The sequence below is a fragment of the Geotrypetes seraphini genome, chromosome 13 (genome assembly GCF_902459505.1).
Source record: "Geotrypetes seraphini chromosome 13, aGeoSer1.1, whole genome shotgun sequence".
NCBI classification, from domain to species: Eukaryota; Metazoa; Chordata; class Amphibia; order Gymnophiona; family Dermophiidae; genus Geotrypetes; species Geotrypetes seraphini.
The window spans coordinates 16,550,321-16,838,678 of NC_047096.1; the positions used below are offsets into that span (position 1 = coordinate 16,550,321).

The 288,358-nt window shown below is 44.8% G+C and overlaps 1 protein-coding gene across 5 annotated transcripts; it reads right to left on the reverse strand.

Annotated features, from left to right (window-relative positions):
• Positions 1 to 854: 854 nt before the first annotated feature.
• On the reverse strand, positions 855 to 227,072 carry LOC117347756 (copine-5-like). 5 transcript variants are annotated; one of them, XM_033919106.1, is made up of 21 exons: positions 226,885 to 227,072; positions 159,303 to 159,343; positions 153,876 to 153,922; positions 132,652 to 132,755; positions 132,516 to 132,555; positions 129,495 to 129,571; positions 108,355 to 108,414; positions 103,405 to 103,468; positions 87,627 to 87,730; positions 85,100 to 85,204; positions 78,447 to 78,488; positions 70,630 to 70,705; positions 62,829 to 62,882; positions 58,605 to 58,666; positions 29,442 to 29,488; positions 27,095 to 27,276; positions 26,073 to 26,200; positions 21,965 to 22,067; positions 11,482 to 11,539; positions 9,488 to 9,561; positions 855 to 2,098 (listed from the first exon to the last, which is right to left on the reverse strand). In XM_033919106.1, the coding sequence occupies exons 1-21, from the start codon at positions 226,992 to 226,994 to the stop codon at positions 1,910 to 1,912; spliced, it is 1,767 nt and encodes a 588-aa protein (XP_033774997.1). In that variant the 5' UTR covers positions 226,995 to 227,072; the 3' UTR covers positions 855 to 1,909. The 5 variants fall into 5 exon arrangements, with proteins under 5 accessions (XP_033774997.1, XP_033774996.1, XP_033774998.1 ...); XM_033919105.1 differs by having other exon boundaries at positions 129,495 to 129,580; XM_033919107.1 differs by lacking the exon at positions 11,482 to 11,539 and having other exon boundaries at positions 1,964 to 2,098; positions 129,495 to 129,580.
• Positions 227,073 to 288,358: the final 61,286 nt, after the last annotated feature.

Genomic DNA, 288,358 nt, shown 5'->3' on the forward strand with positions numbered 1-288,358 from the left:
ATTACTGCTAAAGGAACAGGCTCTAATGCTTTGGCATGGCCAGTGATAACCTTGAGGCAGAACAATGATCCCTCCCTCTTTCACTAAGGTGCACTATGATTTTTAGCGTGCGGCGCTAAACGTTAACGCATGCATGTTATCCTATGGACGTATTAGCGGTTAGCGCACATGTTGATTTAGCGTTAAAAGGAGCCCTTCATGCTTTCTGAAACTGCTGGTGTGATGAGGGGGTGGCAGGAAAGAGATGCTATGAAGAAAGATCTCTGTGTAAAAAAGTCACTGTAATACCACATCACTGGGAGTCATTCCCCCCCCCCCCCAAAAAAAAAAAAAAATCTGGTATTTTGTGACCACAGGAATGCCATTCCTAAAGAACGGCCCAATACTGGCATTCTGAAGGTAGAGGGAAGAGTGACCCTTGATCTGATTTTAATGATCTGGCTAATGATCTCTGTTTCTAGAGGTAGTTTCTGTAATGGGGGGGGGGGGCGGCTTTAGTGAGGTGTTACATGTGAAGTTTGAGCTACATTTATTATGTGTGAAGTTTGAACTATATTTTCCCACAGGATGGAGTGACGTGACTGAAGTCCCACAGCTCTCTTTTTTTGAGGAGGAAAGAGTGTAGGGAGGATGGGGGGAGGGCAGGACCTCTGCAATTGGCATCTGAAGATTTGTGATCCTCCAATAAACAACTGCATCAGTTTTTCGGTTCAGTGAGAAATGGGAGATGGTGCTCGCCACTGGATCACAATCCACTACCCAACTGCGATATGGCCTTGTCATCAGATCCATGTCTAATTAATAAAAATAAATTAAGTAGGAATTATTAGGGATGTGCATTCATTTTTAGTCCAAAACAATGGTTGGGGGGTGGGGGGGGAATGGATTTTCATTTTTTTTCCTGAGTCAGAATTAGTGCATATTGTTCAGAAAATGTAAATGCACACTATTTCTGAAAATAAAACAAAAATTCTTGTGTAAATGGTAGGGGAAACTATCCAGGCTGCATACCCCTAGAAATTATACATTAGCTGATTATAAAATAAAGCTGGCAAGAGACGGAAAAGTGACAGATGTATCAGGCAAGAAAGTTCTGATTTTTCATGACACCTCTCTGCTGGGGTATGAGAAAAATATTGTAAGTTGTTGCATATGTTATTTTGTTTCTTGATTTTTGTTACTTGTTGCGCTATGGGTTGTTGTTTTATGCCATGTGGGCTTATTGAATGACATACTTTATTTCCTATCATATATTGGATTGCTTTTCTATGATTTTAATTGATTCTATAAACTGCTCAGAAAGTATTTTGATAGGACAATGTATCAAGTTTTTAATGAACATAAAATGTAGAATATATTAGGAAAAATCTTATGAGTTAATTGATGGGCAGGAGCTGCTACGTATGAAATGACTGGCAATGAAGCAGTTAGTGTATAGAAATCACCGGAAGAAAGAATTGCTTTGGATACACTGAGGAAGAGGAGAACAGTGAAGAGAGCATTCAATTTTGCAAACCAAATTAATGCAAGTCAAAAAATATATATTACATCTGTAAAAGAGCTGACCCGTGGTTAGAAAGATGGAACTCTGCATTTGGAGCCTCCAGAACTAAGGAAGTGACATCACAATCATGCCCCTCTCCACCAATCAGAGCACTGGAAGTTTCGAGCAGCTGTCCTGCCATGGTCCTTTAATATTGCTCAGAGCCATTCAGGGGGCACCCTGCGTTCACCTTTTTCAAACCGAATGCCATCCTGATGCTTAGCCCAGCATCGGTCTCTTAAGACAAGAACCTCTGTGTTCTGGAAGCACACACTTTCATAAAATCGGTTAAAGACCAGAACCAGCTACAGTGACAAGGTGTCCCAGACCGGTACTCTGTTCTTCTGTGACCATGCATCCCTGCTGTCATATTTGTGTCTGGAGGGTGAGTCCCGGCGGTGTGTACGGTGGCGGAGCTGGGTTGGGTTTGACACTGCGTGCCTTCATGTAGGAAATGAACTGATCTGGAATTTCTGCCAGGACATCCTTGGCAAGGCGAGCCATGCTGAGGACGTGGTTTCCCGTGCGATCAATGTAATCTCGGAACGGGACAAACTGCAAAACAAAAGATCAAAGCGCTCAGAGCTAGTACTCAGCAAGAATAATGTTAGCGCAGCGTTTAGCAGGTACTGTGCCCCCTTCAATCCTACCCTGCAGCACCCACTGCTGTTCTAGTTTTGAGAACCCCCCCCCCCCCAATACACATCAGTGCTATCCCTGTAATTCTAGTTTAAAGCTATCTGTTTACATCATCTTATGGAAGATCACATTCTGAGTTTATTTATTTAGTTGATTTTTTTTTTTTAGTCCATCCTCCCAAAAGTACTCAAGCATTTTCTTTATCTGTCCCAGTAGGCTTACACTCTTATCTAATGTAGCTGGGGCAATGGGGACCAGTCTTGTAGATATATTTATTATTGTGTTATATGTGTTGTACATGTTTTTAAATATTTTTGCATTTCAAATAAATTCCTGCACCCTCTACATTGTCCTGCAGTTTTGTTTTAGTTTTGCTTTTGAGGCTATGGAGCTCATAATCGAAAGAGAAAAACGTCCAAAAAGCGGCCTAAGTCGGTACTTGGACGATCATAAACGAAAGACGTCCAAGTGCAGATAATCAAACCGGGAATCGGACGTATTCCTAAACAACAGTGGCGTACCAAGGGGGCGCGGGGGGGGGAGGTCTGCCCAGGGTGCATGCCCCAAGGGGGTGCACACCTGGCAACCCACCGGGGAATAGGCTGCTGCCGGGGAAAGACTGCCATTGCCGCCACCAGGAACAAGCCAGCGCTGAGTTTTCCCTGCTTTTCTTCCCCGCGGGGCCGACCAACTCTTGCCTGGCTGCCTGGCTGGTTGCCTGGTTGGTTGCCTGGCTGGTTGCCTGGCTGGCCTGGAACGTCCTCTCCGACTTTAGAATTCACGTCAGGCGGCGAGAGTTGGTCGGCCCCACCGGGAAAAGAAAAGCAGGGAGGGAGAACTCGGCGCCGGCCTGTTCCCGATGGCGGCAGTGGCAGCCTTTCCACAGCAGCGGTGGCAGCAGCATTTTTCCCAATGGTGGTGGCATGGGGGAGGGCAGGGAGAAAGAAAGAAAGGGGGCAGGGTGAAACAAAGGAAGGAAGAAAAAATGGGGCATGGAGAGAGAGAAAGACAGGGAGAGAGAAAAAAAGAAATGTGGCACGGAGAGAGAGAGAGAGAGAGTCAGACATAGAGAAAGAAAGGGGGCATGGAGAGAGAAAGAAAGAAGGGGGTAGGGTGAAAGAAAGAAATGGGGCACGGAGAGAGAGAGAAAGACAAACATAGAGAAAGAAAGGGGGCATGGAGAGAGAAAGAAAGAAGGGGGCCAGATGAAAGAAAGAAAGAAATGGGGCACGGAGAGAGAGAGAGAGAGAGAAAGACAGACATAGAGAAAGAAAGGGGCCATGGAGAGAAAGAAAGAAGGGGGCAGGGTGAAAGAAAGAAAGAAATGGGGCACAGAGAGAGAGCGAGAAAAAGACAGACATACAGGAAGAAAGGGGGCATGGAGAGAGAAAGAAAGAAGGGGCAGGGTGAAATAAAGAAAAAGTTTGGGGAGGGAATGAGGTCTGGAGGAGAGGAAGCATATAGGAGGCTGAAAAAAGGTAAGAAATATTGGATGCACAGTCAGAAGAATAAAGTGCAACCAGAGACTGATGAAATTACCAAACAAAGGTAGGAAAAATGATTTTATTTTCAATTTAGTGATCAAAATGTGTCCATTTTGAGAATTTATATATGCTGTCTATATTTTGCACTATGGCCCTCTTTACTAAATTCCGGAACTTGGAGGCGAGGAGGATGGCAGTTTGAGTGCAGAGCTCCTCTCCCTGGACAATCTGCCTGCTTTTAAATATCAGCAGCAGTAGAAAAACAACTGCTTTTACATACAAGCAGCAGCGAGACCTACCGCAACCACCAAGAGCCCACAGACCCGATCCTGCCAGGAGTGTGAACTCCTCCCCCTGCAGTCCATTGGAGAGATCAATCTGCCTGCTTTTAAATATCAACAGCAGTGGAGATCAACTGCTTTTACACCTAAGCAGCAACGAGACCAGCCACAACCACCGAGAGCACACAGACCCGATCCTACCAAGAGTGTGAACTCTTCCCCCCATGCAATCCGCTAAGAAGATCGACTGTCGGCTCCGGGCGGCTTTCCCGCAGAGTAGAGAATCCTGCATTCACCGTGGGCCTCATCTGGGGCAGCCTCCTTGGAGCGGCTGGGGCACGGGCAGTGTGTCTGGGAGGGAATGCATGGATGGGAGAACATCGCAGGGGAGGAGACATAGGCATCCTGGGACTGTCGGCCAAGTCTCTTCCCTGAAGAAGCCCTTTCTGGAAACGTCAATTGCTCCTCCTAAACTTACTTGCTCCACTTCATCACTGACGCTGAAACCGTGGATTGAAGACAAAGTTTTATTTTATTTTTCTTTCCAGCTTATGATTTATCTTTAATCTTATCTATTGTTTTGCCTTTTGTCTTTGTTTTGTTCTATTTCTATCATTTAAATTTCTCCAGAATTCTACTGTTCAACGGCTCCCCCTTCTGCTTCTATTCCTTTCTCTCCTCTCTTCTACCTTCCAAAGTATTTAGATCAATGCTGTCTTGTTAAAATGTTTATTTTATTTTTATTTTTCCTCTAACTCTACTTTTCACTTCTCTATTACCCTCCAGGTACTTTAGTTAGATTGTGAGCCTTCGGGACAGTAAGGGAATTTTTCAAGTACCTTTCTTATTTCTAATCTTAATGTATATTTTCTGTAAACCGCTTAGAACCTAACGGATGTAGCGGTATATAAGAAATAAATTACATTACATTACAAGAAATAAATTACATTACATTACATTACATTACATTAACCACTAACTTTCACAGGTACTTAACCGGTTAGTGCTGCTAAAAATAACCAGTTAGCATGGAACTGAAATCCGACTATTTTGGAGGTGTTCTAGGGTGAGGTCAGCACATGGCCAGTTAACTACAGATATTTAGCATTTAACCGGACAGGTTAACTGCATAAATAGGACCGCAGTCAGTCCTATTTTTATGCAGTAACCCATAGCCGGTTAAGTGCGACATTTAGCACTTAACCGGCTTCTACATTAGCTGGCTCCAGAAACCTGGAAATTCAATGCTGGGGCCTGGATATAGCCCGGTGTTGAATTTTTGGGGTTTAACATCAGCAGCAAAACACTAATCGCCCCCCCCCCCCCCCCCCCGATGAATGTCAGGCCCATAGTGCTGTTGTCGGCGGCTGCCAATCGCGTGTCAATCACTGACACTGATGGCGCCATTGAGAGAATCACGGCTCTGACAAAGGTAGGCACTGAAAACACAGGCCAGGAATTTCCAGGCCTACATTTCCGGCGTCTTCCTCCGAGGCGAATCGCGCCTAATGCCACTGCCATGTCTAATGCTATACCTACAGTGGCGTAAGGCACCACAAAGCGCCTATGGAGGTGTGATTTTGGCGCCATTGTTTTAGGCGCTGGTAGGCGCCTTGTCAGTTTCAAATGTCACTTAAATGGCATTTTTCACTTAGCTTGGGTGTCTACCGGGGCCTAAAAAAAATGGTGCCATTTAGAAAATTCAGGCCACGGTAATTTTTTTTTTTTAACTATTTTTAAACAGTAAACTGAGCTAATGTGATCGAAATGTCATCAAGCAATGAAATAGCTTTTAAACACCACTGAGCGCAGGGTTGCTGTAGATGTAATTCTGGATCTGGTTTTAATCTGTCATTCTGACAAAAGAGTGCTATTTCACCTCAAATTTCAGGGCTGACAAGCTGTCCCTGAACAGACACGGCTTTAGATTCATTCATGAGTCAGCTTTAGGCCTTTTACAGATTAAAATGTGGAACGTGTCTGGCGAGACGAGTGTGAATGTGTGTGCGTGCGTGCGCATTCTGCAGAAATGTCAGCATGCCCAGGGATGGTGACCCATGCACTTGTCAAATGTAGCCGATTTTAATTTGGCACAGTCGAGTATTGCAGGAAGAAAGCCGGGCTGGGCTTCAACGCTAAGAAATGTAAGGTCATGCAGAAATCCTTGCAGAACTTACACCTTAAATGGAGAAACATTAGCTAGGACTTCAGTGGAACGAGATTTGGGAGTAATTATCAGTGCAGACATGAAGGTTGCCAAACAGGTAGAGAAGGCCTCTTCCAAGGCTAGGCAAATGATGGGATGTATCAATAGAAGTTTCGTCAGCCAGAAACCAGAAGTCATAATGCCACTGTACAGAACCATGGTGAGACCTGGGTGCAATTCTGGAGGCCACATTATCGTAAAGACGTGCTTAGAGTCGAGTTGGTTCAGCGGATGGCCACTAGGATGATCTTGGGGCTCAAGGGTCTCTCATACGAAGAGAGACTGAACAAATTGCAGCTCTACACCCTAGAGGAGTGCAGGGAGAGGGGGGCATGATTGAGACATTTAAATACATCACGGGACGTATCGAGGTGGAGGATGACATCTTCTTTCTCAAAGGACCCTCTGCCACAAGAGGGCATCCGCTCAAACTCAGAGGAGGGAAATTTGGTGGGGACACCAGGAAGTATTTCTTCTCGGAAAGAGTGGTGGATCACTGGAACGGGCTTCCAGTGCAGGTGGTCGAGGCCACCAGCGTGCTCGACTTTAAGAATAAATGGGACATCTACATGGGATCCCTACGAAGGTCGGGTTAAAGGAACTGGGCCATTTGCAATCAGACTTAATGGGGTGGGTCAGTAGAGTGGGCAGACTTGATGGGCTATAGCCCTTTTCTGCCGTCATCTTTCTATGTTTCTATCTGAACATTCATGAGGTGTTTCAAGTTTCAAGTTTATTAGGATTTTATATACCGCCAATCAAGGTTATCTAAGCGGTTTTTACAATCAGGTACTCAAGCATTTTTCCCTCTCTGTACCGGTGGGCTCACAATCTATCTAACGTACCTGGGGCTATGGAGGATTAAGTGACTTGCTCAGGATCACAAGGAGCAGCGCAGTTTTCCGTTGCTGCGATTGAATGAAGCCAGCCGATTATCTGCCAGACCATTGAGGGGAAAGGAAGTTGAAGAAATAATTCAGCCAGTGGCTTAAATTGCCCAATGGGAAAACTGGAGTAGAGAATGACAGGGGGACAAATTTGTCCCCATCCCGGCAGGAACTAAATTTCCCTGTCCCATGCCTGCAAGTTGTCGCTGTGCCTGCCCCAGTCTTGTAAGCTCTGGCTTAACCGCACAAGACTTGAACACTTGTGATTTTAAAGTGTTTGAGGCTTGTGCAGATGAGGACGGAGTTTGCAGGAATGGAGCAGGGACAGGAAAAGAACTCGCGGGGATGGAACGGGAAAATTAGTTCCCGTGCCATGCTCTAAACTGGAGTTCATTTTCCAATTTAGATACCTGCAGCTCTTTGGGAAAGGGAGAAATGCACACCTGTTGCGTCAGCAGCACTTACAGCAGTGGTCAACCATAGAAGATCGGATGTAACTCAGTTTAGAGCACGCAGAATCTGTCCTCCGAGCCCATGTGAGACTCTTTTATTTTAGACTGTCGGTATGTGCCATGTTGACCCTTTAAGCATGACTGGATGTTCACAGAAAGACACCCAAGTTCTTAATTAAAAGCAACAATGATGCGGGGCGGGGGAGGGTCGGGGATGCACATATGTTAATTTTAAGAGCATCAAAGTACGATCATGTTACCCCTCTGCTAAAAGATGCTCACTGGTTGCCAATTTCACATAGGATAACTTATAAAATAGCCCTTCTGACATTCAAAACCATGCAAACTAATTCTCCAGCTTTTATCGACAGATTATTGATCCCTTATGACCCACCAAGATCTTTGAGATCCATATCCCAATTTAATCTTAATATCCCTTCATTAAAAATAATTGGCACACGCCGTACTACCATCTTTTCTGTAACAGCCCCAACGATTTGGAACTCTCTTCCGCTTTATTTAAAAATGGAAAATAATTTAAAAACATTCAAAAGCAACTTAAAATGCTTCCTTTTTAAAGATGCTTTTAACTGAAGTTTTATTTTATTTCAAAGTTGATTTTAACTGATGTCTTATTTTAGATTTTTTTTTTTTTTTTTTTAACTCCCTGCCCTTTTGTACTTGCCATAAATGTTTCTTCCATTTACTATAGCTATTGTATTTCCTCCCTCTTTACCTTGTGTGTCTTTTGTTCGTTCGTCCACAATAACTTTGCATGTATTATTGTTCGCTTTGTAGTTTTTAGAAAGTATGTATTAACTGTAATATTGTTTGTCTAAAGGAAAAATTTTTTACTCTTTACAACGCTTTGTAGAATCGATAAAGCGTTTAATCAAATAACTAAATAAACAATAAACAATGTACTATAAAGAGACACGGACACACACCAGTCTCTAAGAAGGAAGAGTGAGGAGCAAGAATTGATGCTCCCTTCTCACCAACTTGATAAATCATCTGTTGCACCGAAAGTGGTCCCTTAATCTATAAAGCTCTGCTTTCTTCATACCATCCACTGGATGAGATACACTTCTTCCTCCGTATTCGCTGTGATAGGGGATTAGCAGAACCGCAAATACTGAAAAACCACGAATAACTTTTTTATATGTTATTTGCTGTTTTCTATTAAAAACCATCGTGAATATGGTGAAACTGCGAATAACATGGTGGGAGGCAAAACACAGTGAACAAAGTGCTGGGAATCAGTGATTTTATCTGTAAACGCTTGGAATCAGCGATTTCTCTATGCAAGCTGATGCAATTTGGGGGGGGGGGGAGGAGCCAGCAAGCTAAAAACCGTGAATAATCGAAACCGCGATTGCTGAAACCGCGAATACGGAGGGAGAAGTGTATATTTCTTTTTGCTGATCCAGAGGAAAAAACAAAACAAAACCCAACCCCAAAAGATCCCAAGGAATTGTAACTCTTGGCAGAGACTCTACTTCTAACACCGCTCTGGACTCTTTAGTCTAATCACCTCTGCAATGCTTAGACTGGTGCGATCACACAACCACCACAGCTTGGGACAACACTGAACTTTCCCTTAATGAAGGCTCACCTGGGGAATCTGTCTACTAGATCACTGATTTGGAGATAATATATTCTACTTCGACTTTTATTAAAATTCAATATACTATTCATCAGGTTACTGAGCGGTGTACACATTATTGAGGGTAGGAAATACAAATGCAGATAGGATAGGGAGCCATTTAGGGATTGAACGGGAGGGAGGGATCAAAGACAAAGTTTAGAGGTTAAAGGCGTCTTTAAATAGAAATGTTTTTAATTTGCCTACTTTTGTGTTCTTAGGGGTCCTTTTATTTAGGTGTGCTGCCCCTTAGTAATTCAACACTCCAGTATGCCCTGTTCCTGTGCCCCCCCCTCCCCCAACATGGACAGACAGCATGGGGCAGTACACTACAAGACCAGTTAATTTACCTGGACAATGTCACGCTCGGCTAGCTTCCCCCGGGATGAGATTCTGATTTCATCCCCATCCAGTTCCACCATGGCTGCAGGGAGACAAAGCAGACGGGCTTCAGTAAAGGGATTGCTAGAAGGGTAGCCAGGACACAAGGGCTTGAAAGTTTCCATTCAGATGCCAACACATGAGTATGGTGAATGGACCACAGCATTTTACCAACTTACAATGAAGTCACATGACCCAACCTAAAGGAAAATGGACCCAATGAACATGTTACCTCCTTTTCTGCGAGTACATTTTCCTGCCCAAACTCTCCACCCTAACCCCACTCCTGGGAAGACTTGCAGAGGGATGGCAGGCGATTTTCAGACAGCCAATTCCGAGAGCTATTTTAGCCACCATTAATGGCTTCTGACAGCTGCTCATCTTTGTAGACTGGAAAGACTGGTGACTTTCATGTCAATGAAATAGAAAAGGCCCAAGACCAACACAGCCCCCTTACTCATAAGTCTCAAGGCTACAGAAAACCTTACTGCCTACAGAGAGCACTCATTTTACATAGAGAATGACATGGGGACAAATTTTTCCCTGTTCCTGCGGGAACTCATTTTTCGTCCTCTCCCGGTGAGTTCTTTTCCTGTCCCTGCCCCATTCCTGCAAGCTCTGACCTCATTTGCACAAGCCTCAAATACTTTAAAATTCTAAGTGTTCGAGACTTGTGCAGTTAAGGCAGAGCTTACAGGAATGGGACAGGGACAGCGACAAAATTTGCGGGGATGGGACGGGAAAATTGAGTTCCTGCAGGGACGGGGAAAAATTTGTCCCCGTGTCATTCTCTACACTGCACCACTCTAGAAATCAAAATGTAGTAAAAATGACCCAAGTACAGGACAACCAAGCCATTGTGACATCACTGATGAGGTTGGCTCTTAGCCATTGGTGGAATGAGGCATTATGATGTCACAATACCAACTCTGGCCTGGTTATCAGAGGCTGAAACTTTTCACACCATTTATTTATTCAGTTTTCTATACTGTTCTCCCAAGTAGAGAATGACATGGGGACAAACTTTTCCCCGTCCCTGCCCCATTCCTGCAAGCTCTGTCCTCATCTGCACAAGCCTCAAACACTTTAAAATCCTAAATGTTCGAGGCTTGTGTGGTTAAGGCAGAGCTTACAGAAACGGGGCAAGGAGAGGGACAGCGACAAAACTCGTGGGGATGTACGGGGAAAATTGAGTTCCTGCGAGGACAAATTTGTCCCCCTTGTCATTCTCTGTATACAGTACAGAAGAACAAAACAGAGCTACTTTTCTGCTTTAAAGAAAGCACAATATTACCACCAATATTAGCCCTACTGCTAATCAAATCCAAGCTAAAAGCCCAGTTTTTTGATGCTGCTTTCAACCCATAACTCCCACTCGCTATAAAATTACCTCTGTCCATCCTATCATTCTCTGCAAGAAACTCCCCAACCTCCCTATATGTCCTGTCTGTACAAATTAGATAGTAAGCTCTTCTGAGCAGGGACCGTCTGTTGAATGTACAGTGCTGGGTATGCTTTTCAGCACTACAGAAATAATAGATACTAGCTGTAGTAGCACTGCAAGGACTGACGTCTAGCACCATTTCATCAATATATCTGACCATGTGCATCTCACAGTATTCAAACATTTATGAAACTAAATAGTTATGTTTTGTTTTTTTTTAACTTGGAAGTCATGCAAAAGTTTTCTTCTCCACAAACGTTCAAGGTCCCAGCCAGCATTTGATTCTTTTCCTGCAGCTGTCACACATAAATCCCAGGGGACAAGTCACTCAGCTTGACCCATGTGCCACACTGTGAATGTTCCCCACAGTAACTTACGGTTACATCCCTGGACATTGGAAAAAAAAGAAATTGACCACTGCTGTCAGATGACAGAAGAAGAAAAATGTACGCAACATGACAGTTTAAAGGGAATACATCGATTCCAAGTGGAAGCTGGGAGAGAACTGTTTGATCTTACCGTCAAATTCTGCCTGTCCTACGCCAACAATGATTATGGACATTGGAAGCTTAGCAGCCTGTTGCAGAGGAAGAGGAGAAAGGGACAGGGGTTGTGAAGAATGAGAGATGGAGATGATGGAGGAAAAGAAGGAATGGAAAGTGAAGAGAAAGCAAGAGGAGAGAGAATAAGTGAGTGAGAGGATTCGAGGAGAACAAGTGAAAAAAGACATGGGAATGAGAGAAAGGGGTGAAAGTCAGTAGACGATGTAAGGTGGTGGGAATGACAAACAGAAGAGGGAAAGGAAAGAGAATGACAAGTGGACATGGGTTGAAGGAGAAAGAAAAGAGGAAAAGATTTAGAATATAAAATATGAGAAAAAACCCCAAAAAACCCAATCTGCCTGCGCTGCTCAATAAGCAAAGAAGTCCCAGAAATCCCTCAGTACTTTTTTCATTAGATTTCCTTACACAACCAGGGAGGGAAATGTATTTAGAGGAGTTAAAATTCTTATTAATAATATTGTAATCACATCATATGTATTATTGTATTAATGATTGAGATGAGGATGGGAGAAAATGATTGTTTTATGTATTATTTATGTAGTTAATAGTGCGTTTTATGTAGTGTTTATGTTTAATCAATTGTATTGCACAATTTTTTTTTTAATGCAGGTCCAGGCTTGCATAACTGTCTAAAAATCGGCTGGGACCTGCATAAGCTCTGGTGGTTACAACAATCTCAATTAGGCCCAGATATTCAGTACCAATGCCCGGACATGGCTTGATGCTAACTATCTGGGCCTAATTCTACCTGCATCTGTCAACATTTACAAAAACGCTGACCGCTGTGGGCTGAATAATGGCTGGACAGTGTTTTAACAACAAACTAGATGTGGCCCGGTAGAGCAAATCCAGAACTGTCTGTACCTCACACTATGCAATTTTGGCAGATACAGTATAGTGTTTTTCCTTTGGAGGGCAGTATTGAGTAACAGAGCACAGTACTAGAGGTCTGCACGGGAATGGGGATCGCGGGAATCCCGCGGGTACCGTGGGAGTCCCGCAGGAATCCCCCCCTAGCCCACGGGACTCCCACGGGGACCCCCCCCAGCCCATGGGACTCTCATGGGGATCCCCCCTCTGGCCCAAAGGACTCCCACGGGGACCCCCCTCTAGCCAACAGAACTCCCACGGGGATGGAAGGCTTTGGAAGCAGGGTTCATCCATATAATATAATGGGCACGTCAGCCTTAGTAAAAGAGGGGGTTTATAAGTTAATTACCTGAACAGAAAACAAAAAAAGGGTTCCACCAAAGAGATTCCACAAGGAAAACAGCAGCGCAAACACAAAAGAAACTGTGGAATTGATGATCCTGTTAGAAGAAATTGCTGCTTTTTATGGGGACGGGCGGGGATGGAGGTAATTCCTTGCGGGGACGGGTGGGGACGGAGAGGATCTTGGCGGGGACAAGTGGGGAAGGAGAGGATCCTGGCAGGGACGGGCGGGGATGGGTGGGATTTCTGTCCCCGCGCAACTCTCTACACAGTACTGAAAAATAATACACTCTACTGCAGGTAAGGCGGATAAAACCAGGACTGGAGCAGTTTTATGGGTTGACCTGGATTTTCTGCGTAGGCCTCTTCCATCAAGACTCCAAAAAATCAGCTGGTCCTTCCGTATTAAAATAACAATTGCATTTGATTAAAAATATTAACTGCCAGCAATCAAAAGCAGAGAGATTAGGAAGAAGCGTGTAATTAGATGCTGGTGAACTGAGCGTGGGAGAGGAAGGTATAGAAACCATCTCAGACGGATCCATGGGCCAGCATCAAAGAGCTGCATATCCACTTCAGTCTGACCTGTCATAGCATATTATAACGGTGCAGAGATTCATTAGCGGAGAGGTAGCGCACTTAGCCTGTGTGCTGAAAAGCTCATTAATATGCTAATAAGAGGTACATGACCAAGCCAGGGCAGGGAGAAGAGAGGCAATGTTTATACAGAGCAGATCCAAGTGAGAGTCACTGTGGAAGGCAAGGAGTGCCAATGAGCAAGATCAATCACCAATTAATCACTCATTTCAGGATAAAATAAATCCAGCCTCTGAGCGGCAGAGGCTAGGGAAGCCTTGAAAGATGCAATGGTAAAATGTTTAAAAATAAAACAACAGAGCAAACCACATATGGGGGACAATTCAGAGAATTTGTGCAATTAGATTTTTGTTCCGGGTCTTTATCTGCCGTCATCTACTATGTTATGTCCTCTTCTCATTTTTCTTAGGGCTAGATTCTCAAAACTGCGCTATTAAAAACCAATGGGCCGCTGTCACAGTCGTTATTGTAGCAATTTTTAAAAAGTGAGTCATTCTCCCCAAAAAATGTTCACGCAAACGACAACAACAAATCTTTCTAATGTGGCTTCATGTGATATATCTATTCCAAGTGTTTTGTCATTTCTATCTGTTCCTGCCTAATCCTGAGGGGGCTCCGAGAATTGATTCTAGTGAATCTAAAACAAGTTCTTTGTTTGATATATGGCATGTTATAATGAGACTACAGTCTTTGTTTTCCGGCCTGCTTCTCAGCGTGCAATTTTACTTATGAAACCTCTTCAAAGTTTAATGAAGTGGATTCCAATTCGATTATTATGGATAAACAATTCATAGCATTCGATTCATATGGGACACCTACTCAAGCAATTTCTGCCTCCGTCATCTCAGATTTTTTTATCTATATACCTAAAGATGGAATTGTTAAAAAAAAATAGGTTGAGAGCCAGGAATTTTTGAACTTTCTTAGTACAAAACTTTTGTCTGCTAATTTTTTTTAAGGGAATATCTTAAAAAAGTTCTGCCTTTTGATAATGTTAAAAAAAACCCATTTTTATAGTAAATTGTTATTATATTCCTTTTAGGAAATGAGGTCTTGATAGGAGTGGGCAGAAGTCAATGTAGAGGGACATTTTCGATATTACGTCCAAATCTGAGTTTGGATGTTTTTGCAGAAGACACACAAAAAAACAGTATCAAACATGCCCATTTTCAAAACTGCAAAATATCTATCTTGGGGTTTTTTTTATTACCATCTTTAAGATGTGTGTGTATCTTTTTGAACCATTTTTGAAAAAAAAAATAAAACAAAAAACATGCCCAAAAGAAAAAATCACAAAACAAGCCATTGGGAGAGAGACAGGAGGCAAAAGGCAGGGAATAAAAGTGATCCACAGCAGGGGCAGCGGCGAGAGTTAGCTCCGCCCACCCCCAAGCATCAGCGAGGTCAGAGCCCGAACTCCCCCTTGAAAGGGGGCGGAGCCAACGGCGCCCAGCCGTTCGGCGCGCGGCGAAGGCGAGCGGTAAAGGCGCTCGCCTTAGCGAGAGCGCCTTTGCGAAGGGCCTTGCAAGGGACGAGTATCTACTATCAAGTATCTACTATCAAGAACACCGAGGAGGACTGAACGGTAAAGAAGCGACAAACACAGAAGGTAAGGAAGAGACAGACGCCAAGGGAACAATCCCACACATACAATCAAGGTGAGGTAGAGCGGAGACAGCACACACAAAAGACACAGCAAGGCAAGTAACATAAGGAAGCAGCAGGCAAGGAACACAAGCACACACGAGGGAAGCAAGAAATGGAAGCCCAAGGAAGTCAGAAGGTGAGCTTTCCGGTCTTCTGTATCGGCTGCAATATGTATGACTACCTCCCTTCGGGGATCCAGGCATACATTTGCAATCGATGCATGGAGATGGATAGCTTGAAATGTCAGGTAAGACTATTGGAAGGAACAGTGATGGAACTCGAAGACAGAATCCGAGCACAGGAGAAGATTCTAGTGGAGTACAGCCCAAACGACGAGGTCAAGGAACTAGAAATGTTCATAGAGGAAGCTCATCAGCACCACGTAGAGATCCCAGGGCTGGAAAACTGTACTCAAGAAACCCATGTGAGGAGAGAAGACACCCATGCAAACACAGAAGAAACCGAAGACGAGGTAGGAGACAACCGCACACCAGGAGAAATAGTGAGAGCACAGGAAGACATCCCCCCACCCAAAGAACAGGAAACAATTTCAAGAGTATCATTGGAGGAAGAAGACTGGCCCTACTCCAAGGACGTGGACCTACGCCCCCCAAGGAACTCCCGAATAAAGAAGATGGGGATCATCGTAGGCGACTCCATTATACGACATGTGGACAGCCACACCGCAGGAGGAAGAGAGGACAGAGTCGTCACCTGTCTGCCTGGAGCAAGAGTGAAGGATGTGACCAACAGGATCTCCAGGATCATAGATGGCGCAGGGGGAGAGGACACCGCTGTGCTTATCCACGTGGGAACAAATGATGTGAGCGGGCGGAAGTATGACAGGGAAGAGCTGAAGGGCCAGCTCCGCTCACTCGGAAGACAACTGAAGATCAGGGAGGTGAGGGTGGCCTTCTCTGAGATCCTCCCAGTACCAAGAGCGGATGGAAAGAGACAAGGGGAATTGCAAGTAATCAACGCCTGGATGAGACGATGGTGCGAAGAAGAAGGCTTCGACTTCGTGCGCAACTGGACGGCGTTCTGGGGAAAAAGCAAGTACTACAGAAGGGACGGACTACACCTCAACAAGGAAGGAGCACGAGTTTTGGCAGGCAACATGAAGAAGGCAATCGAGAAGGCTTTAAACTGAAAGATAGGGGAAAGCCGACAGTCGACCACCGGTCGATGGCACGGATAGCAGGATGCCCCGACGAAGAAGCCAAGGACTACTACTCCTACACAAGAGAAGACGACCCCACAGCCAATAAGGGAGAAAAAGCAGGAAGGGACAACTCAGACACAGGAGAGGACGACCACACAGCAAACAAGGGTGATAACACAGGAGCAGTAAAGGATACCGTATTTGAAACTATAGGGACGGCCAAGAGTAGAAGGTCCAAAAAGGTAACACAAAGGGAATTTAGATGTATGTATACGAATGCTAGAAGTCTAGGTAACAAAATGGGGGAACTAGAGACAATAGCGAGACATGACATATTGGATATCATTGGCATAACAGAAACATGGTGGAATGAAGAAAACAAATGGGACACAGTACTACAGGGATACAAACTGTATAGAAGAGATCGAGTAGGGCAGAAAGGTGGAGGTATTGCTCTATATGTTAAGGAGGGAATAGATTCTGTTGAAATGGTTACAACAGATATGAAAGAGAAGCTTGAGTCACTCTGGATCAAAATTCCTGGTCAATATGGTGCAGATACGAAAATTGGCCTTTACTATCGTCCCCCAGGACAGGCGGAGGAAACTGACTCAGAAATGATGGAAGAAATCAAACAAGAATGCAAGACGGGCAATGTAATTGTATTGGGAGACTTCAATTTCCCAGGGATAGACTGGAAACTAGCAACCTCCGACTGCGGCAAGGAGGCCAAGTTCCTGGATGTGCTAGGGGATTGCTTCCTGGAACAAATGGTAAAAGAGCCGACAAGAGGCAACGCCACCTTGGACTTGGTCCTAAATGGCCTCACGGGACCGATAACAGAAGTGGAAGTCGTGGTTCCACTGGGAACGAGTGATCACAATGTAATCAACTTTAAACTTGACATCGGGAAAGGGAAACATGCCAAAACCTTAACCACCACCTTAAACTTTAAAAAGGGTAAATACGATCGCATGAGGGCCATGGTAGAAAAACGACTAGAGAAGATGGTGGACAAACTTGAAACGGTAGATCAGGCATGGTCCCTACTGAAAAATACTATCACAGAAGCACAAGATCTCTACATTCCGAGGATTTCCAAAGATCGGAGAACAAAGAGCAAAAGAGAACCGGCATGGCTTACCATACAGGTGAAGGAAGCCATAAAAGAAAAGAAGGACTCTTTCAAAAAATGGAAATGCATAAAGACAACCGAAGCCTGGAACAAACATAAAGATGATCAGAAGAAATGTCACAAGGCGGTGAGGGATGCCAAACAGGATTATGAGGAAAAAATAGCCCAGGAGGCCAAAAACTTCAAGCCCTTCTTTAGATACGTGAAAGGGAAAAAACCTGCAAAAGAGGCAGTGGGACCCCTGGACGACCAGGGAAGAAAAGGGTACATCAAGGAAGATAAACAAATCGCAGACAAACTAAATTCCTTCTTTGCGTCTGTCTTTACGAAGGAAGACACCTCAACAATACCTGAAGCAGAGAAAGTGTTTCCAGGAGAAATAGAGGACAGCCTCACCACAGTTGAAGTGGACTTAGACCAGATATACTATCAGATCGACAAACTTAAAAGTGACAAATCCCCTGGACCGGATGGAATTCACCCGAGAGTCTTAAAGGAATTGAAGGTTGAAATCGGAGAGTTATTGCACAAACTTGCAAACCTGACAATCAGAACTGGACAGATACCGGACGACTGGAGGATAGCGAACGTCACGCCAATTTTCAAAAAAGGATCGAGAGGGGAACCGGGCAACTATAGGCCTGTGAGTCTTACGTCGGTCCCCGGCAAGATGGTTGAAGCACTGATCAAGGATAGCATAGTCCGGCACTTGGACGCACACGACTTGATGAAACCCAGTCAACATGGATTCAGGAAAGGGAAATCATGTTTGACGAATTTACTCCAATTTTTTGAGACCGTAAACGAGCAAATTGATAGTGGGAAGCCTGTGGACATAATATACTTGGACTTCCAGAAAGCGTTCGACAAAGTTCCACACGAAAGACTTCTCAGGAAACTACAAAGCCATGGCATAGAGGGAGATATACAAAGATGGATAGGCAAATGGCTGGAAAACCGAAAGCAGAGAGTGGGCATAAATGGGAAGTTCTCCGACTGGGAGAAAGTGACTAGTGGTGTACCCCAGGGCTCGGTACTTGGGCCGATCCTTTTTAATATTTATATCAATGACCTGGAGGAAGGAACATCCAGTGAGATCATCAAGTTTGCAGATGATACAAAACTATGCCGGGCAATCAGATCGCAGGAGGATAGAGAGAAACTCCAGAGCGACTTGTGTCGGTTAGAAACATGGGCGGAGAAATGGCAGATGAAGTTCAATGTGGAGAAATGCAAGGTAATGCATTTAGGCAATAAGAATAAGGAATACGAGTATACAATGTCAGGTGCAACTCTGGGGAAGAGTGAACAAGAAAGGGACCTGGGTGTACTGATAGATAAGACCCTGAAGCCGTCGGCACAATGCGCGGCAGCGGCAAAGAAGGCAAATAGAATGTTGGGCATGATAAAGAAAGGAATCTCGAGTAGATCGGAGAAAGTTATAATGCCGCTTTATAGGGCAATGGTCAGACCACACTTGGAATACTGCGTCCAACATTGGTCTCCCTACCTAAAGAAGGATATAAAACTGCTGGAGAGGGTGCAGAGACGAGCAACAAAACTGGTGAAGGGTATGGAGAGACTGGAATATGAGGATAGACTTATAACACTGGGATTGTTCTCCCTTGAGAAAAGGAGAATGCGTGGGGATATGATCGAGACCTTCAAAATACTGAAAGGAATCGACAAAATAGAGCAGAGAAGATTATTTACACTGTCCAATTTGACACGGACTAGAGGACATGGAATGAAGCTGAGGGGGGACAGGTTCAGGACTAATATCAGGAAGTTCTGCTTCACTCAGAGAGTGGTTGACACCTGGAATGCCCTCCCAGAGGAGATTATTGCGGAATCGACCGTCCTAGGCTTCAAGAGCAAACTAGATGCATATCTCCTTAAGAGAGGCATATAAAGATATGGTGGACTATAAATTACGCCAGGTGTACACCTGGCGGGGCCTCCGCGTGTGCGGATCGCCGGACTTGATGGACCGAAGGTCTGATCCGGTGATGGCAGTTCTTATGTTCTTATGTTCTTATGTTCTTATGGATGTAACAGGGGCCAACGATTTTAGCAGATTGGCCATAAAGACATCCCAGTCAAGCAGTGTGGCACCTCAGGGGGGCACTGCAGTGAATTTCACATTACGGAATGACAAGGGGACAAATTTTTCCCCATCCCCGCGGGAACTCATTTTCCCATCCCGTCGAGTTCTTTTCCTGTTCCTGCCCCATTCCTGCAAGCTCCGTCCACATCTGCAGAAGCCTCAAACACTTTAAAAGTGAGGAGGTTGGATGACGGCAGGATGATCTAGGGATAAAGCAAGAGTGCGAAACATGTCGGGTCTAATCTTACCAGATCATATGGCTAAATAGATCTAAAGATAAATAAAAGAAAATATTTAAGTACTTAAGCTAGATATAAGAAAATTTAAGACTGAAGCAGATTTATAAGCATATCAAGAAATAAAATTTAATGCCTATAATAGTTGGACCAGTGATGATATAACACGTGAAGCTAACCGCTATGAGAGTATTCGAGTGGTGAATGGTGTTGCTGAGGTCCGGGAGAGAAAAGAAAGAAAGTAGTGAAATATGGAAGTAAGAAATTTACATACTTGAGAATAGTGGTGAATGGACTATTGTCTGCTTAGGTGTTAGCATTGGCAAAGTAATAATAATAATAATTTTATTTCTTCTATACCGCCAAAGCCATAGTAGTTCGAGGCGGTTTACAACGAAGAAGGGCTGAACAATCAGCGAAAATGGTACAATCAGAGAAAATAGGAACAATCAGCGAAAATGGTACAATCAGCGAAAATGGTACGAACAGAGATGACGTCACATCATGACATCACATCATGGCATGTATAAAATACCGCCTAGGTGAAATGTAAGAGATAACGTAAGCATGTAAAGCCTTCCTGCTGTCTAAAACTAGGCAGCTCTTTATAGAATTATCCTCTTAAAAGGTAAAACCAGAAGATTTCTAGCTATTGCTGTATTAAAAGTGGTTCACCCCTTTCTATGATTGTTCCCTGACAGGCTGATCCAGAGCTAGTTTGGGCATTGCATGTATGCATGTGTAGTCTCTGTCTTTCCTATGAGTCCATAGATGTACTGGGGCAAAACCAGTAAATCCCCCATACCCCTCATCGTACATTGGGTTCATCTAATCAAAACTTGCTATCCATCCCCTCTTTAAGATACATTAACACTATGCGCACTAGCATTTTTTCTGTCACGGCCCCTACCATCTGGAATTCAACGCCAAATTATATAAGAGAAATTACATCCCTTGATAAATTTAAAAGTAACTGAAGGCTTTTCTTTTTAAAGATGCATATGGTGTATAATAGTCCTTTTAAGGACAGTAATGGAAATCTGTTCCTTGCCATCTTTTAATCATTTTAGCTTATTTTATATAATTCTAGACTTTTTATACTTTGTTCCCCTTCCTTTTGTCTTGATCCCTCTTCCCCTGTCTTTCTCTTTATACAAATTGTATTTCTGCCCTTCTCCACCTTGTATCGGTAAGTTTATTTTCGTCAGTGCATTTAATTGTTTGTAGCATTATTTGTAATTTGTTTGTAATGTACATTTTTATTATACTCTGTTTTTATATTATGTAAAACCGCTTTGAATTTTTAATAAGGCAGTATATCAAATTTTTAAATAAACCTGAAACCTATCAGCATTCACCTAGGTCAGGGGTGTCAAACTCAAGCCCCTGGACCAAATCTGGCCCGCAGTATAATTATATTTGGCCCGTGAGAAAATAGCAAATGCCTACTAGAGCTGGCCCGCCGTTTTTTGACTCAATCGGCTCACGTCCCCATTAGGCAAGTCATCACGTTTTGACGTTTTTACAAGTTCTCGTGGCGTTCTCCAGTTTTCTTCACAGTCTCACACTGCGTCGCAGTATCACCGGACTCTTCTGCAACTGCTTTATGGATAAGTATAGATTTTTTTTCTTCTTTTTAATCCCTTGTTGAGTCTTTTGATCATGTTTTCATTTTGACGTTTTGCTTTCTGGTACTCATTCTTTTCCAGTGCTAGGGTTTTCCGTATTCCTATTTATTTTCTCTACTTCACCTAATGGTTTTTATTATGATTATATTTTTTACACTTTTTCAAACATATGTTGCTAATTCACGTATTTTATTTTGTCCCTTTTTGGTTTTAATCCCTTTGTAGTTTTTCCACTTTAAGTTTGGCTCAGCTATTTTACATCAGTCATTGTTTTTTAAACATATCGTGTTTTTAAAAAAATATATTGTTTTTTAAACATATTGTCTACAGTTTCCTTTAGGAGTTGTACAATTATTATTTGGTTGGCCCACGACTTTGTCCAAGTTTTAAATTTTGGTCCACTGTGTATTTGAGTTTGACACCCCTGACCTAGGTCAAGCGATAATCCCACCTTATCCAAAAGCTTTAACAGTGGCATTCATATAACCCTCCTCCCTTTTACTATGCCCGACAGCATGGGCCAGCGTGGTAAATGCTCCTACGTCCGTAGGAATTGAATGAGCATCAGTGCATTTGCAGCACGGCACTCGGCCCTAATTAGAGAAATGGCTCTATAGCTGTGGTACAGTGAATCACAAGAAGGAATGGACAAGTACCAGTCCGTCTTTTACTTTATACTTCCTCGCTGTCCACCCTGTAACTCAGCTGAACTTACATTAACGATTGCCTCTTTTGTCTGCGCCATATCCGAGATCACTCCATCAGTGATAATCAGCAGCACAAAATACTGGGAGCCATCCTGGACGGCGGCGGCGTACCTAATGCGGGAAAGAAAAATCGGTTGGGAGAAGGGCCTTAAACCATGTTGAAGGCATTCCAAGGAGAGGTTCTGATCCCGTTGATCTCAGAAAGCTAAAAATGGGTCAGACTGGCTTGGGTCGGAACCTGCAAATCACGCTGCAGGATATGCAGGATAATATTATACCAGGGTGCCTAGGTTAAGAGTCTAAGCACGCCCCTAATTAGGTGCTACGCACTTCACTTTAGGCAGAGAAACAACTGAGCAGTGGCTCCTGAGTCTCCTACTCTATGTTCTTTGGAAGTTTCCTGATTTGAGGTGGAAGATGGCCTTCCAAAGTGGGAGATTTGGCAGGTCCGAAACTGAAGCCAGCAGACAGTGGCATAGCGAGGGTGAGAGGCGCCCGGGGGCAGTGGTGCCCCTCCCCCACCCTTGTCTCCACCCCCCGCTCCTTCCCTGATCCCCCCCGCCATGCGCACACACACCCTTCCCTTCCCCCGTACCTCTAGTCACTCACTGCCGCGAGCAACAACTTCAACATGCTCCTTGCGACCCTGTCGGCCCTCCCTCTAATGTCACTTCCTATGAGCGGCATCCGGAAGTGACGTCAGCGGGAGAGCCGACGCGGTCGCGAGGTACACGTCGAAGTTTTTGCTCACGGCATTGAACAACTAGAGGTACGGGGGAAGGGAAGAGGGGGGCGCGCGTGTGGCAAGGGGAGGAATGGGAAGAGGTGGGGGTAGAGAGGAGGAGGAGGGGTGCTGGCGTCCTCACCAACATGGCACCCGGGGTGGATCCCCTCCCCTCCCCCTTACTACTCCACTGCCAGCAGAAGGGGTAAGCAGGGCCATTTTTTGTCTGCCAATGAAGAGGGAGAAAAAGAAGGGGACTAAGTGGATCAAAGAATGGGGATCCACCAAAGCCCACAGTTCAGGCTGGTCTCCCTGGTTTAACCTGCCACGTATGTCACTCTCTGATGCTTTTTCAACAGCCCAAAACGTAATTGGCAATAACTTTTTTCCACCTGGTGAGAAAATGGCAAAATATTTAGGCTCAACTAAGTTCTAGAAATAAGATAAAGATAATAAAGGGACATCAGTCCAGGCACAGCTCACTATTTAGGAGCAAAGTTTAGCCCTGGGCAGGATCTCATAGAGCAGTGGTATTCAACCCAGTCCTCAGAGTCCACCTGGCCAGTCGGGTTTTCAGGATATCCACAATGAATATGGATGACAGAGATTTTGAAAACCCGACTGGCCAGGTGGTCCCTGAGGACTGGGTTGAATACCACTGTCATAGAGGACAAGCACCAGACTAGAAGTCTAAATAAGACCTGCCCCATACATCATTATGTCCGATTTTTAAATTAATTAATCAGAAAGATCCTCAAGCCTTAGGCCAAAATTCAAACCAAGTGAAAAAACGAGGACGCTATAAACTCCCAATTTCAAAAAGTCATTCAAAATCTGCATTGGAAGGTGCAATGTGCTCATTTAAAAAGAGTCATTGAAAAGCTAAAAGCATTGATGAAATGCACTTAAGTGAATCCCATCAAAAGTTTGTTATCATCACCCGTGGGTTCTAGTTTTGTAGCTTTTTCAACAGCCCATGCACCGTCTGAATCGGACCGATGCCGTTTCAAATGGCAATATTGGAGACGGCAAAGAAGTTGGGTTCAAACCCCAAGAGCACCGGCAGATTAAAGAGCAGCTCTGACTGCAACGCAACAAATCCTTGGGGTACCATCCTTCTGAGATGCCTGGCAGTGCACCCTCCCCCTTTTTACATAAGATTAATGGCCTCTTTTACAAAGCTGCACTAATGGCCCCGAAGCCCATAGAGATTTAAAGGGCTTTGGGGCTGTTTGCCGCACGGCAGCTGCTAGCGTGGCTTTATATTAGAGGCCGTAAAAGTACTAGAAACCAAGAAACTTCAAGAAAAGAGAAAACCTAAAACACAGCAGAATACAGTACAATGATAGTGCCTTGGGGAGACAGATGTCATTCCTTATATATTTTTATTAAAAAAAATTTTTGAACTGCATCTTTATTTGGTTTTTAATATTTAATATAAATCTCCCTTACATCACTGAGGATAATTTTACAGCAAAATACAGAAAACAAAATTTAATAACAAAGGGATTTATAAGTACGACTCACTTCTTCCTTCCAAAGGAGCCTTGGGTGAATGATTGGATTATTATTTCACTGATTATATTTTATTTTCTAAGTGACCTACGGTGGCTGAGAAGAATGAAAGTGTCAAAAAATTGTTATCTGAGCTGATGCAGCCCCTACTTTTGGTGTCACACAGTAGAAGAAATTACATTTTAGAAATAGATCAAATTTTGCCTAAAATTTCAGGATGTTGTAAGAGCGGATAGCGTAGCTGGTGTTAAGAAATGTTTGGACAAGTTCCTGGAGGAAAAGTCCATAGTTTGTTATTGAGAAAGACATGGGGGAAACCACTGCTTGCCCTGGATCAGTAGCATGGAATGTTGCTACTCTTTGGGGTTCTGGAATCTTTTCTTACTCTTTGAGATTCTGGAATCTTGCTATTCTTTAGGATTCTGAATGGAATGTTGCTACTCCTTGGGCTTTGGCCAGGTATTAGTGACCTGGATTGGCCACCGTGAGAACTGGATACTGGGCTTGATGGACCATTGGTCTGACCCAGTAAGGCTATTCTTATGTTCTTATGTAGAATGCTTAGCTTAAAAGGAAAATCTGCCCTCTATCTGCAGGGCAATATCAGTATGTTTCCTTCACTTCCCCTGCCTCCCACTCTGCTATAACCACACAATCTACTCGCAGGAGATTATTTATGTCTTCTCCCTTCGGTGCCTCCAGTTTGGAATTCTTTAAGTTGCCATCTGCAGAACCCTATAGTCATCGCGTTTGTCTGTTTAGATCGTAAGCTCTTTCGGGTAGGGACTGTCTTCTTTGTGACTCTGTACAGCGCTGCGTACGTCTGGTAATGCTGTAGAAATAATTAATAGTAGTAGTCACAAGAAGCAAGCAGTTGAAGCAGAGCTGGGGAAAAGTGTCAGGTCGCCTAGAGCAGGTACCAAAATCCCTTGATTAGAACTTTCCAGCTAATAAGAAGCAGAATAAGGAGAGATCTCTTGGAGGAAGTCAAGCTTGTGCAGCAGACAGATGGGAGATCTCCTTTAGCTCACCTCTCAATGGAATAGTTTAGACTGGATGAAGAAAACCAAGAGTGAAGATGACTAAAGCTCATGAAAGATGTATTGAAATCTTCGATGACGTGATATGGGCCATGCTTTGGCTACAAAGCCTTTATCAGGAGTGTGGCAAAAGCTTGTCCGGATGAAAAAAGTATCGAGCAGTCAGAGTTCACACTCTATACACTCAAATCTCCAGAGCATATCCCCCTCCAAACAAACTAAATCTTTTACAAGACCGCTGATATAGACTCTGTAGCCAAAACATGGCCCATGTCGGGTCAGCGAAGATTTCAATAAATCTTTAAATTTTTCATCAACTTTAGACATCTCCACTTTTTATTCATCATGATTTGTGAAGGTTTGTTCTTCTGGTTTTGGTTCTTCTTATAGTTTAGACCAGTGGCTCCCAAACCCTATCCTGGGGGACCCCCAGCCAGTTGGGTTTTCAAGATATCCCTAATGAATATGCATGAGAGAGATTTGCATATAATGGAAGCGACAGGTATGCAAATCTCTCTCATGCATATTCATTAGGGATATCTTGAAAACCTGACTGGCTGGGCGGTCCCCCAGGACAGGGTTTGGGAACCACTGGTTTAGACTGAGACAGACTGGAACGACAAATGGCCTTTATTTGCTGACCCTTACTATGTTATGTACTGTAGAGTTAGTAGGGTCATTCTACACAATGCGTCATTGGTATTAGGTATATCCTATTGGACTTCTTAAGGCACTAGGGGCCTTCGTGCTTCAATATTAAAACTTTAGCAATTGGCCTTGAGTCTTAACTGCTGGTTACCGTTTCTAAGGTACCATGGAATAAAGATTATTACTAACCTGGCGACATGATTAACAACTGGTGCAAAGTTGGTTGGCCCATAAAGTTGTACTGTCTTGAGGCTATTGTGATATGCTTCCAGGATCCCTTCTATCCCATTGCAGTATGGATCGTCTGAGTTACCATTCTGAGAAAAAAGGAAAGACGGGGGCGTGTCAGGTCAAATCCTTTCACAGGTCACCATAACAACCCACAGAGATCAGTAAACCAGAGGACATAATTTGAGGTTGAGGGGTGGTAGATTCAGGGGCAATGTTAGGAAATTCTACTTTACGGAGAGGGTGGTGGATGCCTGGAATGCGCTCCCGAGAGAGGTGGTGGAGAGTAAAACTGTGACTGAGTTCAAAGAAGCGTGGGATGAACACAGAAGATTTAGAATCAGAAAATAATATTAAAGATTGAACTAGGCCAGTTACTGGGCAGACTTGTACGGTCTGTGTCTGTGCATGGCCGTTTGGAGGAGGATGGGCAGGGGAGGGCTTCAATGGCTGGGAGGGTGTAGATGGGCTGGAGTAAGTCTTAACAGAGATTTCGGCAGTTGGAACCCAAGCACAGTACCGGGAAAAGCTTTGGATTCTCGCCCAGAAATAGCTAAGAAGAAGAAAAAAAAAAAAAAAAATTTAAATTGAATCAGGTTGGGCAGACTGGATGGACCATTCGGGTCTTTATCTGCCGTCATCTACTATGTTACTATGTTAGTAATACAATACAATATAAAAAGAGCTCAAAAAGAATAGCAAAAAAAGAAAAGAGGGATATAAAGACGTCTAATTGATGAAAATGAAAAGAAAGAGCAAAAGAGAGAAAAATGAAGATAGGTAGCTCCAAATGATCAGGGCAGGCTGATCCAGTCGTCATTTTACCCCACTGCATATAGGAACTTGTAGTTTTAAATTTCTTATGGAATGCAATCGAGAAATGATGACTACAAGTCCCTGCAAGCAATGGGGAAAACCAGAACTGGATCAACCTCTCTCGATACTATGAGATCAGTTGGCAACCCTAAAGATAGGGTAAATACCAGTGGGAACTCATGGGACACCCGTCCATCTGGAGGTATTTTGGCTCCAAATCCAAGTGCTGGGAACATCTTGTCGCTGTCATAGTCCTGAATGATCTCACCGACTGCCTTCAGCGCCATGGCATAAGCATTCATCTGATAGGGGTTCATGTAGTGCAATGAAGTTGACTGTGAAGGGTTTCCTGCCAGAAGGAACGCCAGATTAAAGGGAAGAAGTGCTGCTTGGATTCACCAAGAAAAGTAACATGAACGCAAGTTAAGCAAAGCATCTTAGGGAGCAGAGACATAAGAGTAGTTCCACTGTACAGAAATTTTTATTCTATTTTTATTTTATTCTAATTTTTATTCCTGCTAACGTTAGGAAATTTTTTTTTTTAAGTTCAGAAATGTTTTATTAAATTTTAGAAAACCACTAGCAAAACAAAACATATGAGAACGTCAAAGTTTCACAAACCAACACTCCGGGGGAACAAAGCCCCCTATAAGGAGTTCAGTATAATCATCGGCCCGAACCCAGAAAACCCCCCGAGAAGAAAAAGTCCCAAATTAAAGGAGAAAAGTTCTCCCTTATAGGGGGCTTTGTTCCCCTGGAGTGTTGGTTTGTCAAATTTTTAGGTTCTTTGTTAAGATTGAATAATACTCAGCTGTTCGCCTAACGTTAGCAGGACTAGGGCACATAGAATAAAAATTTCTGTACAGTTGAGTAACATGCCTTTCCCCCAAATTGGTGATTTCTACTTAGAGTAGTTCCATTGCCATGTAAGATGTAGAGGTACGGGGAATGCAACTGACCCCTGGGTGCAACCCTAAGTATCCCTTTATTTCAATGGCACTCTAGAATGGCAAGAGTACTCCATCAAAGTTTTAACTAATATGCAAAGTTTCATTTTGGATCATCCATGGATTCTGCCACATGTAGTGAGATATCTAGCAGTTAAGAAGAATCCCGGATGCAAGGGGTCACTCAAATTTCCAGGGCTCTCAGAACAGTTACTTACTCTTATAACTAAGTGAGGACATTGGAAGACTCACAGAGAACAAGAAGGGAGACACAGGAGCCAAAACAGTGAGTCACTAAGACAGGGGTGTCCAATGTCGGTCCTCGAGGGCCGCAATCCAGTCGGGTTTTCAGAATTTCCCCAATGAATATGCATGAGATCTATTAGCATACAATGAAAGCAGTGCATGCAAATAGACCTCATGTATATTCATTGGGGAAATCCTGAAAATCCGACTGGATTGCGGCCCTCGAGGACCGACATTGGACACCCCTGCACTAAGACATGCCAGGATCATTCCAATCACACAAGAGGTGAGGAGTGGTCTTGTGGTAGAGCTGCTGCCTCGGCATTCTGAGGTTGCGGGATCAAATCCCAGTGCTGCTCCATATGACCCAGAGCAAGGCACCTAATCCTCGATTGCCCCAGGTACAAAATAAGTATCTGTATATGTGTAAACCACTTTGAAAGTGTAACCATAAAAAGGCGGTATACAAGTCCCATTCCCTTTTGACTCAGGAACCAGCCGTGGGCAGAAACATGTGGAGATAGCTTCTGCCTTCACTAGCCACCAATCGTGGGTGAATTCATGAAGAAGTGGGTCCAGGAGGGGATTCTTTTTGGTCATGGGGATTGGGGGGGGGGGCCCTGCATGTATGTATATAATTACGGGGCAGACTGGATGAATCGTTCAAGTCTTTATCTGGAGTCATTTACTATGTTACATGGATTTGGGGCCAGTTGGCTTTGAAACTGAAATAGAAATTCAGCCAAACTCTAATGCAAGTGTCAGTTTTTAAGTATCAATATAATTATGGAAGAATTATTTCTGTTTCCATAAGCTTCTAGGAATATAAGCTTGGAGGGAACAGTGAAGGCAGGCTGACAAGAATCAGGGTTCATAGACAACAACGCGGAAGACAAAGGCGCGCGCCGACAACTGAGCGCAAGACGGAGGCGCACGCCAAAGAAAATTACTGTTTTTAGGGGCTCCAACAGGGGGTTTTGTTGGGGAGTACCCCCAGTTTACTTACTACAAATCGCGCCGGCATTGTAGGGGGTTTGGGGGGAAAAAGTGAAGTATTCAGTAAAATTTGGGGGGTTACAATCCCCCAAGTCCCCCACAACGCCCCCACAACGCGGCGTGATTCACCCCCCCGCCCCCCCCCCCCCCCGTCGGAGCCCTAAAAACAGTAATTTTCTATGGTGCGCACGCCTCCACGCTGCGCTCAATTGTCTGCTCGCGCCTTTGTACCGGCGCGCTTTTGACCTGACACCAGAATCAGGGGTCACACCTAGACAGATCACATGAAACTCACCTTGAGGATCATGTAAGGGCCACTACTCACCGTTGGAAGCTGTAAAGTCGATGGCAACTGTGAAGTTAATTTGGGTGCTGAAAAAAATAACAGCAGATATGTTAGAAAGGCACTGCCATAGTGATCCCTCTTGATATGAGGAGGTGCTGTAAAGTTCTCAGCCCAACCAACCAGCTTCCTAAATTCCGAGGATTATTTTGCCACTGTAGCTGAAAGGAGTGTTATCTTTTTTTCATTAAGTGCCAGTTTGCAGAAATGAAATTCTATATTTTGACATTGTTTCCGATCATAGATTGAACCATATCGACACCATTCTCTTCTTGGTTGGGCTGAGAACTCTTCAGCACCTCCCCTTAGCAACGCTCCAGAGATGAGATTGTGATGTCACCATGCCTCAATCCACCAATAAGAGCCAACCTCATCAGTGATGTCACAATGGCTTGATTGTCCTATACTTGGCTCACTTCTATGACATACAAGGGGGTGTTGAAAAGTTCTCAGCCCAACCAACACTTCTTAAACTCTGAGCGTTATTTTGCCACTGTAGCTGAAAAGAATGTTATCTTATTTTATTAAGTGCCAATTTGCAGAAACAAAATTCTCTGTTTTGACATTGCTTCAGATCATTGATTGAACCATATCCACATCATTCTCTTCTTGGTTGGCCTGAGAACTTTTCAGCATCCCCTCGTAAGGTTAACATACAATTAGATAGCTCCAGATTTGTAGGGCAAAACTCAGTCAATCTTGGTTGCCTCCTGAATAACATAAGATGAAGCTCAAAATTAGACTGAGTTTTGTCGCTGTCCCTGCCCTATTCCTGTAAGCTCTACCTTAACTGCACAAGCCTCAAACACTTATGATTTTAAAGTGTTTGAGGCTTGTGCAGATGAGGACAGAGCTTAGGCATTAGTGGAATGAGGCATTATGACATCACAATCTGAGCTCTAGAATGTTGCTACGTATGATTTTAAAGTGTTTGAGGCTTGTGCAGATGAGGACGGAGCTTAGGCATTGGTGGAATGAGGCATTATGATGTCACAATGTGAGCTCTAGAATGTGGCTACTTATGATTTGAAAGTGTTTGAGGCTTGTGCAGATGAGGACGGAGCTTAGGCATTGGTGGAATGAGGCATTATGACATCACAATGTGAGCTCTAGAATGTGGCTACTTATGATTTTAAAGTGTTTGAGGCTTGTGCAGATGAGGACGGAGCTGAGGCATTGGTGGAATGAGGCATTATGACATCACAATCTGAGCTCTAGAATGTTGCTACTTATGATTTTAAAGTGTTTGAGGCTTGAGCAGATGAGGACAGAACTTAGGCATTGGTGGAATGAGGAATTATGACATCACAATATGAGCTCTAGAATGTTGCTACTTATGATTTTAAAGTGTTTGAGGCTTATGCAGATGAGGACGGAGCTTAGGCATTGGTGGAATGAGGCATTATGACATCACAATCTGAGCTCTAGAATGTTGCTACTTATGATTTCAAAGTGTTTGAGGCTTGTGCAGATGAGGACGGAGCTTGCAGGAATAGAGCAGGGCAGGAAAAGAACTTGCGGGAATGGGACGGGGAAATATTTTTCCCCATGTCATTCTCTAGTCATTCTCTAGTCATTCTCTGCATGGCACACTTGGGGCACTCAATTAAGCCAGCATTGACCTGTTGGGTAGGTACACCTAATTTTTGGTGCATCAAAGCAACTTTGCACTAATATTCTATAATGATCTAGGCACATCCTTAACCCATTGATGCTCAAGGCACCCCTTGATGTCATCCAAGATGAAACACCGGTTTATAGAATTGGCTCCGTGAATGTTTAAGTAGCTGGTCAGAACCAGCGCCAACCACATAAGAGCTCGTAAACATCAACCTCTTAGTATTTTCCTCCTGTTTGATTGTCACTTTCAGATTGCAATTGTTTACTGGTGCCGTTTTCTTTCCATCAAACGAGTGACGGGATAAAAGGCTCAGAAAGGCTTGTAAAATCCGCTGGTGACCAGTTTGTCATCAGGGAAGAAGGGTGTTATCTGAATTTAAGGGCAATTTCGGAGCACAGAGGGGTTTCCTACACCAGAGAGGGAGACTTGAGTGATCCATGCGGCCTCTTATATAAAATTGCATAGAAGTGGACATTCCCGGCTAAGAAAAGGTTTGAATTAGATTCTTAAGCAAAAGTAAGAAGGCACCCGCGTATACAAACACACTAAAAATTGATGCCTGATCTTGTCATGAGCTCAGCTGCTACCACAGAGCCTGATGGATCTCTCAAGGCTGCAGCTTAAAATGAGATCCAATTAACAATTTATAGGCTATTAAAAATATATTAGAAACTATTAACATTATTTATTTATTTTATAATTCAGATTAATTAGAATCAATATTTAATGCTGTTTTTCTGGTTTGAAATTTCAGAGAACTGATTTCTTTTTCAATAAATCAACTGCCCTGATGTCACAGTCCTGCTTTAGCATGGCAGTGGATTTCATGCCAACAGCAACCATTTATTATATTTTCCCATGGAGTAGCCCAGACCAATGAGCAACTGTTCTATCTCTAGTGCCAGGGCAAAGCAGCTTCCCCATTAATCTATATCAGAAAGAAGAGTAAAGTACAGCAAAAGGGATCTAGTCTAGATTACCTTACGCATTACGCAATTCCTTACACCCCCTTTAGAGTACACTCCTCCCTCCTTATTCGTGTTTTTTGGTGCCGGGACCCCCCCCCCCCCCTAGTGAATCGACCTTACCTGGTGGTCTAGCTGTGTCGTGGGGCAGGAGCGATGTTCCTACACTCCTGCCCCATGCAGAGCTGTCATCGAAAATGGCTGCCGTGAGTTCCCGTGGTCTCACGAGACTGCAATTGGAACTCACGGCAGCCATTTTCGATGATGGCTCTGCATGGGGCAGGAGTGTAGGAAGATCGCTCCTGCCCAGTGTCACCGCTAGACCACCAGGTAATATCTGGGATGGAGGGAGGCAGGAGGGAGGCGGGGGTGGGTCGGAGTCGGCCCAAAAGTTATTTGCAAATTTTCCATATTTGCAGGCCGGCTCTGCCCTTAACCCCTGCGAATAAGGAGGGAGGAATGTACTTTGATCATTAACCCCCCCCCCCCCTTTTTTTTACAAAACCTTGAAAGCAGTTTGCAGCACAGGCCGGCGCTCTGAATGCTCTGCGCTGTTTCCCAACATGGGGGAAGCCACTGCTTGCCCTGGATACTAGATGCTTGGCCAGATACTAGATGCTTAGATTGGCCACTGTGAGAATGGGCTACTGGGCTTGATGGACCATTGGTCTGACCCAGTATGGCTGTTCTTATGCTCTTACGTGTGCCAAGTATAGGACAATCAAGCCATTGTAACATCACTGATGAAGTTGACTCTGAGAAACTGTGGAATGAGACATTATGACATCACAATCTCAGCTCTGGAATGTTGCTCTCATTGGGGTTCCGGAATCTTTTGTTACTCTTTTGGATGCCAGAATCTTGCTATTCTTTAGGATTCTGAATGGAATGTTGCTACTCCTTGGGTTTTGGCCAGGTACTAGGGACCTGGATGGCCACTGTGAGAATGGGCTACTGGGCTTGATGACGCAGTAAGGCTCTTCTTATGTTCTTAGTGCGCTGTTTCTCTCCTTTATTCCTTGGCCTCTGATATAAGAGCAGCATTGAAGGGTTTGATTTTAGAGGAAAGATCTCCTCCAGTTTCTGGACAAGGTAAGAACATTTTTATACTTCTCTTTTGTAGACTTTCGTCAGATTGTGAGCAATATTTTGAGATTGCCAGGTTAATCTATTAATGTTGGCGATGCTGTCTGATCGGACCAATTTAGGGTTTCAAATTTTAGGTCTCCTTTTACAAAGGTGCGCTAACGTTTTTAGCGCACGCACAAGATTAGAACACGCCATAGCGCCCGCTAACTGAAAAATTACCGCCTGCTTAAAAGGAGGCGGTAGCAACTAGAAACATAGAAATAGACGGCAGATAAGGGCCACGGCCCATCCAGTCTGCCCACCCTAATGACCCTCCCATACCTTTACCTTGTGAATAGATCCCACGTGTCGATCCCATTTGGCCTTAAAATCAGGCACGCAGCTGGCCTCAATCACCTGAAGTGGAAGACTATTCCAGCGATCAACTACCCTTTCAGTAAAAAAGAACTTCCTGGTGTCACCTCGCAGTTTCCCGCCTCTGATTTTCCACGGATGACCTCTTGTTGCCGTGGGACCCCTGAGAAAGAAGATATCTTCCTCTGTCTTGACTCGGCCCGTGAGATATTTGAACGTCTCGATCATGTCTCCCCTCTCTGTGCGCTCCTCGAGTGAGTATAGCTGCAATTTTTCCAGCCGTTCCTCGTACGGGAGATCCTTGAGTCCCGAGACCATCCGAGTGGCCATTCTCTGGACCGACTCCATCCTCAGCACGTCCTTGCGATAATGCGGCCTCCAAAATTGAACACAGTACTCCAGGTGGGGCCTCACCATGGCATAATGACCTCCGGCTTACGAAACCCCTGCGTATGCAACCCATGATTTGTCTTGCCTTGGATGAAGCTTTCTCCACTTGATTGGCAGCCTTCATGTCCTCACTGACGATCACCCCTAAGTCTCGCTCTGCTACTGTTCTTGTTAGCGCGCCTTTGTAAAAGGGAGAGGGGAGAGTTTCAATTCCAAGCGCCAACCCACCTTCTAAGCACCAATAGCTGCCTTATCATTCCCTCTGTAATTTCCCCACCTGAGCACTGTATATTGATGCACCTTCTTGCCCATTTTGTCTTGACTAGATTGTAAGCTCTTCTAAGCAGCGACTGTACAGTGCTGTGTAAGTCTAATAGCGCCATAGAAATAATAATAGTTTTCCTTTCAAAATCCAGGGTAACTGACCCAACATCCACTGCAGTGGAACAATTTTCAACCAACGGTTTAATCCGGGTAACTAACCAGTGACCCCTGGTAAAAACAATATTTTCAAAAACGCCCTCAAGATTGTGAAACTGTAATTAAACCTTGTACTACACTTAAAACAACCTGATCTTCCCTAAATTGATAAAAGACATTTCACAAGACTAGGGATTTTTCTCACTAGAATGAATCAGGCCTGGAAGCATAGGTTGGCTATATGGAAATGTGTTCTATAGCAGTGTTTTTCAACCTTTTTACACCTATGGACCGGCAGAAATAAAAGAATTATTCTGTGGACTGGCATCGGTGTGTGGACTGGTGGTTGAAGAACACTGGGCTAAGGCGTGGGCCAGACCCCACCCATCTCTACCCAATCTTCACTCCAGACCCCACCCCCATAAAAGTACTAGTTGCGCCTTGCACGTCCCGTGCCTCATCTGGAAGCCTTCCCTCTGATGTTACAACGTCAGAGAGAAGGCTTCCGGTTCAGGCGCAGGACGCACGTAGGAGCCACTGCCCGTGGCTTTGTGCACTGAATCAGTTAGGAAGAGGGAGCTGGCTCGAAGATAACGCTGTATTGATTGCACCGTGGACCGGCGGTTGCAGAACACTATTTTGGGCCTGATGCATGTGCTGGCCCGGCCCTGTGGAACGGCAGGAAATTTCTGTGGACCGGCACTGGTCCATGGACCGGTGGTTAAAGAACACTGTTCTATAGGAAGCTCCTGCGCATTAGAAACTGAGACTATGAGGGCAGAGGACCCAAAAAAGCTCACCTTGTCACCAAAAAAGGCTGACAAGCTGATCTAGGCCTGATTTTAATCCACTGCATCTATGGGGCTTATGATTCCTAACTCTCCTAGAAAGTCTGGAACTTTTTTTTTTTTTAAATTTGGATTTTCAAGTTTAAGTTTCAAGTTTATTAGGCATTTATACACTGCCTGTCAAGATTATCTAAGCGGTTTTTTACAATCAGGTACTCAAGCGTTTTCCCTATCTGTCCCGGTGGGCTCACAATCTATCTAACGTACGTGGGACTATGGAAGATTAAGTGACTTGCCCAGGGTCACAGGGAGCAACGTGGGGTTTGAACCCAGAACCCCAGGGTGCTGAGGCTGTAGCTCCAAGCACTGCCTTATTCACTGCCTTTTTCAGTTGTACCTCAAGGTGAGTTATTTTCAAGTACAGTATGGGGCTCAAAATCAAAATAAAACGTCCAGAAACCAGCCAAAGTCAGCGCTTGTTGGGCGTCGTAATAGCAGGGACATTCAAGTGCTGGTGATCAAATCCAACTTTCTGGGCGTCACTCACCTTACTTGTCCATGGAGAACCACAGGTACCTGAAACATCTGCCCAGGGTAACATAGTTCAGAGTCTCTGCAGGTTGCAGTTGAGCTAAATAAGCCATCCCCAATGTAAGCAAACACAAATATCCTATTTAAGCTGAAGTTATTTGCCCCAGGAGCTGTCTGCTGGTCTAGCACATTCTTTTCAAGTCTATAAATCTTCCTGCTGACCTCAGCAGAAGTAACATTGGTTCCAAGATGGATGTGACAGCCCCACTAATAACGGGTCTTATTCCCAGTTGCTACCGGAATGGATGGCTTGCTCCTTGCACTGCCCTGAGGAAAGAGATTCTTGCAATGTTGCAAATATGACATGAACAAGACTGGGTAGGAGGGGCCTCATTCTCATTAGAGAATCTCTATGATTTATTGAAAGCCATGGTTTCATTAGAGGGAACCATGGTTGGTTGTGGAGCAAATCGGTGAGCACTGTATTCATATTAGCAAGAGCTCCCCAGGGCATGAGAGAGGCCTTCCTGGTACATGCAATCGGGACACAGTCAATTATGAACCCCTGCCCAGGACAAGCTCTACATCTCGCTGTAAGCAACAGGCTCTGACGTCTGACACATTCAGTGGCGTACCTAGGGTATGTGGCACCCGGGGCCCATCATTTTTTGACACCCCCCCCCCCCCCCCATGTAAAATTTTTTTTTTTTTTTTTTTTGCAATAACCATGAAATGGAATAAATGGTCAGAATAGAAACAGGCAGTGAAAATTTTCTTTTTTTTTTTTTTTTTTTTTTCCAAAGTATTTTTATTGAGAATGGCAAAAGGTCCAGACAAGCAACCATGGTCTGTACAGAAACTTATACATTATCAAAAAGAACACAGAATGAGAGTAACAGCAACAACAAGCATGAACAAGCCTCTCCCAAGAGAAAATTGCCAATGAGAGGCATAGCAATACACAACAAAAGGCCAAAACTTGGGGCAAGCAAACAAATCCCACCCCAGAAACCCACAAGAATAATAAGCCGGACTAGACCCTCAGCCATATTTTATAATGAAAAAAACCCCCACAAGCAACAACACCCAGACCGCTCACCAGACACACCAATCCGCACAACAAGCACCCAAGAAACACCCAGCCACCACCCAGACAAAACTACCAGACACACCTACCCCACCAAGCCCAGACCCAATCCCCCCTCCCCAGAGAGTGCAAGCGCAAAGTGGACCGTGAAAAGGGCAGCTGCAGAAGTGGAAAGCCCCAGATAAGTAGGTTAGCTAAAGAAAGCCCACAGATAGAAGAAATCAGGATAACAGAAGTTCCAACAAATGCTCCCACAGAAAATTTTCTTTTATTGAACCTCATTTATGTAACCATTATTCCAAACATAACATAACATAAATTATGTCTGAATTGTCATGACATCAGAAGTACATATGGAATAGTTGCAGGTGATGCTTGGGACAGTTCTGATTATGTTAGTTTGGTTTTATGTGTTTTTTTAATAGAAGGGTTTTTATTTCTTTTTTTAAGGTTTTGTAGTTTGTGGTCGAGGTCAATAGGTTGTAGAGTTGGGGGTCAAGTGTTGCAGCTCGAATGGCTAGGAGGTTGTCGAACAGTTTTTTTCTTTTGACGTTTTTGGTTGGAGGGTGTGTGAATGGTGCGTGAGTTCTCCTATGTCTGTTTGAAGTGGATTGAATTATTTAGCTGAAGAAATTAGTTACCCCCCCCCCCCCATTCCACACACATTAATTCTCTTCCATTTTTGTTCCCATTATAAAAAAACACTGATAAGTTCCCAGGAAAAAAATACATTAAAATAAGAAGTGAAAACAAAGGCCCCTACAGATGAGAACATAACATAAGAATAGCCTAACTGGGTCACACCAATGGTCCATCATGCCCAGTAGCCCATTCTCATGGTAGCCAATAGTGCTGCCCGATTCAGAGAAAAATATTTCATTCGATCCGATTCACCCTGTTGAATCGATTTTTCGATTAGATTCACTGTTAATGACACCGCTTTTTAAGTTTAAACAAAGTATAACAATAAATTTCACAACAACAATAAATTTCACAAAGTACTTAAAAAAAAAAAAAATCACATTTTTCCATTAAAGCAGTTCTGGAGACATTTGCTTGAACAGTCTTTTTTCCCAGTCCATAAGCAAGCAATATGAAAAAGATTTCCTTAATTATCTACTCAAACATTTTTGCTATTTACTTTCATTGTACCTATACTATTATTCAGTAGAAAAAATGGACTTAACTGTGCAGGAAATGAATCTCCTCATACACCCACCATATAGTGCAAAAATGTGCAAAGGTCTGTTTTTTTTCTTTCGATCACTACATAGCCTAATGCCACACAAGCAGCGCTGTTACAAACATATTCTGAAGGTCAATGCTAAGGTTGACAAAGTTTCCTTCCTTGGACCAGAAGGAGATACTGACAAACCACTGGAAGAGATTCTAAAACAACTACCCAGAAATAACACCCAAAGACCCACTCAGTGTGTGAACCAGTTGAGTGGAGTGGACTAACTGGGGGTGGAAATGGGCCCAGAGTTTGCTCAGCAGAATTTCCCAGACTACCTCTTCCTCTCAACACACTGACATGCTACCACCACCACCAACACTAGGAACACCTCACCGAGTATGCCAGCAATGCTTATAAACTTTATAAAACACATTATTATATTTTCTTATAAAGCATATATTTTAACTGAACTCAGCCTTGCCATTCACAAAAATAGAAAAGTTCCCATTTCAAGCTGTCTCATGTACACTTTTCAAATCTAACATATTGTAATCACAAAACAGAAAATAAAATTATTTTTTCTACCTTTTGTTCTCTGATCAATATTCAAATCTTGTTGGTCCCAGGCTCTTGTTGTCTTGCTTGCCAGGGTCTCCTTTCTCCGTGCTAACCATCCGTCTGCCATCTCTGTTCTCCCCTTCCGTTTCCCTTCCCTCTCCCGGAGATCTGGCATCTTTCCTTTTTTTTGTCTCCATCCACAGATTCACCTTTTCTCAACTCCCCACCACCCTAGGATCCACCATCTCTCCCTTTCTGTTCCCAACTATCCTCCTATCCAGTATCTCTATCCCCCCTCCATACCATCCCCTGTTTCCAAGTTCTCTCCCTTTCTGTTCCTTCCCTCCCTAAATCCCATTATGCACCATCTCTCTCCCACTCCTCTGTTTTTAGACCCATTATTTCTAACCCCCAAAGTCTGGCATATGCATGTATCTTTGAACCCCCCCTTCCCTCTCTCCCTCTGTGTACTTTTACACCAGGACCCCCCTCCCCCGAAGGTCTGTCCCCCCTCCGAAGGGCTACACCCCACCCCTGAAGACCTGCACCCCCCGAAGGCCTGTCCCCCCCTTGAAGGCCTGTCCCACCCCCTTGTAGGCCTGTCCCCCCTTTAAGGCCTGCCTGCCTGCCTTTCCCCCCCTTGAAGGCCTGTCTCCCCCTTGAAGGCCTGCACCCCCCTTGAAGGCCTGCACCCCCCCTTGAAGGCCTGCACCCCCCCTTGTAGGCCTGTCCCCCCCCCTTGTAGGCCTGTCCCCCCCTTGAAGGCCTGCCTGCCTTTCCCCCCTTGAAGGCCTGCACCCCCTTGAAGGTCTGCACCCCCCCAAAGGCCTACACCCCCCCCCCGAAGGTCTGCACCCCCCTGAAGGCCTGCCTGCCCCCCTTGAAGGCCTGCACCCCTTGAATGTCTGCACCCCCCCCCCGAAGGCCTGCCCCCCCTTGAAGGCCTGCCTGCCTGCCTGTCACCCCCTCCCCCTTGAAAGCCTGCTTGCCTGCCCGCCCGCCCCACCCTGAAGGCCTGATGCCCCGACCTACCCCGAAGGACCGCTCGCCCCCCTGGCCTCCCCGCACCACCTATGAACAGCCGCAGCAGGATCGCGAAGTCAGCGTCGGGTACCAGCCCTAAGGGGGTGTTCCCGGCCTTGCCGTTCAGTCCCCCGCCACCCCCGAAGGACCGCTCGCCCCCTGGCCTCCCCGCACCACCTATGAACAGCCGCAGCAGGATTGCGAAGTCAGCGTCAGCGATCCCTGCTGCTTCCTGCGCCACGGTCCCGCCCCTCCTCTGACGTCAGAGGAGGGGCGGGATCGCGTCGTAGGAAGCAGCGCAGGGATGCTGACGCTGACTTCGCGATCCTGCTGCGGCTGTTCATAGGTGGTGCGGGGAGGCCAGGGGGGCGAGCGGTCCTTCGGGGGTGGCGGGGGACTGAACGGCAAGGCCGGGAACACCCCCTTAGGGCTGGTACCCGGGGCGGCCCGCCCCCCCCGCCCCCCCCCTAGGTACGCCACTGGACACATTCATTCTTAAATGATAACATGTAAAATTAAAACGAAAAGCCGAGCTAATAATAATAGTTTATATACCGCAGGACCGTGAAGTTCTATGCGGTTTACAATGATTAGAAATGCTACAAATTGAGTAGAACTGACAAGTAAAACTAGTGAATAGCGGCTCTAGAGATCAATTAAAGTGGGAAAGATATATTATTGGAGGAGTGTGTGGCGCAGTGGTTGGATCTACAGCCTCAGCACCCTGGGGGTTGTGGGTTCAAACCCCGCGCTGCTCCTTGTGACCCTGGGCAAGTCACTCAGTCCTCCTTAGCCCCAGATACGTTAGATAGATTGTGAGCCCACCGGGACAGAGAGGGAAAATGCTTGAGTACCTGATTGTAAAACCGCTTAGATAACCTTGATAGGCGGTATATAAAATCCTAATAAACTTGAAACTTGAACTTGATTATAATATAAGTTTGCTGCTTGGCTTTTTAGGCGTGTTTTGCTCAAGCAGCAGTGCCTATTGGGGACACACACCAGGCATATAGCCAGATTTTTTTTTGGGGGGGAGGGGGGTACGTATTTCCTCTCAGCTCTTCCCCATCACCGCTTCATATCTTTGTTGGCAGGGATGCCCAAGCCCCGCCAGCCAAAGAGATTCACCAACTGAGCCCCTGCCCATGTTGCCTGAGCAAAGGGGATGTTTGCAGGGCACTCCGGCCACCAACACCGGCTCTTCCGCCCATTCTCCGTTCAATGCAATTTTGGAGGGGGCTTGAGCCCAAGGGGGGAGAGGCCAAAGCCCCCAAGCCTCCCCCCCATAGATGCACCCCGTCATCCTAATGAGACTCACTTCACCATGCCTTTATCACACTCAGTTCCCAAAAAGACATGCATGAGCTTGCACGCAAAGGAAGAGGAAATGTGCCATTTTGTCACACTCTACGTGTGCACTTTTCAGCTGGCTATTTTAGTGTTTGTGTACAGCGGAGGTTTACTCCTTTTTGTATTGAAGCTACCAGATATATAACCAACCTATTTTCTGTGTTGGCTAGATGAAATTCAGTGCTTAGCAGCAGCTTACTACTATTGCATGGGGGTGATGCAGCTGTCCAAAAAGTATGCTGGACCCGCTACTAAAGCCTCTTGGTACAACCTGTGGAATGTTCTACATGCTGACGTTTCATGAATACTGCTCACAACACAAAGGCCTCAGGTGTGTATTGCCATTAACCTATTATATATAAAGGAAATGTTCTCTAGAAGACAAGGGCAACATGGATGATTAGGGGTGTGGAACAACTTCCATCTGAGAGACTCAGAACCCTGCCTTGTGCCCTGGGTCAAACTTCTCCATACAACATCTCTCTCTTCCTCCCCTCCATTATATGCAACATTTCTTTCTCTCCCCATGCACCATCTCTCCTTGCCCTCCACCCTATGCTACATTTCTCCCTCTCTCTTCTCCATGCATGTCTCCCTCCCCTCCACCATATACAGGATTTCTTCCTCTCACTCCTTTCTACCTCTTTGTTGCATCTCTCCCTCTCCTCTACCCTATGTCCAACAATTCTTCCTCTCTCCTCTCTCCCCCCATGCGCAGCAGCTTTCTATCCCTCCTATCCCCCTGTGCAGTATTTTTCCATTCCTCCCTCCTATCCCCATGTGCAGCACCTCCCGACTGACCCCCTCCTCTTTGAGATCTGACATACGGGCCTCCCAAAGCAGCAGCAGTAGTGGGGGTGGCCGGTGGGAAGAGGCAGGCTCTGAACAGGCTACTTCTGGCCTGCCCTGCCAGGGCTTCCCTCTACCATGTCATCAGTGATGTCATCAGAGACACAGCAGAGGGAAGGCCCCAGCGGGACAGACTAGGAGCAGCCTGGTCCGAGCACCACCTCTTCCTGCCAGCCACAGCCGCTGCTGCTTTGGGAGACCCAGAGGTGTTAGGATTCACTGGATCAGTAAGTCTGATTTTTTGTTTAGAAAGTGAATCGATTCACTGATGTGAATCTGTGAATCACCGAATCGGGCAGCACTACCGTTAATTATACAGGCTTGGTCTCATCAAGCAGGAGAGTCTGAGGGTCCGAAAACAACAAGGAACCAAGTTCCTATTCTGAGAAGAATTAAGGAGACAGCCTAGGTTTAGGTCCCCAGCAGCTAGGTTCCTGTCGATGGGATTAGAAAATCTCTGTCTACATCAGAAGACAGCCAAGGTGGCAATTCAATCCCTGCTGCTTTCTGTTTTCAGAGAGACAGGATGCTGGGCTCAATGGACCTTGGCCTGATGCGGCAAGGTTTTTCCTACGTTCCTATGTGTTTGGATATTTTTCTCTATATTAGGGAAGGAATTGGTAAACAATGAACAACCAGCAGTGAATAATAAGCTGCAACCAACAGCTTTCAAATAAATCTGAGTACTTTGAACTCCAGCAGGCCTCACATAGACCCAAGTGAAGTGCAAATAGGCTGCTGTTTGCAGGTGAAGATGGGTAGGGATAATCCTGCTTGTCAAGACCAAAAAAAAAGAAAAATCTCATCAGCCTCAGAGACTTATTATCAGCAGTCCAGACAAATGAGGAAAGGTTTCTGAGAGTGGCATTTCTGCAGTATGACGCCCTGCCAAGATAGGCATGTCACTTTTCTTCAGGAGATGAGATGTCTCAGTCCTTTAAAACAAATTCAAAACAAGCCACTGGGAAACCCAAAGAAAATTAATTAAATTTGACATTACTAAATTACATTACATTACATTAGGGACTTCTATTCCGCCTATACCTTGCAGTTCAAGGCGGATTACAAAAGAGCTAACTGGACATTTCCAGTGAAGTTACAACAGTTTTGGGTTTTTTGGGTTTTTTTTGGTTACAAGGGAGGAGAGGTACCTGGATTAATTCTGGAAGAACTTGCAAATTGGATATTAAATTGACTGTACGTTACTGTGTGATATAACAAATAGATTACAGTTAGAGTACAAATAAGATTACGTTACATTTCAGGGATCTGAATACTTGGTTGGTGGTTTGGGGAGGAAGAGATTATTTAAGTGGAGGTTTTGGGGGAGAATTTATCTAGGAGGAGGGGGAAGGGTTGGGTTAAGATATCTGGATTAAGTTTTTGAAAAGTAGGGTTTTGATTTCTTTTCGAAAAGTTTTGAAGTCGCCCGTTGCCGTCAACAGGTTGGAGATGGAGTGGTTAAGTTTTGCTGCTTGCGTCGCCAGAAGGTTATCAAACATCTTTTTGCGCTGAGTTCCCTTGAGTGGAGGGAAGGCAAAAGGGTTCGGAGTTCTTCTTTGTCTTGAGGTGAGGATCTGGTTTAGGCGGTTGTTTAGATAGGGGGGGTGGGGCGGAGCCGTTTAATGCTTTGAATAATAGACAGTAGAATTTGAATTGAATTCGTGCTTGCATAGGTAGCCAGTGAGAGTCTAGGAAGACAGTTGTAATATGATCATATTTTCTCAGGGAATAGATCAGTCTGAGGGCAGTGTTTTGTATAGTCTGAAGTTGTTTTATCATGTTGGCAGGACAATGTAGATAGAGGGAATTGCAATAGTCCAGTAGACCTAAGACTAGGAATTGGACAATTAGCCTGAATTGTGCTGGGTCGAAGAATTTTCTTATTTTACGTAGATTTCTCATAATTAAAAAAAGCTTTCTGGGATGTTTTATTGATTTGGGACTGCATTGTGCAGCATCTGTCTATCGTTAAATGAAAAGTGGAATCAAAATCTATTCAGATTGAGTTGTAATCTGCATGGTAAATGCTGAAATTACATCTCAATCACAGCACACCATGCTTTGGAAAATGAACTTGGTTGATTTAACCAAAGTACATCAGACCTGTAGGTGAGGGGCTCAGTATAGGAGCAGCAGCAGGTGCTAAAGATCCAGACCGAGGTATCTTTGTACAGCTGTGCATAGGGTTAACAGGGCAGACGTCAGGTGCATTGGTAGAGTTCTGTTGGAAGTGTAATGTAGCGTTTCAGACCGGAAAGCCTCTCGCCTGTTCAATTTGATTTTGTACAATTACTTTTCATCCATTTGGTTCCTGAGACTATAGTACCAAACATCTTGGACCCCTAAGGAAGAAGTGTTTTTCGAAACACGGACCATGTTGGGTCCTGTGCGCTTCATAACAAGAACCAGTCTGATATTTGGGCTGAAGAAAAGTGATCATGTTAGCCCCTACTATAGACTGTTGCACTGGTTGCCGGTGGAGGCACATGTTTAAATTCTCTTGCCCCTACCTATACAGCCCTACGAGGATAACCAGAAATTGTAATTTATTTGCCTATCCAAAATTACTGGCTGTAGATACAGGTCTTTTCTGGATAGGACTTTTATGTTTCGAGCAAGTAAGCAGCTAGTCCTGGTTGGGTAATTACATCAGTGGAGCCAGGCTGTCTTACGGCGCATTTCGGAAAAAAATTAAGACTGTATTGTTTGATAAATTCATTTCCTAAATAGAAGTTATATTAATAACAATAATTCTACTCTGACTATTCTTAAGAAATATGTTGTACTTTTGCTATTTGTATTTTGTACTTCGCTGATTGTCCAGCTCTCTTCGGTGTAAACCGCCTAGAAATCATCTGATTGTGGCGGTATAGAAGAATAAAGTTATGTTATATGTTATGTTATGTTAGTATTTTATTGTTTTTATGACTTTTATTGAATAAATTCCTGCACCTTGTACATTTTCTGCAGTTTTGTTTGGATTTTTTGCTTCGTCAATTTTACTGCAGTTCCTGTTGGTTTGTTTTTTGTTTTGCTTTGCTTTGTAGTATAGGAACTCCTCCCATTTCTGCTGGGGGGGGGGTGTCTGATTCCCATAACTTCCGCACGTGTTCCCCTGTGGAATAAGTGTGGTGCAATGTGTAGAAGGAAGTGTTTTGGTGTTCTTTGCTTTACTAGTAAATTCAACACAACAATAAGGCAGAAATAGTCAAAAAAGGTTCACAAAGGGGGCGCTCAGGAACCAAAACTGTGCACACCACGCAAACCGCTTGAGAGCTATCAAGATATTAAGTATTAAGGGTACTCTCAGTGTGAGCAAGCAGTAACAGGAGACAAGCTCCAATACTTCATAACTCAGGTAGAGGTAATATACCCCCACCCGCACACCATCACTGAGCACCCTGGGCGTGCAATAAATCAAGTGAAAACGTTCACGAATCAAAAACAAGTAAATTAACTGAGTGAATAACAGGTGAGACCTGAGCGACCCCTGAATGAACCCTACCAGCCAAAACCCCAGCGCAAAATCAAAAAATCACTGAAAAGTGAAGCAGGAACTCATCTCTGAGGCTCAAAATGAAACGCGTCCGGAAAACAGGTTCAACCGAGCTGGTTTCGGGGAAGAACCCTTCTTCAGGAACCCATGAACCCGACGAAAAAAGGGTGAGGGCAGCTGGAGGGCGGGGCAGCCGAGGAGCAACACACCCGCGCTAAAGAGCAGACAACAAGCCACGTCATACACACATACACCAATCACACAACATTCATCCGGCTCCACGCGGTTTCGTAGAAGAGGGGGTTAGTTTCACGAAAAGCAAAGTGGATTGAATTATAGAAGAATAAAGTTGGGATAAAAATGTTAACAATAGTTGCATTCATTGCAGTTACTTTTTACTCAGAAAGTATCATGGGCCCCTTTTACAAAGCCACAGTAGCAATTCTTCCACAGTAAATGCACTGAAGCCCATACTAGGCAATAATTTTTTGCTTTCCCTTAAGTAGATTTTTTTTACGTGTTCTTCACTGTACTTTTACTTAAGTGTTAAAAAAATACATGTATTTTTACTTTTACTTAAGTACATTGACCAAGCACTTTGAACAACACTGGGCAAAATTCAAAGCAACTTTGAATTAAGACAGCAAGACATAACTGAAAAGATTTTAACATAGTAACATAGTAGATGATGGCAGATAAAGACCCCAAATGGTCCATCCAGTCTGCCCAACCTGATTCAGTTTCAATGGTTTTTTTTTTTTTTTTTCTTCTTCTTAGCTATTTCTGGCCAAGATTCCAAAGCTCTGCCCAGGACTGTGCTTAGGTTCCAACTACTGAAGTCTCCATCAAAGTTTACTCCAGCCCATCTACACTATCCCAGCCCTTGAAGCCCTCCCCAGCCCATCTTCATCTAAACGGCCGTATACATATACAGACCATGCAAGTCTGCCCAGTACTGGCCTTAGTTCTTCAATATTTACTATTATTTTCTGATTAGAGATCCTCTGTGTTCATCCCACGCTTTTGTGAACTCTGTCACCGTTTGCCTCTCCACCACCTCTCTCGGGAGCGCATTCCAGGCATCCACCACCCTCTCCGTAAAGAAGAATTTCCTTATATTACTCTTGAGTCTCCCACCCCTCAGCCTGAAATTATGCCCTCTGGTTTTACCATTTTCCTTTCTCTTGAAAAGATTTTATTCTACGATAATGCCTTTCAGGTAGCTGAACATCGGAATCATATCTCCCCTGTCCCTCCTTTCCTCTAGGGTATACATATTCAGGGCTTCCAGTCTCTCCTCATATGTCTTTTGTAGATGGGATAAAAACTAGGGGACGGGGAACTTCAGATGAGTGATCCAAAATATGACGTTAGATCTGAAAGTGTATCACTCAGTAAGGAGTGATATCCTCCAGGTGGTCATACTTTATGGCTGCCACGAGGAACATATCATACACTGAGTAGACAGGAATAACTGAATGCACTGCATAGATCAATTGATTTTTTTTCTGCCATTATCTATTCAATTACTTTGCACTTTGCGCAGATATATGGCATTGAGTAGCTTGCTGTTGTATAATTAGTGAGACTTCTTAGTGATAAACTACCAGTATCCCTCACAAATGCCAGCACTGTTTAATAATCCATTAGAATTTAGCTACACGTTAATAAATTTTCTGTTGTGGCCCATTTTCTCAAAGGTTTTTTGCATCGTGTAATCATAAAAATGACAAAGGAGCCGTGTTCTCTAAAGCACCATTCACTGGAGAAATGCATAGATACTTGATACAAAGTAAGACGAGCTGGAAAAGGTTGAATTAGCACAAGCTTTAAACTTATGAGCAGTAGTATTACTTGCCAAGGATCTAAGCTCGTTGGGAAGGTGCCAGGTTATATAACGTACATGGAAATTTTGATCCAACGCTGCAATTACCAATCATTCCTGCTCCTGGATGCTGCTTTATTAACATTCATAAGAACATAAGACTTGCCGCTGCTGGGTCAAACCAGTGGTCCATCGTGCCCAGCAGTCCGCTCACGCGGCGGCCACTAGGTCAAAGACCAGCGCCCTAACTGAGACTAGCCCTATCAGCGTACGTCCTTGTTCAGCAGGAACTTGTCTAACTTTGTCTTGAATCCCTGGAGGGTGTTTTCCCCTATGACAGACTCCGGAAGAGCGTTCCAGTTTTCTACCACTTTCTGAAAATGGCAGGACCTCACTTCAGTGCACGAGGTCATGTTGCTTCTTACTTGGCACTGGCACTTTCTACTGGTGCCCTGAAATGCCCTCACCGTCATGCACAGTTACCTTGTTTTCTGCCCCAGTTTCTATTCAATTCAATACCATCCGGGTCACTATAGGGAAAGGGAAGGGAATTGGGACTTGCATATTGCCTTTTTATACCTATACATCCACACTCAAAGCGGTTTACATATAAGTACATTGAACAATTTTCCTATCTGTCCTGATGGACTCACACTCTATCTAATCTAGCTGGGGCAGTGGAGGATTAAGAAACTTACCCAGGGTCATAGGGAGCAGCATGGGGTTTGAACCCACAACCTCAGGGTGCTCAGGCTGTCGCTCTAACCACTACACCACCTTCTCCTCCGTTACTATATCTGCTACTTCTCAGGTCATTAGCTACCCATGGTCAGTGTTCCCTCTAAGTTACATGCATGTGTATAAGAACATAAGGGTTGCCGTACTGGGACAGACTGAAGGTCCATCAAGTCCAGTATCCTGTTTCCAGCAGTGGCCAACCCAGGTCCCAAGTACATGGCAGAAACCCAAAGAGTAGCAGCATTCCAGAGCTGAGATTGTGATGTCATAAAGCCACATTCCACCAGTGCCTAAGAGACAAACTCATTAGTGATGTCACAATGGCTTGATTGTCCTATACTTGGCTCACATAAGAGCTGCCACACTGGGACAGACCAAAGGTCCATCAAGCCCAGTATCCTGTTTCCAACAGTGGCCAACCCAGGTTCCAAGTAACTAGCTAGATCCTAAGGAGTAAAACAAATTTATGCTGCTTATCCTAGGAATAAGCCACCTTCTGTTTTTTCAGCATACAACGTTTCTCCCTTGGCCAATAGGCTACCACTGCTCCTACCTGGCTGATCTTGATCTTACCCTGTCCTTTCACTCTATGCCCTGGCCTGTCGTGTTCTTACCCACTCCGATGATGACTTCCTGTTAAGAGGTGGGTGGAGACATGCAGGCACAGAATGAAAGTATTCATGCTGGTTTTAGAATTAGCCTCCTCTGCCACAGATGAGGTAAAGGCCTAGCTGCAACCGTCCATCCACAGTAGAAGTATAAAGAACATATGAATAGCTTTACTGGTCAGACCAAAGGTCCATCAAGCCCAGTAGCCCGTTCTCACGGTGGCCAATCCAGGTCACTAGTACCTGGCCAAAACCCAAAGAGTAGCAACATTCCAAGCTACCGATCCAGGGCAAGCAGTGGCTTCCCCCATGTCTTTCTCAATAAGAAACTATGGACTTTTCCTCCAGGAACTTGTCCAAACCTTTCTTAAAGCAGTTACGCTATCCGCTCTTACCACAACCTCTGGCAATGCGTTCCAGAGCTTAACTATTCTCCGAGTGTAAAAACATTTCTTCCTATTGGTTGTAAAAGTATTTCCCTGTAACTTCGTTGAGGGTTCCCTAGTCTTTGTAATTTTTGATGGAGTGAAAAATCGATCCACTTGTATCCGTTCGACTCCACTCAGGATTTTGCAGACTTCAATCATATCTCCCCTCAGCCATCTCTTTTCCAAGCTGAAGAGCCCTAAACTTTTTAATCTCTCCTCATATGAGAGGAGGAAACCAGGAAAGGATGCTGTTGATCACCACTATAAAGGGAATTGTGGAAAGAAAAAAAATGATATGCTGGATGGAAGAAGTTGCTGAGACAGAGGATGTTAGATAGAGGGAGGACATAGAGATGCTACAGAAGGTCAAAGAGATATTGGATTTTATGGGGAAAGCAGAAGAAAGGAAATGCTGGACTATGGGGTAGAGGCTGAAGAAAGAGATGGGTAGAGGCTGAAGAAAAAGATGGGAAGGAAAGCTGGATTCCATGAGGAAAGGAGTTGCTGGTTGGGGGAGGAGTAGGAGGGGGGACACAGGAAGTTGCTGGACTGCAAGGGGGACTACTGGGGGTGCAAGGAGGGTTACCAGACATCCGGATTTCCCTCCTTTTGAGAACATATCCGGGGATCCGGATGGCTTTTCAAAACCCGGCACTTTGTCCGGATTTTGAAAAGCCTCCCTCATAATCGCCGTCGGGCAGGAGGGCAACGCGATGACATTACGTGCACATCACATCATTGTGGTGCATACGCGCATGCCTGGCCAGAGCAGGCAGCAGTGGGCTGGGCTAGGGCTTGACTGAGGTGGGACTGGGGTGTGATGGTGGAACTGGTTGGGCCTGGAGACGGATCTAAGGGGGTCTGGATTTTCCGAACGGAAAATCTGGTAATCCTAGGTACAAGAGGAAAGGAGAGGGGTTAGTTGACGTTGGAATGCATGAGGGATGGGGGAAACAGGAAATGCCAGAAGGAGTTGTGCTTCACAGGAAATTATTGGGTTCATAGTCATTCGCGCGAGAGACTTCAGCGCGCCGACATTGCAGCGTTGACAATTTGGCGCAAGACACCAGCGCGCCACCTAAAAAGTTACTTTTAAAGAGCTCCGATGCGGGGTGTGAGTGGGGAATCCCCCCCCCCAGTTTACTTCATACTCATCGGGGGGGGGGGGGTTTGGAACCCTCCATTGTAGAGTAAGCTTAACTTTTTCCTACTTTTTTATGAAAAAGTTAAGTTTTCTCTATAATGTGGGGGGGTTGCACCCCCCCAACGGCAGCGCGAACATTCTGAAGTGGGGGGGGGGGGGTTTCCTCCCCACACACACCTCATCGGAGCTCTTTAAAAGTCACTTTTTAGGCGGCGCGCTGGTGTCTTGCACCAAATTGTCGGCGCGCTGAAGTCTCGCGCGCTTTTATCCCGTCATCAATTATTCAAAATGCCCACTGGTTGCCTGTCGCACACAGGGTAACTTACAAAATCGCCCTCCTGACATTCAAAACAATGCAGACTAACACACCAGCATTCATAGATAGATTTTTGATCCCTTATGACCCCCCAAGATCTTTAAGATCTATCTCTCAACATAACCTTAACATTCCTTCTTTAAAAATTATAGGCACACGTCGCACCTCCATTTTTTCTGTAACAGCCCCTACGATCTGGAATGCTCTTCCTTTATATCTAAAAATGGAAAAAAACTTAAAAAATTTTAAAAGCAACCTAAAGTGCTTTTTATTTAAAGATGCTTTTAATTGAACTATTGTATTTTAGCTATCAATTTTTACGTGTTCTTTTTTATACTGTTCCCCGGTTCCTAAATGTTTTCCTTATATGTTCCTCACATTTTCTATTACAATTGTATTTCTCCCCCCTTCCCACTTGTGTCTTTGGCCTTTGGGTCAATAGTTACCCAGTTTGAACAGTTGGTAGTCTAGTAGTTTTTATAGGAAAGTATGTTTAATTGTTATTTTTGTTTAATTGTTATTTTTTATCTTGTACAACGCTTTGTAGAAACGAAAAAGCGTTTAATCAAAAACTCAATAAACAATATTGGACCATGGTCGGAGGGAGAAGAAACAGGAGGAGATGCTGGAGGACTGAGGAGATTGGGAAGAATACAGGGAGACAACAAAGATAAGAAAAAAAAACCCCAACTTTGAATTTACTAATTGAAATATATCAGGTTTGGGAAATGTACAAGCAGAAATGGGTTAATACTGCCTATCTCTTTATTTTAAATTTTTCTGCAGTGAGAAAAGCGTTTGCTTGCAAAAGAAAAAAAATATCTGCTCACGTCAGTAGGGAACTACGCCCGTGGTTAATCTCGTATCTGCAAAAGAGAAGACACTGCTCCGATTAGTTGCGTGCGTCTTGATCTCTTGCCTCTAACCTTCATGTTAAAAAAATGTTCTGACATTAAAGAACATAAGTGGAGCGGCTGACGAAGTGCGAAGAGACCTAAGGCAGCACGACGTGTTCATGTCACAACTGTGCAGGAGAGTTTGTCGGAGATTAATTAGGGAGGAGCTGCTACTTTTAAATGAAAGGGGAAAGAGAGACATCTGTTTCATTTTGCGTTATGGTAGCGCGGTAAATCGCAGCAGATAAAGACCCAAGTGACCCAGCCAGTCTGTCCAGTAAGGTGGTTCAGGTTCTAATTGCCACACTGGGTAGGTTCCTCCCCCGCACCCCCACCCACAAATGTCTTCATTTCAGGTTGTCACAACCTACTAATTGGTCCAGGCTACCATCTCCCTGCCCCTTACTATTTTCAAAAGCAATTTCGTCGTCATTGTGCGCTGAGCACTCTGTTCTTAGTTGACATCTTTCAGTGATACTCTATCGCAGGGGTGTCAAAGTCCCTCCTCGAGGGCCGCAATCCAGTCGGGTTTTCAGGATTTCCCCACATGAATATGCATGAGATCTATTAGCATACTATGAAAGCAGGGCACGCAAATAGAGCTCATGCATATTCATTGGGGAAATCCTGAAAACCCGACTGGATTGCAGCCCTCGAGGAGGGACTTTGACACCCCTGCTCTGTCGTATCCCATTCCTTTTTTTTAAATTTCATCACCACTTTTTTCTCCGCCACCTTGCCCTGGAGGGAATTTCAAGCATCTATTCCCCGATTTTCCGTTGTCTCAGTATGCCCCCTTGCAACTCCGTATCGTGTACCCTAGCTTTACATTTTCCTTTCCTTTTGGAAGGTTTGCTTTTTGTATACAGTACTCCTCTGAAATTCGGGGGGGGGGGGGGGGGTTACGTTCTGGGATTGACCGCAAATTTTGAAAAACCGCAAATATTGGATGCGGTAGAAAATAATATTTACAGCAACGTTATTCCTTAAGTATGGCCTTGCAGGGAGAGCTGGGGGCTGTTGCTCTTCTCCTCGGCACACTGAGAACAGCAGATATCCATCTCAAGCACGAGAAGGCTTTCCTACAGCCCCAGAGCCAAGGAAGGCCCTTCTAAGGAGGGCCTTCTCCCACTTGTGTGTAATGTAATGATAAAAGTCGTTAAAAAATTGCGGAGGGAAAAACAGCAAATGACTGGGGGCACGAACTCTGACCTGCGAATTCGTGGGAGAGTACTGTGTACCTAAACATCTGTATCACATCTCCCCTGTCCCTCCTGTCCTCTTGTGGCTAACTGACTTGAGATCTTGGCTGTTTTTTTAATATAGTCCTGTTTTTAGGATTACGTATGTTTCATCATGCTCTGCCTAGGTGTGGGCGGATTCTGAATACAATCAAAAAGAACAAAAGATTTCAGTATTGCCATGTATGGAGAAGGCCAGATAGGTGCTGGGAAGTGGCTATCACCTAACTGGTTGTATCACAAACTGTGTGCCATGGCACTCCCGTGTGCCTCCTGAGATTTTAGGCGTGTCATGACACACTGGTGAGGGGGAGAGTCATCCACGCCTGCTGACTGCCTACAGGACGTGCCTCTCGCGGCGAGAGGCACGTCCTGTAGGAAGTCAGCTGGCGCGGATGACTCTCCTCCTGGCCGGCATCTCTCCTCCTCTCCCCGCAGCTCCCGGATCCCTCCGCCGAAGCGGGTTGCTGCCAGATGGGCCTCCGCGCACTTCCGGGTGCCTTCTGGCCGGGGCACTGGATTTAGTGTGCTGCCGGCCGGAAAGTTTGCGAAACACTGACCTAACTAGAGCCTTCTGGAAAGCAGCAGACCAATTCTTGCGTCAGAACCTAGGTCTGCTGAGAAGCGGTTAGAGCAGGCATCCCAACCAGGAGCCCATGGTCAAAGTAAATTGTAAATGCCACAAGCAAAAGGTGAATCCAAGTCGATTTTCACCTGCAATGCCTGAAAAGAATTCTATTGTAAGTTAACTTTGCAAGTTCTAGCCAAATCCATGTGCACAGATAGGAAGAAAGTCAACTGAGGGTCCACCGTGAACCTGGGCTGCCGCTTTTCTCAACAGCAGGTACGATCCTGCAGATACATTCATTTCCTTATAAAAAAAAAAAAAAGTGACAGATGTTTGTGCGATTCAGAAGCATGCATTGTGTAGTTTGATGCACAGATGTCTTCACTGTCCTCCTCCTCCTTTCTCCTCTCCCTCCCCCCCCCCAGGCTTTGGTTTGACAGATCCATTTTCATTTCCGTGAGTTTCTTTGCATTTATTAAAAAAATATATTATTTCATTTATTAAAATGTATATTCCAAAGAATGAAGGAAGGAAGACAGCTAGCTGAATGTTAAAATCTGATTTTCTTCTCCCATCTCCAAGATGCAATTCCTTCAGATATCAACCTTCCCCCCCCCCCCATACACCTCTGCCAACTCCATTCTCTCCCCTCCCCCCATCTCGTCTGCTCAGTTATAATAATTCTATTTATACACTGATTGCTTCCTTCCAAGGGGCGTCCCTCCATCTCTTTCCATCATGGAATCAACTTTCAGCAGCTCGCACTCCTTGTCTGATTGCTCTACTATTTCAACAACCTGTCATTTATTCTGCAAAAAAAGGCAGCAAGGACGGCACGCCAACAGGCAGGAAGAGCTGCGTAGCGCAACACAAAAAGTGCCTTTTCAACCACAGATGCTAGATGTTCTTGGCACTAGACAGAGGCAGCCTTCGCCATTCCGTATAACATGTCCATCGCTAAAGGGTGGACCTTTCTCTGTAAAACCCGTATAGGCGACTCCACGAACCACCATAGGCAGCTGCCACTGGGAGGTGTGGAATTAGGCTGCAAGAGTGCTGGAATGCCCTCTCCAAAGGTTTTTCCAACTTCTCAACTGTATTTGAGGCTTAGTGAGGGGATGGGGGTGGTTTGCACCGGGCGTGGTCTTCCTAAGAGTGCAGTATCCCTCCTTTTCTCTGCCCCCCCCCCCCCCGCTCCTCTCCTTATCTGCATGCCCCTTGCCTTTCCCCATATCTTTTTTACTTCCCCGGCGCATGGTCGATATCGGCGCTCTCTCTGACGTCACTTCCAGGACCTGCGCCAAAGGATGAACCAACACCAACGTGGTCATGTTGCTCGCGCTGGAGAAGTTAGAAAGTTACGGGGAAAGAGAAGGGGCACGCGTGTTGGGGGGGGGGGGAGGTGGCACCACCGCCCTTGACGTTGCTCACCCTTACTACACCATTGTTTGGTCAGAAGGTTTCTTGTCTTATCACACAGAGTTCCTCCTGTTTTTCCTCACAAAGGGTTAAAACCTCAGTCCTCTGCAAATTATTTTATTGGTCAAGGATTTCTAGTAGTGTGCTAAGAACCGGGGAATAGGGTTTCATTCAAAACTCCAAAACCTTTGAAACAAATTCTCTTGTTCCCAAAAAATAAAGGAATGAAATACATTTGCTTTCGTTTTTAACTTACATTTGGCTGAACTACTTATTACTGGAGGAGGGTTTTTTTTTTATGCCAATGAGGTAGCTCTAAGTTAAGCCTGAAGGTTGATGAGCAATGGCAGGCATGAGTCTGAGGCTCTTTGTTTCAAGGGCTTTGGAGTCTTGAATCATTTTGTCCCTTGAGTTTGTGAATGTGGCGTGTTTCACGTGGTTAATTGAATTGGGTTCAATGTCCATTGTGGCTCCTTGTGACCCTGAGCAAGTCACTTAAACCTCCATTGCTCCAGGTAGGGTCGCTAGGGTCGGAGAAAGCACCTGCATATAACAAATGGAAACTGTTTTGGTTGTATTACTGAGAGGCAGTACATCATATCCATGACTCTTTACCATCTAACCCAGTGTTTTTCAACCTTTTCACACCTATGGACCGGCAGAAATAAAAGAATTATTCTCTGGACCAGCGGATGAAGAACACTGGGCTAGGTCGTGGGCCAGACCCCGCCCATCTTTACCCAATCTCCACCCCAGAGCCCGCCCCCATAATAGTACTAATTGTAACACTATTTTTTCCATTTATGTTTCACAGATACATAATATAATCTTATTAACAACACATAATGGTTAACCACAAAATAAAACTACACAAAGCACACTGACAGCAGATGTAAAGTCTCAGAACTGATATAATTCAATCACTAAATTCAAAAATAAAATCATTCCCCCCCTACCTTTGTTGTCTCCCTCCTTCCATGCTGTGCCTTACTTTCTGGCCTGCTCCCGCCTGACCGTTTTATCCCGCCCCCGGTGTTATCTTCAGGCCAGCTCCCTCTTCCTCACTGATGCAGTGCCCAAAGCTGCGGGCATTCCACGCCTCATCTGGAAGCCAAGGCACAGGACGCGCGTAGGAGCCACTGCCTACAGCTTTGTGCACTGAATCAGTGAAGAAGAGGGAGCTGGCTCGAAGATAACACTGCATCGATCGCACCGTGGACTGGCGGTTAAAGAACACTGTTTTGGGCCTGATGCGTGTGCTGGCCCTGTGGACCGGCAGAAAATTTCTGTGGACCGACACCGGTCCACGGACCGGTGGTTGAAGAACACTGATCTAACCTTCCATTGCCCTGCAAGAAACTATGTATAAAATACCGTGATTTGCACCACAGGAAGGCAGCATATCAAATGCTCTGCATGGGAAGTCAGTGAAGGATTCTACGGCCACAACCTTTGGAGAACCTCATCGGAGGGAGAAATGCCTTTTTTTTTAGACTAGGTGCTGTCTAGGTATCTAAAAGGCACACTGTTATAGAATTAGCCTCCACGGCCTGAACCATGAGCCATTCATCAGCATCCTTCTTTAGCAGAATTTCTCTGTTCTGAAAAGGACACTGAGGCCCTGGTGTTCTAAACGTACCGCGCCTTTAATCGACGCTAAACCAGTTCTAACCAGTCTAGTGTCCAAGTATTTTAGCGTCCGATGCACATAATGGCTCTATGCAGTTGATTCTGTGCTTCGTAGCATCCTCCAATAATACTATGTAAAGTAGTACAACGAGATCATTCATATTAAAATAAGCGCTCCAGGCGATGCCCAAACATTACCTGGTAATGCATGAAAGGAAGAGCTGACCTTTAATGCTCCAAAATTACCGGCAGGTTTGGAGGGGCTGATAGTATGTTAAAAGCACATCTCAGGCGTGTCTGTTACAGGTGCGTCTCATGCGCGTGCATCAAAATCATACACTGGCAGATCTGGGCTGCCGATTGCATGAGAGATGATGATATATTTATCATACTTGATTGGGGGAATTCCATATATGTGTGTATTAAAAGCATCCCTCCACCTCTTACTACATCACTGTATCAGCACTTAACTGGCCAAGTGATAGCTCAGGCTCTGGCCCTGGACCCCCCCCCCCCTTCTCCCCCCCTGGTTTTCATTTCAGAACTATCAGTTAAGTGCTGCTTAATATTAGCAGTTAGCCTTGAACAGTGGATTTAACTGGTCAGAAGCCTCATTAAGTGGAGAGGGGGGGGGAACCAGGAATAAAAAGGGGTACAGGGCAAAACATTAAAATAACAATATAGAAACATTGTAACATGATGGCAGATAAAGGCCAAATGGCCCATCCAGTCTGCCCATCCACAGTAGCCATTCTCTTCCTCTCTTTAAGAGATCCCATCTATCCCAGGCTTTCTTAAATACAGACACAATCTTTGTCTCCACCACCTATTCTGGGAGACTATGTGCCATGCATCTATCACCCTTTCTGTAAAAAAGTATTTCCTTAGGTTACTCCTATCACCTCTTAACTTAATCCTATGCCTTCACATTTCAGATCTTCCTTTCAAATGAAAGAGACTCAATTCATGCGCATTTACTCCACAAAGGTATTTAAACATCTCTTTCTTATCGCCCACCTTTCCTCCAAAGTATACATATTGAGATCTTTAAGCCTGTCCCCATACACTTTATGACAAAGACCATGCACCATTTTAGTAGCCTTCCTCTGGACCAACTCCATCCTTTTAATATCTTTTAGAAGGTGCAGCCTCCAGAATTGCACACAATATTCTAAATGAGTCTTATACAGGGGCATCAATACCTCCTTTTTCCTACAGGCCATACCTCTTTCTATGCACCCTAGCATCCTTCTAGCTTTCGCCGTCATATTTTCAACCTGTTTGGCCACCTTAAGATCATCACATACAATCACACCCAAGTCCCGCTCTTCTGTCGTGCACATAAATTCTTCACCCCCTAAACTGTACCGTTCCCTTGGGTTTTTGCAGCCCAAATGCATGACCTTGCAGTTCTTAGCATTAATTTTTAGCTGCCAAATTTTAGACCATTCACTAGGTCTTTGTTCATGTTATTCAAATCATCAGGGGTGTCTACTCTATTGAAGATTTTGGTATTAACCGCAAAGAGGCAAATCTTACTTGACAACCCTTCAGCAATATTGCTTATAAAAATGTTAAAAAGAACAGGCCCAAGAACAGAACCTTGAGGCACATCACTGGTAACATCCCTTTCCAAAGAGCGATCTCCATTGCTCCCTTCCACTCAACCAGTTGTTGACCCAGCCAGTCACTTTGGGGCCCATCCCGTGGGCACTCAGTTTATTTATTAGACATCTGAGTGGAACACTGTCAGAGGCTTTGCTAAAATCTAAATACACCACCTCTAGCGCACTCCCTCTATCCAATTCTCTGGTCATCCAGTCAAATAAATTGATCAGATTTGTCTGACAAGACCTATCTCTAGTGAATCCATGTTGCCTCCAAAACTTTACCATTCTCTGTTTTCAAAGCGTTTCCATTAATTTGCTTACCACAGAAGTCTGACTTACCAGCCTGTAATTCCCTACTTTTTCCTTACTTCCACTTTAGTGGAGAGGGACCACATTCACCCTTCTCCAGTCCTCCAGTACCACTCTCAACTCTAGAGAAGCATCGAAAAGGTCAGCCAGCAGAGCCACCAGATTTCTTCAGCACCCTTGGAGTGCTGTTGTCTCATTAAACTTTCTTTTCTGTGTTAATCCACTTTATTAGACAGAAATAAGGATTAAACAAATTCTAGATAAGACCTACAGCGATGGTGACTTATAGATGGTTTGGACACTTATAAAGAATGATGTATAGTGCATACCAAGGCAAGTCATGAACTGGAAACCATTAGGGAAAAGAGGTCCAGGAAGGCCATATCAGATGCACCATCAAACAATTGAAAGAGCCTCATTGAACTGGATATGAACTGGTCAGAAGCAGTTGAAGACGTACAAGACCAATAAGAGTGGAAGGTACGTCTATCTGCCTTATGTGCCAACTGGCTCGGGAAGTCATAATAATAATAATAATAATAACTATTATAAAGTAGCATTCATGAGCTGAGGAAGGAAGTATACATCTCAAGAGTCAGTCACAGTTGTATTGGGTTAGTACAATATAAAGTTCCCATCATTTGTTTGTTTGTTTTTTAGCGTTTTTTCTACTTTTCAAACAATCAATGATGAGAGTAAGAGTCGTTACCTACCCTCCTTTGATATAATCCAGGAATGTGTACTCTGACTCGACGGTGAAAGAGAGCAGCGTCACCTGGAAAGGAGGAAGATAGTACGTTACTACCTCAACATGGCTACATATGATGATAAAGTGGCCCAAACAGGAGAAGACCCAGTCACATCTACCTTCCTTTGTTCTAACTCTGCAAAATATGTATTTCTGCTTCACTAGGAACAGAAAGGGCATAGCAACTCTTGACTGTGCTGGGGAGGGGGGCATGGCCTATTCCAGTGGTTCCCAACCCTGTCCTGGAAGACCACCAGCCAGTGGGGTTTTCAGGATAGCTCTAATGAATATGCATGAAAGAGATTTGCATATAATGGAGTGATAGACATACAAATCTGCTCCATGAATTAGGGCTATTTTCAAAACCTCACTGGCTTGTGGTCCTCCAGGACAGGGTTGGGAACCACTGCCCTATTCCATTACACATCATTTGTTAAATGGCATGATTAACTGGCTTGGACCCATTGGAGTCAATATTCAAAAGAGTTTAACAGGCAGGAAAAGTTCTTGCATGGTTAAACCCTGCTGAGCTAGCCATGCCCAGATATTCAGAGGCACGTAACTGGTTAATACTACTAAATATCGCCACTAACCAGCCATTTTTTAACTGGCAAGGTTAGGAGAAGTCTGAGGCAGAACTTGGATGGAACCAGCACTTAGCCTGTTAAAGACGGATTCTATAACCGGTGCCCTAGTCGGTGGCCGCCTTAAAAGCGGCTGCCGATTGCCTGTCAATCATTTTAGGGCACCGGCTACAGAATTGCGGTTTTAGGGAATCCCTGCCGCTCAGCTGATGGGGGAGGGGGAATTCCCCTTCCATGATCGGCTCAGCGGCCACAGCAGGGAACCCCCGAACCTTCCCACACTGTCTGCGGCAGGAGGGATGCCCATGCAACATCCCCGGCAGGAGGGATGTCCACTCACTCCCACCGGCACCTCGCGCAACATCCCCGGTAGGATGTACCGGGAATGGGAAGGCATGAAGCAACTACCTAGCCGCGATTCCAGCGGTCATTTCAGCCACTTTTCATTTAGGCGTCGGCAGGCACTTCAACCCTGCTGCTTTCTGACTGCATTTTTTCAATTACGTAGGCATCGGCAGGGTGCCTACCAATGCCTAATTATAGGCGCTGGTTATAGAATTTCCCCCTTGGTGACTAACTTAGCCAGTTAGCAGCAATGACCAGTCCATTAACTGGCTAAGCGAATACATTAAGTAACTGGGTACCAGTCTAAATATCAGCACACATACCTGGATATTTAAGCCACCAACTATGCGTGCCCCAGCATTAAATCCAGGGTTATTCAGCCTGCTGCCAGAAGCAGCTTTCAAACCACCTACCGCTGAATATTATCCTGAAAATATTTTTGAGCTGTGAAATAAGTTTTCATTGCCAGTTGCATAGCTTGAGTCTAAGGCAGTCTGCTATCAGACATTTATGCAAATTGCTTAATAAAATGTAAAAATAGATAGAAAGCTCTATGGCTCAGTGGATTGACACAGGAAAAATCTGTTTTTATCATCAAACCACCATCCCACCTGGCACGCTCATTAAGATTAGTAAAATCATATGGAGTTGTCATGACAAGGCATCAACATGATCCTACTGTGCCAACATTTCATTTAAAATATATTTTAAACAAGCATATAAGATATAAAGGTCAGTAATTGCATCTGACTTAAAATTAAAGAATTAACGCCCCCTTTATGAAGCCACATTAGGCTTTTTTTTTTTTAATCGTTAGCCGCGGTGGTATTTGCTCTGACGCTCATAGAATTCTTATGAGCATCGGCGTTAATTCCGCCAAGGCCAGTGATACAAAAAAGTCTAACGCAGCTTTGTAAAAGGGTGGAGACAAATTAATTTTAACAGTTAGAAGTTGAAATCAAACTTTAGCCAGGAAAAACTCCAGAGTGATAAGATGACTGCTTAGCTGCATTTTACTCCTGGCTATAATGTCCATAGAGAGGCCACAGATCTATAGCGGGAGCTATAAGGCTTTATTTGCAACCCACCGCCTCAAGTGCTGCAGTCGTTCAGAGCATGGCACAGCATCACAAATAATTGCATTCCATAAGCAAAGTTAAAATAAAACTAGCATAAAACAATGCAGAAATAGAAGACATTAAAAAAAAAAGGATGAGAACAATACAAAACAATAATTACGAGGGTCATTTCATAAATAATGCACACTATTTATTTTTTTTTCAAATTTACATGTTTTTTTCCCCTCAAATATTTCTTTACAATCCTTCAATATAGTCTCCCTGCTTTGCAATGACCAAGTCCCAACATCTGGGAAGCTTCATTATTCCATCCAAGATACCATTTTTGTTCAGTTGCCGTATGGCTTGGGTACTGGCAGAAGAAAGCTCTTCCAGAGATACAAAACGATGTCCATGCAAAGGTTGATTCAAAGGTGGAAAAAAGTCGAAGTCTGGTGGACTCATGTCTGGACTGGAGGGAGCATGAGGTAACACCTCTCAGCTGTATTTGTGTAGTTTTTCAATGACGATCGGAGAGTTCCTCCTTCCCACGGCCAAAAAAATTCCAACGAGCTCAATCAAAAGTCAAACAAATGATGATTTTTGCTTATGATCATGAAGACATCATCATTCCATGTGGAAGAAGTGTCACAGCAGTGTATTATCATGATTTTTTGCAAAAAATGCACAAAACCCGACCTCAGTTGCTCTTGGCTGGGCCACTCATTCTTCACGACAACACTCACCCGCACATAGGGAATGTCGTCATTGAAATACTACACAAATACGGCTGGGAGGTGTCACCTCATGCTCCCTACAGTCCAGACACGAGTCCACCAGACTTCGACCTTTTTCCAAAGTTGAAACAACCTATGCATGAACTTCGTTTTGCATCTCTGGAAGAGCTTTTTTCCACCGGTACCTGAGCCATTTGGCAAGTGAACAAAAACGGTGTCTTGAATGGAATAATGAAGCTTCCCAGACGTTGGGACTTGGTCATTGCAAAGCAGGGAGACTATATTGAAGGATTGTAAAGAAATACTTGAAAAAAACCCCAAACAAACATGTAAATTAAAAAAAAAAAAAGTGTGCATTATTTATGAAATGACCTTAATATTATACAGACAATTTAAAAAAAAAAAAAAGGATGTGATATAATGCAGTAGCTCCCAACCCAGTCCTGAAGGACCACCAGCCAGTCAGGTTTTCAGGATAGTCCTAATGAATATGATGGGGCAGATTACATGCCTGAAACCTCCATTAGATGCAAATCTCTCTCATGCATATTCATTAGGGCTATCCCAAAAACCTGGCTGGTGGTCCTCCAGGATAGGGTTGGGAACCACTGGTATAATGGATGACAGAAACAAACGGAGGACAAATCCTCACATGCAAATCCAGAAACCAACCAAGAGTCAAGGCGCCAATACAGAAGACACAGTCCTCTCTTCCTTTACTAACACGAAGCACGGATTTTAGCGCCGGCAGCAACTGCTCCGACGCTCATAGAATTTTTTTAGCATATACAGTAGTAATAAGAGAAAAAGAAAAGACCTAAACGTGGTCATTGTCAGGTCTTATTTTGATTTGCACCGATGCTTTGTCTCCTTTATTGAATCATATTCTTTCGTGCTATTAAACGGCATTCCTTTCAGGTTTGAGTTCAATTTGTAACCTCAATTTATACTGTGACGTGCTCTGTTATTTGTTTTAAAGGAAGAGTGGTACATCAAGCGACATAAACCATATTGAAACCCTCACTCGTGGTTTGATCTACAATGGATGACCCATCCAATATGATGTTGGAAAAATATCCAGGGTCAGGAACTAAAATCTCATTTGTAAAATAAGGATTGAACAGCCCTGGAGACGGAATTGCCTAGTCCGAAGCAGAGGCATTAGCAGGGTGGCGCAGGGGAACTGAGCGAGGACGGACGTTTGGCATCTTCTGTAAGTGCTGAATTCCACTACATCAGGGTTAGACAATTCTGGTCCGCAAGAGCCGGAGCCAGGTCAGGTTTTCAGGATATCCACAATAAATATGCATGAGATAGATTTGCATCTCAAGGAGGCAGTGCATGCAAATCCATCTCATACATATTCATTGTGGATATCCTGAAAACCTGACCTGGCTCCGGCTCTAGAGGACCGGAATTGCCTACCCCTGCACTACACCAAATGAGAAGCCAGAGGGTCACTTACCGTCCCTGAATTAGCATACTTCTTTTTCTTCATCTTCTTTCTAGGATTTATTACCTATAAGGAACAGAGGAGTGCAGTCATGGTAACATAGTAAATGACAGCCAATAAAGACCCAAATGGTCCATCCAGTCTGCCCAATAGGAACATGCATTACAAATCCATGATTACGTTCAATTGTTTTTATTCATTGATATTTCTGGGTTATAGACCGTAGTTGTCTGCCCAGTAATGTGCTTAGGTTCCAACTATTGGCGTTGCCGTCGATGCTCACTCCAGCCTGTCTAGACCATCCCAGATTACCACAGTTCCCATCAAAGCCCTCCCCAGCCCATCCTAAGCCAAATAGCCATATATAGGACACAAACTGTTCCAAGTCTGCCCAGTACCGGCCTTAGTTCTTCCACTGCTGTCATGCAATCTGGTGAGGATGGATAATCCAAAAGGCCTATTCCTGATGATCAAGGAGTCAGCCTAGTGCCTTTCATACAAACTCTTTCCACATGCACTTTATATACAACGAGGAGTGATAATAATTTACACAATACAAGTTGATTATACTGAAATAAATAAAAATAGTCTGTAGAATCGTTTAAACGAATGATCATAAGATGGTAGAAACTGACTACGATAACAAATTTCCTGCTGGTCCACAGGGCCAGCACGTGCATCAGGCCCAAAACAGTGTTCTTCAACCGCCGGTCCACGCGGCGTTATCTTCGAGCCAGCTCCCTCTTCCTAACTGATTCAGTGCACAAAGCCACGGACAGCGGCTCCTACGGGCATCCTGCGCCTGAACCGGAAGCTTTCTCTCTGACGTTGCAATATCAGAGAGAAGGCTTCCATATGAGGCACGGGACGTGCAAGGTGCAATTAGTACTATTATGAGGGTGGGGTCTGGGGTGGAGATTGGGTAGAGATGAGCGGGGTCTGGCCCACGACTTAGCCCCGTGTTCCTCAACCGCCGGTCCACGGACCGATGCCGGTCCACAGAATAATTCTTTTATTTCTGCCGGTCCATAAGTGTAAAAAGGTTGAAAAACACTGGTTTAAATAGATAAGTTTTAAGATCTTTCCGAAATTGCTTATAGGTAAGGGATGGGGAAATGAGAGCATTCAAACATGAATCCATTAATCCTGCTTGGAATGCCAAAGTCCTATCCAAAAATTTAAGGCTATGGAATGTACAGAGAAAAGGAAGACTAAGGGCTCCTTTTTATCAAGGCGCGCTACGGGGGTTAGCGCGTCGGACATTTCATCACACGCTAACCCCCGCGGCAAGCCGAAAAACTAACGCCTCATCAATGGAGGCGTTAGCGACTAGCGCGGCAGGCGGTGGACCGCGTGGTATTCCGCGCATTAACCGCCTACCGCACCTTGATAAAAGGAGCCCTAAAAGATGGTGAGAAGGACAATTGTATAATTAGGTGCCTGCGCTTACACGCCACTTGCAGATGTAAACATACATTTGCAGGTATGCATGGACTGACCCAGGTGTAAGTGGCAGCAGCGTGACTAAGGGCTCCTTTTACAAAGGTGTGCGGTTTTAGTGCACGTGCTAGCCACTACCGCCTCCTTTTAAGCAGGCGGTAATTTTTCATCTAGCATGCGTTAATCTTGTGCGTGCGCAAAAAATGCTAGCGCCCCTTTGTAAAAGGAGCCCTAAGGGCTGTTCTGTAAGGGCACATATGAGTGGCATATCACATAAACGCAAGGGGCATTCAGGTAAGAGCTGATGAAGGGGGTATGGCCAAGATTGCCTCTTGTGCACCTAACTTCACAAAATACCACCAGTTATGTCCATCCCTGCTGCACTGCGGGGAATAAAAGGACCATCCCCGGGAATTTCTATCCTTCCTATGTACTTCACGCTGCAGGGAATAAAAACCATCACCAGGCATTTCTACCCTCTCGTACTGTTTTAGAGCTAAGCAAGTCCACACACAGAAAATAAAGAGCAAAAAACATTTTCTAAATCCTGCATCCAAAGAGGTTAATCTGAGTTGCAAATAAGGAAAGGAGTGGAGCTTTGATTTGTAAACGTGTTTCTAAATGTCTGAAGACTCTGTACTAGCGATTCTTAAAACAAGCTGAAATGAGCAAACACAAGCAAATGTAATCCAGGAGAATGTCAAGTGGCAGATAATTACGAGATTCATCTGCTGGGAGCAAGGCCTGCTAAGGATCATCAGTATGTCATTAGGCAACCGTGTGAGCTCCCAGAGCTGCTCCGCTCTCAACCCATCTCTGCTTTTGATTTATCTATCAAATTCTTTCTGGCACACTTGTATTCAGGTGTATTTATAATCACACACACCATCCTCACTCTCCCCCCTCCTAAACACACACCATCCTCACTTCCCCCTCCTAAACACATACATACACACCATCCTCACTCCCCCCTCCTACACACACCATCCTCACTCCCCCCCTCCTAAACACATACATACACACCATCCTCACTCCCCCCCTCCTACACACACACCATCCTCACTCCCCCCCTCCTAAACACATACATACACACCATCCTCACTCGCCCCCTCCTACACACACACCATCCTCACTCTCCCCCCTCCTACACACACACCATCCTCACTCCCCCCCCTCCTAAACACATACATACACACCATCCTCACTCCCCCCTCCTACACACACACCATCCTCACTCCCCCCCTCCTAAACACATACATACACACCATCCTCACTCCCCCCTCCTACACACACACCATCCTCACTCTCCCCCCTCCTACACACACACCATCCTCACTCCTCCCTCCTAAACACATACACACCCACCATCCTCACTATCCCCCCTCCTACACACACACCATCCTCACTCCCCCCTTCTACACACACACCATCCTCACTCCCCCCTCCCCAGACACATACACATTTTTTTAGACACGGGAAAAAAGATCAGAACTGAGTCAAATATGTATAAGGAGAGGCAAGACACATTGAGCAAACCAATCTGCTACATTGTTCTGATGTGCAGTGCTCAATCTAAAGATAGCCACAATGAACTGGCAAGAGAGTCGCTAAAAAGGAACAATTTTGACATAGATTTTCAGAACATATCCCCCCCGCCCTGTGCCCTCTCCCAACTTCTGATCTCAGAGCACCTTGCTCCTTCCATATTTCTGATCTATTTATAGGAGTCCCCATGATTTATCTTCTTCCCCATAGCAGCTAAGCCCATCCCATGGTAGGCCACCTTTGGTTGCATTGTCAGCACCAAAGCAAACCTCATAGGCCAGTGATCTCAAACTCAAACCCTTTGCAGGGCCACATTTTGGATTTGTAGGTACTTGGAGGGCCTCAGAAAAAATAGTTAACGTCTTACTAAAGAAATAACAATTTTGCATGAGGTAAAACTCTTTTTCCTTTTGGCTAGGTCTTAATAATAATATTGTCATTTATAGCTAAAGAGACATATGATCAAGAAACTTTTATTTCACTTTTGTGATTATGATACCGAGGGCCTCAAAATAGTACCTGGCGGGCCACATGTGGCCCCCGGGCCGCGAGTTTGAGACCACTGTCATGGGCTGACACTTCCTATTGATCTCTGCACACCGACCCCCTATGTCTCTTGCATTGGGTGGAGTTTTCCATTTTTGTGTGGGAAGGCAGGTCTGGAGATGGATGAACATAAAACAGAGGAAATCTCTCTCATTCCCATCGAGAATATCCTGAAAACCCAGCAGTGTGTCCCAAAGATTGGGTTAAGAACTACTGCTCTAAAGATTTTGGTACTGCAAATAGCTCTACAGCTTCAGACATTCAGGAGCTGCAGGTACCTATGTCTCTATGGAAAGGGTCAGGTAATGCCCTGGAATTGCCTTTGAGTGGCCACACTGAAAACTAAATCTCTCAAAATCCACCGTCTCTAAGCTAACCAGGGAATAACATCTCTTGTTCTCCCCACTCCCTTAAACATAACAAGTTGCTTATAAATTTGTGGAATCTAAATTAGGTGCCTAAATTTGTCTCCTAGTTTCAGCCAAACTTAGAAGTCTAAGGGACTCATTTTCAAAACAGAAAGACATCCAAAAAACAGCAAAAAGTGGCACTTGGATATTTTAATTGCCAAAATGTCCAAGTGCTGATTTTTGAAACAGACTTTTTAGACGTCCTGTGGGTCATTTTCCCTCCAGTACATCTAAATCTTAATGGGGTGCATTTGGGGCAGAATTAGGGCAGCCTTAGGACTTGGACATTTTGCAGGGATAATCAAACCTCTATGAAGACGTTCAGGGCGTCATTTGATGTTTGGAGTTAGACCTGTTTTAAAAGCGCAAAAGGGCCACAAACATGCCAGAAATAACCAGATGACCACTGGGTGACTGAAGGCATGACTTCCCCAGTGGTTACTGACCCCGCTCCCACCCCTCAAATATGTGAGAGAAACAATACATACCAGCCTCTATGACAACTGCAGATATTATTGGAAATCCTAGTAGAGCAGTAAGCAGTTTTCTGGAGTAGCCTGGTGGGTGGTGTAATGAACCATGGGGGGGTGAGATCCAGGCCCATATTCCACCTTATCCACTACATTTATGGTGGAAAGTGTGAGATCACTAAAACCCACCCAAAAACTACTACAGTTCTCCCTCCGTATTCGCGGTGGATGTGAGCGGAACATAGCCATGAATATGGAAAAACCATGAATAACTTTTTATATGTTATTCGCGGTTTTTTGTAACAGCCAGCGTTTTTACTAATGAAACTGCAAATAACTACATCTGAAGAGCTGGCAGAGAAGCCAAACCATCCCTATCAGGAATCACTCACTGTTCAAACTGCCCCAGCTTGTCCAGGAAAGCAAGCACCGAAACTCCGAGCTCCCCGAACCTCTGGTCCCCATAGAAAAGGAGGCAGCACAGGATCAGGAGTTCAGTGCAGCTCATCCTGGCTCCGGCTTCTGTACTGGCACTCATCGGCCTACAGCTAGGGCCAAGGGGAGTCCACCCCGGAGACCGCCTCACGCTTCTAAGCCCTGCCCACAAACACTGACGAGCACCTTTTCTGTTCCGAGAGCTCTCCTAGCCCGCCCATAGTCTCCGCCCTGCATTTCCAGTCCCGCCCACAAGCATAGCCCTGCGCCGCCAGGCCATTTCCCCAAGACCCATGAGCTACAAATCCCACCCTGCACGTCAATCCTACGTCGCTTTTAGAGCTGCGGAGCAGGCGAAACCAGAAGAGTGGCTTCGGCGTGCTTCTTTTGTCATTTCCAGTTTTCTTAATTTCCTTGTGCTAATCTGTCTTGTCAAACAAAAGGGGAGGTGGAAGGAAAATTAAATGTGCATGTACAAGATGAAAAATAGCGAATAAGCGAAAGCGCGAGTGATGAAACTGCGAATACGGAGGGAGAAGTGTATACTGCCATATAGGTGACACCTGTAGCCATAAGAGTTATTGGGGGGTAGACATGTGAGTATAGTAGGTTTGGGAGAGTTTTGGAGGACTCACCATACACTATAATGGGGTTATAGTGAAATGTGTACCTGCCACCCTTTATATGAAGTTGCCAGAGGATGTGGAAAGAACGGATAGCGTAGCTGGTTTTTAGAAAGGTTTGGACAAGTTCCTGGAGGAAAAGTCCATAGTCTGTTATTGAGAAAGACATGGGGGAAGCCAGTGTTTGCTCTGGATCGGTAGCATGGAATGTTGCTACTCTTTGGGATTCTGGAATCTTGCTATTCTTTGAGATTCTGTATGGAATGTTGCTACTCCTTGGGTTTTGGTCAGGTACTAGTGACCTGGATTGACCTCCGTGAGAATGGCCTACTGGGGTTGATGAACCATTGCTCTGACCCAATAAGGCTATTCTTATGTTCAGTGTCCCTAAGGTGCCCCATTAGTCTGTTGGCAAGTCTATGTGGTCAGACCATTAAAATGCTGGCCTCCTCCCACATTCAAATGGGCTTGTTTTGGCCATTTTGATTTTTGAAAATGGCCAAAAAAGATAAATGTCCTAAGGGCCAGAACGTCTAGTTATTTTTAAAAAAGAGAAAAGACAAAAGTTTCAAAAATGATCATTTTTCTGCCCCAACTTTTAGATGTCCTTGTGGAAACGTCCAAAGTAAGAGTTAGACAACCTATCAAAAATGCCCCTCTAAGTTTTGAGCTGAAATTTCACTTAAATGTAGGTTCCTAAAAAGGTTATGCTCTTCAATGTAGGCCTGCCATTCATTTGCTTAGGAGCTATGAGCTTAATTTAGATGCTTAGTGTTGAAAAATCAGTGGTAACCTTCTAAATTTTTTAACTTTTCCTAAATCTGTCTTTGTTGCCATCTATTTTCAGACTCCTAAATTTAGAAGAGTGGTGAAACTAGGAACCTATATTTATGAATTCAGCTGTAGAAGTAAATTATCAAGAGACCAATTTAAAAGCCTGACTCTTAAGTTGTGTCTAAACCATTTAAATACAAGTCTCAGAAGCTTTAACAATGCACCATATTGGACTGGTGTCAAGGCTCAGGTTATGGAGCCACAGAATGGTGTGGTTGGGTAGAAAGTGGTAGGAAAATTTTTTTTGGGAAGAGATGAACCCCTTAAATCACAAGTCAGGAACCTTGGGGTACAGCTAGAGTAAACTCATAGACCGATTTCCCCAAATCCCAAACAAGAGCTGATTCTATCATTTGCAACAACTGGGCTGCGAAGTCACGTCTTGATACAGTGGTAAATGCCATGATAAAGACCTCAAATATACTAAAAAGAAGATCTTTATAGTCTATGTCCAACCCGTGTTTGAGTTATTGCAAAGATAAAGGTCCATGGGCAATCAAAAAACAAAATTAACTTTGAATTTTTGACGCAATTTAATGCAATAAATTTTCACAATTACAATCCCAATTCGAAACCACAACTTTTTAATTAACTTAACAGACACATGTGTTACTTAACCTTTTCTCAAGTGATACATCAACTAGGAGGATGATATATCATATAATTGAAAAAATCTCAGTACATAGGACCTCACATAATTTATATGTTATCCCAAGTCCACATCCTGAATGATTTATGCCATATAATCATTTAAAAATCACATAAGGGGCCTGTTTTACAAAGCCTCGCTAGCGGCTGCAGCGCAGTAATGGCCCTGAAGCCCATAGAGATTTAAAGGGCTTCGGGGCTGTTGCCGCGTGGCTTTGTAAAACAAGCCCAAGATGTTAGATTCACATAAGGGATGGGAAGGAGGTATTGATATAAATGATTATTCGGGTGGTAGATAGGTGGGTATAGTATGTTTGGAGGGTTTACCATATACTATAAGGGGGTTATGGTGAAATATATACCTGACACCTTTATGCAAAGTTCACAGCAGTGCCCCCTACAGTGTGCCACTGCTCTGTTGGCATGTCTGTGTGGCCAGTTTATTAAAATGCCGGCCCCTTCCAAATCCAAAAGGGCTTGTTTTGGATGTTTTGCATTTGGACATTTTGATTTTTGAAAATGGCTAAAAAAGATAGACATCCTAAGGGCCAGGACTTCTAAATGGCTCATTAAAAAAAAAATTGGACATCTTGCAGTTTCAAAAATGGTTGGTTTCCCACCCTGACTTTTGAACGTCTTTCGGGAGACATCCTAAAGTTGGACTTAGTCATCCTATCGAAAATGGCCCTCCACCTGCTTAATAGTTAGACGTACACACTTACATGAGCCTTAGATGCGGCAGAAGTGATAGTATCGAATTACCACGGTACGTATGGATATAACTTACAGCGAATCCGAGCTGCTTATCACTTATTTGTCAGCCCAGGTTGCTTGTTGGAAGAGCTTTCCGAAAACAACTTACCTCATACACATTAAACTGACTCTGTCCTCTGGCGAGCTCACGATAACTGGTGGTAAATTCCCCAATGAAATCATGGCTGCGAGCAAAAAAAAGAGCGTAGGTCAGAACTACATTAACACAGCTGAATGTAGCTTGATTTGTCCCTTAGAGTCAGACCCAAGTTTCAGTTTTGGATTTGGCACCTAAATCGGACTGCTATCTGGGTTCGGATTTCAGCCAAAAATGAGGTTAATTCCTGCCCCCATAGAGACTAGTAGACTACCAGGGCTTCCTTGGGAAGGGCCTACGGGTGGTCAGTTGGGATTCGGAGGGGGGGGGGGTAGATAGTGATCGTGAGAGGAGGCTGAGAAAGAGGGGGCCCCTGCCAAGGAGGGGGGGGGCTTGGTAAGATGGCTATTTTGGTTGGGTGTGGGGGGAGCAGTTTCATTTATGGTTTCGGTTTCTGCCAAAACTGAGCTATCAATTTTAGTCGTCAATTCCATTTCAACAGAAAAGTTAAACATGTAAGCCCAAAATCTTTTGGTGGCTCCAGAGCTTTCTCATGACCACATTGTGGCCCTTTACATGAAAAAGGTTGGAGACCCCTGCTCTAGGCTACTCAAGCATATACCGTTTGCTTTCTGAGCCTGTCTGTAATGCATAGGATGCGGCCAGTCACCTCCATGAAGGACAGAGAGCGCTCAAATCCATTTCAGACTCTCTCCTCCATATATTTAAAAGGATTAGATCAACTGGTAAGCTCTGTCAATCTTATATATACAGATTTACTGAAATATGGAACAAAATTCCATTTCCTTTTAGGATTCTTACCTCCCTTCAAATCTTTTGAAAGGCTTTGAAAACTTTCTTATTTCAACAATATGTAGATCAGGGGTGTCCAACCTTTTGGTTTCCCTGGGCCGCATTGGCCGAAAATTTTTTTTCTGGGGCCGCACAAACACGCAAACACTGCAGCAAGACAGAGGAGGGAGCCGGCAAGACGGTAAACACCCGGGGGCAGCAGAGGAAAACACTGCATCGCCCTCGACCGGGGCCACACAAAATATTTCACGGGGCCACATGCGGCCCTCGGGCCACAGGTTGGACAAACCTGATGCAGATAATCTGCCTTGAACCGCAAGGTAATGGCGGAATAAAAATCACTAATGTAATGTAATGTAATAATTGCCATAAAATAGACAAATAATCTTCATATATTGCCGATAGTTTAATGTTTATATCTTATCATATTACATTACATTATTCTATCCAAAGATTATGAATCTGTCTGCTCACATATGCTAACCGAATCCAGCTCCTATCTGGAGATGATGCGGTATACAAACCTAAATTTTAGATTAGATTAGATAGTCTGGGATTACTTTTCTTTGCTGTTGATTATTCACAAACTGCAGGAGAAATTCCCCAAAGTTTAGAAGTAGGAAATTTAATAAAGAAAAATAAATCGCAACAGACTGTGTCTGATGGTTTGGAGTTCATTTGTAATTCAATATTTAAATCAGATTGAATTAATTTTACTTTTCAGCTATGTCAAAAAGCAGAAGAAAATGCAAAGCCATTAAAAGCCATTAATATTTATAAAAATGCTTTGAGAGTTTTGTGCTCTCTCTTTATCACTCAAAGCAGATATAACTAGTATGTTGCCTCGTTCACATTTTTAACGTGGAAAGTACCAAAACTGAATCAACGGAAACATAAGAGAAACAAACTGACCCACGCATGGAAGACAGTGCAGACACAAATCATAATAGCACTGGGGGTTCCTTTTATTAAGGTGCGGTAACTGAATTAGTGCGCCCTAAATGCTAAGATGCCTATAGGAATACAACGGATGTCTTAGCACTTAGCATGCGCTAATCTTTAGCGCTCGCTAAATCAGTTAGCGCACCTTAACAAAAGGGCCCCATTATTAACTACAGAACCATTAAAAATAAAATTAAACCTATTAGCCAATTGATGTTTAGACTCAGCCGGAAAAAGCTGGCACTAGAAAGACGTGTAGTGAGTAAAGTTGCCAGATTTTTGGTTTGTAAATTTGGGACACCTTTGGGAATCCAGGACTGAAATCCTCGGCTGGCTGATATGTCTTACGTAGAAAAATTTTTTTTAATTATTATTATTATTTATTTATTGAAATTTTACATAATTCACAAGAATATTCCTCTTGTACAAGTAAAACAGAAAAGAAACAAATAAGGTCACAATTTCTACTATCAGGAAAATTTCATTCTTTCTTAGACCACTAACTCTGGAGGGAGAGGAGATGAATATATTGAAGAGATAACAAACATAAGTAATAATTGTATTCTTGAAAGGCTTAACAGTCTTTAACCCCCTCTTTTCTTCCTACTCTTAAACATTCCGGGCAGCAAGATTCTTTAAATCTAAAAAGGTGCGTAGCTGTTCTGGTGCATAGTAGACATATTTAACACCTTGGTATTTAATTAAACATTTGCATGGATATGCTAATAAGAATGTCGCTCCAAGGGTCAAAGTCACTACTCTCATTGCTAAGAATAATTTTCTTTGCTCCTGCGTTGTTCTCGTGACGTCTGGAAAAATCCATACTTTCTTTCCTAGAAACATTTATTGAGGATTTTGGAAATATAAACGCATAATTGCATTCATATCTTGTTCGAAAACAAAAGATATGAACATTGTGGCTCTCTCTGTAGTTTCGGAAAGTGTAGTTTCTAATAATTCAGTAACATTTATAGCGTCTATTGTCAAACGTTCCTCTACACCTGGGTCGGTTCCTTCAATTTTCTTTTTCGGCAAATAGTAAATTCTGTTAAGTGGAGGTATATGTTCAGGGGAAAACTTTAATACTTCAATTAAATACCTTTTCCACATATCTATAGGTGTAACCTCCAAAGCCTTCGGAAAGTTCAAAAGACGCAAATTCAGTCTTCGGTTGTAATTTTCTATTTGTTCAATTTTTTTACTCAAAATTATTCTTTCCTATATGTAGAAAATGAATTATGCAATGGAAAAGCCAAATCAGCTGATACAATCCAAAATCTTGCCTCAGAAGATTCACTACCTCCTTTATCACGAGTTTATTATTTACCTAATAAGATTAAATTTTTTCTTTTTTACATCTTATATTAAATTCCTCCCCTTTTCCTAATGTTTTTAACCTTAAATGTTTCTTTTATATTGAATTGTATTTCTCCCCATAATTTTACCCTTCTTTGATCATACATGTTAATCAGTCTTGTTGCCTTTGTCTAGTCATGTGATTTTATGTCAAGTACTGTTATGTTATTTTAACTTGTTCTTTTAGTTTGTATGTTTATCCTAACTTTGTAACTTATAGATGTACATCGCTTAGAACCTGGAATAGGCGATTTATCAAATCTTATAATAAACTTGGAAACTTATCAAATCTTATAATAAATTGCTAAAAAAGTCTTCGGACCAAGGACTATTGGATGTATCGGAGTTATTGGAAAAATCTGATAAAGAGGCTGTAGAACCAAGTACTTTGATTGTAACAGTCGCTCTCTCTATTGATAAAGTTTGGTTGTTAAAACTATTCTTTAAAAATAGACAGAAAGAATTTATGGGTTGTAAAGTGCAGATATTTCCTGATTTATCACGAGAGACCCAAAAGTGTCGCCGTGAATTTCTTATGTTGAAGCCAGGTGTTACATCTGTAGGTGCTACTTTCTATTTACGACATCCTTGTAAGTGTATAGTGCATCGCCGATCAGTTAAGTATGTTTTCTTTGAGCCTAATCAGTTGACTTCTTTCTTAGCGCTCTCCCGATTGGAGGCAGAAAAATCATAAGCCCTAAGATTATTGATTAATCCCAGCAATCAGTCTTCTAGCTAACTTTAAATGGAAGAGTGTACATTCTGTTCAATTCTTTTTCTTTTGTTCTCGCTAAGAAATCTTGGATCCAAAATTTGAGGACTTGAGCATTTAAGTTATAAATGATCTTAATGTTATTGGAATATTTCTTGCTTTATGTAGAATTACTAACTTTGCTTTCTGTACAAGTTTATTCTTGATTATATGATTTGAAAATCAATAAATATATTTAATAATACTGTTAAAATCTTTTTCTTGTTCCAAGATACTGAATCAGCTATGAACTAATGTGTACTTTATCATTTTAGTGTAATCTACCTCACTTGTGGTAACTCCTGGGTCAACCGACATAGCTGTAGACTTTGTAATCCGTCCTTAAACTGAACAGGTAAAGGCGGAATAGAAGAATTTGTCTAACATAACAAATACTGGTTGACTAATTTAGGCACCAGAAAGAGCAATTCTATAACTTAGATTTTCAAATGTATGCGCGCATTACGCATGTGAATGTTTAGAATACATGTGTAAATGCTAGCAAGGTGCCTGATCGCTCTACTGCCCTTATCCACTTAAACTACATAGCACATATTTGCAAGGGGGACTTATACGTGGGTGGAGCATGGATGGGGCTCCCATTTACGTGCATTACTTTATGTATGTTGCATGCATCCTTACTACTATTTATCATTTCTATAGCGCTGAAAAGCATGCGCAATGGTGTACATTCAACTGCTGCACTTAACCTGGTTGGCGTAAGTACAAATTCCTACATCTGAGACTCGTTGATTGCTAGTTACGCTAGTATTCTGTAATGAAGTCTGGGTTCCTAGATTCCTCGATAATAAACATAGAAAACACAGAAACACGATGGCAGATAAAGGCTAAATGGCCCATCCAGTTTGCCCATCTGCAGTATCCAGTATCTCCTCCTCTCCCTAAGAGATCCCTGTCCCAGGCTTTCTTGAATTCAGCCACAGTCTTTGTCTCCACCACCTCTACCAAGAGACTATTCCAAGTATCTACTACCCTTTCCATAAAAAAAAGTATTTCCTTAGAATACTCCTGAGCCTATCACCTCTTAACTTCATCCTATCCCCTCACACTTTGGAGTTTCCTTTCAATTGAAAGACACTCGCTTTATGTGTATTTATGCCACATAGGTATTTAAATATCATATCTTCCCTCTCCCACATTTCCTCCAAAGTATATCTTGGAGGCCATTTCATAAATGTTCTTTTGTAGATGTGGTCTCCAGCATCTTCCCTTTGTTTTCCTTGTTCCCCTTCCCCAGTTCAGCATCTCCCTCTTGCTTTCACTTGAACCCCCCCCCCCCCACCATCTAGCATGTTTACCATGCTTCCCTTGACTCCCCAATCCCGCATCTTCTTTTTCCTTCCCTTGTCCCTCCTTGTACAGCATCTCCCCTTTGCTTCTTTCCCCCTAGTTGACCATCTTCCCCTTGCTCCTCTCTCCCCATCTAACATGCCCCCTGACAGGATTGCCTGAGACTTACCCTCTCTTTTACTAAGGTACGCTAATTGATTAGCATGTGCTAACCGATTAGTGCGCGCTAAATACTAACGCGCCCATAGACGCGTTAGCGTTTAGTGCGCGCTAATCGGTTAGCTCACCTTAGTAAAAGAGGGCCTAAGTGCTGACTCAAGGGATGCCTGTTTGCAAAAGAATGCCTACGTTTCATGAACAAATTTCACTTTAATCGGAAAATCCATTCTATTGAGCGAGATCAAAGGTTCTTAGCACACTGATGCCATAATACCAAGACACTGGATACTCTCAGCAACAGATAATAGCATACATGCATTTATAATTCAGAACCACAAGGAATAATTACACTTCTCCCTCCGGATTCACGGGGGATAGAGGCAGAGCCGGACCGCGAATGGTGAAATACCGTTAATATCTTCTGGTCCGGCTCTGACCCATCCCCGCCTCACTCCCGCCTTCTCCCCGGCCTTACCTGGTGGTCTAGCGGGCTTTCGGGGCAGGAGCGATCTTCCTACGCTCCTGCCCCGTGCAGATCGCCAATAGGAAATGGCTGCCGTGAATTCCTCGTAGTCTCTCGAGACTATGACGGGAACTCCCCACAGCCATTTCCTATTGGCGATCTACACGGGGCAGGAGCGTAGGAAGATCGCTATTGCTCCAAAAGACCGCTAGACCACCAGGTAAGGCCGGGACGCCGGGGGAAGGCTAAACTATGGATTTTTTCTTTTTTCCCCCTCCCCAAAAAATCACGAATATGTGACATTGCGATTGCCGAAACCGCGAATGGGGAGGGGGAAGTGTACCAGACATAAGCACTTACCCCCCATCTATGGCATATGTCTTTATGACGGAGCCATCAATTTGCAGATGTAATTTAGATTCTGAACCAGGCTTAAAAGGAAAAGGGGTGGGAAGATATGTGCTCTGTCATTTGGTGAGAGGTGGAGTGTGTGGCGCAGTGGTTGAAGCTACAGCCTCAGCATCCGGGGGTTGTGGGTTCAAACCCTGTGCTTCTCCTTGTGATCCCAGGCAAGTCACTTAATCCTCCATAGCCCCAGGTACGTTAGATAGATTGTGAGCCCACTGGGACAGATAGGGAAAATGCTTGAGTTCCTGATTGTAAAAACCGCTTAGATAACCTTGATAGGCGGTATATAAAATCCTAATAAAATAATAATAATAAATAAATAATGTTTGATTGTTATGGGCAAGTTGTTCTATTAATTGTTGATAATGGATGTTTAATTATGTATATACATCTTGTAACCCGCCTTGGATAAAAGCGAGCTTGAAATGATGATAAACTAAACTTTATAATTTTTCCCGTGTGGTTACAAAGTGGTCTACATATTTTAGACAGGTGCTTATTTTGTGCCTGGGGAAATGAAGCATTAAGTGACTTGCCCGGAGTCATAAGGCGCTGCAGTGGGAATTGAACCCATACCCTTGGGGGTGGGGAGGGATTAGAGGCAGCTGCTCTATCCACTAGGCTATTTGTCCATTCCATCAAGAGGTTTGGTTGATGGCATGTATACATTAAAAAAATCTCAAACTATGTGCCAAGGCACACTAGTGTGCCTCCTGAGATACAAGTGTGCCGCGGCACACTGAGGAGGAAGAAAAGTGCCTCCCAGCTGACTTCCCTGCACGGTACAGTGCTGGCACTGCCTGATTCGCCGAAGGCATTCTCCGGCTTCCCCCCTGACCTCCTGGTATCTCCTTTAAAGCTAATTACAGCAGCCTGCAGAGGATCGCCAGTAGGTAAAATGATTTTATTTTCAATAAAGTGATTGAAATGTGTCAGTTTTGAGAATTTATATCTGCTGTATATATATGAAAAATGAATGGAAAAAATTGCATTACAATTAGTAGAGGGGATGGGGTCTGGGGCAGAGCTTGGGTGGGCCTAGGGAGGTCTGTGGTTGGGGTACTCATTTGATATTTGTTAGACTTAGGGGCACTTTGCTTGAAGTAGATGAGAAACACTGCTGTAGGCAATCAGCTGGCATCAGTGCCTCTCCTTCTTTCCGGCCCTGTTCCCTGCTGGCAACCCCTACTGGCGTCTCAAGGCCCATCTGGAGGGCCTCTGCACATGCACAGACGTCGACGTGATGATGTCACGCATATGCGTGATTTTATCACGGCGACGTCCACGCCCTTCTGGGTGCCTCAAGCCGCGACCACTACCTTTAGTGTGCCCCAGCTCGAGAAAGTTTGAGAGACAATGCATTAAACATTGTCCTGCCAGGCAACCTTCACTATAAGCCTAGATTCTAACAAAAGACTAAAAGCAACAAAGGAAGTTAGATTTTAGGAAAATGAGATCTAGCACAGAACATCACAGGAGGAGGAGAAAGAGTCCATATTTCCCCTCTCCCACCCAAACACATAAATTTACATTTCTCTCTAGTGGTTCCTTGGATATTTTGGAGTGCTCTTTCCTACATTTTCAGTTTTCATCCACTTTTGCAGGATCTTTGAGGGACAAACGTACCTGCCATCACGGTCCCAGTCATACACCTCCACTTTGATTGTTCTGTAGACGCAAACAGACAGACAGAAATCATTAGTTAGAAGACGCAAACTGATACTACAGAGGCTTTTAATTAGAGAATGACACGGTGACAAAATTCATCACCGTTCCCGTCCCCACGGATAACCGCGGGAAATAATCCCATGTCATTTTCTAGTGTCTATTTCAACCTCGGTCCTTCTACACCAGCATTCTTCAAAGCAAAGCTTTTGGGTCAGTGGTTGTGGCCATTCATACTCGGATTCTTATGTGAGCCAAGGATAATGAAGCCATTGTGACATCACTGATGTGATTGGCTCTTAGGCACTGGTGGAATGAGGCATTATGACATCACAATATCTGCTCTGGATACCAGAGACTGTCATTCTGTAGTGCCTGTTTCAACCTCAGTCCTTCTATACCAGCATTCTTCAAAGCAAAGCTTGAGGGTCAGTGGTTGTGGCCATTCATACTCTGATTCTTCCCTCTCTCTTTAAAGAATGACATGAAGATGGTTTACCGTGGTTATCTGCGGAGACGGGAACGGTGATGAATTTTGTCACCGTGCCATTCTCTACTTTTAATCAAGGACTTTGTCTGATAGTCTCACAGCTTCTGGCTCACTAGTTGTTTTAAAGAACGTTTAGCGAACAGACAGCAGAACCACAGCAACCTGGAAAGCTTGGAGGGGGGTGGGGGCTAGTGAACCACAGAGAAGAGTAACAAGTCCCATAAGTCACTCTAACCACTACGTTTATGGTGGAAAATGTGAGCCCCTCAAAACTCTACTGCCATAAAGGTGCCACCTGGAAAGAAAGTTGCTTCTCATGGCTGCCCATTCTCATGCCTCTTTTCCTTCCACTCCCACACCGAAGAGCACTGAACATCTACTAGCTCTCTGCCACCCCCAGGCCTACATGTGGCTATGACATAGGCAGAGAGTATTATAGCACCCAAATTTATCGTACTCTTGTTAAGGCTGGCAGGATTCCGCAAGCCCTATCAGCTAACAAGGTCCTGCTCTGGTGATCCAGACAGCTACTGTATTCATTGCAGCCAGCAGCGCTCTCAGTGGGCTGCTGCGGAATCAGCTCTCTCCCCCCTTAGTTTTGTGCATGCACAGGAGGGAGGAAGGCCAGCTTGGTGGTGGCCCATACAGAATAAAGGAGACAGGCAAACAGTTCAACACCTCGCCTTAGGATCTAAGCAGACGGGCAGAAAGGCAAGGGAGGCGTCTTTTCAACCAATGATTGAGTCTTTATTCAAAATAAGTTGTCCCCACAAGGATCCCAGTTTTGGCGTATGGTAGACGCCTTCCTCAAGGGACACTTGGGTGGTGGACGCGGATTCCAAAACACGCTTTTGAAGACAATCTGTTGTGCTCTGCGCAGTGCAAAATGAAGGGGGGGGGGGGAGTAGGGACAGCTTGATGGTGGCCCACAGAATGCCACCAAATGCAGCATGTACGGGAGTGTTCTGGGTCCCTTCAGCTGGCAGGGCTTGGGAATCCTCACCAGCTCAGGTATTTATTGAATTTAGGGTCATGGGGGCAGTGGACATAGTGTGTGGCCACTCACTTTAGGCACAGGACCACCTCCATTGGCACATCTGGCTATGCCACTGCTCTCTGCATTCCCCACTTCTACCCAAACAGCTTTTTGCTGCTAAAGAGACAGGAGAGGAGGGGCTGAAGCAGACCCAGCAGCTCTCTTCTGTGTCCCTAGGACTCTGCATTTCCAGCAGAATAAGAAGGGAACAACAGTGGAGTAATGTGTAGCAAACCAGTCTTGCTATGCAGGTGGGCCCAAGGGTCTATTTGAAGGTGCCCCCAGATCTTCTGAGGAAGATACTTCTCTCTGGGAGTATTCTCCCTAAATTGTTGCTCAGTGGAGAAACCATCCAGGACCAGGCAAGCAAACTGTGAATGAAATGGGAGGTAAAAATTTAGAAAAGGGGGGGGGGGAGAAGTAATGAGGAATGGCTAGAAAGGGGGAGATGAGAAGGGATGAACCCCCATCTTCTATACCCAGCAGTGCACACTTGCGCTATCCTGCACGGTTCTCATAGGTGCAGGAGGTGTAAAGAACAGGACTGGTTTTGGTGGGAAACTGGGGTTCATGATATCCCAATGGAGGGGTAGGAGAGAACTTGAGATACAGCCAGAAATGATAGAGGAGTGCAAGATAGTTGAGAAGGAGGAATGGGGGGAGGGTGGGTTTCAACTGAGCAGAGGGGTACAAGAAGGGTAAGAAAGATGGGGTAGCAGGGTCCCTCTGCAATTTAATTTATTTTTGGTTTTATACACTGTCTGCAAGCCTGAGAGCCATTGAAATGGTGTATATTCAGGTCCAATAGATATTTTTCTGTCCCTACACAGCTCATAATTTAAAAAAATAAAATCATAAAGAACTGAACTTTCCTGGCTTGCAACCTGTTCTTCTAGCCACTGGGCAGTTCCTCCAGTTTTTGGAGCTCAGAATTTGTACTTATACTATTGGTCAGATTCTATGATTCTTTCCAAGACAGATTTAAGTAGATCAGCTGGAGAGAGAAAAAAATAGAAGGTGCGGGGGGCGAACTTCTACAAAAGATCAGTGCATCAGTGAAAATCTATGTGCTCAAAATTCACAGGGAGAGACCTTAAAGCTCTTTTGCATGGTGGATTTCTTCTCCAGGGCCAAAGTCCAGGATGCACAAATAAATAAATAATCCCTGCACAGTTACCTACTCCGCACATATGCGGGTCAGTTCCAATGGGCTGCAACAAGCCTGCACCTCCCCGCTCCTTAAACTTCCATAAATAGAGAAATGATCTAGGTATTTATCTGTTCATGTCTGTTTTTGATTTTGTCATCGCTTTCTTCTGGAGGGTGTGGCTTTGTCTTTTTGCATCTGTATTTTAAGCTCTGTTGCTATAGAGACAAAACAATTCATGGCTACCCATCCGGAACTAGAGATGACCCGGCTGGCTGGGATTGTTCTCTGTAATGCAGGCTTTATTTCTAGAAGGAAATGTGCTAGAACTCAGATAAAGGTCTGTCCTGTGGGGAAGGGGAGGAGAATAATGTCACTGCTGGGGAGACTTCTATGGTCTGTGCCCTGATCATGGCTGGACCAATCGGATGGGCTGGAGTGGGACTTCGAAGGCAGTTCGAGTAATTGGGAAATAAGGTTAGTGCCAGGCAGACTTCTATGGTCTGCGTCTCCAAAATGGCCAATACTGATGCTGCTGGCATGACACTTTTACCTGCCATTCATTTCCAGCCTCACATTCTCCACACGTTGTCCTGCCACTACTCTGGATTCTCCTGTTTCATTACAACCGCATTCCCCCCAAAAAATCTTTCTGCTGTCCTGTGACAGAAATCCCCTGTTTTAGTTGCATCTAAGTGCCCCAAAGCTGCCCAAACTGACCAATTGACCATGGGAGGAATTAAGGCATGATCCCCCCCTTACTCCCTCAGTGGTCACGACTCCCTCCTACCACCCAGAGAAGGGGGGAAAACAGCATATTGAGGGTTTGCCATCAGCTGATCAGGGCAGAGGAATCCCCATCAGCTGAGCCGGTTTCCGGGATTCCTGCTGGCTCAGCTGATGGGGATTCCCCCTGCCAGGATCAGCTGAACTGGCAGGGAGATCCCTCCCTCCCTCACAGGCACTGATCCCCCAGCCTCCTCCACAGAGAGCCCCCGCACTACACCCCTCCCCTCAACATCCCTGGACATCCCCAACAGAAGTGGCAACACCCCCATCACCCGACACTCCCGGATCTTGCGCTGCAAAATCAACAACAGGGAATCCCACTCCCTCCTGCCTACAGGGCTGCGTGTTGTGAATGACAGGCCTTCCCCCTCCCAATGCATCTTGGGATGCAGTGGGAGGGGCCCAAGGCCCTGATTGGCTCATTGTTGAGGAGGAGATAGTGGATGCTGTGGATAGGCAGATTGGATGGGCCATTTGGCCTTTATCTGTCATCATATTTTTGTGTTTCTGCATGTTGCAATATAACTTATATTTTCTCGATCTTAATCTGTCTTTGTCATTTTCAGGGCACAGACCGCAGAACTCCTCAACTATTGGAGTTGCCATCGAAGCCCACTTCAGCCCAGTTACTGTCTAAGCACTGCTAAGTTTTGTTTTGTTTCCATTCATCACCTCCCATGAGAGGGCATTCCAGGCATCTCCCTCTCTGTGGAAAAGCTACTTCACGACATTAAAGTGCTGTAAAGTACCCTGATCCTGCATTAGAAAGGCAGGTTATAATTTGGGTAAACAAATAAGACAATGCACCAATCAGTCTTCTCCAAAAATGTTTCCAAACAGACCAGATTCTTGTAAGAGGTTTCAGTAATGGAACTAAAACAGCATCGTGCTCCAGAATCACAGAGCTGTCAGCCTCCTGGACTGGAATTTTGGATTTAATTATCCACTTTTACAAACATTTCAGGCAAAGTAGGCATTTCCTTGCCCCAAAGGGCTTACCCTCTAAAGCTCCTATTTACTAATCCACAGTAAAACAGTGCAGTTGAGGTATCGCAGTACTGCAAGTAACTCTCTTCATCCAGTTAAACACCAGGCTGGACTTAAACTGTTTATGAGATCAAGAGAGGAACCAGTTATGGAAATGAACTACTGATCTGGAGAACTAATGCCAGTAACAATACTGTGATTGCATTGATTGACAGAGGAAACTGAAAAATTTTAATGACACTTTGACTTTGGGTGAATGTAGAGGGGAAGAGTCTCCTTAGGGGTATGTTTATAGATATAAAATGTATTTGAAATTGTTTTTGAAGGATTTATGATATATAAATTCAAATAGGAATTTTAAGAAGAATTTTTGAAGTTGGTAGCTTCTTTTGAATAGTGAGTGTATTTAACGAACTGGGGCGATTTTCTGATTTATTCTGTGCTCCATTTTTATAGCAAGCAGTTGATCCAGTACTACAAGTAGTGCTGTGTATGCCTGGTAGTGCTACAGAAAAGATAAATAGTGCAATGAAATATGGTACTTAACGCAGTATAATAACTGAAATAGTGGATAGGAAGGTATGTCCTCTGTAGCACAAAGTATGTCATTTGGTGAGAAGTTTGATTGATACGGGCAAGTTGTTTTGTTAATTGTTGTACAGTGATTCCCCGCTCATTTGCGGTTCGCGAATCGCAGACTCGCTCATTCGCGGTCTGCTCCAACCGCCTCTTCCTGTAGTAAAGTCGGGCTCCACCAATCAGGAGCTGTGTCAAAACAGCTCCTGATTGGTGCAGCCCGACTTTACTACAGGAAGAAGTGGCCGGAGCAGACCGCAAGTGATTTTCTTCACCCACCGGCACTCCAGCTGCCCTCTCCTGCCTCTTCAGCCGCCCTCTCCTGCCTCCCCTGCCTTTTCACAGGCGAAAAACTGCATTTGCGGTTTTTCAAAATTCACGGGCTTTCCTGGAACGGAACCCCCGTGAATTTTGGGGGAGTACTGTATATGTACATGTAATTGTTTTATTATGTATGTACATTTTGTAACTCACCTTAGATAAAGGCAGGTTAGAAATGATAATAGACTAAACTAGTAATTGTAGTATCCTATCACACAAAGCCCTGCACTGACCACCCAATCCTTTACTATAACTCGACATTCCACTCACCCTCTAGGCCAGGGGTGGGCAACTCCGGTCCTCGAAGGCCGGAATCCAGTTGGGTTTTCAGGATTTCCCCAATGAATATGCATGAGGGAATTCAGGGAGACTTCTGTCCTAAATTGAGGTCATTACTTCATTGTGTTACCAGTGAGAATGGGTAGAAGGGCATGAACCTCCCCCCAACCCCCATTTTGCACCCTTAGTCACATTCGTGGGGGTCTCTCAGAGTGTTTCTGTCAGATCATCCCCTCCCCATCTCCATACTGCTAACCAGGTCCTCTCACAAAGAAAAATTTCAGGGTGAGGCATATAAGTGTATGCTAGCATCCCTCCTGTTACCATGGAAACCTGTTAGCAGAGGACCATTTCAGGACTCATGTGTGCATGCATTCAGACTCACAGGGCTTTTTTTGCAGGTGCCAGTGACACCTTCAGAATCTGGCCCGGAAGCAATTACCTTTCATATTGATCAAGGAGATTAGGCCTCAAAACCAGGTCTAGCAATTCTGACAGTTCGAGAACAGGTTCCCTGGCCAAGCCTGGAACCTTGGGGGGGGGGGTAATAAAAAAATATTGGCAGGAACAGAAAGCTAGGGGAGGGCATAGCCAGAAGCCACACAGGAGCAGCCTCAATGGAAACCTATCTGAGGCAGGGGGTGTAGGAGAGGCAGACTTTCCCTGACTCTTCTGATAATATATAATCTCCTATTCAGAAAATAGAAGTGGAAACTGAGGAAATGAGGACAGGGCAGAGCTTCCCAAACTATGGGCTGAGACCCTTGCCAGAAGAACATAGCTGTATCATTCCAGTATACCTTGGGGGGGGGGGGGGGGGGGGGGGGGGGGGGGCTCATGGGTTCACGATCAAAAATAACATAGGCATTGGAATGGGGTAGGGGGAGGGCTACAGGTGCCATGGCACCCCCAAAATATTCCTTCCCTGCTCTGAAAATAATGGCTTTGCAACACTTGGTTCACACTGGGATGGAGAAGACCCCTCTTACCTGTCATAGTCTCCATTGCACAAGGCTCGAACAGGGATGGAGAAAGCTTGCCACACAGGATTTAGCGTGTTTTTCACAACTTCAGTTTTGTGGCAGATTGTAAACCTAAAATACGTAAAAATTAGCTCCAGTAAGTCTTTGTCCCACAATGCGTTACCCAAAGAGGAGAAACTGCTTTTTGTAAAGAACAAATCTTGAGCAATTTTATACTTTTAAGGCCCAATATTTTTTTGTGCTTTATTTTATTATTTTTTAAAAAACCTACCTACCATTAAAACAATTTCAATGGCCAGGAGAGGCTCCTGGCTAGTTAAATCACTTTATCAGGTCTAACTGGTCATATTCAGCAGCATTTAACTAGACAGTGCCACTGAAAGTGTTCGGTTAATGCCTAACCTGAAACTATTTTGGGGATATTCCAGTTTGGAGTCAGCACTTGGCAAGTTACGTGCCAAAATTCAGGACTTAATTGACCAAGGTTACCACATAAATAAAACTGCATAAAAGTCAGTCCTTTCTTTACACGGTTCACCATAACTGGTTAAGTGCTGAACCAAGTTTAGTGGATTTCCCCCAAATCCATTTTAACAATGGTTTATTGACTTTTCTTTTAGGAATTTGTCCACACTTTTTTTAAAATCCTGATAAGCTAACTACTTTTAGCACATTCTCTGGCAATGAATTCAAGAGTTTGATTACATGTTCTGTCTCTGTCTTTATATCTTATCTTTATTTTTCATAAATTGTCTCTTCAGGTACTTTAGTTAGATTGTGAGCCTTTGGGACAGTTAGGGAATTTCCAAGTACCTATCTTATTTATTTTTAAGGAGAGCAACGAAACTGGTAAAAGGGCTGGAACACTGCCCATACGCCGAGAGGTTGGATAGGCTGGGGCTCTTCTCTCTGGAAAAAAGGAGGCTCAGGGGAGATATGATAGAGACCTTCAAGATCATGAGGGGCATAGAGAGGGTGGATAGGGACAGATTCTTCAGACTGAAGGGGACAACAAGTACGAGGGGGCATTCGGAGAAACTGAAGGGAGATAGGTTCAAAACAAAGACAAGGAAGTTTTTTTTCACCCAAAGGGTCGTGGACACTTGGAATGCGCTACCGGAGGAAGTGATCAGGCAGAGTATGGTACAGGGATTCAAACAGGGATTGGACGGATTCCTGAGGGATAAAAGGATCGTGGGATACTGAGGGAGGAGCTGGGATGTAACACAAGTATAGAAAGCTAACCAGGTAATAAGTATAGAAACCCAACCAGGTCGTGCATGTGCAAGACTTAGGACTTCGATGGGAAGATAGGATTTCAATGAGAAACCAAGGTGGCAAGGGAGCCCCTTCTGGTGATTCAGACAGGTCATGACCTGTTTGGGCCGCCGCGGGAGCGGACTGCCGGGCAGGATGGACCTATGGTCTGACCCGGCGGAGGCACTGCTTATGTTCTTATTTATTGTATCTTTTAATGCATTCATTTTTGTAAACCGCTGAGAAATCTCACGGTTATTAACGGTATATAAGAATTAAATTAAATGTTCTCTGGCAAAATTCTATTTCAGAAATGCACATTTTATCCCCAGGAATCCATATTGGCACCTATTTGTTTAGTATGTTTTTCGCTGGGTTTTACATTTCTTTATTTTTGCAGATTATATAGAGTTGATGATTTCTCTCCTAGTTCTGTTTCTAAAATTTCTGCTAGGCCATTGGTCAATGAATTATTGATAATAGGTTTAGCTCAGCTCCTTCAAGTGATGCTATGCTCATTTCACGGCTTATACAGCCCAGTTTCCCTTAATGTAAAGGCTCAAGGATTTGAAATCCCTTTGAAGTGCTCCACTCAAATCCTTGCTTTTTCTTTGATTAGTGCACATTGCATCTGTTATTCAGAGATCATGTTATACATTTCAACAGCTATGTCCTATTAAACTGCTCATTGACCAACATGCCCTTTGTCTATTGATATGGATTAGTCATTTTAAACCAGATTATGGAAATTCCCTCTGTCTAGGTTTCCCTGTGTATATCATTAGATGATTTCCTCCCTTCTATACCTTTTTACATACAGTAAAACCTTGGATTGCAAGTAACATGGTTTGCAAGTGTTTTGCAAGGCAAGCAAAACATTTTATTAAATTTTAACTTGATATACAAGCAAGGTCTTGCAATACAAGTACATATAGTATACACACATTACAACTAAGCTGATGGTTCTTCTCTCTCTGATGCTGCAAGAGTGTAGTGACTGTTCTAAACGAGTGAGGTCTTGCAATACGAGTACATACAGTACAGTATTTTGTATTAAAGTTTTTGGGTTGTGGAACAAATCGTCTGAGTTGCCATTATTTCTTAGGGGGAAATTCACTTTGATATATGAGCGTTTTGGATTACAAACATGATTTCGGAAGGAATTATGCTCGCAAACCAAGGTTTTACTGTGTCCTCTCAGCCATCCAGTCTTTGATGATACAGGGTCAATGTTTCTGTATGGATCCCTATTGCTTAAAAACACATTGGTTCTTACGTTCCATCCTCGTTGCTTCTGTAAAACACCATGAAGGGATCGGATTTTCCAAAGAAGTCCTTCTTGTCCAGCTTGTTGGCACAAAACTGCATGGTTGCAACATCCTGTAAGATGAAAAGTGAGAGTGAATGTCAGTGTCAGCAATTTAATTATGGATCAAAGCGTAGAAAAAGAACAGGAATGGCTGAAGGGACAGGACAGAGCAGAGTGTAGGGGGTCACAGTAGGGCTATCAAAATGGGTGGGCAAGATGGCTTCCTGCCTGGGGCCTAAGCTAAGAAGGGTGCCAGAAGATGAAGGTAAGAGGGTAAAGCCAGACATCAGCCGGTCCCCTCCATATTATAGTCTTTGTCCCTCTTTGGTCAACAGTAGCCAAGGGATCCTCAGCCAGCTAGGGAGGGTGGGTACCTTGGGGAGTCAGGGGCAATGGAAAACCCTTTTAGTTGGAGGGACCAAATAAACCCCTCAGACCACATCCCCAAGCTCTTTAATTACTGATGCTGTGTTAGACAAAATATTGATTGCCTACTGGAGGGAGTCCCAATAACAAGTTTCAGCTTTATTAGATTTGATTAACCGCCTTTGGAGCTAAGGCAGGCCCCTACTTTCATTCAGTTCTGGAAAAGTTTGAAAACGGCCTTATTTGCATGTCGATTTATGAGGTTATAAATTTGTTTGAGATGGGTCTTATTGAAAACCTTTCTTTGAAAGTTGTATGACCTGCTTTTTTATTATGTAGTTTTAAGATGTTTTAAATTTGTTGTTAATGAGTGTGGGGTTTTGGGGATTTTGCTTGGTGATGGTTTGTTGTTGTATTTTTTGTATTTTATTTAATGATGTATGTAACTTTGGAACTCGCTGGATTTGTGGGATATAAATATTTTAAATAAATAAATTCAGACTTTCAAGACAGGTACAAACATATCAATTAACTAAAAGATAGAAAAAGAACTCCAATATAAAATAGGATGGAGAAAAGAAAGAAAGAAAAAAAATACTGCCTGCTTAAGGCTCCCGGCTCCCGCTCATAATCCCACTCCACCAAGCCGAAGCTAAATGAAATAATCAGTCGACTAGGGGGTCAGTATGAAAGGCTTCCTGAAAATAATAAGTTTTGAGGAATTTCTTATAAATAGATAAAGAGGGCTCTGAGCGCAGAGATATAGGGAGCTGGTTCCAGAGTTCAGGGGCTGCCATGTTGAACATGGACCTCCTAAAGGTTGTCAAGGAGACCTGGTGGAAAGATGGGATGGCAAGCAAATGTTGCTGGGCAGAATGAAGTGGGTGAGGAGGAACATAGGGCGTTACATAGTGATAGAAAAATTCTGGAAGGCCAGAATGGAATATTTTATGCACTAGCATTAGTATTTTAATGGAATCCTATATGTAACTGGTAAACCAGGAGTGTCACAGTCACACTTTTCCCTCCCCAAATCAATTTTCCCACGGTATTCTGCACTTGCTGTAACCTGTTGAGCTCTCTCTGGCAAACATCCTTGAATAATGAATTAAAATAAATGAGTAAGATCCTAAGGGCGCTTCTCTCCAAAAGATGGCATATAGACCGAATTTGTCGTAATTTTAAAAAATTAATTGCAGACAAATTGCTGAAATGTAGGGACAAAAAAAAAAAAATTTATTTATATCCCGCAGTACCTTGCAGTTCAAAGTGGTTTACATCATGAGAAGCTGCCAAACAGTGAAGATACAGACATGAACATATGCCTGAAATACATCCCTAAGATAATTTTTTTATATTTTATTTATTTGTAAGTTTTCAATTTAAACAATCAAGATAAACTTGTACAGAAAGAAGATTCATGACAAGTAATATTAAATTATATCACACCAAAACAAGCAATATTTAACATAAATCTTCTCAAGTCCTCAAATAGATCCACAATGTGATTCAAAAGCGAGTTTTTAATAAGAAAGAAAAAAAAAAATCCCTTTAAGAAATCATTTAGCTATCAAAGAGTAAGGGCATTTCTATTCCATTAAGCACTCTCCTTCTCCAACCGGGATAGAGACAGGAATGTCGTCAATTGGAGAGGTTCAAAGAAAACAAACTTTTGAGTTTTATAATAAATTACACATTTACAAGGGTGTCTAAAAAAAAAAAGATAGCCCCTAAAGCCAAAACACCAGGTTTTAACAGAAATTCTCTTCTACGCTTTTGAGTATCCCTTGCTAAATCTGGAAACGGTTATATCTTATAACCTAGGAATTCTTTTTGCCTGTATTTGTAAAACATTCTCAGAAGCCAACTCTTATCAGGAGTAAGTGCTACCATCAACAGTAAAGTAGCTGAAATGGACATTTCTCTATCAGATGTTTCCAACAAGGCAGATATGTTCATAGGTTCTTGATTTATCCCTAAGATAATTTAAACAAATTTATCATATAAGTAGGTTTTCAGAGTAGAGAATGACACGGAGACTGTTTACCGCGGTAAACTGCGGGTCACCGCAGTAAATCCGCAGGAATGGAGACATTTGCAACTGGTTTACCGCAGGAATGGGGACAAGATCTTTCACCGCCCCACGGGAACGGGGACAAGACATTTCACCGCCCCACGGGAGCTGTGAAAAGTCTTACTCCTGTGGTAAAAAAAATTGCACCCGTGTCAGACTCGACATCTTCTCCCCAGCTTCTCTTGCGCCTATTTTACCTTCAGGAGCTAGCCATGCCATGATGAAGACAGAAAGAACCTAAAACCAAAGCCTGAGACCAATATGATTTGAAGAATAAAATTACCAGACAACAAAAAGAAAAAAAAAATTATTTTATATTTTGTGATTAAAATATTTCAGATTTGAAATATGTATCCTGCTAGAGCTGGTATTAGACATAACTGAGGACCGCAAAGTCCAGGCTGTGCTTCTTTAGCTTCCAGCTGGCTTAGGGCTCTCTTTCTGACCAGGGGGCAGTTGTCCTAGTTGCACTCCCCTAACATTATTCATACCATGTGTGACTAAAGTATTCTGTTAGCTTGATTTTTCTATGTAGCATTCTGTAGTAATTTGGTTTGTTCAGTTTTCACAATAGTGAAAGGGATATTTGTGAAAGGGAGGGGAGATGGGTTTTGTTGAGCCTTGCTCTGTTTTATTTGTGTTTCTAAAATGACAATTGTCAGAGGAGAAGCTTCCGCCTACACACACGTGACTGCAGGGCGGCACAGGCAGGCTTCGCCGGCATCACTTTCTTTTCTAAAGCGCCGCAAAGGTAAGTGGAAGGGAGGGAGATACGATTTAGTTAGAGGTAGGGAGGGAATGGGCCGCGCACACGATCGGTGACCGCGTGCCTTCCCTCCCTTAAGTTTCTTTACGCCGTGAAAGTAAGGGGGAGGGAGGGAGATTCTTGGGCCGCTGAAGGACGGTGAAGTGGCGAGAAGGAAGGATGAATGCTGCGGGGACGGGGCGGTGAAGGGGATGGCGGGGACAGGGCGGTGAAGGAGACGGTGGTCCGGTGACGGGGCAGTGATGGGGACAGATTTTTTTCCCGTGTCATTCTCTATTTCAGAGATCTTCTAAATGTATGCTATGTAGACGAGTTTAAGAACAATTCACTACATTACACTACATTCATTGTACTGTACACAGATCTGTTTCGTGCATAGACACAAGTGGTATCCTGAAAACCTGGTCTGCTTGAGGCCTTCAAGGACTGAACTTGAGCAAGTCTGTTCTATGTAATGCAGCCTCAAACAAAAGAGATTTTTCAAACCAATTCAATACAAAACTGGCTCTGTATTCCCTTTCATGCCAGAAATTAAGAATGAAAGGACGTAGAAAGAAACAAAGGTGAAAAAGACTTGGAAGATGGTGTCAGGGGAAGCGCTGGGACAAAAAGCTCCAAGAGCTGTATCTGAAACTTTCACTGATGTGCAAAGCAGCAGGTGGGCCGAAGGGCTCAGGCTAGTCAGGATGAAAGGCATAGACACCACTGTATAAAGTCTGCACAGAGTCACAGACAATAGTTCAAAATGAACCGTCTCGAGAGCAGCGAGGAGGAGGAGGGGAGAAGGTGAAAGCTTCAAATCTAGAAGTAGACCTTCTGGTGCTGATTTTAAAGTCAAATGACATGTTTGATGTAGGAAATGCCAGATTTTCTCAGGCACTCTGTTTTCTTTGAGGTTTCACTGACTGTGTTTGTCAAACTTCCAAGCTTTGGAAGCATACAAGTGTGAAATGAATTTCTCCCCAGAAAACGCTGCAAATTACATACAAAATCAAGAGCGTCTGTCAGCAAACACGAGGAGCTCTTGGCCTGCTGAGATCTTTGGTCATCTGGGAGACAAAACCTGCATTAGGTGGGAAAGTTAAGGGGATGGTCCTTATTTTAGTATTGGTTAAGATATTTTATTGAATCAAAATATATTTCCGGTTCTTTGGTATATACAGTAGAGCCCCCTTCTGTAGACAAATTTGTTATTCTTGCTTTTTGGAAATCAATATGGGGTCAAATAAATAATTTGTTAGAAAATCCAGTGGCATTATCCAATGACACCGTATTGTTTGGCATGGCAATGAGTGCTAAAAGCCAAATATCCTCTAATAACAACAGGCTTCTGCTCATTATGACAGGGGTTGCCATACATAATAATAGGGATAAGTGGAATTGTCCAATAAGAAAAGGTGCAGAGAATAAAGATGTCTTTCAACTCATCTGAACAATCAAGTAATCCTTTATTCTTCCAAAAATACTCGACCCGACATGTACATGTTTCGGCCCTACGGCCTGCGTCAGGAGTCTATAGGCAATGTATAAAATCATATGAACATATATGAAACCATATAAACACTATCAAAATATATATTAACACATTCAAATATTACTAAAAATATATTATAAAAGAAACAGCAATATTGATTAACCAATGCACACAACCATGTATTTTAATACACCAATCGTAAATTTTAATACACCAAACATAAAAAATAATATTATATAAATATATAAATGGCTTATATCGTATAAAAATATCATATAAAAAATCATATATAAATTTAAAATAAACCATAAATAACATATAAATTTAAAATAGAGCACAAACTAGATATAACAATAAAACATCAAATCAATCAATGCATTATCCCTAGGAAATTAAAAATGATCAATGTATTTCCACTAGAAAACTAAAAGTAAAAATGCTTAATTATATGGAGTGAAAAGATCTTTTAAAAAAACTACAGCAACAATAAGCAAAAAATGTGTCTAAACACTATATACTTAATAACCATAAACTAATAAAAGTGTATCTACACACTAGAAATAAATATATAAAAAATATATATTAAAATAAGGTCACTAAAAGAGCAAATATCAATGTTAAACAAGAATGTAATTAAACCAAAGAACACTAAACCAGCAGACGTCAATATAAAAAGGATATAAATAACTAGAATAATAATAACAAGAACACTGCAGTACCTTAGAGATCTTTGGGTATAAAATAACCTGGTATATGGACCACTCTAGAAAGCTGTATTTATCTAAAAAAGGAAAAAGTACATCTACTGAAAAGTAGAACAAAAAAGTAAAAACTATGCCAATATAAAGAGCCACAATTCAATATACAGAGATGAAAAGGAAACAAAAATCATTTATCAAACGTCATTGTATGAGTGCCATACAACAGATTACGAATAACTAGAAAAATTGGAAGAGGCTGAATTATTTTTATATGTGTTGATATTATTTTGAAGAATGATTTGTTTTGGCTTTATGTATGTTTATTTGGAAACCGCTGTGACTCCAGGCGGTATATTAAGTTTTAAAATAAATACATAAATAACAATACCAGTACCATTGAAAATTTACTCAAAGCAGCCTCATAGACTCCAACAAGCATAGATGGCAGCCTTAGCTATAGAGAATGACACAGGGAAAAAATTTGTCCCCGTCACCGCGACCACTGTCCCCGCCCATCCCCGTCCCCACGACCACTGTGTCCACCCCGTCTCCGCAACTACTGTCCACTCCCTCCTTCCTAGTGTGAGGGAACATGCGCGATCATGGATCGCGTGGTCCAGAAGCCCCCTCCCGCCCGATCGCCGCATCCTGCCATCTCCCTCCCTTCACCTCACCTTAGGTGCCTGCTGAGTCCGACTTTAATTCTTCTCCTAGCCGCACGCTTTCGATAAGCCACGCGCGCGGCTGCTTGAGTTGTTGAATCTTCTCCTCTGACCCAACTTTCTATTTCCGGTTGCGTCAGAGGAGGAGATTCAACAATTCAAGCAGCCGCGCACATGCGGCTGGGAGAAGAATTAAAGTCAGACTCGGCAGGCACCTAAGGTGAAGTGGAGGGAGGGAGATGGCAGGACGTGGAATGCGGCGATCAGGTGGGGATGCTGGACCGCACGATCTGTGCTGGCTTCACTGCGGAGACAAGACCATTCACCGCTCCACGGGGCAGTGAATGGCCTTGTCCCCGTCCCCACGGCGACCACTAATTTTTCTCTCCCTGTTTCGGCGGCTAGCCGCGGGTAACAACCACCGTGTCATTCTCTACTATGCTATACTACAGCACATATCATTGGCTGTATATGCCAGAATAAAAGGAGCACTGAAAAATATGTCTCCACATGCTCCAAAAAAATCTGGCACAGAGAAAAGGGTATTCCAACAGCAGAGCAGGGCTGGAAGAGGAAGAGGTTTTCAAAAATAGAAAAAAAAGGGAAAAGACCCCACATAACGTATCTGCATGAGCTGATGGCAGTCCAAGTCACAGACATTGATATAGCATCCAAGACATGTGGTGGGACTTTTCTTTCACCCTGGAATCTTTTTTTTCAAATGCAGCAGCCCCCTCTCCTGGCTTCTTTAATCACAGGCGACAAACAGAGAGAGCCTCACCTCTCTGTGCAGGCTCTCGAAACAGAAACACCTCCCCCCACCATTAGGACAGAAAAAGCAAGAAGGAGCAAACAGCCCCTCTTTAAGGTCTGCTCGGGCTTATGTCGGTAACTCTTAGGCCTAGATTCTAAAAAAAAAATAATAAAAAATGCGTTAAAAAACGACAGGCTGCTATTGCAGCCGTTCTGGTAGTGAATTTAAAAAAGTGAGTCATTCTTTAAAAAACCGCTCATGGAAATTGTTGGATGGGAAAGGGAGTTTTATTTCTGTATTGATACTGATTGATTACAAATGCTTATTTGATTATTATTATTTGTATGTATATTGCATTGCACTTTTTGTTGGCTTTGAAAACTAAATAAAGATTTAATTTTAAAAACGCTCATGTAAATGAGGTTGGAGGAGAGCAGTGAAGACTCACTACATTTGCATGTGCCCATCGCTGGTGATAGCGATGGGCACATGTGCAGAAAAAAACGCAAAAAAAAAAAAAAAATCACAACAGTGGGAGAGATGTTCAGTCTCTCCCGCTGCCAACCAACAACCCCTCCCCCCCCACAGCAGGAGAGATACCCACTCTCTCCCGTTGCCAAGTGAAACCCCCCCCCAGCAATGGGAGAGATACCCATTCTCTCTCACTACCACACAATGCCCCCCTTGCAGTGGGAGAGATGCCCACTCTCTCTCGCTGCTAAGCGAACCCCCCTTCCCCCTAGCAGTGGGAGAGATGCCCATTCTCTCCTGCTGCATCATAACACTCCCCTGACTCCGACCCCTCTCCCCCGTACCTTTAATTAGATGGCTGACCGGAGGGACACCTGCTCCCTTTGGCCAGCTGGCCCTCCTCTTCCAAAATGGGACTTCCCATCCCCGGTGCAAAATAGTAAAATGACCCAATATAAATATAAATACAATCAATGAGATAAACTGCAATGCAGGTGCCATTTTTTTTTTTGAAGGCGCTAGTGGGCGCCTACATTTTCCCTTTTAATATGATTTTTTATACATAACAATTTTTATTGAAAGACTCAAATAACCAGTACAATAGGATAATACAAAAATACATTCAATACAATAAGAATCACAATATTTCATACAAATTTAAATCATTCTTTTTTAAATGGTGTTTTCAACTTAACCCCCTCCCCCTCCCCTTTTACAAAACCGTGATAGCGGTTTTTAGCGCAGGCATGCCAGCCTGCGCTAGAAACGGCTTCCGCAGTTTTGTTAAAGGGGGGGGGGGGGGAGGATAAATTAGGCACCTAAACTTAAGGTGCAATTTATAGAATCTGGGCCAAAATGGCTAGACAGACCGCAATATTTAAAATGAAATATAAAGCTCTTCTTTTGATGTTTAAGGATACTCATGGCTTTTCTTCTGCCTATTTGTCATCTTTATGCCTCCGGTTTTACTAGACTTATGTGGTGATGTTTTCAGAATAATTATTTAGTTCCCTCCTTGACTAGGAGCAGGAAAGAAAGAACTAGGGCTCGGGAATTTTGATTTATATGCCATCCCTGTAGAACGCATTATCTAATGAGCTTCATACGATGACAGATCTCGGTGATTTGGGGAGAAAATTGAAGACACATTTGTTCCAGCAGGAATGTTCTGATTGCAGTTAGTAGTCTCTTGTGGTGCAGGATGGAATATTGTAACTTGCAGGACAGGTACTTTGCTATGTTAGTTTTATGCCTTGCGGCTTCTAGGCTGACTTCACCGTCTAGATCAGTGGTTCTCAACCCTGTCCTGGGGTACCCTCAGCCAGTCGGGTTTTCAAGATATATCTAATGACTATGCATGAGAGAGATTTGCATATAATGGAAGTGACAGGTATGCAAATCTCTCTCATGCATATTCATTAGGGATATCTTGAAAACCTGACTGGCTAGGGGTCCCCCAGGACAGGGTTAAGAACCACTGGTCTAGATGAAGTTGTTTACTGTACCATACCATGGCCTTGTGGAGACTTTGTGAGTAACAAATGCATTAAATAAATAGGTCTAGATACCTAAAGTCTCCATGAGAAAGATTACTTAGTTCTCCAGCTATGCTCCTCCCTTTTAAAGTTGAATTTCTGACCTGGAGGAGAGCAGATCCTTTGAGGTTGGAGCTTAGAAGTTCACTGCAGCCCATATTGTAAAGGTGTTTGACGCAGGGTTCACAACTACCTCCATGTCATAACAATGAACTAATCCAGTCTTGATTTTGTCCATCTCTCCGTCATGCATACATGAAAATGTAGCTCTGATATCTCTATGAAAAGTCTTTGCAAGAATGAGGTAAAATCAGGACTGGATTAACATGCTCCCTAGGACCATCAGAAACCAACCAAAACACAAATTGTCTCTCCTACCTCAATAGATGACCATACTCCCTACAAACTGGGAAAGTGACACCCATAATATCAAGGCTACTACACCACATATAGCCAATCTTCTTTCCAAACCATATGCCATAATCATATGCCTAGAGGAACACAAACTAGGTTATCTGCGTCATGAACCTTAATAACGTTTAAATACCTACGTAATGTAAATGTGCATGAGTCGAGTCTCTTTCTTTTGAAAGCAAACTCTGCAATGAGAGGGCATAGGATGGAAGGTATGAGGTGATAGGCTCAGGAGTAATCTAAGGAAATACTTTTTTACTGAAAGGGTGGTAGATGCATGGAACAGTCTCCCAGAAGAAGTAGTGGAGACAGAAACTGTGTCTGAATTCAAAAGGGCCTGGGATAGGCACGTGGGATCTCTCTGAGAGAGAAAGAGATAATGGTTACTGCGGATGGGCAGCTCTATGACCTCACAATGCAGGTCACAGAGCCTTAGCCTATAGGAAGAGGAGATGCAAATGTTAAGAGCCTTAGCCAATAGGGAGAGGAGGAGATAATGGTTACTGCAGACTAGATGGGCCATTGGCCTTTATCTGCCGTCATTTTTCTATGTTTCTATAATCATAAAGTTCTATGACATCACAATGCAGGTGTAAAGAGCCTTAGTCTATAGGAAGAGGAGATGCAAATGTTAAGAGCCTTAGCCAATAGGGAGAGGAGGAGATAGTGGATGCTGCAGATGGGCAGTTTGGATGGGCCATTTGGCCTTTTTCTGCCATCATGTTTCTATGTTTCTAAAATAATGTAATCTCTGGATATGGCTAGGCTCTTCTAAATTATAAATCGCATTGAACTCCTTCTGGGGCATATTAGCGATCCGTAAATACTAATGTAATGTGAAGTAACATAATGAAGACCATTCACAACCCTACACTAAACTCTTTTTAGTCCAATGAACTCATTAATGCTAGGCATTAAGTCAAACAAGGGGATCCTTTTACTAAGGCACGCTAGCGGTTTTAGCGCGTGCACTACAATACCGCATGCGCTAAACGCTAATGCCTCCATAGAGCTTACGTTAGTATTTTTCGTTTCACGCGTGGTTAGCGTGCGCTAAAAACACTAGTGCACCTTAGTAAAAGGAGCCCAAGGTTTCCATTTGTCACCTTCTGCCCTGATGCATGTCAAAAGAACGTTAGAAGAAGCCAGCATATTCTCCTCCCAAACTCCAAATGTCTCCCTGAAAACAGCTTCCAAAACTCAGCCCTGCTGTTTCCTTCCCTAATTTTGACTAATTAGTAATAATGTGGTGTTCTTTCTTTGAAGGCAAGGGATTTTTGCAATGCAAATGACACTGGCAAAGCGGGACAGAGAACAATTGGGTTCAGTCCTGAAGGCAGGAGCGTAGGTGCACGGAAGCCCACTCTGCATGGCACTTTAGGCCTCGGCACTGCCAATGGGCAACATGAATATTCATGCAGCGATTTGCATACCTTAAGTCAAAATCATTTGCCTTGCTGCTATTGTAACTTTGAATGTACAAATCTACATATTAATTAATCTTCTTCTCCCCTCCCCAGAATGTTTTTTTTTTTTTTTTTATTTAGTATGAAAAAGTAGAGCTGAATACCAACCTGAGTGTTGCATAAATGAAGAGATTGATTTTCATATTGGTCTTAAGCAACAGTCAGAATAATACAGTAGAAAGAGACCAGTAGGCTCTGTGACCCACCTGTCCCCTAATACCCACACACAGGGGGTCAGGACGGGGTTGCATGGGGAAAATGCTTGTTTTGTTTGATTTGCTTACTTGTTTTGTTTGATTTGCGCACCAGTGTAGGCTCTCCTTCTGACTTCACTTCCTAGTTGCGGGACCCAGAAGTGATGTCAGAGGGCAAGTGATGTCAGAGGGCAGTGCCAAGGCCGGCGCAAGTCGCAGGTTGGCACCGCTGCGCGTGCTGGCGAACAGCTAAAGGTACGGTGGGGATTAATTGGAGGCACGCGCACGGCAGGGAAGGAGTTGGGAGGAATGTTCATAGATCTCATCTTGCCAGAAGTTCTCAAAAATTAAAACTTACATTTCCCTCTCTCAGTTGTAAAAACAGAACCTTCTAGAGATTTAGTCATTCTTTTGCTTTTAAATTCATCGAATTCTGGAATGCTTTACCGCTTACATTAAGAAGTTTAGGTTCTTTTGCTTTATTCCGGAAAGTTCTTTTTTGATTGCTAAACATTTTGGAAATTAACTATTTTAGTCTACTTTTCCTTGTCAATTTTATGAATTTCGATCATTGTTGCTCACAGCTGTTTCTTACAGACATTTTTAGAAAACAGCTAAAAACCTATCTTTTCTCCAAATACCTGACTAGCTGACTCATTCAAATATACAATTATGTTTAATGTTTATAATCTTTTGTAAACTGTGTAGAACTTTTTGGTAACGCAGTTTATAAGTATAATGTTATGTTATGTTTATTACTGTTAACAGAGTCGAGCTCCTCTTGGTTCATGACTCGGTCTATAAAACTAAGTTTTAGTTTAGTTTAGGAGTGGGGGGGGACACAGAGAGGAGGAGAGATGCCGGCACCCCCACCAAGACGGCCCCCGGGGCGGGCTGCCCCTCCCCCCTTCCTGCCAGCTATAAAACCTCTGATACCCACAATGCCATAGTAACAAAAATCAGTTTTGAAATTATTTCAGGAGGTTTGAAGTCGTAAGTGGGATGAGGGGGCATTCCATAATTTTGGGGTTTGTACTGAGAAGGTTCAGCAGCAGACAGTGTCAAAGGGAATCTCATGGAAGTTGGGGGCATTCAGACGATCCTGGTGTGATTTGAGTGTTCTAGACAGACAGTGTGAAGTGAGGAGTTTAGTTAGGCAGGAGGGAGTGTCAACGGTATGAATTTTAAGCATAAGCAGTAGGATTTTGTAGGCGATAGGATGTGCGATGGAGAGCCAGGGGGCAGCTTTGAGGAGGGGTGTGACGTGGTCATATTTACAGTGTCTTGTGATTCACTTGATGGCAGTGTTCTGCATAACACTAGCTCTGAATAATATCCCGTCAGCTGGACATTAGCTCAGCGTCTGAATTCTAATCACCGATTTACTCAATTCAATTAAAAGTTTCCAGCTGACCCTTATTTCTATGCATTCAAGTGGACTAAAACAGCAACCCACAATATTTTCTCCAGCACAAAGATACAAATGGGAATGGTGGAGACTCTAGCCAGCGCTGGACCTAAAGCAGTTTCCGGAACAGGAGCATTAGTGGTTAAGATATTGCTTGGCATTTCCTTCCTTTCTGTGACATATGGTGCAATTAAGATTGTGATTAGCAGTACTTGGATTGCTTTATAAGATGCGCTTCCACTGGCAGAGTCCTGGGCTCCCAGCACCAACAGTCTGTACAATCCTGCATGTTAAAATTCTTCATCCTTCTTGGCTCCGCCCCAGCTTACTCCTGCCCTGCATCGCCCATCATCGACATCCTTACAAACAGAGCTCTGCCACACACTATAGTCCTGTCCTGCAGCTCTCCTTGCTATTCCATCACTGAATCCTTATATAATAATAATAATAATAACAGCTTATATACCGCAATACCGTGAAGTTCTATGTGGTTTACAAAAGATTAAGCAAAGGTACAAATTGACTGACTTTAAGAGGGGAAGAAGAAAGAGAAGTAATTAGACAGGAAATTCATTGTTGAGGAGAAAAGTGATCAAAAGGACAGTAGGTCGCTATTGAGAGGAAAGAGATAAGTGGATCAGTTGTCAAGATGTTTTAGGAACAGGTGTGTTTTTAGACATTTCCTAAATTCCTCATAAGTAGAGGGCGAAAGTAATTGTTCTAGGTCTTTACCCCATGATGCTGCTTGGTGTGAGAGAAGGAATTCATGGTGTTTTTTCAGTTTGCAACCTCTCACTGGGGGGGAAACGAAGTTGGAATGTGAACTTCTCTTGTGTCTGTTGGTTGAGAAGGAGAAAAGGTCAGTAATGTATTTGGGGGCAAGTCTGTGTAATGCTTTAAAGCAGAAACAGGCAAATTTGAACTTTACGCATGCCTTCATCGGCAGCCAATGTAGCTGCTGGTAGTAGGGTGTCACGTGGTCAAATTTTTTTAGTCCAAAGATTAGTCTGACAGCCGCATTCTGCAACAGTTGTAGGCGTCGCATATTTTTTTGGGAAATTGCCAAATAGGCGATGTTACAGTAGTCAAGCAGACTTAGTACGAGGGATTGGACTAGGATTCTAAAAACCGATGTAACAAAATAAGCTTTAAGGGATCTGAGTTTCCAGAGAGTGAAAAATCCCTTTCTGATTATATACAGAGATCTGTCAGTGTAAATCAGTCTTGCCCTGGAACAACCCCTGAGATTCCATCGCTGAGACCACCTCCATTGACTCCTCGGACATTAGCAGCAGCATAGAAGCTTTCAATAAAAAATAAAGACAATTCACATCTTCCATCTCCACCACATTCTTGAAAATCAGGGACTGCTCTGCCCCACAAATCCGGAGAAAATTCTGGTGCAACCTGGGAACGGTGTCTGTATATTAAAATGCTAACCCCTGAATTCTATAAAAAGTGCTAAAAATTGCACTTGCAAATTTGGATTTGTGCAATTTAATTGAATAAGCCAATTAGTGCTAATTGGGTTCTTAACAAGCAATTATTGGTGCTAATTGGGTTTAATTAGATCCACAACTAAATTTTACATGTGAGTCAATAATGCATGAAAATATGAGGATCGTGGGCAGATCGGGGGATGTTCTTTGAAAGGGGTCTGCCTTCAATTTTGTTGTGGAAGGCTGAAATGGCACTCGTGTGCTTTTATATAGTTTGTCCACAGGCTAGCAGTGGACAGGCTGAGTAATGTGCAGGTACTGAGGGCAGGTGGCCATGAAGTGGGCTTCCTCAAGGCATCAGACGCACTCCTCATGCAAGTCTGTGGAGTTCATTTTCTTTTGCAGTTTGGGCGTTTTTAAAATCCTGGCTTCATTAGAGCTGCAATTGTCTTCTCAGGATCTGCATTCGTCTAAGTGCAATTGGACATGTTTTTCTTCTTTTTTTTTTTTTTTTTTTGTAGTAGAGAGTGCAGATAGGGATCCAACCACAGGGCAGGGCGGAAAAACTAAACTGAACAGAGGGTTAGCACAAGCCAATATAGAACCACTTACGCATGCTCAGAGAGGGCTTTCCAAAAGCCTTCCTCTGAGCTCTGGGAGATCAAATCCAATTTGGGCTGATTGGATGACATCATCAATGTGTGACTGACTCATCCTAATTGTCCATGGAGAAGTTTCCAAGTTTATTAAAAACTTGATATAGTGCCTAATCAGGCTTCAAGGCAGTTTACGATAATAATAAAAGGGGTTACATAAAACTTAAGCAGTATTAATTAAAATCAGACATTAAATTAAGAATATGTAAACTAATTGAATAGATAAAACCAAACATTGCAAGTGTGGTTAGATAAACATATTACTTGGAACGAACTGGAACAAAAGGAAAAAGGGAAGAATTACTCAGATTTAGCTATTATTTATTTAGTCCTTAGAAGTCCAAAAGCATCAGCAAGGAGGAAGGATTTTAGTTTCGACTTAAAATTATTTAGTGGCACCTCTTCTCTTAAATAGTTGGGGAGAGTGTGGCGCAGTGGTTAAAAGCTATAGCCTCAGCACCCTGAGGTTGTGGGTTCAAACTCATGGTGCTCCTTGTGACCCTGGGCAAGTCACTTAATCCCCCCATTGCCACAGGTACATTAGATAGATTGTGAGCCCTCCGGGACAGACAGGGAAACATGCTTTGAGTACCCCGAATAAATTCATGTAAACCGTTCTGAGCTCCCCTGGGAGAACAGTATAGAAAATTGAATAAATAAATAGTGTGAAACGTTTCAGCCTCTGATAACCAGCTGGTATTGTGACATCATAATGCCTCATTCCACCAATGCCTAAGCATCAGTGATGTCACAATGGCTTGATTCTCCTATAGTTGGCTCACTTTTGCTACACTTTGATTTCTAGAGTGGCGCAATGGTTAAAGCTACAGCCTTTGCATCCTGAGGTTGTGGGTTCAAGCCCACATTGCTCCTTGTGACCCTGGGCAAGTCACTTAATCCCCTCATTGACCCAGATACATTAGATAGATTGTGAGCTCACTGGGACAGACAAGGAAAAATGCTCAAACACCTGAATAAATTCATGTAAACCATTTTGAGCTCCCCTGGGAGAACGCTATAGAAAATCGAATAAATAAATAAATGAGTTCCAGAGGGATGGGGCAGCCCTATAATAGATACAAAACCCCACACCATGGTGATATATGGAGATGTACTGATAAGGGGGGCTTTGCTACTGAATACTGTAATGAAAGGGTTCATTATCGAGGAATTGTATAACTATAACCATTTTTATTACTACAATGATAATTTTTATTGCATTGTGTGATGTTTTTAGTATTATAAACTGCTCTAGTACTTGGGTTTGAGGGTCATATCAATTAAAATCAAATCAAAGGCATAAAATAGTGTCAGCTGTGGCTATCAGAGCATCAAAGGCTGCAAGCAGACAGACTCTTCACTCACCCTGCAGTTCCCAAGCTCTTCTGCTGAGATGATTATACTGCCACACCTTTTCCCTGGAATTCCCCTAGCAAAACAAATCAGAAAGACAGACCACAGTAAGTCTCCAGGCAGAGAAGCCACGGCACCCATGTCCCCCCATGTGACTTCCTAAAAGACATGCTGGTCCTTTCCAGAAAGTTAAATCTTCCCTAGGGCCACTAGATTTCCTGGTCCTGCCCCCGCCCTACCCCCAGCTCAGCACTGCCCCACTGCCCTCAGCTCCGCCTCCACACAGACCGCGTGTCTCCTTCCCAGAGCTCGGGGCCAAGCCCGGATGTCCTCTGTGCATGCGCAGACATCGACGTGATAATATCACACGCACGCATGTGATGTCATCATGTTGACGTCTGCGCATGCGCAGAGGACATCCAGACACAGCCCCGAGCTCAGAGCCTTCCAAAACCTGGATAAACTGCTGGGTGTTGGAAATCCCTCCGGACACCTGGACAGTCCTCTAAAAACGAGGCCATGTCCGGGTTTTCAAGGACATCTGGTAACCCTAGCGCTCTGAGTTGGGTGCCGTTTATAGGACGGCACATAGCACCGGTATCCATGCCCAACTGTGGGTGCAAGGATTTACACCAACTGAAACTTGGTGCAAATCCTCACATGCAAATTAGGCACAGATCCCCTGAATTCTATAATACTGCACCAGTGGCGTAGCAAGCAAGGTTGGCCCCTGGGGTGGTGGCCCTCGGTATCACAATGCCATGTGCCCTCCTCCCCCCACTCGTTCCTGCCTCCCCACTCTTCTCCGCTGCTTGGGTGCCCCCTGCCCCCTCATACCTCTCGAAATGTTCACTGGCGCAAGCAGCATCTTCCACGCCGGTGTCTGTTCCCTTCTGACATCATGTCCCGGTCCCACGACAAGGAAGTGACATCAGATGGGATTCAAAGCGGGCGTGAGCAGCAAGTAGAAAATGCTGCTTGAGCTGGCGAACCTTTAAAGAGGTCCCTGGGGAGCAGAGAGGAGGAGAAGCGCTGGCACCCCATGCGAACGCAGCGCCTGGAGCGGTCTGTGCCCCCTTAGTATGCCACTGTACTACACACATCTTTAGTAAACTCCCCAGGCCCACCCATGCTTATGGCCACGCCCCCTTTTCAGTGGCATACTAAAAACTTTACTCCCGCATCTTTAAAGCGAGATTTGTGCGCAAATCCAAATGATTGCCAATTAGCACCAATAATTGTTTGGCTCATTCTTCAATTAAATGTCACGCACCCAGATCCGAAGGTGCAATTTTACGTGCCATATATGGAATCCGGGGATATACGAGACAGATGTTATATTGTATAATCATGACCCAAAGCAGGAAGCCAGATCGGTTTTCCCCCTGTAAACAAGGAACTCTAGTCACGCCGGCTGAAGAGACTTGCAGACGGAGCATATCAACTTTAACGACTCCATTGCTTTAGTCCCACTGCACTTGTGTGTTGTACACATTTCTCTTTGTAAACGCCATACAATTAAGGGGTCCTTTCATCAAGCTGCGGTAGGGGTTTAACGCGCGTAATACCGCCTGCCGCACTAGCCGCTAACGCCTGCACTGAGCAGGCGTTAAGTTTTATAGCCGGCCGCGGGGGTTAGCGCGTGATGAAATGTCCGACGTGCTAACCCTGCTAGCGCGGCTTGATAAAAGGACCCCTAAATATGCTCCCATACATGTTTCATAAGGTCCTGTCCTGCCAGCTATAAAACCTCCGATACCCACAATGCCATAGTAACAAAAATCCTTCCCTCCCCTAGAGGGGAGGAAAAGTGATTCTAACTGTAAACACCTGCATTAGGGTGGTTTGAAAAGTTTGGAATAAATATTGATGGTGATATTTGGGTAACTTTATATATTATGTTATTGTTATATGTAGGAAAACTGAAAATCTTGAATGATATATATGTTACCTGTACAGATATTAGTGTAATGTATATAATACCTACTGTTTGTTCATTTGTATGACACTGTTTTAGATTAAAAATCAATAAAGATTAAAAAAAATTTTTTTTTTAAATTACCGAATTGCTTTCTTTTAAAATCAAACACTCCCACTTACCCTTATTTCTTGATAAATTATTAATACCCCAAAGTTCTCCTCGTTCCTTAAGATCTACCGACCAAAAACTTCTTTTCATTCCATCCTTAAAAGAATCCTACTATACTAGGAAAACTAATTTCGCCATAACTGCCCCCACCTTATGGAATTCTCTCCCTCAATTTCTCCGCGATGAACTTCATTTACCAAAATTCAAGACCAATCTCAAAACCTTCCTATTTCAAGATGCTTTTGACAAATTTTAATCTCCAATTATTTTATTTTATTTTTTTTTCTTTTGTTCGTTTTTTCTCACCTTATCTTTCTTTTATGGTCAGTTTACCTGTAATTCATAAATCTAACTTTCCTTCAGCGCATATCACTATTACCATGTACCCTCATCCCTCATGTTCTACCCCTTTCCCTCTATCTCATTTTCTCTAATATTATGTAACTTCTCCTCACCTCCCCACTTATCCTCACTTTCTAGTTTGTCTGTATATGTTATATATGTTTACTCTAAATATTCAATACACCTAACTATTCTCCCTTTTACCTATTTTAAATTTTATTGTTAACCGGTCAGATATTCGTTTTATGATCGGGATATTAAAAACTAATAAACTTGAAACTAATAAACTTAATGTTTTTTGATAAATTTAACATATGTTATGCCAATCTAGTGTTATTAGAAGAATGTCTTTTGAGCAACGAACCCCATTTGATGTATTCCAATGACATAAGGGAGAGCCTTAGCTAAGCGTAACGCCAATAACTTAGCCAAAAGTTTACCATCTACATTTATCAAGGAAATAGTCCTGTAGCTTGAGACCAAAGTAGGATCTTTATTTGGCTTTGGCAAAACTATAGTCAAGGATTCTGCCATAGTACCTAATATGCAACCTTTAAGTAACTGAGCCTGATATAAATTTAGTAAATACGGTAACAGGGTATGTTGAAATGATTTATAAAATTCCACCGTGAAACCATCACCACCTGGAGCGGATCCAACTCATTAATTGTCATTTAATAAAATAATAAAAATATTTTTTAAAAAAAGAAAAGTTTGGTAAAAAAAAGCAACCTGTAACCCGTTCTAAGCGTGATAGAAGCGTGATAGAAAACAAATGAAATAAATCAATAAATAACACAATCACACACCCCTTTTACAAAACCGAAGCATGGTTTTTAGTGTTGGCAGCGGCGGTAACCGCTCCGGCGCTCATAGAATTCCTATGAGCGTTGGAGCGGTTACCGCCATGGCCAGTGCTAAAAACGGCTCTACGGTTTTGTAAAAAAGGGGGGGGGCGTGTGTGTAAATCAGTTAAACAATATAGGGCTCCTTTTTACAAAGGTGCGCTAGGGGCCTTAACGCGCGGAACAGTGCGCGCTAGCCGCTACCGCCTCCTCTTGAGCAGGTGGCAGTTTTCCGGCTAGCGCGCGCTAATCCGGTGCGTGCACTAAAACCGCTAGCGCACCTTCGTAAAAAGGAGCCCATAGTCTCCATTGAGGACTTTACACTTATTCCAGCGAGTTTCCAGTTTTTTTCGTGTCATAAGAAAAAATAGCTTACGAAAACCTGGAAATTCACTGGACTAAGGCCCTCTTTAACTAAGGCGCGCTAATCGATTTAGCGCACGCTAAACGTTAACGCGTGCATGTTAGTCTATGGGCGTTAGTGTTTAGCGTGCGCTAATTCGATTAGCGTGCCTTAGTTAAAGAGGGCCTTAGTCCAGTGAATTTCCAGGTTTTCGTAAGCTATTTTTTCTTATGACACGAAAAAAACTGGAAACTCGCTGGAATAAGTGTAAAGTCCTCAATGGAGACTATGGGCTCCTTTTTACGAAGGTGCGCTAGCGGTTTTAGTAAAAGAGGGAGTAAGCCTTTGATGGAAACTACAGTGTTTAACGTGTTTTTGTTTTTTTTTACCATACTTTTCAAACCACTCTCATATTGTGGATTTTGTACATCTGTGCAACGTCGCACCCAGGTTAATTCATCGACCCTCCTCTCTAGTTACTCTATGCCAGTGTTTTTCAACCTTTTTACACCTATGGACCGGCAGAAATAAAAGAATTATTCTGTGGACCGGCATCAGTCCGTGGACCGGCGGTTGAAGAACACTGGGCTAAGTCGTGGGCCAGACCCCGCCCATCTCTACCCAATCTCCACCCCAGATCCCGCCCCCATAATAGTACTAATTGCACCTTGCACGTCCCGTGCCTCATCTGGAAGCCTTCCCTCTGACGTTGCAACGTCAGAGAAAAGGCTTCCGGTTCAGGCGCAGGATGTCCATAGGAGCCACTGCCCGTGGCTTTGTGCACTGAATCAGTTAGGAAGAGGGAGCTGGCTCTAAGATAACACTGCATCGATCGCACCGTGGCCCAGCGGTTGAAGAAGACTGTTTTGGGCCTGATGCATGTGCTGGCCCTGTGGACCGGCAGGAAATTTCTGTAGACCGGCACTGGTCCATGGACCGGCGGTTGAAGAGCACCGGGCTAAGTCGTGGGCCAGACCCCGCCCATCTCTACCCAATCTCCACCCCAGACCCCACCCCATAATAGTACTAATTGCACCTTGCATGTCCCGTGCCTCATCTGGAAGCCTTCCCTCTGACGTTGCAACGTCAGAGAAAAGGCTTCCGGTTCAGGCACAGGATGCCCATAGGAGCTACGGCCCGTGGCTTTGTGCACTGAATCAGTTAGGAAGAGGGAGCTGGCTCGAAGATAACGCAGCATCGATCGCACCGTGGACCAGCGGTTGAAGAAGACTGTTTTGGGCCTGATGCACGTGCTGGCCCTGTGGACCGGCAGGAAATTTCTGTGGACCGGCACTGGTCCATGGACCGGCGGTTGAAGAACACTGCTCTATGCGGTGTCTTACCCATTAGAGACAGACGGCATAGGCTTCCCTGTTCGAGAATGGAGAGTGTATGCACCCATCCTGAGGAGGAGAAAGAGAAGCGACATTATAATTTTAAAAAGGAAATGTTAAGAAAATGCTTTAATATATGCTGCATTTACTCTTCAACAGAAATAATTTGCTCTTTTATTGTATCTGGAATTCATTGGTTTTGTAAAGTTGACGCTGCCTGACCACTTCAAAATATTAAGAGAACAGAAAATAATGCAGGGCAGCGTTAACTCAGGGAAACCGGCAAGTTTTCTTTTCTTTAGTTTGTTTTAAACAAAACAAGCGCACAAAGCAAGATGTCAAAAATGAAAAAAAAAAAAACACAAAATTTTATTTATTCACTTTTCTATACCGTTCTCCCAGGGGAGCTCAGAACGGTTTACATGGATTTATTCAGGTACTCAAGCATTTTTCCCTGTCTGTCCCGGCGGGCTCACAATCTACCTAATGTACCTGGGGCAATGGGGTATGAGGACCAGGCCACACCCTGCTCGCCATCCAACCTTTGGCTCAGCTCCTCCCCTCCCCTTATTTATAAATATATTGAAGAGCACAGGCCCGAGCACCGAACCCTGCGGCACTTCACTTGTGATGCTTTTCCAGTCCTAGTATTGTCCATATACATTGTCCCACAGCTGCAGGGTTGAAAAGGGACAAGAACAAACCCCAATCATTTCTGTGTTGTGCCTGCCATATTAAAAAAAAAAAAAAAAAGACATGTAATTGGAAATGAGAGCAACATTCCAGAGCTGAGATTGTGATGTCATAATGCTTCATTCCACAGTGCCTCAGAGCTCACGTAAGAATAGCCATACTGAGTCAGACCAATGGTACATCAAGCCCAGTAGCCCATTCTCACAGTGGCCAATCTAGGTCCCTAGTACCTGGCCAACACCCAAAGTGTAGCAACATTCCAGAATCTCAAAGAATAGTAAGATTCTGGAACCCCAATGACAGCAACATTCCAGAGCTGAGATTGTGATGTCATAATGCCTCATCCAACCAATGTCTAAAATCCAACCTCGTCAGTGATGTAACAATGGCTTAATTGTCCTATACTTGCCTCACATAAGAACATAAGAATAGACTTACTGGGTCAGACCAATGGTCCATCAAGCCCAGTAGCCTGTTCTCATGGTGGCCAATCCAGGTCCCTAGTACCTGGCCAACACCCAAAGTGTAGCAACATTCCAGCATCTCAAAGAATAGCAAGCAACATTCCAGAGATGAGATTGTGATGTCATAATGCCTCATCCAACCAATGTCTAAAAGCCAACCTCATCAGTGATGTTACAATGGCTTGATTGTCCTATACTTGGCTCACGTAAGAATAGCCATACTGGGTCAGACCAATGGTCCATCAAGCCCAGTAGCCCATTCTCACAGTGGCCAATCTAGGTCCCTAGTACCTCGCCAACACCCAAAGTGTAGCAACATTCCAGCATCTCAAAGAATAGCAAGCAACATTCCAGAGATGAGATTGTGATGTCATAATGCCTCATCCAACCAATGTCTAAAAGTGATGTAACAATGGCTTAATTGTCCTATACTTGGCTCACATAAGAACATAAGAATAGACTTACTGGGTCAGACCAATGGTCCATCAAACCCAGTAGCCTGTTCTCATGGTGGCCAATCCAGGTCACTAGTACCTGGCCAAAATCCATGAGTATAAAATGGGGGGGAGATTTCTGGAAGACACCGGACTTGAGAGAGACTTGGGTGTGCTAGTGGATCCATCCATGAAACCATCCGCATAGTGTGCAGCAGCCTCGAAGAAAGCCAACAGGATGCTGGGCATCATCAAGAGGGGCATATCAACCAGGATGCGGGAAGTCATCATGCCGCTGTATCGAGCGATGGTGCGCCCACATCTGGAATACTGCGTTCAATATTGGTCGCCGCACCTCAAGAAGGACATGGCAGTTCTTGAGAGAGTCCAAAGGAGGGCAACGAAACTGGTAAGAGGGCTGGAAAACTGCCCATATGCTGAGAGGCTGGATAAACTGGGGCTCTTCTCTCTGGAAAAGAGGAGGCTCAGGGGGGATATGATAGAGACCTTCAAAATACTTAGGGGCATAGAGAGGATGGACAGGGACAGGTTCTTCAGACTAAAAGGGACGACAGGTACGAGGGGGCACTCAGAGAAACTGAAGGGAGATAGGTTCAAATCAAATGCAAGGAAGTTTTTCTTCACCCAAAGGGTCGTGGATAAAATGGAATGCGCTCCCGGAGGAAGTGATCCGGCAGAGTACAGTACAGGGATTCAAACAGGGATTGGACAGATTCCTGAGGGAAAAGGGGATCGTGGGGTACTGAGGGAGGTGCTGGGGTGTTGCATAAGTATAGACAGCTCACCAGGTCGTGCAGGTGCAAGGCCGGAGGGTTATGACATTGATGGGAAGATAGGACTTCGATGAGAAACCTAGGGGGCAAGGGGGCCCCTTCTGGTGATTAAGGCAGGTCATGACCTGTTGGGCCGCCGCGGGGGCGGACTGCTGGGCGGGATGGACCTCTGGTCTGACCCGGCAGAGGCACTGCTTATGTTATGTTCTTATGTTCTTAAGTAGCAATATTCCATACTACCAATCCAGGGCAAGCAGTGGCCTCCCCCCTGTCTTTGTCAATAACAGACTATAGATGTTTTCTGGATTTCCAAAAAGCTTTTGACAAGGTACCTCACGAGCGCCTACTAAAGAAGCTGTGGAGCCATGGGGTGGAAGGGGACGTGCACAGATGGGTCAAAAATTGGCTGGCAGACAGGAAACAGAGGGTAGGAGTAAAGGGACACTACTCTGACTGGAAAGGGGTCACGAGTGGTGTCCTACAGGGGTCAGTGCTGGGACCATTGCTGTTCAATATATTCATTAATGACCTGGAAACAGGGACGAAGTGCAAAGTTATAAAATTTGTGGACGACACAAAACTCTCCAGTAGGGTCAGAACTATTGAGGAATGCAAGGATCTACAAAGTGACCTGAACAAGCTGGGTGAGTGGGCAAATAGATGGCAGAAGAGCTTCAATGTAGAGAAATGTAAAGTCTTGCACATAGGGAAAGGGAACCCGATGTACAGCTATACGATGGGAGGGAGGGTATTGGGGGAAGGCAACCTTGAAAAAGACTTGGGGGTATTGGTGGATACAACGATGAAGCCAGTGGCATAATGTGCAGCGGCCTCAAAAAAGGCGAACAGAATGTTAGGTGTTATTAAAAAAGGTATCACTACCAGAACGAGGGAAGTTATCCTGCCACTATATCGAGCGATGGTGCGCCCGCATCTGGAGTACTGTGTCCAATACTGGTCGCTGCACCTTAAGAAGGATATGGTGATGCTCGAGAGGGTCCAGAGAAGAGCAACAAAAATGATTAAGGGCATGGAAAACCTTGCTTATACCGAAAGGCTGGAGAGGCTGGGGCTCTTTACCCTGAAAAAGCGGAGACTTAGAGGGGACTTGATAGAGACCTATAAAATCATGAAAGGTAGAGATAAGGTAGAGAGGGATAGATTCTTCAGGCTAGCAGGGACATCAAAAACAAGAGGGCACTCAGAAAAACTGAAAGGAGACAGATTCAAGACAAATGTTCGGAAGTACTTCTTCACTCAGAGGGTGATGGACACCTGGATTGCGCTTCCAGGAGAGGTGATAGGACAAAGTACAATAATGGGTTTCAAAAAGGGCTTGGATGACTTCTTGAAGGAGAAAGGGATTACAGGGTATAGATAGAGGGGTACTTTACAAGGTACTTCAGGATTAGGGCATAAACAAGTCAGGTGGAGGGAACTTACAGGTCAAGGACCTGGAGGGCCGCCGCGGGAGCGGACTGCTGGGCGCGATGGACCCCTGGTCTGACCCGACAGAGGCAATACTTATGTTCTTCCAGGACCTTGTCCAAACCTTTCTTAAAACCAGCTACTTCATCATCAGCCAATAACCTCTTGGCCCACCCAGGCTGCCCAGTTGCCACTCACTGTCTACTCTTCCGCTGCAAACAGTAATCAGTCTCTCCTGTGCTCCTCTTCATACTAAACTATATCATCACTTTCTTTATCTGTGTCAAGCTGGGCTGAAATTCTTCCATACAATTGCACAGCACTGAGAGAAAAGCTGCTCCTTCGCAAAGAAAATGCCCTTTAAAATAGGACTTTCTTTGTGACAAGAACTTGAGTCATGCAGGACAATTACTAGCTCCCTTGTTACTGGTGCCTCGACTCATTGCTGATAATGGAGTAACTCTAATACCCTGTTTCCCCCAAAATAAGACCTATCCTGAAAATAAGCCCTAGCATGATTTTTAAAGATGCTCCTAATATAAGCCCTACCCCAAAAATAAGCCCTAGTTAAGATCGACCCCTGAAGCCAAAACACCCCTGAATGTCCCCGATATTCCTCGACTCTATCCCTGACACTAGTGCTGCTCAATTTGCCCCAAAAATCGGACTAAAACAGTACGAGTTAATGGTAATCCCCATTAATAACTTCCCCCCTTAGTGTGAAGAGTTGAGATTGTGATGTCATAATGTCTCATTCCACCAATGCCTAAGAGCCAGCCTCATCAGTGATGTCACAATGGCATCAGTGCCCTATACTTGGTTCACTTTTATCATATATAGCAGTGATTTTGATTTCTAGAGATATTTTTTTTTTCTTTAATTAGGGGGGGAAAGTTATCTGTTCTTGGGTTAACATTAAGAGTTATTTTACTTTAACCTTGGTTACTAGTAACTAGGTCTCATTACATAAAATAGGCCCTGTGATAAAATGGCATGAGTTAGTAGTGAAATAAGTCTCAACAGTAGCCCATTTGCCCTTAATAGTCTTGGTTGAGTAAGAAAGAGAAAAAAAAATAGGCAGATCAGTCAGTTCATTAAAGCTCTTAGGAAAACAGAATCTCTCTCCAAACTACCAATGAGATACGCAGCTGCGTGGGAGGCAGCTATAATAAGCCTCTTAACTTTAGCCCTTGACTCGACAAATAGCTCAGATAGTGTCTGCCACTTGACAAGAGAATGCAGAAGAAAAAAGCTGCTTGCTCAAGACACAGAGCTTTTCCACCAGCTGTTCTCTTCTTTGCACGGCTTGCAAAGCAAAGTGCTCCCAAGTGGTGCGAGCACTGGCACTGAAGCTCATCCCTCTACCCACAGTGGAACTGGCCCTTTTAAAGCCAATATTTTCAGGGTTACTGGCCATAGTAGCATTCAGCCTTGGCTCTGTCATTTCACCGAGGCAGATGGCAGCAATTACCCTAAGAAAAAGCAGGACTGGCCACTGTGTTCATTTACTGAGGCAAAATTTCCACATCCCTTCCGATTCAGCCCTAGATATCACTTTGCCAACAGGATAGGATTGGGTTCTTTGAGCCCATAAGTTCTGCGAATTCCAAGTCAGATTTATTCATTTCATTTCTAAATAACATTTCATAGTTTTAGCAAAACGTTCAGCCCTCGGTTGGCCTCTTTATGCCAGAACTGAACAGCCAGCTGATTACTTTCTATGAGAACACAGCTTGAGCCTAACATCTCATTTTCATCAGGTTCACGGGTTTTAGACAGGAAACTCAAGCTTTTCCAGGCGCTCTGGACACCCTGTGTTGATTTTGCTTTTAGCGACATCCATAGGCGCTGAAAATCTGGGTTAAAGATCCATCAGCTGTCTCAAGGGCAAGAAGGAAGCAGATACGTTAAGGAGACGTGCTAGAAAAAGAGCATGTATATAATTTTCATTCCTTGTCAGGCTCTTGCAAGCTTTAGTGATGTGAGCTTGTCAGCAATATGTCCAAATCATTTTAAGCATCTCTCTGGAAGTCACCACCGTCAGATGCAATAGTAAACTGCTGCAGATTCGGATCATCCTGGAACAAAATGAGAATGATCCGCTTCGACCTGGACGTAGGAGCGAAACATCGGTCCAGAACGACGGCCACGGCACTGAACTTCCGAAAAAGGAATAACAAAGGGATGAGACTCATGGTGGGAAAAAAGATTAAAAAGAGGATAAGCACTGTAAAAACGCTAGAGCAAGCTTGGTCCCTTTTTAAGGACACAGTCACCGAGGCGCAAAATCTATATATACCACGTATCAACAAGGGATCCAAGAGGAAAAAGAACAAGAAACTGGTGTGGCTCACTGTAGAGGTGAAGGAATAGATCAGAGACAAAAAAACTTTGTTTAAGGAATGGAAAAGGTCAAGAACAGACGAAAACTGGAATAAGCACAAACAACATCAATGCAGGTGCCATAAGGCGGTAAAAGGAGCCAAAATAGCCTATGAGGAAAAAATAGCCAAGGAGGTGAAAAACTTCAAGCCATTCTTTCAATATATTAAGGGAACTGACCTGCAAAGGAAGCGGTGGGACCGTTGGATGACCATGGAATAAAGGGAGTGCTAAAGGAGGACAAAGCAATCGCCGACAAACTGAACACATTTTTTGCGTCTGTATTTAACGAAGAGGATATACATAGTATACCTGAACCCATCAGGCTATATGCTGTAAATGAAGACAGGAAATTGACAGGGTTGACAGTCAATCTAGAAGAGGTATGCAGGCAGATCGATAGGCTTAAGAGCGATAAATCCCCGGGACCAGATGGCATCCATCCGAGGGTCATCAAGGAACTGAAAGGGACTATAGCTGAACTGCTTCAACTAAAAGCCAATCTGTCGATCAAATCGGGAAAGATTCCGGAGGACTGGAAGCTGGCAAATGTTATGCCAATCTTCAAAAAAGGTTCGAGGGGAGATCCGGGAAACTACAGACCTCGGTACCGGGAAATATGGTAGAGGCGCTGATAAAGAACCACATCATTGATCACCTTGACGGACACGGGCTGATGAGGACCAGCCAGCATGGTTTCAGCAAAGGCAGATCTTGTTTGACGAACTTGCTGCACTTCTTCGAGGGAGTAAACAGGCAGATAGACAAGGGCGATCCGGCTGACATTGTATATCTAGATTTTCAAAAGGTGTTCGACAAGGTTCCACATGAACGACTACTTCGGAAAATTGCGAGCTATGGAATCAAGGGTGAAATACTCACATGGATTAAAAACTGGCTGGAGCATAGGAAACAGAGAGTGGGGGTAAATGGACAACACTCGGACTGGAAGAGCATCACCAGTGGGGTGCCGCAGGGCTCGGTGCTTGGACCCGCACTCTTCAACATCTTTATAAATGATCTGGACATTGGTACAAGTGAGGTGATTAAATTTGCGGATGATATGAAGTTATTCAAAGTAGTGAAGATACAGGGGGATTGCAAAGATCTGCAACGTGACATAATCAAGCTCGAGAAATGGGCATCGACATGGCAAATTAGGTTCAACGTGGATAAGTGTAAAGTGATGCATGTCGGTAACAAAAATCTCATGCACGAATACAGGATATCCGGGGCGGTACTTGGAGAGACCCCCAGGAAAGAGACTTGGGAGTTCTGATCGACAAGTCGATGAAGCTGTCCGCGCAATATGTGGCAGCGGCGGCGAAAAGGGCAAACAGAATGCTAGGAATGATTAAGAAGGGGATAACGAACAGATCGGAGGTTATCATACCGCTGTATCGGGCCATGGTGCATCCTCACCTGGAGTACTGTATCCACCACTGGTCGCCATACATGAAGAAGAACACGGTACTACTCGAAAAGGTCCAGAGAAGAGCGACTAAAATGGTTAAGAGGCTGGAGGAGTTGCCGTACAGTGAGAGATTGGAGAAAGTGGGCCTCTTCTCCCTTGAAAAGAGGAGACTGCGAGGGGACATAATTGAAACATTCAAAATACTGAAGGGAATAGACTTAGCAGATAAAGTCAGATTGTTCACCCTCTCCAAGGAAGGGAGAACAAGAGGGATCTCTAAAATTGAAAGGGGATAGATTCCGTAGAACCAGAGAGTGGTGGGGAGCTGGAATGACTTAGATTCAAGAAAGGTTTCAACCTTCAGTTCCCCTTCCCTTTGTTATTCTTTCCCTTGAGTGTTTTCTTTCTTTCTATCAATTGTAGTTCTAACCTTTCTTCCCTTTTGTTCCCGTTTGTCAAGGTCTTTAAAAAAAAAAAAAAAAAGTCATTTCCCCTGGTTTGTTTTTTGTTTAAATTGTATTTTAATTGGCGCATTGTTTTGGCGTTTTTGTACACCGCCTAGAAGGCTTGATTGGGCGGTATAAGAAATTTTAAATAAACTTATAGGGGAAAACACCCTCCAGGGATTCAAGACAAAGTTGGACAAGTTCCTGCTAAACTGGAACGTACGCAGGTGATACTGGACTCATTTAGAGCACTGGTCTTTGACCTGGGGGCCGCCACGTGAGTGGACTGCTGGGCAGGATGGACCATTGGTCTGACCCAGAAGCGGCAATTCTTATGTTCTTATGACACGGGGATAAATTTTTCCCCGTCCTTGCGGGAACTCATTTTCCCGTCTCTGCCCCATTTCTGCAAGCTCAGTCCTCATCTGCACAAGCCTAAAACACTTTAAAATCATAAGTAGCAACATTCTAGAGCTCAAATTGTGATGTCATAATGCCTCATTCCACCAATGCCTAAGCTCCGTCCTCATCTGCACAAGCCTCAAACACTTTAAAATCATAAGTAGCAACGTTCTAGAGCTCAGATTGTGATGTCATAATGCCTCATTCCACCAATGCCTAAGCTCCGTCCTCATCTGCACAAGCCTCAAACACTTTAAAATCATAAGTAGCAACATTCTAGAGCTCAGATTGTGATGTCATAATGCCTCATTCAACCAGTGCCTAAGCTCCGTCCTCATCTGCACAAGCCTCAAACACTTTAAAATCATAAGTAGCAACATTCTAGAGCTCAGATTGTGATGTCATAATGCCTCATTCCACCAATGCCTAAGCTCTGTCCTCATCTGCACAAGCCTCAAACACTTTAAAATCATAAGTAGCAACATTCTAGAGCTCAAATTGTGATGTCATAATGCCTCATTCCACCAATGCCTAAGCTCCGTCCTCATCTGCACAAGCCTCAAACACTTTAAAATCCTAAGTAGCAACATTCTAGAGCTCAGATTGTGATGTCATAATGCCTCATTCCACCAATGCCTAAGCTCTGTCCTCATCTGCACAAGCCTCAAACACTTTAAAATCATAAGTAGCAACATTCTAGAGCTCAGATTGTGATGTCATAATGCCTCATTCCACCAATGCCTAAGCTCTGTCCTCATCTGCACAAGCCTCAAACACTTTAAAATCATAAGTAGCAACATTCTAGAGCTCAAATTGTGATGTCATAATGCCTCATTCCACCAATGCCTAAGCTCCGTCCTCATCTGCACAAGCCTCAAACACTTTAAAATCCTAAGTAGCAACATTCTAGAGCTCAGATTGTGATGTCATAATGCCTCATTCCACCAATGCCTAAGCTCCGTCCTCATCTGCACAAGCCTCAAACACTTTAAAATCCTAAGTAGCAACATTCTAGAGCTCAGATTGTGATGTCATAATGCCTCATTCCACCAATGCCTAAGCTCTGTCCTCATCTGCACAAGCCTCAAACACTTTAAAATCCTAAGTAGCAACATTCTAGAGCTCAGATTGTGATGTCATAATGCCTCATTCCACCAATGCCTAAGCTCCGTCCTCATCTGCACAAGCCTCAAACACTTTAAAATCCTAAGTAGCATCATTCTAGAGCTCAGATTGTGATGTCATAATGCCTCATTCAACCAGTGTCTAAGCTCCGTCCTCATCTGCACAAGCCTCAAACACTTTAAAATCCTAAGTAGCAACATTCTAGAGCTCAGATTGTGATGTCATAATGCCTCATTCCACCAATGCCTAAGCTCTGTCCTCATCTGCACAAGCCTCAAACACTTTAAAATCATAAGTAGCAACATTCTAGAGCTCAAATTGTGATGTCATAATGCCTCATTCCACCAATGCCTAAGCTCCGTCCTCATCTGCACAAGCCTCAAACACTTTAAAATCCTAAGTAGCAACATTCTAGAGCTCAGATTGTGATGTCATAATGCCTCATTCAACCAGTGCCTAAGCTCTGTCCTCATCTGCACAAGCCTCAAACCCTTTAAAATCATAAGTAGCAACATTCTAGAGCTCAGATTGTGATGTCATAATGCCTCATTCCACCAATGCCTAAGCTCTGTCCTCATCTGCACAAGCCTCAAACACTTTAAAATCATAAGTGTATGAGGTTTTTGCGGTTAAGGCAAAGCTCACAGGAATGTGTCAGGGACAGTGACAGCGACAAAACTCATGGAGACGGAACAGGGAAATTGAGTTCCTGCAGGGTCGGGGACAAATTTGGCCCCATGTCATTCTCTAATAAACATTTTACTAGAGATGGTTGATGGCTTTGTAGCAGTGGGGGGCAGCTCATCTGCTTAGCTAGGGTTCAGCCAACCCACAATGGCAACACCTAGTGATCAGACCTTGTATATGCATCCAAACTGGGCTTCAGTGGATTTCATAAACTGGGCCTTTGCCCAAGCACCATCACTGCAATGAGAGGGCTTGATGCCCTCCTGCCCCATGTAGTTATGAATGAAGATTCATGGTTTTGATTTAGCTAGAAGGAACAAGAAGAAACTTTCAGGCTATATTTATTCTTCATCCGGGTGACCTGTGTTTGCTAACTGCTGTCTGTCTTGAATCATCTTTCACACATATGTTCCTTTTAAATATTTTCACAATGTTACCATGTCCCAGACCATTCCTTCCATGAAATTTGTTGAGATTTGTCACTCTTGTCCATGGACTTCCGATGATGAGGTAACCAGATCATTGCTCCACGATCCCGATACGCCCAGTTTCACCAGCAGCCGCACATGTTGGCTTCCACCATAAAAACTCTTCCAGTTAAGGAGGGAAGTTATGAACACCGGGGCTCCCGTTAAGACAGGTTATTTTACTGTTAGTCTGGATTTGTAGTGAAATCACCCATCTTAATGAAAGTCCACGTTGATAATTTCTTCCCTGAGTCCATCTTAGTCTCTAGCAAGATCAGAAGCCTAAGTGAAAATCTGTTAATCTACTGAATATACAGACATAATAATTTTTATCCACATCAAAAAACAGGTGGGTAATTGAGTCCATAAATCGGGTTGATTTCTGGGGGGGGGGGGGGCTGGAGAGGTACACGCAGACCTCTTGTTCCTACATGCCTTACTGAACATTTTGCCCCAAGGTAGGGCTTCACTGTCAAAAAGAGGATGGCAGCTTGAAAATGGGTTATCTTTGCCTACCCAGAATGGCTGCTCTGGGGACGATTGCCACATCACATCCTTCTTGAATACGGTCTCATTTCCTTCGTTTTTACACACACATTTCTTTCATGACTTGACAGTGGCTTGGAGTTTAAAACGGAAAATGTCTATGGAAAGAAGCCAGTTACAGCAATTCCTCCCAGGACCAGAGACTGCCAGGGATGAAACAAGGTAACTAAATCAAACAAAAGCAATAACAGAGACATCAGAAGAGTGTTTTGGCTTTATAGAATGCCTGTCAGCCAAAGAGGATTTTTTTTGGTAGGTTTATGGTTTGATTATTCAGAAATGACAACTTGGCAGCAGGTTTCTGGGTATTAAAATGTTTAGACTGAAAGGAGGAACAATCTTCTATATATTTTTGGATGAGATACAGGGAAATTAAATGCACTGGCCAATGTGTATGTGCGGGGGGGAGGGGGGGGGCAGGCAGAGAGTCTCAGGACTAGAATAGCAGGATATGCAGAGACAGGATTGCAGCCATATATAAGTCTCAGTATTGGAATAGCTGAATATACTGAAGGCCAGGAGAACTGGGGCATGGGCAAAGCAGGGTGTATGCGTGATTAGGGGGGTAAGGGTGTGCTAAAGGGCAGGATTAAATATTTTGGCACAAATCTGTGATAACGCTGCAACTCCAAAGAGCTCATAAAATTTAAAGACCCTGTTTTGAGCTTTCATGTTTATGCATGAGATTCTGGGCTTCCAGTGAATCTCCAGCTGTTTCCAGATGGCGGGGTTGAATAAGGAGGCAACATGCTCACAGATGATGCTTGTTAACCTCAGAGTGATCTTTGATCCTCTCTCGTCTTTTCTAGGCCCATCCAAGGCACAGGGTGGAAATTCTGCAGACCAAGAACCGGGGAAATCAGGGTTCAAATACCGCTGATGCTTCTTGTTGTCTCTTCCGTCACGGCCCCCCAAATCTGGAATTCACTCCCAATTAACATAAGGAAAGAAAAATTACTTGGTAAGTTTAAAAGTCTCCTGAAAAGCTGGCGTTTAAAGGATGCTTTTAACTGAGTTATGCTTATTTTAGATCCTAAGGACGCTCGTTAGAGTAATAATAAGGTTGATAAGCGAAAATTGAGCGGGTAATCCTTTCCCCCATCCTTTTGTTTCATCACCTTGCCCTTTTTGATTTGATTTACAAATTGTACTTAATCCTTTTTTAAAAAAAATTTTTCCTTCTGTGTTTGTCTGGTACACAGGCGTGTTAATTGTCTGTTTTGAGTAATGTGTTTTTTCTTTGTTTAACCCCACAGTGACGTAGCGAGGATTGAGAGGCACCTGGGCTGGTGTTGACCCTCCCCTCCCCTCTTCTCTGCCCCCATTCCATCCACACCTTCCCCGCTCCTCCCCCTTGCCATGTGCAGGTGGCCCGTACCTCTTAAACATTCACGTTGCGAGCAGCCGCCCTAAACTGCTGCTTGCGCCAGCGTCAGCTCTTTCTCTGATGTCACTTCCTGGCGCAGGTCCAGGAAGTGATGTCAAAGGAAGAGCCGACACTGGCGTGAGCAGCAGGGTGGGGTTGGTGCTCACGCCACGAACGTTAGGTCCTGGGGAAGGGAAGTGGCGTGAGCATGAGGTAGCTGGGGGCAGAGAGGAGGGTGGGTGCTGGTGCCCCCACCAAGACGGCACCTGGGGTGGACCTCCCCCCCCTTTACTTTGCCACTGTCACACCAGAAAAGAGATGCCTAAATTATACAGGTATATTCACAGCATAATTACCGTATGTGAAATTCATACACAAAACTAGGGTTACCATATGGCTTCAGAAAAAGGAAGTTTTACTTCCATTGCTTTCAATGAAAGTAAAACCCAGATGAAAGATTTTGAGCCCGTCAGGACAGACAGGGAAAAATGCTTAAATACCTGTAAACTGTCCTGAGCTTCTCTGGGAGAATGGTAGAGGAAATTAAATAAATAAATATTTCAATCTGTTCTCATTGCTTTCAGTGGAAGTAAAACTCAGATGTCTCAATCCATCCTTTTTTTTTTTTCTAGAGCCATTTGGTAACCTTACGAATACTGTCCCAACACCATGGTCACAATTTGAAGTGAAACTTAACTAGGATCTAGGCCAGTATATCTCATACTGTGTGCCAAGGCCCACTAGTATGCCTCCTGAGATTTCAGGTGTGCCACGGTAAACTGGGGAGGAAGAGAGGTACCGGCACCAGCTGACTGCCCACAGGACGTACCTCTCGTGGCAATCGGTGGGCACCAGCACCTACTCTTCTCGCTGGCCCGCTTCCTGTCTGGCACACCCCCCGCCCCCCCGGCGTCTCAGGGTACGCCTGGAGGGCCTTCACATACACGCAGACATCGACATGATGATGTCACGCATGCACGTGATGTCATCACGGCGATATCCGTGCACTTCCAGGTGCCTCGAGCCACGGCCACTACTTTTAGTGTGCCGTGGCTCGAGAAAGTTTGCGGGACATTGATCTAGGCAGTGCTTTGAAACCTGAACGGTTGAAGCGCCATATCTTATGGTTTGCAATTTAAAAAAAAAACAAAAAACACAACTTTACAAATCGGACAGACAGATCCTTTAATCATTTCACCCACTATATTCAAATGTAAAGCGGAGGAGGGATGAGCCATTTATCATGCTTTAAGTAGATTTCTCTTAAATGCGGAAAGAAAAATGAGTGTGCCTTATCTTCCTTGAGGTGTGTAATTCCTTTTCTTTTATTATTCACCTGGCTTAATTTGTTAAAAAAAAACAACACAAAAAACAAATAAATCAGACATTACGAGATCCTAGACCTGTTCCTTGCACAGAACTGTTTGACGAATTACCTGAACGCCACGGTTCCTGCGATTCGGGTATTAATCTGTGGAGCTCCAGAGATACAGAACAGAGAATGGCACGAAGAAAAAAATTTTCTCCGTCCCTGTGGGGAACTCATTTTCCCATCCCATCCCAGTGAGTTCTTTTCATGTCCCTGCCCCATTTGCAAACATCAAACACTTTAAAATCATAAGTGTTTGAGAGCTTACAGGAATGGGGGGCAGGGACAGTGCCAAAAACCCGCAGGGATGGGACGGGGACATTGAGTTCTTGTGGGGATGGGAAAAAATTTGTCCCCGTGTCATTCTACAGAACATGCCACCTTGGGATAGCCAGGCTCAGGGAATTAGTGCAAGGCCACAGAACTTGTCTCCTCAGCTAGCAAAGATGAAAACTGCATGATGGGCCTATTTTAAAGCCCATTGTATAATTCACGATTAGTTATACAAATTCAAAGCTGGAAAAGGAACGCCATTTCTTAGATATGTTTGTCCTCAGTGCACCTATCGTTATGAACCATTAAAATATGCAACAAAAAAACCCCATCCAAAAGAAAAATGCACAAAATAAGCCATTTCGATTTGGCTGGGGCCAGCATTTTTAGTAGACTGGACACACAGATAGCGGTGCACCCTGGGGGGCACTGCAGTGAACTTCATACATCTCACTATAACCCTTTTATAGTGTACTAGCTGATGCCCCGGCGTTGCACGGGTATTTAATTATAGCAATAACACTGTAAATGGATTCAAATAAAGATACTTTATAGTGGTGAATGAAATTATTTTTTTACAGCTTTATAAAAAGTACAATATTCAAATTATAATGTGAAATATTTGACAAAATGAATACAATACAACTAACACAAAACTTGATTATAAACAACATTTTTAGTTTCACCTCCAGGAGCAAGAACATATAAATTCTTGGGTGAACCCACCCTTGAGCAAGCAACATAGAGTTGTCCATGGGAAAAACAGGGGGATCTTAAATCCACTCCACAGTATGTAATAGTCTGTCCCTGTGATTTGTTGATTGTGATAGAGAATGCAAGTCTCACTGGAATTTGCAAGCTCTTAAACTGAAAAGGAAGATGTGTTGGAATAAGTGGCATCCAAAAGTTTCAGTATTGATTTAAACAACTCAATATGTGGAAACTCAGGTTGAAAAGAAACTCCATGCAGTTTTTTCCCGGTTCAGAATGGAACCTGTGTTCCTAGTTCAGCATATGTGAGTACTCATGTAATGTAATAACATTATGAACTGGGGTGCATGAAGGAAACAGTTACAAACACAGTTAGAACATACAAACACTATATGTATGGTGTCCGTGGTAGAATAGAAACGATGTCCCTAGTAGTTATAGTATCATAGAAAGTGTTTTATAGTTGGAATTACTGTGAGAATGGCAGCTTTTTACATTTTTACCATTGACATGAATGGGTGAAATCTGATTTTCTGTTTGAAGCTCCGCCCACGTGTGCAGGTGGGCCGCAAGACCCCCAGAACATATCACCCCAGGTAGTGAGGGATCTGCATACCAAGTTTCGTTCATATCGGTCAAGCCGTTTTTGAATTACTGTGAGAATGGCAGCTTTTTACATTTTTACCATTGACATGAATGGGTGAAATCTGATTTTCTGTTTGTAGCTCCGCCCATGTGTGCAGGTGGGCCGCGAGACCCCCAGAACATATCACCCCAGGTAGTGAGGGATCTGCATACCAAGCTTCGTTCAAATCGGTCAAGCCGTTTTTGCGTGATCGCAGCACATACACACACACACACACACACACATACATACCTCCGATTTTATATATATAGAAGATAGTGAGCCCTCCAAAGCCCACCCAAAACCTTAGATGAGTTGATGTCCGGAGACTCTGAATTTGGGGCTTCCGGTTTGCTGACAAGGATCGGATGACATCTGGAGAAGTTTCGCAGCCAAAGCAGTGAAGTCATTTCAAGCTGGACTTCAGTCTTGACTGTTTATTTTTATTCTTTCACTCTCTTTTTTAGTTTATGATATTTTATTTTTAAATCTCTTTCATTGTTTTGCCACTTGGTTTTGTTTCCTATTTTATTATTTAAATTTCATTTAAATTTCCCAAGAATTCTATAGTTTCAACGGTTCTCCCTTCTGCTTCTATTTCCTATCTCCCCTCTTTTTTTCAACCTTTCAAAGTCCTTTAGACCATTGTAGTCTTATTAGAATGTTTATTTTCTTATTTTTTCTCTTCTATCTCTATTTTATGTTTTCATTACTCTACTAATTGTCATTTTTCTAGGTACTTTAGTTAGATTGTGAGCCTTCGGGACAGTAAGGGAATATCTAAGTACCTATTTTACTTATAATTTTAATGTACCCTATTGTCTATTTTTCTGTAAACCGCTTAGAACCCTAACGGAGTTTAGCGGTATATAAGAAATAAATTACATTACATTACATTACTCAACCCAACTGTACACCACACCAATGGCCCTTATGCCTGTATATGTAGGGTTCCCAGACATCCGGATTTCTCCAGACATGTCTTCCTTTCGAGGACATGTCCGGGGATCTGGACGACTTTTCAAAACCCGGCACTTTGTCCGGGATTTGAAAAACCTCCTCTCAATTACGGATTGCCTCCTTCCTGATCAAAGCAGGCAGCTGGGGGCGGAGCTAGGGCAGGCCTGGGGCGGGTCTAGGGTGTCCAGATTTTACATTCGTAACATCTGGCAACCCTATGTATATGTATGCCTGTATATGCACGTACAGTGGGATATGGGTGGGCTTTGGAAGGCTCACATAATCTACCATAAGTGTAGTAGTTAGAGTGGGATATAGGCCTGGGTCCCCGTCTCTATATTCCACTGCACCACCCACTAGATTACTCCAAGAACCTGCTTGCTGATCTGCTAGGACTGGTCATAATATATGAAGTTGTCATACAGGCAGGTATGTACTATTTCATTCACACCTTTGCAGGGGTGAGGGGGTCAGTGACCACTGAGAGAGTGTGGGCAGGACATGTAGTCAGTTTGGGCAACCTTTTGGCACTTATTTGTTGTTAAAACAGGCTCAACCCCAAAACGTCCAGACTGTGCCCTGGATGCTTTTCTATAATGTTCAATTATTGCAGAAAAATGTCCAAATCATAAGACCACCCTGTTCCCACCCAAACCACATCTACAATACGCCTCCTTCGGATTGAGATGCACTACAGACAACCACCACAGAAATCTGTCTAGAAAATGGGCTTCAAAAATAGTGAATTGGAAGGGTTTGGCGAGAAAAACATCCATTGGCCCCTTAGTGCCATTTATTGGACATTTTTGGTTTTCAAAAATGAGGTCCATTGTGCATCAGCTTTAAAAAAAAAAAAAAAAAAAAATCAACTTTCTGCCTGATACTCTGATTCTAACCATTATTAACGATGAATTAATTGTAACCCTTTACACTGGCACTGGTACTTGGCCAAAAAGGGGCGAGAGGGTCTCTAACCCTCTGAACCTCCCAAGATCCTGACCACCATATTTTCCAATAACTATTTGTAGGGATTGCATTTATTAGCATACCTTAAAAAAATTTAGGGCTCCTTTTACAAAGCCGCACTAGGACTTTAACTTGCAGACTAGGACACGCTAAATTGCCGCACACGCTAGCCGCTACCGCCTCCTTTGGAGCAGGCGGTAGATTTCTAGCTAGCGTGCGCTAATCCGGTGCGTGCGTTAGAACCGCTAGCGCGGCTTTGTAAAAGGAGCCCTTAGTGAGCGCAAACTTGATTTTAAAGCACACGCATTACATCCATGAACGAATGCGCAGAGAATTGACGTTCGTGTATCAGAAAGTGTGAAGGCAAGTTAAAATGACTAGACCAACTGTGTGAAACGCATCTTGAAAAAAAATCAAGAAAATGTCTAAAAGTGAACCAAAAAGTTGTCTGGGCCCATCCCTAAGTGTAAATTTTGGGGAATTATTTTCAGTGGGACACTGTCTGTTCCATACCGCATTTTGCAAGAGGGAACTTTTCGTTACTTGGGTTTCATCTGTTAGTAATTCACTTTTGGATGTTGCTATTATATTGAACAGACTCGTTTTGTCGAACCCTGATGCAGGCGGTTGTGCCAAAACACAGCCTGTTGTGGGTCCATCCATAAAACTAACCCCCTGTTTTACTACATAATCAAGCTCGAGGAATGGGCATCGACATGGCAGATGAGGTTCAACGTGGATAAGTGTAAAGTGATGCATGTCGGTAACAAAAATCTCATGCACAAATACAGGATGTTCGGGGCGGTACTTGGAGAGACCTCCCAGGAAAGAGACTTGGGAGTTATGATCGACAAGTCGATGAAGCCGTCCGCGCAATTTGCGGCGGTGGTGAAAAGGGTGAACAGAATGCTAGGAATGATAAAGAAGGGGATCACGAACAGATCGGAGAAGGTTATCATGCCACTATACCGGGCCATGGTGGGCCCTCACCTGGAGTACTGCGTACAGCGCTGGTCTCCGTACATGAAGAAGGACACGGTACTACTCGAAAGGGTCCAGAGAAGAGCGACTAAGATGGTTAAGGGGCTGGAGGAGCTGCCGTACAGCGAAAGATTAGAGAAACTGGGCTTCTTCTCTCTCGAACAGAGGAGATTGAGAGGGAACATGATCGAAACATTCAAGATACTGAAGGGGATAGACTTAGTAGATAAGGACAGGTTGTTCACCCTCTCCAAGGTAGGGAGAACAAGAGGGCAATTTCTAAAGTTGAAAGGGGATAGATTCCATATGAACGTAAGGAAGTTCTTCTTCACCCCGAGAGTGGTAGAAAGCTGGAACGCTCTTCCAGAGGCTGTTATAGGGGAAAACACCCTCCAGGGACTCAAGACAAAGTAGATAAAGAAAGGTTCTTCACCCTCTCCAAGGTAGGGAGAACAATAGGGCACTCTTTAAAGTTGAAAGGGGATAGATTCCGTACGAACGTAAGGAAGTTCTTCTTCACCCAGAGAGTGGTAGAAAACTGGAACGCTCTTCCGGAGTCTGTCATAGGGGAAAACACCAGAACATACGCAGGTAGTTCTAATCTCAGAGGGCCGCCGCGTGAGCGGACTGCTGGGCGCGATGGATCACTGGTCTGACTCAGCAGTGGCAATTCTTATGTTCTTATAAGGTGGGCTATGCGTTTTAGCGTATATTTAGCACGCGCTAAATCTACGCACGCGCTAAACGCTGATGCATCCATAGACTAACACACATACGTTAGCATCTAGCGCGTGGTTAGCGCTCGCTAAAACGCTTAGCACACCTTAATAAAAGGAGTCTAAGTTCCGATGGCACATACTTGAAGATCCTCGGAGCTTCTTTTTCTTGTTGTGTAGTTTCCCCCGTCTTCATTACTACATCCAAGTACCATCATTCCTGGCCTATAAAGCCCCCTCATTGATGGCTTCAAAGAATCAAGCTATCAAATTTATTAAAATTTTGATTAATCGCTTTGTCTTTTTTTCAAAGCGATGAACATACATATATATAAATAGTATATGGAGAATTCTGATGCTTCGTCAAGCATCAATGGAACGACTATCCTTGGCTTCATTGAACACTCCTACAGGACGTACATTTAGTTCCGTTTGGGAACCATTTTGGCTAACACTGACTCATAAAGCTCGAAGTAACCTATTGAACCCGTAATAATTGGATTGATAGAGGATGGAATCTTGTTACTTATGGATGTTGGGGGGGGTGGGGGGATGGAGGCAGGGAGGGGGAGGAGGGGGGATGTTACATGTTTGAAAAGATGTATACTGTTAATTTTGTTTATTACATAACCCAATAAACATATTTAAACATATATAAATAGTATTAGTTAATATTACAATATTAAAAACAAAAATTAAAACATTAATTATACATGACCGTAAAAAATTAATTTAAAAGAGACAAAAAACATGACACAACATGAGTATAGGGAAAAAAGGGATAAGAACTACAAAATATAATTAAAAGAAGGTTGGGTAAAAACATAAGGTAGGAATTTATTTTTCTTTAACTATTGAATTATTGTGTTCCAGATTATAAGTTATTAATCAAAAGCGTCTTTAAAAAGGAACGTTTTTAAATTAATCTTGAATTTATCAATATCATGCTCTTTTCTTAGGTAGATTGGCAAGGAGTTCCACATTTGTGGAGCAGTGACAGAAAAGATAAATTGTCTTCTAGTATTTATAATTTTAAGAGATGGAATTGTCAGTAAATGCTGTTCGTTAGATCGCAATACTCTATTTGTGGAATAGGGAATCAGTGTTTTAATCAGGGGTTTAACGGTATCCCTCTTCAGGTCCTCAAGGACCCCCACCCCCAATTAAATCTTTACTATTTGGCCCACCCATCTGGACTTAGCAGCCTGTTTCAGCGCAGTTGAGGTTACATCAAGTAGTTTTTACTGTATTTCTAACAGAACGTTCATATTCACAGGAAAAAAAAAATCTTGCACAGGAAGGGTTAACAAATAAAAACAAAAAAAATATATATATAATAATTATATTTAGTTCAATATAAATGTGTTTGACTAGCTTTATGGAGTGAACATTTCCTTCCTCAGATCAAAACAGAATGGAGTTTCAAGTGACATTACCAGAATATAAGTGAATTATAATAAGTGTTCCAATGACAGTCTGAAGGGGAAAGATGGGCAAGGTTAATGGGTAATTAATAAGCAATAGGCACTAGAATATTATAGTTCATAATGAGTTTTTTAAAAGCCCAGATTTTTGCTCATTCCTGATCAATTTAGCTTCAGAAATGTTCTCTTTCTTGATTTCATTCAATACTGAGATCAATCATAAACTGTCCCTTCATTCACCCTTGTCTGCCGCCCCCCCAATCAAAGGGAGCAGTCCACACAGTGCCTTAGTGACTCCATTGACTGTTACATGAGAGATTTACCTGGCTCACCAAGGAATCAACAAAGCTTCCAAAAACACCCCAAAACAAAACCCCACATATTACATGTATCTGAACATGAGCAAAATGAGACTCTGTGCTAGCAAAGGATTTTAGATTGTACAACACTGAGGGGAGAGTATTTGAAGTACTTACATCAAGGGCTTCTCTAGGCGGCTTCCAGGTGAACCAACAATCTCACCCAGCGTGCAGAAACACTGGCCCAGGAAATCCTGAGGAAACTCAAGGTGAAGTGAAATGACATAAATGACATCTGTATAATCAGCAGCTTTATCCAGTTAAAGGGCTAGATTTACGAACCTGCCCGGTCTAATATGCAGATGGAGGCGATCGGAGGAACGCCCCCATCTGCCGGCACAGATTGCAAGTCTGCGATCCCAACGCATGTGCAGATCATCTGTAGATGGTCTGCGCATGCGTCTAGACCCATCCAGCTGCGACTTTTTTTAAAAAAAATTTTAAAACTTTACTCACGCGCGCTGACTCTCCTGCGCTCCCCTTCCAAACCCTGCTCTTGCCATCCAGACTCTCCTGCTCTTTGTCGCCTTCCCTGCAGTGCAAGCCCGCAGGTTTAAAGCAGGGTTGCACTCCAGCGTGCAGCCCTGCTTTAAACCCGCGGGCTCGCACTGCAGGGAAGGCGGCAGAGCCAGGGGGAGCAGAGAGGACATGTCAGCTTGCCCAGTAAGCACTGAAAGACACGCCATTGTGCACTTCTAGCAATTAATCTTGCTTTAAAGATAGCCAAGAGCTAAGAAACACATCCCACTTATAGGGCTGGCGGAGCAATACAAATGACCTGAGCCCCGAGCTGCGACCTCACTTCACTTCTTACTGACCACGGGAGAAAGCAGGGCAGGTAAAAAACCTCCGGGGGCAGAGTGCAGGGTGTCAATGGAGCAGAAGAGTCTGCAGAGACGTGTGCGACTGATCCCCAGCAGTCACTTCTATTCTTGATCGACCAGCCCAATTGGTGTCCCAAATTTGTTTGGCGAATCGCATCCCTGCCTACTTTGCATGCGTTTCCCCTCATTTGCATGCACAGATTCGAAGTGGATCGCAGGAGAGGTTAGTGAATAGTGCAGGAGGGAAATCTGGTCGCAAAGGGGTCGCAAACCAATCGGTTTGCCTTGTGAATCTAGCCCAAAGTTAACTGGAGAAAATATACAGTACAGGTAACTTTATCCATACATTCAGACACCCTGACTCCAGTGAAATTTTCAAAGGGAAGCTCTGTTAATATGAGAGACTGTCCCAGCCAGTAACACACGTGTACTTCTGCCCTTCACACAAGTGTGCTTTCACAAATACACATATAATCTCTTGCTCTTCAGTCATATACACTGAAAATTCCAAGATGGAACTGGGCCCATCCACTTTAGGCTAAGGCCCACCCAAAATTCTCACACCCTTGTTATGGTTGGTGTGGATCCTCAAGCCCAACCAGCTGCAAGGATACCCCCAACAGTTCCCCTATACCTCTTACATTCCAACCCCTTCTTCTTTTTTTTTTATTGAATTTGCATAATAATGTACAAGATAACTCTTGCCAGAGAAATACAGAAGGAAAATAAAAATTAACAAATATGTAACCATTAAGTAACAAAGAAAAATCTTCCTTAGACCACAATAAGTACAATTTCAGAGAAAGGAATCAGAAAATAGTGGAAAACCCACTTTAAAGTAAAAGCATCGGAAATGGCTTAACAGACAGTTCCATCAATTTACATTGCTGTGTTATATTTGCTAAACTCCCCCTGCAGACAGTTTCTTCATGGTCTAAGAAGGCATTCCTACCCCTTCTCAACATTCTCCCACCCCCAGAACACTTACTGGTTCTGGTATTTGCATTTCTTTATTTATACCCTGCCTTTCCCAAGGCGGGTCACAGTAAAGACCACACACAATCGCAAACAATGCAACAAATCAAACATCAATATAACATAATAATGTAAAGCCTCCTAAAATTACAAAGAGGCTGCCAGCGCCTCGCTTCAAAAAACTATAAATCAAGGCCCATATTTCATCTTATAGAAGAAGTGTTTCTTCAACATTTTCTTAAAACTACTCAAACTAGATTGCTGTCATAAATATTCCACGTGCGAGGACCCACATGCGAAATATGCGAGCTCTAGACACGGCTAGCCGCAGCTGTTTCAATGTCACTGGTAGCTCTTGCAAAGGTTCCTATGGAAAACTTAGCTCCCACCCCCAGTAATAACTTGCTTTGACTAGAAACCTACCCATTGTCTGGATCCTACCACAGACTACACCGGAAAGGGGGGAGGAATGGACAGAGCTAAACTCTGAAAAATATCCTGACACTTTGGCTAGCCTTCTGACTCTGAGAGTGTTCATTTATAAATCTACTGGTCATTAAGCCCATTACATAAACGGGTGCTAGAATATATGTATGTCTGTCTTTCTGTCTCTCTCCCTCCATGGCCCCCTTTCTCTGTCTTTCTGCCCCTCTCCCTGCCCCTGTGTCTTTCCTCCAGGAAGTTTCCCTTCCCCTCCAAGTCCCTGTGCAGCAGTATCAGCATTTTCCCCCACCCCACCCCCCTTCCCTACTCTTAGCACGATGTGGCCTGCTCCTTTTGGCCCCTCCCCCTTCCCTCCCGCAGTGTAGCCTGCTCCAGGGGGCCCCCCCCTTCCCTTATCATGTTTCCCGCAGGCAGGCCCAGCTTCTCCCTGCACATACCCTTTTTTATTTCTGTTTCCCTCCCTCACGTGGCTGCCTGCCTGGTCCCACTGAGCGGCTCGCAGCTGGAGTCTCTTTCGGCGCTTCCCTGCCCGGCCCGCGGTCTGTCCTGCTCTGAGCGAGTGTCGCAGGGCTCCTCTCGATCCCCGCCAGCGTCCGAAGCCTTCTCCGACGCTGGTGTGGCTCATGAGAGGAGCCGACATCGCGATCTGGAGAGCAGGGAGTCCAACGCTGGCGGCTCGGAAGCAGTAAGGCTGGGGACTCGCACATGCGCACTCCTGCGGCCACGGACCTACATCTCACAGATCAGAGTCTGAGTCCTGATCATATTTACAGTATTTATTTATTTATAATTCCCGATATATTATTTGGCATCTGTCTGCTTTGCTTGTGCCGAATGTAGAAAGTCAGACAGTTATTGAGAATAAAAATATGTCTTTAAAGAATATTTTACTCACATGTTTTGATAGATCAGGGCTTTTTGAATCCACATCATACCTGCAGACACACAAAGACAGGAACTGGTAAATTTCAATTTATTCAACTCCAGCAGAACGTAAACGTCATATGGGTATTTGGAATGATACCACTTACAGATCAAAGCGCAGGTTCTGCTTCTCTTCGAAGAAGTAGTCAAGAATAAACTTCCGTAGAAAATCAGGGTTTAAGGTATTGTCGATAATTTCAGTTCTTCCAAACTGCAAGAAAAAAGGACATTGGTTCAGGGCATGGAAAGTCTATTCATATTTCCACATCAGTCTTCATATGGACAAGCAGGGTTGCTCCATCTGCACCCTTGTAGACACATCATAACTTTTTCAGAAAAACTATTGATAAAATAATTCCCATTCTTGTCCCTTATCTACCCCTCCTCCAATTTATGCAATGGAATAATTCACTTATGTTTCTTTTGTGTGTATGTGTGCTCAGTGACATACCCAAAGTTGGAGAGGGGGAGGAACATTTGCCCAAGTCATCCCTTGCTCCAATGGTTCATTGAATACTATACAGTTTAGCAACTTAGAAGTGTTCTCCAGTCTATAGGGTGGCTACCTTTAGAAAGGGAAGCTCCATGACATGAAGGACAGGATGAATTATTCTTAGTTCTACCCTATTGTATCAAAGGGTTTCCTGCATTTTTCAGGAAAATTAGGACAATAAATCTTTTATCTTTATCCTTTTATGATGAAATTATCTTGTCATTTTGCTCAATACAGCCAGATGTGCCTGTAGGATCCCTACTTTAGTCTGAAGTCTGCAGCAGTATCAATCACAGATGAGACTTGGCTGAGGGGCTTCGAGGTAAAATTACATTATTCGCCGATGACGCCAAACTATGCAACATAGTAGGCAACTGCACAACAGATGAAAGCATAGTGCCCGACAAAAGCTCAATGCCCGACAGTATGACGCAGGACCTACTCCTGCTGGAACATAGGTCAAAGACTTGGCAACTAAGTTTCAATGCCAAAAAATGCAAGGTCATGCACCTTGGCGGCAAAAATCCATGCAGGACTTACACCTTAAATGGTGAGATCCTAGCAAGGACTGTAGCAGAACGTGACTTGGGGGTGATCATTAGTGAAGACATGAAGACTGCCAATCAAGTGGAGAAAGCTTCATCCAGTGCTAGACAAATCATGGGCTGTATCCGTAGAAGTTTCGTCAGCCGTAAGCCCGAGGTTATAATGCCGTTGTACAGATCCATGGTGAGATCCCTTCTGGAATACTGTGTACAATTCTGGAGGCCGCATTATCAAAAAGATGTGCGGAGAGTTGAGTCGGTTCAGCGAATGGCCACCAGGATGGTCTCAGGTCTCAAGGATTTCCCGTATGAGGAACGACTGGGTAAGTTGCAGCTGTACTCACTCGAGGAACGCAGAGAGAGGGGAGACATGATCGAGACATTCAAATATGTCACAGGCCGTACAGGGGGAAGAGGATCTCTTTTTCCTTAAAGGACCCACGGCAACAAGAGGGCATCCGTTGAAAATCAGGGGTGGGAAATTTCATGGCGACACCAGAAAATATTTCTTCACCGAAAGGGTGGTTGATCGCTGGAATAATCTTCCACAACAGGTAATTGAGGCCAGCAGCGTGCCAGATTTTAAGAAAAGATGGGATTGGCATGTGGGATCTCTTCATGGAGGTAGTTAGGGGGTGGGCCATTAGTGTGGGCAGACTAGATGGGCCATGGCCCTTTTCTGCCGTCATGTTCTATGTTTCTATGAGACTTCTAGATTTGCCAATTCTGTGCTTTTAGTACTAAGTTCATTGCAATTTTGACCTCCTGTCACTAGAGGTTGCTGCAATCACTAAGATAGGAACCTCATGTATCTCAGCTGATCCAATTGCTGCACAGTACACAGAAGTACAAAAGTGTGTGTGTGGTGTGTGTGTGTGTGTGTGTGTTGTGTGTGTGTATGTGGTGTGTATGTATATGTGGTGTGTGTATGGTGTGTGTGTGAAAAATGAACATGGAAAAGTGAAAATACAATATTCATCTGGGTAATGCAAAATGTTTATGAATCCTCTTGAAAGAAAAGGAAATGATAAGCTTTTGTTGACACTGACTGGAGTCCTTGTTTGTTCATTACTTGGAATTGCCATTGTTCAGCTAATAAAGTTATAAAAACAACAACAGTAACACAGCCTGTTAGAACAGCTGCTTCATTCAGGTGACTACAATGACATGAAGTCATTGGGTTGGCCTGAGGATGGACAACCCAACCCGTGGGAAATGTTAAGAAATTTTTCATAGTGAAAAAAGGCAGACTATGTTACTTTTCTGAAGAAAAGTAAAATGTATCAGATTTGGTTCAGCAGCAGTCTCTTTCTTTCACTCCAGCTGAAGTGGGGAGAAGGCAGCATGACCTGGCAAGAAGCTGTTACTGGAGCTGGTCAGCTAGAAGTGCGTAATTCCTTAACTTATAGGGCTATGTAAACAGTATGAGCGGGGTTTGGGCCTACACTCACCCAGCCAGACACGATCACAAGTAGTAAAGGAAAACTCTTTATTATTCAAAAAATAATAATCCACCCTGAGTCCTGTTATTTCACAGGGCCGGGCATACAAGAAACACAACCTGCAAAAGTCTTTCTCAGATCAGATAGCAAGGTTTGGTCCTAGCCACACCTTAGAACAAGGTTCACGTGTAGTCAACGCAAAAAAGTTAGCTTACCTCAGCCAAGCAGAATGTCTAGAAGTTGTAGTCAAGGAGTAGAGGAAATGACCAGGGACCAGGAAGTGACATCAGAGGGAGAGCCGCGGCCAGCATGGGCAACAGCTTAGAGATGCTGCTCGTGTCAGTGACGTTAGAGCAGTGGTTCCCAAACCTGTCCTGGGGGACCCCCAGCCAGTCAGGTTTTCAAGATATCCCTAATGAATATGCATGAGAGAGATTTGCATACCTGTCACTTCCATTATATGCAAATCTCTCTCATGCATATTCATTAGGGATATCTTGAAAACCTGACTGGCTGGGGGTCCCCCAGGACAGGTTTGGGAACCACTGCGTTAGAGGAACGGGGTGGAAGGAAAGACACACAGACAGCAGGGGAGCAGAGAAGAGGATGGAGGTGCCCCCTACCCTCGCTTTGCCACTGCCAGGGGGTAAATCCCAGTGCGTGAGCTGGGTGCAGATCCACACTATTTTATAATACTCTGTACATTCCTATGACCACACCCGCTTTGTAGATCCACACAAACACTTAGGCACCATATTCTATAAATGGGTACGTGTGATTTCATGCAGATCTGCCACCTCTGCCCCATTTTAGCTTCTTGCATTCATTAGCATGCTTTTACGATGGTAGCGCGTAATGTTCGGACCCATATATAGAATACCCATGATAGTGTCTTATACAAGGACAGGGGTGTCAAAGTCCCTCCTCGAGGGCCGCAATCCAGTCGGGTTTTCAGGATTTCCCCAATGAATATGCATGAGATCTATTAGCATACAATGAAAGCAGTGCGTGCAAATAGATCTCATGCATATTCATTGGGGAAATCCTGAAAACCCGACTGGATTGCGGCCTTCGAGGAGGGACTTTGACACCCCTGTACAAGAGAAAACAGTCCTCACACTATCTACTAACTTATAATAATAAAAAAAATATTTATCACTGTGTATAGTAATTAATTACTGAATCACCATGGCAGCCATTTTAAATACCGGTGGCCATGCACAGGGAGGTCTTTCCAGTGTTTTATAAGCAGTTACTGAGCTTCAGCTATATTTGTCTGTATAGTGCAGGGATCTCAAAGCCCCTCCTTGAGGGCCGCAATCCAGTCGGGTTTTCAGGATTTCCCCAATGACTATGCATTGAAAGCAGTGCATACACATAGATCTCATGCATAGTCATTGGGGAAATCCTGAAAACCCGACTGGATTGCGGCCCTCAAGGTGGGACTTTGAGACCCCTGGTATAGTGCAATCAAACAAATAAAGACAGCATTGAGAAGGGGTGGAGCGAAGAGCAGAAGACAGAGGGGAAGAGGAATGGGGAGAGTGTGGGTTCAAACCCACACTGCTTCTTGTGACCCTGGGCAAGTCACTTAATCCCCCCATTGCCCCAGGTACGTTAGATAGATTGTGAGCCAGAGAGGGAAAATTGCTTGAGTACCTGAATAAATGCTTGTAAACCGTTCTGAGCTTCCCTGGGAGAATGGTATAGAAAATTGAATAAATAAAAAGAAAGAAAGAAAAAGAGGAAAGGCCAGGCAAAAGAGGAGAGACCAGGCTGAAGCTGAGAAGAGGTGATAAAGAAAGTGAGGGACAAAGAGAAGACTTAGGAGAGTGAATGAGGCTGTGCCACTTATGAAGGTCCACCCCCTGCCATCTACTGATGTAAGAGTTGTATAATCTTATGGTGAGAGTTCCAGTTCATTGCGTTCCAGGGAAAGAGTGAACGACACAGCCAAGGTAAGCGCTTAAGTGGCCTTGAATGTAATGTAATGTAATTTATTTCTTATATACCGCTACATCCGTTAGGTTCTAAGCGGTTTGAAGAAAATATACATTAAGATTATAAATAAGAAGTAAGAAGGTACTTAAAAAATTCCCTTACTGTCCCGAAGGCTCACAATCTAACTAAAGTACCTGGAAATTAATAAAGAAAAGAAAATAAAGATGGTTGAAAAAAGAAAAATTCTATGTGAACTTATAGGATGGAAATTAAACTGACAGTGAAGAACTGTATGAAAAAATATATATGGAATGCAGTTAGAGAGGGTAGGTTACAATCTATTTATGGTATTTGTTTAATTGGAAGGTGTTAAGGTGGGTAATTTGGGGGAAGGTTATCTGAAGGTAGGTGAATCTTCTGGAGGTAAAAGAGGAGGGGTTAAGATATTTGGATGAATTTTTTGAAAAGCAGGGTTTTGATTTCTTTTCTGAATGTTTTGAAGTTGTCTGATATTGTCATAAGATTGGAGATTGAACTGATCAAATGGCCTGCTTAGACCCTCTGCCCTCACACCATTAAGAAGCTTCTAGGCCAGCAAATGGATCGTGGAGTGGGGAAGCACCAGGGATTGTGTGTGGCACAGAACCAACAGCTTCCAGCCCAGGCTACACGTTGCAAAGAGAAATGGCATTTTGCTGGTTTTGCAGCGAGCGAGGGAGAGAGGCCTTTTGTCTGTAAGTGCTTATTTCTGACATCACGGCATAATACCGAAGCCGTGTGCTGTCATTACACAAGCGAGGGGAGAGCAGGGGGGGCACCCATGATTAAACCCAGAACGCATTAATTAAGTGCTTGGTAATTATACATCGTCATCCACTTCTGCTTTGGCAATTACTAGGTGGTCTTGTTGCCCCCTCACACCAGCCAGAATTAGTGTCACAGGGCTAAATAACGGGAGCACCGCAGGATTCAAATCTGTCGTTTTGCTAAGACTCGATCCAAGGGTCAGACACACAGCATAATGTGCTCAGTCATTCATGACTGCACCACACACACACTCTACACCGCTTAAAACCCCACACTCACAGACACACCCACAGAGAAAGAGACACACACTCTCTCTCTACACACACACACACACACACTCTGTACTGCTTAACACCTCACGCACACACACATTCTCTACACCACTTAACACTTCATGCACACACTCTACACTGCTTAACACCCCCACACTCATACAGACACACCCACAGGGAGATACACACTCTCTCTACACACACACACATGCACGCTCACACACACACACTCTACACCGTTTAAAACCCCACACTCACAAACACACCCACAGAGATACACATACTCTACACACACACACTCTATACCACTTAACACCCCACGCACACACACATTCTCTACACCACTTAACACCCTATGCACACACCGAGACACAGACACACATACACATTCTACACCACTTAACACTCCATGCACACACTCTCTACACTGCTTAACACGCTGCACACACACAGACACACCCACAGAGTCACACACACTCTACACACATACACACTCTATACCACTTAACACCCCACGCTCACACACATTCTCTACACCACTTAACACTCCATGCACACACTCTCTACACTGCTTAACACCCCACACTCATAGACACACCCACAGAGAGACATACTCTCTCTCTACACACAGACACACACACTATACACCACTTAACACTCCACGCATACACTCTCTACACTGCTTTACATGCCGCACACACACAGACACACCCATAGAGAGACACACACACTCTATACCACTTAACACCCCACGCACACACACATTCTCTACACCACTTAACACCCTACGCACACACCGAGACACATACACACTCTACACCACTTAACACTCCAGGCACACACTCTCTACACTGCTTAACACCCCACACTCATACAGACACACCCACAGAGAGATACACACTCTCTCTACACACACACATGCATGCTCACAAACACACACTCTACACTGCTTAACACCCCACGCACACACAATCTCTACATCACTTAACACTCCATGCACACACACTCTACACTCTCTGCACACACACAGACACACCCACAGAGAGAGACACACACAAGCACGCACACACACACACTCTATACTGCTTAACACCCCATGCACACACACACTCTCTACACCGCTTAACATCCTTTTCTTTCTCTCTCTCTCCTTGGCCGCTGTCTGTCTTTCTGTCTCTCTCCTTGGCCGCTGTCTGTCTTTCTTTCTTTCTGTCTGTCTCTTTCCCTCCTCCCTCCCCTCCCTCCCGCTGCGGTAGCGCCACCAGCCTCCAGCGTAAATAAACAAATGCTCATCCTTGATCCGCCCAATGAACAAATTCAGAGCTAAGGAGTGCTGATTCGCAGCTGGGCGGGCAGAGAGCGCGGCTCCTGCGAGCTGCAACGGTGCTCTGACCCAGAGGGGAGAGTAGAGGCAGAGGAGAAGGTCGTGCGACCAGGGAGTGGCAGTGGTTGTGGCCTTCCCTCCCCTAGCTCCGTAGCTCAGTAGCCACTGCCACCTCCTTCTCTCCCCAATGTCAGCCCCGAACACCGCATCCTTTAACATTCTGCCGGCCACAGAGCTACAGACGCACCGAGTCACAAAAACTGAAGTGTGCATGTGCACTAAGGGTATTATTATAGCGGATGTTAACCTATAACTCATTCTGAGCTCTTTGGGGAGAACGGGAAAGAAAATAAATCAAATAAATAAATGTATCGATAGAAAAGAGAACAAAGGGAAATTACGAAAGGGAAAAAGGTATACTAAAAAGTGAAAACGTCTGCAAAGGGGCTTCAAACCTCATTTTGGAAGTTTCCACAGCTTTTAGGCTTCCATGAATGAGCGGCTGCCATGCAACAAAGTGGTTCAAATATAAATTCTGCAACACTCTGCAGACAAAAACATCTGTGCAAGACTGTGTTCACAGAAATAAAACAATGTAACTGCTGTTCAGAAGTGTAAGTTATATTTTTGGAAGTTTAGACAATGGAGTTCCTTTCCTGTACATCGATTTTGTTTTAGAATATAAACCACTTAGGGCTCCTTTTACAAAGGTGTGCTAGCGTTTTTAACGCACGCACTTAATGACCGCACGGTACACTTCTAGAATAACGCCAGCTCAATGCTGGCGTTAAGGTCTAGCGCGTGCTATTCCACGCGTTAAGGCCCTAACGCGGCCTTGTATTTGGTACAGACAGTATAACAAATTATTTTATTAATAATAACAATAATAAGACTAACATTTCCTTTGGTACAAGAAACGTTATCAAGTACTGGCTGGGCAAGAGAACTCGAGTCAGGCCGGGACCGTTTCTCATGTCTCATCTAATCTAATAAATGTCTCTATTCACTAGTCATAGAGCATTTAATAATATCATAGTCAGAATTGTTTTACAATCTCATTCATTTCATTTCAGAAAGAATAAGGGAAATGTCTGATGTCGTGGAATGGTGCAATTATTAATCCAGTGAATAAGAGAACATAAGAAGATAAGGCTGGTCTGATTGACTCAATGCCTGCAGGTTCCTGGCAGCTGATAAACCAAATGCAAAGTGATGCACTTTGGGAAGAATAACCTGAATCACAGTTACCGGATGCTAGGGTCCACCTTGGGGGTTAGCGCCCAAGAAAAGGATCTGGGTATCTTTATAGACAATACGATGACACCTTCCATCCAGTGTGCGGCAGCGGCCAAAAAAGCAAACAGGATGCTGGGAATTATTTTTTAAAAAAGGGATGGTTAACAAGACTAAGAATGTCATAATGCCCCCTCATTTGGAGTATCGCGTTCAATTCTGGTCTCCTTATCTCAAGAAAGATATAGTGGTGCTAGAAATAGTTCAAAGAAGAGCGACCAAGATGGTAAAGGGGATGGAACGCCTCTCGTATGAGGAAAGACTAAAACGGTTAGGGCTCTTCAGCTTGGAAAAGGGACGGCTGAGGGGAGATATGATTGAAGTCTACAAAATCCTGAGTGGAGTAGAAAGGGTACAAGTGGATCGATTTTTCACTCCGTCATAAATTACAAAGACTAGGGGACACTCGAAGTTACAGGGAAATACTTTAAAAACCAATAGGAGGAAATTTTTTTCCACTCAGAGAATAGTTAAGCTCTGGAACGCATTGCCAGAGGATATGGTAAGAGCGGATAGCGTAGCTGGTTTTAAGAAAGGTTTGGATAAGTTCCTGGAGGAAAAGCCCATAGTCTGTTATTGAGAAAGACATGGGGGAAGCCACTGCTTGCCCTGTATTGGTAGCATGGAATATTACTACAGCTTGGGTTTTGGCCAGGTACTAGTGACCTGGAACGGGCTACTGGGCTTGATGGACCATTGGTCTGACCCAGTATAGCTATTCTTATGTTCTTATAAGATGCACAATATCATCAAACTCATTCACTGAGAGATATTACATATGGTCTAAACGTAAACAAGGGAGTAGATATTTAAAGGGGTTGGAGCAGAAGACTTCTGCTCATTTGAGCCCCAATCAGTGGGCCAGGAGGAGATAATTTCCTAAAAGAGAAGTCCGTAGGCCATTATTGATATGGCTTGGGGAAATCCACTGCTTATTCCTAGGATAAGCAGCATAAAATCTGTTTTACTACTTGGGATCTACAGTTACAGTTTATTTGATATACCACACTATACTGACAAAAAAGTCTAATCAACGGGGAATAATTAAAAATCATAACAAGCAAACAGGGAATAAACAAAGACAGGTTAACAAAGACTTGACACAGATAGGCAACGACGGCAAGAAAGTTTACAAAGTCTTAAGGTAAAGACATATAGGAATGGAACAAAAAGGGAGGTAAATTAAGGTTAGATATCAAGAGCCAAGTCAGAAAACCGTAAGGCAGAAAAAATTATCAGGAATCGGGATCAAATGCCATCTTGAAGTAGCAAGCTTTCATTTGAGGCTTAAATGCCTGAAAGGATTTTTCAGAACGCAGATAAAGCGGAAGAGAGTTCCAGAGTGTAGGTGCCATTACCGAAAAAAAACATAATCTCTATGTAGGTTCAGAAACATCTGTTGGAAGGACAGAATGAACAATAAATGCTGGTTAGAGGAACGAAGATTCCTCCGAGGAGAATAGGGAGTCAAGTGACTTGTCAGAAATAAAGGGACCTGGCTTGGCCACTGTTGGAAAAAGGATACTGGGCTTCATGGACCTTAGGTCTGTCCCTGTACGGCAATTCTTATGTTCTTATTCAGTGGCACTGAATATCTCCTCTGACTACCAGGGTGGTCCATGGGTGGAGTCAAGACAGACCGGGAAGATATGTGGGATCCAGCGATTTTCAATGCCAGTGCAGGACAGGTAAGACCTTACAAAAAACAGTTCTGTCTTTGCCCAGTTAGATAGGTGGGCATAAACATGTAATACCAGCCAGCACCTGCATACTTCTGGGTACACCAAAGACCCAGATGTGGCCCAGCATTAAAGGTCCCTCTCTTCCCTTTCCCCCTGTGGCCGCCACCACCACCCCACATCTTCTGCCTGACCCCAGCCTCTAGTTGTCAGAGGCTTTGAAACCACTGATTACATTCATGCAACTCTGAGAAAATATGACTCGATTACAGACTTCATCAGGCAACTGCACTGGCTACCTATCCAATCACGAATAACCTTCAAAACTGCATGCATCATTCACCGTATACTTTACGGAAACTCCACGGCGCCTCTCATCCAATTCTTCTCCAAAGCATGGTCTACTTCCCGCAGAACCTCCAACAGAATACAGTGGTACCTCGGTTTACGAGTGTACTGGTTTGCGAGTGTTTTGCAAGACGAGCAAACACTCAGCAAACTTTTGTCTCGTAAACCGAGCACTGTCCCGATAAACGAGCACTCAGCAATGGTGGCCCAGGGGTAAGAACTTGCCTGCGGGTGCTGCAAAGCAATTCCAAAGTGTTGCCTTCCTTCCTCGGGGTCCCCATGCGGCTGCCCTCCTGCTTCTGCGATGCCTCTGCCTTCCGTCAGTGCTCTCCTGGCTCCCATCTAAACTGGCCATCTTGAATGAGCATGCGTGCGACTTCTCTCTCCTCTCCTAAGGCAGCCGCTCCCCCGACAACACGCTCACCACGTACAAGGACGGGGTCCGGGGAACTCGGGCAGTCTCCCGTTTCCTCGGCGAGGAGTCCCGGGAACCCCGACCAGCCGGGGACCGGAGGAGCCTCGGGTTATCGAGGCGCAACTCCGACACCCGCAATGCCTCGCCCCCGAGCGGCGAGGAACGAGCACGTCGCCGAGGAGAGCCCCGGGAACGCTTCGGCTTCCTCGGCCGGCGCCTCGTCCAAGGCCGAGCCGAGGGCGAGGAGCCCCGGGAGGACCTCGAGGAAGAGGAGGAAGATATGCGCCGTACCCGGCGCATCTTGTCGCGGGGTCGCACGCTATGCTCAGGCTGCGCTCCCGAGGCCGAGGCCGAGGGTAATACCGAGGCCGAGGTCAACGGAGCCTCGACACCCGAGGCCGAAGCCGTCGAGGCCGGAATCTCCGAGGTCGAGGCAGCCTGGACCGAAGCCCGCTGCAGCTGCTCGAGGGCCCCCGTGAGCTCTGAGGAAATCAGAGAGCGAAGGAGGTCCTGAAAGGCCGGAATCCCGACGAAAGTCGGGAGGTCCGAGGACGGTGCAGGCTCCCTGGAGGGCGACCTCGGTCTCGAGTATTCCCTCGGGGCGTGCACGGCCGAAGCATGAGGCGGGGCCGAGGATGACCCACCCGCCTTGCTCGGAGTAGAGGATGGCTTCTTTGTAGACCCTGTAGGGGATGGAAAAGAGGACTTACCCGAGGCGGGTCTGGTCCCCGACGTCGACTTCGAGGTCGAGGGTTGAGGAAAAGCCGAAGTCCCCGAGGCCGCCGAGGCCGATGTCGAGGCCGGGGCCGAAGCCGAGGCCGACATCGAGGCCTTCACTGACGCGGGGTCAGGTGTAAATAGCTCCGCCATTCGCGCCCGACGGCGGCGGAGAGCTCTGGGCTGAAAAGTCACACAGCGGTCACAGGAGGCCGTAGGATGATCGGGGCCCAGGCAAATGATGCACCACCGGTGAGGGTCAGTGATAGACAACAGCCGCTCACACCGGCTGCATTTCTTAAAGCCCGTCACAGGACGGGACATCAACAAAGAAACAGGCCGGGAACGATCGACGTTCCGCGGCCAGGGCTGCCGGGAGCCCCCGGAGCCCAACGAAAAACAAAATATATATATATTTTTTTAAATTCCGAACGGACGGAAAAGACACAAAATAAAGAAAGAAATATCACAGCGATCGAAAAACAAACGCGGTGAAGAAAGGCAGGCAAAAGTTTTGGAGCTCAAAATCCACAGGGCTTTCTGGCTCCGCGGAAAAAGTTGAACTGAGGACCACGAGGTGGGATGCGCCCTCTAGTGGGCAAGAAGGCATGCACATGCGTGGTGCAGTGTGCAAACTTGAAACTTCAATCAAGTTTGCTTGAAAAGCTGTCCGCGCTGGGGCTCCGTAGATGACGTCACCCACATGTGAGAATATCATGCCTGCTTGTCCTGGGATAAACTAAGAACTGAGGACCATGAGGAGGGTATGCGCCCTCTAGTGGATCAGGAAGGCACACACATGCGTGGTGCAGTGTGCAAACTTGAAACTTCATTCAAGTTTGCTTGAAAAGCTGTCCGCGCTGGGGCTCCGTAGATGACGTCACCCACATGTGAGAATATGCTGCCTGCTTGTCCTGGGATAAATAGAAGATTAGATTAGATTACCACGGACTGAAAATTGGCAGAAGACATTTAGCTCAAAATTTCTGTTTTTCAAGACAAAAAGCTTACTTTTTCCAGCAGAGTGGATAATAGTGCTCTTATGTCACTAACTTACATCCAGTAGGAATACTTTGCTCCAAGCCAGGTTTTTCAGTTCTCTGCTTGGTGTAATTTTAAGATGTTTCAATGGGTAAAAAACAGTCCGGTACATATTTATTTGGGTCCCACTACACAAGGGTATAAAAATAAGTGCAGAGCTGAGTAGCTTAGAGGTGCTACAAGGCCTGGCTCTCTAGATTTTCAGCAGCTGTACCTGTCACTGGACATAGGAGGAGGAATGGGGACTTGTATACTGCCTTTTTTGGCTTTGGTATTTCACAGCAGTGGGCACTGGAGGATTAAGTGACTTGATCAGGGTCACAAGGAGCAGCACCAGGATTTGATCTCGCAACCTCTGGGCGCAGAGGCAGCAGCTCTACCAGTGAGCCACACCTTCAGTCTGTCCCAGTATGGCAACTTGTTCTTATGTGAGCCGAGTATAGGACAATCAAGCCATTGTGACATCACTGATGAGGCTGGCTCTTAGGAATTGGTGGAATGAGGCATTATGACATCACAATCTCTGCTCTGGAATGTTGCTATTCTTTGTGTTTCTTCCAGGTACTTGTGACCTGGGTTGGCCCCTGTTGAAAACAGGATACTGGGCTTGATGAAGGGGAATGGGGACTTGGACACTGCCTTTTTGTGGCTTTGTGGGATTAAGTGACTTGCTCACAGTCACAAGAAGCAGCACCGGGATTTGATCTCACAACCTCTGGGTGCAGAGGCAGAAGCTCAACCAGTGAATGTTTGGCACTGTGAGAGAATAGCAATATCCAGCTACTGCCTGAATAGCTTATCCAGTAGATATACTTAGATTAGCTATTTTGCTGCCCTGAGTTCAGTGGCATAGTAAGAGGGGGAAGGGGGGGTAGACCCCCTCCCAGGCACCCTCTTGGTGGGGCCGCTGGCACCTCTCCTCCTCTCCGTCCCCCCGCTCCTTCCCACTCCTCCCCCATCACCCGCGTGCCCTCACTTCCTCCCCCACCGTACCTCTAGCTCTTCACCAGCGCGGGCAGCAGCGCCAACCTGCTGCTTACACCAGCCTCGGTGCTCCCCTCTGATGTTACTTCCAGGCTTGGCCATACTCCCTTTTTTTTATTGTGAGCAAAAAAGGTGGGAGGTGGGAGGGACGCAAGAATATCTGCCTGCTGTCCCTGGATAACACCTGTTACGGTAAGTAACTGTGCTTTATCCCAGGACAAGCAGGCAGCTATTCTTGACTGATGGGTGACCTCCAAGCTAACAAAAAGAGGGATGGTGGGAAGGTTGGCCATTAGGAAAACAAATTTTGCAAAACAGATTGGCCGAAGTGACCATCCCGTCTGGAGAATGCATCCAGACAATAATGAGATGTAAAAGTATGAACTGAGGACCAAGTAGCAGCTTTGCAGATTTCCTCAATAGGCGTGGAGCGGAGGAAAGCTACAGATGCTGCCATAGTGTATCTATGGGCCGTGACAGAACCTTCCAGTGTCAGTCCGGACTGAGCATAGCAGAATGAAATGCACGCAGCAAGCCAATTTGACAGCGTACGTTTAGAAACAGGACGTCCCAATTTATTCGGATCAAAGGACAGAAAAAGTTGGGGTGATGATCTGTGGGGCTTAGTACGGTCTAAATAGTAAGCTAAAGCCCGCTTACAGTCCAAAGTATGAAGAGCCTGTTCTCCAGAATGAGAGTGAGGTTTTGGAAAAAAAACAGGCAGTACAATAGATTGGTTGAGATGGAACTCAGAGACAACCTTAGGGAGAAACTTTGGATGTGTACGCAGAACCACCTTGTCATGATGAAAGACTGTGAAAGGTGGGTCAGAAACTAGTGCATGGAGCTCACTGACCCTCCTGGCAGAGGTGAGAGCAATGAGGAAAAGTACCTTCCAAGTGAGAAACTTGAAAGAGGCTGTAGCCAAGGGTTCAAACGGAGGCTTCATCAAAGCGGAGAGAACCACATTAAGATCCCAGATCACAGGAGGTGCTTTAATAGGTGGTTTTACATTGAAAAGACCTCGCATGAATCTGGAGACCAGGGGATGAGCTGAAAGGAGTTTCCCATGGACTGGCTCATGAAAAGCAGCAATAGCACTGAGATGGACTCTGATGGAGGTAGATTTGAGGCCAGAGTCAGACAGAGAAAGAAGATAATCCAACAAGGTTTCCACAGCAAGAGACTTGGGATCATGGTGATGAAGAAGACACCAAGACGAAAACCTTGTCCACTTCTGATGGTAACATTGCAGAGTGGCTGGTTTCCTAGAAGCATCCAGAATAAAACGAACGGGCTGAGACAGAAGAGAATCATGTGAAGTCAGCCCGAGAGATACCAAGCTGTCAGGTGTAGAGACTGGAAGTTGGGATGCAGAAGGGTCTCCTGATGTTGCGTAAGCAGAGATGGAAACAGTGGAAGCAGAAAAGGATCTCTGGAACTGAGTTGAAGTAGAAGGGAGAACCAATGTTGCCTGGGCCACCGTGGAGCAATCAGAATCATGGTGGCTCGTTCCCTCTTGAGTTTGAATAAGGTTCGTAACATGAGCGGCAGAGGAGGGAAAGCATACAGGAACAGATTGGACCAATCCAGGAGAAAGGCATCCGCTGCCAGACGGTGAGGAGAGTAGAGTCTGGAGCAGAATTGGGGCAGCTGATGATTGTGGGGAGCTGCAAAGAGGTCTATCTGAGGTGTGCCCCACTGAGCGAAGATGGATTGTAGAGTCAAGGGATCGAGAGTCCATTCGTGGGGCTGAAGAATTCTGCTGAGTTTGTCTGCTAAAGAATTCTGTTCTCCCTGAATGTAGATCGCTTTCAGAAATAAGTTTGATTTGTGGCCAGGAGAACTAATTGAAATGAGACGGCCTTGATTAACCAGTCGTCCAGGTAAGGAAAGACCTGAAGGTGGTGAGATCGAAGAAATACAGCTACCACAATGAGACATTTGGTGAATACCCTTGGGGAGGAGGCAAGACCGAAGGGTAGTACCTTGTATTGGTAGTGACATCGATTGATCATGAATCGAAGATACTGTCTGGAATTCAGATCCATCGGTATGTGAGTGTATGCCTCTTTGAGGTCGAGAGAACATAGCCAGTCGTTTTGATTGAGAAGAGGGTAAAGAGTAGCTAGAGAAAGCATCTTGAATTTTTCCTTGACCAAACATTTGTTGAAATCGCGAAGATCTAGAATTGGTCTGAGATCTCCTGTTTTTTTGGGGACTAGAAAGTAACGGGAGTAAAATCCCTGCCCCTGCTGATCTAGAGGAACCTCCTCTATGGCGTTCAGAAGAAGGAGGGATTGAACTTCCTGAATAAGGAGTGCAGACTGAGGAGTGTTCAAAGCAGACTCTTTTGGTGGGCTTAGGGCCGGAAGAGTTTGAAAGTTGAGAGAGTAGCCGTGGCGGATGATGTTGAGGACCCATTGGTCCGAAGTGATAACTTCCCACCGGCTGAGGAATAGAGAGAGACGACCACCTATAGGCTGAGGTAGGTGGGTGGAGATATGAACACTGGCTATGCTTTGGAGAATTAAGTCAAAAGGGCTGTGACTTTGGCTGTGGAGGTGGCTTCACAGGCTGCTGCTGTTGCTGTGATCGAGGAGCTTGACGTTGTTGTTGACGTTGACGTCTGGGTGGCTGGGAAGTTGTCTGCAATGGTCGAGCAGCATAGCGGCGCTGATAAGCTGACTGCTGTCTGAAAGGCCGTGTGGTAGAAGGCTTCTTTTTATTTTTGAGCAGAGTATCCCAGCGTGTTTCATGAGCCGAGAGCTTTTGAGTGGTCGAGTCCATGGATTCCCCAAAGAGCTCATCCCCCAGGCATGGTGCACTGGCTAACCGATCTTGATGATTAACATCAAGCTCGGATACCCGAAGCCAGGCAAGGCGACGCATGGCCACAGACATAGTTGTTGCTCTGGAGGTGAGTTCGAAGGTATCATAGATGGATCGAACCATGAATTTTCGAAGTTGGAACAGAGAAGAGGAGCATTGATGAAAAGCCTGTTGTTTTCGTTGAGGAAGGTACTTTTCAAATGCAGCCATGGTGGTAAGGAGATGTTTCAAATAAAATGAAAAGCATAGTTGCCAGATCTGTTGGCCAACATTGCATTTTGGTAGAGTCGCTTACCAAATTTATCCATGGCTTTGCCCTCTCTGCCAGGAGGTACAGAAGCATACACACTAGCTCCTGAAGATTTTTTGAGGGTAGATTCCACCAATAATGACTCGTGGGGTAGCTGAGGCTTATCAAATCCAGGGATAGGAATCACCTTGTACAAAGAATCTAGCTTACGTGGAGCTCCAGGAATTGTTAAGGGAGTCTCTAGATTTTTGTAGAAAGTCTCCCTCAAGATGTCATGTAGAGGGAGTTTCAAGAATTCCTTGGGAGGCTGGTCAAAGTCAAGTGCATCTAAAAAGGCTTTAGACTTTTTAGACTCAGCCTCCAAGGGAATGGACATGGAATCACACATCTTTTAAAAAAGATGTGAAAGATGTGGATTCGGTTTTAGATGAAGGGTCAGGTACCGCAGAGTCATCTTCTTCAGAGGAACACTCACCCTCAGAAAGAAAAGGCTCTTCAGAGTCACCCCACAGATCAGGATCTCTGATATGAGATGTACGATCCCGGGACTCTGGAGTTGAGGGTTCTAAGTGTCGGGTTTTGTGTATTGACTTACCCGACCTCATCGACACGGTACCGGGAGAAGTTACCTGTTGCAACGGTGCCGAGGTCTGCACCGACTGATGTTGTCTCGACTCCGGTGCAAGGACCGGCATCGATGTCGATGAGGCCGAGTGGACCGGTACCGAAGCAGTGGATGCAGATAGTAGGGGTTGCTCCACTATCGGTACCGGCGGCTCAGACCGGACCGGGACCGGAAGGTTCGGGGTCAAAAGAGCAGGGAGCAGCTGCTGGAGTTGTTCCTTGAGCTGAACCTGCAAGACGGCAGCAATGCGCTCATCTAAAGAAGGCACCGGTACCGCTTTTTTCTTCTGCGGTACCTTGGGTGCCGCTCTACACTCCGAAGAGGAACCCGATGTCGAGGGGCTGACCTCGATCAGAGCGGAGCGCTTCCGCTGGCGTCTCACGGTCGGCAGGATTGGGCTCACTGCAGTAGAGACCGGAGGACGTTCCAGCGGGGAAGGCTTCTTAGCCGGCTTAACTGCAGGGTACGATGCCGGCGCGGTATCGAGGAAGTTGGTGCCGACTGCGATGGGACCGATGTCGGTGCCGGTGTAGCGGAATCGGACATCTTGGCGCCGAAAAGTAACCGCTGTTGGATCTGGCGGTTTTTAAGAGTCCTTTTCTTTAAAGTTGCACAGCGGGTACAGGTCGATGCTCGATGGTCAGGGCCAAGACACTGCAGACACCAGTTGTGCGGGTCTGTGAGTGAAATTGGCCGAGCGCACCGCTGGCACTTTTTAAAGCCGGGTTGAGGGGGCATGAATGTAAAAACGGCTTCAGCCAAATCGAAGCCCGAGGCTTCGATGGTGGCAATAGGCCCCGCTGGGGCGAAACCGAAACGAAAGAAAAAATAACTTTTTTTTTTTTTAAAACAATGAAAATAAAGAAAAATGAGGGAAATAGTATTTCCCAGACGGTTTACGCGAGCGTGGAAGGCAAAAAATCGAAAAATATGTTCAACAGCCGTTGAACACACGTCTTCTTAGCTCCGCGGAAACTAAGAAACTGGGGACCGCGCACCTCTGTCGGGCGGGAAGGCACTCGCGCGTGCGCGGTGCGGCCTACGAGAACTTTCCAAGTTCTTAGAGTGCAATCACTCTAAAAGTGTCCGTACCGGGGCTCCGTCGGTGCCGTCACCCATCAGTCAAGAATAGCTGCCTGCTTGTCCTGGGATAATAGAATATTGTGCAGGGGAGATCCATGCTCAGCTTCAATTAGATACCAACTGGTGCCCGTTAGCTCATTATGTTGTGCACGGATGTTGAATCTGCATGCAAATTCTGGCGTCTGATGCTCGCCATTGTATATAGAATCTGAAGACTACCCAGTAACAAGGTAATTCTATAACAACTTAGATGGTCACTGACCGATTAACCAGCTAACGCCAAATTCAAAGCCGGCTATGGTTCATCTAATCTGCCCAGAAAGGTGGCTAAAGTTGTACCTGCCATTCTGTACAGGTTACAACCCTCTGCGAAGTTTGGCTTTGATACCATCCTCTCGCTATATAGGGGAAACCTCTATAATTATCCGACATGTTTTTGGATCCTGTCAATGTTAATGTCCCCCCCCCCCCCCCCGAGATTGAAAATTCTGTGGATAATTGTTAAATATTCAGCAGTAATTAAGATTTGCATACATTTGCATACTGCCTTATAAATGAAATTTGAAAAATAATTGAGTGTAAGTAGTTATGCACACCTTGAATGCGTAAGTGCACAGAAAAGCAGCACTTATGCACATAAGTGCACTAAGCACTACTTTTAACATTTAGGGCTCCTTTTACGAAGCCGCGTTAGCGGTTTAACGCACGTAATAGAGCGTGCTAAACTGCCGGCCGCGCTAGCCACTACCGCCTCCTCTTGAGCAGGAGGTAGTTTTTTTGGCTAGCGCGTGATTAAAAGTTGTGTGCGATAAAGCCGTTAACGCGGCTTTGTAAAAGGAGCCCTTAGAATGAGAAGATGGTATTTGGTAAGACTATAACAGTCTAATTTCTCTTTTGGAATCTGCTATAATTTATATTAAGTTTAATCAGGGATATTATGTTCCCATTTTTGTAATTCGCAATAAGCCTACCGGGCAATGTTGCGGAGCAGAAGTTCTCAAATTATATTATGTAAATGGTATCACGCATAATTGCAAGGAGGCATAAAGGGGATGAAGCCTGATATACCGCTTTTCCTGTGTGGCTACAATCAAAACGGTTTACATATTTTAGACAGGTACTTTACCTGGGCCAATGAAGGGTTAAGTGACTTGCACAGAGTCACAAAGAGCTGCAGTGGGATCAAGCTCACACTGTCAGGGAGGCTGAGGCAGCTGCTCTAACCACGAGGCCACTCCTCCATGTGGGTGGAGCATGGGAGAGCCACGGATGTGTCTCCAACTTCCATGAGTAACTACGTCCGGCCCAGCGTATCTGCTCTGAAGCAGACATGCCTGTTGGAAGCAGGTAGAGAAGATACAACTGAAGCCCAATGCCCTGCTGTGCTCAGAAGCAGCTGAGATGTATACTGAGTGGCAGAGACACAGCAGCCACCCTAAGTGCTAATATTCTGGCTCTCAGTCTCCACGGTAACTTCACAGAAAATGAAGGGCTATAGGGCTGGATTTTGTGACCCTTTCCATAGCCACTGAATTGCAGAACACTCGGGCCTTGTGCTTATTAGGAAAACAGGTGATAAGAAAACCCACAAATGCCACTTTTCTAAAGACTGAAATGTTGAAAAATTCCTTCTATCGCAGAGGACATAGGCACCAGCTCTGTGGATGCTGTGGGTGCCCAAGCACCCCTAATATTTTGGGGACCACACGTGACTGCAGACGCACCAGTTGCCCTCTGCCCCGCGGCTTTAGGAGGCCTCCCAAAGACCGGCATGTTTCCCCCTTGCCTCCATCCTTGTCCGGCGTCACCCTGGCCTTCCTGGTCTAACTTTAAAAACCAATTACAGTTTTTCAGAGGATCGCCAGCACTGCAGCGATTCTAACAGGCTGCCCATGGCCTCTGCTACACTTTTCTTCTGCTGCGGTCCATATCAGATGAAACAGGACGTTACATCAGTGGAGGGGTGGGCCTGCCCTGTTTTCCCTAAACCTAAAGGTTCTTGAAGTACACAGGGAGAAGGGGTTCAAAGAGAGGGGATATGCCGGACTGAATATGGTGGGAGGTGAAGGGAAAGAAATAATGGGCCTGGAAACAGAGGAGAGGGAGAGATATGGTGAACAATGGGATGGAAGGAGGGAAAAGAAAGAGAGACAAGTTGGACCCAAGAGGTAGTGTGGAGGGAGGGGGTATAGAGATACTGGATAGGAGGGTAGTTGGGAAGAGAAAGGGAGCAAGAGTGGACCCTGGGGTGGTAGGGAAGGAGGGAGAGAGATGCTGCATAGGTTGTTGAGAAGAAAAAAGGAGAGATGGTGGGATCCATCACTGCAGCCGCTCTTTCATTCTTCAGGCAGCACGAGTGAAGTAAATGCGCTGCCTTTTGTGGCCCAGAAGCTTTCCCTTTGCTACTGTTTCCTGCCCCGACTCAGGCGAGAAGCAGTAGCAGAGGGAAAGCTTCTGAACTGCCAAAGGCAGGACAGATGGAGCCATATGGTAACCCTACTCTGGGTCTCCCAACGAGGAGAGGGTTGCCCAATCTGCCGTTGTGCTCCGTTTGTATTTCCCTCTGTCAAAGGCTGCAAAGGCAAGAAATGCCACGATCATCTGCTTTCATTTCAAGCAGCTTTTCACGACCAAGACTTTTGTTCACCGTTACTTGCTTCTCACTCTTATGAACACTTTAGGAAACAATTGAAGTCTTATCTTTTCCCTACGTACTTGTTCGAGCAGTCATCTATGGCCTTTTTTTTTTGTAGATTATGTAATTTTTGTAAACCGCACTGAACTTATGGTTATGCGGTATGGAAATGCGATATTATGTTATGTTATGTCACTTTACAACCAACAACCAGGCACTTTACAGAAATGAATACGTTCTATTTTAATGCACATTGCTCTTAAATTCCGAGGAGACCTTGGTGAGTAAATCCAAATCTTGATCTCTGTACTTATGTAATAAAATGAACTTAATTTGCCTGAGAATGGTTAGCCCTTGGTCTATTGGAACCGGGTTAATACCTGACTGTGATTAGAAAGTTCAGGCTTTGAGCCCTAGCCACATCCCAGCCCACCCATCTTCCAGCAAACATAGGGCTCCTTTTACGAAAGTGCTATAGCGAAAAACTACTGCCTGCTCAAGAGGAGGCGCCTTCGTAAAAGGAGCCCATAATATCAGCTCCCTTGTTAACAACTTTTTGGGTTAACAGGGTGTCATTATTTACAGGGTGGTAAATGTTATCTTACCTCTCTCCACTGTTTAGTCTCTATTCCTTGAGTGTAGAGGACACACACTGTAAAAAAAAAAAAAAAGAACGGGAATTTATTAGCTTATTATGGTGGCTTATTATTTTTTTTTAAAAAAACCTTTTTATTTATAATCAAATAAGGCTTTTACATTCAAAGAACAAACTTGTGAATGATAGGGAAAAAAATAAAAATAGATTTATCTGTCTACAATAGAGGCACAATTTTTAAAGTCAAGGTACTAAGAAATGCAATAAGGAAATTATATAACGTAATCTACTCTGATTATATAATGAGGCAGAGATATAAACATATCGCTAAAACGTGCCGCTTCTTCCTCTATAATATTACCAAAATCAGAAGCTTCCTGTCCGAGCACACTACCAAAACCCTTATCCATGCCATCATCACCTCGCGCTTAGATTCTGCAACTCGCTACTCTCAGGTCTTTCGCTCAGCCATCTTCCTCCCTTTCAATCCATCCAGAATTTGGCTGCACGGCTCATATTCCATGAGCCGTTATGGTCACGTTACCCCTCTCCTAAAGTCACTTCACTGGCTTCCTATCTGTTTCCAAATACAATTCAAATTCCTCTTACTGACCTACAAATGCACTTACTCGGCTGCCCCTCGCTATCTTTCTTCACTTATCTCCCCCCCTATGTTCCACCCCGCAAGTTCCGCTGAGAGGTTAAGTCGCTCCTGTCTGTGCTCTTCTCCTCCTCTGCCAACTCCAGACTCTTTCCCTGACCAAACTGCCCAAATCCCTACGGCAGGCTCCGTCTCTGGCAGTGGTCAAGTCCAAGTTAAAAGCACACCTCTTCAAGAGCGCGTTCAACTCCTAACTCCTCTCACCTTAGGTTCTGCATCCTCAACACTATATGTCATGTCTGTCTGTCCGTGTTAGATTGTAAGCTCTTCCGAGAAGGGACCGTCTATTAAGGGCCTTTTCTATCAAACTGCGCTAGCAGTTTTTAGCGCAGAGAGCGGCGCTGAATGGCCTGTGCTGCTCCCGACGCTCATCGAGTTCCTATGAGCGTCGGGAGCAGCGCGGGTCATTCAGCGCAGCTCTCCGCGCTAAAACTGCTATCACAGTTTGATAGAAGAGGGCCTAAATGTCAAAATATACAGTGCTGCGTAAGCCTATCAACGCTATAGAAGTGATAACTAGTAGTGGTAGAAGGACAGAAACATGCACTTTCTAATGAACATGCCGCATGGATTAACATCAGAGCTATGAACATAAGAAACGCCTTCACCGGATCAGACCAAGGTCCATCTAGTCCGGCGATCCGCACACGCAGAGGCCCATTTAGGTGCTCCTTTTTGGAGACCCGGACTTCCCGTATCCCTCAATATGATCTGCAAGAAGGTGCGCATCCGACTTGCGTTTGAAACCCAGCACTGTATTTTCTGCATTCCAAGCGCCCCACCACTCGTTGTGTGAAACAGAACTTCCTGACATTTGTCCTGAACCTGCTGCCACTCAGTTTCAGGCTATGACCTCTTGTCCGTGTCACATCTGAAAATGTCAGTAATGCTGCTTCCTGGTCAATTTGATCAAATCCCTTTAATATTTTAAAAGTCTCTATCAGATCCCCATGAAGTCTTCTCTTTTCGAGGGTGAACAGTCCCAGTTTTCCGTGGGCGTTCCTTGTAGCTTAAATTCTCCATGCCTTTGACTAGTTTCGTGGCTCGCCTCTGCACCCTCTCCAACAGAATTTTATCCTTCTTAAGGTACGGAGACCAGTGTTGGACACAGTATTCTAAGTGTGGTCTGACCATTGTTCTGTAAAGTGGCATTATAACATCTTCCGACCTACTCGTGATCCCCTTCTTAATCATGTCTAACATCCTATTTGCTTTCTTCGCCGCCGCCGCACATTGAGCCGATGGCTTTAGGGTTCTGTTTGGAGAAAAAATTACTACGCATAGGCTGCAAGTCGATAAGTTCAGTGCAGATAACAACAAAAGTTAACTAGCCATTTCTAGTGAATTGCACAGCACGTATCTGCAATTACACTAACATAATCAGAAACTAATCGTATTAACAACTTCTTGAATTAAAAAAAAGCCTTCAATAGCTTGCTAAACTTCACAATAAAGGTCTCAGATCTAATGTATAAAGGAAGAGCATTCCAGCTTGGTGTGAAAATGCAAAAGTATAAATTATTTTACAATTTAGCAGCTTAGCTGATGGAAAATGAAGAGCGCGAGTTTTTATTGTATGTAGAGATCTATTCAGTGAGGACAATGGAACAAAGTGAATTCAAATAACTCGGCGCTTGGTCATGCATTATTCAAAATATTATTGTGCAAATTTAAAAACATGATGGAAGCAGTGCATGTAAATCTACCTCGTGCATATTCATTGCAAATATCCTGGAAAATCTAACTGGCTGGAGGTCCCCAGGACAGATTTCCTCACTGGTCTAGGGATTTTCTCTTAAACTTATTTGTATATTTTAATTTTATTCTTTTAATTTCTTTTATCTTTTGCTTTAGAACATAAGAATAGCCTTTTGCTTTAGAACATAAGAATAGCCTTTAGAACATAAGAATCAGACCAATGTTCCATCAAGCCCAGTAGCCTGTCCTCACGGTGGCCAATCCAGGTCACTAGTACCTGGCCAAAACCCAAGGAGTAGCAACATTCCAGCAACTCAAAGAATAGGAAGATTCTGGAACCCCAATGAGAGCAACATTCCAGAGCTGAGATTGTGATGTCATAATGCCTCATTCCACAGTGTCTCAGAGCCAACCTCATCAGTGATGTTACAATGGCTTAATTGTCCTATACTTGGCTCATGTAAGAACATAAGAATAGCCTTACTGGGTCAGACCAATGGTCCATCAAGCCCAGTAGCCCATTCTCACCGTGGCCAATCCAGGTTACTAATACCTGGCCAAAACCCAAGGAGTACCAACATTCCATTATCTCAGAGTAAGCAAGATTCTGGAACCCCAAAGAGTGCAACATTCCATGCGGAATCCCCAAAGAGTATCAAGATCAGGGGTCTCCAAAGTCCCTCCTCGAGGGCCGAATCCAGTCAGGTTTTTGGGATGTCCCCAATGAATATGCATGAGATCTATGTGCATGTACTGCTTTCAATGCATATTCATTGGGGACATCCCGAATACCTGACTGGATTCGGCCCTCGAGGAGGGACTTTGGAGACCCCTGATCAAGATTCTAGAATCCCAAAGAGTAGCAACATTCTATGCTACCGATCCAGGGCAAGCAGTGGCTTCCCCCATATCTTTCTCAAGAACAGACTATGGACTTTTCCTCCAGGAACTTGTCCAAACCTTTCTTAAAACCAGCTACGCTAGCCACTATTTCAATTGTACCTTTCCCTCACAATTCTCGGAATTTTGTTATATCTTTTCTATTTTAATAATTGTTTACTCAGGTACTTTAGCTAGATTGTGAGCCTTCGGGACAGATAGGGGAAGTTCTATGTACCTGTATTTTAATGTAAACCGTTTAGATCTGTAATATGCTTAAGCGGTATATGAAATGTTAATAAAACATAAACATGAGAGGTGCACTCACCTCCTCTATCTCTTCCCCTTGTGATGCAATCTCCCTACCTTGCTCTGCTATCACACTTCTCTAGCACGTCAGTTGGCACTAACAGGATTTCTACCAGTGATAAAACATGTTCCTTCCTCTTCCCATTAGTCTTTGTCTATTAAAAAGTGATTTCTGCTCAGCAGCAGGAGATGAATACCTTGGAAACGCCTCCCTATCTCGTAAGCCTGAGAAACCCAAGCAACGACTGTCGCCTTGAAGATCTGTTCAATTTATGACCCCAGGATACATTTTCACATTATAGCAAAAGATTTAGAAATGAACTGATTGCTTCGAACTGGTCACGTGACATTCTCGAAAGAAAATTGTATTTATCCCACAGTCTTGTTTTCTCACAAAAAGCACTCATGACTGGGAGAAAAACATGAAGGTTGATGCAGGAAGCTTGTACTGACAGCTTAATGCACAGCCATCTAGAACAAGCATATCATCAGATTTGTGCTTGCCACAGGGCCGTAGCAACAGGTGAGCCTGAGTGGGCCCTGACCATCCAATCTCCGTCCAGGCCCACCCAGTCCCTCCCACGGCGAGCATATGGGGGATACCGGTCCTACCAGTGATAAAACATGTTCCTTCCTCTTCCCATTAGTCCTTGTCTATTAAAAAGTGATTTCTGCTCAGCAGCAGGAGATGAATACCTTGGAAACGCCTCCCTATCTCGTAAGCCTGAGAAACCCAAGCAACGACTGTCGCCTTGAAGATCTGTTCAATTTATGACCCCAGGATACATTTTCACATTATAGCAAAAGATTTAGAAATGAACTGATTGCTTCGAACTGGTCACGTGACATTCTCGAAAGAAAATTGTATTTATCCCACAGTCTTGTTTTCTCACAAAAAGCACTCATGACTGGGAGAAAAACATGAAGGTTGATGCAGGAAGCTTGTACTGACAGCTTAATGCACAGCCAGCTAGAACAAGCATATCATCAGATTTGTGCTTGCCACAGGGCCGTAGCAACAGGTGAGCCTGAGTGGGCCCTGACCATCCAATCTCCGTCCAGGCCCACCCAGTCCCTCCCACGGCGAGCATATGGGGGATACCGGTCCTACCCTTATCCGTGAAGCGCAGGCTGTGGAACAGCTTGCCGCAGTGGCTTAGGCCAGGCTGTCATAGCCAGGCTGCGGTGACAGTACCACTCACAGCAGTGCCACACCTTCATGCAGCGCAGCACTCCACCCAAGGGGAAGGGCAACTCCTGTTCGCCGCAGTCCCGGCTCCAGAGGTGGAAGGGAGGGAAAAAAAGAGACTGTATGGGCTGAGGGAGTGGGAAGGGAGGAAAAGATAGAGGCTGCACATGCTGGGGGGAAGACAGGGAGGGAAAGAGATGGAGATGCCCACTTTGCATTCAGCTCCACCCACTTTGGGCTCAGGTCTGCCCAAAGGCTGTCTGGCTACAGCACTGACTTGCCGATTCACTAATCAAACTGAATGCAAACAGGCCCTGCATAAAACTTGTGCACTACCTGGCAGGGGGAGGCCCCAAACCGACACTAGAGGCGATTAACACTGGACTAGTGTCTGCATTAGTGAGCGTAGAATGCTCTTCTGTGGGAGATAATGCATTAGGATTAATATATGCAATGTTAATTTATTTGGTATTGTTGATCAATAAACAGAGCTGCGGCTATTTCCCATAATTGAATCTGTTGAATTTATTAGTTAGTGGGGGCAATGAGTGAAGGGGTGGGGGTGGTTGAGGGCGACAATAGGGACTATCCAGATCCCGCTGTCAACAATACTTCATTGTCTGAATAGTACGTTCCAGCTCTGCTCTCAGATTCCCAAAGCTTTTTCCGTTAATTACATTTATTTTCTAATTGATACTTACTAGGATCAGACTTGGAAAATGTGTCCTTATCCAAGAGATGTCTAGCAAGACAAAAAAAAAAGAATAAAAATTCTGTTAGATCCTGGAAAAGGAAACTGAAATGCATCATAAAAAAATAATCAAAGAGCCTATTCCTACAGGTAAATCATTGTTCTGCTCATTGAAGAACCTTTAATTATTCCCTTTCCTAAATATGCAGAAAAGCCTCTATACCAGGGGTAGGGAACTCCGGTCCTCGAGAGCCGTATTCCAGTCGGGTTTTCAGGATTCCCCCAATGAATATGCATGAGATCTATTTGCATGTACTGCTTTCAATGCATATTCATTGGGGAAAACCTGACTGGAATACGGCTCTCGAGGACCGGAGTTCCCTACCCCTGCTCTATTCTATAACTCTGAAAACCTATGTTTAGGGTTACCATATGGCTCCAGGAAAAGGATGGCGGACATATGGGTTTTACTTCCACTGAAAGCAATGGAAGTAAATCCCGGATGTCTTAATCCGTTCTCCTTTTTCCGGAGCCATATGTTAACCCTATTTATGTTGCTTGTGATGTGGGGCAGGCATGGAACATAGTCATTAGAGAAAAGGGTGCACAGGATAATATGTATGCAATGTGTAAACCGCATAGTTATATACATTTTAAAATAAATAAACAATCTCTTTATGTGGTCCTCGGTGCTACTTAACACTAAGGGCTTTTCAAATGTGCCCTGGTGATTACATAACCAGTAGCTGTTCAGGATATGCTTAAGATAAACTAGCACATGGCATAGGCCCTATGGGGGAGATATTCAGCCAATGGCGGTGAACATTATCACAGCCACCCTCAGTGTTATCCCGAGCTATTCAAATCCCTGGTCGTGTCCAGGCACCAGCACTAACTTAACTAGCTAAGGTGTTTTATGTTGTCCAATTTGACATCAGAACATAAAAATTGCCGTTGCCGGGTTAAACCAGTGGTCCATCGTGCCCAGTAGTCCACTCACACAGCACAAGGAACTTATCTAACTTTATCTTGAATCTTTGGAGGGTATTTTCCCCTATAACAGCCTCTGGAAGAGCATTCCAGCTTTCTACCACTCTCTGGGTGAAGAAGAACTTCCTTAACGTTTGTACGGAATTTAAACCCTTTCAACTTTAGAGAGTGCCCTCTCGTTCTCTCTACCTTGGAGAGGGTGAACAACCTGTCTTTATCTACTAAGTCTATTCCCTTCATTATCTTGAATGTTTCGATCATGTTCCCTCTCAGTCTCCTCTTTTCAAGGGAGAAGAGGCCCAGTTGCTCTAATCTTTCACTGTACGGCAACTCCTCCAGCCCCTTAACCATCTTAGTCGCTCTTCTCTGGACCCTTTCGAGTAGTACTGTGTCCTTCTTCATGAACGGTGATCAGTGCTGGACGCATTCTTCCAGGTGAGAGCGTACCATGGCCCGGTACAACGGCATGATAACCTTCTCCGACCTGTTCGTGATCCCCTTCATAATCATTCCTAGAATTCTGTTCGCCCTTTTTGCCACTGCCGCACATTGCGCGGACGGCTTCATTGGCTTGTAAACCAGTACTCCCAAGTCTCTTTTCTGGGGGGATCTCTCAGAGTGCTGCACCGGACATCCTGTATTCGTTTATAAGATTTTTGTTACCGACATGCATCACCTTACACTTATCCACGGTAATCCTCATTTGCCATGTCGTGGCCCATTTCTGGTCAACTTAAATGAGGAATCCTGACAGCCTGGCCACCCTGAATAGGCCTGCCCGCACTATCAGAAGTTAAGCAGCATCAGGCCTGGCTGGTACCTGGATGGGAGACCACCTGGGAATACCAGGTGCTGTGGGTTGAAGGGCCCCATATTGGGCAGCAGTGACATAGTGGAGCTACATACTACACAGGAAATGGCAATGGCAAACCACCCCTGTGAAACATCACAGAGTGGGTTCCTCACTGTGCATGGTGGCACAATCATCCATCGTTGGCACTTAACCACATAAATGACAACTCTGCCCTTGAAACACCTATAAAATAGCTGGTTTTCAGTTTGGCAGTTAATACTGATATTCCGTAGCACTAAGTAGTTACGTGCCAAGTGATTTAATTGGCCAGGAACCTCTCACTTTGAATATTGACCACACTACGGGCTCCTTTTACGAAGGCGCACGAAGGGGCTCAGCCTCCTTTTGAGCAGGCGGTAGATTTTCGGCTAGCGCGCGCACGATAAAACCACTAGCGCACCTTCGTAAAAGGAGCCCTATATGCAAATTTATGTCACACATTCATGTGCCTGTCCTTAAAGCCTGAATATGTAATCAGCAGGACAAGTGAGAGTAGCCTCGGAGTTACAGCCCATTGGACCAAGTTGACGGTAGTATCTTCCCGACGTGTGCTAGATGTCTGATGTGCAGATAAATTCCATTTCAACAGCATGTACAATTATGTGAATTCAACAACAACAAAAAAGCACAGGAAGTAAGCAGGCAAGCTTTAATTGCCAAAGGCTCTCTTTTCCTTCAAGCCTTTCAGTGCAGTGAATGCATTTAGCAGAAATTATGAACAATTAGTTGGCAAAAATTGCTTTACACAACGTTAAAAGAACTGGAAGCATTAGGTTCAAAATCTGACTTTAAAAGTGACGAGCAGGCGTGAAGAAATGGTGATCCTCATTTGAGAAGTATTTGCATGACTTTTTAAGTGCTGTGAAGCACCAACACAGGCCTTGCAGTGGAGCCATTAATTTCATTTATCTGTCGAAATGTGTTAGGAAAGAAGGGATTTTTTTCGACATGGAAATTGCTGTCTCCATTGAGTACAATGAGCTGGGTCCTTTAGCATCAAAGCTCCTAAAATGTTGATTCAGTTGTCTGGAAGCAAAAAGGAGGCATCCAGGGGTCCATCAGATCAGCAATTCAAGCAATTTTTTTTTTTAATCTTTCTTTCTTTAGCACATCAGCATAAGAACAAGGAGCATGTAGAGGGCTAGGGATGGGATATTTCAAAATTATTGTTATTTGTACTTATAAGTGTATGTGAGGGAAAGATTGAAGAAGGGCTTATAGCATAAGAAGACCGCTGCTTAATATTAAGAGCTAGAGAATGACACGGGAACAAATTTTTTCCCTATCCCCACGGGAACTCATTTTCCCGTCCCATCCTAAAGAGTTCTTTTCCTTTGCCTGCCCCATTCCTGCAAACTCTGTCCTCATTTGCACAAGCCTCAACTACTTCAAAATCCTAAGAAGCAACATTCTAGAGCTCAGATTGTGATGTCATAATGCCTCATTCCACCAATGCCTAAGCTCTGTCCTCATCTGCACAAGCCTCAAACACTTTAAAATCCTAAGTAGCAGCATTCTAGAGCTCAGATTGTGGTGTCATAATGCCTCATTCCGTCAATGCCTAAGCTCCGTCCTCATCTGCACAAGCCTCAAACACTTTAAAATCATAAGTAGCACCATTCTAGAGCTCAGATTGTGATGTCATAATGTCTCATTCCACCAATGCCTAAGCTCTGTCATCTGCACAAGCCTCAAACACTTTAAAATCATAAGTAGCACCATTCTAGAGCTCAGATTGTGATGTCATAATGTCTCATTCCACCAATGCCTAAGCTCTGTCATCTGCACAAGCCTCAAACACTTTAAAATCATAAGTAGCACCATTCTAGAGCTCAGATTGTGATGTCATAATGTCTCATTCCACCAATGCCTAAGCTCTGTCATCTGCACAAGCCTCAAACACTTTAAAATCATAAGTGTTCGAGGCTTGTGCAATTAAAGCAGAGCTTACAGAAACAGTGACAAAACTTGCGGGAATGGGGAAATTGCATTCCTGTGGGGACAGGGAAAAATTTGTCCCCGTGTCATTCTCTATTAAGAGCCACTCAGTGCTGCCAATATACTCCAAACCTGCCCTGGATCATCTCCTGCTGTTCTAGTACTAAGAAACATCCACCCGCTCCCCCATACACTCCTACTAACACACCTTAGTTCCATCCTCTTTTATTCAGGTACTCGGGGGTGGGGGCACACACATAGCTCTGTCTGTGTACCCCAGTCCTGCCCTGAAGCACCCCTGGTATTCTAGTACTGAAACATCCAAACGTACAGCTTTACAGAAGCACCAAACTCACTTAAATCAAGACTCAAACAGACTAATTGAGCAGCGTGCTAAAAGCCAGTTGTTTGGCCTGATCCTGTCAGAGCCTATCGATTTTCTTTGGTTTTCATGTTTTCAAGAGCTGAGCTGCTGTTTTCCTCAATCTGCCACTTTACCTGTTTCCAGTCTGTCTCATGGGATTGTCAGTAGCACGGTGTCTCCTTCTCTTTACAGCGTGTGTTTGTTTGTGTGCCGGGAGGGACAGGGGATTTCTGAATGCAACTTCTGCAGCTCCCCAGGAGTGGGGACAGACTGCCAGGACAGAAACGGTATCTCCTGCAGAAATTCCACTAAGCCTCCAGGTCCAACATTTACCAGCAGTCTGCCTGTGTGAGCTCCCCAACTGGGAGAGTGCAAGCGCTGGATTTATCAAATACTTTGAACACCTCAGGAATGAAACAAAAAACCAGAAAGGCGTGGAATTTTCATCGTTTAATTGCTCACTGAGGGCATTAGAAATGGGCTTAGTGCAGGGATCTCAAAGTCCCTCCTTGAGGGCCGCAATCCAATCGGGTTTTCAGGATTTCCCTAATGAAATATGCATTGAAAGCAGTGCATGCACATAGATGTAATGTAATGTAATGTAATGTAATTTATTTCTTATATACCGCTACATCCGTTAGGTTCTAAGCGGTTTACAGAAAATATACATTAAGATTAGAAATAAGAAAGGTACTTGAAAAATTCCCTTACTGTCCCGAAGGCTCACAATCTAACTAAAGTACCTGGAGGGTAATAGAGAAGTGAAAAGTAGAGTTAGAGGAAAAATAAAAATAAAATAAACATTTTAACAAGACAGCATTGATCTAAATATTTTGGAAGGTAGAAGAGAGGAGAGAAAAGAATAGAAGTATGATGAAGTGATGAAGTGGAGCAAGTAAGTTTAGGAGGAGCGATTGACGTTTCCAGAAAGGGCTTCTTCAGGGAAGAGACTTGGCCGACAGTCCCAGGATGCCTATGTCTCCTCCCCTGAGATGTTCTCCCATCCATGCATTCCCTCCCAGACACACTGCCCGTGCCCCAGCCGCTCCAAGGAGGCTGCCCCAGATGAGGCCCACGGTGAATGCAGGATTCTCTCCTCTGCGGGAAAGCCGCCCGGAGCCGACAGTCGATCTTCTTAGCGGATTGCAGGGGGGAATAGTTAACACTCTTGGTAGTATCGGGTCTGTGTGCTCTCGGTGGTTGTGGCTGGTCTCGTTGCTGCTTAGGTGTAATAGCAGTTGATCTCCACTGCTGCTGATATTTAAAAGCAGGCAGATTGATCTCTCCAATGGACTGCAGGGGGAGGAGTTCACACTCCTGGCAGGATCGGGTCTGTGGGTTCTTGGTGGTTGCGGTAGGTCTCGCTGCTGCTTGTATGTAAAAGCAGTTGTTTTTCTACTGCTGCTGATATTTAAAGCAGGTAGATTGATCTCTTAAACGGGATATAGGGGGAGGAGCTCACAAGCCTGGCTGGATCGGGGCAAGGGCTCCTATTATAGGCAGCTGGTCTTGCTGCTACTTAGGTGTTAAAGCAGTTGATCTTCCTAGCGGACTGCAGGAGGTGTGGAGCTCACACTCCTGTCATGATCTGGTCTATGGGCTCTTGGTAGTTGCGGTTGGTCCCAATGCTGCTTAGGTGTAAAAGCAGTTGTTCTCCCACTGCTGCTGATATTTAAAAGCAGGTAGATTGATCTATCCAATAGAATGCTGGGGGAAGATCTTATATGTCTGGCTGGATCGTGGCAAAGGGTTCCCGGTAGTGGCGGCTGGTCCTATTGCTGCTTAGGTGTAAAAACAGTTGATCTTCTTATCGGATTGTAGGGGGGGCGGATCTCACATTCCTGGCAGGTTCGGGTCTGTGGGTTCTTGGTGGTTGCGGATGGACCCGCTGCTGCTTAGGTGTAAAAGCAGTTGTTTTCCCAATGCTGCTGATATTTAAAAGCAGGCAGATTGATCTCTCCAACAAATTGTATGGTGAAGAGCATACACGTCTGGCTGGATTGGGACAAAAGCTCTCGATAGTGGCGGCTGGTCTTAGTGCTGCTTAGGTGTAAAAGCAGTTGATCTCTTACTTCTGATGATATTTAAAAGCAAGCATATTGATTTTTCCAACGGAATGCTGGGGGAAGAGCTTACTTGTCTGGCTGGATCAGGGCAAAGGGCTCTCGGTAGTGGTGGCTGGTCCTGTTGCTGCTTAGGTGTAAAAAACAGTTGATCTTCCTAGTGGACTGCAGGGGGAGGTGGAGCTCACACTCACTTCTCATTGGGGGAAATCCTGAAAACCTGACTGGATTGCAGCCCTCTAGGACCACCATTTGACACCCCTGATCTATAGAATCAGCGTCATAGTGCTTCCTAAATAAGAGGCAATAAGTGCCCCTGCATTAATTATTTTGCAGGTCCCATGCATTAATATAAAAATTAGGGTGAGATCCGCAAAAAAGCAAACACCCTATTTTATGCCCCCCCCCTCCTCCCCCCGTTAAAAATGGGCTTAGCATGTAGGAAAGTCTCACATAAAACACACTAAGCCAGGGGTCTCAAAGTCCCTCCTTGAGGGCCGCAATCCAATCGGGTTTTCAGGATTTCCCCAATGAATATGCATGAGATCTATTAGCATACAATGAAAGCAATGCGCGCAAATAGATCTCATGCATATTCATTGGGGAAATCCTGAAAGCCCGACTGGATTGCAGCCCTTGAGGACCGACATTTGACACCCTTGATCTAAAGATGATGCCTAAAGTTAGGTACCTAGATTAACGCACCCAGTCAATCTAGGCGTTTAACTTAAAGCCTTTCTCTTCACCCAAGCCTTTAAAATGTACGGTGATCAACTATACACTCATTCTGTACCACACACTAACTAAATCAGTTTCTTGTACACTTCCTCCTCCCCATTCGCGGTTTCCCTACTCGTAATTTCACATAATCGTGATTTTTTTGTGGGGAGAGGAGGGAAAACCCCCCCCATATTTTTGTCTTCCCCCCCCGGCATCCCGGCCTTACCTGGTGGTCTAGCTGGTTTTGGGGCAAGAGCGATCTTCCTATACTCCTGCCCCATGCAGATGGCCATTAGGAAACGGCTGTGGGGAGTTCCTGTAGTCTCTCGAGAGACTACGGGAACTCCCCACAGCCATTTCTTAATGGCTATCTGCACGGGGCAGGAGCGTAGGAAGATCGCTCCTGCCCTGAAAACCAGCTAGACCACCAGGTAAGGCCGGGATGCCAGGGGAAGGCGGAAGGGAAGCGGGGGTGGGTCAGAGTCGGATAGTTGCGGTTTTTCGCCATTCGCGGTCCGGCTCTGCCCCTATCCCCCGCGAATAACGAGGGAGAAGTGTACCTTGTTTGACCTTGAGTTTAGCCTGCCATCTGTCTATCCCAACACGCTCTGTACTACCCATCTTGTCCCCATCTAATATCTGAATTTCAGTCTTCGATTATAGGATAAGCTGTATTATAGAAAACTACTACTATTAATTATTTCTACAGTGGTACCAGACGTACACAGTGCTGCACAGAGTCACAAAGAAGAAGAAGAAAACAGTCCCTGCTCAAAAGAGCTTACAATCTAAACAGCCAAGACAGACCAACAGGATGTCATGGATACAGTTAAGGGGAACGGTTTATCTGCTGGCTGGGTTGGGGGGCAGAGGAGTAGGGTTAAGGATTGAAGGCTATGTCAAAAAGGTGGGTTTTCAGTCTGCATTTAAACAAGAGAAGGGGCTTGATGGACAAACTCGGGTAATTTATTCCAGGCAAAGGGAGCAGTTAGATGAAAGGAACAAAGTCTGGAATTGGCAGTGGAGAAAAGTAAAGCTAAGAGTGACTTATCTGAGGAATGGAGTTCTCTGGGAGGTGTATAAGGAGAGAGAAGCGAGGAGAGATATTGAGGGGCAGCAGAATGAACACACTTGTAGACCAGCAATAAGATCTATTTTATTTGAATGTTCTGATTTCTTCTTATTAAATACTTCATATGTATTATGTCTTCTTTTTAGGAATTCCATGAGCATCGGACCCTTTCCCTCACCAGCCCACTCTCTACCTCAACTTTGTAAAAGCTAGCATAAGTAAATGTTTCCTAAATTCTTACCCTATATTTAGGAAATTATTAAAAACTCATTTATTTGATAAACAAGAATGTTGATTTTTATTAAGTTTACAAAGGTATTTTTATTAGGCTGTGTCTTTGTAACCTTTTCCTCCAATTAGGTTGTATTTAACTGAGTATTAATAGCTGTGTGTCTGAAATTGTATTTTAGCTATGGTGTATTAATTTGCTCATTAGCAGTGTGTATGTGATTGTATTTATTAATTGAAATGTTTTTAATTTATTCAGCTGTGAACCACCTAGAACTACTGGCAGGGCAGTATACAAGAAATAAATAATAATAATAATAATTATTATTATTATTAGTCTTATAGTCCATTACATTAACGGGTGCTAGAATATAGGTGTGTGTGTCTATTTCTTTCTCTCTCTCTCTCCTTCTCCTCTCCTGTATTTCTTTTTTTCTTTGTCTTTCTTTTTCCTCGGCTGTCCACCCATTCTCCCTTCCTTTTACCTTCCCTGTGTCCACCACCACTCCTTCACTGCTCCCCTTATCCAGCAGCAGCCCTTCTCCCTTTTTTAATCTCTTCCCTGTCCAGCAGCACCTCTTTCCTGTCCCCTTGTCCAGCAGTAGGCCTCCCTTCCTTTTTCCCCCCCCCCCATCTCTTCCCCTGTCAATCAGCACCTCTTTCCTGCTCCCCCATCCAGCAGTAGGCCTCCCTTACTTTTTCTCACCCCCCTCCCATCAGCACCTCTTTCCTGTCCCCCTGTCCAGTAGTAGGCCTCCCTTCCTTTTTTCTTCCCCCCAGCACCTCTTTCCTGCTCCCCCATCCAGCAGTAGGCCTCCCTTCCTTTTTTCTTCCCCCCTAGCACCTCTTTCCTGCTCCCCCATCCAGCAGTAGGCCTCCCTTCCTTTTTTTCTTCCCCCCTAGCACCTCTTTCCTGCTCACCCGTCCAGCAGTAGGCCTCCCTTCCTTTTTTCTTCCCCCCCTAGCACCTCTTTCCTGCTCCCCCATCCAGCAGTAGGCCTCCCTTCCTTTTTTCTTCCCCCCTAGCACCTCTTTCCTGCTCACCCGTCCAGCAGTAGGCCTCCCTTCCTTTTTCTCCCCCCCTCCCATCAGCACCTCTTTCCTGCTCACCCGTCCAGTAGTAAGCCTCCTGTAACCCAGTATTCCCTTCCAAAAAGTAGGCTGATGTTAGACCCAGATTCATACACCTAATTAAAGTCAATTCGAATTAGGTGTATGACTCTTTGGGACTATCTTTTGTACAATCACTTTCAAGAAGACAGGCACCTGTCGCCTAATTTTTATTTTTTATTTTTATCAATTATGAGCTCGTTAAAGCTTATAATTGAAGCCAATTTACTAATTAAGATAGGCACCTAACGTTGGGTGCCTATTTATTTAGCTGCCCCTAACGTTTGGTGCCTCTTACAGAATTTGCCCATCGATGTGCATGAAACTGATTAATATCCAGTCCAAATGGGCTTAACTTGTCAACTGTATGTATGCGCACATCAACAACCATCTTCCGTGCAATATATAACTCATGATAAGAGTCCATAAATAATGAACAAAAAGCCACCACAGGAGCATTGCAAACAAAGAAAACAACGAGACTGGACAATATCAAAGTTTGCACACGTACACACGAGATTGTGTCTCTTGGTTCGCTCCGGATCGATGTACCATCATTCACAAGTGTGATGTTTCTTTTCAGCGAAGATTTTTGTACAGTGACCCCTGATACAGTCGGATTGGCTTGCCTTCATTACTGTATATCCTGGACTGAAATAAACATCCCTGATTTCATCCCGCTGGCTCTGGTGGATTGCTCATTGTAGCAATCCTGTTGTTTTCTTTGTTTGCATAAATAATAAACTTTACATGACCCCAAGACAGATATTCAGAAATGTTCGATGTACTCAAAATGTTTCAAAAGAAGTTCACAGACACTTATCTGCCCATAACTGGTGAATTCATTAGCAATGGTCCAATGAGGTGCCCCATTTCATCTTCTGCTTCAGGGACCTCTCTCTCTCTCTTTTTTTTTTTTTTACCCTCATTTTTATTAAGGAGATCACAAGAGAAACAAGCATGGGTCCAAAATAACATAGGAAAATTACAAACACTGGCAATCAGTACAAAGGCATAACAGGCAGCAACAAAAGTTCAAGATGTTACCAAGAAAACAAAGGACTGTCCAATAGCAAAGACAGTCCGCCTCTCCCTGTAGCCCCATAAAGTTTTTAAGATGTTTCAGCCCACCCCAGGAATATCCCCCACAAGAAACAACACACGTACCAACCAACACATAGCAGTCAAACAGGCAGTCTCACTGTTCACTCACCAGTTTCAAGCAAATTACAAGGGCTTTTTTTTAAAGAGAGCTTTAGTTAAACTGGATCCTGTGTTTCTCTCTGTGTTTATAAAATATCAACATCTGTATGCATTGTGCACACAGACAGGAGCTGGTGTGAATATATGTGGCTTCATTATAGCTATGATTTATGTAGCTTTTGGGACAAATTTAACAAAGGTGCCTCTACATCTTTATAGAACAGAGTAAAACTAGCTTACCTGCTTGACCTCCCAATCTAGATGGTCTGTTATAAAATTATTGTCATAGCACATTCTTTTAAGGGTCTATGTGTAGGCATTTCCAGAAGCAGAGACTGGGCAGAGCAAATATTCAACAGCCTTTTCACATATGTCACAACTAGAACCTGGAATGCTCTCCCAATTAAGAACATAAGAATGCCTTACTGGATCAGACCAATGGTCCATCTAGCCCAGAATCCCGTCTTCACAAAGGCCAATCCAAGTCACAAGTACCTGGCAAAAAAAAAAAACCCAAATAGTATCAGCATTCCATGCCACCGATCCAGGGCAAGCAGTGGCTTCTCCCATGTCTGTTTCAACAGCAGTTTATGGACTTTTCCTCCAGGAACTTGTCCAAACCTTTTTTTTTTTTTTTAACCAGCTACGTTAACCACTCTTACCATAAGAATAGAACTGAACTACCACAGCTTCAGAAAAAGACTGAAAAACATACCTATTTGATAAATTCCTTTCAGCTCAGTGATTCCCTCCCCTTCCATGAAAATGTAGCAGTCATCCTCAACATATTTTAACTACTTCCTCACTTTCAACAATGTAACATATCTCTACACTATGTTGTAACTTTTTCTCTTATTGTAACAGTGTAGTCTTTCTCTACCGTGTGATGTAGTCTTTTCCCCCTGACCCTACAAGGGCTTCTTTTCTTGTAAATTGCCTTGAACCTATACTGGAGAAGAGCGATTAAGAAATCCTGATTTGATTAGACTGTATGATATACAGTATACTTATGTTATAAAATAAGTGCATATCTGCACTAACTTGGCAGAAGGAGCAGATAATAGCTTTATGTAAAAGTTTTCAGGAAGACAATAATAATAATAATAATTTTATTTCTTATATACTGCCCAACCAGAAGATCCGGGTGGTTCACAGCAAGAGAACTGAGGCATATCAGTGAAGATGCAAGATACAGTAGGAATCAGTAGAATTCAATGCTACACAATACAATAAAATACAACATTATACAATGTAGAGTGATACAAAGCAAAGTCATCACATAAATTTACCAAACAGATAGATTTTCAGTGATTTTCTAAACTCATAGTAAGACTGGGAGTGGGCAATCAGAGAACACATCCAAGAGACGCATTTGGAGAATAACAGTCCTTCTGAGGACTGCAATGGAAATTTGTTTCTTGCCATTTTTTTAACCATTTTAACCTATTTTACAAAGCACCAGACTATTTATTTTTGTTCCCCTCCCTTTTGTTTTCATTATACAAATGTATTTCTGCCCTTCTCCATTTTGTATCAGTATGTTAATGTTTGTCTGTGCATATGATCATCTGTAATAATAATTGTAATTTGTTTTTAACTTATGCCCTCTTTATTCTTTGTTTTTATATTATGTAAAACCGCTTTGAATTTTGATAAGGCCGTATATCAAATTTTTAAATAAACCTGAAACCTCCCCGCTTGAAAGACGAGTTTTGGCTAAAAAAAAAAAAAAACTTTTAAAACAGCAGGTTTTCAGAGTAGGGTACATGAACATGCCCGAGTTTTTTGTGTTTTTGCTTGATGTGAATAGATTTAATTGGGAAGATAAGTATGATGGTAGTAATCCAAAGAGTGCTTTATAGCAAAAGCTGCTGAATTTAAAATGACTCTAGCTTCAAAAGGGAGCCAATGGCACACCAGTACATAAGTTGCCTTGTAAAATAGAAGCAGTGTATATGCTTCTTCTTCTTAACAGCCTAGGTACCCTGTTATAAAATTGTTCTTTTTAGTTTTGCACATACAGTGTAATGACAGAAACACACCTATTTCCTGGAGCTGTCCCACACTCATGGTGCTGAATCTGCTATTCTTACATCCAGCCCTTTACTGCACTGGGAGTTCTGCTTCTGAATGAAGTTATTCTATCAACAAAAAACTGATGCATATATGGCAGCTAACAATGTTCATCCTATGTATACATGTTTTTGATATTTTTAATTAACTAGTTTTGAAGCATTTTATGTACTGTCGCGTACAGTTTATCTGAGACCTTAGGAATGACAATACTAATAAGGGTTCTCATTAATTAGTTGATCTGGTGATCTGTATTGTAATAATGACATCACACATAAAGGAATATATAATCAAATCTCATGCCATACAATACATGCTTGTCTGTGATGCCTAAAATAATATGGTTGCCTTCAGCGATTCCGGAAAATTGTAGAGTAGTAATATAAAAAGCCCCAAAGTCTTATCACCGACAAAATGGGTTACTATTTTCCACCTGATTATGAGCATTGTGCAGTTAAAAGAGGGTACAGATTTCAGATATGTATTCCATAGAAGGCTTAACTGTATTAGTTCTTGCAAAAGAACGCTCTACCTCAATAATTATCCCTTGGTTTCCTTGGGTTCTACATAAACCATTTACAAAAAGTAATGTTGTCATGTTCATTTAAAAATATTTCATTTTCACAAGAACTATAGAACCTGGAGGATAAAACAAGGAAACTGTTCCATGCCACAAAAGTGTTGCATGATACCCCCCACCCCCACCCATCACTGGTATGCTCTCTCCATTGCTACCAACTGCAGTCTCCAAAGATCAATGATTGATTTCATCTTTCTTTTGTTTTGTTTTAAAAGCTTGTTATCCTACCTCACTAAGTGCTAAAATCCATCTAGATAATATGCCACAGGATGGAAGACACAGGGGAAATCCATAAGCCAGAAGATAAGATAGGAAAATGTGATTACATGCCGGCAAATAATGAGAATCACTGTAAGTGGAAATGACCCTGATCTTTTATGAAGATAAATGAGTTGACTGTATGAGTGCATGACACCAGAGAAGGAAGAGCACCAGGTGATGAAAGAAACGCAAACTGGCCTTACTGATGTGTTTCACAACAGGCATTGTGGGGTTTCAAGTCCTTGAACTTTCCTACTAAGAATCTGTTGGTTTTATTTTAAATAGTTTATTTATTTAAATAAATTATATTACATCTTTGTGAATCTTTCAAAGGAGATTATGCAAGAAACATCAGAGATACAGTAAATTAAGTAAAATACTTAAAAAATAAATTCAACATAAGTCATATAATACAAACATGAAAATAAATGAAAATACACAAACCATAAAGCCTATTCATAGTAGTGGTATTGAAAATCTGCTGGTTTTTCATTAGTTTGATTAGGTGCATTAGCATTTTTGGAGGCTAAGTTTTAGTGATGGTTGGGGGAAAGGGAAGGAAATTAATGTTGAGCTGGGCATGGGAATTTATATGTTCATCTGCCCCAAGTGAAAGAATCTCAGATGAAAGACTGGATGCAGTTTGTTCTTTTTCCATTAAAATTACAAACTATAAACAGTTTTTTTTCCAAAGCTTCTTAATTATAAACTGTGTTAAAATATCCCATGTTGGTAGTATTAGGAATGCATATGCATTTTGAAATTAAATGAAAAATGCAAACAGGCTTTTTTTCATTTGGTTTGTTTGTTTTTTCTAACTGAAGGGAAAATCAAATTCATCATTTTAATGTGATAGTTACAAACAATAGGGCTAATGCAGAAAGCTACCACAGGCCTAACCCTGTGGTTACTTAATGAGTTAGACCAGGGGTAGGCAATTCCGGTCTTCGAGAGCCGGAGCCAGGTCAGGTTTTCAGGATATCCACAATGAATATGAGAAGGATTTGCATGCACTGCCTCCTTGAGATGCAAACCTATCGCATGCATATTTATTGTGGATATCCTGAAAACCTGACCTGGCTCCGGCTCTCGAAGACCGGAATTGCCTACCCCTGAGTTAGACCAATGGTCCATCTAGCCCAGTAGTTCAAAATCACAGTGGCCAATTCAGGTCACTAGTACCTGGCAGAACCCAAATAGTAGCAACATTCCAGGCTGTATGCACTGAGTAATGCAGAAAGGATTACGGCATAGGTGTTAATCTGTGCAGGTCATGCCCAATATTCTCTTCCAGAGTGTCTAGTGATGTTGTACCTAGTCTTTTTGAAATAGAACATGCTGTACCCAGGATTGATTTTCAACCTGGACTGTACATTGCCTGCATTTATGACAAAAATTGGTGGCTTGCTAATAATATTTGTGAAATTTATTTTCAGGAATGCAACACTTTGGTAAATTTCATGCATCCAAATGGACCTGCTACATCTTTCCACTGGCCTATTATATATATATATATATATATATATATACACATACACACACACACACAGTGGAACCTTGGTTTACGAGCATAATTCATTCCAGAAGTATGCTCGAAACCAAATTGCTCGTATATCAAAGCGAGTTTCCCCATAGGAAGTAAGGGAAACTCGCTTTGATTCGTTCCACCTCCTCCTCCTCCCCCCCCCCCCCCGAAGCTACCGGTGCTGCTCCATCCCCCCCCCTTGAGGCCACTGACGCTGCTCCATACCCACCCCCCGCGATCCGACATCCTCCCCCCCACTCATGTTGCTCCCCCTCTCCCGCGATCCTACATCCCCCCAGAACACCAAAATGACATCCCTTACCCCGGTTGGGCACCGGCACCAGCACCAATGCACAGGACATGCCGGTGCCGGTATCCAAAGATCCTCCCTCTTCTGGGCTGGGCTGAGCAGTGTGTGGGAGATCCTCCCTCTTGCCTGTGGTGGGCTGGACTGGGTCTTGAGCATTTGTGCATGCTCAAGGCCTTTTGGTCTCGCTCTCTCCGAGATTCTGGTTTACATTCAGGAACTCAAGCATTTTCCCTATCTGTCCTGGTGGGCTCACAATCTATCTAATGTACCTGGGGCAATGGGTGACTTGCCCAGGGTCACAAGGAGCAGTGTAGGGTTTGGAACCCAGAACCTCAGGGTGCTGAGGCTGTAGCTCTAACCACTGTGCCATACTCTCCTCCCATATAATATCAGAAGTGAGCCAAGTATAGAACAATGAAGCCATCACAGATTGGGGGAATGAGGCATTATGACATCATGAAAAGAGATTGGGACTTGCATACTTAAAGCAGTTTACATTCAGGTACTTCAAGCATTTTCCCTATCTGTCCCAGTGGGCTCATAATCTATCTAATATACCTGGAGCATTAAGTGACTTGCTCAGGGTCACAAAGAACTGTGCAGGGATTGAACCCACAACCTCAGGGTACTGAGCCTGTAGCTCTAACCACTGCACTGCACCCTCCCCATAATTTCCAACAGTCTTTCGAAAGGTATGTTACTTCACTGAAACTGAGGGTTGCGATTTCACAGAAATGAATCCCAGCAGCAGTTTCCCCAAATAATTGCCTTTTAAGACATATTAGTAAGTAGTGTGAATATTGAAAGGAACTAGTGACAAGAGGGGGGGGAGGGGGAGAATGGAGACAATCAAGGTTAATAAACAGAAGCGGTAATAAAGAGATATTTAGTCATTGCTGAGGAAAGAGAGGAGCAATAAACAGAGATACAGGCAGAAAAGAATAGAACAGCTGAAGAGAGAGAAAGGCAGAGTGAAAAAAAGAACAATAAAAAAGAATTTTTAATACCAGAACTTAATTTCACAGCAAACATCAATGAGCACTGGAATCAGGATTCTCTCAGAAGGGGTGATGAAGAATAGACTTCTTTACTTTGTAACCTTTAGGAGTCCAGGCCAGCAGGATATTGTGGGAGTTAATAAGATAAACATGAACTGTTTTTAATTAACCAGGCTCCCTGTGAACTGAATGAGGATCCAATTAACTTAGCTCAGATGATCCAATTCACGTTTCCTGTGATCTGGGAAATTTGGTGTACACCCGCTTCTCTTCTCCCCTCGCTGATTAGGAAAGAAGTGTGCACTGGCCTCGAGAGAATCGGCTCCTCCTCACTGCTTCCACCAAGATCTACAGAACCACATCCCATCTTAAAAGGGAGAAGGGAGGACCTAACCAAGAACATCACGATTTTAATTAGGAGTAGAAAATAAGAGGGTCGCTGGACCGCTAAGTCAGTGCACATTTATTACTGAAGTTTGTGCACCATGGGCAGTGAGGAGCAGTGACTGTAACTACAAATTATGCTTGGGGGGGGATACAGTGGGTCAGAGAAACCTATGGTCAGCAGAAGATTCATTTCGGCAAAGGCACTTTGAGCAGCAGAAGGATGCAGAGGAGCAAATAGTGGCCATGGCAGAGATTCCAACAACATCTAGATATTTGCAGTCCAATTTTCTGCAAAACATCTGGTGTCGGTCAGCCCCATTTTAGATACAACAGAGATATTGAAAGTTATTATTATTATTATTATATTCTTGTATACCGCCATACCCAATGAGTTCTAGGCGGTTCACATCAATTAATTAGGATCCGATCTGCACACGGATTTACAACATTTTGTCGGGGTTACAAGCAACGAGGAAGGAAATGTTGGAACATTTTAGCAGAAATTTAACAGAGTTACAGGCAGCGACAAGTTGGATTGGCCGGGAAGAAGGAGGGAGAGAGAAACACAGGAGGGGAGAGGGAGGGGAGGAGAGTGGTGGGGGAAGGCGGGAGTTGGATTATTGCGGGGAGAGAGGGTTAAGGGTCCTGTTCGCGGAATAGGTATGTTTTGAGAAGTTTTCTAAAGTCGAGGTAGGTCGAGGCCTCGAGAATCATTTGGGCTAGCCAAGGGTTCAGCTTAGCAGCCTGGAAGGCAAAGGTTTTGTCGAGGAATCTTTTGAGCTGACATAATTTTATGGAGGGGAAGGCGAACAGCTGAGATGCCCAGGTTGGGACAAGTCAACTTCCACAAGTATTTTAGAAAATGATCAGCCTTTTCTACAATATATGTAGGAACGCACATGCACGGACCAGTTACGTGCCGTGACAGTTTTCATCAACATTGAAAACATCATCAGAGACAAATCAGCAACATCCTTTACACAGTGGAAGCCAGTTTTTGACGCCAACAAGTCTAAATGCTTACAAGTACAGAGCCAGTCATTCAACACCATTAATTTTGTGGGGGAGGGAAACACTAGAAGATTAAGGCAGTGGCCCCCACTAATCCTTCCTGTAGAACCCTCCCCAGAACAAGCACTTTTGCAAAACCTATCCAGGAGCAGCTGTAAATCCTGACATGGATCTCTGTGATAAATCAGGTGCATACATTACAGATTTACAAATATAAATCCCAGTAGGGCTTCTAAAATTAATCCTAACTGTGCAACCTTTTAGAAAAGAAGTGGAACACCATGACAAAAATACAAATATTTGGTGCATAATCTAGAAGTGATTTCAGCAACTATGAGTGAAATGATGTATTGCACAAAACTAACTCTCCGCTAAATGCAGCGAGGACGCCACAACTGTTAGAGACGACGAAAGAAAAAGCCGCAGTTAGCAGTAAGTCAATTGTAGTCCGACTTTACTGAATGCAACATCCTTGGCATAAAAAACTTTTATCACTTTGTATTTCAGGGAAAATTAGAAAAATGCAATTTAAGTGTTTATGTCACTGTGGTTTAAATTGACCAGGCCAAGGGTAGGCAATTCCGGTCCTCAAGAGCCGGAGCCAGGTTAGGTTTTTAGGATATCCACCATGAATATGTATGAGATGGATTTGCATGCACTGCCTCCTTGAGATGCAAATCTATCTCATGCATATTTATTGTGGATATCCTGAAAACCTGACCTGGCTCCGGCTCTCGAGGACCGGAATTGCCTACCCCTAGACTAGGCCAACGACTGTTTCGTGGACTAGCGTCACTTCCTCATTGCTTACATTTAGTGGAGGGTTAGTATTGCTTTGGATTTTTTTTCCTCCACTCCTCCTGGTGTTAGTGCATTGCGCAAAACTGCACATCCAAGGGCAGCCACTTAAGGACCTGATCTCCAGAACTCATTGCTGCCAATTCAAGATGGATTTTTTTTAACACCATGTAGCGCAATCCCCCCCCCCCCCCCATCAAGCTCTCTTCTCAAGCCAAGGCCCAAACAAGAAGTTAGCAGAAAGTTAATATGTGTGACTTCTGAATCAAAACACCTTAGCCATGCTTAAGCAGAAAATCCAAAAAAGCAAATATACAATAAAGGGTGTTCAAATAAATATCCAACAATCAAAACACACCCTGTGATGTCATGCACCCAAAAGAAGGTGAAACGGAGGCCCCGTCGGGTTTTTCAAAGCGGTACTGGTTATCTCTAATGGCATTCATCAAGATAAGTGCTTTTTTTAAATTATATGCACTATCTTTAAATGATTTACTATGCATATTTGAAAATTTAAAATATGTATATACAAAAAAAGTTTTAAAATTTTTTTAAAAGAAACAAAAATTAGATTAATGACTTGGTCTGGGCCAATATTGAGACATAGACCTGCAAACTCATTTAGCAGTCTACTGCCTGACATTCAGGTCTCTGAGGCCCACTCCTAGAGTCAAGTAAGTTCTTTTAGGTGCATGACACCACAGGGTGTGTTTTGATTGTTGGCCATGCTTCAGCAGCCAATCCAATAGTTGGGAAATAAGACTAAAGCTGAGTGGACTTCTATGGTCTGTGTCTTGATCATGGCTAGATAACTCTAGTTGGGCTGGAGTGGAGTCATCTTTTTAAGTATGCACCATGTGATGCTGGTTCTGATTGGCTACATGACGCTGGCATTTGTTCAAATGGCCGGCGCCATTGTCTCAGTGTGTGCATGTTCTTCATAACACAAAACTAACAAAATCCAAATAGCACCAAAATGTTCCACAAAGGAAATGAAGCAGCAAAACAACAAAAGGATTGTGGAATAGAAAATCGGATGAACCAGTTTGTAGTTTAATAAGCATTCAAATAACTTAAAAGTAATAATCTTAAAAACATAAGGGCGAACAGAATGCTAGGAATGAAAAAGAAGGGGGATCACAAACAGATCAGAGAAGGTTATCATGCTGCTGTAGAAGGCCATGGTGCGCCCTCACCTGGAGTACTGCGTCCAACACTGGTCGCCGTAAATGAAGAAGGACACAGTACTATTTGAAAGGGTCCAGAAAAGAGCAACTAAGATGGTTAAGGAGTTGGAGGAGCTGCCGTAAGCGAAAGATTAGAGAAATTGGGCCTCTTTTCCCTTGAACAGAGGAGATTGAGAGGGGACATGATCGAAACATTCAAGGTACTGAAGGGGATAGACTTAGTAGATAAGGACAGGTTGTTCACCCTCTCCAAGGTAGGGAGAATGAGAGGGCACTCTCTAAAGTTGAAAGGGGATAGATTCCATACGGACATAAGGAAGTTCTTCACCCAGAGAGTGGTAGAAAACTGGAACGCTCTTCCGGAGTCTGTCATAGGGGAAAACACCCTCCAGGGATTCAAGACAAAGTTAGACAAGTTCCTGCTAAACAAGGACGTATGCTGGTAGGGCTAGTCTCAGTTAGGTTGCTGGTCTTTGACCAAAGGGCCGCCACATGAGCGGACTGCTGGGCACGATGGACATAAGAATTGCCGCTGCTGGGTCAGACCAGTGATCCATCGTGCCCAGCAGTCCGCTCACGCGGCGGCCCTCTGGTCAAAGACCAGCGCCCTAACTGAGACTAGCCCTACCAGCATATGTCCTTGTTAAGCAGGAACTTGTCTAACTTTGTCTTGAATCCCTGGAGGGTGTTTTCCCCTATAACAGCCTCCAGAAGAGCGTTCCAGTTTTCTACCACTCTCTGGGTGAAGAAGAACTTCCTTACGCTTGTACGGAATCTATCCCATTTTAACTTTAGAGAGTGCCCTCGTTAAACAATCCACAAAGGCTGTACACAGTCACAAGTGTGGCTAGGTGGTGGATTCTGTTTTCCGTGTAGATGTCTGTTTGGACTTAGGTGCTGGTAGGTGTTTAACATAGGTGCAACATTTAGGCCAAGAATATCCTGGCATATATACGCTGCACCTAAAAGTTAGGGCACCTAGCGATGCCTCTTAGATGGCGTTAAGTGCGATTCTATAAAGCACGCCTAACTTTTATAGAATCAAGCTTAGCGCCACACAGGTTGGCGCTATAAAATTGGGCTCCAAGCACACATAATGGTGCTCTTTAATAATGGTGTAGAACAGGTAAGCGTGAATCGATATTTCACCCTTTCCAAAATAGGAGGAGATTTTTTTTTTTTTTTACACAAAGGATAATTAAGCTCTGGAACTCGTTGCCAGAGCAGGTGGTTACAGTGGTTAGCGAAGCAGGGTTTAAGAAAGATTTGGACAAGTTTCTGGAAGAAAAGTCGATAGTCTGCTGTTGAGACGGACATGGGGGGAAGGGTGTCAGGTCAAAAGCGCGCCGAGACAATGGCGCGCCCAGACAATTGAGCGCAGCGTGTGCTGCCGTGCCGCTCTAAATTACTGTTTTTAGTGCTCTGATGGGGGGGGGAACCCCCCCACTTTACTTAATAGACATCACGCCGCGTTGTGGGGGGGTTGTAACCCCCCACATTTTACTGAAAACTTCACTTTTTCCCTGTTTTCAGGGAAAAAGTTCAGTTTACACTAAAATGTGGAGGGTTACAACCCCCCAAATCCCCCATAACGCCAGCGCGATGTCTATTAAGTAAACTGGGGGGGTTCCCCAACAAAAAACCCCGTCGGAGCCCCTAAAAATTGTAATTTAGAGCGGTGCGGTGGCGTGCACTGCGCTCAATTGTTGGCGCGCGCTTTTTTCTTTCGCGCCGTTGTTTATGAACCTGGGGGAAGTGCTCTGGATCTGTAGCATGGAATGTTGCTACTATTTGGGTTTCAGCCAGGTACTTGTGACCTGGATTGGCCACTGTTGGAAACAGGGGACTGGCCTAAATGGACCATTGGTCTGACCCAGTATGGCTGTTCTTATGACATACTTCTAAGGTTCATAAGTTTGGTTGAAATCAGAATGCAAATTTAAGAGCCTTACTTTCCAGCCTAAATGTAGGAGCTCAGCTTTTTTTTAATACTACGGGGGGAGGGGGGAAGGGGGGAGGCAAAGTGCTTCTGTACAAGAAAAATCTGGGGAAAAAATAAAAATAACATTTAAAAACATGATGCAACAGCTACATTATCAGATAGAAAAAGAACACAAATATGCTTTCATCTCCCTTCTCTGATGTCTTCCTCATTTACACCTCACACATTCACATACTGCATTTTCCAGGCAATCTCATCCTTATAGGACATTTCAAATTATCCTCTGCAGAAACATGGTATATTATTTCCATTGAATTGTGCAGACATCACAAGATATATATATTCTATTTTTAGTACTTTAATTCCGCAGTTTTCTCTTGCTTCAATGCGGATTACAAAATTAAAGAGAAACTCTATCTGAGGAGAAGTTACAAAAAAAAACAAAAACCCACCTCTTGATTAATAAAACAAGAAAGACTTAGAGCAGGGCTCGACTGTATTTTAACTATCATCAGATGTAAACAAATACATTTTCATTTTCTTTCTGAACTGATGTTTATGAGTTAAGATGAAAAATTCACATATTGTTCACGATACAAGCTGCCTGGTAAACAAATGTAGATTCATGAAAATGTTTTCAGAAGACATTTTGGGCTGATGAAAAGTTAAGTTTAAAATGATTAATGCTACAGCAAGTAAAGGATGATTCAGGAATGCGCAAACAATGAACTAATTTCTCTGAAGTTAAACCATATAAAGACTTAGAACAAAGACAAGCCATCTTAAACCTTATTCTTGCTCTAAATGGCAGCCAGTGTAATTTCAACAACAAAGGAGAGGTCCAATCAAATTTACCAACTTGAAAAATGAGTCTGGCTGAGTTGTTTTGCAGAAGTTGGAGTCTTCCAAATTGTTTTTCCATTAACCTATAACACATTGAATCATAGCCTTGCAAATATGGAAGCAAAATAGACTGAACAAGCTTCCTGAAACTCAAAGGAGTTAGAGTTGAAAGGTTCATAGACAACGGCGCGAAAGACAAAGGCGCACGCCGACAACTGAGCGCAAGACGGAGGCGCGCGCCGAAGAAAATTACAGTTTTTAGTGGCTCCGACGGGGGGTTTTGTTGGGGAACCCCCCCCCCACTTTACTTAATAGACATCGCGCCGGCGTTATGGGGGGTTTGGGAGGTTGTAACCCTCCACATTTTACTGTAAACTTAACTTTTTCCCTAAAAACAGGGAAAAAGTGAAGTTTTCAGTAAAATGTGGGGGGTTACTACCCCCCATAACACCCCCACAATGCGGCACGATCTCTATTAAGAAAATTACAGTTTTTAGGGGCTCCGATGGGGGGGTTTTGTTGGGGAGCCCCCCCAGTTTACTTAATAGAGATCGCGCCAGCATTGTGGGGGGGTTTGTAATCCTCCACATTTTACTGTAAACTTAACTTTTTCCCTAAAAACAGGGAAAAAGTGAAGTTTTCAGTAAAATGTGGGGGTTACAACCCCCCACACCCCCCACAATGCCCCCACAACGCCCCCACAACGCGGCGCGATCTCTATTAAGTAAAGTGGGGGGTTCCCCCCCACACACCCCCCATCGGAGCCGTAAAAACTGTAATTTTCTGCGGCGCACACCTCCACGCTGCGCTCAATTGTCTGCGCGCACCATTGTCCCGGCGCGCTTTTGACCTGACACCGATTATTCAAACAGTTTGTGTAAAGAGCCAGTGAAATGAAACATAATGTATATGTTTATGTGAGCGTGTGTGTGTGTGTAGAAATGTACTAGTTAAGATTAAAATCCAAGTTGCTTACCACATGGGTCTGGGTGGGGGTGGGGTTGGGTTGAGTGGGATAGGATGTTTGGATTTTGCCTTTGACCTTGTTCTATGCTTCTGTTGTTGGTGGGGGAGAGTTGTGGAAGGTTATTGTAAAATCCTCTATTGGACATGTATTGACCTAATACCATCTGCTTTTTGCTGTCTTGTGGGTTTTGTGTCTGCTGCCTGCTTCGTGTGGGCGGGCGGGTGCCATTCTATAGCAGATGTGTTTATGTATTTTTTCCTGTTACTGTGTGCTTTTGGTTTTGCCCAATAAAGAAATATTATATTAAAAAAAAAAATAAAAATCCAAGTTATGAGCAACTGCTCTGTGATTATACTGTAGTGTAATTCTGTACCATCCTGGATTTCTGTCACCTTCTCCGGTGTGTTCTGGCCTTGACTATCGCCTCTGTGTCATAAGGAGCAAGTTGATCTAGGTGTCATCATGGACAATATGCTGAAACCTTCCGCCCAATGTGCGGCAGTGGCCAAAAGAGCAAACAAGATGCTAGGAATTATTAGAAAAGGTATGGTAAATGAGACTAAGAATATTATAAAGCCTCTGTAGCGCTCCATGGTGCGACCTCACCTTGAGTATTGTGTTCAGTTCTGGTCGCCTTATCTCAAAAAAGATATATTGATATTCATAAAATTCTACTATCGGAAACCAAGTGCCATAAACTCTTCAATTTATAGAAATGGTAAAGACCTCAGTGTTTCTCAGGAAAATTCCTGTGAAACCATCTATGGCAATAGTAGTATTGTCATAGAGAAATACATCCTTGGTCTTATATTACACCATTGCAGATTCACTATTTATATTATTTTCTTTTCTATTTTTTTAACTTTTTACTATTTTTCAAAATTTAGTGAAAAAGTAAGCACTTATCTCAATATTTCCTTCCGAAAGTGCAAAATCACAGCAGTTTGCAGTTTAAGGTCTAGCGTGGTACCAATCTACCACACTCGGAGAATTTCAGTTCAATCTCATTTACATAGGGATATCTCTAGGCACCTGGGCCAATCAGGCCTTAGGATTAGTGGGGATGGGCGGACCCGCTATGCCTAAGGCCTGATTGGTCCAGGCTTCTAGAGCCTGGGCCAATCAGGCCTTAGATTTAGCGGGGATGGGCCGGGAAGGGGCAGGCCCGTCTCATTTCCACGAGGCGGGCCCGTCGGCTGGACGGCAGCAAGACCCGTCCAGCCGACCAACATGTAAAGGTTAGTTGGGGGAGGGAGGTTAGTTTTGGGGGGGGGGGGTCGTCGGGCTTTCCGGTAGGAGGATTGGGCATCTTCCTGTCGGCGATGGGACAGGCGGCCGCAACTGCGGCTGCTATACATATTGCAGCAGGGAGATCCCATGCTGCCATAAGTATAGCGGCCGCGTCTAATTTAACCCGATTCTCTAACCGGCGTCTGTACCATGGACGCCGGTTACAGAATCGGAGTTTAGTGTAGGACCGATTCTGTATAGGACACCTCTCCTGGGCGTCCTATACAGAATCAGGGCCAGACTGTGGAAGTCTGCCCAGTACTAGTCTTAGTTCAATATTTACTATTATTTTCTGATTCTAGATCCTCTGTGTTCATCCCACGCTTCTTTGAACTCTGTCACCGTTTTCCTCTCCACCACCTCTCTCGGGAGCGCATTCCAGGCATCCACCACCCTCTCCAAAAACTAGAATTTCCTAACATTGCTCTTGACTCTACCACCCCTCAACCTCAAATTATGGCCTCTGGTTTTACCATTTTCCTTTCTCTGGAAAAGATGTTGTTCTGCATTAATACCCTTCAAATATTTGAACGTCTGAATCATATCTCCCCTGTCTCTCCTTTCCTCTAGGGTATACATATTCAGGGCTTCCAGTCTCTCCTCATACGTCTTCTGGTGCAAGCCTCCTATCATTTTTGTCGCCCTCCTCTAGACCGCTATAAGACTTCTTATGTCCTTCGCCAGATACGGTCTCTAAAACTGAACACAATACTCCAAGTGGGGCCTCGCCAAAGACCTGTACAGGGGCATCAACACCTTCTTCCTTCTACTGGCTATGCCTCTCTTTATACAGCCCCAGCATCCTTCTGGCAGCAGCCACCGCCTTGTCACACTGTTTTTTCGCCTTTAGATCTTCGGACACTATCACCCCAAGGTCCCTCTCCCTGTCCATGCATATCAGCTTCCCTCCTCCCAGCATATACGATTTCTTCCGATTATTAATCCCCAAATGCATTACTCTGCATTTCTTTGCGTTGAATTTTAGTTGCCAGGCATTAGACCATTGCTCTAACTTTTGCAGATCCTTTTTCATATTTTCCATTATCTCTTCTTCTCCTTATTGGCTAAGGCTGTTAACATTTGCATCTTCTCTCCTTATTGGCTAAGGCTCTTTACACTTGCATTGTGATGTCATAGAGCTTAATGGTTATAGAAGCATAGTAACATGATGGCAGATAAAGGCCAAATGACCCATCTAGTTGGACCCTCCGCAGTAACCATTATCTCTTCCTCTTTCTAAGAGATCCCACGTGCCTACCCTAGGCCCTCTTGAATTCAGACACAGTCTCTGTCTCCACCACCTCTACAGGGAGACTGTTCCACGCATCTACCACCCTTTCTGTAAAAAGGTATTTCCTCCAGATTACTCCGGAGCCTATCACCTCTTTACTTCATCCTATGCCCTCTCACTGCAGGAGTTTCCTTTCAAATGAAATGCAAGGAAAGAGATTAAATGGAGGAATCAAATAAAAGAGAGGAATGTGAAAAAGAGGTAGCAAGAACAGAGAGAGCTAACAAGATGGATACAGAGAAATTGAGAACATAAGAATAGCCCTACTGTGTCAGACCCAATGGTCCATCGAGTCCAGTATCCTGTTTCCACAGTGGTCACAAATACCTGGCAACCGGTTCATAGACAATGGCGCAAAAGACAAAAGCGCGCGCTGACAATTGAGCGCAGCGCGTGCCGCCGCACCGCTCTAAATTACAGTTTTTAGGGGCTCCGATGGGGGTTTTTGTTGGGGAACCCCCCCAGTTTACTTAATAGACATCGCGCCGGCGTTATGGGGGGTTTGGGGGGTTGTAACCCTCCACATTTTACTGTAAACTGAACTTTTCCCCCCAAAACAGGGAAAAAGTGAAGTTTTCAGTAAAATGTGGGGGGTTAAAACACTCCACACCCCCCACAACGCCCACACAACGCGGCGCGATGTCTATTAAGTAAAGTGGGGGGGTTCCCCCCCACACACACTCCCGTCGGAGCACTAAAAACAGTAATATAGAGCGGCGTGGCGGCGCGCGCTGCGCTCAATTGTCTGGGCGCGCCTTTGTCCCGGCGCGCTTTTGACCTGACACCCTGGCAACCCCCCTTCCCCCCCCCCATGCTACCGATCCAGGGCAAGCAGAGGCTTCACCATGTCTTTCTTAACAGCAGACTATGGCATTTTCCTCCAGGAAATTCTCCGAACCTGTTTTTTAAACTCAGCTACAATAACTGCTGTTGCCACATCTTCTGGCAACAAGTTACAGAGCTTAACTATTCTTTAAGCGAAAAAAAAAAAAAAAATCATTTCCTCCTATTTGTTTTAAAGGTGTTTTCATGTAATTTCATTGAGTGCCTCCTAGTCTTTGTAATTTTTGAAAGAGTAAAAAAAAAAAAAAAAAAAATCAATTCACATTTACCCATTCTACATCACTCAGGATTTTGTAAAGAAATGTGAGAATTATGGAAATGAGGGAATAGATAAGGTAGGTGGAAAATGGATTCTTTATCTAGAGCTTGAAAGAGAGAAAGGAAGACAGCCACTCAGGTAGGAAAGAGACAGTTAAAACAGAAGAAACATAAGAGAAAATAAATAGGATAAACCCCCCAAGAAATGACAATTAGAATGAACTAGGAAGGCTGAGGTGGGAAGCAGATTATTTGTGCTAATTACCTGCAAATTATTCTCATTAAGAATAAGTGAGCTCAGTGGGATGGGTATTTTGTAAGTGCTCCAAATCTGGCAACTGTGACACATTTCAACTGTATCTTCAGTATCACTTGCTTGGGAATGACATGTTTGCATGAAACTGCACCTCTAGAGGCACCTCACGGGAATGACAACCCCTATAGAGAGAGTGTCAGAACAGCTGCATCAGAGTGCCAGAATATATTGGAACTGTGCCTGTATGGGATTTAATTGAAGTGACAGCACCTACTGTTTATGCAGAGTGGATCAGAGAGGCTGGATCAGAGTGACGAGACACACATTGAACTACACCTAGGAGAATTTGTATACAGAAAGGAACAACAAGGAGGCATGTCTCATTCATTTGGAAACTTTGTAAGCTATACAACATCAGTGTACTGGAAAAGATTTTGACCACATGAGAACTGGGGAAAGCAAAGAGTTTATGATCACCTGGGACATCCCCATCCTGACAGATAAAAAGATGGATGCAAGGAAACCAGATATAATAGCAGAAGAGTAAAGCACCAGAACAGTATTTATTACAGAGGTGTCGGTCCCAAGTGATTTGTCTGTGAATCAAACAGAAAGAAAATCCTTAAGTACCAAGAAATGCAGTCTAAGAAAATGTGTTAGAAATATACAGAAATATTTCCCATCATTTTAGGTGTAACAGGATTGATCAAAAACAATTTCCAAACACATCTGGATATGTTGCCTAGAAATGACCGCTAGATCATCAAGGAACAAATGGGGCACTGAGGGAAGACAATGTCATAGCAAAAACACTAAATGAATTCTTTGCTTTGATTTTTACAGAAGAAGATATAAGAGATATACCTGTAGTAGAAATAATTTTCAAGGGTGATGATACAGAGGAACTGAAAAAAATATTGGTGAACTTGGAAGATGTACCAAGCCAAATCAACAAGTTGAATGATAAATCACCTGGACTGGATGGTATACACCCCAGGCTACTGAAAGAACTCAACCATGAAACTGTTGATCTGCTGTTGGTAATCTGTAACCTGTCATTAAAATTGTCTGTACCGGATAAACTACATCCCAGAGTACTTAGGGAGTTGAGAGATGTCCTTGCGGAACCATTAGCTACGCTCTTCAATCTTTCCCTGAGTACAGGAAGAGTCCCATTGGACTGGAAAACAGCTAACGTCATTCCGCTGCCCAAAAAGGGATGCAGGACGGAGGCTGAAAATTACAGACCGGTAAGTCTCACATCGATAGTGTGTAAACTTATGGAAACGTTGACAAACACAAATTAGATACGATCCTAAACGATGAGAGACTAAGGAATCCCCACCAACATGGATTTACAAAGGGAAGGTCCTGCCAATCCAATCTAATCAGTTTCTTTGACTGGGTAACGAAAAAGCTAGATATGGGAGAGTCCCTGGATATCGTGTACTTGGACTTTAGTAAGGCTTTTGACAGTGTCCCACACCGTAGGTTATTGAACAAGATGAGTTCGTTGGGATTAGGGGAAACATTGATGGCATGGGTTAAAGACTGGCTCAGCGGCAGACTTCAGAGGGCGGTGATAAATGGTACTCCCTCCGAAACATCGGAAGTGATCAGTGGAGTGCCGCAGGGCTCGGTCTTGGGTCCCATCCTATTTAATATCTTTGTAAAGGACCTGCCTCACGGACTTCGAGGCAAAATTGCATTATTTGCCGACGACGCTAAACTGTGCAACATAGTGGGCAAAAGCACAATGCCCGACAGTATGACGCAGGACCTACTCTTACTGGAACAATGGTCGGCAACTGAGTTTTAATGCTAAAAAATGTAAAGTTATGCACCTTGGCAGCAGAAATCCATGCAGTACTTACACTCTGAATGGTGAGACCTTAACAAGAACTGCTGCAGAACGCAACCTAGGAGTAATCATTAGTGAAGATATGAAGACTGCCAATCAAGTAGAGAAAGCTTCATCCAAGGCTAGGCAAATGCTGGGATGCGTCCGAAGAAGTTTTGTATTCTTTCGTGGATTGGTGAGTTGTGAGTTGATGTATGCTTCTGTAATATGGTCGTTTTTTTTCTCAATGAGCAGATGAGTCTCAGAGCTGTATTTTGGATTGTTTGTAGTTGTTTAGTCATTATAGCAGGGGAGGTAGAGGATGTTGCAGTAATCTAGTAGACTTAGGATTAGGGATTGTACTATCATCTAGGCACTTCAGCACCAGTCAGAAAATCCTTCCCTCTTTTTATAGACCCTTAGTGGATGTTGCCATTGAATGCTTATTTCACAAACCACTTTCTGTTTGCCACCATGAGCCTCAGTGTACCATGCTGGCTATGCCGCCAGGAGACTGTGTTATCCTGCTATCACCATAGACATGTACTGGGCCTTTCAGTACACTAATGAACTTGGTGTTGACTTGAAAAGGAAATTAACCACTTTGTAAGCATTTCTAACTCCTTTCAAAATCTTTGCAAATTTTTGGATTAGACTCTAGTGTCTCCACACTGCTTTTGTCATAGAACAAATGATCGAATTCATTCATTATAGCTTTGAAATTTCAGCTTTTTGGCTGAAGACCCAGAAAGTCCCCCTCACCAGTGACTCAGCCAGCTGGGAGGTTTGCAAACATTTTACGAACAGCTTTTTGTGTTTTGTATAAACTCAGCTTTTGCCAAGTGTGCTTGGAAAGCTCAGTTCTGCACCTGCCTTCTTCCTAATGGTTGACTAAACTCTGGTTTGGGCTGGGGCCATGTGATACCCAGATTATGAGGAGGTTCAGAAAATTTGTTCTTGAACTAGTGTTCCTGTGCAGTTGACTAGCTAATGTGCTAGCCACATCTCTGCCTTAACAAATACATTGAATATTATGATTTAGAGAGGCAGTGATACCTCTCCTATCTGCCTCTCCTATCCAGGTTCAGTCACACTAAGGCAGTGGTCTCAAACTCAAACCCTTTGCAGGGCCACATTTTGGATTTGTAGGTACTTGGAGGGCCTCAGAAAAAATAGTTAATGTCTTATTAAAGAAATTACAATTTTGCATGAGGTAAAACTCTTTATAGTTTATAAATCTTTCCTTTTGGCTAAGTCAATAATAATATTGTAATTTATAGCTAAAGAGACATATGATCAAGAAACTGTTTTATTTTACTTTTGTGATTATGATAAACATACTGAGGGCCTCAAAATAGTACCTGGCGGGCCGCATGTGGCCCCCGGGCCGCGAGTTTGAGACCACTGATATAAAGCCATCTGACAGCCATCTGGTCAGAGGGGTGGGAGGGGAAGGGACTTGTCTCCCTTTTTCCACTGTCATAAAATGCACTCACTCGCTGGATTGTTCCATAAACATTGAAGCCCAAGAAAGTCTGGAGCTGAAAGATGTAAGGAAGAGGGAGTTCAGGACAGCATGGAAAGCTGCAGAGGAGCTGGAAGAGCTGGGGCTGTGGGTCTTTCTTCCCCTCTCCATATATGTTCAACTACCAGGTGCTTGCAACAGAGAAATGTGGCCCGCTGGCCCATGCAATGTATATCATCCTTTCTCTGTTTGCCTCTAACCCATTTTTCTTCATAATCCTTTCCAGCGCTTGTGAGGATTCTCAAATACTACCCAAAAGGAGGATGTGCGTCACTTTCTCCTCTTTCACTCTCCACATCCCTTAACAATCGCATGCACTGTGGTATTATTGCATACTCATGTGCATTATATATCATAGACCCCACTGCATAAAATAGGACCAAATAATACACAGTTTACTTTGTAGTGCAATAAAACCACAGTGCGTGTTATTGCCTCCATAACTCAAAAATGCTAGCAGGATTTTCATTGTCTCTGCCCACATAAAGCCAGCAGAGAAGAAATGTGGAAATGCATATGGGGGAGGGAAGGGAGAAGGAGGGTCTGGCTGTCCTGGGATTTGAACTGGTGACTTTCTGCTTCCCCCCCCCCCCCCCAGTATAAAAGCACAGACCTCCATCTGAGCTCCAGGGCCAGGCCATCAAACTGCAGATAAAAGAGGGAAGGGGCAGCTTCATGCTCATTGTACAGCATCTTATCTCTAGGCAAGTAGGGAGTGCTGGAGAAATAAACCACCTAATTGGTCACACTGGATTTGCTTCACTTCTCAGTCTTATTCCATAACAGCTGATGTGTGTTAGAATCTTATATCTATGGTGATAGCAGGCAAACACAGTGAGTGATCTTATTCCTCAAACTCAATCCTATTACTCATTTCGAAAACTTTTTTGACTTAATTGTATTCTTAGCTTTTTGATGTATTTAAGCATGATTTTTATTCATCACACTTTTATTTCTATTTAATTGGAATTGCTTTTGAAATTAATTCATTTTGATTCTGACTTTTGAATTAATTGTAATTTGTATTTTTCTTAGGAAACTATTTGATAATTATTGTAATTCGCTCTATGTTCAGCTTTTAATTATTGTAAACCGCCTCAAACTGAAGGTTTGGTGATATATAAAAATAAATTATTATTATTAAAATTATTATTATTATTGTGTGGCAATACCTTGCTATAAATACATTTAGTGCGCTCCACAAACACACACACACACACACACAACTACAGACTAGAGAGTTGTGCGGAGACAGAAATCCCACCCATCCCCACCAGGATTATCTCCGTCCCCACCCGATCCCGCCAGGATCCTCTCCGTCCTCACCCATCCCCACCAGGATCATCTCCGTCCCCACCCGATCCCGCCAGGATCCTCTCCGTCCTCACCCATCCCCGCAAGGAATTACCTCCATCCCCGCCCGTCCCCATAAAAAGCAGCAATTACTTCTGATAGGATCATCAATTCCACAGTTTCTTTTGTGTTTGCACTGCTGTTTTCCTTGTGGAATCTCTTTGGTGGAACACTTTTTTTTGTTTTCTGTTCAGGTAATTAACTTATAAACCCCCCTCTTTTACTAAGGCTGACGTGTCCATTATATTATATGGACGAACCCTGCTTCCAAAGCCTTCCATCCCCAAGGGAGTCCCCGTTGGCTAGAAGGGGGGGATCCCTGTGGGAGTCCCGTGGGCCAGAGGGGGTCCCCGTGGGAGTCCCGTAGGATAGGGGGATTCCCGTGGGATTCCCGCGATCCCCGTTCCCGTGCAGACCTCTACTACAGACACAATATTCAGAAAGAACAAATATACAACACACACATGTACATGTAAAGATACCAGATGTCCGACTCCAGATTTCCCCAGACAGGCCCTCCTTTTGAGGACATGTCTGGGGGTCTGGACGGCTTTTCAAAACCCAGCACTTTTTCCAGGTTTTGAAAAGCCTCTTCTCAATCGTGTCGGGCAGGAGGCAATCTGCGCATGCGCGGATGCCAAAGGATGATGTCATGCGTGGTATCCGCGCATGCGCAGATTGCCTCCTTCCTGACCAAAGCAGGCGGTTGGGGGCGGTGCTAGTATGGGACTGGGGTAGAGATGGGCGGGCCTAGAGGGCGGGTCTAGGTTGTCCGGATTTTACGATCGTAAAATCTGACAACCTTATGAAAATAGACATAAAATACACAGACACAATATGCAAAGACACACACTGAGAAAAAACAAGACCACAAAACACACACACACGTTTGTATATGTAAGTACAGAGAGAAGTAGTGCTTATGTATGCGAGTACCCTAAGCGCTATTGTAAAAAGATGCTATATGAGGGGCTGCCGAAAAGTTCTCAGCACAACCAAGAAGAGAATGATGTGGAGCCACAAAACTTACAAGTTATTCCACAACTTTTCTTGACACTTTTCATTTCAATGAGGCAAATGCATCTAGCAAATGGGCACTAGTATAGGGAAACCAAGCCATTGTGACATCACCAATGAGGGTTGTACTCGTAGGCATTGGTGGAATGAGGCATTATGACATCACAATAGGAGGGGCCACTGAAAAGTTCTCAGCACAACCAAGACATGGCAAATGAGGTTCAACATGAATAAGTGTAAAGTGATGCATGTCGCTAACAAAAATCTCATGCACGAATATAGGATGTCTGGGGTGGTACTTGGAGAGACCTCCCAAGAAAGAGACTTGGGAGTTCTGATCAACAAGTCAATGAAGACGTCCGTGCAATGCGCAGCGGCGGCGAAAAGGGTGAACAGAATGCTAGGAATGATTAAGAAGGGGATCACGAACAGATCGGAGAAGGTTATCATGCTGCTGTACCGGGCTATGGTGCATCCTCACCTGGAGTAGTGTCCAGCAGTGGTCGCCATACATCCTATGCCCTCTCATTCCAGAGCTTCCTTTCAAATGAGACTCGACTCAGGCGCATTTACGCCATTTAGGTATTTAAACGTCTCTATCATATCTCCCCTCTCCCGCCTTTCTTCCAAAGTATACAAATTGAGATCTTGAAATCTGTCCCCATATGCCTTATGATGAAGACCATGCACCATTTTAGTAGCTTTCCCCTGAACTGACTCCCTCCTTTTGATATCTTTTTGAAGGTGTGGTCTCCAAAATTGCACACAATATTCTAATTGAGATCTCACCAGAGTCTTATACAAGGAAATCAATACCTCCTTTTTCCTACTGGCCATACTTCTTCCTATGCACCCTAGCATCTTTCTAGGGTCCAGAGAAGAGCACTAAAATGGTTAAGGGGCTGGAGGTGTTGCCGTACAGCGAGAGATTGGAGAAATTGGGCCTCTGCTCCCTTGAAAAGAGGAGACTGAGAGGGGACATGATCGAAACATTCATGCTCGACGGCATCTAAGTTTTAGGCACTGTTTATAGAATCAAGGCCTTAGTATGCAGCATCTCGCCACCTAACCTTTGGTGACCTGTTGAGAATTACCCCCCTGTGCTCACACACACATCCCCAGAGTCTCTATATGGCGCCTAAAGTTGTGTGTGCAGATTTGGCCACACGGCCAAACTGTGCGCACCACTTATTTGCTTAATGAGCCAATAAGCACTGATAGGCCACTAACAAGCAATTATTAGAATTTACGTGAACAACTTTTCAATGCATATTCCATAAAGTGTTGCATGTAAATTCTAGTGTGTGGATCTGAAAAATGGCATGAACAGGCCATGGGTGTTCCCAAAAATTATGCGCAGCGTTGGAGAATACACTAAATATGCGCTCAATCCAGAAACGGGCATTTACCTCAGGTTGTAGTTGGCATAAATGGTCACGCCTAAATTTTAGTCGAAAGGCCAGTCACTACTCATTCAATAAACCACTCCTAACTTTAGACGTGGTTTAAAGAATAGCGTTAAGCACATTTTTTCCATGTTAATTTTTTCAGCGCCATATATCTCTTTTTTAACATTTTTATTATTTTATTTAGTTACAATAGTGTAATACATTTAGATTGAAAATAACAAAATATAACAAATACACTATCTCAAACAATAATATTATAGAATCATAGCTATACCCAACCCCTTTCCATCAATTATTAATATTGACAATCTTAAACATCTTTAGTATGAAGAATTAATATCTATATTTTCGTTACCTTTCCCTACCCTACCCCCCCCCCCATCCCATCCCAGATTTGTAATGAAAAAACTCAGAAGGGAACATATTATCTTTTAATGTGAAACAGCAAATAAAGCCAATGGACTCCATATTTTGTTAAATAAAACACTAAACCCTAAACATTCTGCGTTCATTCTCTCATATTTATATGTATTACATACATTTGTCCACCAAAATGTATAATTTAACCTGTCATGATTTTTCCAGTTTGTTATATAATCTCGCCCAGACAGCAGAAATGCAGCCATCATTCCTCTATGTTCCAGTCTCTCTGTTAGAATTATTCCCGAAGTAGCTCCTGCCTGCCATTACTGGCTGCTGAAAGTTCTGGCTGTCTGCCCTGTAGTTATCTTTCTAATGTACCTTCACAAGCTGGGGGATGAGGATAAGCTTCTGGGAGCAGCCTCATCAGGCTGGGGAGGGGGCACTGAAGCATTTCCTGCTCTTCATAGACACAGGATGAGGTAGTGCATAAAAAGGCTTTCGGAGTCAACCAGATATTTTTCTGCTTCCTTACACAGCGGCACTGCCATACCAGAGAGGAGGAAGAGTCTTAAGAACAAATCTATATCACACTTCAATGTCCAGTTTCCCCTCTCCAGAAATAGTGAGGCATCGTAAGACCAGCAGAATCCCAAACCTCCACGATGATAAGTGGAAGACCCATGGAAATTGGAAAGCCTGGGCTGGATTCAAACGTCCTGATGGAGTCGGCTCAGGTTTAGCCCACCTTTGCTCTTTCCAGAAACCAATAAGAATCCTTCGGGGCTGGATCAACTGATGCCCTATGCACAGGCCAACAATGGTGCCCCTTGCCCCTTCCATTGCTTAACTGACAAGACTAAGGCTCAGTAAGTGTTTAGAAATATCATTATTGTATGAAACAAACCACTATATATATTTATAGTGATTAGAAAAACACTGACATTCAAGCTGAATAATGGATGTGGCAGAAGGCAGTGAAAGAAGAGACTCTGCGGTATCCCCTTCCTTTGGTGCCTTACGCCCAAGCTTATTTTGCTTAATGGTTAATCCAGGGCTGGAATCCCGGAGACCCAGAACCCTGTCATTTGTATGTGAAGCATAAGGGGAGAGAAAAGACAGAGATTTTTTTTATCTTTATGTGGCAGTTCAGGAGCCCTTTGTAACTGCTCTTAACTGTGCAGGGAAAATTACAGAGCTGCCTCAACATCATTCTGATACCGAGACAGACCGGGTTGGGGAACGTTGCTTGCCCTGGGATCGGTAGCATGGACTTTTACTACTATTTGCGTTTCTGCCAGGTACTTCTGATCTGGATTGGCCAAGTGGAAACGAGATACGGGGCTATATGGACCATTGGTCTGACCCAGTATGGCCATTATTATGTTCTTATGACCCCAAAATCAGGTGAGCTAATAGAAACATAACGATGGCAGATAAAGGCCATCCAGTCTGCCCATCCGCAGCATCCACTATCTCCTCCTCTCCCTATAGGCTAAGGCTCTTAACACTTGCATTGTGAGGTCATAGAGCTTTATGGTTATAGAAATATAGATAACTACAAATATGTCATAATATTATAAATTTTATATCTTTCATTAAAATATTCTTTTAAATAGTACTCAGACCCACAACCTTCAGTATTTAAGTGTATAAAACAAAACTCCAGCTGCCATCAGACCATCATAGCACCATTTTATGTCTTATACCACCTTACATATAACAAAATAATCTGTTATTCGAGCTAATGCCTGCTATGTATGAGCAGTAAGGTTTGTTCCAGCCTTGGTAGCCGAGTAAGATAATCCCTTCCTGAGGAAGCATGTATATAGCAAAACTCAAGTCGAAGGGAGGACTTGTGTTTCTTGGCTTCCAGGAGCTATTTTAAAGAGAGCATGAGCACTTTATAACGCTGCGCTGCCTGTCACGTGACCATCTGTATGACTTGCCACCAAAAAAGATAAGTCTTTAAAGATATTAGTCAGAACAGATTATTTTGTTATATGTAAGGTGGTCTAAGACATAAAATGGTGCTATGATGGTCTGATGGCAGCCGGTGTTTTGTTTTATACACTTAAACACTGAAGGCTGTGGGTCTGAGCACTATTTAAAAGAATATTTTAATGAAAGATATAAAATTTATAATATTGTGGCATATTTGTAGTTATTTAGTACATTATCACAATTATAGAATATTATTGTCCCCTAGTAGTAGAAAAGATATAGAAATATAGAAACATGGTAGTAGATAACAGTAATTGTAGATGAAGATTAAATGGCCCATCTTGTCTGCCCATCCACAGTATTCACTATCTCCTCCTCTCCCTAAGAGATCCCACGTGCCTATCCCAGGCTTTCTTGAAATCAGACACAGTCCTTCTCTCTACCACTTCTACTGGGAGACTATTCCATGCATCTACTACCCTTTCTGCACAAAAGGTACTTCCATAGATTACTCCTGAACCAACTATCTCCTCTTAACTTCATCCTATGCCCTCTCATTCCAGAGCTTCCTTTCAAATGAGACTCGACTCAGGCGCATTTACGCCATTTAGGTATTTAAACGTCTCTATCATATCTCCCCTCTCCCGCCTTTCTTCCAAAGTATACAAATTGAGATCTTGAAGTCTGTCCCCATATGCCTTATGATGAAGACCATGCACCATTTTAGTAGCTTTCCCCTGAACTGACTCCCTCCTTTTGATATCTTTTTGAAGGTGCGGCCTCCAGAATTGCACACAATATTCTAATTGAGGTCTCACCAGAGTCTTATACAAGGGCATCAATACCTCCTTTTTCCTACTGGCCATACTTCTTCCTATGCACCCTAGCATCTTTCTATCTTTCGCCATCACCTTTTCAACCTCTTTGGCCACCTTAAGATCATCATCTATCACACTCAAGTCCCACTCCTCTGTCATGCACATAAGTTCTTCACCCCCTAAACTGTACTGTTTCCTCAGGTTCTTACAGCCTAAAAACATGACCTTGCATTTCTTAGCATTAAATTTTAGCTGCCAAATTTCAGACCATTCTTCAAGTTTCACTAAGTCTTTCCTCATGTTATTCACACCATCAGGGGTGTCTACTCTATTGCAGATTTTGCTATCATCCGCAAAGACGCAAATCTTACTTGACAGCCCTTCAGTAATATTACTTATTTATTTATTTTTTAAAAACTTATATTCCGTTTATACCTAAGCGGATTACAAAAATGTTACAAAGAACAGGCCTACGAACTGAACTTTGAGACACACCAATGGTAACATCCGTTTCCTCTGAACAATCTCCATGGACCATTACCCTCTGTCGCCATCAACACCAGTTATGAAGAAAAAAAAAATGTGAGATGGGAGTCTCTCATAGTTGAACGTGCTTTTTGAAGGGATGAGTCTGTCCTGGATTCTGATTTTAAAAACTTGGTTATTTAGAAAGTAGTTAGGCTGATTTTGTCAATGGTTTTATAGGGATCGTATATTCCCACCGTTTTTAATATGTATAAACCGTACCGAGCTTAAGGTGGGGACAGCCAGTGGTTTCCAACCTTTCTCATGTAAAGGTCTGCAGTGTACATAAGAGAAGCTCTGAGGGCCACCAAAGGTAGTTCAAGCTTACATACACTACTAATTTTCGCTAGCTTTTTCAAAGCTGTAGTAGAGCTTTCTACTGCAGGCAGATGAGGTAAATGCTCCAATGTTCATAGAATTCCTATGAGCGCCGGAGCATTTAAACTTACCAGCCTGCGACAGAAAACTCTACTGTGGCTTTGTAAAAGAAACCCTTTGTAAACTACTTTGACCTGCTTGCTCAGACTGGTTATTAAACATTAAAAATTAATACTCATATTGATTCTACAACACTTCAAGGATATATTTTTTAAAAAACTCACTTTATTTTGGATTGTCAATAGTAGCAAATTCCATAAATGAGACACCTGAGTAACACACTGGAAGAGATTGTTTGCAGTTACATCAAGAGGGCAAAATTGAAAAGAACATATTTACAGGATCTGAAGACCATTTCAGCAACTGTTTGAGGGCCGCAATGGAAAAATTGGGGGGTTCCATAATGGAGACCACTGGTATAGAAGACTTTTGTTTAATCTAAATATAAACTCAACCGATTCTTATGAAATTTAGTGCGTTGTGTCCTGAATGACGTTGATGTAAAACGTAAATATTTCCCACCGCACCACAACACTACCTTGTGAAAATGAATCGTGAACTGAATAAAAACACATCAAAATGTTTTTTGACATCTCTTACAGAAAAATGCAAAATCAAAAAGTAATGCTCAATGTGTGCTCCCTTTGCATAAAGGCATGCTCTATACCTTGGCTGCCATTGATCTATGGACTTCAACTCAGCCCAAACCAGAGATGAGGCTATTTATGGTCTTCAATGTCAGATATTGCTGTCTGGAAGACGTGTTCCTGTATCAGCCCCCAGAATTGGTAATCAACTGGGTTTAGGTCTGGACCAATGAAATCTGGAGTCTCCTGATGTAGCAGTTCTATGGTGTTCTTTGCCCAGTGTGCATGCAATGGATCACTGGCAACAGCTTCTACAATTTGAGGATGTTCCGGTAGTATGTGCCATTAATCTTAACCCTAGGATCGATGAAGAACAGATCTGTGAACCTGAATTTTAAGATTGAGACCGAGACCATGACTGATTGGCTGAAGGTCAGGTGGGTCCGTAGTTTGCATTTGGCATTAACCTCATGTTTCAGTGTTGTTGAAACCAAAAAAACACTGTGGTTGAAACCAAAAAAACACTATGGAGTGACGATGTTCCTGAAATGGACTTTATTGACCATTTCAAAAGTCAACGTAAACAATCCACATGAAAGTAAAATAATCCACATAAAAACCTTAAGGATCTAGTCCGCTGAAAGCATAGGACCCAACACGGTCCGTGTTTCGACAAGATAGTCTTCTTCAGGGGTCCCTTATAGTCCTATGGTAGTAGATATGTGGAAAAACGAATCAGTCTAAAAGAACAATTGTGTGGAAATTTGCAGTGAACGTGCCGAAACCAAAAGCATTGCCACTCCACAGTGCTTTTTTGGTTTCTCATGGATTTTCCTCTCTGTGGATTTCCCAGGGTCAACTTCTTTGTTTCAGTATTTTTGATGGCATGTTCAGGCGATCATTCTGTGTGTTAATCGGTGGAGTTACTGTAAATATCTTTGCATTTGTAAAAGTTTCAAGTTTATTATTACATTTGATTAATCGCTTAATGCGAATTCTAAGCGATGTACAGATTAATAAAAATTACAGAGTAAAGGAAGACAGACTTAAAAAGACAAGTAACAAAACAACTAAAACATAAGAATAAATTAAATTACACATACAAGTAGAAACATTAGGAAACTTGGGAATGAATTACAATTTAATTATAAAGTAGTACAATTAGGGTTAAAAACAAAAGGGAAGGGAATAACAAATATCAAAATGGTCTAGGTTAAAATCAGAGCCGTAAGCAATTCAATTAATTAAATTGCTCTTTAAACCAGATGAAGCTAACGCTGGGCTCCAGGTACTTGGTCAAAAGCTGCTTGCACCGTTTCAGCCGTATGTCTTTGTTGTATAAAGTTAACTCTTGGGCACGATGCTTTTTAAGACACGTTAATTTCAGATCATCATAAGTTTCAAGTTTTATTTTAATTTGATGAATCACTTATTCATATTTACTAAGCAAATTACAATAAAAAAATATAAACATATATTTAGACATACCGTTTAAAATTTAAAAATGATGGGTTAGACCGACAAGGAATGGAGGGATAGAACTAACATAGTAACATAGTAGATAACAGCAGATAAAGACCCGAATGGTCCATCCAGTCTGCCCAACCTGATTCAATTTAATTTTTTTTTTTTTTTCTTCTTAGCTATTTCTGGGCGAGAATCCAAAGCTTTACCCGGTACTGTGCTTGGGTTCCAACTGCCGAAATCTCTGTTAAGACTTACTCCAGCCCATCTACACCCTCCCAGCCATTGAAGCCCTCCCCTGCCCATCCTCCTCCAAACGGCCATACACAGACACAGACCGTACAAGTCTGCCCAGTAACTGGCCTTAGTTCAATCTTTAATATTATTTTCTGATTCTAAATCTAAATGCTTTATAGTACAGAAAAGAACCAAACCACAGTTGTCTGGCTTATTCCTGTTTCTCTTGCTATTTGATGATGAGTTTGCGGTGCGTCCTCCTGGCTCAGTACGAGATCATGTACAAAAGCAATATGCTCTTATGTGCGAATCGAGCGTGGTCATCTGCTGCCTGGCTTATGAGCCTTAGTGCCCATTGCTCAGATCATGTGTAGCAGCACATCAAGGCTGTTTTTGTTCCAACCCTTCTGTGGGAACGCTTTCAACAATCGTCAACTGCTGTTACCTTTTAGCAGTACCAAGTTCTTTATCAGAATTTGGTCTTCTGCAGTGAAAGCCATTTTGCTACAGAGACTGTTCCCGCTAAGCTGCGCTGGGGTGCGCTGGCGCACAAAATATTACCTCGCAGCGCACAAGTTTCTCGTCACAGCGCACACAGTGTAGAGCACAGTTCTTCAACCGCCGGTCCGCAAACAAAATCTTGCCGGTCCGCGAAGGATTCGGTCCCCGCCGCAACGAAAGGCCGGCGTCAGCTGACTTGCAACTTCCTGTTGCAGTCGCTGTGCCGGGACTCCTGCCTTCGCCGGGACTCCTGCCTTCCACCGCGTTTGCCTCCTGCCTTGTCTCCGCACCTCCAGACCAGCAGCGGCAGCTGTGTATGCTTTTAACTTCGGCACAGAGCTGCCCCTAATCAATAGTTTAGCGCGGTTTCATAAGGCAGCCTCGGGGCCTTTGCTAGGCCGGCCCACATCGCATCATCGAAGCGGGCCGGCTATCAAAGGCCCCGAGGCTGCCTCATGAAACCGCGCTAAACTATTGATTAGGGGCAGCTCTGTGCCGAAGTTAAAAGCATACAGAGCTGCCGCTGCTGGTCTGAACTCTTGGGCCGCTGAAGGAGGGCAAAAAGCAGCTGTCCTGGAGGTTTCCCTTCCTCTCGCCTTTACAGGTTCCTTTTTTCCACCTTTTTTTTTTTCCTTCAAACGGCAACGGGCCCCAGCATCGACATCAATCAAGTAAGTTCCACTGTCAATCAAGCGGTTCTGCTCGGCCAAAGCTTCCCCTGTGACATGAGCCACCCTCAGGGGAAAGAAAGTGACCCACAAAGGTGAGGGGAAGGGGGGCAGATGATGGAAGTTGGGGGGGGGGAGAGAGAGAGAGAGAGAGAGAAGGGGCAGATGATGGAATGGAGGAGATGAGAGAGAGAGAGAAGGGGACAGATGATGGAAGTGAGAAGAAGGGAGAGAGAGCAGAAGGCAGATGGATGTCAGTTGAGAAGGGAGAGCAGATGCTGAATGGAAGTGGGGAAAGAACACAAACTGGATGGAAGGAGGAGATAAATAAAGGGGGAAGAAAATAGTAAGATAATGGAGGGGTGAGGGAAAGGGGTGACAAGCTGTGTGTAGACACAGTGAAAAGAGGGAAACGGGACTAAATAGTAAGAAAGAATTTAATTTAGATGGAGGCAGAAAATAGAGAAGGAAGACCAGAGAAGAAAAGGGAAGAGAGAGCAGAGAATGATCAGATCTGAGTGGAGGAAATGAGAAGAGAGATATGCTAAAAACCACAGGGGGGAGGGAAGGATAGAGATGCCAGACCATGAGGGGAACAGAAGGAAGATGATGGATGCTAGACCAAATTGGGGGGTGGGGGGGGGCAGGAGGAGAGATGGCAGGGAAAGACAGACAGTGAATGGAAGGGGCAGATGCTGGACTGAAGAGACAGAGAAGGTTATCATGCTGCTGTACCGGGCCATGGTACGCCCTCACCTGGAGTACTGCGTCCAGCACTGGTACTTTAAGAAGGACACGGTACTACTCGAAAGGATCCAGAGAAGAGCAACTAAAATGGTTAAGGGGCTGGAGGAGTTGCCGTACAGCGAAAGATTAGAGAAACTGGGCCTCTTCTCCCTTGAGCAGAGGAGATTGAGAGGGGACATGATAGAAACATTCAAGGTACTGAAGGGAATAGACTTAGTAGCTAAGGCAGGGAGAACGAGAGGGCACTCTCTAAAGTTGAAAGGGGATAGATTCCATACAAACGTAAGGAAGTTCTGTGGTAGAAAGCAACATATTTATTTGGCTCATAACTTGCTGGCGCCCGATATTTTTAGCTCACAGTGAAAAAAGTTTGCTCACAACACCCGCCCGCTTAGAGGGAACACTGTTTACAAACTATCGTCTGCTTCTGCGCATATCCCGTAGCAACAGTTTCACCAGGTAGTGTTGTGGTGCGGTGGGAAATATTTACAACATTTTTTTACATCAACTTCATTCAGGACACGACACACTAAATTGCATGAGAATTGGCCGAATGCTGTGGAAGATACGACAAAAAAACATTTTGGTGTTTGTTTGTTTTTCAGTTCACGGTGTACATTGTAATTTACTTTATTGTAAACTTACCTGGTCCATTCTTTACTGTGGGTAGTTAGGTTGTGGTAAAAGTGGATAGCTTAGCTGATTTTAAGAAAGGTTTGGACAAATTCCTGGAGGAAAAGTCCATAGTCAGTTATTAAGACTTGGGGGAAGCCACTGCTTGCCCTGGATCGGTAGCATGGAATGTTGCGACTCCTTGAGTTTTGGCAGGTACTAATGACCTGGATTGGCCACCGTGAGAACGGGCTACTGGGCTTGATGGACCATTGGTCTGAACCCGTAAAGCAATTCTTATGTTCTTATCCTGCTGTGTTCTAGATATCATCAAATCATAATTGTAGGGGTTTTTTTTTTTTTTTTTAAATTATACTAATGCATTTTTGTATGTTGATTACTCCCTCATCTGTCTTGAATTAAGCTTTAAAGGATAACTTAATATAACATCAGCTGGAAGTATCTCATTAATACAGTGCAATCTTCAGTGGCAGACCGAGAATCTCTCATGCTGGAGTGATGGAGATTTTCTTAAAGCCTTCCATCTTTACAGCTGGCCTGTTCTTTGTTACTGGCCTTTGTGACGCTAGTAAAGCTCTTGAATTTTCATAGGACTTACAACACACATAACACCAAGTTGAATCTGACCATGGTAACTATCAAGCGTAACCATGGAAGGTTATTCAGAGACTAGGAGTCTCATTTCCAGTTGGATGAAAAGAAGCATCAAACGAGCATCTTTCTCTTATTATTCACCTTCCCTTAGTCAGAAAATTGAGGGCAAGATGAAAAGTTCTAATCCATTAGCTTTTGTTTTAAGCCTTCACTAAAGCCTAAACGATCTGTATGGTAAAGGAATCCCTGAGCCCCACCGTCTCCGGCAGAGCCAGAAAATCACTTCAGCACGCGATGTAGAACTCTTTTTTTTTTTTTCTTCTTCTTTTAGATTGTTGTCGTGGTGTTTCCAATTACCTGCCTTCCAGCTCCTTGACTTTCTTGCCGCTTTGCAAGGGAAAAAAATGATCTTTTTCCCAGCAGCTTTGGAAATTGAATTTTTTTTTTCATATTAGCTTCTGTCTCTGCATGCGTGTTTGCGTTTCTTTGGGATCGTGTACGCACCTGACTCGGTGCATCAGTCTCCATCTATTCAAAACTGGGCTGAATGCCCACTTTTTTTAAGCTGTATTTAGGCCTATGTCACCTAAGACATTTTTTTTTTTTTCTGTAATTTCACATGGATACCAACCTAGCCAGTAGATTAATCATTCCCCTTAACTGTATCCATGGCATCCTGTTTGTCTTTGGAAAGCAGAGCTGAGATTGTGATGTCATAATGCCTCAATCCACCAATAAGAGCCAACCTCCTCAGTGATGTCACCATGGCTTCATTGTCCTGTTCTCCCCTCTGCCCTCAAATCCAGCCAGCTGATTAACCGTTCCCCTTAACTGTATCCATGACATCCTGTTTCAGTCTTTGGGAAGCTGAGCTGAGATTGTGATGTCATAATACCTCAATCCACCAATAAGAGCCAACCTCCTCAGTGATGTCACCATGGCTTCATTGTCCTGTTCTCCCCTCTGCCCTCCAACCCAGCCAGCAGATTAACCATTCCCCTTAACTATATCCATGACATCCTGTTTCAGTCTTTGGGAAGCTGAGCTGAGATTGTGATGTCATAATGCCTCAATCCACCAATAAGAGCCAACCTCCTCAGTGATGTCACCATGGCTTCATTGTCCTGTTCTCCCCTCTGCCCTCCAACCCAGCCAGCAGATTAACCATTCCCCTTAACTGTATCCATGGCATCCTGTTTGTCTCAATTGTCTGTTTAGATCAGCGCGTCAAACTTTTTAAGCTGTTGGCACACTGATCTTGGGGCTGTGGCTGGAGGGCACCCGGAAATGCACAGACATCCACACAGCGATTGTAAATTAGATTATTGTAACTCCTTATTAAAAGGAGCTTACCAAAAGGACATAAGACGTCTTCAACTCATTCAAAATATTGCAATAAAGATTATTACAGGTTCCAAAAAGTTTGATCATGTCACACCTCTATTACAAAATGCTCATTGGCTGCCTATATCTTACAGGATTAATTATAAATTAGCTCTTCTAGTTCATAACACATTAAAAACCAATACTCCTGCTTTTATAGATAGGCTCCTGATTCCTTACAGTTCATCCAGAGTTCTCAGATCAGCCTCTCAATCTACCCTTAATGTTCCTTCACTGAAAATTATTGGAACCCGCCGTGCTTCAATTTTCTCTGTTACTGCCCCAATGTTATGGAATTCTCTCCCTTTGTATTTAAGATTAGAACAAGATTTGCAAACTTTTAAAAAGAACTTAAAATGTCTTCTTTTTAAAGAAGCATTTAACTGATAGTTCTCTTTCTTAATTATATCAGTTAATTCCTGAGCAATAATATCAGTTAACTTCTTTTCCCTTAAATATATACCTTTATACTTCTATAATGACATTTTTAGGCCTTTTTATATTCCCTACCTCCCTAATGTGTTTTCCTTATATGTTCTCTTTAAACAAAAATTGTATTTCTTCCCTATTTTCCCACTGTTTCCAGTTTTCTTTTGTCCAAAGGATGTTACCCTAGTTTGTGTAGTATAACATTATGTATAAGTTAGTTTTGTTTTTAAACTCTGTTTTTAATTTTGTAAAACGCTTTGAAATTGGAAAAGCGTTTAATCAAACAATTTAATAAACTTGAAACTTGAAACTTGATGTCACATTATTCAGCTTTACAGTCTGCAATGAATGGCTATTTTGAGAATTTGATACTTCTGGTAGTTCACTGCTATGTGCGTTGATATTAGAATATTTTAACAGTGAGGAAATGAGATGTATTGACAAAAAAATTCTATAAGAAAAGAAATTTTTAAAAATAGTGATTGAGACAAAGTATAGAACAATGATTTAATAGAAACACACAACACTAATTAGCTTATTTATTGATTTAAGTTGCACATTCATATATGAGGTTGTTGTTTCTAATGTTCATGAGAGGTTTTTTAGGGTCCGTGATTGAAATCTGGAACTGATAAGTCTCAGACTTAAATCTTTATGATTTCCATCAGTCTCTGAGCAGGTTACTGAGACTCTTTCTCCTTTCATTTAACTAGAATAAGTCAATATTTTGTTCAAAGCTAGCCGGCTTCTCCCACTGAATATTGCTGGATACCAGTTAAGTACCTTTTAACCGACCGGGAGCCATTCCTGACCAGTAATGGCGGGAAGTGTGTGAATAACATCGTTCTCACAGCTCTGCCTCCAATGTTTGTGGGTTGTTGGGGTTTTTTTTTTATGAAAACAATTTCCTTTTCCCATTTCACTCCACTCAGATTTTATAGAACCCTATCAGATCTCCCCCCAGCCCAACTGCAAAGCCTTTCCTCATGAGTCCATTCCCTTAACTGGTGACAGGTCAAAAGCGCGCGAGGACAAAGGCGCGCCGACAACCATTTGCGGACAACTGAGCACAGGGCTTCATTGCGCCGAAGAAAACCCATATTTTAAAGGGCACTGACGGGGAGTGTGTGTGGGGGGGGATCCCCCCACTCTACTTAATAGGGATCGTGCTGCCTCATGCAGCTATGTTGGGGGGGAGGTGTAACCCCCCACATTATAATGAAAACTTAACTTTTTCCCTAAAAAAACAAGGAAAAAGTTAGGTTTCTAGTATAATGAGGGGGGTTATAACCCTCCAAACCCCCCACAACACCAGCGCGATCTCTATTAAGTAAAATGGGGGGGGGGTTTCCCCACCAACACCCCCCCCCCATCGGAGCCCTTTAAAATAAGGTTTTTCTTTGGCACAATTAAGTCCTGCGCTCAGTTGTCCGCGCGCCTTTGTTCTCGTGCGCTTTAGACTATGAACCCCCTTAATCACTTTGGTCTCCCTTCTCTATACTTCTACGACTCCTAATGTGGAACCTCACATTCTTCAGCTTTAATTTGGGTTATTCCCCCCCCCCCTTTGTGCATCACTTTAAACTTATGCATTGGACAAAGTGTCTGAGCACTGACTTGTGGGTCAAGGATCCTCCTAATAAATCAGTGACCTTCTACATCAGTGTTTCCCAAGTTGGCCCTGCATACAGTGGAGGCATACTATGCAATCAGTCTCATGCATATACCCTGAAAACCTGACTGGCAAGGGCGTACTCCAAGACCGACTTGGGAAACAGCGTTCTATGTCATCTCTAATAGATTGTCACCTCCAGGCTCTCAATTCACAGTAATAACATTGTTCCTTCTTAGGGTTACCATATGGCTCCAGATAAAGGAGAACGGATTGAGACATCTGGGTTTTACTTCCAGGATGTCCTTTTTCTGGAGCCATATGGTAACCCTAAGTCGAGATCTATTGTTTTGCTTTGACTCTAGAGCTGTTGCCCCTCCTCTGAACCAGCCACCCTAGGTGACTGCCTGTTTGCCTAATAGTCTAGCTGATGCTGGCTGGAAGGAGGAGCTGAGCTGCCTAAGTATTGGAAATAGTGCTCAAATCAGGACCTGGTCCCCTATATAATTTGGGCCCTAAGTATGTGCCTAGTTTGCCTAGGATTACCATATAGCTCCAGAAAAAGGAGGACAGATTGAGACATCTTATTATCTTACTATCTGGGTTTTACTTCCATTGAAAGCAATGGAAGCAAAACCTAGACGTTTCAATCCATCCTCCTTTTTCTGGAGCCATTTAGTAACCATGTTTCTTCCACCCCTCCTTTACAGTACCAGGTGCAAGACATGTCCTGCCATACCATCCACCTCGAAGGTGGCTATACCCCTACAACTAGAATTTCAAACTATAATCTTGCTTGCATGAAAAGTATTCTCTAACTCTCAACACCTCCCTGAATGCGGCTTTTTGTTGATCTTTGACTTTTGAGCACTCTGAGTCGACGTGCTCTGTTTTAAGAATATGACGCTCAAGTTGGCTTTCTTATTGATGCAGTTCACGGGAGGTGGCAGGCAAGCGCCGCTCTCTGGCTCCTCGGGGCTAGATTTATACATCAGGCAGGAGGAAAAGGCAGAATGCTCGCAGGTCACTTTGCTTTGTATAATTTTGAAGTAGCTTATTCCTTATACAGGGATTTTATTTCCTGTCATTCCCAGACAAAGACAGAAAATAATAGGCAGACAATGCCATGTGCAAACTCATTATGAGACTTTGGACAGAAAGGACTTTTTATTCAAGGTTCAGCTTGCGTCTTTTTCCTCCTCCTCTCCCCCCTCAAGAATGATTTTGCTCTTACAGAAGTTACAGGAAATGAAATGCTTGGGAGAGAAAAAAAAAAAAAAAAAAGATGCCTTCATTCAAAATTATGCAACACAAACAGCTTTGCAAGTGCCTTAAATATTCTTTGCTCTACTTGTAGTTCATTAGAATATTATAGACTACCTTTGAGCCAGATCTTAAATTTTGCTCATTAGGCTTTGATTTAATGAAAATGTGATGGAGGAACTGGGGAAGCTAATTGGTGCAGGCAGTAGGGGGGGGGACAGGCAGTCTGCCCTGGGCGCAGTATTAATAGAGGCGCGGACATCTGTCCTCCTCTCCAACCCCCCTCCCCCGCTCCATCCCAAGCCCTCCTGCCGCGTGCATGTGCCCCTTCCCTTTCCTCCCCTCTTATCTCTTCAACTTTTCCTGAGTGAGCAACATTACAAACTTGCTGTCCGCATCGGTGTCACTTCTCTCCGACGTCACTTCCTGGCCCCACGCCTAGGAAGTAACACCAGAGGGACAGCCGACATGATGCGGGCAGCAAGTTTGTGATGTTGCTCCTGACTGGAAAATTAAAACGGTACGGGGTAGAGAATGACACGGTGACAAAATTCATCACCGTTCCCGTCCCTGCGGATACCGCGGGAAACCATCTTCATGTCATTCTTTAAGGAGAGAGGGAAGAATCAGAGTATGAATGGCCACAACCACTGACCCGCAAGTTTTGCTTTGAAGAATGCTGGGGTAGAAGGACTGAGGTTGAAACAGACACTACAGAATGACAGTCTCTGGTATCTAGAGCAGATATTGTGATGTCATAATGCCTCATTGCACCAGTGCCTAAGAGCCAATCACATCAGTGATGTCACAATGGCTTCATTATCCTTGGCTCACATAAGAATCAGAGTATGAATGGCCACAACCACTGACCCGTAAGCTTTGATTTGAAGAATGCTGGTGTAGAAGGACTGAGGTTCAATAGACACTAGAAAATGACATGGGATTATTTCCCACGGTTATCCGCGGGGACGGAAACGGTGATGAATTTTGTCACCGTGTCATTCTCTAGTACGGGGGAAGGGAAGGGGCCTTACCCACGCCTAACTTGGGCATCAGCATTTGCACCAGGTTTTATCAGGCTTAAGTCCAATGCTCAAAAGTCAAGTGCAGGATCTATGCACCATTTATAGACTAGCAATTAGTGTTGAATTACTTTGGCACCTACGTTTCAGGGTCATTTACTGAATCCAGCCCTTAATGACTATTTTGCATGGCATTGTATATTAGACTGGAGAAATAAATAAATGATATTACAACAGCCAGAAGAGAATATAAACTGCAAAGGCCAAATGTTGTGTTTTGATGCAGATTAATTACTGGCAAAGAATAATCTGCTTAAAATATCATGTTCTTTTCAGATACATCACTGCATTTGTAAGGCCAATGTGTCAAATGGCTGAAAAGCCAATCTTTATCAGAACTCCATCTAGAATTTACACAGATTATGTAACGCATGAACAAAGAGTAGATTTTCACCAGAGCCCTGTACAGATATCTAAAGCATGAATATAACATGAACAGATGAAAAATAGATCTTAATCAGAGCTACGCTCAGTAGTCATACAGAAATGCCTGTTTTGAAGCATGAATACAGCACAAATAGCTGAAGCGTGTATTCTCATTACAACCCTGCAGTCACAAGATTAACATATGTAAAGTATGCATACAGCACAAAGAGCTGAAAAGCAGATCTTCTTCAGAACCCCATGAGAAATCATACCGATACAGGAAAGGCATGAAGACAGCATAGACAGCTGAAGAGCAGCTCTCCATCAGTGCCCCATGCTAGGATCATACTGCGCTGCGACCATGCCTGTCCCTCGCTGTGCTGGGACTCAACTACTATAACTGCTTTGACTCGCAGCTCCTGATTGGTGAGGCCCAACTTTACTACAGGCAGAGGCGGTTGGAGCATACCACGAGAGATTTCCTTCACTCGCCGGCGCTCCGGCTGCCCTCTCCTGCTCGGTCATTTGTGGTCGGAAAATACCGCGAATGACTGGGACCACGAATCGCCAACCGCGAATGACCAGGGGAGCACTGTATTAGTATTAGATCCTAGTATGTGTTAAGAATAATAACTCGTAACATCAACTTGTACTGAAATAATGGCAAATCCAGTGCAAATCGTAACCTGTTAACTGTACTGTATACTATGTATGTTTAACCTGTAACCCGTTCTGAGCTCTTTGGGGGAAAACGATATAGAAAAATGAATTAAATAAATACAAATAAATAGATAAAAATGCACGTCATGCCATTGTATAGATCCATGGTGAGACCCCACCTGAAGTACTGTGTGCAGTTCTGGAGGCCACATTACCGCAAGGATGTGCAGAGACTTGAGCCGGTCCAAAGAATGGCCACTCGGATGGTCTCGGGACTCAAGGATCTCCCGTACGAGGAACGGCTGGATAAATTAAAGCTATACTCGCTCGAGGAACGCAGAGAGAGGGGTGACATGATCGAGACATTCAAGTATCTCACGGGCCGCATCGAGATGGAAGAAGATATCTTCTTTTTCAAGGGTCCCGCGGCAACAAGGGGGCATCCGTGGAAAATCAGGGGCGGGAAACTGCACGGGGACACCAGGAAATTCTTTTTCACTGAAAGGGTGGTTGATCGCTGGAATAGTCTTCCACTTTAGGTGATTGAGGCCAGCAGCGTGCCTGATTTTAAGGCCAAATGGGATAGACATGTGGGATCTATTCAAAGTAGATAGGTAGGGGAGGGTCATTGGGGTGGGCAGACTAGATGGGCCGTGGCCTTTATCTGCCGTCTATTTCTATGTTTCTAAGCTGCCAAGCATAAGCAACTGAAGAGATCTTCAATAGAGCTCCACGCAAAGCATAAATACCGAATGGACATCTGAAGTGTGCATTCATCAGAGCGCCATGCAGGTATCACCCTCGGACATATAAAGCATGAATGCAGTAGGGAAAGCTGAAGATCAGACCTCCGTCAACCCCTACGCAACCGTCATGTTGATAAACACAAAGCATGAATACAGCATGAATTGATGAAAAACACATCTTTATAGAGCCTTATACAAGTGTCACAACTGGTATATATAAGCATGAAGACTATCTTTCATCAGGACCCTTTGCAGGCCTCACCCTGCTTTACAGAAACTAGCTTTTAAACTTTAAAAGCTAGTTTGCGAAACCAGTGTAAATTGTGCTTCACACCCTCTCTGAAAGGCACAGCAGACATTTTCTAATATATTCAAAAACCATGGCAAAAGTGGGGGATAGTGTGTCCCTTTTTGTCATAGGCTGGTATAACACATGACATATCTAACATAGGAATGTCAGAGCTCCCATTTCCAAGAATGAGAATATCATGCAAGAGAGGGAGGTTAAAACTTGCTCAGAAAGCACACAGAATGCGACTCCTGCTCCATCAGTGGCCAGGATTTGCCTTATTGCTGTACAGTGCTGGTAACAAACATGTTTAAAAACCAAACACACCCACATTTGGAGATATGCAAGGTCAAGCAAAAAACTACACAACCTGTCACCTCTAGAACTAGAGGAACCAGAGAATGGGCATAGGGATACTAGGACTAGAGAATGACACGGGGACAAATTTTTCCCTGTCTCCGCAGGAACTCAAATTCCCCTATCCTGTCCCCGTGAGTTTTGTCACTGTCGCTGTCCCTGCCCCATCACTTTAAGCTCTGCCTTAACCGCACAAGTCTCGAACACTTATGATTTCAAAGTGTTTGAGGCTTGGGCAGATGAGGACAGAGCTTAGGCATTGGTGGAATGAGGCATTATGACATCACAATCTGAGCTCTAGAATGTTGCTACTTATCATTCTAAAGCAGGGGTCTCAAAGTCCCTCCTTGAGGGCCGCAATCCAGTTGGGTTTTCAGGATTTCCCCAATGAATATGCATGAGATCTAAGTGCATGCACTGCTTTCAATGCATATTCATTGGGGAAATCCTGAAAACCCGACTGAATTGCGGCCCTCAAAGAGGGACTTTGAGATCCCTGTTCTAAAGTGTTTGAGGCTTGTGCAGATGAGGACAGAGCTTGCAGGAACGGGGCAGGAACAGGAAAAGATATCGACGGGATGGGAAAATGAGGTCCCATGGGGACGGGGAAAAATTTGTCCCCATGTCATTCTCTAACTAAGGCTGGTTGGTTGAGGGAAGAGGTACAGTTATGAGGTAAGCGGTACAGTCTCTTACACCTTAGCCGGGATTATTCTGTGAATGGATTCAAAGCCTATCACTGCTAAAACAGGTGCGTGAGAACAGAAGCAGATAGAGACAACGATACAAGGAATCTTCCATCCTTTATACCTCTTAGAATACAAAGTAGCTTTTAAAATTGTATCTAATTGCATAGGCAGCTGAGCACATTATTCACAGACATCTCTTTCACCTTCATTCCACTCCCTGCCCTCTCCTCTTTTCCCGATCTCTCTCTAATCCTCCTCTTCATTTTTCTCATCTCTGTTCTTTCTCTCTTTCCCTCTCCACCTTCACCTCCATCTTATCATCCACCCTTGAAGCAATGTTTCTAAAAAAAAACCCAAAACCCCAAATCATGCTGAGGCCCCCCTCCCCCCTTTTACCAGGCACACTGCAGAGAAGTGACAATGGATGGACATGTTACATGCAAAACCTTGCGGACACCAAGACTAACATCATACTGGCATACTCGGTCAAGCACAGTTCAACACAAGCAACCACACACTCACAAGCAAATCCATAACACTAACACATACAGTACTTAGTGTCTCTCTTTGTAGAGTTTAACAAAATAATGCATTTTCTATTACCTGTATCAAACATATATAAAGAAGTGTATTACTCTGTTTCACTCACAAACATTGCATATTTGTATATTATACACAACCAACTTCATTCAAGCTGAGTTGGTAATACACCCTAAACAAGCTCTTTGTGTTATGTAATTCTTATATTCCGCTAACTCCTACCAACGGTGGATCAAGACGCATAACAAAAGTAGAAAAATGCAGCAAAAAATGAAGCAGATGAAGGCAACCATCAACAATTAGTAGAGAAATCTAGGAAATAGATTTGTTTTTAGATTCTTACAGATGGAAGAGAAAGCCAAAACTGAACCACTTAATTGTGGAAGGAACCCTCCAATCATTTTTTGTACTTAAACCCCAAAAAACAAGGGGAAAATTAAAAGAAATGGGTCTGTATCGCAAGAAAAACCATGATGTGAAGGAAACGTGAATAAATCCGGCAAATGTCTTAAATATCATACAAGTGGGTTTAAAAAAACATATGAGCTCACACAGGAAGCCAATGAAGAGAAATCAGAACAGGAGAAACTCTATCTAACTTTTTCTACTGAAATATAAATACAAGAAATATACCTCTCTCCCTTTTACAAAACCATAGCGTGTTTTTTTAGCACCAGTCGTGGCAGTAACAGCTCTGATGCTCATAGAATTCCTATAGCGTCTGTGACCAGCGCTAAAATCCACACTACAGGGGAGGATATTAAGACAAAAACATACAAGTAAGCAGCACATCAACAGATGCATACAGGCACATCCCTGCCTAGGAAATTCTGTGGGTATGCTGCAGTGCAGGCAGTCAGGGCCGCCATCAGAAATTTCTGGGCCCCTTACTGAGCAATCCTATTGGGCCCCCCACGCACCCCTTCCCCCCCCCCACGCCCCCCCTTCTTCCATGGGCCGAATACACACATACTTTTCTGCTAATGCTCCACCTAAGCCAGTCCCTTAAAATCTTCTCACGTCCATTGGGTGATTTGGCATAGAGGAGATATTCATAAAAAGAACGTCCATCAAGATCTTTACTCATAGACTGTGCCATTTGCTTTAAATCATCTTCCATCATTAATCCAAATTGCACAATTCTTTCTCTGTCTTTGTCCTGAATGACATTTGGCCACATTGCTGGATCCTTCCAGTCAACAAATTTATGAGCAGGCGCGGAGAACGCATTTTTAAACAAATGTAGTTTATCCTTGTACTCCTTATGTAATTTTAATCATCTATGGATATGTTTGTATATTTATTGTTCAAATGGTTTTATTTATTTCCCTAAATTTATTTTTGTTATACGCATTGAAAATATTTGATATTGCGTTTAAATCAAAATCTCAATAAACTTTAAACTTGAAACGAGTGCCCGTGAGATTGTGGGAGGGTTAAATACTCAAAACTTAGAAGAATAACAATTTACTTAAAGTTTTTGCTACGCCAGCTTTCTGGTATCTTTACATACAGTGGCGTACGTAGCATATGTAACACCCGGGGCCCATCATTTTTTGGCACCCCCCCCCCCCCATCTGTAAGAAAAACATGATTTTTAGTAACAAACCACACGTCACACATGAGTACCTAGGAAAAGGCAGCATCTTACATATTGCAGTGAGCAGTACATCAATACACCCATTGTAAAACTAAACAAGCCAGACCAGCACAGATCAATCCTACACCGTCAATCCTAACAGAAAACCATGTCTTTCGAACACACAGAAAACACCTTCGCCTAGTATGGAATATGTCATTACAAACTAACCCCTCACTCCTTTACAAAACTGTAGTGTGGATTTTAGCCACGGTGGTAACAGCCCTGACGCTCATAGAATTCTGAGCATCAGAGCTGCTACCACCACGGCTGGCGCTAAAAAATGCTCCACAGTTTTGTAAAAGGGGGGATAAAATAGAAATACACAGTTTCAACGCTCTAGCTCAGAGGTGCCCAAACTTTTTGAGCTTGTGAGCTACTTTAAAATGACCAAGTCAAAATGATCTACCAACAATAAAATTAAAAAACACAAAGCACACTATACACTGAGAAAATGTTAATTATCATTCCTATTCTGGGTTTTTTTCAAAGAGGTCAAGGCAGATGACTCTATGCATTGTCACCTCAGTAACAACCATATAAAAATAGACAAATATACCCTCCATCCTTTTTATTAAACCACAATAGCAGTTTTTAGCGCAGGGAGCTGCGCTGAATGCCCAGCGCTGCTCTTGACGCTCATAGGCTCCCTGCGCTAAAAACCACTATTGCGGTTTAGTAAAAGGGGACCATATTGTAAAATATAGACAGCAGATATAAATTCAGAACTGTGCATAGTAAGTGAAGGGAAGTTTTCATCTCTGGGAATTTACCCAGTTAACTATTAAGTTATTTGGGCAAATTCCTTTGAAAACTGTGGTAATACTGCCTCCACTTTGCTAAATTTAAAATAAAATCATTTTTCCTACCTTGTCTGGTGATTTCATGAGTCTCTGGTTGCACTTTCTTCTTCTGACTGTGCATCCAATCTTTCTTCCCTTCTATCAGCCTGTTTGCTTCCTCTCCTCCACACCTCATTCCCTCCCCCAACTTTTTCTTCCTCTCTCCCTGCCCTTTCTTTCTTTCTCTCTTCATGCCCCCTTTCTTTTTTTTCTGTTTCTCTTCTTTCCTTCTGTTTCTCTGCCTGCCCCCTTTCTTTCTTTCTCCCTGCCCTTCCCCAAGCCACTGCCGCTGCCATCGGGGAACAGGATCCAAATGCCACCAATGGATAACAGGCCCCAAAGCCGACGCCGCCAACGCCTCATGCTCTCCCTGCTTCGGGCCGACCAGCATTCCTCTCCCCGACGTCAATTCTGCCGTCGGAGAGGAAGTTCCGCCCAGCCAGGCAGCGATTGGCTGGCCCGAACTTCCTCTCGGACTGCAGAATTGACGTCGGGGAGAGGAAGACTGATCGGCCCGATAGATTAGATCGCCAAGACAAAGTGAGTCCTGGGTGATCGACTCACTTTGCCTTGGCGAGCTACTTGCGCCCTTACCTTAGAACTGCCCAGGCCCCCTGTCAGCTCTGGGCCCCTGAATGCAGGACTGGTAGTACTGCCCTGATGGCGGCCCTGCAGGCAGTCCCTGGGTTAAGAATGAGTTACGCTTATAAAGCTGTTCTTAAGTCGGATTTGTATGTAACTCAGATTCTTGTTGCTTACCTCTGTGCCCAGTGGTCAAAAGGGTCAACTGTCCCTACCAGTGTTCCCTCAAGCCCAGTATCCTGTGTCCAACGATGGCAAACAGGATGCCTGGCAAGATCCCAAGGAGTGGCAACATTCCAAAGCTCATATTGTGATGTAATGCCTCATTCCACCAATGCCTAAGAGCCAACCTCAGCAGTGATGTCACAATGGCTTGATTATTCCTATATAGGCGGTCCCTGGGTTAAGAACAATTTATGTTTTTAAAGCTGTTCTTAAGTCTAATTTGTATGTAACTCAGAACATGTAGATTTTAAGATTCTTGCTGCTTACCTCTGCTCCCAGCTGATAAAAGGGCCATCTGTCCCTACCCAGTGTTCCCTCTAAGGTACAGTATGCACAACCACACACTGTTCTTAATGCGGCCAGACATCATTCCTGAATCTGCTACAGGAGACGTGTAGGAGTCTATGCCACTGAAAATGCTGCTCAGTGAAATCAAATGAAACCACAACCATGTTCTTAAGTAGCAACATTCCAGAGCTTAGATTGTGATGTCATAATGCCTCATTCCACCAATGCCTAAGAGCCAACTTCATCAATGATGTCACAATGGTGTCACAATGGCTTGATTATTCCTATACTGGCAGTCCCCAGTTTACGAACAATTTACGTTTTTAAAGCTGTTCTTAAGTTGGATTTCTATGTAACTCAGAACTTGTAGATTTTAAGATTCTTGCTTCTTCTTACCTCTGCTCCCAGCTGACAAAGGAACAACTGTCCCTACCAGAGTTCCATCTAAGGTACAGCATGCAAAACCCACACACTGTTCTTAATGGGGCCATACATCATTCCTGAATCTGTTACAGGAAAAATGTAGGCGTCCATACCACTAGAAATACTGCTCAGTGAAATCAAATGAAGCCGTAACTGTGTTCTTAAGTATGAGTTGTACTTAAGTCAGGCGTCTGTAACTCAGGGACTGCCTGTATTTCAAAGACAAGCCTGGCAAGCAGCACTGGACCTGCTTTCACTCCACTGATCATAAAATGCACATTTATAGTACATCATTAGTTCCAAACTCTGCCCATTGCTCCCACACTGAACCTTGGAAGTAGAAGGGTTTAATAACAACTTATGGCTGATCTCACAGTCAGTCTACAGGGTTGCCCGCGAAGTTACAAATGATGTAAAATGCTGCCTTCCTACATTGATCAGATTCCAGGCCCTATGAGGTCATCGGTACTGCTCTTCTGAAGAGGGCTGCTTAAAGTATTTGTAAAAACAACTCCCAGGAGGAGGAAAGGATTATTACAGCTATTGGTAGGAGAATTTCTCAGAGCACAGAGGCTGTGTTTCGCTTGTGTCTTACTAAGTACTGACTGGTGTGTGTTGTTAAACACCCACACACAGGTCCTCTGAGATGTGTGTCATCCTGAACAGCAAACTTCCCTTCCATTTGTGCTGTCTCTGAAACCTGGGAGCATTTCCATCTTCCATCAACAATCAGGTGATGCATCACAGACCAGGCTGGGGAGCATTGTTTAAAGAAAACTAGAAACTGTCCTAACCAGGGCAGGATTAACCAATAGGCCAAGCAGGCACGTGCCTAGGGCCCGAAATGGTCAGGGGGGCCCGATGAAGGAGGGCATCAACATTGTTTTTTCCAAACGGCAATGGGCCCCTCCAGCATCAATCGGCAACGTGGGTGAAGTGTATCTAAGGTTTAAATAGTGAGATTGAGTGGCGAGTTATTTAGCATTTTATTATGCATTTTTTATAATGTTTCTGTATGATGCATTTTCGGGCATTTTTTCATTCATTTTTTCATGCTTTTGCGATAGTCTTTTTCAAAGCTATCACGTATTGTTGAGTGGTCCTCTAATTGGCCGATAGTAATGACGCACGGGATCTTTAAAAACTTCACGGTGTCAGTATAGTAGCTGACACGCTATGAGGAGGCAGTTTAGAAAAAGCCGATATGGTAGAAGCTATTTGTATGTTTGGTAAGTGCCATTCGTAGCCTTGATTTTTATAAAAAAAAATTTTAATCGGTTATATTTATAAGTTTGATTGAATTTTAATAAAGATTTACATTTTAACATTTTGTATTTTTAGTTTCATCGTGCCCATACGTTTTGAGATTTTCTGTAAATTTTCCTTCGGTTCCCTGAGGCAGGAATGAAACGTACATCAGAACCTGCAAGCTAAAGATAAGTTTGCCATTTCAGACCTATAACACAATGTTTATTATTTTGAAGTAAATGCTCACAACAGCGACAAGTTTTACAACTTGTTTTGTGAATTATGCGATGATTGGGCGGTGAGGTGGTAGTGTTGGGGTTTCCCTGTTATCACCTCCATTTCTCTGAGCATATTATTTCATTAACAGTTGTATATACTCACAAGTATTGGATTATTCAAAATTGACCAATACAGAGCAAGCAGTGGCTTCCCCCATGTCTTTCTCAATAACAGACTATGGACTTTTCCTCCATGAACTTGTCCAAACCTTTCTTAAAACCAGCTACGCTATCCACTCTTACCACATCCTCTGGCAATGCATTCCAGAGCTTAACTATTCTCTGAGTACAAAAAAAAATTTCCTCCCATTGGTTTTAAAAAAGTATTTCCCTGCAATTTCATCGAGTGTCCCCTAGTCTTTGTCATTTTTGACAGAGTGAAATCTCGATCCACTTGTTCTACTCTACTCAGGATTTTGTAGAATTCAATCATATCTCCCCTCAGCTGTCTCTTTTCCAAGCTGAAGAGGGTGGGATATGGGCCTCTATGGGTCACCAGACTACTCTAGAGACCTGCTTGCTGCTCCACTAGGATTTCTCATAATATCTGCAGCTGTCATAGAGGCAGGTATGTACTGTTTGTTTCACATCTGGGGGGCGGGGCATGCCTTCATGTTTATTAATGCTTGATATACCGCTTTACATTCTTAAGCGATTTACAGCATACATTGTTAAAAATTAAAAGGAGGGGGTATTACAAACATGATTAAAATGTTAAACAAATCATACGCCAAACCAACCTAGATACAAAAGGGAAAAGGGTGAGAATACATTGCTAAAAATAAATAAATAAATAAATAAAAGAGAGGGAAGGAGAAAATAAAAGGGAATGCGGAGAAATGTGCATCATAGTCCAGGGCTAGATCTTGTACACATCTTTAAAGAGAAAAGTTTTAAACATAGATTTGAATTTAGAGCAATTAGATTCATGCAACAGTGTTGATGGTAGTGAATTCCATAACTGAAAAAATTGTTTTACGAGTCATGTCGTAGAATAATTGCCGAACGGAGGGGATTGTAAGAAGGCCTTGTTGGGATGAACGAAATGATCTGGAAGTTACATATGGAATCAGCAATCTATCAATGAAAGCAGGCGAGCGATTTTCTGGTCATTTTGTGTATTTTTTTGGCCCTTATGCACTTTTAAAACAGGTTTAACTCCAAACATCTAAATGGTGCCCTGGACATATTCAAAACGTTTCATCATCCCTGCAAGATGTCCAAGTGCTAAGGCCACCCTAATCCGCCCAAAACACGCCTCTAACCCGCCCCTTAAGATTTAGGCATACTGGAGGAAAATTGACTTGCAAGACATCTAAAAAGTCAGTTTTGAAAATCAGCACTTGATGTTTTAGCGATTAAAATGGCCAAATGCCACTTTATGCCGGGTTTTTTTGGACATCTGTCTGTTTTGAAAACGAGCCTCCGAGTCTCCGAAGGAACATAAGAACATAAGCATCGCCTCAGACCATAGATCCATCATGCCCAGCAGTCCGCTCCCGCGGCGGCCCCCCAGGTCAATGACCTGTAAGAGATCTATTACTCTAAAGCATTTTGTACTGTATAGTAACCCTCTAATTGTACCCTTCAATCCCCTTTTCCTTCAGGAACTCGTCCAATCCCATTTTGAAACTCAAAATCGTACTCTGCTCTGCCACCTCTTCTGGAAGTGCATTCCAGGTGTCCACTAGAGAGTTGCGCGGGGACAGAAATCTCACCCTGCCAGGATCCTCTCCATCCCCACCTGTCCCTGCCAGGATCCTCTCATCCCCACCTGTCCCTGCCAGGATCCTCTCCATCCCCACCCATCCCCGCAAGTAATTACCTCCATCCCTGCCCGCCCCATAAAAAGCAGCAATTCCTTCTGACAGGATCATCAATTCCACAGTTTCTTTTGTGTTTGCGCTGCTGTTTTCCTTATGGAATCTCTTTGGTGGAACCCTTTTTTTGTTTCCTGTTCAGGTAATTAACTTATAAACCCCCTCTTTTACTAAGGCTGACGTGTCCATTATATTATATGGACGAACCCTGCTTCCAAAGCCTTCCATCCCTGTGGGAGTTCTGTGGGTTAGGGGGATTCCCGCAGGACACCCGTGGGATTCCCGCAGGACTCCCACGGGTTTCCCGCAGGACACCCGCGGGATTCCCGCAGGACTCCCACGGGTTTCCTGCAGGACACTCGCGGGATTCCCGCAGGACTCCAATGGAATATCCGCAGGGCACCTGCGGGATTTCCTGCAGGACACCCGCAGGATTCCCGCAGGACTCCCATGGGATATCCGCAGGACTCCCACGGGATTCCCACAGGACTCCTGCAGGACTCCCATGGGATTCCCGCAGGGCTCCCACGGGATTCCCGCAGGACTACCGCGATCCCCTTTCCTGTGCAGACCTCTGAGTGAAGAACTTCCTAGCATTTGTTCTGAATCTGTCTCCCTTCAATTTTTTTGAGTGCCCGCTAGTTTTTGTTGCCCCCGCCAGTCTGAAGAATCTGCCCCTCTATACCTTCTCTCTACTCTTGTAAGTTTCTATCATATCCCCTCTAAGTCTAACCCGAGTAAATGCATAAATGAGACTGCCAGTCCATGGCGATACTCGAGAGGGTCCAGAGAAGAGCAACAAAAATGATAAAGGGCATGGAAAACCTTCCCTGGAAAAGCGGAGACTTAGAGGGGATATGATAGAAACTTACAAGAAAACTAACGCCAGCTCAATGCGTCTAGCGCGTGGGGCAATTCAGCACACGCTAAAACCGCTATCGCAGCTTAGTAAAAGGAGCCCTAAGTGAAAACCAGTTATTTAAGGGGCATTCGCATTCCAAGCTGGAGTCAGCACTTGGCCGGTTCAGTGCTGAAAATTAGCAGATAACAAGTTGTACATGTTTGAGGCTATCGGGTGAGAATTTTGTAGATCATACTGTAAATCAATCAATGAATCAGCCAAGGTTTCTCGACAAAAGAATGAGAGTCCTGCAGGAAATCCCGCGGGGGTTTTTCAGGAAATCTCGCTGGAACCCTGCAAGAAATCCCGCGGGAACACTGCAAGAAATCCCTGGGATAAGGCAGGGTTCCCTACTCCACAGCTCCTGTCCCGATCTCAGCCAGCCGGCTCTCTCCCTGCCCTCCACACACTTCTGCTAAGGCTAGAACTTGGCTCCGCCCCATCCCTCCTGCATTTCTATCTGCTTGACAGCCCCTTCCCTCCTTCTACTGTCTCTCCCCCCCCCCCTAGTCTTCCTTAGCACCCCTTGGCAAAAACAAGAAGCACTTACAGCCTTATTCCTCAAACCTGCCCCGCTTTCTCTTTACCTCCCCCCCCCAAAAAAAAAGCTTTCGGTTTCTTCTTCCCTTCCCCCCATACGTGCACACACCAACACACACACACACACTTCACTTAAATGTGGGGCTACTCCTTTGTATTAGAATTTAAGAAGAAATTAGCTCAGAGATATTAGAAGTAAACATGCATCCCACAGCTTTGCTACCAGATCTATCAGTGGAGTTATTGTGCTGTGGAGTGTAAGTGCATTCTCAGATGTTTCAAGTGTGTGTGTGTGTATTTTGGAACTCCGTGTTTGTGTCTTTTCGTGCAAATGTAGCTTACAGATGTGTTGTCTATTTATTATTTTGGGTGTGCATCTGTACGTGCTCATTTGAATATATGGCTGTGCCTGGATATATTTAATACTGCATGCATGAATGTAGAGTTTGATCTATGTACTGTGAATGCTGTTTATACATACTGTGTATGTCCAACTCCTAGACTGCAGCTATACGCTTATGGATAAAACTGTTATCTGCGGGCATGCCATTGCATAACGCTGTCTATGTATGCCTGTATTCATATGTGCATCATTCAGCCCTGTGGGTGATTGCAGCCATCTCAGTGGTTTAGTGATAGTGCTGTTTCCAGCCGTTCAGAAGAGCAAGCCCAAGAGCTTCTCTCGATGGGCGCAATGAACATTGGGCTGGATGGTCCGTGTTTGATCACCTCCGTAGGAAAGAGAAGGGGGGAGGGGGAGGATGCAGGAGATAAACCCAAAACCAACGCGGCTCCTAACACCCTTCCCCCTTCCGCTAACAAACGGCAACTTACCAACAAAAGAAAATCAAAAGACATAAATTTAGGCTTTTTGGAAGCGAGCAAAACTTCGAGATCGATCCGTTAAAAAAGGACGAACTCGAAGAATTCAACAGCTCGCTCACAAACCTCCGATGCTAAACATTTTCAAAAAGCTACGGTCACAGCTTGTACAGCTTGCAACAGTACTTCAGAAAAATAATGGTTGGTAAGAAGACTTCCTTATATTGCCTTTTTTACGACAACAATGCTTTGCGGTAGGTGCATTCGGAGCCCGCTAATGACGTCCGTGATTAAACAATGGCCCATTTCTACGCAGCGAAGTCCTAAAGAGCTAGCGCATGCGTTATGAGCTTGAAAACCAACAAGGATACAGTGCGCACGTGCGTCGATTGATGTTTCAGCATTAATAGCGGCGTGTTTACGATTGGATCATTTGCATGGACAAGCTTTACTGAATCGATCGCCTACAATGACTCGGAAATGGATAGGACATGAAGCGAATAGATTTCGGGACTTTAGTGAATCCTGCCCAAAGTGCTGGGTAGGGGGGAGGCAGGGAGTAGGAGATGAAAGGGAGCAACTTTATAATCTGACATTCCCACTGAAGGAGAGGGGCGGGATAGGACAAAATAGTTTTGGGAGTTGGGCTGGCTGGGAGAGCATTTAAAAGGACAGCTTAGTGGGTTAAAGCACCAGACTGCTAGGTTTTTAATTGGTGCACAGGCAGGTCAGTGTTTGAGACAGGCTGCATAAAATAAATAAAAGCCGAATGTCTGAATGAGGGAGGTTCCAGTCCTGAAACTGCCTGCATAAAAGCCAGGGGTTCCAATCCCAGTGCTGCCTGCAAACATTATGCTCAATGACCACCGAGGACTCTGCAACAAAAGCATCAGCCAAGCAGGGGATTCCTTTGACGAGGAGTCATCTTTAGACCAGATGGGTCCACTAGGGTCTTCTGTTTTATCAGGTCAGCAGCAGGAGTGCTCCCAGCCTCTACCACCGCAGAGATCCAAGGCTGCAGCACTGTCAGCCTTAGCTATAGAAGTACCTGAACCTTAAGCACGGAAGGCCAAGAAAGGGGAGTCTGTGAGGGGTGGGAAGGGGAAGGGTGCAGCCCCCCATTCAGCCTCTGCAAGGGTTGAAATCACTAGCCATCAGAGTAGCACATGGTTGGGGGAGGAGGACAACTGCAGGTATTTCCCAGCCATGGCCCTCCCCTATTGATGGCCAGAGTGAGAGTGCAGGGGCTGGTCACAATGGCGGGGGAGGGTGGGGTTATAGGCAGGGATGCGCTTGGTGAATTTCCAGGCAGTGGAGCAGCTGCTGCATGGGGTTCCCAGCCCCCCTGCTGTACCAGTATGGCAATCCCCCCATCCCCTCCCCATTCTCTTTCAGTCCAGTGGGGACAAGGCCAGTGGCAAGCCAGTGGGGACAAGGCTGGAGGCCTATGTTCTGGCCTCCATACTATGGGGTTGGGATGGCAGGCCAGTCTCGAGGTTGTTCATGGACACAGCAGTGGGTAGGGAGAGAGGGGCGCAGAGCAATCTAGAGTTCTACTCACCACCTGGGCCATGGCCCAAGGTGTCCCACTCGAGTGGTGCCAGCCTCTCTGGTTCTTCTTTAGATGTCCACAGAGTGCAGATCCCGGAGGTCGAAGGACTTGGGATGTCACAGCAACAGGGGCAGCAGAGGGCATTACAGGCCATCAGACAGCAGCACATGCAAACAGCCCAGCAGGCTGCAGCGTTCAACATCAAACCTCGAAGGATCCAGTTCGAGTCACAGCAGAGGGGGGTGACAGGGTGGTAGCTGCAGAAGGCACCACTGAACTGGCAGCCGGGGATGTGGAGGAATCGGGTAACATGGACAGAGGGGTTATGCCAGTGGTCAGGGCAGCTAAGAAAAAAGCAAGAAGTGCAGGTGTCGTTCTTCCTGTTCTACATCTTCTGCTAGTTCCTCTTCTTCTTCATCATCTCTGATTGTGGGTGGAGGGCCTTCTGTTACTACAGGGGAGGGTTTAGAAGGTGAAGGCCAGTCTAAAATAATAGCATTAAAGTATCCAGTCTTGGTTTGTTAACTCCCATCCCACTGCAGCCACTGGGTTTTACTGGAATGGAAGGAAATTGGAGGACTGTATTTGTTCCCTTCAATAAACTAAAATAGTGAAGATCTTTGAACATAATTAAAGTATTTTCTTTTATACAAATAAAAAGTTTCGAACAAAGGGGCTCTTGTACTGCAATGCATTATACACTCAATGTGCAGATAAAGGCTACCCATAGCAATATAGTAAATGACAGCAGATAAAAACCTGCATGGTCCATCACTTTCATTTGAAGCAACAATCAAATAATTATTCATTTCCCCCCCCCCCCCTCCTTGACTAACGCGAAGCGCAGGTTTTAGTGCCGGCAGTGGCGGTAACTGCTCCAACACTAAAACCCATGGTACAGATTAGTAAAGGATGCTAAAAGTTCCTCTACAATATGTCTTCCCCTCCCCCCCCCAATTTAGGCAAGACCTGACCTCAGACAATATGAATGTGGAATAAGATGCGCATACTTGCTACTGATCCATCTTCTTGCGTACGGATACAGACCGTAGAAGTCCATCCGGCATCAGCTACACCAACCCTACTGCTGGAGTCGCCATCAAAACTAATCCCAGCCTGTTTTCTGATAGTTTACCTGTTACCGCATGTTAAAATATATGTTACTTAAATTTTGTGAATTTCTCTGTCAGGGGGTGAGGCATGGGATAAGAGTGGGCTGGGCTTGCCTAATGCAAAGTTAATGCAGGACCCATTACCACCTGTGAAATAAGAGGTGGAGTTTCCAAATTAGCTGGAAGCAGGAACTGCACGTTAGAGAATGGCACGGGGAAAAAAATCTGTCCCCGTCACTCACCCGTCACTGGACCGCCATCCCCTTAACCACCCCATCCCCGCTGTCCCCTTTACCGCCCCGTCCCCACAGCATCCACCCTTCCCTCTCGCCCCCCCACTGCCCTTCGGCACCCCTCGCGCGGTCTGTGCATCTCCCTCCCTCCCATTCATGGCGCATTTTAAGGTTTCAGTAGCTTGTTGAAAGCCGGAAGTTGCGTCAGAGGAGAAGCTTCTGCCCACACATGCACGCAACTGCATGTATGCTCCAGCAGCTTTCAACAAGCTACTCATACCTTAAAATGTGCCGCAAAGGTAAGGGGGAGGGAGATAGATTTGGGTAGATAGGAAGGAGGGGGGCCGCACACGATTGGTGACCACACACGTTCCCTCCCTTAGCTGCGGGGACAAGGCCATTCATCGCTCCACGGGGTGGTAGATGGCCTTGTCCCCGTACCTGTGGTGATCACCTTTCCCTCTCCACCGTTTTGGAGGGTTACCCGCAGCTACTCGCAACTAGCCGCGGGTAACATCCACCGTGTCGTTCTCTACTGCACGTTAATTCAGATAAAAAGAAACACTCTGAACGCCCCCATCTTGATGCAGCATTCTTTTTGGACTTGCTGTATGTTAAAATCCTGTGTTGCACCATGTTAAACCCAAAACTTAACGCACAAGTAGAAGGGTGGGCCCCTAAACCCCCAGAACTACATTAACATTATGTGGTAAAGAGGATTTTGGCAGGGAACAGCACAGTGTTACAGATTCACAAATGCAGACCTTAAAACATTTAAATGCTTTTGAAATAGATCGGCCAGCACTTAGAGTAAATCATCCAGACAGACCTCATCCACCAGCTTCTCATTCACACGGATCCATGCACTCACCGACATTCCTCATCTTTGTAAAGCTAAAGGGTTATTGAAATGTTCTGATCATTTGTTTTCTGCCTTTTTGGTGTGTGTGTGGTTTTTTTTTGTTATAAATCACAATGACAAACCCAAGCTCTGAACATCTTTTTTCAAATGTAATCTTATTTAACTGCATTATATCTGCCCGATGGAGATCAATGGTCACTTAATTCAATGGCTTTCACATCAAGGGGGTGGGGGTTATCTCATTTGGGGGCTGTGTAATAAGGACAAGTTGATTAACTCTGGAACCTTTTCTCTTCATTACACTAAACGGTCCAGCCAGGACACAGGAAGGCTAAGAGAATATATTTTCATGGCAAGATGCCCTGTAGTGGCCAGAGTGGCATCTTGCTTCTTCTGAAAGAAAATAAGCCCTTGAATGCTGGAAAGGGAGGGGGGGGAGGATACGCTTAGATATTCTAAAGAGGTCTTTCATGGGTTTTCTTAATAAATGATTGTTTTCCAAGTCTTTCTTTTTGTGGACAACCCCCTCTCCCCCCAAATCAATTATGCGTTTATCGTCTTAGTAAGAACGACTATGAAAACAGAACCTTACATTCCTATTAAGGACTTAAATCTATTGTGTGCTCTGTACCAAAATGCCTGAGTAACATCATAACAGTCTTGGGAGGGGGGGGGCTTTCTTTCACTCACTAAAAAATTAGCACATACAAAGAAAAGCACTCAGCGCAGAGATTTCCATTACTCTTCAGCTCCAGAGGAAATCAAAGTTCTGCCCTGCAGGAACAGGTGGGGAGGGGAGAACTGCAAGCGCAAAGCCCCACTCCCCAGTCCGGGGATTCCCTTCTCACCTGCAGGACACTGTGAGCTCCACTTTGGTGGCTGGGATGCTCCCGGAGATGGGATCGAAGTCGCTCACAGAAGCCATATCCTCTAGCTGGTCCATTTCGTCTTCCTCCATGGGTGTCCTGCTCCGAGCCACTCCTGTTCCCTGGGATAAGGCAGGGTTCCCTACTCCACAGCTCCTGTCCCGATCTCAGCCAGCCGGCTCTCTCCCTGCCCTCCACACACTTCTGCTAAGGCTAGAACTTGGCTCCGCCCCATCCCTCCTGCATTTCTATCTGCTTGACAGCCCCTTCCCTCCTTCTACTGTCTCTCCCCCCCCCCCTAGTCTTCCTTAGCACCCCTTGGCAAAAACAAGAAGCACTTACAGCCTTATTCCTCAAACCTGCCCTGCTTTCTCTTTACCTCCCCCCCAAAAAAGCTCTCGGTTTCTTCTTCCCTCCCCCCCATACGTACACACACCAACACACACACACACACTTCACTTAAATGTGGGGCTACTCCTTTGTATTAGAATTTAAGAAGAAATTAGCTCAGAGATATTAGAAGTAAACATGCATCCCACAGCTTTGCTACCAGATCTATCAGTGGAGTTATTGTGCTGTGGAGTGTAAGTGCATTCTCAGATGTTTCAAGTGTGTGTGTGTGTATTTTGGAACTCCGTGTTTGTGTCTTTTCGTGCAAATGTAGCTTACAGATGTGTTGTCTATTTATTATTTTGGGTGTGCATCTGTACGTGCTCATTTGAATATATGGCTGTGCCTGGATATATTTAATACTGCATGCATGAATGTAGAGTTTGATCTATGTACTGTGAATGCTGTTTATACATACTGTGTATGTCCAACTCCTAGACTGCAGCTATACGCTTATGGATAAAACTGTTATCTGCGGGCATGCCATTGCATAACGCTGTCTATGTATGCCTGTATTCATATGTGCATCATTCAGCCCTGTGGGTGATTGCAGCCATCTCAGTGGTTTAGTGATAGTGCTGTTTCCAGCCGTTCAGAAGAGCAAGCCCAAGAGCTTCTCTCGATGGGCGCAATGAACATTGGGCTGGATGGTCCGTGTTTGATCACCTCCGTAGGAAAGAGAAGGGGGGAGGGGGAGGATGCAGGAGATAAACCCAAAACCAACGCGGCTCCTAACACCCTCCCCCCTTCCGCTAACAAACGGCAACTTACCAACAAAAGAAAATCAAAAGACATAAATTTAGGCTTTTTGGAAGCGAGCAAAACTTCTAGATCGATCCGTTAAAAAAGGACGAACTCGAAGAATTCAACAGCTCGCTCACAAACCTCCGATGCTAAACATTTTCAAAAAGCTACGGTCACAGCTTGTACAGCTTGCAACAGTACTTCAGAAAAATAACGGTTGGTAAGAAGACTTCCTTATATTGCCTTTTTTACGACAACAATGATTTGCGGTAGGTGCATTCGGAGCCCGCTAATGACGTCCGTGATTAAACAATGGCCCATTTCTACGCAGCGAAGTCCTAAAGAGCTAGCGCATGCGTTATGAGCTTGAAAACCAACAAGGATACAGTGCGCACGTGCGTCGATTGATGTTTCAGCGTTAATAGCGGCGTGTTTACGATTGGATCATTTGCATGGACAAGCTTTACTGAATCGATCGCCTACAATGACTCGGAAATGGATAGGACATGAAGCGAATAGATTTCGGGACTTTAGTGAATCCTGCCCAAAGTGCTGGGTAGGGGGGAGGCAGGGAGTAGGAGATGAAAGGGAGCAACTTTAAAATCTGACTTTCCCGTTGAAGGAGAGGGGCGGGATAGGACAAGATAGTTTTGGGAGTTGGGCTGGCTGGGAGAGCATTTAAAAGGACAGCTTAGTGGGTTAAAGCACCAGACTGCTAGGTTTTTAATTGGTGCACAGGCAGGTCAGTGTTTGAGACAGGCTGCATAAAATAAATAAAAGCCGAATGTCTGAATGAGGGAGGTTCCAGTCCTGAAACTGCCTGCATAAAAGCCAGGGGTTCCAGTCCCAGTGCTGCCTGCAAACATTATGCTCAATGACCACTGAGGACTCTGCAACAAAAGCATCAGCCAAGCAGGGGATTCCTTTGACGAGGAGTCATCTTTAGACCAGATGGGTCCACTAGGGTCTTCTGTTTTATCAGGTCAGCAGCAGGAGTGCTCCCAGCCTCTACCACCGCAGAGATCCAAGGCTGCAGCACTGTCAGCCTTAGCTATAGAAGTACCTGAACCTTAAGCATGGAAGGCCAAGAAAGGGGAGTCTGTGAGGGGTGGGAAGGGGAAGGGTGCAGCCCCCCATTCAGCCTCTGCAAGGGTTGAAACCACTAGCCATCAGAGTAGCACATGGTTGGGGGAGGAGGACAACTGCAGGTATTTCCCAGCCATGGCCCTCCCCTATTGATGGCCAGAGTGAGAGTGCAGGGGCTGGTCACAATGGCGGGGGAGGGTGGGGTTATAGGCAGGGATGCGCTCGGTGAATTTCCAGGCAGTGGAGCAGCTGCTGCATGGGGTTCCCAGCCCATCCCAGCCCATCCCCTCCCCATTCTCTTTCAGTCCAGTGGGGACAAGGCCAGTGGCAGGCCAGTGGGGACAAGGCTGGAGGCCTATGTTCTGGCCTCCATACTATGGGGTTGGGATGGCAGGCCAGTCTCGAGGTTGTTCATGGACACAGCAGTGGGTAGGGAGAGAGGGGCGCAGAGCAATCTAGAGTTCTACTCACCACCTGGGCCATGGCCCAAGGTGTCCCACTCGAGTGGTGTCAGCCTCTCTGGTTCTTCTTTAGATGTCCACAGAGTGCAGATCCCGGAGGTCGAAGGACTTGGGATGTCACAGCAACAGGGGCAGCAGAGGGCATTACAGGCCATCAGACAGCAGCACATGCAAACAGCCCAGCAGGCTGCAGCGTTCAACATCAAACCTCGAAGGATCCAGTTCGAGTCACAGCAGAGGGGGGTGACAGGGTGGTAGCTGCAGAAGGCACCACTGAACCGGCAGCCGGGGATGTGGAGGAATCGGGTAACATGGACAGAGGGGTTATGCCAGTGGTCAGGGCAGCTAAGAAAAAAGCAAGAAGTGTCGTTCTTCCTGTTCTACATCTTCTGCTAGTTCCTCTTCTTCTTCATCATCTCTGATTGTGGGTGGAGGGCCTTCTGTTACTACAGGGGAGGGTTTAGAAGGTGAAGGCCAGGGCAGGGGGGGCCCCAGCTTTGGTAGCTTTATCTCAACTATGGGAGAAGGTGCCAAGGGCATTGCGAAAAAAAGATACAGAAGAGGACGTGTATTGACGTCTTTTTGCTGCAGTGTTCCCGCGGGTTTTCCTGCAAACCCCCTGCGGGATTTCCTGCAGTGTTCCCGCGGGATTTCCTGCAGGACTCTCATTCTTTTGTCGAGAAACCTTGGCTGATTCATTGATTGATTTACAGTATTTATAGACTGCATGATCTACAAAATTCTCACCCGATAGCCTCATGTATCTGCTAATTTTCAGCACTGAACCGGCCAAGTGCTGACTCCAGCTCGGAATGCGAGCCATGTAGCGTAGGTTTAGCACGTACAGCAATTCAGTGCACCTTAGCAAAAGGAGCCCTCAGACTCTAACTGCTAATTTTAAGTAGCAATAATTGATTAAGAGCAGCTGAAAATTAGCAGATAACAAGTTGTACATGTTTGAGGCTATCGGGTGAGAATTTTGTAGATCATGCAGTCTATAAATACTATAAATCAATAAATGAATCAGCCAAGGTTTCTCAACAAAAGAAAAGAGTCCTGCGGGATCCCGTGGGAGTCCTGCAGGAAATCCCGCGGGAGTCCTGCAGGAAATCCCGCAGTATTCCCACAGGACTCCCGCGGGATTGCTTGCAGGATTCCCACGGGATTTCCTGCAGGACTCCCACGGGATCCCGCAGGACTCTCATTCTTTTGTCGAGAAACCTTGGCTGATTCATTGATTTATAGTATTTATAGACTGCATGATCTACAAAATTCTCACCCGATAGCCTCAAACATGTACAACTTGTTATCTGCTAATTTTCAGCTGCTCTTAATCAATTATTGCTACTTAAAATTAGCAGTTAGAGTCTGAGGGCTCCTTTTGCTAAGGTGCACTGAATTGCTGTACGTGCTAAACCTACGCTACACGGCTCGCATTCTGAGCTGGAGTCAGCATTTGGCCGGTTCAGTGCTGAAAATTAGCAGATACATGTTGTACATGTTTGAGGCTATCGGGTGAGAATTTTGTAGATCATGCAGTCTATAAATACTGTAAATCAATCAATGAATCAGCCAAGGTTTCTCGACAAAAGAATGAGAGTCCTGCAGGAAAACCCGCGGGAACACTGCAGGAAATCCCGCGGTTGTTTTGCAGGAAATCCCGCGGGCACACTGCAGGAAACCCCGCGGGAACACTGCAGGAAATCCCGCGGTTGTTTTGCAGGAATACCCGCTGGAATACTGCAGGAAATCCCGCGGGAACACTGCAGGAATGCCCGCGGTTGGTTTGCAGGAATTCCCGCGGGAACACTGCAGGAAAACCCGCGGGAACACTGCAGGAAAACCCGCGGGAACACTGCAGGAAAACCCGCGGGAACACTGCAGGAAAGTCCGCGGTTGTTTTGCAGGAAAACCCGCGGGAACACTGCTGGAAATCCCGCGGGTGTTTTGCAGAAAATCCGCGGGAATCATGCAAGAAATTTCCTGCAAAACACCCATTGGATTTCCTGCAGTGTTCCCGCGGGATTTCCTGCAAACAAAATTCTCACCTGATTCTCAATTTTCAGCTGCTCTTAATCAATTATTGCTACTTACAATTAGCAGTTAGAGTCTGAGGGCTAGAGAGAAGGTAGAGAGGGACAGATTCTTCAGACTGGCAGGGGCAACAAAAACTAGTGGGCACTCAAAATAATTGAAGGGAGACAGATTCAGAACAAATGCTTCTTCACTCAGGGAACATTGCATTTTCAGAAAGAAGGTTGAAAGAATTCATCATTTGCTTAAACTTTATAAGTGATCGTCTTAGTTTAGGACCCAAATGTCACTTATACAGAAGAATTTGCCCAGCAGCAATGGATCACCTTTTGAAGATCGGGGGGAGTAGTGCTTCTTTACTGGTATGGACTGGGGCTATCCAAGTTTATTAAAAATTTTGTTATACCGCCTATTCAGACTTGAAAGCAGTATCCACTGTATTCATAATAGCACCCAGATGCCACCCCGTGGTAAAGAGGATTTTGGCAGGGAACAGCACAGTGTTACAGATTCACAAATGCAGACCTTAAAACATTTAAATGCTTTTGAAATAGATCGGCCAGCACTTAGAGTAAATCATCCAGACAGACCTCATCCACCAGCTTCTCATTCACACGGATCCATGCACTCACCGACATTCCTCATCTTTGTAAAGCTAAAGGGTTATTGAAATGTTCTGATCATTTGTTTTCTGCCTTTTTGGTGTGTGTGTGTGTTTTTTTTTTGTTATAAATCACAATGACAAACCCAAGCTCTGAACATCTTTTTTCAAATGTAATCTTATTTAACTGCATTATATCTGCCCGATGGAGATCAATGGTCACTTAATTCAATGGCTTTCACATCAAGGGGGTGGGGGTTATCTCATTTGGGGGCTGTGTAATAAGGACATGTTGATTAACTCTGGAACCTTTTCTCTTCATTACACAAAATGGTGCAGCCAGGACACAGGAAGGCTAAGAGAATATATTTTCATGGCAAGATGCCCTGTAGTGGCCAGAGTGGCATCTTGCTTCTTCTGAAAGAAAATAAGCCCTTGAATGCTGGAAAGGGAGGGGGGGGGAGGATACGCTTAGATATTCTAAAGAGGTCTTTCATGGGTTTTCTTAATAAATGATTGTTTTCCAAGTCTTTCTTTTTGTGGACAACCCCCTCTCCCCCCAAATCAATTATGCGTTTATCGTCTTAGTAAGAACGACTATGAAAACAGAACCTTACATTCCTATTAAGGACTTAAATCTATTGTGTGCTCTGTACCAAAATGCCTGAGTAACATCATAACAGTCTTGGGAGGGTGGGGCTTTTTTTCACTCACTAAAAAATTAGCACATACAAAGAAAAGCACTCAGCGCAGAGATTTCCATTACTCTTCAGCTCCAGAGGAAATCAAAGTTCTGCCCTGCAGGAACAGGTGGGGAGGGGAGAACTGCAAGCGCAAAGCCCCCCTCCCCAGTCCGGGGATTCCCTTCTCACCTGCAGGACACTATGAGCTCCACTTTGGTGGCTGGGATGCTCCCGGAGATGGGATCGAAGTCGCTCACAGAAGCCATATCCTCTAGCTGGTCCATTTCGTCTTCCTCCATGGGTGTCCTGCTCCGAGCTACTCCTGTTCCCTGGGATAAGGCAGGGTTCCCTACTCCACAGCTCCTGTCCCGATCTCAGCCAGCCGGCTCTCTCCCTGCCCTCCACACACTTCTGCTAAGGCTAGAACTTGGCTCCGCCCCATCCCTCCTGCATTTCTATCTGCTTGACAGCCCCTTCCCTCCTTCTACTGTCTCTCCCCCCCCCCCTAGTCTTCCTTAGCACCCCTTGGCAAAAACAAGAAGCACTTACAGCCTTATTCCTCAAACCTGCCCTGCTTTCTCTTTACCTCCCCCCCCAAAAACGCTCTCGGTTTCTTCTTCCCTTCCCCCCATACGTGCACACACCAACACACACACACACACTTCACTTAAATGTGGGGCTACTCCTTTGTATTAGAATTTAAGAAGAAATTAGCTCAGAGATATTAGAAGTAAACATGCATCCCACAGCTTTGCTACCAGATCTATCAGTGGAGTTATTGTGCTGTGGAGTGTAAGTGCATTCTCAGATGTTTCAAGTGTGTGTGTGTGTATTTTGGAACTCCGTGTTTGTGTCTTTTCGTGCAAATGTAGCTTACAGATGTGTTGTCTATTTATTATTTTGGGTGTGCATCTGTACGTGCTCATTTGAATATATGGCTGTGCCTGGATATATTTAATACTGCATGCATGAATGTAGAGTTTGATCTATGTACTGTGAATGCTGTTTATACATACTGTGTATGTCCAACTCCTAGACTGCAGCTATACGCTTATGGATAAAACTGTTATCTGCGGGCATGCCATTGCATAACGCTGTCTATGTATGCCTGTATTCATATGTGCATCATTCAGCCCTGTGGGTGATTGCAGCCATCTCAGTGGTTTAGTGATAGTGCTGTTTCCAGCCGTTCAGAAGAGCAAGCCCAAGAGCTTCTCTCGATGGGCGCAATGAACATTGGGCTGGATGGTCCGTGTTTGATCACCTCCGTAGGAAAGAGAAGGGGGGAGGGGGAGGATGCAGGAGATAAAACCAAAACCAACGCGGCTCCTAACACCCTTCCCCCTTCCGCTAACAAACGGCAACTTACCAACAAAAGAAAATCAAAAGACATAAATTTAGGCTTTTTGGAAGCGAGCAAAACTTCGAGATCGATCCGTTAAAAAAGGACGAACTCGAAGAATTCAACAGCTCGCTCACAAACCTCCGATGCTAAACATTTTCAAAAAGCTACGGTCACAGCTTGTACAGCTTGCAACAGTACTTCAGAAAAATAATGGTTGGTAAGAAGACTTCCTTATATTGCCTTTTTTACGACAACAATGCTTTGCGGTAGGTGCATTCGGAGACCGCTAATGACGTCCGTGATTAAACCATGGCCCTTTTCTACGCAGCGAAGTCCTAAAAAGCTAGCGCATGCGTTATGAGCTTCAAAACCAACAAGGATACAGTGCGCACGTGCGTCGATTGATGTTTCAGCGCTAATAGCGGCGTGTCTACGATTGGATCATTTGCATGGACAAGCTTTACTGAATCGATTGCCTACAATGACTCGGAAATGGATAGGACATGAAGCGAATAGATTTCGGGACTTTAGTGAATCCTGCCCAAAGTGCTGGGTAGGGGGGAGGCAGGGAGTAGGAGATGAAAGGGAGCAACTTTAAAATCTGACTTTCCCGCTGAAGGAGAGGGGCGGGATAGGACAAGATAGTTTTGGGAGTTGGGCTGGCTGGGAGAGCATTTAAAAGGACAGCTTAGTGGGTTAAAGCACCAGACTGCTAGGTTTTTAATTGGTGCACAGGCAGGTCAGTGTTTGAGACAGGCTGCATAAAATAAATAAAAGCCGAATGTCTGAATGAGGGAGGTTCCAGTCCTGAAACTGCCTGCATAAAAGCCAGGGGTTCCAGTCCCAGTGCTGCCTGCAAACATTATGCTCAATGACCACTGAGGACTCTGCAACAAAAGCATCAGCCAAGCAGGGGATTCCTTTGACGAGGAGTCATCTTTAGACCAGATGGGTCCACTAGGGTCTTCTGTTTTATCAGGTCAGCAGCAGGAGTGCTCCCAGCCTCTACCACCGCAGAGATCCAAGGCTGCAGCACTGTCAGCCTTAGCTATAGAAGTACCTGAACCTTAAGCACGGAAGGCCAAGAAAGGGGAGTCTGTGAGGGGTGGGAAGGGGAAGGGTGCAGCCCCCATTCAGCCTCTGCAAGGGTTGAAACCACTAGCCATCAGAGTAGCACATGGTTGGGGGAGGAGGACAACTGCAGGTATTTCCCAGCCATGGCCCTCCCCTATTGATGGCCAGAGTGAGAGTGCAGGGGCTGGTCACAATGGCGGGGGAGGGTGGGGTTATAGGCAGGGATGCGCTCGGTGAATTTCCAGGCAGTGGAGCAGCTGCTGCATGGGGTTCCCAGCCCATCCCCCCCATCCCCTCCCCATTCTCTTTCAGTCCAGTGGGGACAAGGCCAGTGGCAGGCCAGTGGGGACAAGGCTGGAGGCCTATGTTCTGGCCTCCATACTATGGGGTTGGGATGGCAGGCCAGTCTCGAGGTTGTTCATGGACACAGCAGTGGGTAGGGAGAGAGGGGCGCAGAGCAATCTAGAGTTCTACTCACCACCTGGGCCATGGCCCAAGGTGTCCCACTCGAGTGGTGTCAGCCTCTCTGGTTCTTCTTTAGATGTCCACAGAGTGCAGATCCCGGAGGTCAAAGGACTTGGGATGTCACAGCAACAGGGGCAGCAGAGGGCATTACAGGCCATCAGACAGCAGCACATGCAAACAGCCCAGCAGGCTGCAGCGTTCAACATCAAACCTCGAAGGATCCAGTTCGAGTCACAGCAGAGGGGGGTGACAGGGTGGTAGCTGCAGAAGGCACCACTGAACCGGCAGCCGGGGATGTGGAGGAATCGGGTAACATGGACAGAGGGGTTATGCCAGTGGTCAGGGCAGCTAAGAAAAAAGCAAGAAGTGCTGGTGTCGTTCTTCCTGTTCTACATCTTCTGCTAGTTCCTCTTCTTCTTCATCATCTCTGATTGTGGGTGGAGGGCCTTCTGTTACTACAGGGGAGGGTTTAGAAGGTGAAGGCCAGGGCAGGGGGGGCCCCAGCTTTGGTAGCTTTATCTCAACTATGGGAGAAGGTGCCAAGGGCACTGCGAAAAAAAGATACAGAAGAGGACGTGTATTGACGTCTTTTTGCTGCAGTGTTCCCGCGGGTTTTCCTGCAAACCCCCTGCGGGATTTCCTGCAGTGTTCCCGCGGGATTTCCTGCAGGACTCTCATTCTTTTGTCGAGAAACCTTGGCTGATTCATTGATTGATTTACAGTATTTATAGACTGCATGATCTACAAAATTCTCACCCGATAGCCTCATGTATCTGCTAATTTTCAGCACTGACCGGCCAAGTGCTGACTCCAGCTCGGAATGCGAGCCATGTAGCGTAGGTTTAGCACGTACAGCAATTCAGTGCACCTTAGCAAAAGGAGCCCTCAGACTCTAACTGCTAATTTTAAGTAGCAATAATTGATTAAGAGCAGCTGAAAATTAGCAGATAACAAGTTGTACATGTTTGAGGCTATCGGGTGAGAATTTTGTAGATCATGCAGTCTATAAATACTATAAATCAATCAATGAATCAGCCAAGGTTTCTCAACAAAAGAAAAGAGTCCTGCGGGATCCCGTGGGAGTCCTGAAGGAAATCCCGTGGGAGTCCTGCAGGAAATCCCGCAGTATTCCCGCAGGGACTCCCGCGGGATTGCTTGCAGGATTCCCGCGGGATTTCCTGCAGGACTCCCACGGGATCCCGCAGGACTCTCATTCTTTTGTCGAGAAACCTTGGCTGATTCATTGATTTATAGTATTTATAGACTGCATGATCTACAAAATTCTCACCCGATAGCCTCAAACATGTACAACTTGTTATCTGCTAATTTTCAGCTGCTCTTAATCAATTATTGCTACTTAAAATTAGCAGTTAGAGTCTGAGGGCTTCTTTTGCTAAGGTGCACTGAATTGCTGTACGTGCTAAACCTACGCTACACGGCTCGCATTCTGAGCTGGAGTCAGCACTTGGCCGGTTCAGTGCTGAAAATTAGCAGATACATGTTGTACATGTTTGAGGCTATCGGGTGAGAATTTTGTAGATCATGCAGTCTATAAATACTGTAAATCAATCAATGAATCAGCCAAGGTTTCTCAACAAAAGAATGAGAGTCCTGCAGGAAATCCCACGGGAACACTGCAGGAAATCCCGCGGTTATTTTGCAGGAAATCCCGCGGGAACACTGCAGGAAAACCCGCGGGAACACTGCAGGAAAACCCGCGGGAACATTGCAGGAAAACCCGCGGGAACACTGCAGGAAATCCCGCGGTTGTTTTGCAGTGTTTCCGCGGGAATTCCTGCAGAACAACCGCGGGAACACTGCAGGAAAAACCCGCGGGAACATTGCAGTAAAACCCGCGGGAACACTGCAGGAAATCCCGCGGTTGTTTTGTAGGAATTCCCGTGGGAACACTGCAGGAATCCCCGCGGAAACACTGCAGGAAACCCCGCGGTTGTTTGCAGGAATTCCCGCGGGAACACTGCAGGAATGCCCGCGGTTGTTTTGCAGGAATTCCCGCGGGAACACTGCAGGAAAACCCGCGGGCACACTGCAGGAAAACCCGCGGGAACACTGCAGGAAATCCCGCGGTTGTTCTGCAGGAATTCCCGCGGGAACACTGCAGGAAAACCCGCGGGAACACTGCAGGAAAGTCCGCGGTTGTTTTGCAGGAAAACCCGCGGGAACACTGCTGGAAATCCCGCGGGTGTTTTGCAGAAAATCCCGCGGGAATCATGCAAGAAATTTCCTGCAAAACACCCATTGGATTTCCTGCAGTGTTCCCGCGGGATTTCCTGCAAACAAAATTCTCACCTGATTCTCAATTTTCAGCTGCTCTTAATCAATTATTGCTACTTACAATTAGCAGTTAGAGTCTGAGGGCTAGAGAGAAGGTAGAGAGGGACAGATTCTTCAGACTGGCAGGGGCAACAAAAACTAGTGGGCACTCAAAAAAATTGAAGGGAGACAGATTCAGAACAAATGCTTCTTCACTCAGGGAACATTGCATTTTCAGAAAGAAGGTTGAAAGAATTCATCATTTGCTTAAACTTTATAAGTGATCGTCTTAGTTTAGGACCCAAATGTCACTTATACAGAAGAATTTGCCCAGCAGCAATGGATCACCTTTTGAAGATCGGGGGGAGTAGTGCTTCTTTACTGGTATGGACTGGGGCTATCCAAGTTTATTAAAAATTTTGTTATACCGCCTATTCAGACTTGAAAGCAGTATCCACTGTATTCATAATAGCACCCAGATGCCACCCCGTGGTAAAGAGGATTTTGGCAGGGAACAGCACAGTGTTACAGATTCACAAATGCAGACCTTAAAACATTTAAATGCTTTTGAAATAGATCGGCCAGCACTTAGAGTAAATCATCCAGACAGACCTCATCCACCAGCTTCTCATTCACACGGATCCATGCACTCACCGACATTCCTCATCTTTGTAAAGCTAAAGGGTTATTGAAATGTTCTGATCATTTGTTTTCTGCCTTTTTGGTGTGTGTGTGTTTTTTTTTTTTGTTATAAATCACAATGACAAACCCAAGCTCTGAACATCTTTTTTCAAATGTAATCTTATTTAACTGCATTATATCTGCCCGATGGAGATCAATGGTCACTTAATTCAATGGCTTTCACATCAAGGGGGTGGGGGTTATCTCATTTGGGGGCTGTGTAATAAGGACATGTTGATTAACTCTGGAACCTTTTCTCTTCATTACACAAAACGGTGCAGCCAGGACACAGGAAGGCTAAGAGAATATATTTTCATGGCAAGATGCCCTGTAGTGGCCAGAGTGGCATCTTGCTTCTTCTGAAAGAAAATAAGCCCTTGAATGCTGGAAAGGGAGGGGGGGGGAGGATACGCTTAGATATTCTAAAGAGGTCTTTCATGGGTTTTCTTAATAAATGATTGTTTTCCAAGTCTTTCTTTTTGTGGACAACCCCCTCTCCCCCCAAATCAATTATGCGTTTATCGTCTTAGTAAGAACGACTATGAAAACAGAACCTTACATTCCTATTAAGGACTTAAATCTATTGTGTGCTCTGTACCAAAATGCCTGAGTAACATCATAACAGTCTTGGGAGGGTGGGGCTTTCTTTCACTCACTAAAAAATTAGCACATACAAAGAAAAGCACTCAGCGCAGAGATTTCCATTACTCTTCAGCTCCAGAGGAAATCAAAGTTCTGCCCTGCAGGAACAGGTGGGGAGGGGAGAACTGCAAGCGCAAAGCCCCCCTCCCCAGTCCGGGGATTCCCTTCTCACCTGCAGGACACTATGAGCTCCACTTTGGTGGCTGGGATGCTCCCGGAGATGGGATCGAAGTCGCTCACAGAAGCCATATCCTCTAGCTGGTCCATTTCGTCTTCCTCCATGGGTGTCCTGCTCCGAGCTACTCCTGTTCCCTGGGATAAGGCAGGGTTCCCTACTCCACAGCTCCTGTCCCGATCTCAGCCAGCCGGCTCTCTCCCTGCCCTCCACACACTTCTGCTAAGGCTAGAACTTGGCTCCGCCCCATCCCTCCTGCATTTCTATCTGCTTGACAGCCCCTTCCCTCCTTCTACTGTCTCTCCCCCCCCCCTAGTCTTCCTTAGCACCCCTTGGCAAAAACAAGAAGCACTTACAGCCTTATTCCTCATACCTGCCCTGCTTTCTCTTTACCTCCCCCCCAAAAAACGCTCTCGGTTTCTTCTTCCCTTCCCCCCATACTTGCACACACCAACACACACACACACACTTCACTTAAATGTGGGGCTACTCCTTTGTATTAGAATTTAAGAAGAAATTAGCTCAGAGATATTAGAAGTAAACATGCATCCCACAGCTTTGCTACCAGATCTATCAGTGGAGTTATTGTGCTGTGGAGTGTAAGTGCATTCTCAGATGTTTCAAGTGTGTGTGTGTGTATTTTGGAACTCCGTGTTTGTGTCTTTTCGTGCAAATGTAGCTTACAGATGTGTTGTCTATTTATTATTTTGGGTGTGCATCTGTACGTGCTCATTTGAATATATGGCTGTGCCTGGATATATTTAATACTGCATGCATGAATGTAGAGTTTGATCTATGTACTGTGAATGCTGTTTATACATACTGTGTATGTCCAACTCCTAGACTGCAGCTATACGCTTATGGATAAAACTGTTATCTGCGGGCATGCCATTGCATAACGCTGTCTATGTATGCCTGTATTCATATGTGCATCATTCAGCCCTGTGGGTGATTGCAGCCATCTCAGTGGTTTAGTGATAGTGCTGTTTCCAGCCGTTCAGAAGAGCAAGCCCAAGAGCTTCTCTCGATGGGCGCAATGAACATTGGGCTGGATGGTCCGTGTTTGATCACCTCCGTAGGAAAGAGAAGGGGGGAGGGGGAGGATGCAGGAGATAAAACCAAAACCAACGCGGCTCCTAACACCCTTCCCCCTTCCGCTAACAAACGGCAACTTACCAACAAAAGAAAATCAAAAGACATAAATTTAGGCTTTTTGGAAGCGAGCAAAACTTCGAGATCGATCCGTTAAAAAAGGACGAACTCGAAGAATTCAACAGCTCGCTCACAAACCTCCGATGCTAAACATTTTCAAAAAGCTACGGTCACAGCTTGTACAGCTTGCAACAGTACTTCAGAAAAATAATGGTTGGTAAGAAGACTTCCTTATATTGCCTTTTTTACGACAACAATGCTTTGCGGTAGGTGCATTCGGAGACCGCTAATGACGTCCGTGATTAAACCATGGCCCTTTTCTACGCAGCGAAGTCCTAAAAAGCTAGCGCATGCGTTATGAGCTTCAAAACCAACAAGGATACAGTGCGCACGTGCGTCGATTGATGTTTCAGCGCTAATAGCGGCGTGTCTACGATTGGATCATTTGCATGGACAAGCTTTACTGAATCGATTGCCTACAATGACTCGGAAATGGATAGGACATGAAGCGAATAGATTTCGGGACTTAGTGAATCCTGCCCAAAGTGCTGGGTAGGGGGGAGGCAGGGAGTAGGAGATGAAAGGGAGCAACTTTAAAATCTGACTTTCCCGCTGAAGGAGAGGGGCGGGATAGGACAAGATAGTTTTGGGAGTTGGGCTGGCTGGGAGAGCATTTAAAAGGACAGCTTAGTGGGTTAAAGCACCAGACTGCTAGGTTTTTAATTGGTGCACTAGGCAGGTCAGTGTTTGAGACAGGCTGCATAAAATAAATAAAAGCCGAATGTCTGAATGAGGGAGGTTCCAGTCCTGAAACTGCCTGCATAAAAGCCAGGGGTTCCAGTCCCAGTGCTGCCTGCAAACATTATGCTCAATGACCACTGAGGACTCTGCAACAAAAGCATCAGCCAAGCAGGGGATTCCTTTGACGAGGAGTCATCTTTAGACCAGATGGGTCCACTAGGGTCTTCTGTTTTATCAGGTCAGCAGCAGGAGTGCTCCCAGCCTCTACCACCGCAGAGATCCAAGGCTGCAGCACTGTCAGCCTTAGCTATAGAAGTACCTGAACCTTAAGCACGGAAGGCCAAGAAAGGGGAGTCTGTGAGGGGTGGGAAGGGGAAGGGTGCAGCCCCCATTCAGCCTCTGCAAGGGTTGAAACCACTAGCCATCAGAGTAGCACATGGTTGGGGGAGGAGGACAACTGCAGGTATTTCCCAGCCATGGCCCTCCCCTATTGATGGCCAGAGTGAGAGTGCAGGGGCTGGTCACAATGGCGGGGGAGGGTGGGGTTATAGGCAGGGATGCGCTCGGTGAATTTCCAGGCAGTGGAGCAGCTGCTGCATGGGGTTCCCAGCCCATCCCCCCCATCCCCTCCCCATTTCTCTTTTCAGTCCAGTGGGGACAAGGCCAGTGGCAGGCCAGTGGGGACAAGGCTGGAGGCCTATGTTCTGGCCTCCATACTATGGGGTTGGGATGGCAGGCCAGTCTCGAGGTTGTTCATGGACACAGCAGTGGGTAGGGAGAGAGGGGCGCAGAGCAATCTAGAGTTCTACTCACCACCTGGGCCATGGCCCAAGGTGTCCCACTCGAGTGGTGTCAGCCTCTCTGGTTCTTCTTTAGATGTCCACAGAGTGCAGATCCCGGAGGTCGAAGGACTTGGGATGTCACAGCAACAGGGGCAGCAGAGGGCATTACAGGCCATCAGACAGCAGCACATGCAAACAGCCCAGCAGGCTGCAGCGTTCAACATCAAACCTCGAAGGATCCAGTTCGAGTCACAGCAGAGGGGGGTGACAGGGTGGTAGCTGCAGAAGGGCACCACTGAAACCGGCAGCCGGGGATGTGGAGGAATCGGGTAACATGGACAGAGGGGTTATGCCAGTGGTCAGGGCAGCTAAGAAAAAAGCAAGAAGTGCTGGTGTCGTTCTTCCTGTTCTACATCTTCTGCTAGTTCCTCTTCTTCTTCATCATCTCTGATTGTGGGTGGAGGGCCTTCTGTTACTACAGGGGAGGGTTTAGAAGGTGAAGGCCAGGGCAGGGGGGGGCCCCAGCTTTGGTAGCTTTATCTCAACTATGGGAGAAGGTGCCAAGGGCACTGCGAAAAAAAGATACAGAAGAGGACGTGTATTGACGTCTTTTTGCTGCAGTGTTCCCGCGGGTTTTCCTGCAAACCCCCTGCGGGATTTCCTGCAGTGTTCCCGCGGGATTTCCTGCAGGACTCTCATTCTTTTGTCGAGAAACCTTGGCTGATTCATTGATTGATTTACAGTATTTATAGACTGCATGATCTACAAAATTCTCACCCGATAGCCTCATGTATCTGCTAATTTTCAGCACTGACCGGCCAAGTGCTGACTCCAGCTCGGAATGCGAGCCATGTAGCGTAGGTTTAGCACGTACAGCAATTCAGTGCACCTTAGCAAAAGGAGCCCTCAGACTCTAACTGCTAATTTTTAAGTAGCAATAATTGATTAAGAGCAGCTGAAAATTAGCAGATAACAAGTTGTACATGTTTGAGGCTATCGGGTGAGAATTTTGTAGATCATGCAGTCTATAAATACTATAAATCAATCAATGAATCAGCCAAGGTTTCTCAACAAAAGAAAAGAGTCCTGCGGGATCCCGTGGGAGTCCTGAAGGAAATCCCGTGGGAGTCCTGCAGGAAATCCCGCAGTATTCCCGCAGGACTCCCGCGGGATTGCTTGCAGGATTCCCGCGGGATTTCCTGCAGGACTCCCACGGGATCCCGCAGGACTCTCATTCTTTTGTCGAGAAACCTTGGCTGATTCATTGATTTATAGTATTTATAGACTGCATGATCTACAAAATTCTCACCCGATAGCCTCAAACATGTACAACTTGTTATCTGCTAATTTTCAGCTGCTCTTAATCAATTATTGCTACTTAAAATTAGCAGTTAGAGTCTGAGGGCTTCTTTTGCTAAGGTGCACTGAATTGCTGTACGTGCTAAACCTACGCTACACGGCTCGCATTCTGAGCTGGAGTCAGCACTTGGCCGGTTCAGTGCTGAAAATTAGCAGATACATGTTGTACATGTTTGAGGCTATCGGGTGAGAATTTTGTAGATCATGCAGTCTATAAATACTGTAAATCAATCAATGAATCAGCCAAGGTTTCTCAACAAAAGAATGAGAGTCCTGCAGGAAATCCCGCGGGAACACTGCAGGAAATCCCGCGGTTATTTTGCAGGAAATCCCGCGGGAACACTGCAGGAAACCCCGCGGGAACACTGCAGGAAACCCCGCGGGTGTTCTGCAGGAATTCCCGCGGGAACACTGCAGGAAATCCCGCGGTTGTTTTTGCAAGTGTTTCCGCGGGAATTCCTGCAGAACAACCGCGGGAACACTGCAGGAAAACCCGCGGGAACATTGCAGTAAAACCCGCGGGACTACTGCAGGAAATCCCGCTGTTGTTTTGTAGGAATTCCCGTGGGAACACTGCAGGAATCCCCCGCGGAAACACTGCAGGAAACCCCGCGGTTGTTTGCAGGAATTCCCGCGGGAAACACTGCAGGAATGCCCGCGGTTGTTTTGCAGGAATTCCCGCGGGAACATTGCAGGAAAACCCGCGGGCACACTGCAGGGAAAACCCGCGGGGAACACTGAAGGAAATCCCCGCGGGAACACTGCAGGAAATCCCGCGGTTGTTTTGCAGGAATTCCCGCGGGAACACTGCAGGAAAACCCGCGGGAACACTGCAGGAAAGTCCGCGGTTGTTTTGCAGGAAAACCCGCGGGAACACTGCTGGAAATCCCGCGGGTGTTTTGCAGAAAATCCCGCGGGAATCATGCAAGAAATTTCCTGCAAAACACCCATTGGATTTCCTGCAGTGTTCCCGCGGGATTTCCTGCAAACAAAATTCTCACCTGATTCTCAATTTTCAGCTGCTCTTAATCAATTATTGCTACTTACAATTAGCAGTTAGAGTCTGAGGGCTAGAGAGAAGGTAGAGAGGGACAGATTTCTTCAGACTGGCAGGGGCAACAAAAACTAGTGGGCACTCAAAAAAATTGAAGGGAGACAGATTCAGAACAAATGCTTCTTCACTCAGGGAACATTGCATTTTCAGAAAGAAGGTTGAAAGAATTCATCATTTGCTTAAACTTTATAAGTGATCGTCTTAGTTTATGACCCAAATGTCACTTATACAGAAGAATTTGCCCAGCAGCAATGGATCACCTTTTGAAGATCGGGGGGAGTAGTGCTTCCTTTACTGGTATGGGACTGGGGGCTATCCAAGTTTATTAAAAATTTTGTTTATACCGCCTATTCAGACTTGAAAGCAGTATCCACTGTATTCATAATAGCACCCAGATGCCACCCACGTGGTAAAGAGGATTTTGGCAGGGAACAGCACAGTGTTACAGATTCACAAATGCAGACCTTAAAACATTTAAATGCTTTTGAAATAGATCGGCCAGCACTTAGAGTAAATCATCCAGACAGACCTCATCCACCAGCTTCTCATTCACACGGATCCATGCACTCACCGACATTCCTCATCTTTGTAAAGCTAAAGGGTTATTGAAATGTTCTGATCATTTGTTTTCTGCCTTTTTGGTGTGTGTGTGTGTTTTTTTTTTGTTATAAATCACAATGACAAACCCAAGCTCTGAACATCTTTTTTCAAATGTAATCTTATTTAACTGCATTATATCTGCCCGATGGAGATCAATGGTCACTTAATTCAATGGCTTTCACATCAAGGGGGTGGGGGTTATCTCATTTGGGGGCTGTGTAATAAGGACATGTTGATTAACTCTGGAACCTTTTCTCTTCATTACACAAAACGGTGCAGCCAGGACACAGGAAGGCTAAGAGAATATATTTTCATGGCAAGATGCCCTGTAGTGGCCAGAGTGGCATCTTGCTTCTTCTGAAAGAAAATAAGCCCTTGAATGCTGGAAAAGGGGGGGGGGGGGGAGGATACGCTTAGATATTCTAAAGAGGTCTTTCATGGGTTTTCTTAATAAATGATTGTTTTCCAAGTCTTTCTTTTTGTGGACAACCCCCTCTCCCCCCAAATCAATTATGCGTTTATCGTCTTAGTAAGAACGACTATGAAAACAGAACCTTACATTCCTATTAAGGACTTAAATCTATTGTGTGCTCTGTACCAAAATGCCTGAGTAACATCATAACAGTCTTGGGAGGGTGGGGCTTTCTTTCACTCACTAAAAAATTAGCACATACAAAGAAAAGCACTCAGCGCAGAGATTTCCATTACTCTTCAGCTCCAGAGGAAATCAAAGTTCTGCCCTGCAGGAACAGGTGGGGAGGGGAGAACTGCAAGCGCAAAGCCCCCCTCCCCAGTCCGGGGATTCCCTTCTCACCTGCAGGACACTATGAGCTCCACTTTGGTGGCTGGGATGCTCCCGGAGATGGGATCGAAGTCGCTCACAGAAGCCATATCCTCTAGCTGGTCCATTTCGTCTTCCTCCATGGGTGTCCTGCTCCGAGCTACTCCTGTTCCCTGGGATAAGGCAGGGTTCCCTACTCCACAGCTCCTGTCCCGATCTCAGCCAGCCGGCTCTCTCCCTGCCCTCCACACACTTCTGCTAAGGCTAGAACTTGGCTCCGCCCCATCCCTCCTGCATTTCTATCTGCTTGACAGCCCCTTCCCTCCTTCTACTGTCTCGCCCCCCCCCCCTAGTCTTCCTTAGCACCCCTTGGCAAAAACAAGAAGCACTTACAGCCTTATTCCTCAATACCTGCCCTGCTTTCTCTTTACCTCCCCCCCAAAAAACGCTCTCGGTTTCTTCTTCCCTCCCCCCATACTTGCACACACCAACACACACACACACACTTCACTTAAATGTGGGGCTACTCCTTTGTATTAGAATTTAAGAAGAAATTAGCTCAGAGATATTAGAAGTAAACATGCATCCCACAGCTTTGCTACCAGATCTATCAGTGGAGTTATTGTGCTGTGGAGTGTAAGTGCATTCTCAGATGTTTCAAGTGTGTGTGTGTGTATTTTGGAACTCCGTGTTTGTGTCTTTTCGTGCAAATGTAGCTTACAGATGTGTTGTCTATTTATTATTTTGGGTGTGCATCTGTACGTGCTCATTTGAATATATGGCTGTGCCTGGATATATTTAATACTGCATGCATGAATGTAGAGTTTGATCTATGTACTGTGAATGCTGTTTATACATACTGTGTATGTCCAACTCCTAGACTGCAGCTATACGCTTATGGATAAAACTGTTATCTGCGGGCATGCCATTGCATAACGCTGTCTATGTATGCCTGTATTCATATGTGCATCATTCAGCCCTGTGGGTGATTGCAGCCATCTCAGTGGTTTAGTGATAGTGCTGTTTCCAGCCGTTCAGAAGAGCAAGCCCAAGAGCTTCTCTCGATGGGCGCAATGAACATTGGGCTGGATGGTCCGTGTTTGATCACCTCCGTAGGAAAGAGAAGGGGGGGAGGGGGAGGATGCAGGAGATAAAACCAAAACCAACGCGGCTCCTAACACCCTCCCCCTTCCGCTAACAAACGGCAACTTACCAACAAAAGAAAATCAAAAGACATAAATTTAGGCTTTTTGGAAGCGAGCAAAACTTCTAGATCGATCCGTTAAAAAAGGACGAACTCGAAGAATTCAACAGCTCGCTCACAAACCTCCGATGCTAAACATTTTCAAAAAGCTACGGTCACAGCTTGTACAGCTTGCAACAGTACTTCAGAAAAATAATCGGTTGGTAAGAAGACTTCCTTATATTGCCTTTTTTACGACAACAATGATTTGCGGTAGGTGCATTCGGAGCCGCTAATGACGTCCGTGATTAAACAATGGCCCATTTCTACGCAGCGAAGTCCTAAAGAGCTAGCGCATGCGTTATGAGCTTGAAAACCAACAAGGATACAGTGCGCACGTGCGTCGATTGATGTTTCAGCGTTAATAGCGGCGATGTTTACGATTGGATCATTTGCATGGACAAGCTTTACTGAATCGATCGCCTACAATGACTCGGAAATGGATAGGACATGAAGCGAATAGATTTCGGGACTTTAGTGAATCCTGCCCAAAGTGCTGGGTAGGGGGGGAGGCAGGGGAGTAGGAGATGAAAGGGAGCAACTTTAAAATCTGACTTTCCCGTTGAAGGAGAGGGGCGGGATAGGACAAGATAGTTTTGGGAGTTGGGCTGGCTGGGAGAGCATATTAAAAGGGACAGCTTAGTGGGTTAAAGCACCAGACTGCTAGGTTTTTAATTGGTGCACAGGCAGGTCAGTGTTTGAGACAGGCTGCATAAAATAAATAAAAGCCGAATGTCTGAATGAGGGAGGTTCCAGTCCTGAAACTGCCTGCATAAAAGCCAGGGGTTCCAGTCCCAGTGCTGCCTGCAAACATTATGCTCAATGACCACTGAGGACTCTGCAACAAAAGCATCAGCCAAGCAGGGGATTCCTTTGACGAGGAGTCATCTTTAGACCAGATGGGTCCACTAGGGTCCTTCTGTTTTAATCAGGTCAGCAGCAGGAGTGCTCCCAGCCTCTACCACCGCAGAGATCCAAGGCTGCAGCACTGTCAGCCTTAGCTATAGAAGTACCTGAACCTTAAGCATGGAAGGCCAAGAAAGGGGAGTCTGTGAGGGGTGGGAAGGGAAGGGTGCAGCCCCCCATTCAGCCTCTGCAAGGGTTGAAACCACTAGCCATCAGAGTAGCACATGGTTGGGGGAGGGAGGACAACTGCAGGTATTTCCCAGCCATGGCCCTCCCCTATTGATGGCCAGAGTGAGAGTGCAGGGGCTGGTCACAATGGCGGGGGAGGGTGGGTTATAGGCAGGGATGCGCTCGGTGAATTTCCAGGCAGTGGAGCAGCTGCTGCATGGGGTTCCCAGCCCATCCCAGCCCATCCCCTCCCCATTCTCTTTCAGTCCAGTGGGGACAAGGCCAGTGGCAGGCCAGTGGGGACAAGGCTGGAGGCCTATGTTCTGGCCTCCATACTATGGGGTTGGGATGGCAGGCCAGTCTCGAGGTTGTTCATGGACACAGCAGTGGGTAGGGAGAGAGGGGCGCAGAGCAATCTAGAGTTCTACTCATCCACCTGGGCCATGGCCCAAGGTGTCCCACTCGAGTGGTGTCAGCCTCTCTGGTTCTTCTTTAGATGTCCACAGAGTGCAGATCCCGGAGGTCGAAGGACTTGGGATGTCACAGCAACAGGGGCAGCAGAGGGCATTACAGGCCATCAGACAGCAGCACATGCAAACAGCCCAGCAGGCTGCAGCGTTCAACATCAAACCTCGAAGGATCCAGTTCGAGTCACAGCAGAGGGGGGTGACAGGGTGGTAGCTGCAGAAGGCACCACTGAACCGGCAGCCGGGGATGTGGAGGAATCGGGGTAACATGGACAGAGGGGTTATGCCAGTGGTCAGGGCAGCTAAGAAAAAAGCAAGAAGTGTCGTTCTTCCTGTTCTACATCTTCTGCTAGTATCCTCTTCTTCTTCATCATCTCTGATTGTGGGTGGAGGGCCTTCTGTTACTACAGGGGAGGGTTTAGAAGGTGAAGGCCAGGGCAGGGGGGGGCCCCAGCTTTGGTAGCTTTATCTCAACTATGGGAGAAGGTGCCAAGGGCATTGCGAAAAAAAGATACAGAAGAGGACGTGTATTGACGTCTTTTTGCTGCAGTGTTCCCGCGGGTTTTCCTGCAAACCCCCTGCGGGATTTCCTGCAGTGTTCCCGCGGGATTTCCTGCAGGACACTCATTCTTTTGTCGAGAAAACCTTGGCTGATTCATTGATTGATTTACAGTATTTATAGACTGCATGATCTACAAAAATTCTCACCCGATAGCCTCATGTATCTGCTAATTTTCAGCACTGAACCGGCCAAGTGCTGACTCCAGCTCGGAATGCGAGCCATGTAGCGTAGGTTTAGCACGTACAGCAATTCAGTGCACCTTAGCAAAAGGAGCCCTCAGACTCTAACTGCTAATTTTAAGTAGCAATAATTGATTAAGAGCAGCTGAAAATTAGCAGATAACAAGTTGTACATGTTTGAGGCTATCGGGTGAGAATTTTGTAGATCATGCAGTCTATAAATACTATAAATCAATAAATGAATCAGCCAAGGTTTCTCAACAAAAGAAAAGAGTCCTGCGGGATCCCGTGGGAGTCCTGCAGGAAATCCCGCGGGAGTCCTGCAGGAAATCCCGCAGTATTCCCACAGGGACTTCCCGCGGGATTGCTTGCAGGATTCCCACGGGATTTCCTGCAGGACTCCCACGGATCCCGCAGGACTCTCATTCTTTTGTCGAGAAACCTTGGCTGATTCATTGATTTATAGTAATTTATAGACTGCATGATCTACAAAATTCTCACCCGATAGCCTCAAACATGTACAACTTGTTATCTGCTAATTTTCAGCTGCTCTTAATCAATTATTGCTACTTAAAATTAGCAGTTAGAGTCTGAGGGCTCCTTTTGCTAAGGTGCACATGAATTGCTGTACGTGCTAAACCTACGCTACACGGCTCGCATTCTGAGCTGGAGTCAGCATTTGGCCGGTTCAGTGCTGAAAATTAGCAGATACATGTTGTACATGTTTGAGGCTATCGGGTGAGAATTTTGTAGATCATGCAGTCTATAAATACTGTAAATCAATCAATGAATCAGCCAAGGTTTCTCGACAAAAGAATGAGAGTCCTGCAGGAAAACCCGCGGGAACACTGCAGGAAATCCCGCGGTTGTTTTGCAGGAAATCCCGCGGGCACACTGCAGGAAACCCCGCGGGAACACTGCAGGAAATCCCGCGGTTGTTTTGCAGGAATACCCGCTGGAATACTGCAGGAAATCCCGCGGGAACACTGCAGGGAATGCCCGCGGTTGGTTTGCAGGAATTCCCGCGGGAACACTGCAGGAAAACCCGCGGGAACACTGCAGGAAAACCCGCGGGAACACTGCAGGAAAACCCGCGGGAACACTGCAGGAAAGGTCCGCGGTTGTTTTGCAGGAAAACCCCGGGAACACTGCTGGAAATCCCGCGGGTGTTTTTGCAGAAAATCCGCGGGAAATCATGCAAGAAATTTCCTGCAAAACACCCATTGGATTTCCTGCAGTGTTCCCGCGGGATTTCCTGCAAACAAAATTCTCACCTGATTCTCAATTTTCAGCTGCTCTTAATCAATTATTGCTACTTACAATTAGCAGTTAGAGTCTGAGGGCTAGAGAGAAGGTAGAGTAGGACAGATTCTTTCAGACATGGCAGGGGCAACAAAAACTAGTGGGCACTCAAAAATAATTGAAGGGAGACAGATTCAGAACAAATTGGCTTCTTCACTCAGGGAACATTGCATTTTCAGAAAGAAGGGTTGAAAGAATTCATCATTTGCTTAAACTTTATAAGTGATCGTCTTAGTTTAGGACCCAAATGTCACTTATACAGAAAGAATTTGCCCAGCAGCAATGGATTCACCTTTGAAGATCGGGGGGAGTAGTGCTTCTTTACTGGTATGGACTGGGCTATCCAAGTTTATTAAAAATTTTGTTATACCGCCTATTCAGACTTGAAAGCAGTATCCACTGTATTCATAATAGCACCCAAGATGCCACCCCGGTGGTAAAGAGGATTTTGGCAGGGAACAGCACAGTGTTACAGATTCACAAATGCAGACCTTAAAACATTTAAATGCTTTTGAAATAGATCGGCCAGCACTTAGAGTAAATCATCCAGACAGACCTCATCCACCAGCTTCTCATTCACACGGATCCATGCACTCACCGACATTCCTCATCTTTGTAAAGCTAAAGGGTTATTGAAATGTTCTGATCATTTGTTTTCTGCCTTTTTGGTGTGTGTGTGTGTTTTTTTTTGTTATAAATCACAATGACAAACCCAAGCTCTGAACATCTTTTTTCAAATGTAATCTTATTTAACTGCATTATATCTGCCCGATGGAGATCAATGGTCACTTAATTCAATGGCTTTCACATCAAGGGGGTGGGGGTTATCTCATTTGGGGGCTGTGTAATAAGGACATGTTGATTAACTCTGGAACCTTTTCTCTTCATTACACAAAATGGTGCAGCCAGGACACAGGAAGGCTAAGAGAATATATTTTCATGGCAAGATGCCCTGTAGTGGCCAGAGTGGCATCTTGCTTCTTCTGAAAGAAAATAAGCCCTTGAATGCTGGAAAGGGAGGGGGGGGGAGGATACGCTTAGATATTCTAAAGAGGTCTTTCATGGGTTTTCTTAATAAATGATTGTTTTCCAAGTCTTTCTTTTTGTGGACAACCCCCTCTCCCCCCAAATCAATTATGCGTTTATCGTCTTAGTAAGAACGACTATGAAAACAGAACCTTACATTCCTATTAAGGACTTAAATCTATTGTGTGCTCTGTACCAAAATGCCTGAGTAACATCATAACAGTCTTGGGAGGGTGGGGCTTTTTTTCACTCACTAAAAAATTAGCACATACAAAGAAAAGCACTCAGCGCAGAGATTTCCATTACTCTTCAGCTCCAGAGGAAATCAAAGTTCTGCCCTGCAGGAACAGGTGGGGAGGGGAGAACTGCAAGCGCAAAGCCCCCCTCCCCAGTCCGGGGATTCCCTTCTCACCTGCAGGACACTATGAGCTCCACTTTGGTGGCTGGGATGCTCCCGGAGATGGGATCGAAGTCGCTCACAGAAGCCATATCCTCTAGCTGGTCCATTTCGTCTTCCTCCATGGGTGTCCTGCTCCGAGCTACTCCTGTTCCCTGGGATAAGGCAGGGTTCCCTACTCCACAGCTCCTGTCCCGATCTCAGCCAGCCGGCTCTCTCCCTGCCCTCCACACACTTCTGCTAAGGCTAGAACTTGGCTCCGCCCCATCCCTCCTGCCTTTCTATCTGCTTGACAGCCCCTTCCCTCCTTCTACTGTCTCTCCCCCCCCCCTAGTCTTCCTTAGCACCCCTTGGCAAAAACAAGAAGCACTTACAGCCTTATTCCTCAAACCTGCCCTGCTTTCTCTTTACCTCCCCCCCCAAAAACGCTCTCGGTTTCTTCTTCCCTTCCCCCCATACGTGCACACACCAACACACACACACACACTTCACTTAAATGTGGGGCTACTCCTTTGTATTAGAATTTAAGAAGAAATTAGCTCAGAGATATTAGAAGTAAACATGCATCCCACAGCTTTGCTACCAGATCTATCAGTGGAGTTATTGTGCTGTGGAGTGTAAGTGCATTCTCAGATGTTTCAAGTGTGTGTGTGTGTATTTTGGAACTCCGTGTTTGTGTCTTTTCGTGCAAATGTAGCTTACAGATGTGTTGTCTATTTATTATTTTGGGTGTGCATCTGTACGTGCTCATTTGAATATATGGCTGTGCCTGGATATATTTAATACTGCATGCATGAATGTAGAGTTTGATCTATGTACTGTGAATGCTGTTTATACATACTGTGTATGTCCAACTCCTAGACTGCAGCTATACGCTTATGGATAAAACTGTTATCTGCGGGCATGCCATTGCATAACGCTGTCTATGTATGCCTGTATTCATATGTGCATCATTCAGCCCTGTGGGTGATTGCAGCCATCTCAGTGGTTTAGTGATAGTGCTGTTTCCAGCCGTTCAGAAGAGCAAGCCCAAGAGCTTCTCTCGATGGGCGCAATGAACATTGGGCTGGATGGTCCGTGTTTGATCACCTCCGTAGGAAAGAGAAGGGGGGAGGGGGAGGATGCAGGAGATAAAACCAAAACCAACGCGGCTCCTAACACCCTTCCCCCTTCCGCTAACAAACGGCAACTTACCAACAAAAGAAAATCAAAAGACATAAATTTAGGCTTTTTGGAAGCGAGCAAAACTTCGAGATCGATCCGTTAAAAAAGGACGAACTCGAAGAATTCAACAGCTCGCTCACAAACCTCCGATGCTAAACATTTTCAAAAAAGCTACGGTCACAGCTTGTACAGCTTGCAACAGTACTTCAGAAAAATAATGGTTGGTAAGAAGACTTCCTTATATTGCCTTTTTTACGACAACAATGCTTTGCGGTAGGTGCATTCGGAGACCGCTAATGACGTCCGTGATTAAACCATGGCCCTTTTCTACGCAGCGAAGTCCTAAAAAGCTAGCGCATGCGTTATGAGCTTCAAAACCAACAAGGATACAGTGCGCACGTGCGTCGATTGATGTTTCAGCGCTAATAGCGGCGTGTCTACGATTGGATCATTTGCATGGACAAGCTTTACTGAATCGATTGCCTACAATGACTCGGAAATGGATAGGACATGAAGCGAATAGATTTCGGGACTTTAGTGAATCCTGCCCAAAGTGCTGGGTAGGGGGGAGGCAGGGAGTAGGAGATGAAAGGGAGCAACTTTAAAATCTGACTTTCCCGCTGAAGGAGAGGGGCGGGATAGGACAAGATAGTTTTGGGAGTTGGGCTGGCTGGGAGAGCATTTAAAAGGACAGCTTAGTGGGTTAAAGCACCAGACTGCTAGGTTTTTAATTGGTGCACAGGCAGGTCAGTGTTTGAGACAGGCTGCATAAAATAAATAAAAGCCGAATGTCTGAATGAGGGAGGTTCCAGTCCTGAAACTGCCTGCATAAAAGCCAGGGGTTCCAGTCCCAGTGCTGCCTGCAAACATTATGCTCAATGACCACTGAGGACTCTGCAACAAAAGCATCAGCCAAGCAGGGGATTCCTTTGACGAGGAGTCATCTTTAGACCAGATGGGTCCACTAGGGTCTTCTGTTTTATCAGGTCAGCAGCAGGAGTGCTCCCAGCCTCTACCACCGCAGAGATCCAAGGCTGCAGCACTGTCAGCCTTAGCTATAGAAGTACCTGAACCTTAAGCACGGAAGGCCAAGAAAGGGGAGTCTGTGAGGGGTGGGAAGGGGAATGGGTGCAGCCCCCATTCAGCCTCTGCAAGGGTTGAAACCACTAGCCATCAGAGTAGCACATGGTTGGGGGAGGAGGACAACTGCAGGTATTTCCCAGCCATGGCCCTCCCCTATTGATGGCCAGAGTGAGAGTGCAGGGGCTGGTCACAATGGCGGGGGAGGGTGGGGTTATAGGCAGGGATGCGCTCGGTGAATTTCCAGGCAGTGGAGCAGCTGCTGCATGGGGTTCCCAGCCCATCCCCCCCATCCCCTCCCCATTCTCTTTCAGTCCAGTGGGGACAAGGCCAGTGGCAGGCCAGTGGGGACAAGGCTGGAGGCCTATGTTCTGGCCTCCATACTATGGGGTTGGGATGGCAGGCCAGTCTCGAGGTTGTTCATGGACACAGCAGTGGGTAGGGAGAGAGGGGCGCAGAGCAATCTAGAGTTCTACTCACCACCTGGGCATGGCCCAAGGTGTCCCACTCGAGTGGTGTCAGCCTCTCTGGTTCTTCTTTAGATGTCCACAGAGTGCAGATCCCGGAGGTCGAAGGACTTGGGATGTCACAGCAACAGGGGCAGCAGAGGGCATTACAGGCCATCAGACAGCAGCACATGCAAACAGCCCAGCAGGCTGCAGCGTTCAACATCAAACCTCGAAGGATCCAGTTCGAGTCACAGCAGAGGGGGGGTGACAGGGTGGTAGCTGCAGAAGGCACCACTGAACCGGCAGCCGGGGATGTGGAGGAATCGGGTAACATGGACAGAGGGGTTATGCCAGTGGTCAGGGCAGCTAAGAAAAAAGCAAGAAGTGCTGGTGAGTCGTTCTTCCTGTTCTACATCTTCTGCTAGTTCCTCTTCTTCTTCATCATCTCTGATTGTGGTGGAGGGCCTTCTGTTACTACAGGGGAGGGTTTAGAAGGTGAAGGCCAGGGCAGGGGGGGCCCCAGCTTTGGTAGCTTTATCTCAACTATGGGAGAAGGTGCCAAGGGCACTGCGAAAAAAAGATACAGAAGAGGACGTGTATTGACGTCTTTTTGCTGCAGTGTTCCCGCGGGTTTTCCTGCAAACCCCCTGCGGGATTTCCTGCAGTGTTCCCGCGGGATTTCCTGCAGGACTCTCATTCTTTTGTCGAGAAACCTTGGCTGATTCATTGATTGATTTACAGTATTTATAGACTGCATGATCTACAAAATTCTCACCCGATAGCCTCATGTATCTGCTAATTTTCAGCACTGACCGGCCAAGTGCTGACTCCAGCTCGGAATGCGAGCCATGTAGCGTAGGTTTAGCACGTACAGCAATTCAGTGCACCTTAGCAAAAGGAGCCCATCAGACTCTAACTGCTAATTTTAAGTAGCAATAATTGATTAAGAGCAGCTGAAAATTAGCAGATAACAAGTTGTACATGTTTGAGGCTATCGGGTGAGAATTTTGTAGATCATGCAGTCTATAAATACTGTAAATCAATCAATGAATCAGCCAAGGTTTCTCGACAAAAGAAAAGAGTCCTGCGGGATCCCGTGGGAGTCCTGAAGGAAATCCCGTGGGAGTCCTGCAGGAAATCCCGCAGTATTCCCGCAGGACTCCCGCGGGATTGCTTGCAGGATTCCCGCGGGATTTCCTGCAGGACTCCCACGGGATCCCGCAGGACTCTCATTCTTTTGTCGAGAAACCTTGGCTGATTCATTGATTTATAGTATTTATAGACTGCATGATCTACAAAATTCTCACCCGATAGCCTCAAACATGTACAACTTGTTATCTGCTAATTTTCAGCTGCTCTTAATCAATTATTGCTACTTAAAATTAGCAGTTAGAGTCTGAGGGCTTCTTTTGCTAAGGTGCACTGAATTGCTGTACGTGCTAAACCTACGCTACACGGCTCGCATTCTGAGCTGGAGTCAGCACTTGGCCGGTTCAGTGCTGAAAATTAGCAGATACATGTTGTACATGTTTGAGGCTATCGGGTGAGAATTTTGTAGATCATGCAGTCTATAAATACTGTAAATCAATCAATGAATCAGCCAAGGTTTCTCAACAAAAGAATGAGAGTCCTGCAGGAAATCCCACGGGAACACTGCAGGAAATCCCGCGGTTATTTTGCAGGAAATCCCGCGGGAACACTGCAGGAAAACCCGCGGGAACACTGCGGGAAACCCCGCGGTTGTTCTGCAGGAATTCCCGCGGGAACACTGCAGGAAATCCCGCGGTTGTTTTGCAGTGTTTCCGCGGGAATTCCTGCAGAACAACCGCGGGAACACTGCAGGAAAACCCGCGGGAACATTGCAGTAAAACCCGCGGGAACACTGCAGGAAATCCCGCGGTTGTTTTGTAGGAATTCCCGTGGGAACACTGCAGGAATCCCCGCGGAAACACTGCAGGAAACCCCGCGGTTGTTTGCAGGAATTCCCGCGGGAACACTGCAGGAATGCCCGCGGTTGTTTTGCAGGAAATCCCGCGGGAACACTGCAGGAAAACCCGCGGGCACACTGCAGGAAAACCCGCGGGAACACTGCAGGAAATCCCGCGGTTGTTTTGCAGGAATTCCCGCGGGAACACTGCAGGAAAACCCGCGGGAACACTGCAGGAAAGTCCGCGGTTGTTTTGCAGGAAAACCCGCGGGAACACTGCTGGAAATCCCGCGGGTGTTTTGCAGAAAATCCCGCGGGAATCATGCAAGAAATTTCCTGCAAAACACCCATTGGATTTCCTGCAGTGTTCCCGCGGGATTTCCTGCAAACAAAATTCTCACCTGATTCTCAATTTTCAGCTGCTCTTAATCAATTATTGCTACTTACAAATTAGCAGTTAGAGTCTGAGGGCTAGAGAGAAGGTAGAGAGGGACAGATTCTTCAGACTGGCAGGGGCAACAAAAACTAGTGGGCACTCAAAAAAATTGAAGGGAGACAGATTCAGAACAAATGCTTCTTCACTCAGGGAACATTGCATTTTCAGAAAGAAGGTTGAAAGAATTCATCATTTGCTTAAACTTTATAAGTGATCGTCTTAGTTTAGGACCCAAATGTCACTTATACAGAAGAATTTGCCCAGCAGCAATGGATCACCTTTTGAAGATCGGGGGGAGTAGTGCTTCTTTACTGGTATGGACTGGGGCTATCCAAGTTTATTAAAAATTTTTGTTATACCGCCTATTCAGACTTGAAAGCAGTATCCACTGTATTCATAATAGCACCCAGATGCCACCCCGTGGTAAAGAGGATTTTGGCAGGGAACAGCACAGTGTTACAGATTCACAAATGCAGACCTTAAAACATTTAAATGCTTTTGAAATAGATCGGCCAGCACTTAGAGTAAATCATCCAGACAGACCTCATCCACCAGCTTCTCATTCACACGGATCCATGCACTCACCGACATTCCTCATCTTTGTAAAGCTAAAGGGTTATTGAAATGTTCTGATCATTTGTTTTCTGCCTTTTTGGTGTGTGTGTGTTTTTTTTTTTGTTATAAATCACAATGACAAACCCAAGCTCTGAACATCTTTTTTCAAATGTAATCTTATTTAACTGCATTATATCTGCCCGATGGAGATCAATGGTCACTTAATTCAATGGCTTTCACATCAAGGGGGTGGGGGTTATCTCATTTGGGGGCTGTGTAATAAGGACATGTTGATTAACTCTGGAACCTTTTCTCTTCATTACACAAAACGGTGCAGCCAGGACACAGGAAGGCTAAGAGAATATATTTTCATGGCAAGATGCCCTGTAGTGGCCAGAGTGGCATCTTGCTTCTTCTGAAAGAAAATAAGCCCTTGAATGCTGGAAAGGGAGGGGGGGGGAGGATACGCTTAGATATTCTAAAGAGGTCTTTCATGGGTTTTCTTAATAAATGATTGTTTTCCAAGTCTTTCTTTTTGTGGACAACCCCCTCTCCCCCCAAATCAATTATGCGTTTATCGTCTTAGTAAGAACGACTATGAAAACAGAACCTTACATTCCTATTAAGGACTTAAATCTATTGTGTGCTCTGTACCAAAATGCCTGAGTAACATCATAACAGTCTTGGGAGGGTGGGGCTTTCTTTCACTCACTAAAAAAATTAGCACATACAAAGAAAAGCACTCAGCGCAGAGATTTCCATTACTCTTCAGCTCCAGAGGAAATCAAAGTTCTGCCCTGCAGGAACAGGTGGGGAGGGGAGAACTGCAAGCGCAAAGCCCCCCTCCCCAGTCCGGGGATTCCCTTCTCACCTGCAGGACACTATGAGCTCCACTTTGGTGGCTGGGATGCTCCCGGAGATGGGATCGAAGTCGCTCACAGAAGCCATATCCTCTAGCTGGTCCATTTCGTCTTCCTCCATGGGTGTCCTGCTCCGAGCTACTCCTGTTCCCTGGGATAAGGCAGGGTTCCCTACTCCACAGCTCCTGTCCCGATCTCAGCCAGCCGGCTCTCTCCCTGCCCTCCACACACTTCTGCTAAGGCTAGAACTTGGCTCCGCCCCATCCCTCCTGCATTTCTATCTGCTTGACAGCCCCTTCCCTCCTTCTACTGTCTCTCCCCCCCCCCTAGTCTTCCTTAGCACCCCTTGGCAAAAACAAGAAGCACTTACAGCCTTATTCCTCATACCTGCCCTGCTTTCTCTTTACCTCCCCCCCAAAAAACGCTCTCGGTTTCTTCTTCCCTTCCCCCCATACTTGCACACACCAACACACACACACACACTTCACTTAAATGTGGGGCTACTCCTTTGTATTAGAATTTAAGAAGAAATTAGCTCAGAGATATTAGAAGTAAACATGCATCCCACAGCTTTGCTACCAGATCTATCAGTGGAGTTATTGTGCTGTGGAGTGTAAGTGCATTCTCAGATGTTTCAAGTGTGTGTGTGTGTATTTTGGAACTCCGTGTTTGTGTCTTTTCGTGCAAATGTAGCTTACAGATGTGTTGTCTATTTATTATTTTGGGTGTGCATCTGTACGTGCTCATTTGAATATATGGCTGTGCCTGGATATATTTAATACTGCATGCATGAATGTAGAGTTTGATCTATGTACTGTGAATGCTGTTTATACATACTGTGTATGTCCAACTCCTAGACTGCAGCTATACGCTTATGGATAAAACTGTTATCTGCGGGCATGCCATTGCATAACGCTGTCTATGTATGCCTGTATTCATATGTGCATCATTCAGCCCTGTGGGTGATTGCAGCCATCTCAGTGGTTTAGTGATAGTGCTGTTTCCAGCCGTTCAGAAGAGCAAGCCCAAGAGCTTCTCTCGATGGGCGCAATGAACATTGGGCTGGATGGTCCGTGTTTGATCACCTCCGTAGGAAAGAGAAGGGGGGAGGGGGAGGATGCAGGAGATAAAACCAAAACCAACGCGGCTCCTAACACCCTTCCCCCTTCCGCTAACAAACGGCAACTTACCAACAAAAGAAAATCAAAAGACATAAATTTAGGCTTTTTGGAAGCGAGCAAAACTTCGAGATCGATCCGTTAAAAAAGGACGAACTCGAAGAATTCAACAGCTCGCTCACAAACCTCCGATGCTAAACATTTTCAAAAAGCTACGGTCACAGCTTGTACAGCTTGCAACAGTACTTCAGAAAAATAATGGTTGGTAAGAAGACTTCCTTATATTGCCTTTTTTACGACAACAATGCTTTGCGGTAGGTGCATTCGGAGACCGCTAATGACGTCCGTGATTAAACCATGGCCCTTTTCTACGCAGCGAAGTCCTAAAAAGCTAGCGCATGCGTTATGAGCTTCAAAACCAACAAGGATACAGTGCGCACGTGCGTCGATTGATGTTTCAGCGCTAATAGCGGCGTGTCTACGATTGGATCATTTGCATGGACAAGCTTTACTGAATCGATTGCCTACAATGACTCGGAAATGGATAGGACATGAAGCGAATAGATTTCGGGACTTTAGTGAATCCTGCCCAAAGTGCTGGGTAGGGGGGAGGCAGGGAGTAGGAGATGAAAGGGAGCAACTTTAAAATCTGACTTTCCCGCTGAAGGAGAGGGGCGGGATAGGACAAGATAGTTTTGGGAGTTGGGCTGGCTGGGAGAGCATTTAAAAGGACAGCTTAGTGGGTTAAAGCACCAGACTGCTAGGTTTTTAATTGGTGCACAGGCAGGTCAGTGTTTGAGACAGGCTGCATAAAATAAATAAAAGCCGAATGTCTGAATGAGGGAGGTTCCAGTCCTGAAACTGCCTGCATAAAAGCCAGGGGTTCCAGTCCCAGTGCTGCCTGCAAACATTATGCTCAATGACCACTGAGGACTCTGCAACAAAAGCATCAGCCAAGCAGGGGATTCCTTTGACGAGGAGTCATCTTTAGACCAGATGGGTCCACTAGGGTCTTCTGTTTTATCAGGTCAGCAGCAGGAGTGCTCCCAGCCTCTACCACCGCAGAGATCCAAGGCTGCAGCACTGTCAGCCTTAGCTATAGAAGTACCTGAACCTTAAGCACGGAAGGCCAAGAAAGGGGAGTCTGTGAGGGGTGGGAAGGGGAAGGGTGCAGCCCCCATTCAGCCTCTGCAAGGGTTGAAACCACTAGCCATCAGAGTAGCACATGGTTGGGGGAGGAGGACAACTGCAGGTATTTCCCAGCCATGGCCCTCCCCTATTGATGGCCAGAGTGAGAGTGCAGGGGCTGGTCACAATGGCGGGGGAGGGTGGGGTTATAGGCAGGGATGCGCTCGGTGAATTTCCAGGCAGTGGAGCAGCTGCTGCATGGGGTTCCCAGCCCATCCCCCCCATCCCCTCCCCATTCTCTTTCAGTCCAGTGGGGACAAGGCCAGTGGCAGGCCAGTGGGGACAAGGCTGGAGGCCTATGTTCTGGCCTCCATACTATGGGGTTGGGATGGCAGGCCAGTCTCGAGGTTGTTCATGGACACAGCAGTGGGTAGGGAGAGAGGGGCGCAGAGCAATCTAGAGTTCTACTCACCACCTGGGCCATGGCCCAAGGTGTCCCACTCGAGTGGTGTCAGCCTCTCTGGTTCTTCTTTAGATGTCCACAGAGTGCAGATCCCGGAGGTCGAAGGACTTGGGATGTCACAGCAACAGGGGCAGCAGAGGGCATTACAGGCCATCAGACAGCAGCACATGCAAACAGCCCAGCAGGCTGCAGCGTTCAACATCAAACCTCGAAGGATCCAGTTCGAGTCACAGCAGAGGGGGGTGACAGGGTGGTAGCTGCAGAAGGCACCACTGAACCGGCAGCCGGGGATGTGGAGGAATCGGGTAACATGGACAGAGGGGTTATGCCAGTGGTCAGGGCAGCTAAGAAAAAAGCAAGAAGTGCTGGTGTCGTTCTTCCTGTTCTACATCTTCTGCTAGTTCCTCTTCTTCTTCATCATCTCTGATTGTGGGTGGAGGGCCTTCTGTTACTACAGGGGAGGGTTTAGAAGGTGAAGGCCAGGGCAGGGGGGGCCCCAGCTTTGGTAGCTTTATCTCAACTATGGGAGAAGGTGCCAAGGGCACTGCGAAAAAAAGATACAGAAGAGGACGTGTATTGACGTCTTTTTGCTGCAGTGTTCCCGCGGGTTTTCCTGCAAACCCCCTGCGGGATTTCCTGCAGTGTTCCCGCGGGATTTCCTGCAGGACTCTCATTCTTTTGTCGAGAAACCTTGGCTGATTCATTGATTGATTTACAGTATTTATAGACTGCATGATCTACAAAATTCTCACCCGATAGCCTCATGTATCTGCTAATTTTCAGCACTGACCGGCCAAGTGCTGACTCCAGCTCGGAATGCGAGCCATGTAGCGTAGGTTTAGCACGTACAGCAATTCAGTGCACCTTAGCAAAAGGAGCCCTCAGACTCTAACTGCTAATTTTTAAGTAGCAATAATTGATTAAGAGCAGCTGAAAATTAGCAGATAACAAGTTGTACATGTTTGAGGCTATCGGGTGAGAATTTTGTAGATCATGCAGTCTATAAATACTATAAATCAATCAATGAATCAGCCAAGGTTTCTCAACAAAAGAAAAGAGTCCTGCGGGATCCCGTGGGAGTCCTGAAGGAAATCCCGTGGGAGTCCTGCAGGAAATCCCGCAGTATTCCCGCAGGACTCCCGCGGGATTGCTTGCAGGATTCCCGCGGGATTTCCTGCAGGACTCCCACGGGATCCCGCAGGACTCTCATTCTTTTGTCGAGAAACCTTGGCTGATTCATTGATTTATAGTATTTATAGACTGCATGATCTACAAAATTCTCACCCGATAGCCTCAAACATGTACAACTTGTTATCTGCTAATTTTCAGCTGCTCTTAATCAATTATTGCTACTTAAAATTAGCAGTTAGAGTCTGAGGGCTTCTTTTGCTAAGGTGCACTGAATTGCTGTACGTGCTAAACCTACGCTACACGGCTCGCATTCTGAGCTGGAGTCAGCACTTGGCCGGTTCAGTGCTGAAAATTAGCAGATACATGTTGTACATGTTTGAGGCTATCGGGTGAGAATTTTGTAGATCATGCAGTCTATAAATACTGTAAATCAATCAATGAATCAGCCAAGGTTTCTCAACAAAAGAATGAGAGTCCTGCAGGAAATCCCGCGGGAACACTGCAGGAAATCCCGCGGTTATTTTGCAGGAAATCCCGCGGGAACACTGCAGGAAAACCCGCGGGAACACTGCGGGAAACCCCGCGGTTGTTCTGCAGGAATTCCCGCGGGAACACTGCAGGAAATCCCGCGGTTGTTTTGCAGTGTTTCCGCGGGAATTCCTGCAGAACAACCGCGGGAACACTGCAGGAAAACCCGCGGGAACATTGCAGTAAAACCCGCGGGAACACTGCAGGAAATCCCGCTGTTGTTTTGTAGGAATTCCCGTGGGAACACTGCAGGAATCCCCGCGGAAACACTGCAGGAAACCCCGCGGTTGTTTGCAGGAATTCCCGCGGGAACACTGCAGGAATGCCCGCGGTTGTTTTGCAGGAATTCCCGCGGGAACATTGCAGGAAAACCCGCGGGCACACTGCAGGAAAACCCGCGGGAACACTGAAGGAAATCCCGCGGGAACACTGCAGGAAATCCCGCGGTTGTTTTGCAGGAATTCCCGCGGGAACACTGCAGGAAAACCCGCGGGAACACTGCAGGAAAGTCCGCGGTTGTTTTGCAGGAAAACCCGCGGGAACACTGCTGGAAATCCCGCGGGTGTTTTGCAGAAAATCCCGCGGGAATCATGCAAGAAATTTCCTGCAAAACACCCATTGGATTTCCTGCAGTGTTCCCGCGGGATTTCCTGCAAACAAAATTCTCACCTGATTCTCAATTTTCAGCTGCTCTTAATCAATTATTGCTACTTACAATTAGCAGTTAGAGTCTGAGGGCTAGAGAGAAGGTAGAGAGGGACAGATTCTTCAGACTGGCAGGGGCAACAAAAACTAGTGGGCACTCAAAAAAATTGAAGGGAGACAGATTCAGAACAAATGCTTCTTCACTCAGGGAACATTGCATTTTCAGAAAGAAGGTTGAAAGAATTCATCATTTGCTTAAACTTTATAAGTGATCGTCTTAGTTTAGGACCCAAATGTCACTTATACAGAAGAATTTGCCCAGCAGCAATGGATCACCTTTTGAAGATCGGGGGGAGTAGTGCTTCTTTACTGGTATGGACTGGGGCTATCCAAGTTTATTAAAAATTTTGTTATACCGCCTATTCAGACTTGAAAGCAGTATCCACTGTATTCATAATAGCACCCAGATGCCACCCCGTGGTAAAGAGGATTTTGGCAGGGAACAGCACAGTGTTACAGATTCACAAATGCAGACCTTAAAACATTTAAATGCTTTTGAAATAGATCGGCCAGCACTTAGAGTAAATCATCCAGACAGACCTCATCCACCAGCTTCTCATTCACACGGATCCATGCACTCACCGACATTCCTCATCTTTGTAAAGCTAAAGGGTTATTGAAATGTTCTGATCATTTGTTTTCTGCCTTTTTGGTGTGTGTGTGTGTTTTTTTTTGTTATAAATCACAATGACAAACCCAAGCTCTGAACATCTTTTTTCAAATGTAATCTTATTTAACTGCATTATATCTGCCCGATGGAGATCAATGGTCACTTAATTCAATGGCTTTCACATCAAGGGGGTGGGGGTTATCTCATTTGGGGGCTGTGTAATAAGGACATGTTGATTAACTCTGGAACCTTTTCTCTTCATTACACAAAACGGTGCAGCCAGGACACAGGAAGGCTAAGAGAATATATTTTCATGGCAAGATGCCCTGTAGTGGCCAGAGTGGCATCTTGCTTCTTCTGAAAGAAAATAAGCCCTTGAATGCTGGAAAGGGAGGGGGGGGGAGGATACGCTTAGATATTCTAAAGAGGTCTTTCATGGGTTTTCTTAATAAATGATTGTTTTCCAAGTCTTTCTTTTTGTGGACAACCCCCTCTCCCCCCAAATCAATTATGCGTTTATCGTCTTAGTAAGAACGACTATGAAAACAGAACCTTACATTCCTATTAAGGACTTAAATCTATTGTGTGCTCTGTACCAAAATGCCTGAGTAACATCATAACAGTCTTGGGAGGGTGGGGCTTTCTTTCACTCACTAAAAAATTAGCACATACAAAGAAAAGCACTCAGCGCAGAGATTTCCATTACTCTTCAGCTCCAGAGGAAATCAAAGTTCTGCCCTGCAGGAACAGGTGGGGAGGGGAGAACTGCAAGCGCAAAGCCCCCCTCCCCAGTCCGGGGATTCCCTTCTCACCTGCAGGACACTATGAGCTCCACTTTGGTGGCTGGGATGCTCCCGGAGATGGGATCGAAGTCGCTCACAGAAGCCATATCCTCTAGCTGGTCCATTTCGTCTTCCTCCATGGGTGTCCTGCTCCGAGCTACTCCTGTTCCCTGGGATAAGGCAGGGTTCCCTACTCCACAGCTCCTGTCCCGATCTCAGCCAGCCGGCTCTCTCCCTGCCCTCCACACACTTCTGCTAAGGCTAGAACTTGGCTCCGCCCCATCCCTCCTGCATTTCTATCTGCTTGACAGCCCCTTCCCTCCTTCTACTGTCTCTCCCCCCCCCCTAGTCTTCCTTAGCACCCCTTGGCAAAAACAAGAAGCACTTACAGCCTTATTCCTCATACCTGCCCTGCTTTCTCTTTACCTCCCCCCCAAAAAAACGCTCTCGGTTTCTTCTTCCCTTCCCCCCATACTTGCACACACCAACACACACACACACACTTCACTTAAATGTGGGGCTACTCCTTTGTATTAGAATTTAAGAAGAAATTAGCTCAGAGATATTAGAAGTAAACATGCATCCCACAGCTTTGCTACCAGATCTATCAGTGGAGTTATTGTGCTGTGGAGTGTAAGTGCATTCTCAGATGTTTCAAGTGTGTGTGTGTGTATTTTGGAACTCCGTGTTTGTGTCTTTTCGTGCAAATGTAGCTTACAGATGTGTTGTCTATTTATTATTTTGGGTGTGCATCTGTACGTGCTCATTTGAATATATGGCTGTGCCTGGATATATTTAATACTGCATGCATGAATGTAGAGTTTGATCTATGTACTGTGAATGCTGTTTATACATACTGTGTATGTCCAACTCCTAGACTGCAGCTATACGCTTATGGATAAAACTGTTATCTGCGGGCATGCCATTGCATAACGCTGTCTATGTATGCCTGTATTCATATGTGCATCATTCAGCCCTGTGGGTGATTGCAGCCATCTCAGTGGTTTAGTGATAGTGCTGTTTCCAGCCGTTCAGAAGAGCAAGCCCAAGAGCTTCTCTCGATGGGCGCAATGAACATTGGGCTGGATGGTCCGTGTTTGATCACCTCCGTAGGAAAGAGAAGGGGGGAGGGGGAGGATGCAGGAGATAAAACCAAAACCAACGCGGCTCCTAACACCCTTCCCCCTTCCGCTAACAAACGGCAACTTACCAACAAAAGAAAATCAAAAGACATAAATTTAGGCTTTTTGGAAGCGAGCAAAACTTCGAGATCGATCCGTTAAAAAAGGACGAACTCGAAGAATTCAACAGCTCGCTCACAAACCTCCGATGCTAAACATTTTCAAAAAGCTACGGTCACAGCTTGTACAGCTTGCAACAGTACTTCAGAAAAATAATGGTTGGTAAGAAGACTTCCTTATATTGCCTTTTTTACGACAACAATGCTTTGCGGTAGGTGCATTCGGAGACCGCTAATGACGTCCGTGATTAAACCATGGCCCTTTTCTACGCAGCGAAGTCCTAAAAAGCTAGCGCATGCGTTATGAGCTTCAAAACCAACAAGGATACAGTGCGCACGTGCGTCGATTGATGTTTCAGCGCTAATAGCGGCGTGTCTACGATTGGATCATTTGCATGGACAAGCTTTACTGAATCGATTGCCTACAATGACTCGGAAATGGATAGGACATGAAGCGAATAGATTTCGGGACTTTAGTGAATCCTGCCCAAAGTGCTGGGTAGGGGGGGAGGCAGGGAGTAGGAGATGAAAGGGAGCAACTTTAAAATCTGACTTTCCCGCTGAAGGAGAGGGGCGGGATAGGACAAGATAGTTTTGGGAGTTGGGCTGGCTGGGAGAGCATTTAAAAGGACAGCTTAGTGGGTTAAAGCACCAGACTGCTAGGTTTTTAATTGGTGCACAGGCAGGTCAGTGTTTGAGACAGGCTGCATAAAATAAATAAAAGCCGAATGTCTGAATGAGGGAGGTTCCAGTCCTGAAACTGCCTGCATAAAAGCCAGGGGTTCCAGTCCCAGTGCTGCCTGCAAACATTATGCTCAATGACCACTGAGGACTCTGCAACAAAAGCATCAGCCAAGCAGGGGATTCCTTTGACGAGGAGTCATCTTTAGACCAGATGGGTCCACTAGGGTCTTCTGTTTTATCAGGTCAGCAGCAGGAGTGCTCCCAGCCTCTACCACCGCAGAGATCCAAGGCTGCAGCACTGTCAGCCTTAGCTATAGAAGTACCTGAACCTTAAGCACGGAAGGCCAAGAAAGGGGAGTCTGTGAGGGGTGGGAAGGGGAAGGGTGCAGCCCCCATTCAGCCTCTGCAAGGGTTGAAACCACTAGCCATCAGAGTAGCACATGGTTGGGGGAGGAGGACAACTGCAGGTATTTCCCAGCCATGGCCCTCCCCTATTGATGGCCAGAGTGAGAGTGCAGGGGCTGGTCACAATGGCGGGGGGAGGGTGGGGTTATAGGCAGGGATGCGCTCGGTGAATTTCCAGGCAGTGGAGCAGCTGCTGCATGGGGTTCCCAGCCCATCCCCCCCATCCCCTCCCCATTCTCTTTCAGTCCAGTGGGGACAAGGCCAGTGGCAGGCCAGTGGGGACAAGGCTGGAGGCCTATGTTCTGGCCTCCATACTATGGGGTTGGGATGGCAGGCCAGTCTCGAGGTTGTTCATGGACACAGCAGTGGGTAGGGAGAGAGGGGCGCAGAGCAATCTAGAGTTCTACTCACCACCTGGGCCATGGCCCAAGGTGTCCCACTCGAGTGGTGTCAGCCTCTCTGGTTCTTCTTTAGATGTCCACAGAGTGCAGATCCCGGAGGTCGAAGGACTTGGGATGTCACAGCAACAGGGGCAGCAGAGGGCATTACAGGCCATCAGACAGCAGCACATGCAAACAGCCCAGCAGGCTGCAGCGTTCAACATCAAACCTCGAAGGATCCAGTTCGAGTCACAGCAGAGGGGGGTGACAGGGTGGTAGCTGCAGAAGGCACCACTGAACCGGCAGCCGGGGATGTGGAGGAATCGGGTAACATGGACAGAGGGGTTATGCCAGTGGTCAGGGCAGCTAAGAAAAAAGCAAGAAGTGCTGGTGTCGTTCTTCCTGTTCTACATCTTCTGCTAGTTCCTCTTCTTCTTCATCATCTCTGATTGTGGGTGGAGGGCCTTCTGTTACTACAGGGGAGGGTTTAGAAGGTGAAGGCCAGGGCAGGGGGGGCCCCAGCTTTGGTAGCTTTATCTCAACTATGGGAGAAGGTGCCAAGGGCACTGCGAAAAAAAGATACAGAAGAGGACGTGTATTGACGTCTTTTTGCTGCAGTGTTCCCGCGGGTTTTCCTGCAAACCCCCTGCGGGATTTCCTGCAGTGTTCCCGCGGGATTTCCTGCAGGACTCTCATTCTTTTGTCGAGAAACCTTGGCTGATTCATTGATTGATTTACAGTATTTATAGACTGCATGATCTACAAAATTCTCACCCGATAGCCTCATGTATCTGCTAATTTTCAGCACTGACCGGCCAAGTGCTGACTCCAGCTCGGAATGCGAGCCATGTAGCGTAGGTTTAGCACGTACAGCAATTCAGTGCACCTTAGCAAAAGGAGCCCTCAGACTCTAACTGCTAATTTTAAGTAGCAATAATTGATTAAGAGCAGCTGAAAATTAGCAGATAACAAGTTGTACATGTTTGAGGCTATCGGGTGAGAATTTTGTAGATCATGCAGTCTATAAATACTATAAATCAATCAATGAATCAGCCAAGGTTTCTCAACAAAAGAAAAGAGTCCTGCGGGATCCCGTGGGAGTCCTGAAGGAAATCCCGCGGGAGTCCTGCAGGAAATCCCGCAGTATTCCCGCAGGACTCCTGCGGGATTGCTTGCAGGATTCCCGCGGGATTTCCTGCAGGACTCCCACGGGATCCCGCAGGACTCTCATTCTTTTGTCGAGAAACCTTGGCTGATTCATTGATTTATAGTATTTATAGACTGCATGATCTACAAAATTCTCACCCGATAGCCTCAAACATGTACAACTTGTTATCTGCTAATTTTCAGCTGCTCTTAATCAATTATTGCTACTTAAAATTAGCAGTTAGAGTCTGAGGGCTTCTTTTGCTAAGGTGCACTGAATTGCTGTACGTGCTAAACCTACGCTACACGGCTCGCATTCTGAGCTGGAGTCAGCACTTGGCCGGTTCAGTGCTGAAAATTAGCAGATACATGTTGTACATGTTGAGGCTATCGGGTGAGAATTTTGTAGATCATGCAGTCTATAAATACTGTAAATCAATCAATGAATCAGCCAAGGTTTCTCGACAAAAGAATGAGAGTCCTGCAGGAAATCCCGCGGGAACACTGCAGGAAATCCCGCGGTTATTTTGCAGGAAAACCCGCGGGAACACTACAGGAAACCCCGCGGTTGTTCTGCAGGAATTCCCGCGGGAACACTGCAGGAAATCCCGCGGGAACACTGCAGGAAATCCCGCGGTTGTTTTGTAGGAATTCCCGCGGGAACACTGCAGGAATTCCCGCGGAAACACTGCAGGAAACCCCGCGGTTGTTTTGCAGGAATTCCCGCGGGAACACTGCAGGAATGCCCGCAGTTGTTTTGCAGGAATTCCCGCGGGAACACTGCAGGAAACCCCGCGGGCACACTGCTGGAAAACCCGCGGGAACACTGCAGGAAATCCCGCGGTTGTTTTGCAGGAATTCCCGCGGGAACACTGCAGGAAAGTCCGCGGTTGTTTTGCAGGAAAACCCGCGGGAACACTGCTGGAAATCCCGCGGGTGTTTTGCAGAAAATCCCGCGGGAATCATGCAAGAAATTTCCTGCAAAACACCCATTGGATTTCCTGCAGTGTTCCCGCGGGATTTCCTGCAAACAAAATTCTCACCTGATTCTCAATTTTCAGCTGCTCTTAATCAATTATTGCTACTTACAATTAGCAGTTAGAGTCTGAGTGCTAGAGAGAAGGTAGAGAGGGACAGATTCTTCAGACTGGCAGGGGCAACAAAAACTAGTGGGCACTCAAAAAAATTGAAGGGAGACAGATTCAGAACAAATGCTTCTTCACTCAGGGAACATTGCATTTTCAGAAAGAAGGTTGAAAGAATTCATCATTTGCTTAAACTTTATAAGTGATCGTCTTAGTTTAGGACCCAAATGTCACTTATACAGAAGAATTTGCCCAGCAGCAATGGATCACCTTTTGAAGATCGGGGGGAGTAGTGCTTCTTTACTGGTATGGACTGGGGCTATCCAAGTTTATTAAAAATTTTGTTATACCGCCTATTCAGACTTGAAAGCAGTATCCACTGTATTCATAATAGCACCCAGATGCCACCCCGTGGTAAAGAGGATTTTGGCAGGGAACAGCACAGTGTTACAGATTCACAAATGCAGACCTTAAAACATTTAAATGCTTTTGAAATAGATCGGCCAGCACTTAGAGTAAATCATCCAGACAGACCTCATCCACCAGCTTCTCATTCACACGGATCCATGCACTCACCGACATTCCTCATCTTTGTAAAGCTAAAGGGTTATTGAAATGTTCTGATCATTTGTTTTCTGCCTTTTTGGTGTGTGTGTGTGTTTTTTTTGTTATAAATCACAATGACAAACCCAAGCTCTGAACATCTTTTTTCAAATGTAATCTTATTTAACTGCATTATATCTGCCCGATGGAGATCAATGGTCACTTAATTCAATGGCTTTCACATCAAGGGGGTGGGGGTTATCTCATTTGGGGGCTGTGTAATAAGGACATGTTGATTAACTCTGGAACCTTTTCTCTTCATTACACAAAACGGTGCAGCCAGGACACAGGAAGGCTAAGAGAATATATTTTCATGGCAAGATGCCCTGTAGTGGCCAGAGTGGCATCTTGCTTCTTCTGAAAGAAAATAAGCCCTTGAATGCTGGAAAGGGAGGGGGGGGGGGAGGATACGCTTAGATATTCTAAAGAGGTCTTTCATGGGTTTTCTTAATAAATGATTGTTTTCCAAGTCTTTCTTTTTGTGGACAACCCCCTCTCCCCCCAAATCAATTATGCGTTTATCGTCTTAGTAAGAACGACTATGAAAACAGAACCTTACATTCCTATTAAGGACTTAAATCTAATGTGTGCTCTGTACCAAAATGCCTGAGTAACATCATAACAGTCTTGGGAGGGTGGGGCTTTCTTTCACTCACTAAAAAATTAGCACATACAAAGAAAAGCACTCAGCGCAGAGATATCCATTACTCTTCAGCTCCAGAGGAAATCAAAGTTCTGCCCTGCAGGAACAGGTGGGGAGGGGAGAACTGCAAGCGCAAAGCCCCCCTCCCCAGTCCGGGGATTCCCTTCTCACCTGCAGGACACTATGAGCTCCACTTTGGTGGCTGGGATGCTCCCGGAGATGGGATCGAAGTCGCTCACAGAAGCCATATCCTCTAGCTGGTCCATTTCGTCTTCCTCCATGGGTGTCCTGCTCCGAGCTACTCCTTTTCCCTGGGATAAGGCAGGGTTCCCTACTCCACAGCTCCTGTCCCGATCTCAGCCAGCCGGCTCTCTCCCTGCCCTCCACACACTTCTGCTAAGGCTAGAACTTGGCTCCGCCCCATCCCTCCTGCATTTCTATCTGCTTGACAGCCCCTTCCCTCCTTCTACTGTCTCTCCCCCCCCCCCCTAGTCTTCCTTAGCACCCCTTGGCAAAAACAAGAAGCACTTACAGCCTTATTCCTCAAACCTGCCCTGCTTTCTCTTTACCTCCCCCCCAAAAAAGCTCTCGGTTTCTTCTTCCCTCCCCCCCATACGTGCACACACCAACACACACACACACACTTCACTTAAATGTGGGGCTACTCCTTTGTATTAGAATTTAAGAAGAAATTAGCTCAGAGATATTAGAAGTAAACATGCATCCCACAGCTTTGCTACCAGATCTATCAGTGGAGTTATTGTGCTGTGGAGTGTAAGTGCATTCTCAGATGTTTCAAGTGTGTGTGTGTGTATTTTGGAACTCCGTGTTTGTGTCTTTTCGTGCAAATGTAGCTTACAGATGTGTTGTCTATTTATTATTTTGGGTGTGCATCTGTACGTGCTCATTTGAATATATGGCTGTGCCTGGATATATTTAATACTGCATGCATGAATGTAGAGTTTGATCTATGTACTGTGAATGCTGTTTATACATACTGTGTATGTCCAACTCCTAGACTGCAGCTATACGCTTATGGATAAAACTGTTATCTGCGGGCATGCCATTGCATAACGCTGTCTATGTATGCCTGTATTCATATGTGCATCATTCAGCCCTGTGGGTGATTGCAGCCATCTCAGTGGTTTAGTGATAGTGCTGTTTCAAGCCGTTCAGAAGAGCAAGCGCAATGAACATTGGGCTGGATGGTCCGTGTTTGATCACCTCCGTAGGAAAGAGAAGGGGGGAGGGGGAGGATGCAGGAGATAAACCCAAAACCAACGCGGCTCCTAACACCCTTCCCCCTTCCGCTAACAAACGGCAACTTACCAACAAAAGAAAATCAAAAGACATAAATTTAGGCTTTTTGGAAGCGAGCAAAACTTCGAGATCGATCCGTTAAAAAAGGACGAACTCGAAGAATTCAACAGCTCGCTCACAAACCTCCGATGCTAAACATTTTCAAAAAGCTACGGTCACAGCTTGTACAGCTTGCAACAGTACTTCAGAAAAATAATGGTTGGTAAGAAGACTTCCTTATATTGCCTTTTTTACGACAACAATGCTTTGCGGTAGGTGCATTCGGAGACCGCTAATGACGTCCGTGATTAAACCATGGCCCTTTTCTACGCAGCGAAGTCCTAAAAAGCTAGCGCATGCGTTATGAGCTTCAAAACCAACAAGGATACAGTGCGCACGTGCGTCGATTGATGTTTCAGCGCTAATAGCGGCGTGTCTACGATTGGATCATTTGCATGGACAAGCTTTACTGAATCGATTGCCTACAATGACTCGGAAATGGATAGGACATGAAGCGAATAGATTTCGGGACTTTAGTGAATCCTGCCCAAAGTGCTGGGTAGGGGGGAGGCAGGGAGTAGGAGATGAAAGGGAGCAACTTTAAAATCTGACTTTCCCGCTGAAGGAGAGGGGCGGGATAGGACAAGATAGTTTTGGGAGTTGGGCTGGCTGGGAGAGCATTTAAAAGGACAGCTTAGTGGGTTAAAGCACCAGACTGCTAGGTTTTTAATTGGTGCACAGGCAGGTCAGTGTTTGAGACAGGCTGCATAAAATAAATAAAAGCCGAATGTCTGAATGAGGGAGGTTCCAGTCCTGAAACTGCCTGCATAAAAGCCAGGGGTTCCAGTCCCAGTGCTGCCTGCAAACATTATGCTCAATGACCACTGAGGACTCTGCAACAAAAGCATCAGCCAAGCAGGGGATTCCTTTGACGAGGAGTCATCTTTAGACCAGATGGGTCCACTAGGGTCTTCTGTTTTATCAGGTCAGCAGCAGGAGTGCTCCCAGCCTCTACCACCGCAGAGATCCAAGGCTGCAGCACTGTCAGCTTTAGCTATAGAAGTACCTGAACCTTAAGCACGGAAGGCCAAGAAAGGGGAGTCTGTGAGGGGTGGGAAGGGGAAGGGTGCAGCCCCCATTCAGCCTCTGCAAGGGTTGAAACCACTAGCCATCAGAGTAGAACATGGTTGGGGGAGGAGGACAACTGCAGGTATTTCCCAGCCATGGCCCTCCCCTATTGATGGCCAGAGTGAGAGTGCAGGGGCTGGTCACAATGGCGGGGGAGGGTGGGGTTATAGGCAGGGATGCGCTCGGTGAATTTCCAGGCAGTGGAGCAGCTGCTGCATGGGGTTCCCAGCCCATCCCAGCCCATCCCCCCCATCCCCTCCCCATTCTCTTTCAGTCCAGTGGGGACAAGGCCAGTGGCAGGCCAGTGGGGACAAGGCTGGAGGCCTATGTTCTGGCCTCCATACTATGGGGTTGGGATGGCAGGCCAGTCTCGAGGTTGTTCATGGACACAGCAGTGGGTAGGGAGAGAGGGGCGCAGAGCAATCTAGAGTTCTACTCACCACCTGGGCCATGGCCCAAGGTGGCCCACTCGAGTGGTGTCAGCCTCTCTGGTTCTTCTTTAGATGTCCACAGAGTGCAGATCCCGGAGGTCAAAGGACTTGGGATGTCACAGCAACAGGGGCAGCAGAGGGCATTACAGGCCATCAGACAGCAGCACATGCAAACAGCCCAGCAGGCTGCAGCGTTCAACATCAAACCTCGAAGGATCCAGTTCGAGTCACAGCAGAGGGGGGTGACAGGGTGGTAGCTGCAGAAGGCACCACTGAACCGGCAGCCGGGGATGTGGAGGAATCAGGTAACATGGACAGAGGGGTTATGCCAGTGGTCAGGGCAGCTAAGAAAAAAGCAAGAAGTGCTGGTGTCGTTCTTCCTGTTCTACATCTTCTGCTAGTTCCTCTTCTTCTTCATCATCTCTGATTGTGGGTGGAGGGCCTTCTGTTACTACAGGGGAGGGTTTAGAAGGTGAAGGCCAGGGCAGGGGGGGCCCCAGCTTTGGTAGCTTTATCTCAACTATGGGAGAAGGTGCCAAGGGCACTGCGAAAAAAAGATACAGAAGAGGACGTGTATTGACGTCTTTTTGCTGCAGTGTTCCCGCGGGTTTTCCTGCAAACCCCCTGCGGGATTTCCTGCAGTGTTCCCGCGGGATTTCCTGCAGGACTCTCATTCTTTTGTCGAGAAACCTTGGCTGATTCATTGATTGATTTACAGTATTTATAGACTGCATGATCTACAAAATTCTCACCCGATAGCCTCATGTATCTGCTAATTTTCAGCACTGACCGGCCAAGTGCTGACTCCAGCTCGGAATGCGAGCCATGTAGCGTAGGTTTAGCACGTACAGCAATTCAGTGCACCTTAGCAAAAGGAGCCCTCAGACTCTAACTGCTAATTTTAAGTAGCAATAATTGATTAAGAGCAGCTGAAAATTAGCAGATAACAAGTTGTACATGTTTGAGGCTATCGGGTGAGAATTTTGTAGATCATGCAGTCTATAAATACTATAAATCAATCAATGAATCAGCCAAGGTTTCTCAACAAAAGAAAAGAGTAACATAGTAACATAGTAACATAGTAGATGACGGCAGATAAAGACCCGAATGGTCCATCCAGTCTGCCCAACCTGATTCAATTTAAAAATTTTTTTTTTTTTTTTTTCTTCTTAGCTATTTCTGGGCGAGAATCCAAAGCTTTACCCGGTACTGTGCTTGGGTTCCAACTGCCGAAATCTCTGTTAAGACTTACTCCAGCCCATCTACACCCTCCCAGCCATTGAAGCCCTCCCCTGCCCATCCTCCTCCAAACGGCCATACACAGACACAGACCGTACAAGTCTGCCCAGTATCTGGCCTAGTTCAATCTTTAATATTATTTTCTGATTCTAAATCTTCTGTGTTCATCCCACGCTTCTTTGAACTCAGTCACAGTTTTACTCTCCACCACCTCTCCCGGGAGCGCATTCCAGGCATCCACCACCCTCTCCGTAAAGTAGAATTTCCTAACATTGCCCCTGAATCTACCACCCCTCAACCTCAAATTATGTCCTCTGGTTTTACCATTTTCCTTTCTCTGGAAAAGATTTTGTTCTACGTTAATACCCTTTAAGTATTTGAACGTCTGAATCATATCTCCCCTGTCTCTCCTTTCCTCTAGGGTATACATATTCAGGGCTTCCAGTCTCTCCTCATATGTCTTCTGGTGCAAGCCTCCTATCATTTTCGTCGCCCTCCTCTGGACCGCCTCAAGTCTTCTTACGTCTTTCGCCAGATACGGTCTCCAAAACTGAACACAATACTCCAAGTGGGGCCTCACCAATGACCTGTACAGGGGCATCAACACCTTCTTTCTTCTACTGACTACGCCTCTCTTTATACAGCCCAGAATCCTTCTGGCAGCAGCCACTGCCTTGTCACACTGTTTTTTCGCCTTTAGATCTTCGGACACTATCACCCCGAGGTCCCTCTCCCCGTCCGTGCATATCAGCTTCTCTCCTCCCAGCATATACGGTTCCTTCCTATTATTAATCCCCAAATGCATTACTCTGCATTTCTTTGCATTGAATTTTAGTTGCCAGGCATTAGACCATTCCTCTAACTTTTGCAGATCCTTTTTCATATTTTCCACTCCCTCTTCGGTGTCTACTCTGTTACAAATCTTGGTATCATCTGCAAAAAGGCACACTTTTCCTTCTAACCCTTCAGCAATGTCACTTACATACATATTGAACAGGATTGGCCCCAGCACCGAACCCTGAGGGACTCCACTAGTCACCTTTCCTTCCTTCGAGCGACTTCCATTAACCACCACCCTCTGGCGTCTGTCCGACAGCCAGTTTCTGACCCAGTTCACCACTTTGGGTCCTAACTTTAGCCCTTCAAGTTTGTTCAACAGCCTCCTATGAGGAACTGTATCAAAGGCTTTGCTGAAATCCAAATAAATTACATCTAGCATATGTCCTCGATCCAGCTCTCTGGTCACCCAATCAAAAAATTCAATCAGGTTCGTTTGGCACGATTTACCTTTTGTAAAGCCATGTTGCCTCGGATCCTGTAACCCATTAGATTCAAGGAAATACACTATCCTTTCTTTCAGCAACACTTCCATTATTTTTCCAACAACTGAAGTGAGGCTCACCGGCCTGTAGTTTCCTGCTTCATCCCTGTGACCACTTTTATGAATAGGGACCACATCCGCTCTCCTCCAATCCCCAGGAATCACTCCCGTCTCCAGAGATTTGTTGAACAAGTCTTTAATAGGACTCGCCAGAACCTCTCTGAGTTCCCTTAGTATCCTGGGATGGATCCCGTCTGGAAATCCCGCAGTATTCCCGCAGGACTCCCGCGGGATTGCTTGCAGGATTCCCGCGGGATTTCCTGCAGGACTCCCACGGGATCCCGCAGGACTCTCATTCTTTTGTCGAGAAACCTTGGCTGATTCATTGATTTATAGTATTTATAGACTGCATGATCTACAAAATTCTCACCCGATAGCCTCAAACATGTACAACTTGTTATCTGCTAATTTTCAGCTGCTCTTAATCAATTATTGCTACTTAAAATTAGCAGTTAGAGTCTGAGGGCTTCTTTTGCTAAGGTGCACTGAATTGCTGTACGTGCTAAACCTACGCTACACGGCTCGCATTCTGAGCTGGAGTCAGCACTTGGCCGGTTCAGTGCTGAAAATTAGCAGATACATGTTGTACATGTTTGAGGCTATCGGGTGAGAATTTTGTAGATCATGCAGTCTATAAATACTGTAAATCAATCAATGAATCAGCCAAGGTTTCTCGACAAAAGAATGAGAGTCCTGCAGGAAATCCTGCGGGAACACTGCAGGAAATCCCGCGGTTATTTTGCAGGAAATCCCGCGGGAACACTGCAGGAAAACCCGCGGGAACACTGCAGGAAACCCCGCGGTTGTTCTGCAGGAATTACCGCGGGACCACTGCAGGAAAACCGCGGGAACACTGCAGGAAATCCCGCGGTTGGTTTGCAGTGTTTCCGCGGGAATTCCTGCAGAACAACCGCGGGAACACTGCAGGAAAACCCGCGGGAACATTGCAGGAAAACCCGCGGGAACACTGCAGGAAATCCCGCGGTTGTTTTGTAGGAATTCCCGCGGGAACACTGCAGGAATTCCCGCGGAAACACTGCAGGAAACCCCGCGGTTGTTTTGCAGGAATTCCCGCGGGAACACTGCAGGAATGCCCGCGGTTGTTTTGCAGGAATTCCCGCGGGAACACTGCAGGAAACCCCGCGGGCACACTGCAGGAAATCCCGCTATTGTTTTGCAGGAATTCCCGCGGGAACACTGCAGGAAAACCCGCGGGAACACTGCAGGAAAGTCCGCGGTTGTTTTGCAGGAAAACCCGCGGGAACACTGCTGGAAATCCCGCGGGTGTTTTGCAGAAAATCCCGCGGGAATCATGCAAGAAATTTCCTGCAAAACACCCATTGGATTTCCTGCAGTGTTCCCGCGGGATTTCCTGCAAACAAAATTCTCACCTGATTCTCAATTTTCAGCTGCTCTTAATCAATTATTGCTACTTACAATTAGCAGTTAGAGTCTGAGGGCTAGAGAGAAGGTAGAGAGGGACAGATTCTTCAGACCGACAGGGGCAACAAAAACTAGTGGGCACTCAAAAAAATTGAAGGGAGACAGATTCAGAACAAATGCTTCTTCACTCAGGGAACATTGCATTTTCAGAAAGAAGGTTGAAAGAATTCATCATTTGCTTAAACTTTATAAGTGATCGTCTTAGTTTAGGACCCAAATGTCACTTATACAGAAGAATTTGCCCAGCAGCAATGGATCACCTTTTGAAGATCGGGGGGAGTAGTGCTTCTTTACTGGTATGGACTGGGGCTATCCAAGTTTATTAAAAATTTTGTTATACCTCCTATTCAGACTTGAAAGCAGTATCCACTGTATTCATAATAGCACCCAGATGCCACCCCGTGGTAAAGAGGATTTTGGCAGGGAACAGCACAGTGTTACAGATTCACAAATGCAGACCTTAAAACATTTAAATGCTTTTGAAATAGATCGGCCAGCACTTAGAGTAAATCATCCAGACAGACCTCATCCACCAGCTTCTCATTCACACGGATCCATGCACTCACCGACATTCCTCATCTTTGTAAAGCTAAAGGGTTATTGAAATGTTCTGATCATTTGTTTTCTGCCTTTTTGGTGTGTGTGTGTGTTTTTTTTGTTATAAATCACAATGACAAACCCAAGCTCTGAACATCTTTTTTCAAATGTAATCTTATTTAACTGCATTATATCTGCCCGATGGAGATCAATGGTCACTTAATTCAATGGCTTTCACATCAAGGGGGTGGGGGTTATCTCATTTGGGGGCTGTGTAATAAGGACATGTTGATTAACTCTGGAACCTTTTCTCTTCATTACACAAAACGGTGCAGCCAGGACACAGGAAGGCTAAGAGAATATATTTTCATGGCAAGATGCCCTGTAGTGGCCAGAGTGGCATCTTGCTTCTTCTGAAAGAAAATAAGCCCTTGAATGCTGGAAAGGGAGGGGGGGGGAGGATACGCTTAGATATTCTAAAGAGGTCTTTCATGGGTTTTCTTAATAAATGATTGTTTTCCAAGTCTTTCTTTTTGTGGACAACCCCCTCTCCCCCCAAATCAATTATGCGTTTATCGTCTTAGTAAGAACGACTATGAAAACAGAACCTTACATTCCTATTAAGGACTTAAATCTATTGTGTGCTCTGTACCAAAATGCCTGAGTAACATCATAACAGTCTTGGGAGGGTGGGGCTTTCTTTCACTCACTAAAAAATTAGCACATACAAAGAAAAGCACTCAGCGCAGAGATTTCCATTACTCTTCAGCTCCAGAGGAAATCAAAGTTCTGCCCTGCAGGAACAGGTGGGGAGGGGAGAACTGCAAGCGCAAAGCCCCCCTCCCCAGTCCGGGGATTCCCTTCTCACCTGCAGGACACTATGAGCTCCACTTTGGTGGCTGGGATGCTCCCGGAGATGGGATCGAAGTCGCTCACAGAAGCCATATCCTCTAGCTGGTCCATTTCGTCTTCCTCCATGGGTGTCCTGCTCCGAGCTACTCCTTTTCCCTGGGATAAGGCAGGGTTCCCTACTCCACAGCTCCTGTCCCGATCTCAGCCAGCCGGCTCTCTCCCTGCCCTCCACACACTTCTGCTAAGGCTAGAACTTGGCTCCGCCCCATCCCTCCTGCATTTCTATCTGCTTGACAGCCCCTTCCCTCCTTCTACTGTCTCTCCCCCCCCCCCCTAGTCTTCCTTAGCACCCCTTGGCAAAAACAAGAAGCACTTACAGCCTTATTCCTCAAACCTGCCCTGCTTTCTCTTTACCTCCCCCCCAAAAAAGCTCTCGGTTTCTTCTTCCCTCCCCCCCATACGTGCACACACCAACACACACACACACACTTCACTTAAATGTGGGGCTACTCCTTTGTATTAGAATTTAAGAAGAAATTAGCTCAGAGATATTAGAAGTAAACATGCATCCCACAGCTTTGCTACCAGATCTATCAGTGGAGTTATTGTGCTGTGGAGTGTAAGTGCATTCTCAGATGTTTCAAGTGTGTGTGTGTGTATTTTGGAACTCCGTGTTTGTGTCTTTTCGTGCAAATGTAGCTTACAGATGTGTTGTCTATTTATTATTTTGGGTGTGCATCTGTACGTGCTCATTTGAATATATGGCTGTGCCTGGATATATTTAATACTGCATGCATGAATGTAGAGTTTGATCTATGTACTGTGAATGCTGTTTATACATACTGTGTATGTCCAACTCCTAGACTGCAGCTATACGCTTATGGATAAAACTGTTATCTGCGGGCATGCCATTGCATAACGCTGTCTATGTATGCCTGTATTCATATGTGCATCATTCAGCCCTGTGGGTGATTGCAGCCATCTCAGTGGTTTAGTGATAGTGCTGTTTCAAGCCGTTCAGAAGAGCAAGCGCAATGAACATTGGGCTGGATGGTCCGTGTTTGATCACCTCCGTAGGAAAGAGAAGGGGGGGAGGGGGAGGATGCAGGAGATAAACCCAAAACCAACGCGGCTCCTAACACCCTTCCCCCTTCCGCTAACAAACGGCAACTTACCAACAAAAGAAAATCAAAAGACATAAATTTAGGCTTTTTGGAAGCGAGCAAAACTTCGAGATCGATCCGTTAAAAAAGGACGAACTCGAAGAATTCAACAGCTCGCTCACAAACCTCCGATGCTAAACATTTTCAAAAAGCTACGGTCACAGCTTGTACAGCTTGCAACAGTACTTCAGAAAAATAATGGTTGGTAAGAAGACTTCCTTATATTGCCTTTTTTACGACAACAATGCTTTGCGGTAGGTGCATTCGGAGACCGCTAATGACGTCCGTGATTAAACCATGGCCCTTTTCTACGCAGCGAAGTCCTAAAAAGCTAGCGCATGCGTTATGAGCTTCAAAACCAACAAGGATACAGTGCGCACGTGCGTCGATTGATGTTTCAGCGCTAATAGCGGCGTGTCTACGATTGGATCATTTGCATGGACAAGCTTTACTGAATCGATTGCCTACAATGACTCGGAAATGGATAGGACATGAAGCGAATAGATTTCGGGACTTTAGTGAATCCTGCCCAAAGTGCTGGGTAGGGGGGAGGCAGGGAGTAGGAGATGAAAGGGAGCAACTTTAAAATCTGACTTTCCCGCTGAAGGAGAGGGGCGGGATAGGACAAGATAGTTTTGGGAGTTGGGCTGGCTGGGAGAGCATTTAAAAGGACAGCTTAGTGGGTTAAAGCACCAGACTGCTAGGTTTTTAATTGGTGCACAGGCAGGTCAGTGTTTGAGACAGGCTGCATAAAATAAATAAAAGCCAAATGTCTGAATGAGGGAGGTTCCAGTCCTGAAACTGCCTGCATAAAAGCCAGGGGTTCCAGTCCCAGTGCTGCCTGCAAACATTATGCTCAATGACCACTGAGGACTCTGCAACAAAAGCATCAGCCAAGCAGGGGATTCCTTTGACGAGGAGTCATCTTTAGACCAGATGGGTCCACTAGGGTCTTCTGTTTTATCAGGTCAGCAGCAGGAGTGCTCCCAGCCTCTACCACCGCAGAGATCCAAGGCTGCAGCACTGTCAGCCTTAGCTATAGAAGTACCTGAACCTTAAGCACGGAAGGCCAAGAAAGGGGAGTCTGTGAGGGGTGGGAAGGGGAAGGGTGCAGCCCCCATTCAGCCTCTGCAAGGGTTGAAACCACTAGCCATCAGAGTAGAACATGGTTGGGGGAGGAGGACAACTGCAGGTATTTCCCAGCCATGGCCCTCCCCTATTGATGGCCAGAGTGAGAGTGCAGGGGCTGGTCACAATGGCGGGGGAGGGTGGGGTTATAGGCAGGGATGCGCTCGGTGAATTTCCAGGCAGTGGAGCAGCTGCTGCATGGGGTTCCCAGCCCATCCCAGCCCATCCCCCCCATCCCCTCCCCATTCTCTTTCAGTCCAGTGGGGACAAGGCCAGTGGCAGGCCAGTGGGGACAAGGCTGGAGGCCTATGTTCTGGCCTCCATACTATGGGGTTGGGATGGCAGGCCAGTCTCGAGGTTGTTCATGGACACAGCAGTGGGTAGGGAGAGAGGGGCGCAGAGCAATCTAGAGTTCTACTCACCACCTGGGCCATGGCCCAAGGTGTCCCACTCGAGTGGTGTCAGCCTCTCTGGTTCTTCTTTAGATGTCCACAGAGTGCAGATCCCGGAGGTCGAAGGACTTGGGATGTCACAGCAACAGGGGCAGCAGAGGGCATTACAGGCCATCAGACAGCAGCACATGCAAACAGCCCAGCAGGCTGCAGCGTTCAACATCAAACCTCGAAGGATCCAGTTCGAGTCACAGCAGAGGGGGGTGACAGGGTGGTAGCTGCAGAAGGCACCACTGAACCGGCAGCCGGGGATGTGGAGGAATCAGGTAACATGGACAGAGGGGTTATGCCAGTGGTCAGGGCAGCTAAGAAAAAAAGCAAGAAGTGCTGGTGTCGTTCTTCCTGTTCTACATCTTCTGCTAGTTCCTCTTCTTCTTCATCATCTCTGATTGTGGGTGGAGGGCCTTCTGTTACTACAGGGGAGGGTTTAGAAGGTGAAGGCCAGGGCAGGGGGGGGCCCCAGCTTTGGTAGCTTTATCTCAACTATGGGAGAAGGTGCCAAGGGCACTGCGAAAAAAAGATACAGAAGAGGACGTGTATTGACGTCTTTTTGCTGCAGTGTTCCCGCGGGTTTTCCTGCAAACCCCCTGCGGGATTTCCTGCAGTGTTCCCGCGGGATTTCCTGCAGGACTCTCATTCTTTTGTCGAGAAACCTTGGCTGATTCATTGATTGATTTACAGTATTTATAGACTGCATGATCTACAAAATTCTCACCCGATAGCCTCATGTATCTGCTAATTTTCAGCACTGACCGGCCAAGTGCTGACTCCAGCTCGGAATGCGAGCCATGTAGCGTAGGTTTAGCACGTACAGCAATTCAGTGCACCTTAGCAAAAGGAGCCCTCAGACTCTAACTGCTAATTTTAAGTAGCAATAATTGATTAAGAGCAGCTGAAAATTAGCAGATAACAAGTTGTACATGTTTGAGGCTATCGGGTGAGAATTTTGTAGATCATGCAGTCTATAAATACTATAAATCAATCAATGAATCAGCCAAGGTTTCTCAACAAAAGAAAAGAGTCCTGCGGGATCCCGTGGGAGTCCTGAAGGAAATCCCGCGGGAGTCCTGCAGGAAATCCCGCAGTATTCCCGCAGGACTCCCGCGGGATTGCTTGCAGGATTCCCGCGGGATTTCCTGCAGGACTCCCACGGGATCCCGCAGGACTCTCATTCTTTTGACGAGAAACCTTGGCTGATTCATTGATTTATAGTATTTATAGACTGCATGATCTACAAAATTCTCACCCGATAGCCTCAAACATGTACAACTTGTTATCTGCTAATTTTCAGCTGCTCTTAATCAATTATTGCTACTTAAAATTAGCAGTTAGAGTCTGAGGGCTTCTTTTGCTAAGGTGCACTGAATTGCTGTACGTGCTAAACCTACGCTACACGGCTCGCATTCTGAGCTGGAGTCAGCACTTGGCCGGTTCAGTGCTGAAAATTAGCAGATACATGTTGTACATGTTTGAGGCTATCGGGTGAGAATTTTGTAGATCATGCAGTCTATAAATACTGTAAATCAATCAATGAATCAGCCAAGGTTTCTCGACAAAAGAATGAGAGTCCTGCAGGAAATCCTGCGGGAACACTGCAGGAAATCCCGCGGTTATTTTGCAGGAAATACCGCGGGAACACTGCAGGAAAACCCGCGGGAACACTGCAGGAAACCCCGCGGTTGTTCTGCAGGAATTACCGCGGGACCACTGCAGGAAAACCGCGGGAACACTGCAGGAAATCCCGCGGTTGGTTTGCAGTGTTTCCGCGGGGATTCCTGCAGAACAACCGCGGGAACACTGCAGGAAAACCCGCGGGAACATTGCAGGAAAACCCGCGGGAACACTGCAGGAAATCCCGCGGTTGTTTTGTAGGAATTCCCGCGGGAACACTGCAGGAATTCCCGCGGAAACACTGCAGGAAACCCCGCGGTTGTTTTGCAGGAATTCCCGCGGGAACACTGCAGGAATGCCCGCGGTTGTTTTGCAGGAATTCCCGCGGGAACACTGCAGGAAACCCCGCGGGCACACTGCAGGAAATCCCGCTATTGTTTTGCAGGAATTCCCGCGGGAACACTGCAGGAAAACCCGCGGGAACACTGCAGGAAAGTCCGCGGTTGTTTTGCAGGAAAACCCGCGGGAACACTGCTGGAAATCCCGCGGGTGTTTTGCAGAAAATCCCGCGGGAATCATGCAAGAAATTTCCTGCAAAACACCCATTGGATTTCCTGCAGTGTTCCCGCGGGATTTCCTGCAAACAAAATTCTCACCTGATTCTCAATTTTCAGCTGCTCTTAATCAATTATTGCTACTTACAATTAGCAGTTAGAGTCTGAGGGCTAGAGAGAAGGTAGAGAGGGACAGATTCTTCAGACTGGCAGGGGCAACAAAAACTAGTGGGCACTCAAAAAAATTGAAGGGAGACAGATTCAGAACAAATGCTTCTTCACTCAGGGAACATTGCATTTTCAGAAAGAAGGTTGAAAGAATTCATCATTTGCTTAAACTTTATAAGTGATCGTCTTAGTTTAGGACCCAAATGTCACTTATACAGAAGAATTTGCCCAGCAGCAATGGATCACCTTTTGAAGATCGGGGGGAGTAGTGCTTCTTTACTGGTATGGACTGGGGCTATCCAAGTTTATTAAAAATTTTGTTATACCGCCTATTCAGACTTGAAAGCAGTATCCACTGTATTCATAATAGCACCCAGATGCCACCCCCGTGGTAAAGAGGATTTTGGCAGGGAACAGCACAGTGTTACAGATTCACAAATGCAGACCTTAAAACATTTAAATGCTTTTGAAATAGATCGGCCAGCACTTAGAGTAAATCATCCAGACAGACCTCATCCACCAGCTTCTCATTCACACGGATCCATGCACTCACCGACATTCCTCATCTTTGTAAAGCTAAAGGGTTATTGAAATGTTCTGATCATTTGTTTTCTGCCTTTTTGGTGTGTGTGTGTGTGTTTTTTTTGTTATAAATCACAATGACAAACCCAAGCTCTGAACATCTTTTTTCAAATGTAATCTTATTTAACTGCATTATATCTGCCCGATGGAGATCAATGGTCACTTAATTCAATGGCTTTCACATCAAGGGGGTGGGGGTTATCTCATTTGGGGGCTGTGTAATAAGGACATGTTGATTAACTCTGGAACCTTTTCTCTTCATTACACAAAACGGTGCAGCCAGGACACAGGAAGGCTAAGAGAATATATTTTCATGGCAAGATGCCCTGTAGTGGCCAGAGTGGCATCTTGCTTCTTCTGAAAGAAAATAAGCCCTTGAATGCTGGAAAGGGAGGGGGGGGGGAGGATACGCTTAGATATTCTAAAGAGGTCTTTCATGGGTTTTCTTAATAAATGATTGTTTTCCAAGTCTTTCTTTTTGTGGACAACCCCCTCTCCCCCCAAATCAATTATGCGTTTATCGTCTTAGTAAGAACGACTATGAAAACAGAACCTTACATTCCTATTAAGGACTTAAATCTATTGTGTGCTCTGTACCAAAAATGCCTGAGTAACATCATAACAGTCTTGGGAGGGTGGGGCTTTCTTTCACTCACTAAAAAAATTAGCACATACAAAGAAAAGCACTCAGCGCAGAGATTTCCATTACTCTTCAGCTCCAGAGGAAATCAAAGTTCTGCCCTGCAGGAACAGGTGGGGAGGGGAGAACTGCAAGCGCAAAGCCCCCCTCCCCAGTCCGGGGATTCCCTTCTCACCTGCAGGACACTGTGAGCTCCACTTTGGTGGCTGGGATGCTCCCGGAGATGGGATCGAAGTCGCTCACAGAAGCCATATCCTCTAGCTGGTCCATTTCGTCTTCCTCCATGGGTGTCCTGCTCCGAGCTACTCCTTTTCCCTGGGATAAGGCAGGGTTCCCTACTCCACAGCTCCTGTCCCGATCTCAGCCAGCCGGCTCTCTCCCTGCCCTCCACACACTTCTGCTAAGGCTAGAACTTGGCTCCGCCCCATCCCTCCTGCATTTCTATCTGCTTGACAGCCCCTTCCCTCCTTCTACTGTCTCTCCCTCCCCCCCCCCTAGTCTTCCTTAGCACCCCTTGGCAAAAACAAGAAGCACTTACAGCCTTATTCCTCAAACCTGCCCTGCTTTCTCTTTACCTCCCCCCAAAAAAGCTCTCGGTTTCTTCTTCCCTCCCCCCCATACGTGCACACACCAACACACACACACACACTTCACTTAAATGTGGGGCTACTCCTTTGTATTAGAATTTAAGAAGAAATTAGCTCAGAGATATTAGAAGTAAACATGCATCCCACAGCTTTGCTACCAGATCTATCAGTGGAGTTATTGTGCTGTGGAGTGTAAGTGCATTCTCAGATGTTTCAAGTGTGTGTGTGTGTATTTTGGAACTCCGTGTTTGTGTCTTTTCGTGCAAATGTAGCTTACAGATGTGTTGTCTATTTATTATTTTGGGTGTGCATCTGTACGTGCTCATTTGAATATATGGCTGTGCCTGGATATATTTAATACTGCATGCATGAATGTAGAGTTTGATCTATGTACTGTGAATGCTGTTTATACATACTGTGTATGTCCAACTCCTAGACTGCAGCTATACGCTTATGGATAAAACTGTTATCTGCGGGCATGCCATTGCATAACGCTGTCTATGTATGCCTGTATTCATATGTGCATCATTCAGCCCTGTGGGTGATTGCAGCCATCTCAGTGGTTTAGTGATAGTGCTGTTTCAAGCCGTTCAGAAGAGCAAGCGCAATGAACATTGGGCTGGATGGTCCGTGTTTGATCACCTCCGTAGGAAAGAGAAGGGGGGAGGGGGAGGATGCAGGAGATAAACCCAAAACCAACGCGGCTCCTAACACCCTTCCCCCTTCCGCTAACAAACGGCAACTTACCAACAAAAGAAAATCAAAAGACATAAATTTAGGCTTTTTGGAAGCGAGCAAAACTTCGAGATCGATCCGTTAAAAAAGGACGAACTCGAAGAATTCAACAGCTCGCTCACAAACCTCCGATGCTAAACATTTTCAAAAAGCTACGGTCACAGCTTGTACAGCTTGCAACAGTACTTCAGAAAAATAATGGTTGGTAAGAAGACTTCCTTATATTGCCTTTTTTACGACAACAATGCTTTGCGGTAGGTGCATTCGGAGACCGCTAATGACGTCCGTGATTAAACCATGGCCCTTTTCTACGCAGCGAAGTCCTAAAAAGCTAGCGCATGCGTTATGAGCTTCAAAACCAACAAGGATACAGTGCGCACGTGCGTCGATTGATGTTTCAGCGCTAATAGCGGCGTGTCTACGATTGGATCATTTGCATGGACAAGCTTTACTGAATCGATTGCCTACAATGACTCGGAAATGGATAGGACATGAAGCGAATAGATTTCGGGACTTTAGTGAATCCTGCCCAAAGTGCTGGGTAGGGGGGAGGCAGGGAGTAGGAGATGAAAGGGAGCAACTTTAAAATCTGACTTTCCCGCTGAAGGAGAGGGGCGGGATAGGACAAGATAGTTTTGGGAGTTGGGCTGGCTGGGAGAGCATTTAAAAGGACAGCTTAGTGGGTTAAAGCACCAGACTGCTAGGTTTTTAATTGGTGCACAGGCAGGTCAGTGTTTGAGACAGGCTGCATAAAATAAATAAAAGCCAAATGTCTGAATGAGGGAGGTTCCAGTCCTGAAACTGCCTGCATAAAAGCCAGGGGTTCCAGTCCCAGTGCTGCCTGCAAACATTATGCTCAATGACCACTGAGGACTCTGCAACAAAAGCATCAGCCAAGCAGGGGATTCCTTTGACGAGGAGTCATCTTTAGACCAGATGGGTCCACTAGGGTCTTCTGTTTTATCAGGTCAGCAGCAGGAGTGCTCCCAGCCTCTACCACCGCAGAGATCCAAGGCTGCAGCACTGTCAG

Excerpts from the sequence above, each read along its gene's own strand:
- LOC117347756 (XM_033919105.1), bottom strand. The coding sequence starts at position 226,994 with ATGGAGGAAGACGAAATGGACCAGCTAGAGGATATGGCTTCTGTGAGC. Across the intron at positions 58,667-62,828 it reads AGTATGCTAATTCAGGGACG|GTGACGCTGCTCTCTTTCAC; the intron begins GTAAGTGACCCT and ends CCTCCTTTCCAG. Across the intron at positions 27,277-29,441 it reads CGACTTTACAGCTTCCAACG|GAAACCCTTCACAGTCAACT; the intron begins GTGAGTAGTGGC and ends TCCTTCTGGCAG.